Source organism: Myotis daubentonii, chromosome 3 (genome assembly GCF_963259705.1).
Source record: "Myotis daubentonii chromosome 3, mMyoDau2.1, whole genome shotgun sequence".
Lineage (NCBI taxonomy): Eukaryota > Metazoa > Chordata > Mammalia > Chiroptera > Vespertilionidae > Myotis > Myotis daubentonii.
Genome location: NC_081842.1, coordinates 193,117,871 through 193,381,208, shown reverse-complemented (window position 1 = coordinate 193,381,208; position 263,338 = coordinate 193,117,871). Strand labels below are relative to the sequence as shown.

The 263,338-nt window shown below is 42.7% G+C and overlaps 6 protein-coding genes, 1 long non-coding RNA gene, 2 other non-coding genes and 1 pseudogene across 22 annotated transcripts; 7 read left to right on the top strand and 3 right to left on the bottom strand.

Annotated features, from left to right (window-relative positions):
- Positions 1 to 37,010: 37,010 nt before the first annotated feature.
- Positions 37,011 to 37,576, top strand: LOC132231251 (ribosomal protein uL24-like; annotated as a pseudogene).
- A 10,441-nt stretch (positions 37,577 to 48,017) lies between these two features.
- Positions 48,018 to 77,140, top strand: CAP1 (cyclase associated actin cytoskeleton regulatory protein 1). 3 transcript variants are annotated; one of them, XM_059690037.1, is made up of 13 exons: positions 48,018 to 48,171; positions 64,723 to 64,844; positions 65,447 to 65,550; positions 67,137 to 67,214; positions 69,076 to 69,219; positions 69,320 to 69,405; positions 71,909 to 72,014; positions 73,264 to 73,441; positions 74,569 to 74,753; positions 74,930 to 75,053; positions 75,189 to 75,271; positions 75,597 to 75,740; positions 76,343 to 77,140. In XM_059690037.1, exons 2-13 carry the CDS (start codon positions 64,733 to 64,735, stop codon positions 76,424 to 76,426), a joined length of 1,428 nt encoding a protein of 475 aa, XP_059546020.1. In that variant the 5' UTR covers positions 48,018 to 48,171; positions 64,723 to 64,732; the 3' UTR covers positions 76,427 to 77,140. The 3 variants fall into 3 exon arrangements, with proteins under 3 accessions (XP_059546020.1, XP_059546021.1, XP_059546019.1); XM_059690038.1 differs by having other exon boundaries at positions 48,028 to 48,171; positions 64,720 to 64,844; XM_059690036.1 differs by lacking the exon at positions 48,018 to 48,171 and having other exon boundaries at positions 64,720 to 64,844; positions 65,450 to 65,550.
- A 375-nt stretch (positions 77,141 to 77,515) lies between these two features.
- On the bottom strand, positions 77,516 to 99,857 carry PPT1 (palmitoyl-protein thioesterase 1). Of its 3 annotated transcripts, XM_059690041.1 has the most exons (11): positions 99,699 to 99,857; positions 94,256 to 94,365; positions 93,900 to 94,027; positions 93,291 to 93,361; positions 91,068 to 91,170; positions 83,088 to 83,178; positions 81,999 to 82,097; positions 80,710 to 80,781; positions 79,165 to 79,298; positions 77,849 to 79,133; positions 77,516 to 77,603 (listed from the first exon to the last, which is right to left on the bottom strand). In XM_059690041.1, exons 1-9 carry the CDS (start codon positions 99,820 to 99,822, stop codon positions 79,176 to 79,178), a joined length of 921 nt encoding a protein of 306 aa, XP_059546024.1. In that variant the 5' UTR covers positions 99,823 to 99,857; the 3' UTR covers positions 77,516 to 77,603; positions 77,849 to 79,133; positions 79,165 to 79,175. The 3 variants fall into 3 exon arrangements, with proteins under 3 accessions (XP_059546024.1, XP_059546022.1, XP_059546023.1); XM_059690039.1 differs by having other exon boundaries at positions 77,849 to 79,298; XM_059690040.1 differs by having other exon boundaries at positions 77,852 to 79,298.
- Positions 99,858 to 114,694: 14,837 nt separating this feature from the next.
- LOC132232220 (small nucleolar RNA SNORA33) lies at positions 114,695 to 114,820 on the top strand. Its single transcript, XR_009452356.1, has one exon. It is a non-coding gene; the product is annotated as a small nucleolar RNA SNORA33 (small nucleolar RNA).
- Positions 114,821 to 130,290: 15,470 nt separating this feature from the next.
- RLF (RLF zinc finger) lies at positions 130,291 to 194,190 on the top strand. 9 transcript variants are annotated; one of them, XM_059690043.1, is made up of 8 exons: positions 130,291 to 130,573; positions 161,103 to 161,257; positions 162,596 to 162,677; positions 164,996 to 165,128; positions 168,441 to 168,643; positions 179,189 to 179,325; positions 182,951 to 183,092; positions 189,330 to 194,190. In XM_059690043.1, the coding sequence occupies exons 1-8, from the start codon at positions 130,331 to 130,333 to the stop codon at positions 193,950 to 193,952; spliced, it is 5,718 nt and encodes a 1,905-aa protein (XP_059546026.1). In that variant the 5' UTR covers positions 130,291 to 130,330; the 3' UTR covers positions 193,953 to 194,190. The 9 variants fall into 9 exon arrangements, with proteins under 9 accessions (XP_059546026.1, XP_059546027.1, XP_059546029.1 ...); XM_059690045.1 differs by lacking the exon at positions 130,291 to 130,573 and adding an exon at positions 157,863 to 157,910; XM_059690044.1 differs by lacking the exons at positions 162,596 to 162,677; positions 164,996 to 165,128 and adding an exon at positions 167,818 to 167,906.
- Positions 194,191 to 195,572: 1,382 nt separating this feature from the next.
- TMCO2 (transmembrane and coiled-coil domains 2) lies at positions 195,573 to 205,534 on the top strand. The gene is made up of 2 exons (XM_059690054.1): positions 195,573 to 201,168; positions 203,661 to 205,534. Exons 1-2 carry the CDS (start codon positions 200,929 to 200,931, stop codon positions 203,973 to 203,975), a joined length of 555 nt encoding a protein of 184 aa, XP_059546037.1. The 5' UTR covers positions 195,573 to 200,928; the 3' UTR covers positions 203,976 to 205,534.
- LOC132231256 (uncharacterized) lies at positions 203,338 to 207,086 on the bottom strand. The gene is made up of 2 exons (XR_009452008.1): positions 206,721 to 207,086; positions 203,338 to 203,792 (listed from the first exon to the last, which is right to left on the bottom strand). It is a non-coding gene; the product is annotated as an uncharacterized LOC132231256 (long non-coding RNA).
- A 130-nt stretch (positions 207,087 to 207,216) lies between these two features.
- Positions 207,217 to 242,913, top strand: ZMPSTE24 (zinc metallopeptidase STE24). Of its 2 annotated transcripts, XM_059690052.1 has the most exons (10): positions 207,218 to 207,475; positions 209,278 to 209,424; positions 213,512 to 213,598; positions 217,862 to 217,978; positions 218,347 to 218,499; positions 219,812 to 219,953; positions 226,612 to 226,796; positions 236,668 to 236,772; positions 238,515 to 238,658; positions 241,126 to 242,913. In XM_059690052.1, the coding sequence occupies exons 1-10, from the start codon at positions 207,353 to 207,355 to the stop codon at positions 241,348 to 241,350; spliced, it is 1,428 nt and encodes a 475-aa protein (XP_059546035.1). In that variant the 5' UTR covers positions 207,218 to 207,352; the 3' UTR covers positions 241,351 to 242,913. The 2 variants fall into 2 exon arrangements, with proteins under 2 accessions (XP_059546036.1, XP_059546035.1); XM_059690053.1 differs by lacking the exon at positions 213,512 to 213,598 and having other exon boundaries at positions 207,217 to 207,475.
- LOC132232047 (U6 spliceosomal RNA) lies at positions 236,211 to 236,314 on the top strand. Its single transcript, XR_009452210.1, has one exon. It is a non-coding gene; the product is annotated as a U6 spliceosomal RNA (small nuclear RNA).
- Positions 242,914 to 246,791: 3,878 nt separating the features above from the next.
- On the bottom strand, positions 246,792 to 261,344 carry COL9A2 (collagen type IX alpha 2 chain). The gene is made up of 32 exons (XM_059690035.1): positions 261,158 to 261,344; positions 259,986 to 260,060; positions 258,740 to 258,775; positions 258,593 to 258,655; positions 257,358 to 257,411; positions 257,200 to 257,235; positions 257,073 to 257,096; positions 256,729 to 256,782; positions 256,380 to 256,433; positions 256,211 to 256,258; positions 255,915 to 255,971; positions 255,779 to 255,832; positions 255,445 to 255,498; positions 255,034 to 255,087; positions 254,886 to 254,939; positions 254,715 to 254,768; positions 253,537 to 253,590; positions 253,084 to 253,137; positions 252,800 to 252,853; positions 252,020 to 252,064; positions 251,592 to 251,645; positions 251,003 to 251,056; positions 250,659 to 250,712; positions 250,502 to 250,573; positions 250,224 to 250,259; positions 250,066 to 250,110; positions 249,948 to 249,980; positions 249,674 to 249,820; positions 249,378 to 249,432; positions 248,893 to 249,081; positions 247,723 to 247,800; positions 246,792 to 247,294 (listed from the first exon to the last, which is right to left on the bottom strand). The coding sequence occupies exons 1-32, from the start codon at positions 261,227 to 261,229 to the stop codon at positions 247,095 to 247,097; spliced, it is 2,067 nt and encodes a 688-aa protein (XP_059546018.1). The 5' UTR covers positions 261,230 to 261,344; the 3' UTR covers positions 246,792 to 247,094.
- Positions 261,345 to 263,338: the final 1,994 nt, after the last annotated feature.

The following is a 263,338-nucleotide window of genomic DNA, read 5'->3' as shown; positions in this document are numbered from 1 at the left end:
CAGTGGCAGGAGGTGGGGAGATTGAAAGCCTAGTTTGTAGCATGTGCCTATTTCCACAGTGTAAACACTCCCACTATAACCAGTTTCTAGTTCTACATTCTTGCAAAATTCCTGAAAATTTAACAGTTGGCTCTTGCAAATAGATAGGAGCCTGCCCTGGCACATCACTGGATTTTATCCACTTTAAAAAAATATATATTTTATGGAGCCCTAACCGGTTTGGCTCAGTGGATAGAGCGGCAGCCTGCGGACTCAAGGGTCCCAGGTTCAATTCCAGTCAAGGGCATGTACCTTGGTTGCGGGCACATCCCCAGTAGGGAGTGTGCAGGAGGCAGCTGATCGATGTTTCTCTCTCATCGATGTTTCTAACTCTCTATCCCTCTCCCTTCCTCTCTCTAAAAAAATCAATAAAATATATTAAAAAATATATATATATATATATATATATATATATTTGATTTTTTTAGAAACATCGATGAGAGAGAAACATCAATCAGCTGCCTCCTGCACACTCCCTACTGGGGATGTGCCTGCAACCAAGGTACATGCCCTTGACCGGAATCGAACCTGGGACCCTTCAGTCTGCAGGCTGGCGCTCTATCCACTGAGCCAAACTGGTTAGGGCAAGGATTTTATACACTTAAGCCAAGCTCCAAAAATCAGAAAAAGTAAAGCTGTTAGGATCAGGAGCTACCAGTCCAAACTCTTTATTTTATCGATTGATAACTGAGGCCCAGAGAAGAGAAGCCTTATGAGTACTTAAACTTGGGTGTGGGGCTCCATTTTTTGCTAATGAAGTTCCGCCATGCCACTTATCCTATGTAATAAAGAGGTAATATGCAAATTAACCCTCACACCCTCACAAGATGGCTGCCTATGACCAGGCCAGTAGGGGTGTTAGTGAGGGATGACCAAATGATTGAACAAGCAGGCTGCCTGGGGCGACCAGGCCAGCAGAGGGGGTAGTAGGGGGCAACCAGGCCCGGCAGGGTGGGGCAGTTAGGGGCAACCAGGCTGGCAGTGGGGGACAGTTAGGGGCGACCAGGACGGCACGCAGAGGCAGTGAGGGGCGATCAGGTTGGCGGGGGGGGGGGGGGCGGGGGGGACGCGGTGGGGCAGTTAGGGGCGACAAGGCAGGCAAGCAGGTGAGCGATTAGGAGCCAGTAGTCCAGGATTGTGAGAGGAATGTCTGCCGGTTTAGGCCTGATCCCCGGGATCGGGCCTAAACCGGCAGTCGGACATCCCCCAAGGGGTCCCGGATTGGAGAGGGTGCAGGCTGGGTTGAGGGAACCCTCCCACCCCATGAACGAATTTTGTGCACCAGGCCTCTAGTAAATTTATAAAGTGATACTAACAGGCACTTAATAAAGATCAGTTTATTAGTGAATGCTAACCACCAAGTCCTGTTGTTGTTTTTTAAAATTTCTGTGCTTTTATTTAAATTTTTATTGTTAATACTATTGTTCTCCATCCTCCACCCCCTTTGCCCACCTTCACCCAGCCCCTGCCCCCACCCACCCCTTGACCCTCACTGCACTATTGTCTGTGTCCATGGGCTATGCATATATGTTCTTTAATCCTTTCACAAGTCCTGTGTTTTTTTTAATTGTTTTTAATTTCCTAAAGCACTCACACTTGCTTCTTTCCCATGCCTACAATTATTAGATGTTATCTTCTCTTCTTTCCCATCCCTACAATTATTTATCAGAACACCAAAACCAGCATTCTCACTGATCTGTCTTTGATTTGATCTCATATTCCTCCTACAAACTACCCAAGATAACCAAGCAGCTCTCCTGTTTAGAAACTCTCCTGTGAGTCCCTGTTGCCTTTAGGAGGAAGTTTGAGAGCCCCTCTAGCCTCACCAGCCCCAGATCGAGATATAAGCCCTTTTTGTAGGCCACTGACCAGCCCTGAAATATACCTCTGGCCTCTGGTCCCCCTGGCAGACATTGGCCCAATGTGTCTTGGTGTCAGTATGCTTCTCCAAAGTCATTTTTGACCCCCTACCCTTAGGGGCAGCTTTGAAATTTCCATGCTCACTTCATTGTGGTCTCCCACATGAGTCCAGGGCCAGGCATAGTGGGCTGGGGCTTGTGGAGCTAAATAAACACGAGCTATGTCAAGAGGGCTTTGTGAGCCAGGCCCAATTCCTAGTGACCCACTACGATGCTTCTCTCTTGGCTTCCCCCAACTGTACACTTGGGATTTGGAAATGAAAACCCTTGCCTCTCTCCAGTTTCATGCTCACATAAAATTGTTCTTTTTTTTCAAATTTGTTTTCCTTTTCAAAGACCCCCAATGGAGGGTTTGGGGGTGGTATAGGTGGGCGAGTGGGAAAGCAGTCTGAGGTCCCAGAACCCCCTCGGGTCACTGGCTACTCCAGGTTCCTTTTGGACAGCTCATATCTCCCCATCCTTGGGGAGAAGTGCCATCCTGACTTTCTTTCCACTTGGATCCAGCATTACCAAAAACCCCCGCTTCTCCCCTTTTGACCCTGTCCTCAGCAAATCCACACAACCCCTTCCAAATCCCTGCCAAGGCCCAGCTGTAGCTTTGGCTCCACCAGCTGGAGGAAAGGAGCAACGTCTTTCACTATTGCAAAGAAGGAATTCCAGTCTGTCATTGACTGGCTTTGTGATCTTGATTATCCATTTATTGAACAAATATTTATAATGGGCCTACTATGTGTCATGCACCAGCTACACCCTGAAGATAGAGTGGTGAACAAATTAGGGCTTACATTCTCAGTGGAGACCAACGACAATGAAGGGACATATAAAGAAGTTCAGATTGTAATAAGCACCAGGAAAGAAAGAAGCAAGTTGATAAAGGGAACTTGTGTGGGGGTTATTTTAAATTGATGAAAGAATTTTCTGAAAAAGTGATGTTTGTCTTAAAGCATGAAGGAGAATTAACAGACATCGAAGAGCTTCTAGGAAAGCAATGCAGGTGGAGGAGACAGCTAGTGCAAAGACCCTGAAGTAGAAAAGAGCTTGGTGACTTCAAGTACTGGAAGAAAACAGTGTGGCCAGAGTGGAGGGAACAAGAGGGCAGATGGTATGAGGTGAGTCTAGAGCAGCGATGGTGAACCTTTTGAGCTCGACGCGTCAGCATTTTGAAAAACCCTAACTTAACTCTGGTGCCGTGTCACATATAGAAATGTTTTGATATTTGCAACCATAGTAAAACAAAGATTTATATTCTTGATATTTATTTTATATATTTAAATGCCATTTAACAAAGGAAAATCAACCAAAAAAAATGAGTTCGCGTGTCACCTCTGACACGCGTGTCATAGGTTCGCCATCACTGGTCTAGAGAGGAATACAAGAATAAGACCATCCAGGGCCTTGTAGCCCACAGTGAGAGTTTTGCCATTTTTTAAAATATATTTTTATTGAGAGGAAGGGAGAAGGAGAGAGAGATAGAAATATCAATGATAAGAGAGAATCATTGATTGGCTGCCTCCTGTATGCCCCCTACTGGGGATCAAGCCCACAACCCAGGCATATGCCCTTGACTGGAATCGAACCAACACCCTTCAGTCCCCAGGCCGACACCCTATCCACTGAGCCAAACCAGCTAGGGTGAGAGTTTTAATTTTATTTTGAGACCAAAGAGCCATTAAAGAGACTTAAACAAAAGTGATTTCTTTTTCTTTTTTTTAAATGAAGACAGTGGCAGATGGCACAGTGCTTTGTAGACCATGTTAAGCACTTTGATCTTTATCCTAAGAGCAGAAAGAAGCCACTGATGAATTTTAAGTAGGAGAGTCATATGCTAGATCAAGATGTGGACAGCCCTAACTGGTTTGGCTCAGTGGTTAGAGCATCGGCCTGCGGACTGAAAGGTCCCAGGTTCGATTCCAGTCAAGGGCATGTACCTTGGTTGCAGGCACATCCACAGTAGGAGGTGTGCAGGAGGCAGCTGATTGATGTTTCTCTTTCATCGATGTTTCTAACTCTCTATCCCTCTCCCTTCCTCTCTGTAAAAAATCTATAAAATATATTTTTAAAAAAAAGATGTGGACAAAAAAGGGGCTCAGATTTATATCTGATATAAAGTAGCCTCATAGGGTTGAATCATATAATTTCTAAACTGGGCAGGTCAAGGCAGGTAGTCACTGGCTCAGGGCTATAAAAATTTTAATCTTTGCCTTAAGCAAGCCCTATCCCTTGTCATATATATATATATATATATATATATATATATTAGAGGCCCAGTGCACAAAAATTTGTGCACTGGGGGGCGGGGTTCCTCAGCCCGGCCTGTACCCTCTTGCAGTCTGGGACCCCTCGGGGGATGACCACCTGCTGGTTTAGGCCTGCTCCCCAGGGGATTGGGCCTAAGCTGGCAATCAGACATCTCTCTGGCAGCCCGGCAGCCCTCAGGGGATGTCAACTTGCCAGCGGGGAGCAGACCTAAGTTGCAGTCAGACATCTTTAGCGCTGCTGAGGAGGCAAGAGAGGCTCCCACCACCACCGCTGTACTGGCAGCCATCAGCCTGGCTTGTGGCTGAGCAGAGCTCCCCCATGTGGGAGCACACTGATCACCAGAGGGCAGCTCCTGCATTGAGCATCTCCCCCCTGGTGGTCAGTGTGTGTCATAGTGACCAGTCATTCCCAGTCTTTCTGCTGTTAGGGTCAGTTTGCATATTACCCTTTTACTATATAGGATAGAGGCCTGGTGCATGGGTGGGGGCCGGCTGGTTTGCCCTGAAAGGTGTCCCGGATCAGGGTGGGGGTCCTGCTTGGGTGCCTGGCCAGCCTGGGTAAGGGGCTGATGGCTTTTTGCAGCTGGTCACACCCCCACTGGGGTGCCTGGCCAGCCTGGATGAGGGGCTGATAGCTGTTTTCAGGCTGGCCACACCCCCTTTAGGGTGGGGGTCCCCACTGGGGTGCCTGGCCAGTCTGAGTGAGGGGCTGAGGGCTGTTTTCAGGCTGACCGGCAACTGAAGCTCCCAGCCTCTCCTTTTTTTCTTTTTATTCTGGGATTTATTTACCCTCGATAATTGAAACTTTGTTGCTTTTGGAGCTTAGAGCAGGCTGCAGCAGGCGGAGAACCTTGGCTTCCTCCATCACTGGAGCAAGCAAGCCTCCTGCTCGCTTCAGCTGCGTGGCTGCTGGCCGCCATCTTTGTTGGCATTTAATTTGCATATCTTGCTGATTAGCCAATGGGAAGCGTAGTGAAGGTATGGTTAATTACCCTTTTTGTCTTTTATTAGATAGGATATATATATATATTGATTTTCAGAGAGGAAGAGAGAGATAGAGACATCAATGATGAGAGAGAATCATTGATCGACTGCCTTCTACATTTCCCACACTGGGATCGAGTCCGCAACCTGGGTATGTGCCCTAAGGGAATTGAACCGTGACCTCCTGGTTCATCCACTGAGCAATGCTGGCTAGGTTCCCTTGTTCTTATGCATCTAGGTTAACACACCTTTGAAATGTCAAACTAATTCTCCTTTTCAGACCCTTAGGAGGTGTAGCCATCCTCAAGGAGTACATAATCTTGTTAACTATCCTGTAATCCCCACCTTGCTTTCTCCCACCTTCATATAATCTTCCTTAGTTCCCTTAATTCCAAAGTATAAAAGGAAATGCAAAATTGTCATTCTCCAGAGTACTTGTGATCTTGGTTCCCAGTATGTCATCAATTTGGCTCAAATTCTTAAGAAATTTTCTACATGTTTGGACATTCTTACTTGGACAAAGAATTTAGAAAGACCATATCATCTGCTTTGTGGAGAAAATATTGAAGGAAGTGAAAGTGGAAGCAGGATGAGTTGTGTAGAGACTGCTCTTGCAATATTCTTAAGCAATGAAAAGGACCAGACTGGGTGGTGATAACATAGTAGGTAGTTAGACATAAGCAGAGTAGAAATGATAAACCAGCATTGGACAATTATAAGGTGGGACCTTGCCCCCAGGGTGACCTTTCCTCCCCTAGCATATCGAGCTTTAGAACCCCTGACCTTTCATACCTTTGGTCATACGGTTGGGCCCCTTCCCTTGCCTTTCCTCCCCAGGCATGTTGTTAATCATGCATTAGACCCACTTAGAGGAGGAACAAGGAGGACAGAGTATAACCTCATATAACGCCCATAAAAGCCCTTGCAGGACCACTCCCTTAAGCATTAAGCCCTCTGGCCCCATCAAACAATTTTAGGAACAAAGCCTCAGGTCTGTTCACCATAGAGACAGAGTTTTGGTCAAACCAGAGATAACATCTAGGCCTAAGTTGTGTTTCAGCTCCAGGCCCGGAAAAGCAGCAAGGCCAGCCCAGTGACAGCATGGCTGATGTCAGGACCAGCTACAATGACCAATGATCCCCTGCCCTGGAGCTGACCCATCAGTGGAGACCAAAACCCTCAGAAGACACACCTGGAAAAGCTATTCTATTGAGATCCTCCCCTGAGATCTCCCCTAAAAACTCCTCCTTTGGAAACCAGATGAAAGCCTTTAAGACAAAAGACCCAGTGGAGCTCTCTTTGGAGCATGCCCAAGCCTTTCCCCCTCTTCTTCCCTGAGGTGAGTTTTCTTTGCCTTTCTCCTAAGCTTTGTAACTTGTTTCCTGAGCCCTTGCAGCCCAGCTGGCCCACTTCTTCTATCTCTGTGACTTTCTAAATAAACTTTCACTGGTGATATGAGTTCCTTGGCTCTGAATTTTTTCAAGGACTGATAGCTAACATCTGGTGCTGTTTCGCTGTTAACAGTGGCAGTGAAAATGGAAAGAAGACAGATTTGACAGCTGGATGGCCTGGATAATAAAGAGAGATTGGGGTGGGGGGGGGCGGGGGAGAGGGAAAGAAAGACAGAAATAAGGGCGATGCCTAGATTTCTAACTTGGGAAACAATGCTGCCTCAGGGATAACTGGAAGAGGAACAAGCTTGGGGGACAGAAGAATTCATTTATCACCTCTTTGTGTCCTATATAATAAAAGACTAATATGCAAATAGACCGAATGGCAGAATGACTGGTCACTATGACTTGCACTGACCACCAGGGAGCAGACACTTAATGCAGGAACTGCCTCCTGGTGGTCAGTATGCTCCCACATGGAGAGCGCCACTCAGCCAGAAGCCGGGCTTATGGCTGGTGAGCACAGCAGTGGTGGTGGGAGCCTCTCCCACCTCCACAGCAGTCAGACATCCCCCGAGGGCTCCCATACTATGAGAGGGTGCAGGCCAGGCTAAGGGACCGCCCCCCTGGAGTGCACAAATTTTGTGCACCGGGCTGTTAGTTATTCTATGTAATAAAAGCTTAATATGCAAATTGTCCCTTTGACTGGGCGTTCAACCGCTCGCTATGATGTGTGCTGACCACCAGGGGGCAGCATGGAACATGGTGGGTGTCAGTGACGCAACACTGGCAGCAAGTGGCAGTGGAGGCACTGCCAGCCCTGATAGGCCCTGACAAGAACAGGATCACGGCGAAATGGTGGAGCAGGTGTGCAGGCAGCACCAGACCAAGATGGGTGCGAGCGGAGTCCCAATCGCCCCACTGATAACCCTGCAGATGGTGACCAGCAGCTGGCAGGCCCTGATCACCCAATCAGGACTGGGCCCCAGGCTGGGACAGGGAACTGGGTGTGAGTGGCAGTGACCAACTTCTCATGGCACCCAGGTAAGGAGCTGCAACCTCTTGCCAGCCACCTGGGGGTGGGGGTGGCAGGGATGGAGGTGTGGTGAGAATGCGGGGTGTCTGCTAAGCTTACTCTCACTCCTCCAGCTATCCTCCCCCAGGATGCCAGGGCTCGTGCACCAGGGAAGTCCCTCCTCCCCCCCCCCCACGCTCAGGTGCCAGGCACCCACGAGGAGCCTGCCCCGCACCCAGTCGGCCTCTTCTGGGTGAGCCAGGCCATAGCCGCTGAGACCACAGGGGCCAGTGGGGCTCCCCATGGAGCAGCTGGTCTGCAAGGCCAGCCAGGAGAGAGCACACTGCCCATTCGGCTTCCGTGCAGCGTTGCTGAGCGGCCCAGAGGCCCACATTGTGCCCGGCCTGCGGTGTCAGGCCGCACTCACCACATCTCCATGTGGGGACTCGGGACCACAACTCAGATGGAGGGGGGCGCATGGAGTCCAGGGGCCCAGGTGCTGCCTAGGGCCCAGAGGTCAGCTGGGACCTGCTCTTCCACACCAGATGCTCGCACTTCAATCACTGTCCAGGCCTAAGGACTGTATCTGTGCATGAATTTCATGCACCGGGCCTCTAGTTTTCATATAAAAAAAGGAATCAGCCCCGGTTGCAGTGGCTCAGCGGTTGAGCATAGACCTATGAACCAGGAGGTCATGATTCAATTCCCTGTCAGGGCACATGCCCAGTTGCAGGCCGAATCCCCAATCGTGCAGAAGGCAGCCGATCAATGATTATCTCTCATCATTGATGTTTCTATCTTTTTCTCCTTCTCCCTTCCTCTCTGAAATCAATAAAAAAGTTTTTTTGTTTTTTTTTAAAGAGTGGATTATTTCAGGTAAGGTTAACTTTCCTTAGGGGAAGACAGGGGTCTTATCAATCAGATTACCTTACTAGTGTTTTTAGGAAATTTCAGACTGACTGATTTAAAATTTCATTCCTTGGGGAGATTAAAACTGCAATTAGGTTAGGTATTAAGTTTTGGTGGGATTTACTACAAGGGACTCCATTTTGGGTCTGTTGTTTCTTTTGAACATAGTCAATGCAATTAGATAAGAAAAACAAAAATTGGAAAGGAGTAGGTAAATTTATCTTCATCTATCAATGACATATTTGTATTCTAAGAGAATCCAAGTTAATCAACCGAAAAACAACTATCAACAAGAAAATTCACTAAAGAAATGAGTATAAAATTTTAATTTTAATTTTTATCCTCACCCAAATATATGCTTATTGATTTTAGAGAGAGATGAAGGGAGAGATGGGGAGGGAAAAAGAAAGAGAAAAACATGGATGTGAAAGAGAACATCAATCAGTTGCCTCCCATACAGTTTTGGACTGGGGATCGAACCTGTAACCTAGATATGTGCCCTGACTGGGAAATGAACCTCAATCTTTTGGTGTACAGGACAATGCCCCAACCAATTGAGCCACTTGGCCAGGGTGGGTATAAAATTAATATTAAAAAATCAATACCCTTTACATAAAACAAACAGTTAAAACTGCATTGTCCAAAATGATAACCACTACTACATGTTGCTGTATAAATTTAAATTTAAAATAACTAAAATTAGCCGAAACCGGTTTGGCTCAGTGGATAGAGCTTCGGCCTGCGGACTGAGGGGTCCCAGGTTCGATTCCGGTCAAGGGCATGTGCCTGGGTTGTGGGCACATCCCCAGTAGGAGATGTGCAGGAGGCGGCTGGTCGATGTTTCTCTCTCATCAATGTTTCTAACTCTCTATCTCTCTCCCTTTCTCTCTGTAAAAAATCAATAAATTATATTAAAAAAAAAAAATCAATACCCTTTACATAAAACAAACAGTTAAAACTGCATTGTCCAAAATGATAACCACTACTACATGTTGCTGTATAAATTTAAATTTAAAATAACTAAAATTAGCCGAGACCGGTTTGTCTCAGTGGATAGAGTGTCGGCTTGCGGACTGAAAGGTCCCGGGTTCGATTCCGGTCAAGGGCATGTACCTGGGTTGCGGGCACCTCCCCAGTAGGAGATGTGCAGGAGGCAGCTGATCGATGTTTCTCTCTCATCGATGTTTCTAACTCTCTGTCTCTCTCCCTTCCTCTCTGTAAAAAATCAATAAAATATATTTAAAAAAAATAAATAAATAAAATAAAATAAAATAAAATAACTAAAATTAAATAAAACTTTAAATTCAATTTTTTTCACTCATACTAGTCTCATTTTAAGTTCTCGATAACCACAAGTTTGTTTGTTTGTTTTTTTAATATATTTTATTGATTTTTTTACAGAGAGGAAGGGAGAAGGAGAGGGATAGAGAGTCAGAAACATCGATGAGAGAGAAACATCGATCAGCTGCCTCCTGTACACCCCCTACTGGGGATGTGCCCGCAACCAAGGTACATGCCCTTGACCGGAATCGAACCTGGGACCCTTCAGTCCACAGGCCAATGCTCTATCCACTGAGCCAAACTGGTCAGGGTGATAACCACAAGTTTTATAGAACTTGTTCGTTGTTGCAGAAAGTTCTGTTATCCAGTGCTGAGTTAGAAGATATGGTGAGAGAAGACAACATTTATGAGCTCAACAAAATACCTGGGAATAGAAAAGAAATACTGTAGCTATTCGATTAGTTTTTGATTATAGGCCCCCTGTCTGGACCTCTCTGTATTCCAGGCGAAGTCAGAGGTTTCTCCAAGGGCCCCCAGCATAACACACAGCTGATCCTCATTTTTGCAGATTCTGTATTTGTGAATTTGCCTACTTGCTAAAATGTATTTGTAACCCCAAGAAGGGAGGCAGGAGAGATAAGGGAGAAGAAAGAAGCAACAATGACAGAGGAGGTAGTGGGCCAGAGGTGTTTTGGATTAGATCCAGAGCTTCCACCTTTTCCTACAGGGCAACTGGGCAGGTGGGGTGGGGCTCAAATCTCCTGGGCAATCAAGGAAATCCCTGATTTCTGTGGCTTGAGGCCCTGAAGAGGCCCAGCCCAGAGTCAGCTCTGATTGCTCACCTTCCAGGAAATTGCCTTCAGTTTGGCAGAGATCCCACTGAAATTGGCCTAGGTTGGATGGACTGCGTCCTTACCCCAAAGCTTTCAAAAATCACCCGGATAGTTTGGGAGGAGTCTTGGATGTCTTGGGGTGACCTACGGTCAGAAAAACGGAGCGGGAAGGACTATCTGCCCTTCTAGTGGTTCATAAGAGATGGGGAATGAGACCTAGAGCCTCTACTGTCTCCCATGACAGTCATGGCAGTCACTCATCCCAGTACCTTCCTCTTCAGGAGTCTCATGCAGCCTCAAAGGATGCCTGTATGTATTAGGGAAGGCAGAGGAACAGCCCAGCCTAGGGATTTGCACAAGGTACACAGTCAGAGTCAGAAGAGAATGGAATCGAGGGCTTATTCCCAAACTCAGAGTTATTTTTCTTTTCCCACCAAGTTGTTTTTCCCTCCCCCTTCACTTCCACCAGGACCCAGACTCCAAAGCTAGTTCCACATTTGTCTATGGCTACCAGATCATTAGCTTGGTCATAAATGATAACACTGAGGAACAATGCAGTGTGGGGGAGGACCTGTTCCACTCCCTGCTTACAGGGACCCAGTGGCAGAGGCTACAAGGGAAAAGACCTAGGTTTTCTAACCCTGAGGAGGAAACTGGTCTTGCAAGGCGTGTCAGGCCATAAAAACTGTGAACAATACACTGCCCTGGGGGGGGGGGGGAGGTAGTTATCGCTGGCCCCAGGACAGATCATCGGATATGGCCTGGGAATTTCCAACACCTGGGGGCCTTCCTGTAAGCCCACAAAAGGGGGCAGAATCATATCTGCAAGACAAAGACCCCAGAAGGTTATAAAAAGTGAAGCCCTCTGTGTGCTACTCACTCTGATTTGGAAATTATTCCTGAGTCCACTAGTGTTAATAAGCAGGGTCCCTCCCTTTCTCTAGGAAGCGTGCTTGGTATTTCTTTGGTCTTCTGCAACAGTACTTTTAAAAATATATATTTTTATTGATTTCAGAGAGGAAGGAAGAGGGAGATAGAAATATCAATGATGACAGAGAATCATTGATTGGCTACCTCCCACACACCTCCTACCGGGGATTGAGCTGTGACCTCCTGGTTCATTGGTAGACACTCAACCACTGAGCCATGCCAGCTTGGAGCCAGATGTTCTCATAAATTCTGGGAAAAGTCACAAAGTAAAAGGGGGACCTTGAAATCCAGTCTGTTGCCCAAGATATCTGGCAGAGGAACCTTGAAACCTATAGACAGAAAAGTATAAAACCCTTAAATCTCTACCAGGCAGGGTGCTCAGACTAGCTGGGTTGCCCACTGTGCTATATGCCAAGTGTATTTTTCATCTGTATATATAAAAGCCTAAGTGACCGGCCAACCACCAGGGGACAGATGCTCAATGTAGGAGCTGCTGAGCAACAGCAACTTTGCAGAGTGCCCTCTTGCACTCCAGGACCCCTCAGGGGATGTCGGCAGGCCAGGCAGAGGGATTCCATCAGTGCACAAATTTGTGCACCAGGCTTCTAGTTTTTAATAAATTTTCTTGCTTTGCTCCCATGCTGCTGTCTGTCACTTGTCTTAAATCTTTCTTATAAGACTGACAAGAGCTGAATAGTAGTATAGCCCCCTCCGACTCAAGGGACTTTCCAGTAACAGTTGTATTTGTACTAAACACAAACAGACTTTTTTCTTGTCATTATTCCCTAAATAATACAGTATAACAACTGTTTACATAGCATTTACATTGCATTAGGTATTGTAAGTAATCTAGAAATTATTTAAAGTATATTACAGGATTTTCATAGGTTACAAGCAAATACTACACCATTTTATTTAAGGGACTTGAGCATCCTTGGATCTTGGTATCCTCTGGGGTCCAGGAACCAATCCCCTGTGAATACTGAGAAATAATTGTACAGCCATATAAACTCTACCTAGTTCAAGATATAGAACATTTCCATCCTCTGAAAGGTTCCTCATGCACCATATAATCAATATCCATTCCACCAGAGGTAAAAACTACAATAGACCCCCTTATTTGCAGGGGATATTTTTCAAGCCCACATTAGATGCCTGAAACCATGGGTAGCACCAAACCTTATATATAATTTTTTTCTATACATACATATCTATGATAAAGTTCAATTTATAAATTAGGCACAGTAAGAGATTAACAATAATAATCAGTAATAAAATAGAATTATTATAAAATATACTGTAATACATGTTATATAAATGTGGTTTCTCTCAAAATATCTTATTGCACTGAACTCACCTTTTCACTTAAAGCACTTTACAGCTTCTCTTTGGCATATTCAAATTGCCAGCATCATTATTCTTGCACTTTGGGGCCATTATTAAGTAAAATAAGAGTTACCTGAACACAAGCACACAATACTATGACTGTTGGTCTGATAACCTAGGCAGCTACTAAGTGACTAACAGAAGAGGAGTTCGTACAATGTAGATATGCTGGATAAAGGGATGATTCATATTCTGGGCAAGATGGAATGGGATGACTTGAGATATTATCATGCTACTCAGAACAGCACACATGCAATTAATACTTATCAATTTTTTATTTCTAAAGTTTTCCACTTCATATTCTCAAATGATGATCTTGGTTCTTATTTAATCAGAAAAGCAATCAGAAGGTAACCTCTATGTTCTACTACCACCGCATCAACCTACCCACCAGCATCTCCACTGCCTTATTCAAACACATTCCTTCTACAGTTATTTTATTTTTCCCTCTTGCATCTTCCATTTTCCCCTTCTACTGATACATTTTCAGCAACTTACAAACATGCCATTGTTAAGCCCAGATTTCAGGATCCCCAAAAGACCACCAGGGAGCCAGCCGAGTCTGATGTAAAAAGCAAAAGAGTCTTTATTCGGGCTAGCTCGAGCTCCCCCCACACTCGCCGATGCAGCGGCAAGTGGCAGAGAGAGAGAGTGAGCTCTGTGGGGAGAGGGGTTTTATAGGAGGGTTGGAGTAAGGGGAGGAGAGAGGACTGTGAGCCCTGCCGATTGGCCAGGCGCAAGTCGGTGTCTTGTTACACAGGATGTGGTCGTATCTATGGCGCGCACTTCCCTTGATTATCATTGGTTAGTTTAAAGAAATCCTAGGTGTGGCTAGCAGAGGCTTGGGCTTCCGGGAAGAAGCTCCTTGCTGAGCACATGGCTAAGGCTGCTGCCCAAAAGTGGAGGATCCGGGGTAGGATGGAGGGCGTAGCCCTCTCCCTGGGGCAAGATGGAGGGCGTAGCCCTCGCCCTCTCAGCCATGTTATCTCCTATCTTAAAAATCATATAAAATCAAAATCCTTCTCTGACAGCACACTTATTTTCTAGCTACCACCTTACTACTCTAATCTACTTTATAACAAAACATTTTGGAAATTTGACTCTAACCTCTCTCTACTTCCTCTACTCCCATTCTCTCTTTTTTTAAAAAATATATTTTATTGATTTTTTACAGAGAGGAAGAGAGAGGGATAGAGAGATAGAAACACCGATGAAAGAGAAACACTGATCAGCTGCCTCCCGCACACTTCCCACTGGGGATGTGCCCGCAACCAAGGTACATGCCCTTGACCGGAATCGAATCCGGGACCCTTGAGTCCGCAGGCCAACGCTCTATCCACAGAGCCAAACCGGCTATGACTCCCATTCTCTTTTGAACCCACTCCAATCCACTTACCATAACCATAGGGAATGCATCAAGGGGAGCAGAGATAAGGGGCAGCATCTAGAGCAGGGGTCCTCAAACTGCAGCCCGCCGAAAACATTTATCCAGCCCGCTGGGTGTTTTTGCCGCCGCTGCCTGTTGCTTAGCAGCCGACTAGTTTTTTTTTTAAACTATAGTCCGGCCCTCCAATGGTCTGAGGGACAGTGAACTGGCCCCCTGTTTAAAAAGTTTGAGGACCCCTGATCTAGAGAGATGGATGATTGGACTCTAATCCAGTCAGGTTGTCCCCACCATTACATCAAAATTGCTCTTTTCAAGGTCATCAATGACTTCCATGTTGCTAAATCAGTTTTCAGTTGCACTCTTTCTCACTCACCCACAGCCCAAATGATCACTTCCTCCTTGAAACACTCACCTGACCTCACAGGGACACCCTTCTCTCTGTTTTCTTTTTCCTTCAATGGCTTTTCCTTCCATCTTCCCAACCTCTACCTGGAGTGCCCAGGAACCAGTCTTAGACCTCTTCTCTTGCCTATACTTCCTGCCGTGACTGATGCTCCTGTCAGACCCAATGTTCCATTTTAACTTAATCTAACTTATTTTCTAAATGTTTTATCATAAGGAATTTCAAACATACAAACAAAAGTAGGGAGAACAGCGCAGCCGACATGGCTCAGTGGTTGAGCATCAACCTATGAACCAAGAGGTCACAGTTCGATTCCCAGTCAGGGCACATGCTCAGGTGGCAGGCTCCATCCCCAGTGTGGGGTGTGCAGGAGGCAGCTGATCGATGATTCTCTCTCTTCATTGATGTTTCTATCTTTTTCTCCCTCTTCCTTCCTGTCTGAAATCAATAAAACTATTTTTTTTTAAAGTCAAGAGAACAGTACAATGTATTCTCATATACTTATTACCCGGAATCAATATTTAACAATATTTTCCCCACTTGCTTTATCTATCCCTTTTTCTCTTTTCTTTGCAGTGTATTTTAAAGCAAATCCCACATACCATGTGTTCATCTATACAGACCCAGGGAAAAGCCCTGAGACTGAAAATCTACCTCTGTAAGCAAAGGACAGGGAAAGACTGAAGAAAGAGGCTGGCCACTCCAGTCTGGTAATTAATATAAAGTTTATTAAGGGAAACTTGCATACAAGGTGTGTCTTGGGTGACTGCAAGATGAAATGGATCCTTGTGCTGCTTGGCAGGCACTAAAGACTTATATAGGATAAAAGAGGTGGAGGTGGGGGGTGGGCAGGAATAGTCAAGTCATAGGTACTAGTACATGAATGCTACCGAGTATGGAAATCACTTTACATGTTTGACCAGATCAGGACAATAGCCTGTTCCAGGAAACAGCACACGTGGGAGGCAGGCGCGGGGTGCTGATTTACCCGAGTATGTCGGAATGAACCTCAGTTACAATCATTCTCTAAGAGAGGTTTGCAGTAAGCAATCTCCCCTTTCTGGCCCAGTGTAGCTCACTGGTCATGCATGGTCAAGTCATGGAACAGTCTCTCCTACTCACCATGTCATTCCTTTCTTTTTTATTTTTTTAATATATTTCTTATTGATTTCAGAGGAAGGGAGAGGGGGAGAGAGAGAGAGAAACATTAGTGATGAGAATCATTGGTCGGCTGCCTCCTGCATGCCCTCACTGGAGTTCAAGCCCGAATCAACGGGGGGACTTGTCAGTCCTCAGGCTGATGCTCTATCCACTGAGCCAAACCAGCTAGGGCATCATTTATTTATTTTTTTATTAATCCTCACCGAGGATATTTTTTCATTTATTTTAAAGAGAATGGAAGAGAGAGGGAAACACAGAGAGAAATATCCATGTGAGAGAAGCACATTGATAGATTGCCTCTTGCGTGTGCCTTGACCAGGGCCTGGCCTGGGGAGGAGCCTGCAACGGAGGTACATGCCCTGACCAGAATCAAACCCAGGACCCTTCAGTCCACAGGCTGATGATGTCTCCACTGAGCCAAACCGGCCAGGGCTCCATGTCATTATTTTAAAAAATATTTTTATTTTTATTGATTTTAGAGAGGAAATGAGAAAGAGAGAGAGAGATAGAAACATCAGTGATGAGAGAGAATCATTGATTGGCTGCCTCCTGCACGCCCCCTACTGGGGATTGAGCCCTCAACCCAGGCATGTGCCCTCGACTGGAATCGAACCTGGGACCCTTCAGTTGGCAGGCCTACACTCCATCCACTGACCCAAACCAGCTAGGGCTCCATGTCATTTCTTTTTTAAAAAAAATATATATTTTATTGAATTTTTTATACAGAGAGGAAGGGAGAGGGATAGAGAGTTAGAAACATCGATGAGAGAGAAACATCAATCAGCCGCCTCTTGCACACCCCCTACCAGGGATGTGCCCGCAACCAAGGTACATGCCTTTGACAGGAATCGAACCTGGGACCCTTCAGTCTGCAGGCCAACGCTCTATCCTCTGAGCCAAACCGGCTAGGCTCCATGTCATTTCTTAAAGACATGGGCTATCTTCTCAGATAACCATGGTGCCATGACCATACCTAACAAAATTTAAAATAGTTATTTGATATCATATAATGTACTAGGGGCCCGGTGCACAAAATTCGTGCACTGGGTGTGGGGCGGGGGGGAGTGTCCCTCAGCCCAGCCTGCCCCCTCTCACATACTGGGAGCCCTCAGGCGTTGACCCCCATCACCCTCCAGGATTGGCCCCTTGCCCAGGCCTGATGCCTCTGGCCTAGGCGTTCGGCCCGGGCAGCGGGGACCCGCAGCTGCAGCGGCCCCGCGATCGTGGGCTTCGCTTTAGGCCCAGGCAAGGGGCCCCTAGCTCCTGGGACTGCCAGCTTCGACCGTGCCCAGCTCCCATTGCTGGCTCCACCCCTACTTCCTGCTATCACTGGCCAGGGTGGCAAAGGCACCTGATTCTCCGATCATGGGGCCGCCTTTGCCCTGCCCCCCAGCTCTTAGCTCCCCCCTAGGTTTCCGATCACTGTCAGTGGCAGGGGGCTTCTTCTTGCTTTCCCTTTCGCCTCCCTGCATTGTGCCTACATATGCAAATTAACCACCATCTTGTTGGCAGTTAACTGCCAATCTTAGTTGGTAGTTAATTTGCATATAGCCCTGATTAGCCAATGAAAAGGGTATCGTCGTACGCCAATTACCATTTTTCTCTTTTATTAGTGTAGATGATTCATAATTATACCTTTCCTAATGTCTCTGATATGTCTTATTACATTGGGTTTGTTCAAATTAGGATCCAAACAAGGTCTACACATTACATTTTGTTATGCCCTTTCAACCTTTTAAATCTGCAGTGGTCCTCCTCCTCTCTTTATTTTTTATACCATTGACTGATTGCAGAAACCAGCTCAATTGTTCTGTAGAGTAATCCACATTCTGGATTTATTCCTTTTTTATAACACATCTTTTCTAGTTGTCCCTTTACTGTCTTGAAGTGAAATTCAGGAATAATGTAACTACTGTATTAGTTAGAGCCTGGAAGGAAACAGATGGCACACTCAAGCCAAGTCCAGTTGAGGCCAGTTTAAGCAAGGGATTATTGACAAAGATGTAGGCAAAGTTAAGAGAACAAACAAGGAATAAGAAAGAATTAGAGGGTGAAAAAATGTCAAATAAACTCATCAAAATTTCTCAAAACACTAGAGGGAGTGTCTGCCATCCTTAGGCCTAAAGGGCCAAGATAAGGGAGTGGTATGTTCCTTTGGTTGAACCCAACCAGAAAGTACAGGGCAAGGGCGCTTGACTCATGCCTTTCATAAAGCTGGCCCCCCAGGGCAGGAAGCAAGGGTGCAAAAGAGCCGAGAGTGGATCGGGTTTGGAGGGGTAAATGCAGACTATCCCTCACCCCCTCCAAAGTATCTTCACATGTAATTTCAAAATAATGAATTTAAGTCCCTATAATAAAAGGAGAAATAAGGGGAAACTAATGCATACAACTATATATTTGAACATGTAAAATTATGCACAACTTCAGCAGAAGCTCTAATGTAATCATCAGGTGCTTGTAGCCATCCATCCCTAGAATCACTGTACCTGCCAAAGCTGCATATGCAGACTGATTTAGGATTGGCATCTAAAATACAGAGCGCAGTGGTGTTATTGATTTTCCAAACAAGACAAAGCACTCTCTCCCATCAATCACATTGTTGGGAATCTCAGTGTATATTAAAACCATATAAAAAAAATACTGTATATGTGCAGAACCGATGTAGGTTGAAATAAATATAAACATATTTTCACCAAATGAATGTCCAATAGGACATTTGAAAATGATGTAAAATGTAAGATAATTTCTATAATATAGGATTATCTTGTGCATTGCAGGATGCTTAGAAGGCCTGGCCCCATCTATAAAGCCTTATAGTGTTCCTCACCCTAATCATCATGATCTCCCACTCCCATATCCCCCTTCTCAATGTTTTGGTGATTTTCTAAAACTTTCTCTAGTGGGTAGATCATTCCGGTAGAGACTCATTGGCCTAGATCCGTGGTCGGCAAACTGCAGCTCGTGAGCCACATGCGGCTCTTTGGCCCCTTGAGTGTGGCTCTTCCTAAGCCTTAGGAGTACCCTAATTAAGTTAATAACAGTGTACCTACCTATATAGTTTAAGTTTAAAAAATTTGGCTCTCAAAAGAAATTTCAATCGTTGTATGTTGATATTTGGCTCTGTTGACTAATGAGTTTGCCGACCACTGATCTAGACGAGTCTCAACCAGGCTGACTGGGCACTTCAAGTCTTTGCCACGTATCTGTTCCATGCCAGTAGGCTACCTCAGGAATGTCCTCATGGAGATGACAGAAACACAAGAAAGAGCAAGGCCTCTCAAGTTGTAGACTTAGAAGCACCATACTTGCACTTCTGCTTCATTCTATTACCCAAAGTCAGGCACATGGTCAAGTCCAGAGACAGAGGCAGAGGACACTTCAAAGTTAAATGCCCAAGGGGGTGGATGCAGAGAGCGTAAAAGATCATTCAAGCCATCAGCAAGACCTATCAATTCTACCTTAGAAATACTTTCCACACCTGTCCAATACTCCTTCTATCTTATTGCAACCACCACTTCAGTTGAGCATGATCTCTCTTACCTATCACCACCTGACTGCTCTGTCCAAATCTTGTCTATTCCTTCTCAGACCATTCTCAATGCAGCAACGAGAATAAACTTAAAAAGAAAACCTGCTCTGACCACTAATTTAATTAAGTCTGCCAAATGGTTTCCTATTGTTCTCAGGATAAAGGTGAAAATCCTGACTAAGGCCTGAATTGTTTTCAATTTTCAATTGAGGGGTTATTTTAAAGCAAATAGGTGAACCTGGTGAAAGGGAGAAAGACAGTGAAGAGGGAGTGTGGGAAAGAGAGGCTTTGTTGCTGAAACCGGTTTGGCTCAGTGGATAGAGCGTCGGCTTGCGGACTGAAAGGTCCCAGGTTCGATTCCGGTCAAGGGCATGTACCTGGGTTGCGGGCATATCCCCAGTGGGGGGTGTGCAAGAGGCAGCTGATCGATGTTTCTCTCTCATCGATGTTTCTAACTCTCTATCTCTCTCTCCCTTCCTCTCTGTAAAAAATCAATAAAATATATTTTTTTTAAAAAAAAAAGAGAGAGGCTTTGTAATGACTTCCATGTGAGGACAGCCTGGGACTCCTTTCTCCAACCTCAGCTCCTTCCATCCTTTCTCTCACTTTATGGTTGGAACACATCATAATTCCCCAACTTGTACACTATTTCAAGCCTCTGGGGTCTTACTTGGACTGCTCTGTGTCCAAGTAGAGTTCTTTATCCCTCCTTTTGGTACGGATTCAAAACCTTCTGCCTTTCTCCTTTCCTTCTTCTAGGGAAAAAGAAGAGAGGATAAGAGCCCCCCAAAAAGAGAGAAGAGCCCTGATTGGTTTGGCTGAGTGAATAGAGTGTTGGCCTGCGGACTGAAGGGTGTCAGGTTCGATGAGAGAGAGAGAGAGAGAGAGAGAGAGAGAGAGAGAGAGAGAGAGAGAGAGAAGGGAAGAGGAGAGGAGAGGAGAGGAGGAGGGAGAGGAGGCCAGCTTAGGAGTACCCTAATTAAGTTAATAACAATATACCTACCTATATAGTTTAAGTTTAAAAGATTTGGCTCTCAAAAAGAAATTTCAATCGTTGTACTGTTGATATTTGGCTCTGTTGACTAGTGAGTTTGCCGACCACTGGCCTAGATCATCTCCTCTGGTCCTGTGAATTTAAATACACTGCACCTTCCAAATCACTCATTCAGCTTCATCCTCTCTCCTGAATACACATTTGTAGACTCAATTTCTACTTGATGTCTCTATTTACATCATTAACTGACATCTCAAAATCTTGAATCTACACCCCAACACAGGAACCCCACCCTTCTCTCCCAGACTTACTTTAGTTTTGGAAGTTGCAATTTCATTCTTGTAGTTGTTTTTATATTTTTGTTTGTTTTGTTTTGGTCTTGTAGTTGTTTAGGCCAAAAATATTAGCATTATTCCTGACACCTCTCATTTCCTCATACCCCACATTGGATCTATCAGCCAATCCAGTTGGCTCTACCTTAAAAATATATTCCAAGCCTGGCGAGCATGGTTCAGTGGTTGAACCAGGAGGTCACGGTTTGATTCTTGGTCAGGGCACATGCCTGGTTTGCAGGCTCAATCCCCAGTGTGAGGCGTGCAGGAGGCAGTCAATCAAGGATTCTCTCTCATCATTGAAATTGTATCTCTCTCTCTCTCCCTTTCCCTTCCTCTCTGAAATCAATAAAAAAAATATTTTTAAAAAATTTGACGAGTAAATTTAAAGATCAAATTGGCTTTATTAAATCATTCAATAATTGGGTAGCATCCTATCTAGCAGATATAAAGGCGTTCCAAAGAGCTGTACAAAATGGAAGGCTTTAGCCCTGGCTGGGGAGCTCAGTTCCTTAGAGCATCATCCCAATATGCCAAGGCTGCCAGTCTCTGGTTAGGGCACATACAAGAAGCAACCAATGACTGCATAAATAAGTGGAACAACAAGTTGATGTTTTTCTCCCCCCCCCCCCCTTTAAATCAATAAACAAAATGGAAGGCTTAAATACACAGAAAGGGGAGGAGACAAGTCTGGCAATAAGATCTTTTTTTGCAGAAGCAGAATGGACTTCATCCACATGTGTCACAGCCTTTATAGAGTCTGTTGCTGCTGCCTTTGCAAGAAAGTCAGCTAGGGCCTTTCCCTGATACTCAGGTCAGTCTTTTTAGTGTGCACCTCAATTTGATGACAGCAATTTCAGAGGGTAAGAGAATAGCAGTAAGAAGGTCGTTTACTTGTCCATTTTTTAAATATTTTTTATTGATTTTTTACAGAGAGGAAGGAAGAGGGATAGAGAGTTAGAAACATTGATCAGCTGCCTTCTGCACACCCCCTACTGGGGATGTGCCTGCAACCAAGGTACATGCCCTTGACCGGAATCGAACCCGGGACCCTCCAGTCCACAGGCCGGCGCTCTATCCACTGAGCCAAACCGGTCTCGGCAACTTGTCCATTTTTAACTGAGGTCCCAGTTGACATAAGAAAACCCTTTTAGCCGAAAACGGTTTGGCTCAGTGGATAGAGCGTCGGCCTGCGGACTGAAGAGTCCCAGGTTCGATTCCGGTCAAAGGCATGTGCCTGGGTTGCGGGCATATCCCCAGTAGGAGATGTGCAGGAGGCAGCTGATCGATGTTTCTCTCTCATCGATGTTTCTGACTCTCTATCTCTCTCCCTTCCTCTCTGTAAAAAATCAATAAAATATATTAAAAAAAAGAAAAAGAAAAAAAAAGAAAACCCTTTTAATCCAATCGCAGGTAGGTATGAAAAAAAAACAAAAAACAAACAAACAAAAAAAAAACCCTGCCATCCCCAAATCATGGACAACCCCTAAGGCATATCAGCTATCAGTATATTAACCATTTGTCCTTTTGATAACTGGCATGCTCTGATAAGGGTATGGAGTCTGCTTGTTGGCTGATTTAGATCATGGGAGACTTCCCCTCTCAAAGAGTTCAACAACATAACCAGTCTGGTAATTCCCTTTTTCATTTTTACAATATGACCCATCAACAAACAAGATTAAATCCAGATTAGTCAGAGGAGTGCCTTGTAAATCATGACACAGTGTTGCGAAATGGGATGTCATTATCTCACGGTCATAGGGCTCATCTTTGTCAGGCAGGGACAGTAGCTGAATTAAGAATGTGATGTTTAAGATGCAGATTAGGTGGTGAAAGCAGAAGGATCTCATGGGAGCTTAGTCTGCTTGGAGAGAAGTGTTGAGTCAATTCAGAGTTAAGAAGACTCTGAACAGTGTGGGGAGTTTGTAAGTAAAAGTCATGTTTTGGCGTGAGCATTCCTGGGGTTTGGTCATCTCTTTCATAAACAAATAAGGTGAAAAGTTTTGAACAGTTAGGTAGCTGTAGGGCAGGTGGTTCTTACAACCCTTGTTTTAGTCTTCTAAAGACCTGCTCATGTTTATTTTCCCAAGGAAGGGGTCCAAGGACTGAAATTTTAGTAAGTTAATACAGTGGAGAAGTCAATTAAGAAAAATTAGGAACCAATAGCCAGTCAGACCTAGAAATCCACAAAGCTGTCACTTGATTGTGGGCCTAGGAAATTCTTGGATTAGCTTAATTCTTTTTGGAGCTAGCTGGATTCCTTGAGTTCTTCTATGACCTAGATAATGAACAGTGTCTAGAGATAATTGTAATTTTTCCTTAGACCCTTTATGTCCCTTTTCTGCTGACTGTTGTAGCAAACAAAATCCTGCATGGCCACCTCTTTGGTAACTGAGCATAGCGAAAAATCACCTACATATTGTGAAAGGGTTGATTTCCTGGGGAACTAGAGGATGCTTACATCTTGGTGGAGTACTTCAGAGAAGTAAGAAGGGGCCTCAGCAGATCCTTGCAGAAGGACTGTCCAGGTATATTGTTGATTGTTCCAAGTAAAGGCAAGTAGATACTGGCTGTTGGGGTCTCTAGGGATGCTGAAAAAAGCTGAACAGAGGTCTACAACAGTGAACCATCTTGAATCTGGTGAAACTTGGGACAGAAAATTGTTCAGGTTTGAAATAACTGGGACATGGAAAATAACTATCATGTTAATAGCTTTCAAGTCTTGGACAAATTGCCTCTTCGCCCATTAGGTTTTTGGAATGGCAAGATTGTCCCGGTTTTTTGTTCCACATGGCAGGTAGCCAACCCATAGCTCCTAAGTATACATCTCCTCTGTGTGAACTTCCCAGATTGAATTGAATTGGACACTCCTTGTTCTAATTACAGATTAGAGAGAGGGAGAGAGAAAGAAATGTACCCTAGAGTTGTATACTTGGTACATAGAGCTGCCCACATGGGGGTAAGATACTTCAGGTGGTACTTTAGGTACTTTAGCTCTCAACTATAGAGATATTTAGGTCCTACACTGTATTTATCACCTGCTGAGAGACCAAGACGTCTCTCTCCTATGGGAAAATCTCTTTGTACTCTGCTGGCAGCCAACCTCAACCTTCCAGGGACAGCTAAGTTCAAGTGGAAAGAGCCTTATATGCAATCTGAAGTCCTGGGATGGGATCAACATCCAGTTTACCACTTACTAGCTGTGTGACCTCGGGCAAGTTATATAACTTCTATGAGCCTCTGTGTACTCATTTCAGAAAAATCAGAAAATGCTAACAATTGTAACTAGTAAAAGAAAACCACACTCTTTGTCCCTTCCTTTCTCCCTTTCACAGGCTCCTTTTTATATAATATGCACAAGCACAGCCTGGAGGAGTTTAAGGGTTTAATTTCAAAGCTTTGGCAGGGCCTTTGTGTCTTTGTGTAGAAAAGGGAGAAGCCATTAAGAGGTACCTGACTCTTCAATAGGCCAGCTCACTATTCCCAGCAGGCCTAAAAGAACACAGTTTGGAAGGCCAAGGAGCAAAGAAATAAATACAACTGTTCTGCATTGCAATAGAAGTCCTAACTCCACTGTGAGAGAGGCGGCTTTCCAAATTATGGTGGTAGAGGGAATGAGGTAGCTAAAGCAGGAACAATTAGTGAAACCCAAGAGTGGAGACTTGTATAAACCTCCAGGGGAAGGTAGGTGAGAAGGTGTTATTTAGGACATGTATGGGAGGGGTAGGTTTCCCCTTCTTGTTCAGACACAGCCAGTGGCATCTCTATCCCACAGAGGCCCTTAGAGGAAGTTAGTAAACGGTGCCCCCTCCCTGAGTAGAAGCAGCTCTGTGCCAGGATGCAGGACTTGGTGTGTGGAGTGTGGGCTAGGCACCATCTTCAAGGTTATGCTCAGTGGCCCTGCGTGTCAGCCCTTATTGTAGACTAGTGGGCTGCAAGGAAGATCTACCAACAGGAGTGGACCCAAATGGACACAGAACAAGGGTGATTCCTAGGATTCTGCGCCCCCCCTTCGCCCCCCCATCTCAAGCCACACCTGGTAGGATGAGAAAAGGAGAGGCCAAACACACAGGTTTTATATGTAAACCAGCTCCCTACCCTTCGAATTATGTAAGATTATCTCTAACCTCTAATCCCAAACTGAATGGAAAAAATCTGCACATTGCTTAAATCCTGTTAATTTGCAGGGGCTACATTTTCATATTATCCTTCTGGGTTCCAGATTCCTTCCAATTATATGCTGTCCCCTCTTCAAGTTTTATAAAAGCCACTCATACTCAGCATTAACTTGAGTATTAGGTATTATAGAAAATTAGGGGTGGGAAGGGAGAAGATGAAGGATGTACACTTAAATTTTGCATAAGGGAAAACTCCAACCGTAAACTTCTTTTCCGTTATCCTGCCATTCTACAGATTTCTGACATTTAACTTCATGTACACCCAATCTTCCAGAATTTTGCTGGCTCCCATCTCTTTCCCCTTTCTATGTCCTCCTTCTTCTAGAATTGCCTTATATACTCCAAATTCGTCTTCTCTATTATGCAGAGCAACTTAGCTCGCTTCAACTCTGAATCTGCAACATAAATCTAAACCCATCAAGTAGTCTTATACTGTGACATATGATATAGTTGTAAGAACCTAAGGGAAAAAATATTAGCTTTGTTCAACCAACCAATTTGCTGGTGAACCTCCATATATTAAATATGTGATACTTAATAAATAGGAGGCATAGAATATTAGGTAAAGTTGGAAGTAGAATGATTTTTTTAGCCACACTGAAAATTTGAATTTTCACCTTGCCCTTCACATTGCTGGGAGATGTGGAATATTCTGCATATATAGTTTAGTCAGGAAAATATTGATCTTTTATTAACTTGATCTATAAGTAAAAAATTAAGGTCTCTCAATAGTGAAATTTTTGATTTGCCACTCACTGAGGTATGAAAGAGAAGAAGTTGGGTTATATGGGGGTCTGAGGATTATATATTTTTATAATGGTGGTTTAACATTTAAAAATTATTATTAAAAATGTAACTCAGTGAGACTTCAATGTGTGATGAAGGGGAGGGGTACTACACCTAGGAAGTGCTAAGACTAGTCCAGTTATTTTGTGCAATTTTGTGTAAAGATGGAGCTACCTAAGTTAATGCAAGTCCAGAGTGTTTTGATTGTCCATAACTTGGGGGCAGAGATCAAAGCAAAAGGGGGGACACACCTGATGTCAAAAGTGTGAGTGTAAAAAGGAGAAACACTATTTTTTCTTCTAAACTCCACATATAGTAATATGAAGAAAGCCAGATATATTTAAAAGTAATTATCCTTTTCTTTCCTTTTCCTTTGCCCTAGAATAGCATATGGTGTGGGTTGGTGATGGTTAAGTTTGTCATTTTGTCCACAAGTTGCACAATATGCAGGGGATCATGATGGAACCAGAGAACGGATGCCATAACTGGATGTGGGCTGTCTCCTTTTAGAAATTGAGTGTATTTTTTTGTTTGCATGTGAGATAATTATATTGTTAGGCAGAGGCATTTAAAAAAATTATATATGATATAAAAAAAAAGTGGGAAGACGTTGCTTGGCAACCCATGGTTGGAATGCAGAAAACATCTGTTGTTTTTCTCTATCAGCATTCTATCTCCTTGTTTTGTACACTGCCTCTTCACCATTGCACACTGGTTTGATGGGGCTGTCAATCATCGTTCTCTGCCCTTCCCTAGTCAGAGGATGGTATCTAATCCCAACTAAGGCAAATGGAAGAGCTTCCTCTGTCTCTTTAGTGGAAGACAGGAGAACAGAAAACTCTTGAAGCTGACTCATTCTGAGGTAGCATTCTGAAGAGACTTTTTATTTATTTCTGCTACCTACAAATGCAGAACTGCCCTGATTCCTGAATATGTTGAAACTTGGCTGCTCAGATTGTCTTTTGACTTTATGAATTTTCATATTTTATTTCAATAAGTTCCTTCATGTTTCACCTTAAGTTATCCAAACTTAGCTTCTGGTGCTTGTAGCCAAAGTACTTTAACTAGTAGTTGGTCCCTTAGCATTAATCTCAATTAAAAGGACCCCATAGCCCAGCCAGCATGGTTCAGTGGTTGAGCATCAACCTATGAACTAGGTGGTCCCAGGTTTGATTCCTGGTCAGGGCACATGCCCAGGTTGTGAGCTGGATCCCCAGTGTGGGGCATGCAGGAAGCAGCCGATCAGTGATTCACTCTCATCATTGATGTTTCTATCTCTCTCTCCCTCTCCCTTCCTCTCTGAATTCAATAAAAATATATATCCTATATAATAAAAGCCTAATATGCTAAGTGTCTGACATGCACTGACCACCAGGGGGCAGATGCTCTGACCAGTAGGTTAGCTTGCTGCTGGGGTCCGACCAATGGGGACTGGGCATGATGGGCTGGACATGACCTGGAGCCCTTCCAAGGTCCCTCCCCAGCCCCGTGCACCCTCTCACAATCTGGGACCCCTTGGGGGATGTCGGAGAGCCGGTTTCGGTCCAATCCCTGCAGGATCCCATAGCAAAAGGACAACAAACTCAGAAGAATACCATAGATAGCAAAGAAGACCCCCAAATGAGATGATATTTAATGATTCAACTTTTTCAAATCATGTATATAGCACCTTTCTCCCCAGACATTCCAACACAGTGTCTGGATTGGAAAGGTTTCAGGAAGGGTACCAGTAATTGCTGATACATTGTATTCAGAACTACCATTTAGGTATGGCCTTACAGGTTTTGCACTACAAAAAACTCCAGGAACTTCCATTCACAAACATTACGATGTGTATGGTGTTTTTGGTATTGTGTAGTGCAGTGACCTGTTACTCCCCTCTCATAGTCCGTTACTGGATTTGTCTTCTTATCACAGCCTCATGCAGCCTCCTCCTTCTCTTTAATTTTCCCTCAAGTGCACATTTGAGCTTCCTGAAATCAGTCAGGGCCATACCAACCCATCAGATGAATTTGTATGTGTCTGAATCAAATAGTGGACAGAGATCAAGACTGTTTCTCAGGAGGTTCCTGAGAAATTAATGTATACACTGAATGTGTCCCCATCCAAATTCATATGTTGAAGACCCAACCCCCAGTGAGGCTGTTTTTGGAAATGGAGTCTCTAAGGAAGCAATTAAGGTTAAATGCGGTCATGATGGGGGGTGCCTGACCTGACAGTATTAGTGTCCTTATAAGAAGAGACACCAGCCCTGACAGGTGTGGCTCAGTTGGTTGGGCAATTTCCTATGTACCAAAATGTTGTGGATTCAATTCCTGGGCAGGGCACATTTTCAGGTTGTGGGCTCGATCCCTGGTAGGAGTTCGTGTAGGAGGCAGCCAATGCACATTTCACTTTCACGTCGATATTCAATGTTAAAAAAAAAAAAAAAAAAAAGCCCTGGCCAGTGTAGCTCAGTTGGTTGAGTGTTGTCCCATGCAATGAGAGGTAACTGGTTCAATTCCTGGTCATAACACATACCCAGGTTGTGGGTTTGATCCCCAGTTGGGATGCAACCAATCAATGTTTCTCTTCCACATGGATGTTTTTCTCTCTCTTTCTCCCTTTTTCCTGTCTCAGCAGGAGTTACTCAGAGGACTGCTCAGTTGTAAACTCAATTTTCTTATGGAAAAGGAAGAAATGATTCAAAGGGTTGAACCCAGCCCACAGTGAACAAGAACAACTCTCAGGCAATTGGATTAAGCTCTAATCAACATAAACTTGTTGGACTTCAGAATTGGCTCTGTTGTGTGTGCCTCCTACTTTCCCTCTCTTGGAAGGGGAATGACTATACAGATTATCCTGTGCCTTTTCCACCACTGTGTGTACAAAATATATAGGGGAGAGATAACTTGCCTCTTACAGTTCACAGATCTGCTATGTAGGGAAGGGTGTTAGGGAGAGACCAAATGAAGAGGTAAATTAAGAGGCTCTTAAAGATAGTTCAGGCAAGAGACAATAGTGATTTGGAGTAGGTAGCAGTGGGAAGAGGAATAGGTGGTGAGATTCAGAATATATTTTGAAACTGGAGCCCACAGGCTTTGTTGATGGAAGAGGGACATGAGAGAAAAAAGAGTTGAATATGACTCCCCAGTCTTTAGCTTGAAGAACAGAGTAAATGAGTGTTTCCCTCAAAACCTTTTGATTGTCTCATTTTCAGAGAAAATTTTTCAAGTGCCCTACAATGCTGTACCCATTTTCTCACCTTTCACTTATCCTACTCCTATCTAGTCTCTGCCTACTACCACTTTACAGAATTGCTATTGATAATATCACCAATGGCCACCATGTTTCTAAATCCAATGGACACTTTTCCATCTTCTTTTCATTTGATCACTATTGCATTTAGTACAGGTATCCACTGATGTTCTGAAATATTTTCTTCCCTTGGCTTCCTTTCTTTCTTAAAAAAATATATTTTATTGATTTTTTACAGAGATGAAGGGAGAGTGATAGAACGTTAGAAACATCGATCAGCTGCCTCCTGCACACCTCCTACTGGGGCTGTGCCCACAACCAAGGTACATGCCCTTGACCGGAATCAAACCTGGGACCTTTCAGTCCGCAGGCCAATGCTCTATCTACTGAGCCAAACCAGTTAGGGCTCCCTTGGCTTTCTTGATTTTCTGTTACCTCTCTGGTTGCTCCTTCTAACTATCCTTTTCTTTTTTTAAAAATATATTTTATTGATTTTTTACAAAGAGGAGGGAGAGGGATAGAGAGTTAGAAACATCGATGAGAGAGAAATATCGATCAGCTGCCTCCTGCACACTCCCTACTGGGTATGTGCCCGTAACCAAGGTACATGCCCTTGACCGGAATTGAACCTGGGACCCTTGAGTTTGCAGGCCGACACTCTATCCACTGAGCCAAACTGGTTAGGGCCTAACTATCCTTTTCTGGCTTCTCTTCCAACTACTATTAATATAGTTCCTCAATAGCTCTGGCTGACCTTTTTCTGGTCTCATTTCATATTCTTTCAATCTTAGGACTCCTAAATCCACACCTCCTGGCCAGACTTGTCTTCAAAGCTCCAGTCCTAGGTCTACCTGCACATTCAGGAAATCTCACAGACACCTCAAACTGAACATGTCTAAAACTGAACTCATCACTTTTTCCCCTCAATCTTAGTCTTCCTCCAGTGTTCCCAGTCTCTATAAAGAAATACCGTCTCCCCAGCTGCTCAATCCAGAAAACTAATAGTCTACTTTGACTACTCACACACTCTCATAAACAACCTAGCTCCTGTAATGTCCAACTCTTAGATCACTCACTCTCAAATCTGTCCATTTCTTTTTATCTACTGCTGTCCAAACCACTCTCATATCTTGCCAGGACATCTGCATCAGACCCTCACTCCTAACCCCACTGGCCTCCACCCCATGGCCAGAATGTTCTTGTTCAAACACAAATAGGACTGTGTACTTTCTCAGTTTAAAATCTTTCAGTGATTTCCTAAAAGCCTTGGAATCTATATATGTAAAAGGCTAATATGCTAAGTGTCTGACTGGTCGCTATGACGTGCACTGACCACCAGGGGTCAGACGCTCAATGCAGGAGTTGCCATGACGTGCACTGGCCATTTACAGAGAAATGGCACTGCGAACCTGGCACCCACAAAGCAACACTCGGCTTCCCCCAAGTGGGACACAGGCCCCGTCACCACTCCGGAGCCACAGCCCACCAAATCACAGCTGATGCTGCCAAGACCCCATGGTGCAAAATGCAGCCCACAGTCCAGCCCAGCCCGAATCGGTCACTGTGGGTGCTGGGTAATGATGTCATGTAGCAACATCCCGCTTCCTCTCCCTAGTGACGACTAGCCTCCTTGCAGTTTCTTCAGCCCAGGAACATGACTTGCTTTATAGCCAGATGCAAACATTTCACACTTTAACCAAATGTCTGTGAAGCGTTTTCCCGTGCCTCATCTCATTTGACCCTCACAGAAGTCCTGGAGTAGGTAGATAGGAGACTTGGTGGAATCCTATTTTCTGTTCATTAGCCAGAAAACAGAGATTTAGAAAGCTTAGAAACTTGAGCTGCCTGAAAAGAAGTAAGAAATGGTGGACCTTGCAAATGACTTCAGGTTTTCTCACTGAGCAGAATATAGTCAAACACTGCTGCAGTTAAATATTTTACCCTTTGTTCTCCCTGCATGATCTACAATAATAATCTGCTTCCTGTTGATATTTACTGCTGTGTTGCTGACAACTACCTGAAAGAGAATTTGGGGTGCTTCACTGACTGGGCTGGGAAAAGGTTTAGCTAAATCAGAAAGCAGATCTAATTAAGCAAGTTTATTCTATATATACTAGAGGCCCAATGCACGAAGATTTGCACAATAGGCCTTCCTTCCCCTGGCTGCTGGCACCAGTTTTCCTCCGGCACCGGTTTTCCTCCGGCACCCAGAACCCAGACCTTTGGTCCGGCTGCAGTGGAGAAGCCAAGCCCCTTCAGTCTTCAGTCTTCACTCTGGCCGGAGCCTTCTGTCTTCACTCTGTGCCTGCGTATACAAATTAACTGCCGTCTTTGTTGGGTTAATTTGCATAGTCACTCTGATTGGCTGGTGGGTGTAGCAGAGTGACACCAATTTGCATGTTTCTCTTTTATTAGTGTAGGTAAAAGGCTAAGTTGACTTGTGCATGCACGATACATATAAAGCTCTTGCTGGCGCCAATCGCACACATGTGTTTCCATCTGTCATTGTTGATCATGAATTTGACTGACACTTCTATTATAGAGAAAGGGCAAACAGCGATATTAAAATATTTCTTCTAATTAATTTCCTTTAAATGTGCATGAATCCATGCACCGGGCCACTATTATATTATAGAATCCTTCATATAGTTTAAAAGAGCTTTGCAAGATCTGGACCCTGATGTCTCTTTCACTTCAATCTCTTATCACTTCCCTTTATTTTCTGTGTCCAGCCACACTGAACTTTTCTCAATCCCTTGAAACTGCTGATCCTTCTCTCACCTTTGGACCTGCACACTTTTTCTCTCTGCTCAAACAGCTCTTCTCCAATCTCTTTGTTTGGCTAATCTTACTCATCCTTCGGGTCTCAGTTAAGAAAAATTTCCTCAGGGCAGCTTGCCCTAATCTCCCCAGATTGTCTGTTTACTGTTTCTTGAATCTTTAGAACAAGCATGTCAAACTCAAAGGCTAACAGGGACCAAATAAACAAGGTTTAAGTTTATGTGGGCTGCAAAAAAACACAAAAGCTTCAATTTTCATAGAAACATAGGTTTATTTCAATAGAGATATGCTGAATACAAAGGGCTGAAGTAAATAAGTAACCGTTAACATAAAATAATAGAGCATTTTAATAAAATTAATATTTTTTCTTGAACATTAACTTACCAGACACTGAATAACTGCACAAATTAATAAGCGTAACACAAATAAACCTATTTTTCTTATTCTCCAAAAGTGAAATATTTCCTCTTTCGCACACCAAACAAGTCAGTCCAAGACTAATGACATGGCAATCAGCTGCTAAAATATTCACTGCTCGTATTAGTGGAGAGAAATGGTGTGCCTGTGAGTAAGGCACATAAGGAAAATGAATGCAACATGATTATAGTAATGAGTCATTATGAGCATTGTAGTCGTTATTAATAATTATGTATAACAGGATATTTTGAAAATTAAGTTACGAAATTTTTATTAAAACGTTTCTTGCATACTGTTATTTTGGCTGAGCTGCAAAAATATTCATTGTGGGCCTCGAATTTGGCATGCTTGCTTTAGAACATCTCTTTGTCCATTTAGCCGTCACTTGTGGTCAGTGAGGAAAGGAGAGGGAGAGAGAGATAGAAACATCAATGTTGAGAGAGAATCATCAATTGGCTGTCTCCTGCATGCCCCATACTGAGGATCGAGTCCACAACCAGGGCATATGACCTGATCAGGTATTGAACCGTGACCACCTGGTTCATAGGCCGGTGCTCAACCACTGTGCCACGCTGGCCGGGGCTGCTTGTGATTCTTATAATTATTTAGTGGAATACTAGGGGCCCGGTGCACGAAATTCGTGCACTGGGTGTGTGTGGGGGGGGAGTGTCCCTCAGCCCAGCCTGCCCCCTTTCACATACTGGGAGCCCTCAGGCGTTGACCCCCATCACCCTCCAATCGCAGGATCGGCCCCTTGCCCAGGCCTGACGCCTCTGGCCTAGGCGTCCGGCCCGGGCAGCGGGGACCCACAGCTGCAGTGGCCCCGCGATCATGGGCTTCGCTTTAGGCCCAGGCAAGGGGCCCCTAGCTCCTGGGACTGCCAGCTTTGACCATGCCCAGCTCCCATCGCTGGCTCCACCCCTACTTCCTGCTATCACTGGCCAGGGCAGAAAAGGCACCTGATTCTCCAATCATGGCTGGGGGGCAGGGCAAAGGCGGCCCCAGGGCCGCCTTTGCCCTGCCCCCCAGCTCTTAGCTCCCCGCTGGGTTTCCGATCACTGTCAGTGGCAGGGGGCTTCTTCCTGCTTTCCCTTTCGCCTCCCTGCATTGTGCCTACATATGCAAATTAACCGCCATCTTGTTGACAGTTAACTGCCAATCTTAGTTGGCAGTTAATTTGCATATAGCCCTGATTAGCCAATGAAAAGGGTATCGTTGTACGCCAATTACCATTTTTCTCTTTTATTAGTGTTGATGTTTCATGTTGTCTTCCCCACTAGAGTAATTTCATGACATTCTGTACCTATTTTATTCACCTTTATATCCACAGTGCCCGGTAGTGCCTGGCATGTAGTTAGATGCTCACTAAGTATTTCTGGACTGGCTGACAATCAGGGAAGGTCCAAGTAGCACTGGCCTCAGGCAAAGGCTATAATTACCTAAGGCTACACCCCCATCCCTTTCCTCCCTTAAGGAAATTTGTAAGGGCCAGGGGAAATGCAAACACCGGATGACTTCATGCACTGTCTAGTACAAAATGAAAGAATATTCATCACAGTTTTACTTATTAGAGTGAAAAAATAGAAAACAAAATCCAACATCTCCCAAATGTGCAACAATGTGGAAATGGCTACATATATTACTTCAGTAGTTTAAAAGTATTGTCTAATATAGTTAATACTTATTTTTCAAATTGAACTTTTCATGGGGCTCAATATCTAAAATGCATTAAAATTGTGCTATTTTATTTCCTTTCTCCTTGCTCCTCCCTTTCTCCTCAAATCTTGAAGGCTTTCCAGTTTCTGGTTTTATTCTATTCTCTCTCTCTCTCTCTCTCTCTCTCTCTCTCTCTCTCTTTCTCTCTCTCTCTCTTTCTCTTTCTCTTTAAAAATATTATTTTAGAGAGGTGGGGGAGAGAAGGAGAGAGACAGAGAGAAACATTGATCAGGTGCCTTCTGCACACCCCCTACTGGGGACCAAGCCCACAATTGATCAGGAATGGAACAAAAAAACTCTTTCAGTGCATGAGACAATGCTCAACCAATTAAGCCCCACCAGCCAGGGTCATTCTCTCTTTTAAAGCCAGGGCATTGTTTCTGCTTAGGGTTCCACTAGGCACTCCCAAATGGTCTGTTGTGTTGTTGTTAAGCTGGTTCAAGTTGGTTTTCTGTTCATTGTAATTAAAAACAAAAAAACTTAAATAATACTGTTGCACTTTGAGATTTACTTATGTAATGGAAAGAGAATTGGCTTTGGAGTCAAAACTGATTTTAAATCTAGGTCCTGACTTTGAGCAAATTAACCATTTTTAACTCAATTTTCTCATCTGCAAAGGGAATTATACTTAACTTTTGCAAATATTAAAAAATACGAATAGCCAGAACCGGTTTGGCTCAGTGGATAGAGCGTCGGCCTGCGGACTCAAGGGTCCTGGGTTCCGTTCCGGTCAGGGGCATGTACCTTGGTTGTGGGCACTTCCCCAGTCGGGGGCGTGCAGGAAGCAGCTGATCGATGTTTCTCTCTCATTGATGTTTCTGGCTCTCTATCCCTCTCCCTTCCTCTCTGTAAAAAATCAATAAAACATATTTTTAAAAAATACAAATATATTCAAAGAATTGATATTGAGTAGGCTCTCAACAAGTATATCAATAACGTTAAAGTCTTACTAGAAGTCGCTCTTAACCCCTCCAACTTGAAGAAGTGAATAACTGGATTCAGGGTAGCCAAAACTAGCAAGGCTGCCATCTTGTGGTGATTTACTGACATACTGTCCAAAGTCATTTAATATATTTGAAGCAAGATACTCAAGAACATAAAGCTACATGAAAGGATGGCAGACATACCAGAGAGCCATTGGAATGAAGATAATAACTAAAGATACAGGACAAAGGTAATTCATCATTGGGAAGCACAAGAAATAAAGAACCTAAGACTGAACTTTTAGGAACTGTAATATGCAGTAGAGAAGTCAGAGGAAGAAACAAAAGAAGTGATTGATGAAGAAGGAGAAGTAAATAAGTACTTTAGTGTATCACTCAAGGCAGGGTTGACATATATATTTATGTTGATAGCTAACCTGATCCTGTTTTTTGTTTTTCAATACTTCAACAGCCATTACAAAAGCCAACCCAAGGGGGGAAAAAAAGCCAACCAACACCATCTATACTTCTACACTAATAAAAGAGAAACATGCAAATTGGTATCACTCTGCTACACCCACCAGCCAATCAGGATGAGTATGCAAATTAACCCAACAAAGATGGCAGCTAATTTGCATATGCAGGCACAGAGCGAAGAATGAAGAAGACTGAAGACTGAAAAGGCTTGGCTTCTCTGCTGCGGCCGGAGCAAAGGCCTGGGTCCTGGGTGCCGGAAGAAAACCAGTGCCGGCAACCAGGGGAAGGAAGGCCTATTGCACAAATCTCTTTGTGCAATGGGCCTCTAGTAATTATTATAATACCACTAGAGGCCTGGTGCACGGAATTCGTAGAAGGGGCTCAGCCTTTGCAGCTGCAGCAGCTTGCCTCGGTCCTCACAGCCCTGGCTTCATCCAGAAAGACGTCCAGAAGGTCATTTGGCTGTTTAGTCCAATTAGCATATTATGCTTTTATTATTATACTAGGTGCCCGGTGCACGAAATTCGTGCACTGGGTGTGTGTGTGGGGGGGGGGGGGGAGTGTCCCTCAGCCCAGCCTGCCCCCTCTCACATACTGGGAGTCCTCAGGCATTGACCCCCATCACCCTCCAATCGCAGGATCGGCCCCTTGCCCAGGCCTGACGCCTCTGGCCTAGGCGTCCGGCCCGGGCAGCGGGGACCCGCAGCTGCAGTGGCCCCGCGATCGTGGGCTTCGCTTTAGGCCCAGGCAAGGGACCCCTAGCTCCTGGGACTGCCAGCTTTGACCATGCCCAGCTCCCATAGCTGGCTCCACCCCTACTTCCTGCTATCACTGGCCAGGGCAGAAAAGGCACCTGATTCTCCAATCATGGCTGGGGGGCAGGGCAAAGGCGGCCCCAGGGCCGCCTTTGCCCTGCCCCCCAGCTCTTAGCTCCCCCCTGGGTTTCTTATCACTGTCAGTGGCAGGGGGCTTCTTCCTGCTTTCCCTTTCGCCTCCCTGCATTGTGCCTACATATGCAAATTAACCGCCATCTTGTTGGCAGTTAACTGCCAATCTTAGTTGGCAGTTAATTTGCATATAGCCCTGATTAGCCAATGAAAAGGGTAGCTCGTACGCCAATTACCATTTTTCTCTTTTATTAGTGTTGATTGCCCAGGCTATTCAAATACTATCGTTCCTCTTAAATCAATGTTTCACCTTCCTTCTATATCTTATTACAATATACCACTAGTAAGAATTTTACTAATTATGAGATTACTGTATGTCAAGGGTTATCATCACTCCATTTACCACCAACAATGGGATTCTCATTGCTGTCTGATCCAGTTCCAGAATCCCATCCTGAAACTTTTATTTCTAAGGTCACATCCACTATCAAATCTTTTAGACTTAATTTCCCCCAAAAGTATAGCCTGAGACAAGGGAATGAAATAGGTTTTTTTGTTTGTTTGTTTGTTTTCAGAAGTGATCCCATGGAACATGAGTCAAAGAAGGGAAGAGTAAAACAGGCAAGCCAGGAAAGTCAGCCCAAGGATGAGGGATAGGAGGTCACTGCTTTGGACACATGGGGTTCTATTCCCCTGGAAATATTCTGAGGCCATGTAGAATGTGCTTTTCAATTGTCCAACCAAGGTAAGGAAGAGAGAAGTATTCATTCACTGGCTCCTGCCTTCATTGGTGAAGGATTAACTCCCTTGCACTTTCAAGAGTTAGCACTTTCAGGAGCACTTCTGGAGCCAGACGGTCACCGTGAAGTTCAACCCCTTCATGACCTCGGACCGCAGCAAAAACCGCAAACGCCACCTCAACGCCCCCTCGCACATGCGCCGCAAGATCATGTCTTCCCTGCTCTCCAGGGAGCTTCTGCAGAAGTACAACGTCCGCTCCATGCCCATCCGCAAGGACGACGACAAGGTCCAGGTGGTTCGAGGACACTACAAAGGTCAGCAAATCGGCAAGGTGATCCAGGTGTACAGAAAGAAATACGTCATCTACATCGAGCGGGTGCAGCGCGAGAAGGCTAACTGTCCACGTGGGCATTCACCCCAGCAAGGTGGTTATCACCAGGCTAAAACTGGACAAAGATCGGAAAAAAATTCTTGAACACGAAGCCAAATCGGAAAAGAGAAAGGCAAATATAAGGAAGAACTTATTGAGAAAATGCAGGATTAAATGTAACCTGTTGTGTAACCACAGTTTAGCTGTAGGTTTTTAGCCTAGTGTGTATTCCTTTAAAATTGTTCAAGATGTCTCTGGAATATTTTGTTTCCTTCCTGGTTTGTTATTGATATGTGGCTCGGTATATCTATTGTTGCTGTTTGGATTAATTTTATGAATAAAAATTGGAAATGTTAAAAAAAAAAAAAGTTAGCACTTTCAAGATGACACAAGGGTCACATGGCAGTGTAAATTCCCATGGGCATCCTATGAGGCTAATTCCATGAGAGAAGCCCTGAGGCAGAAAACAAGAGATATTTGGAGAAAGCAGTTGAACTTTTGGACTGTCAGGTCATACCTGCATGCACCTGATAGCCACAGAAATGGCTGGAGTAGAAAGGTGGCCAGCAGAAGTAAGAGACAACAACATGCAGGATAGAAAAGTAGCTTATAGGATGCACTATAAGTTCTGAACCAGGAACCAATGTGTGGTGGTGTTTTACTCATAGCCAGAATAGATGGATCCCGGAAGAAAAAGGGTAAATGTGGAGTGGCAATTCTATTATACTTAATTGACTACTTTTATTTTTTTTTTTTGAGAACCAAATTTTTTTTTATTAAATCTTTATTGTTCAGATTATTACAGTTGTTCCTCTTTTTTCCCCCCATAGCTCCCCTCCACCCAGTTCCCACCCCACCTTCCACCCTCCCCCCCCTCCCCCACTGTCCTCATCGATAGGTGCACGATTTTTATCCAGTCTCTTCCCGCATCACCCACACCCATTTCCCCCCCAAGAATAGTCAGTCCACTCCCTTTCTATGCCCAGATTCTATTATAATCACCAGTTCATTCTGTTCATCAGATTATTTATTCACTTGATTTTTAGATTCACTTGTTGTTGTTCATAATTTGTATCTTTACCTTTTTCTTCTTCTTCCTCTTCTTAAAGGATACCTTTCAGCATTACATATAATACTGGTTTGGTGGTGATGAATTCCATTAGCTTTTCCTTATCTGTAAAGCTCTTTATCTGACCTTCAATCCTGAATGATAGCTTTGCTGGATAAAGTAATCTTGGTTGTAGATTCTTGGCATTCATCACTTTGAATATTTCTTGCCACTCCCTTCTGGCCTGCAAAGTTTCTGTTGAGAAATCAACTGACAGTCGTATGGGTACTCCCTTGTATGTAACTGACTGTCTTTCTCTTGCTGCTTTTAAGATTCTCTCTTTGTGTTTTGCTCTTGGCATTTTAATTATGACGTGTCTTGGTGTGGTCCTCTTTGGATTCCTTTTGTTTGGGGTTCTCTGCACTTCCTGGACTTGTAAGTCTATTTCTTTCACCAGGTAGGGAAAGTTTTCTGTCATTATTTCTTCAAATAGGTTTTCAATATCTTGCTCTCTCTCTTCTTCTGGCACCCCTATAATTTGGATGTTGGTACGCTTGAAGCTGTCCGAGGCTCCTTACACTATCTTCGTATTTTTGGATTCTTTTTTCATTTTGCTTTTCCAGTTGGGTGTTTTTTGCTTCTTTGTATTTCAAATCTTTGACTTGATTCTTGCAATCCTCTAGTCTGCTGTTAGAACTCTGCATAATATCCTTTATTTCAGTCAGTGTATGCTTAATTTCTAGTTGGTCCTTTATCATAACCTCGAGGGTCTCACTAGATTTCTTGAGGGTCTCACTACATTTATCGGTGGTTTCTAGAAAATCTCGAAAAATCTTAAAAGTGTGGTTTTGAACTCTATATCCAGTTGTTTGCTTTCCTCCATTTCTGTCATTTGTGACCTGTTTCTTTGTCTCCGCATTTTTTATGCTTCCCTGTGTTGGTAGAGTGGCTTTGTGTGCTAGGTGTCCTATAGGGCCCAGTGGCTCAGCCTCCCCAATTACCTGAGGTGGACACTGTTGGTGCACCCTTTTGTGGGCTTTGTGCACAGTCTTGTTGTAGTTAAGCCTTGATTGTTGTAGGTATCACTGGGAGGAATTGACCTCCAGGCCAATTGGCTGTGAGAATCAGCTGTGTCTACGGTGGGAGAACTTCTGTGCTGAAGACACCCTTATGAGGTAAGATTTGCTTCAATGGGGCTTTGGTGCTCACTGAGTCTGCCCCCTGAGTGTGTCCCTTATGGATCTGAGTAGTTGTAATTGGATGGTCCCACTTTGACCACTGGGTACACTGGCTCTTGGATCTAAGGAGGTGCTAATTTAGCCTCTGCCTGAGGCTACCCAGCGGGAGCTATGAAGAGATCTGCAGATTCCCCTTCCTTGTTTGGGGTTTGAAGGTGCCCAGATGAGGCCCAGCTGTGAAGCAATGCAAGCTGCTGTGGGGCCTTGGGCCTTCTCTTGGAAGTTCTGGATCTGTCTGGCCCAGCTGCAGTTTGTTAGGTAATTTTCAGATTGCAAAGAGCCAGGGCATTCATATGCAAAAGCCTCTGTCACAGCTTGGGTGGGGCAGGGTCTCAGGGAATCAACAGGGCGGAGCAAGCAGCTATGGCTGATCCTCAGCCCTGCCCTAAGGGGCCCCGAGTCTCAGTGTCCTGGTAATTGCTGCAAGCACCTTTGAGAGAAAGCCACCCTCGAGTTCCAAGTTCTGCCAGACAGTCCAGTTTCTCCCCATATGAGTCTAGGTCCCCAGAGACTCACCCAGAACTGGAGTTCAGAGCAGTTGGGGGCTTGTGACTCCCTCCTGATTCAAAAGACAGCCGTGTTCTCAGTTGCAGCCCTTGCTGCGTGTGCCTCCGTACCTCTGCGCTTTACTTCTGCACCTCCTCTGAGTCTCAGTGTGCTTTTCTCTTTCCTTCTAGTTGTAGAATTTCCACTCAGCCAGCCTTCCTGTGGTTCTGGATGATGTCTGTTTTGTCTTTTAGTTGTATTTTTGAATTTGTTGTCTTAATTGACTACTTTTAAATGTTTATCTTCGTGTCTTTGTGATTCTGAACATGGCTAATCATGTTTTATTATCTTCTACTAGAGGACATGAAAATAGTTTCATTGGATTGGAAACTAAGGATGGCAGTTGACAATTTGGGCTTGTCATTTACCAATTTGGGCTTTCATGCCAGTAGGTGAATAGATTTAAAAGACAAAGGTGAATTCAGTGGTGTGCTAGAGCCAGCTCACATAGGCTTACAAGAGTCAGTTATGTGCATGTATTAGTTTCCTATTGTTTCTGTAACAAATTACCCCAATTTAGTGCTTAAGACAACACAAATTTATTACCTTACAGTTGTGCAGATCATCAGAAATCCAAACTGAGCTAAAATCACGGTATCAACACAACTGTGTTCCTTTTGAAGGCTGTAGGTGAAAATCTGTTCCTTGCCTTTTGCAGTTAGGGGCTGCCCACATTCCTTGGTCATATCACAAAGACTTCTACTTTCACTGTTACATTTCTTTTTTAAAAATATGTTTTTATTGATTTCAGAGAGGAAGGGAGGAGACAGAGATAGAAACATCAATGATAAGAGAGAATCATTGATTGGCTGCCTCCTGCAGACCCTACATTGGGGATCAAGCCCACAGCCCAGGCATATGCCCTGACCAGGAACAGAATCGTGACCTCCTGGTTCACACAGGTCATCGTTCAACCACTGAGCCACGTCAGCTGGGCTTACATCTCTTTTTCTGCCTCTGCCTCTCCTGCTTCCTTCTTTCCCTTATAAGGATACATGTGACTGCACTGGGCCCACCTGGATAATGCAGGATAATCTGCCCATCTCAAAATCCTTAATTTAATTATATATGCAAAGTCCTTTTGCCATGTAAAATATCATATCCACAGGTTCCAGAGATTGGGATATGGACATCACTGGGGGACCATTATTTCACCCACTACAGTGCATTTTTCTCAACTCTATATTCAGTGACATAACATTGGTTGTTTAAAATTGGCCCTGGAGGTAATATTTACACTGCAGAAATTGGAAAATTCTTCAAATCAGGGATATTATCACTGGAGAGCCTATTGTTAAACTTTACCTATCTCTGATTGTGATGATTGACTGGGATGAATGAGCTTATTATCAAGGCAAAAGAATTTTCATAATAGAGGAAGAGAGGATTATGGATATAATCCAGAGGATACCTAGGGTACCTCCTATTCTTGCCATGTTTAGTGAAGACAATTATGGGAATATCATACAGGCAGCACCACCAAAGTCTCTAGTCCCCCAAGAAAAAAGGTTTGGGTCACCTCTAGAAAACTTACTTATATGATTAAGTTCTAGTTAATGCAATGTAAGTGGAAGTGATATATGCCACTTCTGGGTCAGGGCTTTTAAAACAGTAGCATGTCTCCTTCATGCCCTCTTCTCTTCCCATCACTATGACCCTGAGGAACTGAGGTGCTGGTTGAAGACCAAGAGAGTATGGAATGGGTAGTAGATATGTGAAGTCAAGACTATCAACCAAGGCCAGGCAATCAGGTACAGAAAGGTTTCTGGCCATGTCAGTTCAACATTTACATACTATATTTAATTTTCTCCTCCTTTCCTCCCCCCACCCCATATATGTAGAATGTGGTATATCGTGGTGGTTGACTTTATTTATATATATATATATTTTTTATTGATTTTTTACAGAGAGGAAGGGAGAGGGATAGAGAGAAACATCGATGAGAGAGAAACATCAATCAGCTGCCTCCTGTACACTCCCCACAGGGGATGTGCTCGCAACCAAGGTAAATGCCCTTGACCGGAATTGAACCTGGGACCCTTGAGTCCGCAGTCTGACGCTCTATCCACTGAGCCAAACCGGTTAGGGCTGTGGTGGTTGACTTTAAAGTTCAATCCATATACTGAAGAACATTGAAGCAGGATCATTATGGAACTGAAGGACGAATGAACATTATTCAGCACTCCTGGACCTGAAGCTACATGATGTAATTAATGAGACTTCGGTTGATTCCTGTTTGGGAGTGGGGAATAAATGTAATGATGATATTTCAGGCGATAAAAGGTAGGTTATTTTAGTTAAGAGTCTTGTTTTGTTCCATTTTTTGAAGTGGAAGTATAGAAAGAAGGGTATATGTTGATGTTGCGCTGTCCCAGGGGTTTATTAATGTGGACTTGTATCATTCTTATTGGACACTCCGCATCTGCAGCCCCTTCACATATTTGGGCAATATCCCAAACAGAGAGAGAGTGCACACCTTATACTATCAAAGCTGACCATGCTCACTGTCACTTTCCTAGCATCACAGACCCAGCCAATCCCATCCTCTCTTTAGTTTGGGTTCCCTGAGACAAGTGAAGTGGGGAAGAGAGAAAAGTCAATACAGGGTTCATTAATGAGCAGGTTACTTCTGCGGACAACTGGGGGCTCAGTTCCTATGGGGACTTTCAGAAACAGTATGAAATGAACACGTTGGAAATGTCCCTCTGAGGGAAAGGAAGCTGCAATATTTGTTGACTGTTGTTTCTGGCTATGAGACAGAAAGCAGGGTATGCTTTATGGAGTTCTTTAGAAAACTCAGACTTTCTAGTTTTAGATACTACACCTTCTCCTTCCTCTTTCCTTAACATGATGTGATGGCTTGGGCTACAACAGCCAACTTGTAACTATAAAAATAAGTAAAAAAAAAAAAAAAAAAGCCCTAGCCAGTTTGGCTCAGTGAATAGAGCATCAGCCTGCGGACTAAAGGCTCTTGGGTTTGATCCTGGTCAAGGGCACATTACTGGGTTGTGGGCTCGATCCCCAGTAGGGGCCGTGCAGGAGGCAGCAGCTGATCAATGATTCTCTCTCATAATTGATGTATTGATGTTTCTATCTCTTTCTACCTCTCCCTTCCTCTCTGAAATCAATAAAAAAATATTTTAAAAAAGAATAAGTCAAATGGAATCACAGAGATATCAACTCATATTACTGAGCCAGTAAAACTGCCCATTTCCATTCTTCCTGTATATGAAAAAAAAACCCACTTTGTTTTAAATGTCTCCACAGTCAAGTTTTCTGTTATTTGTTGCCAAAAGCATTCAAATTCCTAACTCATTTATCTAGTCTTACTTGCAGCCAAGGGCACAGGCCACAACTTGGAATCAAAAGGTAATGATATAAAGAATAGACACTGTGGGCAACCTTTCTTGTGATGGGATAGTAGTGGCAGTGGTTATGGGGGCACCATCCATTGTGTTGATACTTCAGACTTTATTTTGCTTCCTGGTGGTCTTCACCAGGGACATAGACAATAGACTCTCTGTATTGAATAATTGTTACTACTCACTGAGTCAATGATTTTTGTAAATTTTCTCTCTTAATCACCATATCAGCCATTCAAGATGGATATTAATATCCATTGACCTGGCCAAGATTTCACAATTAGCAAGTGGCAGAGTTGGGATGCAGGTTCAGGTCAGAGTGACACCAAATCCAGATCTTAACCACTACATTATAGAGCCAATATTTATTTTGCCAACTTGTAATTTTTGGACTTGAGACCCTAACTCAGGCTGGATCCTAGGGCCACCCTAAGAGGGGAAGAAAGATGGGCTTGAATAGATTATTGTCTGTCATCAGCCCCTTCTGGCAGGGGGAGAGAGGATCCGCCCAAATGCAGACAGGCTCTAAGCCAGGCAGCACAGATGCAGGCAATCCTCTGAGCCAGGCCAGGAAACATTCCAGATAAACCGCTAGACTTCTGTGTCTGAAACTCTGAGAGATAAGAATCTTGGAGACAAAGATAAGAATCTCAGAGACAAAGCTATTCTGCAGGCTTAGAAATGTGCTGAAATCTAGGCAAAATGAGAAAATGGCAAAGTACATGAAGACAGGGCATGTGTGAGAATCAATCAACTCTGTTGTTAATTCTTTTCTTTTTTTTTAATTGATTTCAGAGAGGAAGGGAAAGGGAAAGAGATATAGAAACACCAATGATGAGAGATAATCATCGATTGGCTGCCTCCTACACACCCCACACTGGGGATCAAGCCTGCAACCTGGGCATGTGCCCTGATTGGGAATTGAACCGTGACCTCCTAGTTCACAGGTCAACACTCAACCATTGAGCCACACTGGCCAAGCATCTGTTGTCATTTCTTGTTTGCAAAATGATTAACTGCACTCCTTTCTTTCTTTCTCTTCCCAGGGCTGGATTTGTAAGTCTAAGGCTCAAAACCCTAAAATACCAATCCAGTCTTCCTCTCACCTTCCATTCAGCCATGCTCCAAGTCTCAGAGCCACCTTGGCCCCTCCACCCTTTTCATTTAGTTAACATTTTCCATAAATATCTATTGAGTATCATTTTTGAGCCAGAGAGGCAAGGACTCTCACTTCAAGGTACTTACAGAGAAAGAAGACATTACAAGTTAATTGCACAAATAATTAATTAAGATTGTGAGACCTGCCAGGAAGGAAAAGTAGTATTCAATGGGAGTATATCCCTGGGGAACTAGATCTAGACTGAAGGCTCAGTCAAATCATTCTCTTTCCATTTGTGTTACTCCTTATCCTCCTCCTCCTCACTGCTCCCTTTATAAGAATGGTGTCTTTTGCATTGTCCCTTCCCCTGCATCCCCCTACCACAGCCTTGATTCAGGCCCTTGATACATTTTTGTATCTGTCTTCTAACAGGTTTCTCTACACCCCCCCCCTTTTTTAAATATGTTCTTATTGATTTCAGAGAGAGGGAGAGAGAGAGAGAAACATAGACTCATCATTTGGTTGCCTCCTGCATGTTCCCTACTGGGGATCAAGCCTGCAACCAGGGCATGTACCCTGACTGGTAATCAAACCATGACCTCCTGTTTCATGGGTCAACACTCAACCACTGACCCACACCAGCCGAGCTCCCTACCCCTTTTTTTGCCCACTCAAGCCCATGCTTTGCATCACAGCTAGAGTTATATTTCTAAGTGAAATATGACCAGCTCTTCCTTGCTTTCACATTAAGGTTTTACCTCTCTTGCCTGGCACATTGCTCAACCTCTTTTTTTTTTCTTTATCTCCAATTTCTACAGGAAGCTCTTGCCTCAGCCATCTCCACTATTATTTACTCATGTTTGCTCTGCAGTGTTCTTCCCATCTACCTCAGCTCAGTAAATGACTATTCTGAATTCAAGGGTCTCACTGAGTATATGCTTGATGAGAGCCCACCATGGATGAGGTACTGCGTAAGATCAGTGAAGAAAAAGCTGGAAGCCAGTAGTCAGCCCTTGTTCTGATGACTACTCCAGATGTAATACCTGTTTCCACAATAGACTGTAAGCTCCATTAGGGCAGTGAGAGGATCTGAATTATCCACTGCTCTGACTCTAGTTGTGCCTGGTACAAAGTAGCAGGGTGCCTAGCACAGAGGAAAAAGTCAATAATTTTTTTCCTGTGTATAAATAAATGAATGAATAAATAAAAGTGACAAACACTCTTAAATTGCCTCCCACTAGAATTGTAAATGCACATGTTTAGAGTCCTTAAAAGATTAGAAGTTTCCTAGGGGGAGGGGTTGTGCCTTACTCATGCATGCGCTCGTTACAAAAAAAAAATCACTTTTATAGAGTGGTTTCACATAGGTTATTTATTGCCTGTTTCACATTACAACCTGACGAAATTTTTTAAAAGATTTTTTTTAATTGATTTTAGAGAGAGAGGTGGGGAGAGAGAGAGAGAGAGAGAGAGAGAGAGAGAGAGAGAGAAATATCAATGTGAAAGCGATACAATGATCGGCTGCCTTCTGCACGTTCCCTACAAAGGATCAAGCCTGCAACCAGCATGTGCCCTGACCAGGAATTGAACCCGCAACCTTTTGGTGCACAGAATGAGCCCAACCAACTGAGCCACACCAGACAGGGCAACCTTATAAATTATTGTCTCAATTTTATAGATGGAGAAACTTCCTTCCTTTCTTCCTTCTCCTTCATGATTCCTCATCTCTCCTTTTCCTCTAGGATGCGTATGTGGTCTTTAATTGAGAAAGAAATTTAGAAGGGCTAAATGTAAAGGTGATTACAATGAGAGCCAGGGAGGCTATTTGCCCTAGGTTGCACATATATGAAGCACTCAAATACAACCTTTTGATGTTACGTCTGAATAAAGTCAAAGTCTGTGTGTGTGCTTGTGTTTTCTTGTTAAATGTAAAAATGTACAATTTTTGTACAATATTTTGTCTTGCCATTTTTCTTGTAAACATACTAGGAGTCATAAAATTGGGAAGAGGCCCAAGTTCAAAGAAATTAGGTAACCTGATAAAAGTCTGACCCCTACCTACGGCCTAAGCCAGGACTAAAACCCAGGATGTCTCCTCATCCAGAGAAGCAACACTGCCTCAACACTGCCCCAAATGATTTCAGTATGGTCTCTATATGGAGGTTAAGGGATTTAGAGTCAGGTAGATGGGTTCCTTTCAAAGGTAAAACAGTTACTTTGCAACCTTGGCAAATAATTCAGCTTCCTCATTTTAAAACGGAAGGCTATAATGGTCCCTACCGCAGCGTGTTCCTATTAGGATTAAATGAAAATGCATGCACTTGAAGCATTCAGTGCAGGCCTGGCATGTAGTCAGCGCGTAATAAATGGTAGTTCTTATTATAAGAGCTGTATTTGTGGAATGAATGACTGGCACATAACGCCTGCATTCAACTTGAAGCTTGGAACTACCACAGTCGCTCAACTGAAGGGACAGGAACTATATAGCCAATTTCTGCTGGAAATAAATCTTTGTGGGAGGATAATCAATGGCTGGAAAATGTGAGCCTTGAGGCATCAAAGCTCTGATCCCCAGGTCCGAGCCAGGAAGACAAGCCTCCCCGGCGGGCTGCAGGCGCCGCGCAGAACCTCCCCTGAACTGAGTGGCAGCGGGCGGGGCACGCCCAGCCCGGGGGGAGGCTGCTTCAGAAGACAGGGTTTAGTGGAGTGGAGCAAGCAGTATCTCTTCTAATTCCGCTTATCTTAGCCTCGGAAACCACACCCTGGGGGCTTGGAGGAAGGACTCCAAAACCGCGGGGCGGAGGCTTCCGCGAGGCCCCAGACCTGACCATCTATGGTCACAGAGCGCACCGAACTAACAGGAAGTGGGGCGAGCTTCCACCTTCCCAGTCGGGGCAGAGCGAGCGAGGCCGCAGCGGGCACGCCCAGAAGCCCGGGGCTGAGCCCACGCGCCCTCGTCCACCCTCTCCCCACACCCGGCCTCTGCAGGTCCACCCAGAACACTGTCCAAGGCCAACGTCACAAACGGGGAAACCGAGGTAAGCACGCCCGAGAGAGGCGGAGCTTAGCCTTCATCGCCTCGCATAGTTGATGGCCGCCGAGAACTCCGCCCCTCAGAAAAACTACCCCTTGGTCCCTCCAAGACCCCTTCTGGACGGTTGTGAAAAGGGAGCGGTCGTTGCCATTGAGCCCATACTGGTACGAGCATTAGCCACTTACCTGTCCTCCTTCTCTGGAGGTGGAGCTTAGCCAGCAATTTCATCCCTTCATTGGTCCCGGCGCCTGCGGCCCCACAGTTAGATGGAGGCGTGGCCAGATAGGACACGCCCTTCGGGGGGTCGCTCCCGCCCTGGGGGCGGGGCTGTTTTGCCTGTGCGCTCCTGGCTGGCGGGTAGACGCCGGGGCGTGGTGAATAGGGGGTGGAGTCACGAGCAGGGCGGCCGGACTTCCTCCCCGCTCTCCTCCAGCCAGGCATTTCAGCTGGCCGTTCGTTTCCGGTGGGGGTGCCGCGCCCAGTGAGGGCCCGGAAGTGGGTCGCGCGAAGATTGCTGGGCGGTTCTTGCCGGAAGTGGAAAGCGGCTGTTCGCAGTCCGGAGGTGAAGCTGAGCTCTGAGGTGAGGGTTCGCGGTCCGGTAGGGACTGGGCTGCCTTCCGCGGCCCACTGGCCCCTGGCGTTGTTAATGGCCTATGTTCCTGGCCTATGTGCGCGTGGTGAACCCTGCTGAGGGGTCTGGGGCGGAGGCCCTGGGGCCGACCTGGTAACCTGGGCGCGGTCTCTTAAGGTGGGGCTGGGGTGACCAACTGAATTGGGCTCTCCCGGGGTGGCCCTTCCCCTGGATTTCGCAGTCCGGGTCATCAGCTTCAGCGGAGGCCTGATTCCTAAGATGCCCTAACTAAAAGGAACCTCCGAGACCTTAGTAGTCTTCCTTATCCCCATCTCGCCCCCATTGCACGGATGGGTAAATTGATCCCGGAAAGAACAGGCTGGTCTATGATCGTATAGCTGATGAGGGAAATAATTGGAATCATGACTTCAGTTCTTTGAATCCAAGCCCCAGATCCTTCCTACATTCTTTCCCCGAGAACCTGCCTCGGAACGGTTTTCCGGTTGGGTGTCCTCTCTTTGGCATCTGTAAGTTAAAGGGCACCAAGATAAAGGCTTCTTGGAACTTCTTCTTCTTCTTTTTTTTTTGTAATGCCGCATGTTTGGGATGCCTGGGGAGTTTTTAAATGGAGAGAGGGGCAGGTCCTTGTATTTGCATTCGGATAGTCCTCCCTTCCTCCTAGTCAGTTGCTCTTATTCTGAAGAGGCAAGTTAACTTTATTGAGGGTGTTGCATACTCCTGGCCCTGAAATCAGATGGCTGAGGTTTGGTCTTGCCCCACTGCTGAGTATCTGTGGCCATAGATGCCTTATTTAACTTCTTTGAGCCTCTTTCTCCCCCCCCCCCCCCACCCTCCCATCCTTTAGGTGGAGATCTCCACTCACCTCACAGAATTAAATTTAGAACAAATTGTGTTTATTCTGTCTCAGGCACCCTGCCACATCCAGGGAATGCAGTTTTGAAACAAAACCAGCTAGATCCTGCCATCAAGGAGCTAACTGTTTGCAGGGACGTTTGTTTAAGAAGTAATTATAAATGTGATGTGTTAGGAAAGAACACGGGATGCTATGGAAGTATGTAACAAGGGGCTCAGGAAAATTCCTTCTGCAGAAGCAGTGTTTAAGATGAATTTTGAAGGATGAGTAGGAATAAGCTCGATGAAGAGAGGATGGCAACCTTTTTAAGGCAGAAGTATCAGAACTGCCAGTTGAACTTCTTTGTAGGAATTCCTGTTCAAGTGAAAAACGGGACAGCCCATCACCAATGATTTCTCGAGCCTTTAACATGTGTGAGGCACAGATTAAAGGAGGCACTTGGCCCTGGTGGCTAAGAATACAGTTCTCATAGAGTGGAGGAAGGGGCAGACTAGTAAAGCAGGGATGGTTTACAATGTTCAAGTGCACTGTGTGAGCACAAGGCTGAAAGGCAGTAAGAGGAGAAATACCTGAGCCAGATTTTCAGGCTTTGAGGAGGAAATGGGAGGCTAAGTCTTGGAGATTTATTTAGCCATATGGTGAATCCGAAAACGGAATTGCCATGTAAAGCGTACAAAACCAAGGACATGGAGGTCTGGACATGTGAAAGACCATGACTAGTTCAGTGTGACTAGAATTCTAGTAATGCTTGGAGAAGTGAAGGAAATGGGAAGTGGTGGGGGTCAAATATGAAGGACCTCGTAAAACCATGTTAGGAAATATGGATCTGGCCCAACTGGAATGGCTTAATGATTAAGTGTCAACCTATGAACCAGGAGGTCATGGTTCGATTCCCAGTCAGGGCACATGCCTGGGTTGCAGGCTTGATCCCCATTGGGGAATGTACAGAGGCAGCTGATCAGTGATTCTCTCTCATCATTGATGTTGCTATCTTCTCTCCTTCTCCCTTCCTCTCTGAAATCAATAAACATATTTTTATTTTTTAAAAAAAAGCAATGTGGAATATGGATCTGACCCTGAAAGCTATGAGGAGGCTTTGAAGGCTTTTATGTAGGAAAATTATGTTGTCAGATTTATGTTTTGTATTTATTTTTAAATATGCTTTTTAAAAATATATATTTTATTGATTTTTTACAAAGAGGAAGGGAGAGGGATAGAGAGCTAGAAACATCGATGAGAGAGAAACATCAATCATCTGCCTTCTGCACACCCCCTACTGGGATGTGCCTGCAACCAGGGTACATGCCCTTGACTGGAATCGAACCTGGGACCCTTCAGCCCGCAGGCCGACGCTCTATCCACTAAGCCAAACCAGTCAGGGCTAAATACGCTTTTATTGATTTTAGAAATGAAGGGAGAGGGAGAGAAGCACTGATGTGAGAGAAATATTGATTGGTTGCGTCCTGCATGGCCCGCCACCCCCTACCCCGTGCCAGGGAGCTAGTCTGCAAGTCCAACATATGCCCTGACCGGGAATCGAGCCAGTGACCTTTTGGTGCATGGGATAGTGCTCAACAACTGAGCCACATAGGCCAGGGCAGATTTATGTTTTAGGAAGTTCAGTCTGTCAAATGGGAAGAGACATGAGAGGAAGTAGACCAGTGTTTGGAAGCTGTTTTCATAATCATGATTTTAAATAGGGCAATGACAGTGGAAAGAAGAGGAGGAATCAGGCTTGAATTGTTAAAAAGATGGAATCCATAGAACTGGCGGCTGGTTGCTTATGGGAGTGAGGAAATAGGAGCAGTCTAGGGCAGTGGTCGGTAAACTCATTAGTCAACAGAGCCAAATATCAACAGTACTTCTTCAAAATAGACTCTCCCAGGCCGAAAACCGACTTCTAAGCATGGGCCACGAAGTTCAATCGCACAGTACGTGCACGCCCACACATGGTATTTTGTGGAAGAGCCACACTCAAGGGGCCAAAGAGCCGCATGTGGCTTGCGAGCCGCAGTTTGCCGACCACTGGTCTAGGGTGACTGCCTGGTTTTCTGGCTTAGGGAACTGGGTAGTACCATTCACCAAGATAGGTATTATGATGAGAGGGAAGGCTAGGTTGGACAGGTGGCAGGGAAAGAAAACTAATTTTGGATATATTGAGTACAAGGTGTTTGCAGCACATCCAAGCAGAGATGTCTAAGAAGGTACTCAAATAGTGGAAACAGCAAGAGCAAGATGTGGAGGCAGGAGAGGGCATGAGGTACTGGAGCCTGGAGTTTGTGGCAGAAGATAAGATCAGCAAAAAGGTAGATGCCTGCCAGGTTTTGAATGGCTTTTGATACCTTATTTGACTGCACTTGTATTTTATTCTGTGGTTGACAGCTTGCTTATTGTATAAGTTGTTGCAGTCCAACATAAAGAAAATTCTATAAGAACTTCCTGCCCCCCCCCAATACTTTATCAATCAGGTGGACATAATTTATGCCTCAGAAGTTTAAATAAAATGTAGCAGTGAAAGTACTTTGTCATGTACAACCTGTCTTGCAAACTGAAAATGGTGGTAGTGTTAAGATTCGATTAATGTGTTTTTGCCTTGAGGAGGTTAGCTGTTTAGTTTGTAAAATGTTTTGTTTCCAATAAGTGGTGATCTTTATTGTCACCCCTTTTCTTGGTTATACATACATTTGTTTAATTGCTATTATTTTTTTTAATGAGGGACTAAGCCTTTAAAAATTTACTTCCTCCTTTCAGTTTTCTGAAGCATTGTGAGTCAATGATTCATTTTACTTAAACAAGCAAATGCAAAATATCATTTGAATTTGAACCCTCTGGTTTGGAATTTAATCCTGAGATTTGAAATCTCAGGATTCTCAAGCCATAATTTACCCAGTCCTAGTGATTATGCCTTGGAATTGTCATCATCAGTTTCTTTACTTTCTACTAACCTGGCTTTCATGCCTATACTTCAACTTCTGCACCACAACTAGACTAATCTTATGAAGAACCATTTTCATCTCATTACCCTTCACTTTGCCAAAGAATCATATTACCAAAGAACCAAATCTAGCCCTAGCTGGTTTGGTTCAGTGAATAGAGCATCAGCCTGCAGACTGAAGGATCCAGGATTCTATTCCAGTCAAGAGCACATGCCTGGGTTGCGGGCTGGATCCCCAGTAGGGGGCATGCAGTAGGCAGCCGATCCATGATTCTCTCTCATCATTGATGTTTCTGTCTCCTCTCTCCCTCTCCCTTCCTCTCTGAAATCAATAAAAATACATTTAAGAAAATCATAGGAGAAATGGAAATAAACATAAAATTTTATTTATTTAAAATATATTTTATTGATTTTTTACAGAGAGGAAGGGAGAGAGACAGAGAGCTAGAAACATCGATGAGAGAGAAACATCGATCAGCTGCCTCCTGCACATCTCCCACTGGGGATATGCCCGCAACCAAGGCACACCCCCCCGACCGGAATCGAACCCGGGACCCCTCAGTCCGCAGGCTGACGCTCTATCCACTGAGCCAAACCGGTTTCGGCTGGAAATAAACATAAAATTTTAAAAAAGAATCAAGTCTAAACTCCACTGTCCAATTTACAAAATTCTCCACAATCAGACTCTTATCTTAGTTTTTTTGGATGTTTCAGATTGACAATATAATTTAGAAAGTCCTAAACTGCCACATTAGCATTTTATTTGTATCTCTTGAGCTTCCCTTTGCTCCTCACTATGTTGGGACAGGGTTTCTCAATTTGGCACAGTTGACAATTTGGGCTGGATAATTTTTTGTTGTGGTGTTGTCCTGTGCATTGTAGGATTTTATTTATTTACTTATTTATTTTTAATAGATTTTTATTGATTTCAGAGGGAGAGAGAGATAGAAACATCAGTGATGAGAGAGAATCATTGATCGGCTGCCTCCTGCACACCCCCTACTGGAGATCAAGCCAACAACCCAAGCATGTCCCCTTGGCTCAGTGGATAGAGCGGCAGCCTGCGGACCAAAGGGTCCCAGGTTTGATTCTGGTCAAGGGCACATACCTGGGTTGCAGGCTCAGTCCAGCGTGCAGGAGGCAACCAATCAATGATTCCCTCTCATCATTGATGTTTCTATCTCTCTCTTCCTCTCCCTTCCTCTCTGAAATCAATAAAAATATGTTTAAAAAAAAAAAGAAAAAGTATCATATCATAGCTATGATTGTGCAATGCCTTATCTCTCCAACTAATTTTTCTAAAGTCAGGCTCCATGGCCATGCTTAGAACAGTGTATGGCACATGAGAAGTACTAGGTATCCTGCAATGAATGAATCATACGTTTCATTGAGACATCAATAATTATTATTTATTCAGAGAATTCCTGGGTGGTCCTTGAAGGACTTGCCTTTCTGGGGTTTTTTTGTTCTTTTCCTCAGAGGGTGTGATCTTAATAGAGAAATGCTACTGATTTAGGCACTCACTAGAAGAAAGCTTTGGGTTAGTTGACAGCGCAAGTCAGGAGATTTATAGAGGGTGGAGCAAAAGTAGATTTACAGTTGTGAGAATGAGAAATACAGAATTTATTCTTGTATTATTTATTAATTATTGTATTATTTTTCATATGAACAACTATAAGCTTACTTTTGCCCCACCTTGTATGTCCCCTATATTGGGGATATATAAATTCCTGTTTTGTTCATGTTGCCTGCATTTAGGCAGCTTGGTTTAGTGGACAGAAATTATTTATTTTAAACTGCATATAATTTATGATGTTGTATTCAATGTTTATTTGATTGATTAAATTGTTATAGTTTATCATCTTTAATGCAGTTACAGCATCCACCATGAAGCAGTTTCTTTGTGATATACTGTTCATGTAAACAGCATAAAAAGAATCATGGCTCTAAAAATATTCCTCATGCACAGTGCAGCTTTGTTTGCTTTGTATTACCAAACCTGTCATGTCAAACTTTTCCGTCTGACTGGAAAATAGTTATAGTTGAAATGTTTCATGGAAGGAATGAGCTTGCATTTTTTGTTTTGTTTTCTTTTCTTTTTCTCCTCCAGAGGTCATAAAAATTCCTGTATTTAAGTTAATTATAGACTTATAGTCACAGATCTTTTCATACATCTAATTGTAGCTAAATCATGGGTAGGGACAAATGGCATCCTTGAATCTATCTTTATGCATGAGAATGGGAAATGCTGTTCTGTTTAAAGCCACTGCCCAGCTGAAATCAGCCAAAGCAGTTTTTCCTTATACAGTGTCAAAGATGCCTGCTAAATGTTCCTATGCAGTTAGTCTTCATCATATTCCTTGCATGTAAGACAGAGAGGAACCCATTGCCACATAAAGTTATGTTTGGTCCAGACCTTTAAAACAGCTAGTTCCCAAGTCTTGACTCCAGCTTGTACATTATTACTAGCTTTACTCCTGGAGTTTCAGATAGAGGACCATGTTAAGGAGGGAACAGGAGACAAGTGCTGATATTGAATTGGATTCTTTCCCTCCCTAGAAGATAGGCCTTTCATTCTCTTAATCTAAGCCTCAGGTGGCAATGACTCAGGCACTAAATGTCATTGGTTTCATCAGTGAAACCAAATGCTTGGGGAAGAACAGTGGCTCCTGATTTGGGTTAGATTTAGATGGCATCTTTACTGGGGCAAAGTGGTGTCTGTTCTTTGGTTTCTGGGTTAAAACAGCCAACTTGTAAGTATCTGTCATTAGCATGTCTAGGTTTTGCTTTCTGACATGTTAGAGGCTAGTGATGAGAATTTCTATATTGTTAGTAGAACTAAGTGATGCCTTATAGCTCACTGGTAGCTAAAGAGATATTCCAAGTGGAGCTGTTTGGCTTTATTTTCATTATAAAGAAATTATATAACTTTGTTAAAGAAAGTTTGGAAAATGGAGGGGTAAATTGTCCAAAACCCCATCACTCTAATGTGACAAATATTTTAAAATTTGTTTTCTTAAAGTCTTTTTTCACAGTGCATTTAGCTACCATTGTAGTGAGCTAACATTGTAGTGAGCATCTTCCCACCTATCATTTTTCCCACATTAGGATGATTTTCTTAGGATAATGTCTCAGGAAAAGAATTACAAGTCAAGGCCAAGAGAAAGAAGCCTTTTGAAGTAGATCAGTTGTACTATCATAGTATACAGGCTGAAATGTATAGTTTCTCTTCAGTTTCATTATAACTTAAGGGAACAACTACCAGACAAAGTAGAAAACATTTAAGTGTAGCAACTTCCTACTCAAGTAGAAATTCAGACCACTGGTTTAATTGCCTGATGAGATGAGACAAAAATTGCAGGAGTAACCTGGTTCCATTTACTTTTGCACAACTTCCTTGAGTAGGCAGGAAGAATTGGGTTGCTTCAATTGTTAGAATGATGAGAGTATGAAGCAGCTTTGACAGGTATCACAAAAGCCATTTCTGATTTTACTTCATTTCAGATCACAAAAGAAATTGCTGGAGAACCAATGTTCTAGTTTCTTTTTGCTCTGCATGATATCCCTTCAAGAGCCTATCCATTCTCGTGACTTCATGACATTTCTTTGCTGATGACTGGCAGACATTGATCTCCAGTCTTGATCTTCCCAAGCTTAATTTCTAACTACTTAACTGGCCATTTCTATTTGATGCTTCATCTCTTCACATACTGCATATCCAAAAATGACCAGGTTTTTTTTCCCTAACTAGAACATTGTAGAACATGTTTCCGTCTATAGTGTCATCATTCTCTTAGGCCACTGGATTTGCAACTCTGGAGTCATCTTCGGCTCCCTTTTTCTGAATGCTCCTGTATTCATTAGTCAGCGCTGCACGGTTGTTACTTGTTCTGTGTTTAATGCACACTTGTTTTGTGTGACCTTCAATGGCAAACCAAGATCAGTGGGTGGAAGTTGCAGGGAAGCCAATTTTGCCTCCTTATAAGGAAGAACTTTTAAATACTTTGAGCTGTCTGAATGGAATGGGCTGCTTCCAAAAGTCTTGGGTTCTCCACACTGAAGGTAACTGAACAGAGGCTACCTGACTAATTGCTGGGAATGTTGAAAGGACTGTTTTGGCATCAGATGGTGTTTTTACAAGATAGTTCCTGCACTCCCTCCTAATCCTGAGAGCCAGTGATTCAGTGGAAGGTAGCTTTGTTTCTCCTGCAACTCCCTTAGGACAGAAAAACTGCTTTACCATTCTTTTATATTTCCACGGCACGTAATTCGTGTGCTGGTCACTTAGTTGCCTAAAACTGATTATTTGTGGGTTACTCTATTCTTTACCTGTGTTTTCTGTATCTGGTTAGACACTAGATGTTATGGATGTTTAACTTTGAAATATAAAATATATTTTTTGTAGTAGACTTCTTATTTTACAGATGAATAAGAGCTTTCAACCTAACTTAAACCCTAGTATCTTCCTTTTCCCCCCCAAATCCCATTCTGTTTCTCAGACAGTATTTGTTTTGTGTGTGTTTTTTCTCAGATAGTATTTGTAAAATTTAACTTTCATTATATTATTCACTCAAAATCCCTGGATGGCTTCACAATTATCACAACATCAAATTCAAATACTGCCTGGCTTTCCCATGATACTTCACGTTGCATGATATATGCGGTCTTGTACTTTTGATGCATTGCCTTGTTCTTTCTTTTTTGGTTCTGATTGCTCTGGAATGTCTTTCCTTTTTTTCTTTTACCTTTTCCATCAAGATGCCCCACTTCCCTCCAACCAGATTACTTTCAATCCTCATTGATTTCTTCTGAGCTCTCAGACCACATAGTAATTTATACTATACTAGAGGCCTGGTGCACGAAATTCGTGCATGGTGTGTGTGTGTGTGTGTGTGTGTCCCCATCCCTCAGCTCAGCCTGCACCCTCTAAAATCCAGGACTGCTGGCTTCCAACCGCTCACCTGCCTGCCTGCCTGATTGCCCCTAACTGTTTCTGCCTGCCAGCCTGATCACCCCTAACTACTCCCCTGCCAACCTTATCGATGCCTAACTGCTCCCCTGTCGGCTTGATTGCCCCTAACTGCCCTCCCCTGCCAGCCTTGTCACCCTAACTACCCTCCCTTTCAGGCATGATCACCCCCCAACTCCCTTTCAGGCCTGGTCCCCCTAACTGTCCTCCCCTGCAGGCCTGGTTCACCCCAACTGTCCTCCCCTATAGGCCTGATTGTGACAACTGCCCTCCCCTGCTGGCCATCTTTGACCACATTGGGGTGGCCATCTTGTGTGTTGGAGTGATGGTCAATTTGCATATTACCTCTTTATTAGATAGGATAATTCAGAACCATACAACATTCTGCAAAGAAAAAGCTTTAGTATAAAGGTTGACACTTTAACTTACCCTGATCCAAGTGAAGTTAGATATCTAACAACTTTTAAAAATATAGTCTTTATACAAGTGTGTATGTGTATATTGATTGCAGAGAGGAAGGGAGAGGGAGTGAGATAGAAACATCAATGACAAGTTTTCAGGATTTATTATGTTGCCATTTCATCTATGTTGTCCTTCTCAATAAGAATGAACACTTCTGGAGGGCAGAGACTGTGTCTTCTATTTCTGTAGTAGCTGCCACAGTGCTAAGCACTTTCATTTATGAGCATCTTCTGTGTGCCAGGTTGTTCTAGATGCTGCAAATTAATGGGGCTGGGGTTGGGGGAAGAGAATGGATAAATATCTGTCCTCCTGGGAGGCCTACATTCTAGCACACAATATGCAGTGATAACATTTTAACTACATTTTAAGGCTCTCAAAGTCACTAGTCATCTATAAAATGTACTCCTTCAATCTTAAATCTTAAATCTGTGTGCTAGGTGAGGATCCATTAAATGACTGTTCTAAAGTAATACAGTTAATACTGCAGAGTTGAGACTCAGACTTGGTTTCCTGAATCCTAGTTTTATTTAGATTTGTGTAATTAGGTTTGCCTCTTTTTCTAAAGCTTTTATGATAAATAGTTGGGAACCTATACATTCATTTATGAAGCTTACATATAGTTCTTGGTTATTGTCAATCAAAAAATGGCAAGGAATGCCTCGCCATCATGGCTCAGTGGTTGAGCATCAACCTGTGAACCAGGAGGTCACGGTTCAATTCCTGGTCAGGGCACATGCCCTGGTTGCGGGCAGTGCCTAGTAGGGTGCATCCAGGAGGCAGCCGATCAATGATTCCTCTCATTGATGTTTCTATCCCTCCCTCCCTCCCTCTCTCCCTCTCTGAAACCAATAAAAACATGTTAATAAACAAAAGAAGAAGAAAGAAAGAAATGGCAAGGAACAAGATGAGGCAGAGTTTTCTGCTCTGGCAATTCTGTATTTTGGGGGAAACTCTTATTTTAAGCATTTGCCTTCTAGACCTGTATCATCTAGCCTGAATGTGAAAAATATTGGCCTCCATGGAGAAAATTGAAAGCTGCTAATAATGTAACTAAGACACCATAGAGAGGCCTTGAATTCACAGTACTGTGCTTAGCAAACAATGGGGACTGGATGCTCTGATGAACCATAGAGTCACATACTTTCTTAAAAGCCAGGTGGGCCGGCCATTGTGGCTCAGTTGTTGAGTGTTGACCCATGAACCAGGAGCTCAGGGTTCTATTCCTGGTCAGGGCACATGTCCGGGTTGCAAACTCAATCCCCGTAGTGGGCGTGTAGGAGGCAGCTGATCAGTGATTCTCTCTCTCATTGATGTGTCTTTCTCTTTCTTCCCCTTTCTGAAATCAATTAAAAAAATATTTTAAAAAAAGCCATGTGGGGTTGTGGAGAGAGATTTAGAAAATTTGTGCCCAGTGCCTAGGTCAGTGATGGCGAACCTTTTGAGCTCGGCGTATCAGCATTTTGAAAAACCCTAACTTAACTCTGGTGCCGTGTCACATATAGAAATTTTTTGATATTTGCAACCATAGTAAAACAAAGACTTATATTTTTGATATTTATTTTATATATTTAAATGCCATTTAACAAAGAAAAATCAACCAAAAAAATGAGTTTGCATGTCACCTCTGACACGCATGTCATAGGTTCACTATCACTGGCCTAGGTTCTTTGCCTACTAGTTGTTTGATATCTGGCAAGCTTTTTAATTTTTGTTAGTTTCTTTTTTTTCTTCTTCTAATGAATTGTAGAGAGTGGAAGGGAGAGAGAAAGAAACATCAATGTGAGAGAGAAACACAGATCCATTGCCTCCTGCACACCCCCAACCAGGGATCAAATGAACAACCTACATATGTTCCCTGACTGGGAATTAAACCCGCCAACTTTTGGTGTATGGGGCCACACTCCAACCAACTGAGCCACAGCAGGGCAGTTTCTTTATTCTAAAGATAGGAATCAGTATTTTCATAATATATCTCATAGAATTAAGTCTTTTTTTAAAATCAAGTCTTAGAAGAAGCAGATTGGTGATATAAAGCACAGCTATAAGGGACTATTATATTTAATTAATATATAATTTAATAAACAAGAATTGGTTTGGAAATCTCTGTAGCAGTGTGATTTGTGCCCAAGAAGGCAGCATTTATTTGAAAGATCAGGGTTTTTGTAAAATCCTAAAATAGACAAGCAAAAAAGAAAGTAAGGGGAAAAAACCACTTCTCAGATTTGTCAGAGAGAGGAAACAGCCAAACTTGTGTTGAGGGGAGAGAGAGGGTAAAGGCTATTATTATTATTATTATACTAGAGGCTTGGTGCACAGGATTTGTGCACTGGTGGGGGGACGTGGCCTGTGGGGATCAGCCTACTGCAGGAGCAGCTGCTCATCCAGGTCATCCGAGCAGCTGTGGACCTGCCCTCTGAGCAACTGCTCCCAGAAGCAGCTGCTCATTCTGGTCAGCTGAGCGGCGCTGCCACTGTGGGAGTGCACTGACCACCAGGGGGCAGCTCCTATGTTGAGTGTCTTCCCCCTGGTGGTCAGTGTGTGTCATAGCAATTGGTTGACCAGTTGTTCTGGTTGTTCCGCTGTTCAGTCGCTGGGCTTTTATTATATAGGATAGGATTTTTATTACCTCAAGGACTCTTACCAACCTACAGTATTTACAGTGCATAGTACATTTATAGTACATGGTTTCCGCCCTCAAGTGGCCAGTTGCCTATTAAGTGATTAAATAAATGATTTAAAACGTATATGTTAAATGTGTGGTAGAGGTAAGTGCACAATGTGTGGGAACACATATTGGAAATGCTTCTTGGAGAGGTATTACTTTAGTTAAGACTTAAGGAACCATAAGAGTTCTGGAGAGGGGGCAGATTGAGAAGGAAAAGCATTTGAACTAGAAAAGCTTCCTGGAGAAGGCAGCACCTTAGCTAAGTATTATAAGGCAGTAGGAGGTCTGAGACAGGTCAGTTTAGGAAGGAAATCACCAAAGCAAAGAGGATAGCATTATAAAGGCGTAGAAGTGAGAGAAAGTATGACTCTTTCTGGAAAGTGCTAGTAGTCCTGGATTACTGTACTGTGCTGAGGAAAGGTGTGGCAAGAGATAAAACTGTAGTTGTAGGAGATAAAGCAGGACCAGGTTCCAGGTTATGAAACATTGTTTGGACTTTACCCTGAATGCCCTGGGGAGTATTGAATAATCTATACTAATAAAAGAGAAAAATGGTAATTGGCATACGACGATACCCTTTTCATTGGCTAATCAGGGCTATATGCAAATTAACTGCCAACTAAGATTGGCAGTTAACTGCCAACAAGATGGCGGTTAATTTGCATATGTAGGCACAATGCAGGGAGGCCAAAGGGAAAGCAGGAAGAAGCCCCCTGCCACTGACAGTGATCGGAAACCCAGCGGGGAGCTAAGAGCTGGGGGGCAGGGCAAAGGCGGCCCTGGGGCCGCCTTTGCCCTGCCACCCAGCCATGATCGAAGAACCAGGCACCTTTGCTGCCCTGGCCAGTGATAGCAGGAAGTAGGGGTGGAGCCAGCGATGGGAGCTGGGCACAGTCGAAGCTGGCAGTCCCAGGAGCTAGGGGTCCCTTGCCTGGGCCTAAAGCGGAGCCCAGGATTGCAGGGCCGCTGCAGCTGTGGGTCCCCGCTGCCCGGGCCGGACGCCTAGGCCAGAGGCGTCAGGCCTGGGCAAGGAGCCGATCCTGCGATTGGAGGGTGATGGGGGTCAACGCCTGAGGGCTTCCCAGTATGTGAGAGGGGGCAGGCTGGGCTGAGGGACACTCCCCCCCGCCCCCCCCCCCCCACTCAGTGCACGAATTTCGTGCACCGGGCCCCTAGTATTAAATAAAAGACTATCATAATTACATTTGCATTTAAGAAGGATCACTATGGTAATATGGAGACTGGATAAAGAGAGTGTATTACTGGAATTGGGAGACTGGCAAAGAAGTTATTGCAATCTGGCAAAAGTTATAAATTCTTAATTTTTGTCAATCAGGATGATGCAAGATGGAGCCTGTAGATTTTGATAACTGATTAGATTTGAGGAGTAAGGAAGAAGATAATTTAATTAACATCTATGGAATCCTTACTATTTTTTAGGACTGAGCCAAGTACCTCTACATGCATTTCCTCTTTTTTTTGTTGTTAATTCCTCACCCAAGGATAATTTCCCATTGATTTTTTAAAATATATTTTTATTGATTTCAGAGAGGAAGGAAGAGGGAGAGAGAGATAGAAACATCAATAATGAGAGAGAATCATTGATTGGCTATCTCCTGCACGCCCCGCACTGGGGATCGAGCCCACAACCCGGACATCTGCCTTTGACCGGAATCAAACCTGGGACCCTTCAGTTTGCAGGCCGACGCTCTATCCACTGAGCAAAACCAGCCAGGGCTTCCCATTAATTTTTAGAAAGAATGGAAGGGAGGGGGAGAGAGATGAAACATCTCATATCAATTGGTTGTCTCCCACATGGTCCAGACCAGGGCCAGGGATTGAGCCTGCAACTGAGGTACATGCCCTTGATCGGAATCTAACTCGGGACCCTTCAGTCCACAGGCCAATGCTCTATCCACTTAGCCAAACCAGATAGGGCCATGTCTTTCCTCTTGATTCTCACTGTGGCCCTTTGGATTTCAAATTGCAGTCTCCATTACACAGATAAGGAAGCTGAGGCTCAGAAAGTTTGATAACACTCATAGTTACAGAGCCAACGAGTGCTGTTATTCAAACCCCTATCTGTCTGACTTCTCTAAAGACAATGCTCTCAACCCTCTATACTTGACTACCTAACAGTTCCCAGGTTACTAGTTTGGTCAACCAGGTGACTGATGGTAGTGCTGGATTACTGAGACAGTGGGGGTGGGAGATGGGAAGTTGACTATTTCTGTTTTGGACATTTCATCTTGAGATGCCTTTGAGACATCTAGGTAGAGATGTCTCTAGGAGGAAGCTGGATTTAAAATTCTGAATCCCAGAAGAATGTCCTGCACTGGATATGCTGCTCTGGGAGTTGTTAATCCATAGGTGGTTGTGGCCATACCACTTAGCAAGCAGGCTGGATAATGATAGTGGAAGGTTTGGGAGTGGATCCAACCGCCTAAAGAATGTGAATGTGTGCATAGACAATGAGACAAGGTGTACCTTTTGGTCCCTTCAGTTCTGGACATTCTTTCCCATATCATCTCACGTTTCATCCTACCCTCACCAAAAACAAAAAACTAGGTGCTGTTCTATATTTGGTTAGTGGTAGGATGAGATTAGCTATAAATGATCGCTGTTTTGCCCTTCCTTTCATTCTGCTTAACTTAGCAGAACTAGCTTGTTTAGCAATTAAAGGTTACAAGTGGAGAGAAAGGAGCCAAAATCCCATGAAGCTGTATTAAGCTTTTAAGATTGGTGAGTCTTCACCAACCCTGGCAGTCTTTAGAGACACTTGTATTGTGTTTCTGTGTTAACACTGTAGCATCTATTGTGGGAACATGGAGAGAACATGTTTTAGAACAGGTGGTATCTATTAATGCTTGGGAGTTTATTGTATTTGCTACCTTTCCCCCTGGGATTTATTGTGTGTGGTAAATAATATGTTTATCCTGGAGAGTATGCAGAATTGACAGCAAGTGATGGTAGCATAACATAAGGGAGAATATATTGGCTGCTTCTAGTTTCTCCATTTGTGAGTAGAACAGAGTTGGAGACTTCTGCTGCATCTCCAGGCCAGGGAATGGAAAGGTTTATCTGGTTTGCATTCTTATTTTTTTTCTTTGATTTTCTTTTAAACAACATTCTCTGGAAGTCATCGGGCCCAGAGAGACTAGAGCCCATACACAGGGAAGAATGGACAGGGATACTTTATCTTGTGAGCTGCTTATCTCTTCCACAGAGAGGATAATGTGTTAACTTGAGAAATTCTGGCATGTCATCTTTGGGGAAATTGTAGTTGTTATGGTCATTTTAGGCAGCTTCAAGGGAGTTGAGTTCATTCAGCTTCAATTACCTGAACTAATTAATTCTTTGAAATGGAATCCCTCCAAGTCAAGGCTTTGATTGAAATTTCACAGATTTTGCCCAGCTGGCATGGTTCAGTGATTGAGCGTCGACCTATGAACCAGGAAGTCATGGTTCAATTCCCCGTTAGGGCACATGCCTGGGTTGCAGGCTCATCCCCAAATTCTCTCTCATCGTTGATGTTTCTGTCTCTCTCTCCCTTTCCCTTCCTCTCTGAAATCAATAAAAATATTTTTTTTTAAAAGAAATTTCACATTTTTATGAGATCACTTATGGTCTCCAGCCTTTTATGTTTATTGATAACATTTAACACTTATTTGTATGTATAGTATGGGCAGCTTTCAGAACACTTGTTCCTTTGGAGTTTTGGGATGCTATACTTCCAGTTCATTAACTTCATAAATATTTATTGAACACCTTCTATCTCTCAGGTAATGGTCTATTGTAGAACGTAATAAGGAACATTTTGGAGAAGATCCTTTCTCTGGTGAACATACTTTCTTTTAGAATATTAGACACTGAATGAAACTAGTTCGGATAAATTAATACCTGTGAAAATCCTAGTACTTGTGAAAGATCTGTAAGAAGCTCTTCTGGATGTGTCTATTCTTCCCTACTGTGTTTCCAGATCCCATCCATTCCCATTTGAAGCCTGGGTCAAATGGCAGCTTGCCCCCTCTGAAATCCTGTGTTATTCTATCAGCAACACTCTTAGGTCCCCTTAAACATTTTTTCTGTTTGTTTTATAGTTGTTAGTGTACATGTCAAGTCTCCTGTATTAGATTTTGTTATTGAGGGCATGATAACTATCCTCTTCATCTTGATTTTGGGCATTCATATGCATGCAGCAACATGTTGTAGGGAAAACCACTGAACTTAGAACCAGATTTCAATTTGCGTACTGGCTATAGGCAAGCCATTTAACTTCACTGAAATTAAGTTTCCTATCTTTAAGAGTGTAATAATTTTCCTTCCATGCCTGAAGTTGTTGGAAGGCACAAACCAAGATATGTGACTATACTTTTTAAGTTCTAAATTTAAAATTTTGTGATACCATATTCAGTAAGTATTTGAGTGAGTAAACATTTGCTTTCAGTGAACACCTTTTCCTGGGTAGTTCTCTTGCTTAACGAGGTCTTTATGATCTTGCAAATGTTCTAGACTTCTTTTCCATCTTATTTTATTATTAAATGACTCTGTTCCTCAGAATTGGCATCCTCTTCATCCCTCAGTATTCTTTCTTCTCCTTAGGTAGGTACTATATAATATTAAAACAATAAATGACTTTTTATCTGTTTCAGCAGGTGGTGCATTATGGCTGACATGCAAAATCTGGTAGAAAGATTGGAGAAGGCCGTGGGCCGCCTAGAGGCAGTATCCCATGCCTCTGACATGCACTGTGGGTATGGAGACAGTGCTCCAAAAGGTAAGCAATATACAGCCCGGCAGAATATTTTGAGTGAAAACTCAGTGTCTTGGTCTGAAATTTTTTTTCTCAGTGTATTCTCTCCTTTGGAACCAACTTCCCAAAATGCTTAATCTAGAAAGTTCATTGCCTGTAATTCGTATTGCTGTGAACAGATAAGGGAGGAAGTGACTTATGCAGGGAGGCCTGTGGTTAAGTTATTTTAACACAAGACTTCCTGCTTGTGTGTTGTTTCCTGTTCTTTTGCAAAATGACTCCAGTGTAAGACAAATGACAGGTGATATTAAAATTTCCTCTCCCAAAATGATTGGCAAATTGGCCATTTTGCATATGCGCCAATTGAGTCATAGAGTGTTAGAGCCAAAAGGAACCTTGGGGGATCATTTTTTAAATTTTCATTTTATACATAAAATTAAGCTGAGAGAGGAAAAAAGGACTTAGTCAAGGTAACACAACCAGTTTTTGTTGGTAGGTATTGGAACTGGAACCTAGGTTTCCTGTTTATGTTCATTGTATAGCCTTGCCTCTCCACTTTTATATGGAAGTGCCTTTTAACAAGTCATTTTTCTGATGCTTGACTGATTATTGGTGTCTGTCTTCAGCAGGAGCAGTTCCCTATGTGCAAGCATTTGACTCACTGCTTGCTGGTCCTGTGGCAGAATACTTGAAGATCAGTAAAGAGATTGGAGGAGATGTGCAGAAACATGTAAGAATGTTTTGCCCTTTGCCCCCCTTTTAAAGACTGATGGCTTTCTTTAGATTCTATTTCTCCTTGATTTAAGAGCCCTTTGTGAGGCTCACGGCTCCTTTCTAGCTAACTCATGCCTGAAGTTCAGTCCAGACACTGGAACCATCCTCAAATTTTTCTGCTTTTATCACATATTCTATGTGGGCTTCTTTTATATACAGATAACTTGCTTGGTTCATCAAATATGTCTCTGTTCATCTTTGTTGTGAAAACTGCTACCAGTCTCATCCCAACATGTTCTATAAACAAGCCTATGGTGGCTTATTAAAAAAAGGTCACTATCATGACTTAGCATTTATAAAACTATGCTTGATAGTTACTGGTTATGCTAATATGAGTTATTTTCACACGTATCCCACAGCAGGAATATGAAGTAGGCAATGACAGGTGCCTGTCCACCCACCTCCCTTCATTTGCTGTTACCTCTCCACCCACTTCCCTTCATGTGCTGCCACCTACTTGTCACCACCACCTGACATTCGTATACATATAGTTGGTCCCTCTCTTTGGGATCCAAAATCTTTCTAGTCTTTTGAGTGATTCATTGTAAGCAATAATCATGTTTAGGATCTTCCTGACCCTTCTGCAGGACTGATTGCTTGATCTTTGGAAGATTTATTTTGAGCCTGTTATAAACCATCTGTTGGCAGTGGTGTTAGCTCCAGAGAATGGGACTGGGCCTTAAATAGGGGTATTAGAAGCTTGCATTTTTACTTTAAATAGTCTGTAACATATGAAAACATTTTAAAACATGTATCACTTTTATATTTAAAATGCAAATCCCGAAGAAATATATTATCTTATTTTAATTTTATATTTTAACAGTGCTTATAGCCCATGTTTCTTAAAAACTTTTTTTGACCATGACCATCAATAAGAAAATACATATTTGTATCAGATATGTTCACAAAATAGCCCTTATAACTACTTGTCCTGCACTCTCATTTACTTGTTGTTGGGGGGAAATAATTTCAAGCTGACATACTGTGCTTACTGTTTTGTTTTATTTTGTTCTATTTCATTTAATAAAGTGCTGGTTATGGCTCACTAAATTGGTTTTGATTAATTACCTCTGAATGGATCATGATCTAACATTTGAGAAATAGCTTTGACCTAAAGGAGTAAATACCTTGAGAATTTTAGACATAAATTTAGACTTTTGCCTATATTTCTGCCTCTTTTTTTTTTTTTTTTTTTTAAAGAAAATATGGTCTGTGTGTTGTTGTTGTTTTTGTGAGAGGCCAGAAGGGCTTTTTCAGTGAACTTCATATCACACTGCATGTGCAGTTGCTAACTTAATTGATTTCATCCAAGGCTAGCCCTCATCTTCATTTCCTGGATATGTGTCCCTGATTAGTTCAAGAGGATCAGTGGTACATGTAATGCTGCCATCAGTCCCTGGAATCTGGAATACCCGAGGAAAGCAACACGAAGTGCCTAGGTTGCTACCAAAGTACATGGAAGTGGAGGTTTCAGGTTATTCTTATCAGGACCTTTCCAGTTGTAATGTGTCATTGATAGCTGTTTTTTCTCCTTTCCGGCAGGCGGAGATGGTCCATACAGGTCTGAAGTTGGAGCGGGCTCTCTTGGTTACAGCCTCTCAGTGCCAGCAGCCAGGAGGTGTAAGTTCACTACTAGTTGGTTTTGTTTTGGTTTGATGTTCAGAAGTTGAGAGGTTTCTGATGACCTATCACAACCTGATAAAATAAACCTACCAGGCTCATGTATGATCACAATATCCAGAAGTAGAGTCAGAATTAAAGTGCCAGTTCTGGGACTGTGCTATTGAGTATTTATTGAGTTGTATTAGCTTTTCTTCTGTCATTTTACTTAGGATTGTAGTTACCCCTGGGACTTTGCTGCTTCCCTTTTTTTTGTTTGAGAGGAAGTTTACTTTAAAAGTTACAGAGGGAGGAGAAGTGAGCTGTAGAAGAAATGGGCTCAGGGAACAAGTAACAGAGGCAAAAGAAGGGCCCTTGGCGCTTAGGAGAAAGATAAAGGCAAGGAAAATGTACCTGGGGAAAGGTGTGGGCGTGCTCCATAGACACAGTGGTGCTACTCTTTTCATAAACAGCCTTTTTGCCTTTTGGTTGAGGCTAAATTCATTGTCCCCCAAGCCCTTTGGGTCACAGGAAATGGTTTTCTTGCTTTACTGTGAAGTGGACTGTAGTAATGCTGTGTACATCCTAAAACTTCTAAAGTACTGCTTCTCCCCTTTAACGCTACTTCTACCTCAAAATTGTACGCTGCCAAGTATAAAAATGAGTTAGAGAAAGTTGAGATTTTTGTTGGAGCCAAAGATTTTAATTTTGTTTCTTCTTTTTGCATTTGGCTTTCCTGGGCAGAGGGGCAATAAAACTCCTGTTAATGTTATATTAAAATCTTTGGACCCTTGGCATGCCTAAATAATGTAAAAAATAGTGTAAGTTAATGTTAAATATATTAGACTTTAATTATTAATCTGTCTTGAATGGTTAAAGCATTTTGTTTAAACCTTTTCTCTAAAACAAATCAGATAGTTGAGACACTATTATAGTTCCCCTGCTGTAGACTAGGGACTGGCAAACAACAGCCCACAGGCCAAATCTGGCCTGCCACCTATTTTGTAAATGAATTTTTTTTTTTTTTGGAACACAGCCATGTTCATTCTATTACTGCTTTATGCACTACAATGGCAGAATTGAGAAACTGCAGAGTGTTTGCTATCTGGCTCTTTACAGAAAGTTTGTTGACTTCTGCTCTAGACTACTAAGAACTGAGAATTAAGATGTTCAGAAAAACTGAGCTTTAGAGAAAGGATAAAAACACAGAAACACAAGCCATCTTTTTTGCTAAGCTGCCTGCTCAAATGACAAACCCCCTAATTACATTTGACTCAACAGATCTCTACTTAGCAGCTGCTATATGGCTAGGAATGTGTTAAAGGCTATAAGGATTGTAAAAGAGGGTTAAGACAAAGCCTTTGTCTTTGAAGAATTAATGAGTTGGCAGGGGGCGGGGGGGGGGGGAGATATAGCATGGGGTCATTAATAGTTTGGGCTGGTGTGTGATACAGTGCCAAAATTGGTTATGCTGACAGTAAGTGCTGTAGGAGGCCATTGTGGCTGGAGTTGGAGGGCAGTTCCTCATGAAGCATGAGGAGCATTTGGATAGATGGAGAAAGAAGAGACCATTATGAGTAAAACCCCAGAAATGAACCAGTATCTCCTATTAGTGGAACAGAAAAGAGGCTGAAATGGTAGAATTTTGTGATATAGCCAGAGTGTGAGTCCTAATCATGAAAATTCAGCCTGAGAAGTTGGAACTCTATGAGGAGAGAGAGATGAGGAGCATTATTTTAGCCATATGTATCTGTGCAGAATGAATACAAAGTTTATTTGGATTCTCGTTGTAGTCCATAAAGAATTCTTGCCTTCAGGATAGAGCTGGCAAAGCTTTTATAGAAAGACGGTAACATGAATCTTTTTCTGCATCTTTTCCTAGAATAAGCTTTCTGACTTGTTGGCTCCGATCTCAGAGCAGATTCAAGAAGCAATAACCTTTCGGGAGAAGAACCGAGGCAGCAAATTGTTCAATCACCTGTCAGCTGTCAGCGAAAGTATCCAGGCCCTGGGTTGGGTAGCTGTGGTGAGCAGCTCAGCTTCCATGGGAGGGGAGGGATAGGGTGAAAAAGGTAAGGAGATAGGGCTGGAGAGGCTCCGAGTCACCGACAGCTTCTCTTTCTTAGGCACCCAAACCTGGTCCTTATGTGAAAGAAATGAATGATGCTGCCATGTTTTACACAAACCGAGTCCTCAAGGAGTACAAAGATGTGTAAGTCCAGCCATTCCTCAAGGGGTAAAGGACAAACCCAGTTGGATAGTTGTTGGAGTAGTGCTTCGGGGTTCAGGGTTGCCCTTGGCTGCTATGTTAGTTCTCCTGTCTCAGGGCTGCTTTCTAGAAAGTTTAGCAGATAATGGCACCTAGAAGGTGCATTTATAAGCAGGAAGTGTTTCTCCTTCCACTTTTGCTTCTTCAGGGTTTGTAGAGGCCCAAAGTTTTCTAATGCGTACCCTTCCAGGTTTAGGAGGTTTTGCTGAAGATAAATGGACTAATGCCTTTTTTTATTCTGACCTGATATGTTTATTTATTTTAAAGCTCTAAACTTGCCCTTTTTTTAAAATATATTTTTTATTGACTTCAGAGAGGGAGAGAGAGAAAGATCAGTAATGAGCGAATCATTGATCAGCTGTCTCCTGCATGCCCCCTACTGGGGATCGAGCCCATAACCCAAGCATGTGCCCTTGACTAGAATCGAACCTCAGTTGCGTCAGTCCACAGGCCGATGCTCTATCCATTGAGTCAAACTGGGTAGGGCTGAAGATATGTTTATTGATTTTTAGAGAGAGAAAAAAACATCGATCTATTACCCCTCATACGTGCCCTAATCGGGAATTGAACCCACAACCTTATGGTGTACAGGACAACGCTACAACTCACTTAACCACCCTGCCAAGGCTGGACTAATGCCTTTTAATTTGCCTATTTAGATAAGATTTTTTTTTCCTTTGTTTAGGATTTCCAAACAGCCCATTGGCAAAAGTTTTAGTAAGATTTTCTAGGAAATGATCCTGACTATTGATGTGGTCAGGTAAAGTGAGAGGACGGCTACCTGGCCAGTGCAGGAATTAAGTAAGGGGAGTCATTGTATGGAGTGACTGCAGGTAGCTATTACTTAGCTGCATAGCTACCTAAACCCTTCCTTTCTTCTGTTCATCATCAATCAACCAATATTTGTTGAGTAACTACTTTGTGAAGGAGTAAGCCTTCATGTGTGTGAAGTATGTCCCAGAACACCAGGCACCTCCTTGATCTTTCTAGCAACCTGGAATTAAGCATCACATGTTTTGAGTCAAACTGGGTAGGGCTGATTATACCCCCTCACTTTACAATTGAAAAAAATTAGGTCTTATGCTAAATAACTATAAAGTCTTCTAGCTCATATATAAGAAGAGATGAGATGTGAACCATACTTCAATACAATTTCCTCCTGAAGGGAAGTTTTTTGGTGTTTTTTTTTGGGGGGGGGGGGGAAGGGTGCATATCCTATATAATAAAAGCCTAACATGCTAAGTGTCCGGTTGTCTGGTCGGCCATTCAGCCAATCAAAGCGTAATATGCTAATGATATGCTAAGGCCACTCAACCGCTCGCTATGACATGCACTGACCACCAGGGGTCAGATGCTCTGACTGGTAGGTTAGCTTGCTGCTGGGGTCCAGCCAATCGGAACTGAGCAAGACAGGCTGGACACGTCCTGGAGCCCTCCTGCAGTCCCTCCCTGGCTAACCAACCTCCTGCGTCCTTCCCCGGATCGTGCACCGGTGGGGTCCCTCGGCCTGGCCCGCACCCTCTCGCAATCCCAGCTGTGGGACCCACCCCCAAGTGCATGAATTTCATGCACCGGCCTCTAGTTTTGACATAAGGAACTAGGTCATATAGTTCTCCAGTTTCTTGGAGTCCAAGAGTTTCACAGTGAAGGCTTTCACAGTGAAAGATCTCTACTATGGCTTCATGCACAGAATGACTACTTTCATCAGTTTTTATGTATTAGGTTCTGCCTAAGGTCTACTGTGAAAAAAAGTTTTGCTACTTTTAATTTATAAAAAATATTTTTATTTTTTAATTGATTTCAGAGTGAGAAAGATAGAAACATCAGTGATGAGAGAGAATCATTGACTGGCGGCCTCCCGCACACCTCCCACTGGGGATCGAGCCTGCAACCCCAGGCATGTGCCCTGGCCAGGAATCGAACTGTGATCTCCTGGTTTATAGATTGATGCTCAACCATTGAGCCATGCCAGCCAGCCAGGCTATATATATTTTAATTGATTTTAGAGAGAGGAAGGGAGAGAGAGATAGGAACATTGATGAGAAAGAAACCTCAACATCTTTCGGCTACCTCCTGCACACCCCAACTGGGGATGAAGTCTACAACCCCAGCATATGCCCTGACCTGGAATCGAACTGTTCATGGACCTACACTCAACCACTGAGCCACACTGGCCTGGCAACAGTTTTACTACTTTTTTAAAAAAAGTTTGAATAATACAGCTATAAGAGAAAGATATAATCTTAAGTGCCTATCCTAATGGACTTTGGTCTGATTAGAGAATAGTTTTTTTTAAAAAAAGAAAAGCTCAGTGATGATAGAAAAGCTACAATTGAGCATAGCCTAAGGAACACCAGGCAGGAGGATGTGAGCTCACAGAGAGGATTCTGGAATCACTATTATAATGTACCCTGACTGCCCGTGATGAGTGCTTTAATTTTTCCAGGGATAAGAAGCATGTGGATTGGGTTAAAACTTACTTGAGTATATGGACAGAGCTGCAGGCTTACATTAAAGAGTTCCATACCACCGGACTGGCCTGGAGCAAAACGGTCAGTGAATCCTCCTTCTTTTTACTCACCCAGGATGGGGTCCACAGGTTTCTTAGACTTTGGCACTACCAAGGTCCCAGAGCAATGTTAGTCTTTCAGTGTAGGGTAGAAAGAAAAAGGAGAAGGAAAGGGAAAAAAGAAAGACTAAAGAAAGCAAGAGTCAGAATATTCATTTCTGTTCAGTTTCAGTAAACATGAGTGGGGAACAGTGGAATGGAGGGGAGACAGATTAATGAGTTACATTATTTCAGCACTCTTAAGGCTTAAAAATATAGATACAAAACCCCAATATAAATCATCAAAATAAATGCTATAATAAAGATACACTACAGCAAGCATGTCAAAGTTGTGGCCGGCGGGTTTAAATAAACGAGGCATGTAGCTCATTGGCCACGAGTTTGACATGCTTGCACTACTGAGTATGAGAAAGAGGAATGATTCTCACTGGGAGAGATTGTACTGAAGGGATATATTCTGGTCTGAGACTTTTTGCAAGTCTAAGGCAGTGAAAAGTGGGGGAAATGGGGAAACTAGCACGTGGCAAAGCTTAAAGTAAATACAGAAAAATCGGTCATCTCGGACTTCAATAAGGAAAGATAGTCAGACTTTTAGGAGAAAGGGCAGGGAAGGAAAGTAGGTTGAGACTTTTAGACTTCATAATAGGTGATAATTATAATCGATATTTGAGCAAGAAAGTGATAATGATCAGATTTGCCCTTAAGAGGGCCTCAGTTTCCAGGTTAGGGATAAGGACATATGCACAGACTTTGAAAGTGTTCCTAGTGCTAGGGGCTGCTACAAAAGAATTTGTAGGAGATGTAATCAAAATACAAGGAAGATTTAATGAGATTGAGGGGTTGCAAGACTTAAGGAAGATTGAACAGCCACGCGTGGGAGCTGATGTCTTTCACTGAGATAGAGATGAGGTGGTGATTAGACAAGTAGGGGAGCAGGCAGGAGATGAAAACTCAGTCTTGGACTTGTTGAGTCTGAGATAGTGGTGACACACTTAAGTAAACTTTTAAAAGTATGGGTTTAGAGTTGGATTAGAGGCCAAAGAAAAAATGTGAAGGGTGAAAGAGCTGAGTTGGATCTTAGAAAGGGTGGGAAGGAATAATCAAGCTTTACTGGATAGCTTGACTAGTATTAATCACTGTATCAGGGGTGTATCCTGCACACATGTAGGACCCAGTTGGAAATGGTACAGAGGGGAAGAGAGTATGACTGTTGTTTGCGTTTATTGTTCCAGGGGCCTGTGGCAAAAGAACTGTGTGGATTGCCATCTGGACCCTCTGCTGTATCAGGTCCTCCTCCCCCACCACCAGGCCCACCTCCCCCACCAATGCCTACCAGTTCAGGGTCGGACGACTCTGCTTCACGTTCGGCACTGTTTGCGCAGATTAATCAGGGGGAGGCCATCACACATGGTGAGTACTTTGGCAAGAAGAGTTGGTACAGTAAGTTGCTTGGGCCAAACCTTACCAACTAGGGATTGGACAGTGTGAAAAGCAGAACTCTGGTTTGTGTATGGTAGAATTCATTTGGGATGTCATATTACATTTAGTTGCCCAAAGGGACAGCAGAGTTGGCCTAAATAGAAATTGAAATTAGGTGATTGTAGTTGGAGGAAGCCAACTTCAGAGGAAAGTGATTTATTATTAAGTGGCATGTACTGAGTCCCCTGTTGTGCCAAGGCATGGGGCCTGCAATTTTCCCCAGAGCTTTTTCCATGTCTACTTGGGACGACATTGTGTTGGGGGTTAACTTCCTCAGCGGATACATAATAGTCATGGAAAATTTGCATAAGAATTACCTAAAGTTGGTGTAAAGAAAGTATATACTCTTATATAGCAGGGCTAAATTATATAGCCCTATTTTGGGGATCTACTTATAAAGATACCTAAAATAAAGACCAGTTTTATAGTATTATTAATAGCTAAATAGTATAACAACCTAAATATTCAACAGTAAGGGAAATTGTTAATTGTAGTTTATCCTCTTGATGAAATACTATGCAGTCATTAAATCTCTTTCTGCAGTGAACCAAGCAGAGTTTACGAAAAATCTAGTATTTAAACGACTACCACCAGGAGTGGTGGAGCTAAAAAGGCCATTCAATATTGGTTATGTAGATTGGCCATGTTCAGGAGTAAGGAGTGTGTTAGCCTGTTGAGGGTAATTATGGAATCTTTTCCCTAAAATTAAAAAAAATTAAAATAGCCCAGCCAGCGTGGCTCAGTGGTTGAGCGTCAACCTATGAACCAGGAGGTCATGGTTCGATTCCTAGTCAGGGCACACACCCAGTTTGCGGGTTCAATCCCTCCATACATACACATATCCCATGTTTTATCTTTTTGAGTGGAACTATATAAGTTAACCTTAGGGTAGAAGAGAAATTATCAAGGTGCTTCTCTAAAATTGCTTTTGAGAGAACATCTCAAAGGCTTTAGTTTTGGCTTTAATTTTTTGTTAAGAATCAGTCTGAGTTAGTTATTGCCTCAGCCCAAAGCCCTGATATGAAGGACAGAAACAAGACCGCTTGTTGTTCTTTCAGCCCTAAAACATGTACCGGACGACATGAAGACTCACAAGAACCCTGCCCTGAAGGCCCAGAGTGGTCCAGTACGAAGTGGCCCCAAACCATTCTCTGCACCTAAACCAGGAGTTAACCCATCCCCTAAACCAGCCACAAAGAAGGAGCCGGCTCTACTTGAACTGGAAGGCAAGAAATGGAGAGTGGTGAGTTAATAATTCCGGGACTCGGGTAACAAGGAGTGGACGGGGTTTTAATGGAGCACAGCCAAATAAATGCAGGGTTCTGACTTAAATTGCAAGAAGGAAAGTTTGTGATAGTCTGTTTTTGGGATGGTGTGTGCTTAGCGATGAGATTGCTGAAAGGGGTATCTCTTTAACAGGAAAATCAGGAGAACGTTTCTAACCTGGTGATTGATGACACAGAGCTGAAACAGGTGGCTTACATATACAAGTGTGTCAACACGACATTGCACATCAAGGGCAAAATTAACTCCATTACAGTAGGTGAGTCCTTGTTGTCCTAAGCAAGCTCTGTTTTAGAGCCTGAGAGGGCGGAACCATACCTACCCTGTTCCTAAGATTCTTAAATATATTACTTTCCTTTAAAGTTATACCGTTGACCTGCTCCCTTTCTTCTAGATAACTGTAAGAAACTCGGTCTGGTGTTTGATGACGTAGTGGGCATTGTGGAGATAATCAATAGTAGAGATGTCAAAGTTCAGGTAACTTGATATTTTGGCTTTTTCCTTTGGTCCCTGAGGAATTAATTGAGAGAGACACAGAGCCGACCCACAGATGTTGCTGTGGTGGGAATCTGATTCTACAAAGTCTGTAAGCTGAGCTGCTTTGGACGTGGCAGAAGCGGAGTTGGCTCTTAGAGTGAGCTCTTTCCAGCACCCATCCCAGCCTGCCCCGGTATCCAGTATCTGTTGTGCACCTGCAGCTTTTCATGCAGTTGTTAAGTCACGTGAAACAGTGGAAGCTTTTCCTGTAAATCTGTTCTTCTCCCCAACTGCTGGGCCTCAGCGTTCGTGGTGTTCTCTGCAGGTAATGGGTAAAGTGCCAACCATTTCCATCAACAAAACCGATGGCTGCCACGTTTATCTGAGCAAGAACTCCTTGGATTGTGAGATCGTCAGTGCCAAATCTTCTGAGATGAATGTCCTCATTCCTACAGAAGGCGGAGACTTTGTAAGTTTCTTGATCTTTTTAGTATTAAGATCAGAAGGGACTGAAGACTTCTTACATTAGACAGAGTGAGTTGAGGGGCATTCTGCCCTGAGTGGGTCAAACTCGGCGACGCACACTTGAAGCACAGAGAAGTGTGACGTGGTCACACGAGGTAGCGCTCCAGAGGGTAGTAACGGCCTTCCTTAGGTTGGGCAGCCGCTCAGGTAGTAAAAAGGAAAGAGAATGTGGCACAGCACTCTGTTGAGTTGGTGCCATGAAGCCATACATCATCTCATCTATGCTTCATAGGCTTAACAGTCGGTTCAGCATCACTGTCAGTGAACTGTACAGAACAGATTCAAACCTATACCTGCTGGCTTTGGAGCCTTTGTTCTCATTCCTACACTGCAGTGCTCCTCCACTGTGTCAGTGGTAGGGGAGGCATTAGTAAAAGATGTGGGTGGCAGTGCCAGTGACATAGCCTTTTAAGGGAGGGTTTGGTTTCTCTCACTACATTTTGCCTGCTCTCAGAGCTTAGTGGAAATAAGCAAAGGAAGAAAAGTATAAGACTGAATCCCAACTTATTTTTTTGCTCATATTTAAACCTGTTTCTTTATTTGCAGAATGAGTTCCCCATCCCCGAGCAGTTCAAGACCCTATGGAATGGGAAGAAGTTGGTCACCACAGTGACAGAAATTGCCGGATAAGCGAAGTGCCACTGGGTTCTTTGCCCTCTCCCTCACACCATGGGATAAATCTGTATCAAGACGGTTCTTTTGTAGATTCCCTCTACCTTTCTGCTCTTAAACTGCTTCTCTGCTTTGAGAAGCACAGCTACCTGCCTTCACTGAAATATACCTCAGGCTGAGATTTGGGGTGGGATAGCAGGTCAGTTATCTTCTGCAGGAAGGGGCAGCCTTTTCCTGTCAGCTCAACTGCACCACCAGTCTGCTCTTACGGAACTGCAGACCAGGACTGGTGTGTTTCAGCTTTCAGCCTTTGGGGATTATTCCACCAATAGTCTTTTGGGAAGAACAAAGCAGTCCCCAGGAATTAACAACTCAGAAAGTTCACACAAATTAATCTTTTCCTAACAATGAGCATGAGGTAGCAGAAGCTGGTGTGATTCCAGCTGGGTCTTCTAACAGACTAATTTTTCACTGTTGACAAGTGAGGCAAGTGTTGCATTGGACCAAAGGCTGAAGCTTGGCCATCTAGCATTCCAAGCAAAATTGTTTCCTCTAAGTATTCCTTTTATTCTGCATTCCATCCTGGCTCCACCTGAACCTGAGACAATAGGTTCTCCTGTACCAGCTGCTGTGGCAGTGCCTGCACCCAGGCCAATTTAGAGTCTTGGACCCTTTCTTTCTCTGGGATCCCTGCCCAGCACCTTCTTAGAGATGACATAAAAGGGGGGGGGGGGGGGGAACAACGCACCATTCTAAGGAATCTGGCATTCCTTCCTCCCATGCTAGGTGCCTGTCATCCATCTTCACTGTCTCCATTGCCCTGTCATGCTCAACAGCTTTTGGCTTCTGTCCAGGCACCTGAACAAAGGACTACAATCTCCACTGTAGGCTGGTTTTCGGTTTTATGTAAGAATCTTGCACAGCATTGCTAATATAAATTTCAGTTTTTCCCTCTAGGACAAACACATACCAAAATATGCAACTTTTTTTTTTGGTGGGAAGAGATATTGTCCTGTGACTTCTACCCATTTCCTGAGGCCTGTAGAAATAAACCTTTATCTACTTAAAGTTATACAGAAAATAGAATAAAATTAATACCAAACTTGCTTAGTATTTACCTGTGATATTTATTGTACAGAGTTGTAAGAATATTGAAAACATGACACGAAGTTTAAGAAGCTACTCTTTAGATAACCTCATACAATTCTTCTTTTGTTTTTTTAAATATATTTTATTGATTTTTTACAGAGAGGAAGGGAGAGAGAGAGAGAGTTAGAAACATCGACGAGAGAGAAACATCGATCAGCTGCCTCCTGCACATCTCCTACTGGGGATGTGCCCGCAACCAAGGTACATGCCCTTGACCGGAATCGAACCTGGGACCTTTCAGTCCACAGGCTGACGCTCTATCCACTGAGCCAAACTGGTTTCGGCATAGACAACTTCATACAATTCTTTTCACATCCCCCCGCTTCTTACCTGTAAGCCTCATCTTTTAGTTGGAAAATAAGGCTTAAGAGTAGGAAAAATCACAAAGAGTAAACTTTACAGCACTAACAAGATACTTTTTTCGTGTAGCTAATCATTTCCCCAAACTGACATTCTGCACAAGTCTTCCAGAACAGTTTTGATAGGTTTTCACGGGCAGGGAAGTTGGGGCTAACATGTTCAAACTGCTCAAATAGTGTGAGGAATGGTAGAATAAGGTTAGTTTTCTGTAACATAACAGGAATTCTCAGAGTCCTTAATTTGGGTTGATCTCCAAGGAGAAAAGGGATGTGCAATATTCCCCAAGCGTTTTGAGGAAACAATCTTTTTTTTTTTTTTTTTTCACAGAACACATCTTAAACAAGTTTGGAGTGTACCAGTAAATATGATTTTTTATAATGGAAATTAGCCTGATCTCCATGTTTTCCTCCCATTCTCTGTTAATACCAGTAACAGAGTGACTTAATCCAGACCACTAGTCATATTAAGAGATGACATATTAAGGATGGAATGGAAAGAACCAGCCACCTCCTCAGTTTTCATTTCCATTTCTACATTTTTCTTCACCTCCCTTTCTAAGTTAAGCAATACCCATACTTCCTCCCTTAAACAATCCAATCGGGTGTTACTTCCCTCCTTTTATTGCAGCAACTAATGTATCACAATCGGAGGAGACCAAGAGTGCTACTGAAGCTAGATGGTGGGCTAGTAGAATTTTTCTAATTGCTAAAGACACTACAGAAGAAAACATACTCAAGGAGAGGAGGGTAGCCTTAGATTATATAGCAACATTCAAGCAATACTCTTGTAAGCACTGGTTAAATCCCCACCAGCAAAACTGAGAAAGCATGTCTGTGACCACCTCAGGGAGTATTGGCCTTCTGGCTTGAAATGTGGCTAGATTTATGCGAGAAGATGTTTGCCCTCAGAATCTATGTCACTTTTAGTTTGTTCAGTCTCTTCTGGGCCTGGGCACAGTCTGGCACTGACTTGCAGCAGACTATTTCTTGAGACAGCTTGACTACATCAAATGGTTGTAAAATAATCTCTGTGGTTATTAACTAATTAAACTTGCATTCAACACCATATGCTGATAGGATGAGGCAAAGGATAAGATTTGGATCTTAGATCTTTCTAAGTAGGTCATGTTAGATGACGACTAGAGAAAAGGGTTAGTTGCAAGCTGGACCTGTGCTCCGGCTTGGGCATGAAGGGAACAGTCTTCACTCGTTTGGAAGTGCTGGGGGCTCCCTGAGCTCTGGCGCAAGTTGCAAAGGTTTCACTCAAGGAAGGGTATGATGTGGGCATAAAACCATTCTTCAGACAGTTGGAGATGGTCCCCTTCTACAGCCAGGAATACTAGTTGTCCTGCATTGTCCATTTCTCTCAGCCCCAAGCGGTCCTGCAGAGAGAAATGCCATAATTAATCAAAGGGCTTACTGAAAAGTTTTGGAATAAAAGAAAAGGTGAGCTGAGCCCTGGCCGGTTTGGCTCAGTGGACATCGAGTGTTGGCCTGGGGACTAAAGGGTCCCGGGTTCGATTCCAGTCAAGGGCACATGCCTGGGTTGCAGGCTCGATCCCCAGTAGGGGGTGTGCAGGAGGCAGCTGAGCAGTTATTCTCTCTCATCATTGATGTTTTTATCTACCCCGCTCCCTTCTTTGAAATAAGTAAAAAATAAAATGTTAGCTGAGATATATTCTCAAAATGCAATCTTTTGCCTAAGTATTACAATTTAGGTGTATTGTCAAAAATGCCAAAAAGGATACCTCCTATTTTTTCCCCTAAGCATTAAAATTATATGCAGTTGAGATTATTCTATAGTTTTATATTTTGCTTTCTAAAGTTTCCAAACCTTTTGGAGGACAAAACTGCCTCAAAATGTCAGTTAAGTGGAACTGAACCAAAGACAGGAGAACATTAGCTCAATAACTTAAAACATCCAACCCCTAGGTAACAAATCTGGGACACTTTCATATCTTGCAGTTGAAAACATTGCCCATGTGCCACAGAACAAATATGATGCGAAAATGAGCAGTTATGACAGTGTCAGAATGTTGCTTCTGTGGTTACCATCAGTTTGAGTTTCACAATAAGGAGGCCCTTAAGTTGTAATTTCCAAAACTTAACAGACCCTAGCTTCCCTCTTACCCATGAGGGGCATCAAATGTAAGAGAAAAGCCAAGAGAGGAGACGAGGCTTCTGAAATGTAAAGAAACTAGAGTAGAAGACAATTGGTTCAGACATAACTCCTGTGCATTTTGGGGAGTGTATCTCTGATACAGTCTTTAGTGTGGAGCTGGAAGTGGTGAAATGCTGCAACCTCTGCTTGAGAAACCATCTACTGCAAAAAGGAATTCACAACTCTAGTCCCATAACCTGCAGGAGGAGCTCCCCTTGTCAGTGCCTAATTTAAAAACACTTCCACAACTATTAATGTTTTAAAGTAATGCCTGTCTCCTGTTTTCATTATGCCTAGGGGGCTTGTTGGATTTGATCCAGTCTACATCTCAGCAAAAGAAGCCAGTTCTAACCTTTTTACCAGAAAGGAAGAGCTAGAAAGGATGTGTCCCTTGGACATGCTTGAAAACCATGAGGTACAGGTCCTTAAACGTTCAGGATGTAGATTCTATAGACCAGCACCTAATAGACTAGCGCAACAGTCAGCAGCCTACTCGGCCTCACCGAGACGGGTCAGACGCCTCACGACCACTTACCGCTTTGGGGTGTACAAGACAGGGTCTATCACCCAAGAACCCGGCAGCTTCAGGAGCCGGGAGCTGAAAAGGACAGCACCTCTCCCCACCCAGTTACCTGTGTGTACAGAGTGGTCTTCTGTAAAGGAATGGTTTCCTTGTCTTGTCCACTTCTGTAAAATCCAAACCACTGCAGGAAAGGAGGAAGAAATACGCAGATCACATACATGGCATATATACTGCCAAACTAACTTAAAACTGGCTGGTAGCTAAGCCGAACCAACAAACGACATCATGAAGGTGTAGTAAGATGGAAAAATAGAATATGTCTTGAGTCATCTCTTTTTTAAGGGTAGATCTTGAGAGATGAGTTATCTTTTCCAAAGAGCTTTCCAATTTCCCAAAATTTCTGCTTCCGATAATTATTGAGCAACTACCCTCTGAAAATCCTTGTGCTGAACCAGACACTCAAAGATGAATACATACAGTCACTGTTTTTTAAAAATCTCTAGTATAATGAGGCACAGAAACAACTAATTGTTTAGCATACTTTTCTATAAAGGTCACATACAAAATATTTTTGGCTTTAAGAGCCACATGGTTGCAACGATTCAATGCTGCCATTGTAATGCAAAAGCAGCCACAGACAATATTTTTAAAAACTCGAGTATGGCTGTGTTCCAATGGAATTTTAATTATGGACACTGAAATCTGAATTTCATATAATTTTCACTTCATCAAATATTTTTTACTTTTTCAACCACTTAAAAATGTAGAAACTATTCTTAGTTCATGGGCCATACGAAAGCAAGTGGCAGGCTGGATGTGGCCTGCAGGCCATGGTTTGCTAGTTCCTGGTAGTCTGATGTGATGAGTGCTGTATCTACTTGAAATAGGAGAGCATCCTCAATGGATAAAGTGATCTGAGATTGGCCTTGAAAGGGAAATAGGAGCTTGTCAGGTGGAGAAGCCCAGGGAAGGGCATCCTAAGAGACTGAAAAGCTTGGATAAAGGCATGCAAGAGAAAAAGCATAGGCCAAGTTTGGGGCATTTCAAGTAGTACAATGTGATCAGAGAATCTAAAGTGGATAGTGTAGAGAGATTAGGTTGGAGAAACAGGCTGAAGCCAGGTCAAGGCAGACCTTCAATGTCAACCTTAGGGACTTACAGACTTCGAGTTGGTGATTCTCAACTAGGGGTCACAGGTCTCTTAGAAAATCTAATCAAAATTATAGTCCCTCAGAGAATTCAACGTTACCAGTTTGCATACTCTGGGTGGTGTCGCATTTATAGACCTCAGGTGAAGGACCCCTGCCCTACACAAAGGTTGGTGGACGGACTAAGGTTTTTCCCCAAAAGTCATTTACTCAAGGTCTCCTGTCTTGTGGCCTGCCCAAGCAGTCTCACCTCAGAATCCACAGGGTCCACAATGGAATCATTGAGGAATTTCACCATCACAAACTTCTTCAGGGCCATAAGGTTTTTCTTGTAGGACTCATTGACACCCTGGGGGGAAAGGCCAGCGGTATCTCAGAGTCATCATCAGGTTCCAGCCGGGGGATTAAAGCCTTTCAGGCTGCTTTTCAGTTTCCTGCCCAGAATATACCTTGTACAGCCTTTTTCTTAACATCCTATCTGACTGGCATGCCCCCAGCAACCAGGGTGCCATCATTAATCTGTCACAGCACTCCACAGGTATTCAGCATATAGGTTAAAGACATCTAGCCAGAGAAAGCCAAGGCAAAATAAGAAGCTGCAAGTTCTGAGTGGTTCTGCTATACGACTGTTTTTCCCTCTTTCAAAAAAAATTGTTTTAAAAAAAACTCCAGCCTTGGCTGGTCTGGCTCAGTTGGTTGAGCATCATCCTATGCACTGAAACGTCACTGGTTTGATTCCCAGTCAGGGCACAAGCCTAAGCTGCGGGGACTTGGTCCCCAGGGTCGGGGTGGGTACAGGAGGCAACCAACCAATGTTTTTTTTCCTCTCTCTTTTCCTTCCTCTCTGTCTAAAATCAATAAAGACATTTAAAATAATATGAAATTTTTTAAAAACCTCTAGATAAACTATAAATTAAGCCATCTAATTTACCAGAATCTCCCAAACCATGCTTATATTTGGGACACACAGTCCCCTTTGCAGTTTCTCTTCTAAGTAAATCTATTTTCTGTGAAAATTTGACCCAAAAGGGACCCACCAGGAAGACTTCCCTCAGTAAACCAGCAGCTGTGAAGTTCCATGTAAGCCAGCCAGCAACCCACTGAGCTGACCATGCTTCAACACTAGGAAAGGGAAAGGACATAAGGGAAGAGAGCCAAATGGATTTCAGCCTCCCTAAAAGGAACTGAATCTCAGAATCACTGGCTCCCTTCCTAAAAACAGAACTTCTGTTTCCGGGGTTGTCTGGGATACTTCGGGTAAACAGTCACTGCTGATCTTTTTATAAATGTCCCAGATAGAAAAATGAATACATAACAGCAGCCTGGCGTGGGTGCTTACTCTCTCCTGATTAATGTCCGCCAAGAAGATGCTGTGGTTGCGGTACATGTCCTCCTTTATGGGGTCGTGCCAGTATTCTGCTTGCACCAGCCTGCAGGGGGAAAAAGAAATCAAGGTGACCAAGCTGCGTGTCAGCATGCCCCTCTGCATAGGTCACCAGGAGACTTCAAAGGGTCAGAGACCGGAGTCCTCAAGTCCCAGGCCTTGCCCTCTAATAGGGAAGACAAGACTTCCACCTACCAAAGTTCATCACCTAGACACCTGAGGCAAGGATGTGCTATTTAATACAGTAAAGAACATCTTAGCCTGGCCTGTTTGGCTCAGTCGATAGAGCATCGGCCCTCGGACTGAAGGGTTCCAGGTTCAATTCCAGTCAAGGACACGAACCTCAATTATAGGTTAATCCCCGGCCCTGGTCGGGGCATGTGCAGGAGGCAACCAATCGATGTGTTTCACTTCAGTGTTTCTCTGTCTCTCCCCCTCCTTTCCTCTCTCTAAAAATCAGTAGAAAAACATCATCAAGATGATTAAGAAAAAAAAAAAAATCCCAAAACTTAGGAAAAGGACCTATCAATAAGGTTCCCCTGTACCACTGAGCTTTATCACACTTAATTATGCTTCCAAGTCATGAAGACACATGCTGTCCCCTCCCACAACCCCAAATCTTTCACTCTCCTTTGCTTTCTACTCATCCTGTAAGACTCAGCTCAAATACCACAACTTCTGCCTCCTCTTCACCCATTTATCTCTTCTCTATCTCATCGTGCTGATACTGGGATGGAGGTCTGATCTTTCAATCACAAAGCATTTATCATACTACTAGAGGCCCAGTACATAAAATTCGTGCACTGGGTGTGTGGAGGGGGGGGTGTCCCTCAGCTCGGCCTGTGCCCTCTTGCTGTCTGGGAGCCCTCGGGGGATATTCAACTGATGGCAGTTGGACATCCTTAGCCCTGCCACAGAGGCAAGAGAGGCTCCCGCCACTGCTGCTGCACTTGCCAGCCATCAGCCTGGCTTCTGGCTAAGCGGTGCTCCCCCTGTAGGAGCACACTGACCACCAGGGGGCAGCTTCTGCATTGAGTATCTGCCCCCCCCCCCCCGCCCCCGTGGTCAGTGTGTGTCATAATAACTGGTGGTTCCATCATCTAGCTGAAACTGGCTCTGTGACATCCCCCAAGGGGTCTGGGATTGCAAGAGGGCACAGGCCAGGCCAAGGGACCCCACTGGTACACGATGCGGGAGGTTGGCCAGCCAGGGAGGGATTGCAGGAGGGCTCCAGAGCATGTCCGGCCCGTATTGCTCAGTCCCGATCAGCCAGACCCCAACAGCAAGCTAACCTATTGGTCGGAGCGTCTGTCCCCTGGTGGTCAGTGCACGTCATAGCGAGCAGTTGCAAGGCCTTAGCATATCATTAGCATATTATGCTTTGATTGGTTGAACAGCCAACTGGACGACCGGACACTTAGCATATTAGGCTTTTCTATCTATATAAAAGCCTAAGTGATCATCACAACTGAACGGACGACCAAACAGACTGCGTGGGGCGACCAGGCCGGCAGGGGGGTTAGTGAGGGGCAACCAAATGACTGAGCAGCAGGCTATGTGGGGCGACCAGGCTGGCGGGGGGCGGGGGGGGTGGCAGTTGGGGGCAATCAGGCTGGCAGGCAGAGGCAGTTAGGGGTGATCAGGCTGGCAGGGGGGCAGTTAGGGGTGACCAGGCAGGCAGGTGAGCAGTTAGGAGCCAGCGGTCCAGGATTGTGAGAGGGATGTCCGACGGCAGGTTTAGGCCTAACCTGGGGATTGGACCTAAACGGCAGTCGGACATCCCCCGAGGGGTCCTGGATTGGAGAGGGTGCAAGCTGGGCTGAGGTTCCCACCCGCCCCCCCCCCCGCCCCGGCATGAATTTCATGCACCAGGCCTCTAGTATTATATAAGATTGAGTGATACTAGTTTTCAGGACTCTGATATGTCATGCAATTTTTAAGGACAAAAGGCAGGTATTTGGTGGTTATAATATTATTTCAGACACAGATCAGTTCTCTTCACACTTTTTTACTTTCTCTCAGTCTCTCTCCACTTCCCCTTCCATTCCCTCCCAGCCCTCCCCTACCAAAACTAACATCTCTACCATAAGATCTCCCAGAAGTTAGTTTCCACTTAGCACCTGCATCTACACAGCAATATTCCAGCTGGAGAAAAAGGCTGAGCATGGACCTAATGAGAGATGTCCTCTGGGGAAAGGGAGGAATTAGAACATGAGTAGGACTTTCTATCCCAGTTTAGCAGGAAAAGAAATCAAAATTTCTACAAAAGGCCAAAACCGGTTTGGCTCGGTGGATAGAGCGTCGGCCTGCGGACTGAGGGGTCCCCGGTTCGATTCCGGTCAAGGGCATGTACCTGGGTTGCAGGCACATCCCCAGTAGGAGATGTGCAGGAGGCAGCTGATCGATGTTTCTAACTCTCTTTCTCTCTCCTTTCTTCTCTGTGAAAAATCAATAAAATATATTTTAAAAAAAAAATTCTACAAAAGGAGCCAGCCAGAGTGAAAGAGCTGCCCAGAGGTAGTGATCCTGGAAGCACCACTCCGCAGAGCAGCGTGGCACTAAAGCCCACTGGACCATCTACATCAGAGATGATGGCAGCTTCTGACGTCCAGGAGACGGGGCTGAGGTTCAAGGAGGCAGCAGTCAGACTGTCAGCAGTCAGCGTGACACATATAATCTGCTTAAAATGTATTTGAAAGCTTTTAAATGTTTACTTTATCCAATTTTCAAAAGGTGACGAATTCTGAACATTTATAAAATACTGGTATTAGTGGTGGTCTTGTTTTGTTTTGGCATTGTTATCACTTACTGTGTGAGAGTATTGGTCCCGCCTCTCCCCTACAAGACTGTAAGCTCCTCAGCAGTGACCATCTGGCAGATGCTCAGTGGGAAGGGTTTGCCGAATGAAACAGAAGGATGTGGGGATGCTAGACAAGTTATGAGCAAAGTAGGCCTGGCAGTAAAGGAGGGTTAGGGTTTAGAGATGTGACAGGAGGATAGTTAGAACAAGGGAAGACAAAGCTTCAAGAATAGGTGGTCAAGTGTCAAATGCTGAGAAATGTTGAGCACTGAGCCCACACACTTTTCACACAAGTGGACACTCAAGTTCCTTCAGAAAATGTAGGTAAAGAATACAAAGGCCCTAGATCTTGCCAGGCCCAGTTCTGGTGACTCAGAATGGCAGGGGGGAGGCCCAATGGCTAAGGATAAAAGAAAGAATAAAGGCAGTAATCACAGATTGGTCACCTTTTTGTGTGAAAGGAAATAGCTAAGGGGCAACAGGAAGAAAAGGACATTTTGTTTTGTAAGAAGCCTGTGCACACTATTCAATCCTTACAAGAATTCTATAGAGTAAGTACTATTATTATACTCATGTTTACAAGTGAGCCCAGGGGAAGGATGTGAGGATGAGCTAAGCTGGAAGTGCTGCAGAAGATGGAGAGGTGAAGGAGAGGGCAGCTCTTCAGGAGGTGGACAGAGAAGAAAAATGGGTTTGTACTATTTACCTCCTTTTTACCACTGAAGGGCCAGATTCGGAGAGCTTAAGTAGCTCTCCCAAAGCCACCCAGCCAGCACTAGAAAGGGTAAGACATGAGCCTAAATCTTCTGCATCTACACCAGGGGTGGGCAAACTTTTGACTCGAGGGCCACAATGGGTTCTTAAACTGGACCGGAGGGCCGGAACAAAAGCATGGACGGAGTGTTTGTGTGAACTAATATAAATTCAAAGTAAACATCACTACATAAAAGGGTACGGTCCTTTTTTTTTTTTTTTTTTTTTAGTTTTATTCATTTCAAACGGGCCGAAGTTTGCCCACGGCTGGTCTACACTCTCCAGTGCAGCACACAAAGAGGCAGGGAAGAACAGCTCCCAAGCCAGAACTTCCCAACCACAGGCCACCCTTGGTGAGATAAGCCTCTACCCTCGGAGGCTAGCCACTGTGGCTTAGAGAGTATAATAGTAGCACATAGCACTTACTATATACCAGGCCTATTGTAAGCACTTTATATATATTAAACTATTCAATCCTTACAAGAATTCCATAGAGCAAGTACTATTATTATACTCATGTTTACAAATGAGGCAACCATACTCGGAGTGATTAAGCAGCTCGCTCAAGGTCGAAGTGTTAGTATGTAATAGAACAGAACACAGGAGGGGAAGACTGGGCTTTTCAATACAATGATGTTCTCTGAAAGTTGTTTGTTATAATGAGAACTAGAAATGAGTACAATATGGAATCAATAAACTGTGAAGTCATACAATGTCATGCAGCAAATAAGACAAATCAGCTTTATGTATATGTAATAACATGTTTAGATCTCAAAAATGTAATACTGAGTACAAAAATCATTTGTAGAATAAAATGCACAATAAGGTATCATTACATAAAGTTTTAAATATACAATATAACACTATTTGTTGACTGTTTATGGATATGTATGTATATGATACAAACTTTTAATAGGCTATATTCTGATTGGACAGTGGTTATCACTATGGAGGGAGGGCAAAGAATGGGATCTGGGAGAGATATGTAAAAAATTCAATTGTATCTGAAATATTTGTTCTTAAAAATATCTGAGGCAAATATGACAAAATACTAATTTTAGGTACACAGAAGCTTTAGGTACACTCTGTACTTTTTTTTAGCATGTTTCGTGGATTTTTTTTTTTTTTTTTTTTTTTTGGAGAGAGAAGAAGGGCTCCGAGGGGGAGAGAGAAGCATCAATATGAGAAAGAAAGATCGATCGGTTGCCTCTCGTAGGCACCCTTACCTAGGATAGGACCAAAACCTGGGTACGTGCCCTGACCGAAAATTGAACCAGCGACCTTTTGGATGACATTCAACCAACTAAGCCACACCAGCCAGGGCTCTCTGTACTTTTATTTATTTATTTATTATTTATTTATTTAGCTAATCCTCACCCAAGGATATTTTTTCTATTGATTTTATTAGAGAGAGTGGAAGGGAGGAGGAGAGACTCACAGAGAGAAACATCAATGTGAGAGAGACACATCAATTGGTTGCCTCCCACATGTGCCCCAACTGGCACAGGGGATTGATCCTGCAACTAAGGTAAATGCCCTTGACCAAAATCAAACCCACAACCCTTCATGCTTCAGGCTGATGCTATACCCACTAAGCCAAACGGGCCAGGGCACGCTCTACTTTTATGAACAACTGAAAAGTATCTGAGGCAGCTTGAGTGGTTGCCTCAGTATTTCCAGGAAAGGGTGTGGCAAGTTGAGGGCAAAGATGTGGGCAAAGTGGGACAACTGAAAACAAGCACTCTTTGAGCCATGGGGGTGGGAGCGCAGGCGCTGCAAAGCAAGGGGCATGCAGGCTGGGAGCCAGGGACCAAGGAGAGGGCCAGCTGGGAGAGCAGAGCTGGCACAGAAGACAAGAGGCCAAGGGTGGGGGATGGCAGGGGAAAAAGGAGGAAGGAGAAGTCAGGAAGGGCTGCTAGTATCTCAGAGGGGGAACCACAGGGCAGATTTCAGTCAGAAGGTGAGGGAGAGCTGTTACACTCACCATTACTCATTGTCCCCACCATGCACTTCCTCACCGCCTTGGCCAGTGGCTGGGTTGGAGCAGTTGTCCATACACCAAAAGGTTGTGGATTTGATTCCGTCGGGGAGTGTACTGGAGGCAACCAATCAATGTGTCTCTTTCACATAGCTGTTTCTCTTTCTCTCTCCCCCTTTCTCATTCTCTAAAATCAATAAACATCTCCCCGGGTGAGGGTCAAAAAACAAAAACAAAAGCCACGTCCTCACTGCGTATGCAGGGTATTAGGATATCAAATTTGCTTTGCTATGGTTAAATGATCTGAACAGTGTAGAAGACATGTTCCGAGGTCGCTGCCTAAATCAAAACCATCCTCTCTCGTGTGGGAACTGCGCCCTTCCTGCCCCCACCTACCAGTTACAGGAGCGGGTATAGTTGGTACCATGTGGTCCCACACTTCTCTGGTCACAGCTAATGAGAACAAGTGGGAACCTGACCTGAGCTGGGGCATGGTCCCTTCCCTAATCATTTGAATTGGAGCAGAGAGATTCCAGCCTCAGGCTGAGATAATCTCCTAAAGGAGCTGTGCCAGGTTTACCATGGCACAGGGGCTGGTCTGCATGGAGAGAAAAAAGAAGCACTGAAACAGAGGGAGCAGCACTGACAACAGCTGGAGAGAGACTGCCTTAGCTCTGGGTGGCTCCATTTCTTCCTTTCTTTCTTTTTTTTTAAAGAATGGTTTATTGGTTTTTAGAGAGAGAAGGGGAGAGGAAGAGAGAGAGAAGCATCAATATGAGAGTGCATCAATCGGCTGCCTCCTGCTCACTCTGCCCCCTTCTGGGGATCGAGTGCAAACCGAGCATGTGCCTTGACCAGGAATTGAATCTAATAATTCTGATTGCCAATGGTTGTGTTTGGTTCACAAAAGAAATATAAAGAAAAGGACGTGCTTTTCTTAACCATCTGAGTTAGAATGAGAAGAATAAAGAGTAAATTAAGAACAAAGTGTAAACAGGCTATGTATATATCCATGAGAACAAAGAATATGTAGGACATTAATAACCAAGCTATGGCTAGTCCAGCCGTGGGCAAACTACGGCCCGCGGGCCAGATCCGGCCCGTTTGAAATGAATAAAACTAAAAAAAAAAAAAAAAGACCGTACCCTTTTATGTAATGATGTTTACTTTGAATTTATATTAGTTCACACAAACACTCCATCCATGCTTTTGTTCCGGCCCTCCGGTCCAGTTTAAGAACCCATTGTGGCCCTCGAGTCAAAAAGTTTGCCCACCCCTGGGCTAGTCAAACCATGTACGAGGGTAAAGCTTAGCAGTGGTTAGAACTGCTTGAGGGAAGATGGAAATATCACGTATCTTAGTTTCCTTCACTGACCATCAGGTGGCACTGTTGACCCAAGATAGCTTTGTAGCTATGCATATAGCCACTGAAAGAAAAGGAAAAGAGCTAGCTTCCGGTTGCTTCTCTGTGAGTCACTCACAAGGCTATACTTTGGAAAATGGCTTCAAGGAAGTGTTGTATTGAAGAGTTATTAGACAAGAATGATCCACTTGGAAAACCCATAGGATAGATACCATCGCCAAACTAATTAATCCCAGTTATCACCTACAATACTCTAGGTCAGTGGTCGGCAAACTGGCTCGCAAGCCGCACACGGCTATTTGGCCCCTTGAGTGTGGCTCTTCTACAAAATACCGACTTCTGTGCATGGGCCATGAAGTTTCAATCGCACTGTACGTGCACACCCACACGTGGTATTTTGTGGAAGAGCCAGACTCAAGGCGCCAAAGAGCTGCATGTGGCTCGCAAGCCGCAGTTTGCCAACCACTGCGGTGTATTGAATCTGAATTTCTAACAATGGAACCGTAGAACCCATTTTTAATGAATTTCCCAGGGGTTCTAATGTATATTTTAATTTAGAAACAACTGAACAAGAACATTTCCCAAAAGTGATTCTGTATGCTTTTAAATACTCAGATACTCAAACACACACACACACACACAAAGAGAAAAACAATACCCAAACACATTGAGTATTGGGGACGCTGATGTAGGAGACTAACCACGCGCTGCTGACAATATAAAGAATCTGCCCTCCAATATTAATAGTAATTGCTTGGGCCTGGTACTTTCTAAAGGCTTTTTGTTTGTTTAAGATGAACATTTATTCTGTTGTAATTACATTCTTCTTATATAGAAAAATGTCCTCTGTTTCTTTTTAAAATTATTATTAAAGCAGTTTTAGGTTTACAAAAAAATAGATAGTAGAGAGGTATTTATGAAAAAAAAAATCACACTTGAATATCACTAGCAACTATTCCTGGAATCACTGTTAGCATGAAAGTCAGCATGATATTTTCATGAAGTGCTGGTTCTATGTCCTTTTCAGCTAACCATACATACCGTTCTTGAACAGCTTTATTATAAGCCCCAGCATTCAGTGTTTTTCTGATCAAGTCACAGATGTGAGAGCTCTCTCCTGGGCACCGAGGGAGTCCAAAAACACCTACAGTAGTAGAAGACAAATGCCCATTCCTTTAATAATTACGTATTGAATACCTACTATGTCCAAGGCACTGTGAGAAACAAACAAAAAAAGCAGAGCTTGACCCTGATTTCACTCAAATATTCTTCAATAATGTCTTGAGGATTAACACTATCACTAGCTTCCTCTTGGTCCCCCCACACTCTTTCCTGCCTAAAAACCTTTACACCTGGTCCTCCCTGGAGGATATACAGGCATACATCAGAGATACTGCAGGTTCAATTCCAGATCGCTACAATAAAGCGAATATTGCAATGAGTCATTCAAAGTCTTTGGTTTCCCAGTGCATGTAAAAGTTATGTTTACACTATATTGTAGTCTATTAAGTGTGCAACAGCCTTTAGGTCTAAAAATATAATGTACATACCTTAATTTAAAAAATACTTTATTGCCAAAACCGGTTTGGCTCAGTGGATAGAGCGTCGGCCTGTGGACTGAGAGGTCCCAGGTTCGATTCCGGTCAAGGGCATGTACCTGGGTTGCGGGCACATCCCCAGTGGGAGATGTGCAGGAGGCAGCTGATCGATGTTTCTCTCTCATTGATGTTTCTAACTCTCTATCTCTCTCCCTTCCTCTCTGTGAAAAATCAATAAAATATATATTAAAAAAAATACTTTATTGCTAAAAAATGCTAATAACCACCTGAAACTTCAGCGACTTATAATCTTTTTGCTGGTGGAGGGTCTTCCCCAGATAGTGATGAAAATATAGTATTTGCAAAGTTCAATAAAGCGAAGTGCAATAATACAAGGCATACCTGTACTTCTCTTGCTGCTTCAATGGCTGGACTCATTTGCATCTCGCAGGTCTTAGCTTAGAGAAGTCATATCTACCTACCCTAACTCAAGTAGTTTCCAACTCCATTACTTCCCCTCTCCCAGTTATACTTTCATCTCCATTATCCTCAATAACGTTTTTCGGGGGTACCGGACATAGTTCTGAGCACATATTGACAATAATTCATTTAATCCTCACAACCACCCTGTGGAATAGAAATCATTTCCAGCCCCATATTACGAATTTGAAACTTTAAAACAGAGAGGTTCAAGGTTAGATAATAAGTGCTACAGCCAGATGAACACAGCACTTTTGGCTCCAGAGCCTACACCTTTAACCAATACAACCACAAGTATTAATCTCTCAAGTATTAACCCTTTTATTTTTCTCTTTATCGTAGTTACCGCTATCTGTATTTATTTTATTTGTTTCATGTCTATCTCCCCCACTACCCCCAGAAATAGAAGTTTCATAAAGGAAGGGACCTTGCCTTACTTCTAGGTTTTCAATAAATATTTGAATGAATAAAATGATAAAGCTGTTTTTACCAATTTGCACTTGAATAATATTCGCACTTTTAGAAAGTATTTCCTACCTATTATTTCACTTCATCCTCTGAAAAATTCCCACAAGAAGAGCAGAGCCTTACTTTGGTTTCCCTCACCTGGGAAAGAGACCTAAGAGACCAAATTACTTGCCCATCAGTAATAGTTAATTGGGTGAATCCAGTGTCCTGATTATAAGGAGACTCCTTCCACCCCTTCGCTATACCACCTAACAGCTATACCCATCAGAACAGAGATAAAGTTCTATTCCAAAGACACATCCTTCCCCAAGAGTCTGTAATTCTGTCTACATAGAAAACCTGTTGTTTTCCAAGGATTTAATAGCTACTGTTACTTTTACAGACAAAAAAAGCTTACACATCATTCTTTACCTAAGCCTAGAACATCACCAATGCCAGAAAACAGGAAAGGTTGTTAGACTTTCCTAATTCCTCAACCAGCACCAGCTACGTGGCTGCAACCATCTCACCTCCAGGAAATCATGTCAATTAAATTGGAGAGAAGTAGATGACACATATGATTCATTTGTGTTCCAGGCCTATGGAACCCTAAGTATCTTCCTATTTCTTCAAGAATGCTGGTTAGTTTGTTAGAAGCTGGGGGCCGGAACAAACAGAATTTTGCAAGGATGGTTGGCTGACTTCTTGTATAAATAGAGCTGCTAGAATTTTTTTTTTTTTTTAATCAAATGGTCATGTGGGTTAAAACAGAAAAAAAGAGGCACAGAGCCAAAGTTACCTTGATGTTGTCCCCCAATTGAGATCAGATTGATCATGGGAGGTGAGGGACATCTCTGAGCCACTGCCCTCCTGAGGGGGAAAAAAAGGATTATCACCTCTGACTGTCAGATGGAAATGTATCACCAACAATCAATTCCTCAGATTCAGACACTTAATTCTCTGTGGTTCTCCAAGGCCACAGAGTTTCAGGATTTTCCTCTGATATGACCAAATACAAGTGTTTATTCTTTCATAGAAAATAAATTAAATTGCACATAGAGCTTCTGACATGGGGACATTTTAGAATAGTTCCCGGGGCTGGCTCTGTCCATGGGGCACGCCCAAGCCTCTCCCCGCCTCCCTCCCCAGGGCATTTTCCTTGCCTCTCTTTCCCCTAAGCTCCAAGGGGCCTTCTTTTGCCTGTCAGTTGTTTCCTGAGTCCATTTCTTCTACAGCTCACTTCTACTTCTGTGACTTTATCAATAAGCTTTCTCTATAGTTTGGGGGAGGAGGTAGCATAGCTTCCCTTTCATAGGTGAAGATCCAAAAATAATTAGAGGAGTCAATCTATCTGAATCAGAAAAAAGAAATCGATTCCATGTAATTGGTATAACAGAAGGGAACTTACAGAAATTGGCCTCCCTGAGAGAATCCCATAGCATTGTAGCCTTGCTGCAATTTAGGATCCTTCGCAAGAATCTCACACACTGATGTTACTTGGGAATTGACATTCAAGAAGAAGCTATTCTCCACATCCTAAAAGAGGAACCACAGAGAAGTGAAAAGATGAGGCTGAAAATCAACAATGGCGTCTTCTAAGAGGTGAACTTGTTTAGTTTAGGTTGGTATCCTCACATACGCCACTCAAGAGTTAACTTGCCATTGCTTGATATGCTGCAAAAACATAAGGCAAAGCATTTGGGCAGTACGTTCTATGAAACTAGTCAGCAAACTTCCAAGGAACAGAGCTGTGAAGAGCCTTACCTCTATCAGTGTCTTCCCAATCTCTAGAGATAAGACGTAAATTCCAGGTATTTTCTTCTCAACCATTTTTTTGATAAAACCCATGCTTAGGGGATTACAACAGCTGTCTCCTAAACAAAGACAATGATGGGAACTTATGAATCATACGATTTTTTAAAAAACTTTTGTGCTTCAAAGGGCATTATCAAGAATGTGAAAATACAACAAACAGCATGTGAGAAAATATCTGCAAAACATATATCTGATAAGGGCTTAATATCCAGGATATACAAAGAACTCTTATAACTCAAAAGAAGATAACATAATTAAAAATGAGAAAAAAAAAGGATTTCAACACACATATCTCCAAAGATGATATACAAATGGCCAACAAGCACATGAAAAGATGGTCAGCATCATTGCTCATTATGGAAATGCAAATCAAAACTACAAGGGGATACTACTTCGTACCTTTATGGAAGGATGGCTTTCATAAAATAATTTTAAAAAATGAAAAATACCAAGTATTGGCAGGATATGGAGAAATAGGAACCTTTGTACATTGCTGGTGGAAATGTAACATGATACAGCCACTGTGAAAACAGGCTGGTAGTTCCTCAAAAAGTTAAGCATACAGTTACAGTTATCGTATGACCTAGATATATAACTTCTAGATACAGACCCAAGAGAAATGAAAACATGTGTCCATACAAGAACGTGTACATGAATGTTTACAGCAGCATTATTTATAACTGTCAAAAGGTGAAAATGACCCAAATGCCCACCAATGGATGAATAGATAAAGTAATTGTCACACACACACACACACACACACACACACACACACACACTGACAATGTGGATGAACCTGAAAACATTATTATAAGTGAAATAAGCCAGATACAAAAGGTCACATATTGTACTGTTCCTTTTAACGGATATATTCAAAATAGGTAAATCCATACAGACAGAAAACAGATCAGAAATTTCAGTGAGTTTGGGAGAAGGGGAATGAAGAATGATTATTTAATGGGTACAGGCATTTTTGGGGATAATAAAAATGTTTTAACTAGAGAGAAGTAGTGGTTGCACGACACTTTAATACACTAAATACCACTGAATTGTCTACTTTATTATGGTTAATTGTATGCTACATGAGCTTCTCCTCAATTTAAGAACGAGCATTTTTGCTTAGCTCATGTTTATCAAGTAATAAACTTCAAAAGCCCACACAATGTAACTGGGACACCAAATTTACAACTGAAAAATAAGCAGAGGTGCGTATTCCCCTCCCTTATCACACAAAATTTAAGGAGGCGCTCACTCTCAGATTCACGTAAGTGCTGACCCTCAACTTGTAACAAACTAGAGCAGCGGTTCTCAACCTGTGGGTCGCGACCCCTTTGGGGGTCAAACGACCCTTTCACAGGGGTTGCCTAAGACCATCAGAAAACACATATATAATTACATGCTGTTTTTGTGATTAATCGCTATGCTTTAATTAATGTTCAATTTGTAACAATGAAATTGGGGGTCACCACAACATGAGGAACTGTATTAAAGGGTCGCGACATTAGGAAGGTTGAGAACCACTGAACTAGAGAGTGAGTACTTCCTTAAATCTAACCCTCTAGGGCAGTGAGATGGTCCGAGGCAGGCACACTGGTGTGCTGCAAGTATTTTGAAAACATGCAATACCTCTTTAGTCATAGGCACTGACCTCTCTTCCCTTAGACCGTCAAATGAAACAATGACAACAGCCAACACAACAATAGCCGTCTGGTGTGAATGAATCAAAATTACACTTTTCTTTTTGTCAGATCTGCAACAAACATATTTTTTGCTGTGCCGCAGAATTTTAGTAATTACTTGGTGTGGGCCATGAGATGAAAAGGGTTGAAAATCATTACTGAGGGCTTCCTTGTTTCACCCAAGGCCCAGTCCTGTTTCTCTTCCCGTTTTAAGGAACCAGAACTAAGAATGGGAAGCAAAGTGACGGACGGACCACTGAGTGGGAGAAGTGGGATGAGATTATTTTCCATTTTAACTTAGTTATCCTGTTTTCGACCTGAGAGGAAGCTTAAGAATTACTTTTTAAAGAGGAAAAGGCTAGGGATTACAGCCTCTTAGCTTTTGCTCATAGTAAAATGCACCGCACTGAACTGCAATTGTTGGTTCTTACCTGCCTCCCTACGGACTGACTGTGCTCTGGAGGACTGACTGTGCTCAGGGAGGACTGACTGTGCTCTGGAGGACTGACTGTGCTCTGGAGGACCGACTGTGCTTAGGAAGACCGACTGTGCTCTGGAGGACCGACTGTGCTCAGGAGGACCGACTGTGCTCAGGAAGGACCGACTGTGCTCTGGAGGACCGACTGTGCTCTGGAGGACCGACTGTGCTCTGGAGGACCGACTGTGCTCAGGAAGGACCGACTGTGCTCTGGAAGACCGACTGTGCTCTGGAGGACTGACTGTGCTCTGGAGGACTGACTGTGCTCTGGAAGACTGACTGTGCTCTGGAGGACTGACTGTGCTCTGGAGGACTGACTGTGCTCTGGAGGACTGACTGTGCTCTGGAAGGACACAAAGCATCTTGTGTTCTCATTTAACTCCCCTGTAGCGACCCTGGCCCTGGCACAAAGCCCTGACAGAACTGGCTTATTTGCTGACTCTAATTCCTCTCTGAACACTTCCCTTCAACCCATTCCAACAAGACTCTCATTCTTTCCAGAACTGCTTTTGTCAAGGTCTTTGGTGATATTTATGTTGCTAAATCCAGTTACCAATTCTCAGCCCTTACCTTGCTTGATCTGTAAACATTCCATAGTTTGATTATCTCTTCCTCTTGAAACATTTTCAGCTGTCCCCAGGAATTGCACTCTCCTGACTTGCTTCCACCTTCCTGGTTGTCCCATCACTGCCTTCTTTGCGAGTTCCTTCTCATCTCCTCAACCTCCATATGTTAGGAGCGCCTCAGGGCTCAATCCTCAGACCTCTCCTTTCTTCTGTGTACACTCACTCCCTAGGCCAGTGGTTCTCAACCTTCTGGCCCTTTAAATACAGTTCCTCATGTTGTGACCCAACCATAAAATTATTTTCATTGCTACTTCATAACTGTAATGTTGCTACTGTTATGAATCGTAATGTAAATATCTGATATGCAGGATGGTCTTAGGCGACCCCTGTGAAAGGATCCTTCAACCACCAAAGGGGTCGAGACCCACAGGTTGAGAACCACTGCCCTAGGCTGTATAATCTCACCCAGTCTCACAGCTTTAAATACCAAATATATGCTGAAGGCTTCCCCAAGTTAAATCTCCAGCCTGCACCTCTCTCCTAGACTGCACACTCCAAATACCTCTACATCTCCTGGATGTCTAACAAGCATCTCAAACTTAGTAAGTTCAAAAGCAGACCTCTGATCCTCTCCCCACCCCAAGTGTGCTCCCTACAGGCATCCCCACTTCGGGGAAATGCCAACTTCATCCTTCTGGTTGTTCAGGCCAAAACCGATGGAGTCATCCTTGATTCCTTTCTATCTCTTTCATTCCACATCTCATCTGTTAGCAAATCCCTTTGGTTCCATCTTCAAAATATTCCAAACTTTGACCACTTCTCCACTTCACTATACTGTTTCAAGCCACTGTCATCTCTCTCTTTTTAAGCTTTGTTTTGTGGAATTTGTTTGGTTGGTTTTTCTGTTAATCCTCACCCAAGGATATTTTCCCCTTGATTTGTAGAGAGTAGGAGGGAGGGAGAGAGACAGAGAGATAGAAACATCGATGTGAGCCCTGACTAGTTTGGCTCAGTGGATAGAGCGTCAGCCTGAGGACTAAAGGGTCCCAGGTTCGATTCCAGTCAAGGGCATGTGCCTTGGTTGCGGGCATATCCCCAGTGGGGGGTGTGCAGGAGGCAGCTGATCGATGTTTCTCTCATCGATGTTTCTGGCTCTCTATCCCTCTCCCTTCCTCTCTGTAAAAAATCAATAAAATATATTTAAAAAAAAAAAAGAAACATTGATGTGAGAGAGACACGTCGATTTTTTGCCTCCCATACGAGCCCAACCAGGGCTGGGGATGGAGCCTGCAACCGAGGTACCTGCCCTTGACCGGAATCGAACCCAGGACTCTTCAGTCTGCAGGTCAATGCTCTATCCACTGAGCAAAACTGGCTAGGGCCACTGTCATCTTTTTTTAAAATTACTACAAGAGATTCCTAACTTGTATTCCTGCAAATGTCCATGACCTCCTATAACAGCGGTTCTCAACCTGTGGGTCGAGATCCCTTTGGGGGTTGAACGACCCTTTCACAGGGGTCGCCTAAGACCATCAGAAAACACATATATAATTACATATTGTTTTTGTGATTAATCACTATGCTTTATGTTCTATGTGTAACAATGAAAATACATCCTGCATATCAGATATTTACATTACGATTCATAACAGTAGCAAAATTACAATTATGAAGTAGCAACAAAAATTTTATGGTTGGGGTCACCACAACATGAGGAACTGTATCAAAGGGTTGTGGCATTAGGAAGGTTGAGAACCACTGTCCTACAGTCTATTCTCAACTAGAGTGGTCCTTTTAAAACATAAGTTCAAATCATGTCACTCCTTTCAACTCCCCTCTCCAAGGGCTTCCCATCTCATTCCAGCCACAGTCCCTACAGTGGCCTTAGTGGGCCTAACAACATCTGCAGCCCCCCTCTCCCAGCCCCCACCTAAACCCCTATTTTCTTCTCCTTGTTCACTCAGTTCCCACCACACTGACCTGAATGTAGTTTCTGGGACATACCAGACATACCTCTGCCTCAGGGCCTTTGCATTTGCTACTCCTTGGACCAGATGGCCACAGGGTACCTCCCTTGTCCACTTCAGTCTTTGCTCAGATATCACTCTCTCAGTGAATCCTTTCCTGATCTTGCTCTGTAAAATTGCAAGCCACCATCTTCAGTTTCCATGCCCCTCTCTGCTTTATTGTTTTATTTTTCCATCGCACTCGGCACTTACCTGTATAGCCTGTCTCTCCCACTGGAACGTAAGCTCCAGAAGAGCAAAGAACTGAGTCTGTTGTACTCTCTACTGTATCCTCCGCATCGATAGGTGCTCAATAACTATGTGACTCGCTGCCTAACAACTCTCTGTTCAACGTGTGCATGAATCAGAGGACGGATGCCTGGGTCGCTGCAGCCACAGCCCAGCTCTGCTGTGCGGGTGCCAGGTGCTCCATCCTCGCTGCTGTGAGGATGACACACTCCGCACAGCAGTGCACAGCCCCTGCGAGCGCGCACCCAAGGACAGACCCTCCCCCCGCCGCTTCCCAAGCAGGGCAGCCCCCAAATCCTCACGGCCGGCGGCTGCTGTGGGACCGCGGTCCGCCCCTTGCACTTGGCAGACGCGAACCCGGGCTGAAAGGGGAAGAGTCGCCAGACCCGTTGGGTCCTCCCCTCGCTCACTCACCCATCCCATGCCAGATCACCAGCGGCAACGGCCCGGCCGGGTCCCGGTGCCCCAGCCGCAGGGCAGCGCAGGGTGCCGGCAGGAGAGCGACAGCCAGGAGCCACAACGTGCTGGGCAACGCCATCTTCACTCAATCACATGACCGCGCCCGCTCCCGGCTGGTCCCGGCGCGAGTTGGGCGGAGCGCTTCCTCCCGGCCACGCCCCCGCCCCCGGCCCCGCCCCCGCCTCCGCCTGGCTTCCCCTGGGCGGTTGCTTTAGTGGTGGGAAAACTCATTAGTCAACAGAGCCAAATATCAATAGTACAACGATTGAAATTTCTTTTGAGAGCCAAATTTTTTAAACTTAAACTATATAGGTAGGTACATTGTTATTAACTTAATTAGGGTACTCCTAAGGCTTAGGAAGAGCCTTAGGAGCCACACTCAAAGGGGCCGAAGAGCCGCATGTGGCTCGAGAGCCGCAGTTTGATAGACCAGACGCCTGGGTGAGTCAGTAACGTTTACTCTCCACTTCACAGCAAACACTGTCCCAAGTGCTCTAAGTCTGTTAACTGGTTTGTTCTCACAACAACCGTGTACACTTCTCCCCATTTTACAGTCAGGACACTGAGGCGCTGAGAATTTGGGTCAGGTGCCAAGGTCACAGAGATAGCAAACTGGGGGTTCTGTTACAGGCAGACCAGAGACAGCCCTTCCCCACCCTACCCCCCAAAAAAGATGTTCTTGGACAGCCCCCTGAGCCAGAGGGAGAGGGCCGCCCACAACCTCGATTCTTTTTTTTTTTTTTAATATATTTTATTGATTTTTTACAGACAGGAAGGGAGAGGGATAGAGAGTTAGAAACATCAATGAGAGAGAAACATTGATCAGCTGCCTCCTGCACACCCCCCACCGGGGATGTGCCCGCAACCAAGGTACATGCCCTTGACCGGAATCGAACCCAGGACCCTTGAGTCTGCAGGCTGACACTCTATCCACTGAGCCAAACCGGTCAGGGCGCAACCTCGATTCTTGTCTTCTCGTATAAATTACTTTTTAAATGTATATTTATTGATTTCAGAGAGGAAGGGAGAGGGAGAGAGAGTTAGAAACATCCATGAGGAGAGAGAATCATGGATAGGCTGCCTCCTGCACTTCCCACAGGGAAGCCCTGCAACCGGGCCTGTGCCCTTGACTGGAATTGAACCGGGGACCCTTCAGTCGCTCTATCCACTGAGCACACCGGCTAGGGCCCTATAAATTACTTTAAATGAGAGACTCTGTGTGTTGTGATAAAGCCAATTTATTAAAGAAGCAAGGCAAGCACATCTATACATCTGATTTGTGAAGCACAGACTGGCTCTCAGCTAATCTGAAGCGGGAGTTGGGGTCCAGGTGTTATATCTCGGCCCCCAGTGTTGCTTGGCGTGATTTGTGGCCTTTCCAGAATTCGTGAGAAGCACCTGGCAATTTTATCTTTCCAAGCCAAGACTGCTAGTTTTTCTGTTAAGGGAGTAAAACTGCCCTTTTTTCATTTCTCCTTCCCTGCACTCTCTTATTAGGGGAGGATTTTAACCATTTGCTCTCAAGTGTCCTTGGCTGGGAAAGATAATGGCTTGTTATTTACGAGCTGGCTGCAAATTGCCTACACTGTTTGGTCTTGTTTTGACTTTCTTCTCTGGGCTTTAATTCCTCATGCCCTGAAATTTTCCTAGCTTTTCACAGCCCTGTTAACAGTTCCAAAGTCGTCCTTTTAACCACTGCATTGTACTGCCTTTGGAAGAAAACTACTTTGGGAAGGAAGGAAGGAAGGAAGGAAGGAAGGAAGGAAGGAAGGAAGGAAGGAAGGAAGGAAGGAAGGGAGGGAGGGAGAACTCAGCTCTCTATTAGAATTGGAAGGGATGGGGGCGGGATTTTTCCAGCCAGGGCCATCAAGGCAGGGTGTGTGGTACTTAGTAAAGATCTAGAAGGGAAAGGTGGGATCTCAGCAGGCAAAGATGAAATGTGGGAGAAGGACTCAAAGGAGCTAAAGTAGAGAGGAGAAAAAGTAGTGTTTTCTGGAAATATCAGGGTTTTTCAGACTGACAAGAACAACTGTGGGATGTTAAAGAGTGATGAAAACCCTACCTGGTTTGGCTCAGTGGATAGAGCATCTGCCTGCGGACTGAAGGGTCTCAGGTTCGATTCTGTCCTTGGCCGGGTTGTGGGCTCCATCCCCAGTAGGGGCTGTGCAGGAGGCTCCATTCCCAGTAAGGGGTGTGCAGCAGGTAGCTGATCAATGATTCTCTCTCATCATTGATGTTTCTATCTCTCTCTCCCTCCCTTCCTCTCTGAAATCAATAAAGTAGTATATTTTAAAAAATGAAATATATAGATAAAGGTTGACTCAAAGCTCTCGCTGGCGCCAATCTAGACAGAGTAGGAATATTCCTACCTGAACCCGTTTTCGGACAGGGTTAGTTATATGTTGCTTTCTCTACAGTTTGAAGAGCACGTGACTTTAAAGTTAAAGTTGTAAATACTTCATCACAAGGGAAATTAGTCAAGCACGCTGCAAGTGTTTTGACTCTTAGTGTGATATACATTAAGGGAGATATTAGAATAAGTTTAATCAATTTATCAGTCATTGTTTTTATCAATGTTGTTTTTAATATCATGTTTTGGTTGTTTTTATAGCATGTCTTTGTTGTTGATATAGCATGTGTTTCTTCTAATTAATTTCCTTTCAATGTGCATGAATCTGTGCACCAAGCCACTAGTATTATATAAATTAACAATGTAAAATAATATGACAAGGAAATATTGGGCCCTGTGAGAAGAGTTTATGGAAGAGTGTGTGAGTATGCTGATGTCCTGATCTTCTATAGCAGGATCAATTGATTCTAATTTAAAACATGTTTTTTGAAAGAAAAAAATATATCAAAATTGCTTTTTCTAACCTTAAATTGATATTTTAAGAAATAATATATTTTGTAGTGGTTAAACATTTACTTGATTCTTCAGCTTTTATTTTAGTGTTTTTTAATTCCGTTCAATTCAAGTGAGCTTGAATTTAATACTTTATTTATTTGGGGGTGGAGGGTGAGGAGTTCTTAGGTAGTTTTATTTTCTTGCGCAGGTAAAGAAGACAGGGGATTCAAATCCAAAGCCCTGTCTTCCCAAAGGGAGGCTTAGCCATTGTTTATACACACTATTTGGTCAATTACATGTTGATTTATTTGCAACTGACCACACTTCTTTGATTGGGTTCCCCTGTCAAACATCCTGTTCATAGCCACTTCTGCGAGTATACTTTGTTATTTTTATTTATTTTTAAATATATTTTTATTGATTTCAGAGAGGAAGGGAGAGGGAGGGAGAGATAGAAATATCAATGATGAGAGAATCATTGATCGGCTGCCTCCTGCATGCCCCATACTGGGGACCGAGCTTGCAACCTGAGCATGTGCCCTGACCAGGAATCGAACTGTGAACTCCTGGTTCATAGGTCGATGCTCAACCACTGAGCCACGCCAGCTGGGCTACTTTATTTTTAAATAACTTATATAGTATGATACCATTTAAAAAGGAGATTATATCTATGTACCTGTTAGTCTATCATACTATCTATGTAAAGGAATGGAAGAATATTTAGAATGATGTTAATAAAACATTAATAATGGTTATATTTAGATGGTGGGGTTTAAAAGTTTTAAAATGTTTTTTCTTTGTGCTTTTTTTTGCATTGTTTACATTATTTATAATGTATAATTGTTATAAGAACAGTAAGCTGATTTTTCTTAAAAACAAACCTTCAACACTTCTCCTTAATCTTCGGGACATGGCTGAAACTTTTGTATTCAAAGTAAACACCCATGCCCTAGCCGTTTTGGCTCAGTGGATAGAACATTGGCCTGTGAACTAAAGAGTCCTGGGTTTGATTCTGGTCAAGGGCACGTGCTCAGGCTGCGGGTTCGATCCCCAGTGGGGGGCGTGCAGGAGGCAGCCGATCAATGATTCTCTCTCATCATTGATATTTCTATCTCTCTCTTCCTCTCCCTTCCTCTCTGAAATCAATAAAAAATATTTTTTAAAAATTAATAAATAAAAATAAAAACATATTTTAAAAAAAGTAAACACCCCAAAAGGAGGACCAATGTATATTTTAAACAATAAAGAGTAAAAGCAACATTAATAAAAAAAGTAAACACCAAGACTATTTTCCAAACCTGATTTCCTTTATCCCCACATTAACAGAGCTTATCTGTAACATATGTTCCCTGAAAATCCCTGCTTCAGCTCCTTTTCCCACGTGATTTTTACCATTTCGAATGGGCTCACCATCTTTGTTTTACCTCAACAAATACAGTCCATCTCATAAAGCTCGACCTCTGGTCCATCTCTCCATGGCCCTCTTCAGGGCTCATCCTCCTCCCCAGCATTTTTTAATCAAATAGTTAAAAGTATCCATGTAGAGAAGTATGGAGTTCTTACTTCCTCTGGATTTAGTTTTAAGAGGAACTATTTAATGAGAGGCAAGTCAAGTTCTCTAAACGTAAGTCAATTCCAGGTTATTATTTTAATAAGTAGCCTTTGAAGCTTATTAATATAATAGGAAGTGAGACCTTGCAAAGCCTGAATTTCAGTGTAACTTCAAGGAGTACTGAAAGTTAATAAGATACATATCCATGCCCTAAAAAGACAAGGAACAATAGTAACATAGAGAAGTATCTGAATACTCATACGTTTCGGTTTTCTTTTTTGCACACAGTAACGCCTTTTTATTATTTTTTTTAATTTAAATTCTTGATTGTTTAAAGTATTCCATGAGTCTCTTTTTCCCCCTACCTCTCCCTGGCCGCTCCCACCCCCCAGCACATGTCCTCACCCCCTTAATGTCTGTGTCCATTGGTTATGCTCATAAACAAGTAACACTTTTTATATATTACGTTTTTAAATAAAGTTGCTTGCTATTAAAAAACATATTCATTAATCATCAAGATCTAGATACCTACTGGCTCTTTAAATAAAATAAACAGAAATTTCACCAAATGACCCCGTACAATAAATACTCTTAGACTGAGAAACAATTTATTTCTGTCATCTGGGCCATGAAAAATGACCACGATACTTTTACAGGATTCCAGAGCAGGAGGAATGGGGAAACTGAGACAGGAAAGTTAGAACAAGGCCAAACAGTGTGGGAAATGTGCAGCCAGCTTGTAACTAACAAGCCATTATCTTCCCCAGCCAAGGTCAAGAGAGCAAATGGTTAAAAATAAAAACACCACCTCCCTCAGGAGAGAATGCAGAAAGGGAGGGGAAAAGGGGAAAGGAAAAAAGAAGGCAAGTTTACTCCCTAAGCAGAAAAACCAGTAGTCTCAAGGCTTGGCAAGATAAAGTTGCCAGGTGCTTCTCATGAATTCTGAGACGGCCTCAACAAAGTAAAAAGGGACCTTGAGAATTAATCTGTACCAAAATAGTCAGCAGAAGAATGTTGAGACCTGTAGACAGGAGAGAATATAACGCCTCAGACCCCCACCCAACCTGCTCTTCAGGTTAGCTGAGAGCCTGTCTGCGCTTCAGCTGCAGTGGTTCTCAACCTTCTGGCCCTTTGAATACAGCTCCTCATGTTGTGACCCAACCATAAAATTATTTTCGTTGCTACTTCATAACTGTAATGTTGCTACTGTTATGAATCGTAATGTAAATATCTGATATGCAGGATGGTCTTAGGCGACCCCTGTGAAAGGGTGGTTCGACCACCAAAGGGGTCTTGACTCACAAGTTGAGAACCACCGAGCTAATGTATAAGCCAGATGTATATAGGGTTGCTTGCTTTGCTTTTTCAGTAAAGGTGCATGCTTTAATGACTTTTAGTAAATTGGCTTTTCACAGTCAAGGTCTCTGGTATAAATTCATTTATATGAGAAGACAAGGACCGAGACTGGGAACAGACCTCTCCGCTGACTCAGGGGGCTGTCCTGTCCAGTAACACCTCTCTGGTGTCAGTGAGAGGTGCCTATATCAATACCATTACCTGATGTCAGCAATGAATAAAAGTAGTACCAAGGTTTCTTGGTTTGTTAACTATTGGGAGCTATAAAAATGATATTGAAAGTGAAAACGTTGTATTAGATATGCCATCTACATTAAACTTTTGAGAAAAAGTTTCATCTTCTTGCCCAGTGGAAAAGAATATAATCTTTTATAACACTGTGACAACTTTTGAACATTTTTACCATATATCCTATATAATAAAAGGCTAATATGCAAATCGACCGGTCACTATGACGGCTGGCGAGCGCAGCAGCGGTGGTAGGAGCAAGCAAACCTATATTCATCTGGCTTATACATTAGCTGAAGCGCAGACAGGCTCTCAGCTAATCTGAACACATAAATGTTTAAATTTTAAGAAGGGCATAAAAGAGAAGGTAAAGTCTCTCTTCCTCCCCATTTCTTACCAAGTCTCACTTCCTAGAGGCAATTCTGTTAACAATTTATGCTGTTTAGTTTTCCTGGTGTTTATCATAATTTCTTTTTTTATTTTGAGAGTACGTTTATTAAAGCTAGGGAAAATGAAACAAGAAAGGGCCTAGGATAGAAGCACAGGAGAGACCTAGCTAGGCAGGCAGCTTTGACTCTCTAGAAATGTTAGAGTAAAAGACGTGACCAAGGTGGGGCTGCTGTCAGCTCCCTGGAGGGTCAGAGAAAAGAGGGCCTTGGGCACAGGTGTAGGTTTGGGGGGTTAGCATGGGACAGCTGTCTAATACTCCCCTGGTTGCAAGTTTTGTGGGATCCCTTAGAATTTAGGAGAAGCATGCCTGTAGGGCAAGAGCTGAAGGGAAAGGCACAGAAAAAAAGCACACCTAACTGGTTTGGCTCAGTGGATAGAGCGTTGGCCTGTGGACTGAAGGGTCCTGGGCTGGATTCTGGTCAGGGGCACATGCGTGGGTTGTGGGATCGGTCCCCAGTGCGGGGGGAGGTGTGCAGGAGGCAGCTGATTGATGATTCTCTCTCATCATTGACGTTTCTATCTCCCTTCCTCTCTGAAGTAAATAAGCATATATTTAAAAAAGAAGGAAAAAAAAGAAAGCTCCTGTCATAATATCTTTAATCAGTATAATTATTTATTGGTTTACTAATTTTAACCTGTATCTTTCCACAGTAAAAGACAAATTAAAGTTTATCTTCTTTTCACTTCTCTGCACCTCTAAATTTTTTTTCTTTTTTTTATATATATATATTTTATTGATTTTTTACAGAGAGGAAGGGAGAGAGATAGAGAGTTAGAAACATCCATCAGCCGCCTCCTGCACATCTCCTACTGGGGATGTGCCCGCAACCCAGGTACGTGCCCTTGACCGGAATCAAACCCGGGACCCTTCAGTCCGCAGGCCGACGCTCTACCCACCGGGCCAAACCGGTTTCGGCCACCTCTAAATTTTTAATTGTTGTAAATATTTGTGACATTTATATTATTTTGTGACCAAATTAAATACAAAATTAATTTGTATATAGATTGACTAAAAATTAAAAACCAAAAACTAACATTCACCATATTATAATTTTATAAATATTAACTGTAGAACCATGCAGTATGATTATACCCTTAGAGATAGAAACATATTTCTATGTCATTAAAATTTTGTAACTCAAAAGGAAATCTCTGTACACCAAAAGGCTGCAGGTTCATCTCCCAGTCAGGGTAAAAACATATCCTCAGGTGAGGATTTTTAAAAAAAGCTTATCTTATAGATCTTTAATGTTTTTCCAAACTTTTTTCACTTTGGTCTTATTCCTCTATTGTTTATATCCCATATGGTCCTCTTTATTTAATTACATTTTCATTTGCTAAAGTATATCTATGAGTAATTTTTTCACATAGAGTATACGGTGTAAACATTTTGAGTTCTTGCATGTTTCCTATTTTGCCCTCAGACTTAGTTAGCAGTTTGACTAGGTATATTATTCTGACAAAGACTCTCTCCTTGACCAAACTTTAGACTGCTTCCCTGAGCCTTCCTTTAAAAAAAAAAAAAAAATATATATATATATATATATATATTTTTTTTTTTTTTAAATTGATTTTTCACAGAGAGAAAGGGACAGGTATAGAGAGTTAGAAACATCAATGAGAGAGAAACATCTACCAGCTGCCTCCTGCACACTCCCTACTGGGGATGTGCCCACAACCAAGGTACATGCCCTTGACCGGAATCGAACCCAGGATCCTTCAGTCAGCAGGCCGACGCTCTATCCACTGAGCCAAACCGGTTAGGGCGAGCCTTCCTTTTGACTATTCATCATCCTTACGCTCTGTCCTCAGCTGCCTGGCCCAGTTTTAGCAAGAATCCTGCTAAATGAGTTTAGCAAGAATTACCCCCATTCTTGATATCTGATCAAGTTTCTCATTACCCACCCTTGATGTCTAAGTATTTGGCCTGCTTTTAACAAGAAACCTATTAGACAAGTTTATCAAGAATCCCCTACCCTTGCCCTAGCTGGTTTGGCTCAGTGGATAGAGCTTCAGCCTGTGGACTGAAGGGTCCCAGGTTTGATTCTGATCAAGGGCACATGCCCAGGGTTGCCAGCTCCATCCCTAGTAGGGGTTGTGCAGGAGGCAGCCAATCAATGATTCTCTTTCATCATTGATATTTCTCTCTCTCTCTCCCCTCTCCCTTCCTCTCTGAAATCAATAAAAAAATATATATATATTTTAAAAGAATCCCCTACCCTTAATGTCTCCTCTTAGTAATTGTCCATCCATTGACCCCTTCACACTGTTTTTTGCCTATAAATACCCAGCTGTCTTTGGAATTGAGCTCAGTTTTGCTGAATTTTCTCTCCCAGACTGAACAATAAAATGTCTTTACTGCCTTTAGCTAGTATCTGGCTGTATTTCTCTTTAACAATTCTAGGTTCAAATACTTCCTTCACAACTTTGAAGACATTTATTGCTAAAGATGGTAAGTCTCATTCCTTTATAGAAAACTGTTTTGTTTGCTTGCTTGTTTTGATAATTTTTTCTCCCTTTGAATGCCTGGTTGCCCACACATATTACTGTATAGAAAGTTAGCCTGAGTTTCCTCTGATGTGTTTTTCCAATAGGTCTATCCCTTAAACTGGGGCTCTGTGTGAGCGGGAGGTGCATATATCACATCACCAGGCAGGGTTCTCTGTAGGATGCATGGGAAGTAGGCAGGCAATCTGGTGACTTCTATACTGACCTCTTCATGAGGGCGGAGTGTACTTTGCCTGAGTGAAGCTGCTGTTCCCACCTTCCTTCCTTCTCTGTAAGTCTGACCTGCGTTTTATGAAGCTAAATACTCTCTCTAAGCTACCTCTAGGAGACAGCTCCAGGCAAATCCCCACTATCTTCAGAGAGCAGTCTATGCTGTGATTAGCAGACAAACCCTTGTAAAAAGCGGTTGGGTTTTTTTTTCCTTTGGTGGATGACTGTGCCAGATTGTCTGTTGAAAATTCACTCCATTTACCCGCTTCTGCGCTCTTCGATATCACTGGAACTGGAAATTTGGGATCTACATTTTCCAAAACACTTTACAAGTGGAGTTCAGGATAGGGCCAGCCAATGAAAGCCATTCAAATGAAAACAAAAGAGAAACAGAAGCCATATATTCTTTTGCTTTTTTTTTTTTAAATATATTTTATTGATTTTTTTACAGAGAGGAAGGGAGAGGAAGAGAGATAGAGAGTTAGAAACATCGATGAGAGAGAAACATCTATCAGCTGCCTCCTGATCAAGGTACATACCCTTGACCGGAATCGAACCTGGGACCCTTCAGTCCACAGGCCGACGCTCTATCCACTGAGCCAAACCGGTCAGGGCTGCTTTTTTTAAAATTTATTTTATATTTATTTTTTAATCCCACCCAAGGATATTTTTCCATTGGTTTTTAGTGAGAGTGGAAGAGAGAGGGAAAGACAGAGAGAAATATCGATGTGAGAGAAACACATCGATTGATTGCCTCCTGCACATGCCCTGACCAGGGCCCGGGCAGGGAGGAGCCTGCGACCAAAGACATGCCCTTGACCGGCATCAAACCCGCGACCCTTTGGTCCGCAGGCTGACACTCTATTCGTTAAGCAAAACTGGCTAGGGCAGAAGCCATGTATTCTTGCTCCTTGGGTAGCAGCAGAAAGACAAGGGTTTTTGCAGTGGCCATCAAGTGTTTCCCCACAAATTCTCCACCTTAGTGCTGCATGTGGCAGCAATCATTGCAATTCCTAACACTTCTAGCTCTGAAAACTAGTGACAAGTCTGAGAGCAAAGGGTGACTTTCCCTGACCCTCAATCCTCCTGCTCTTCTAATGGGTTGGTAAAACTAAAACAAATTCCTTCCTGCTTGAAATATCTAGAGTAGTTTCTTTTTCCCTAATTGATTACCAACTGACACAATGACAAAGACAAGGAGAGCCGGGAAGATAAACGTGCTTTGACATGAAATTGTTTAAAGAAGATCCCACATGGTTAAGGCAGGAGGTGGCAGCTCTGAGAAGAGAGAGGAAAGGTTGAATCACTGAGGCTTACAGCAGAGAATAAAGGATCCAAGAGCCCTTTAAGGAGAAGGTGCCTGGGGAGAACATAATCTTCTTTGTTTGCCACTGTATTCCTAGTGCACAGCACAAGCTTGACATAGAATTTATACATGATAAACATCTATCCTATCTGATAATAGACAAACATGGTAATTAACCATACCTCTGCTACGCTTCCCATTGGCTAATCAGCAGGATATGCAAATTAACTGCCAACCAAGATGGCGGCTGGCAACCATGCAGCTGAAGAGAACAGGAGGCCTGCTTGCTCCAGTGATGGAGGAAGCCAAGGTTCCCCGCCTGCCACAGCCCAGCTCTGAGCTGCACTCTAAGCAACAATGTTGCAATTATAGAAGCTAAACAAACTCCAGATACCTGCTTTCAGCCGGCAGGCCTCAGAGTTGGAGCAGCAACAAAGTTTCAATTACAGAAGGTAAATAAATCCCAGAATTAAAAAAAAGAAGAAGGAGAGACTGGGAGCTTCAGTTGCAGGCTTGGCCTGCCTGAAAACAGCCCTCAGCCCCTCATCCAGACTGGCCAGGCACCCCAGTGGGGACCCACACCCTAAAGGGGGTGCGGGCAGCCTGAAAACAGCCATCAGCCCCTCATCCAGGCTGGCCAGGCATCCCAGTGGGGACCCCCACCCTGAGGGGGTGCGGGCAGCCTGAAAACAGCCATCAGTCCCTCATCCAGGCTGGCCAGGCACCCCAGTGGGGACCCCTACCCTGAAAGGGGTGTGGCCAGCCTGAAAACAGCCATCAGCCCCTCACCCGGGCTGGCCAGGCACCCAAGCGGGACCCCCACCCTGATCCGGATCACCCTTCAGGACAAACCAGCTGGCTCCCACCTGTGCACCAGGCCTCTATCCTATATAGTAAAAGGGTAATATGCAAACTGACCCTAACAGCAGAAAGACTGGGAATGACTGGTCACTATGACACACACTGACCACCAGGGGGCAGATGCTCAATGTAGGAGCTGCCCTCTGGTGGTCAGGGCGCTCTCACATGGGAGGAGCTCTGCTCAGCCACAAGTCAGGCTGATGGCTGCCAGCACAGTGGTGGTGGTGGGAGCCTCTCCTGCCTCCTCAGCAGTGCTAAGGATGTCCGACTGCAGCTTAGGTCTGCTCCCTGCTGGCAAGTGGACATCCCCCGAGGGCTGCCGGGCTGCCAGAGGGATGTCTGATTGCCAGCTAGTCCCGATCCCCTGGGGAGCAGGCCTCAGCCAGCAGATGGTCATCCCCCGAGGGGTCCCAGACTGTGAGAGGGCACAGGCCGGGCTGAGGGACCTTCCCCCTCCCCCCGCCCCCCGAGTGCACAAATATTTGTGCTTTTGTGCACTGGGCCTCTAGTCCTATCTAATAATAGAGAAACATGGTAATTAACCATAACTTCACTACCCTTCCCATTGGCTAATCAGGGTGATATGCAAATTAACTGCCAACCAAGATGGCAGCCGGCAGCCAGGCAGCTTAAGCGAACATGAGGTTTGCTTGCTTCAGTGATGGAGGAAGCCAAGGTTCCCGCCTGCTGCAGCCTAGTAGTCACTCATATTATCCAGTAAGAAGCAGGTGTTCGGTCATTTTGGTGGTTTACACAACATCCTTGTTTTTGTCTACTCAGACATGATATGGAGTGATCTTGTTCTGTCTGTCTCTATCATAGTTTGTCTCTATCTGATGCTTGCATTCTGTAAAATTGTTTGTGTTCAATTGGAGAACACCATGGCTGAGCTCTGAGTAACTGGCCAACTCCTAGCTATTCTAAGGCCTAGATGTGAGTGCCAGGATAGCTCTGGATGTCAGGAGCTGATTTTCTCTTTCTCATAATATTAAACAATGTGTATGGTATGACTATATCATACATTAAAAATTAAGAAGCTGCCCTGGCTTGCATGGTTCAGTGGTTAGAGCATTGGCCTGCTCACTGGAGGGTCTCCAGTTCAGTTCCAGATCAAGTGCACATACCTGGGTTGTAGGTTTGATCCCTGCCCCCTGTTGGGGCATGTGTGGGAGGCAACCTATCGACGTGTCTCTCTCACATCGATGTTTCTCTCTCCTCTCTCTCTCTCTCTCTCTCTCTCCCTCCCTCCCCCTCCCCCCCCCATCCCTTTCCGTCTCTCTAAAAATCAATGGGAAAAAATTCCTCATTCCTTGGGTGAGAATTAAAAAGAATTTTAAAACCTGACAATTCAGATAAGGAAATAAATGAAAATTGAGAGTTGGTATGTTGGAAAATATAAGTAATATGAAAGAACAGAGCAGAATAAGGGAGATCAGGAATGTTGAAGAGAGGAGAATTGCACTGTTAAATAATTAGAATTTCTATGTAGAATTTTATTTTTTATTTAGAAATATATATATGGCTAATATGCTAAGTGTCCTTCCCACTGTCCCACTGGTCGCTATGACGCACACTGACCACCTGGGGGCAGATGCTCAATGCTTGGCAGCCTCGGTTCTCAGGTGACGCACCCTGAAACCAGAGAGGAGGAGCCAGATTCCTCGCAGGGCCAGGCGATTCCACCTTCGGCTGTGGGTTCCGTTGTTGCTGGAGCACTGTCGGCCCGAATCTGGTTTACTGCACGCTTGTGTTTGCGTTCCACACCCTGTACCACAGCAACTTTGCAGAGTGTGACCAGGACCCTTCGGGGAATGTCAGAGTGCTGGTTTTGGTCCGATCCCCCAGGCCAGTGGTCGGCAAACTCATTAGTCAACAGAGCCAAATATCAACAGTACAACGATTGAAATTTCTTTTGAGAGCCAAATTTTTTAAACTTAAACTATATAGGTAGGTACATTGTTATTAACTTAATTAGGGTACTCCTAAGCTGGCCTTTGATAAAAACATCCTCAATCTGATTGAGATACCTTCGCTGAGGTCGACCCCTTCCAACTCTCCCATCCTCAACTTGCGCGTGCCTCCCCTGCGCCGTGTTTCCCGTGGCCCGACTGACTGACACACCCCACTTCTTCTAACACCACTTCTTTTTTTTTTTTTTTTAAATATATTTCTTTATTGATTTCAGAGAGGAAGGAAGAAGGAGAGAGAGATGGAAACATCAATGATGAGAGAGAATCATTGACCGGCTGCCTCCTGCACGCCCCCCGACTGGGGATCATGCCTGCAACCCAGGCATGTGCCCTTGGCTGGAATCGAACCCGGGACCCCTCAGTCCGCAGGCTGACGCTCTATCCACTGAGCCAAGTCGGCTAGGCTAATGCCACTTCTTCAAAATAGACTCGCCCAGGCCGAAAACTGACTTCTGCGCATGGGCCACGAAGTTTCAATCGTGCGCCCACACGTGGTATTTTGTGGAAGAGCCACACTCAAGGGGCCAAAGAGCCGCATGTGGCTCATGAGCCGCAGTTTGTCGACCACACCCCACCTGCTGGAGGGACCCCCGCTCACTCCACAGACAACAGGGAGGGACCGTGGAGGTTGGCTCCAGGGCATGTTCAGCCCGTCTTGCCCAATCCTGCCCCGCCAGCCACCTTCTAATTAATTTCCTTTCAATGTGCACAAATCTGTGCACAGGGTCACTAGTTATTTATATTAGACTAAGATAAAAATAATGAGGTTAGTGTTAAATTGAACTCATGGCTCTGTAAGGCTTTCACTCAGCCAGTGAAATGGTTAAGGTTTGCTTTGTTTTTGACCAACTGATACCCAGAAGTCACTGAGAAAGATACAGATGTAGCCCTAGTGCCTAAATCCTTCATATTATCCTTCACTAAAAGGAACCAGGACTTCTAAGGAGGGCAGCCAATGACAAATCTCCAGGCAGAGAAACTGCTGGTACATCTTGCTGCTGACAGGAAACAGCAATTCTTTGGGGATTCGTGTATCATGTTGGAGGAGGTAAGCAGGGCAGTTTGAGAATAAAGTTTTTAGGAATAGTCAAGCCATGACAAGCTGAATACTGAAATCAATGACTGTGATCAACCAGAACAAGTTGAGTCGATAAAAATGCCTTGAATCCAGGACAATATGAAAAAAAGGGATATTAACATGAAGTATAATGAAAATATAATTGCAATGTAGAGATAAATGATCAGTATATGTTTATAAACACTTAGAAAATTTACTTATGGATTAAGCCAAATGATGAGAAGTCTACCAAAAGCTGTGGAATAAACAATCACAAATTAATCCTGTAACGCAGGACTGTCCAATAAAAATAAAAGATAAGCCACACATTTTACTTTAAATTTTCCAAAAGCCACATTAAAAAAAATACAACGAGCCCTACCTGGTTTGGCTCAGTGGATAGTGTCAGCCTGCGGACCAAAGGGTCCCGGGTTCGATTCTGGTCAATGGCACTTGCCCAGGGTTGCGGGCTCGGTCCCCAGTGGAGGGCGTGCAGGAGGCAGCCAATCAATGATTCTCTCTCATCATTGATGTTTCTATCTCTCTCTCCCTCTCCCTTCCTCTCTGAAATCAATAAAAATATATATTTTTTAAAAGTACACTGAAAGTAGTCAATGAGTCTGCTTATCTGAATGTATTTCTGCAAAAATTTAGAGAAAATTGGCAATAGTAAAGCCATATAATAAGCCTTGAAGACATTGAGGTCACTAAGGTCCCTGAAAATGGCTATAAGGGAAAAAAATACAAAGAAACAAGTAAAATAAAATTTAAAAATATGTTTATTTAATCTAACATATTCTTTTTAAAAATTATATTTCTGCCGGAACCGGTTTGGCTCAGTGGATGGAGCGTCGGCCTGCGGACTGAGGGGTCCCGGGTTCGATTCCGGTCAGGGGCATGTACCTGGGTTGCGGGCACATCCCCAGTGGAGGATGTGCAGGAGGCAGCTGATGGATGTCTCTCTCTCATTGATGTTTCTAGCTCTCTATCTCTCTCCCTTCCTCTCTGTAAAAAATCAATAAAATATATTTAAAAAAAATTATATTTCTATTGATTTTAGAGAAGAAGGGAAAGGGAGATCGAAACATCAATGATGAGAGAGAATCATTGATGGGCTGCCTCCTGCACTCCCCCCGCTGGGGATCAAGCCCAAAACTTAGGCATGTGCCCTGACTGGGAATCTAATCGTGACCTCCTGGTTCAGAACTCGATGCTCAACCACTGAGCCATACCGGCTGGGCAAACCAATGCTTATTATGGTAATAAATTCCTCATTGTCCAAGTTGTGAAGAAAGGTAAAATGTACCTAATAAAGGGGTGAGTTTCATAGGAAGTTATAGAAATATGTTTCTATGATAATCAACATTTATTTAGCACTTTCTATGTGATGGAACCTGTTCCAAGAGCTTCACAAAGGTTAGCTCATTTACTTTAATCCTCACAACACCTGATAGGGAAATAATAATAGCTGACATTTATTTTATTTTATTTTTTAGCTGACATTTATATAACATTGTAATAAACACTTTACATATACTAATGCATTTAATCCTCAGGTAATCCCATGATATAGTTTCTGTTTTTATCCCATTTTAAAGACTTGAGACACAAAGTACAGAGCCAGAATCTGTGTACACATATTTTAAACATATATATTATTTATTGTTTTTCTTGTCTTAGGGAAGGGTCATGTTGAATGATATGGTTTCAAATGCATTATTTGCACAAATGAATTGAAGATCATTTCATACTGTTGAGTGGTAGTGGGCCATAAAAGATATTGTGACTGCAGGTCTTTCCTTGACCCCCCTCCCCCACATGGGAGGGAGTATGTGCTTGTTTCCCAATAAATTTCCATCTTTTCCTATATAAAAAAAGATACTGTGACTGTATAATATTGTTATATTTTTTCTTCATGAATAAGATGAAACCATCTTATGGAGAGCCACTAAACTCTCCGTGGCTCTGAAAAGGCATGTGAAACAAACAAACCAATGAGAGATAAGCTGTTTTCTGACATAATAGCCTTGGGGAAAGTAGACCAGGAGGGTTACTGAGCCTGCTCTATTATGGGTAAATAGTTTATTACATCATCATTCTGTGAACACTTCCTTTCTTTAGTAAGGAGCCAGTAAGATTTTTACTGTCGCAGTCATGGAATCAGCCATTTCTCCAATAAGGTTTGTTCCTTTTGATTTTTTAAAAATATATTTTATTGATTTTTTACAGAGAAGAAGGGAGAGGGATAGAGAGTTAGAAACATCCATGAGAAAGAAATATCCATCAGCTGCCTCCTGAACACCCCCTACTGAGGATGTGCCCGCAACCAAGGTACATGCCCTTGACTGGAATCGAACCTGGGACTCTTCAGTCCACAGGTCGACGCTCTGGCCACTGAGCCAAACTGGTCAGGGCAGGTTTGTTCCTTTTTAATGAAGAATGATATTTGAAAGTCAAGATATAGATGCTAGTTGTGCTCATTGCTATTAGGATATCATTCTTGTACGTGATTTCAGTAGGGCAAGGAAATAGGACATTAACTAGCAAATATATATATATATACGGATATACATACACACAAATACAAATATTACATGCATTCTGAAACAGGGCTGGAGTCAGTTCATATGGGCTTACAGAAGCAATTGTTAAATATTCAGGAATTCTTTGAGCAGCATAATAACTTTTTTTGAGTAGCACAATAACTTGGTGAATAATAAAAAAATCTCAAGTTCAATTACTACTCAAATTGATTTAAATAAAATAATTATTAAAATAATAAAACATGAAAATATTGGATTTTTAAAACAATGAGTTCTATTGAAGTATAATGTATAGACAACAAAACATCTACTTAAGTGCACAGTTCAATGAATTTTGACAAAAGTATATATACATGTAACCATGACCACAATTAAGATTTCTTTTTTTTTTTTTAAACAATTTTTTTAATATATTTTATTGAGTTTTTACAGAGAGGAAAGGAGAGAGATAGAGAGTTAGAAACATCGATGAGAGAGAAACATCGACCAGCTGCCTCCTGCACACTCCCTACTGGGGACGCGCCTGCAACCAAGGTACATGCCCTAGACCAGAATCGAACCTGGGACCTTTCAGTCCGCAGGCCGATGCTCTATCCACTGAGCCAAACCAGTTTCGGCAAGATAAGATTTCTTTTTTTTTTTTTTTTTAAATATATTTTATTGATTTTTTACAGAGAGGAAGGGAGAGAGATAGAGAGTTAGAAACATCGATGAGAGAGAAACATCGATGAGAGAGAAACATCGATCAGCTGCCTCCTGCACATCTCCTACTGGGGATGTGCCCGCAACCCAGGTACATGCCCTTGACCGGAATCGAACCTGGGACCTTTCAGTCCGCAGGCCGACGCTCTATCCACTGAGCCAAACCGGTTTCAGCAAGATAAGATTTCTTGATTGAATAGAACATTTGATAGAATTATAATGGATAGAACATTTCCGTCATTCCAAGAGGTTCTGTGTGCCCCTTCTTTGTGTGTGTGTCCTTTCTTGATCAATTTCTATCCCTCACCCCTCGCCTGGTAACCACTTAATTACATTATCATCTATTAATGGATTTTTAATATATTTAACTACACACATTTAATTAATTAATTAACAGAATGTCTGTATTTTATTATTAAACCCAAAAGCAAAGGACTGTCTACAAAACAGTGCATAGTTTTGAAACAGGAATTTTTAGGGGTGAAAAAGACAGGTTTAGGAAATTTTAGAAATTAAGGGGACCATGGAAGAAGCACAGGGCTGCAGAGCAGAAGAAGGTATATGTCCATAGAATAGGGGAGTTGAAAAGCTGCAACTGGTACATTTCCATAGAATAAGGAAGCTAGAAACAGCAGAAGGTCTGTATTTACAAAATAAAGGAAGGAAGCCCCTCATCCAGAAGAAGAGGAGAGCCCAAAGGGAACAGGAAAACAAGGAAGGAGGGGAGAACCTCACATGTCCCTTTATAAACCGTGGAAAAGGGAACTTAGTGGGACTCTTTCCCCTCCCCCACATGGGAGCCTGTGCTTGTTCTTTAATAAATGTCCACTTTTGCTATACTACCTTCCGTCTGTGGATTCATTCTTCGACCCAACGGACAAAGAGCCCGGGAACCATCCTGCCCAGGGGAACACCGCGTGTTCCAGTCCACAAATCCCGCTTCAATTTCACCACGTCCTTATTTCAATCCATTTTTTCTGATTCTCTTTATTATTAAAGAATAAGTTTGTCATGTGGCATAAAAAGGTGGAAAGTTTGCCTTATTTGCAAGAAAAATAATAGCAGTTGCCATTTATTGAGCATCTATTATGTACCAGGCACCATATTTGCACTTTATATAATCTATTTTCTTAACGGATCCTCACAACAACTCTGACAGGTGGTTATTTATTATCTTCATTTTATTTATTTTTAAATTTTTTCGCCGAAACCGGTTTGGCTCGGTGGATGGAGCATCGGCTTGCGGACTGAAAGGTCCCGGGTTCGATTCCGGTCAAGGGCATGTACCTGGGTTGCGGGCACATCCCTAGTAGGAGATGTGCAGGAGGCAGCTGATCCATGTTCCTCTCTCATCGATGTTTCTAACTCTCTGTCTCTCTCCCTTCCTCTCTGTAAAAAAATCAATAAAATATATTTAAAAAAATTTTTTTTCCCTGTTTTTTTCATTTTTTATATATCTTCATTTTATATGTGGCTCAGAAATACCTCTGATCTCACCTAAGTATAACGAACACACATATATCCAACATTTAGCAATATCCCAAATCTCCAAGCTCTAATCAATGAGGTCTCCTCCCCAGTTCTCTGAAATAACTGGAACTACCACTGTCACTCTTCTACTCATGAGTTGCTGACCTTTGTCGAAGTCTGTGCTGCCCTCCCCTAGGTCACTGAACTTTCCAACTGTTCATGCGCGAGTTGGCCCCACTGCCTAAGCTGGGGTCACCTCTGGCTGGAGTTCTCTCTCTCCAGGGTGTCGGAGTAATTCACTAAGATCTTTTAAACATTCCTAGGATTCAATCCACCATCCCAGAAACAAAAGTCCTCTAGGGGGCAGTGTAGACTAACTCCTTAGCCAGTGATGGCGAACCTATGACATGCGTGTCAGAGGTGACACGCCAACTCACTTTTTTGGTTGATTTTTCTCTGTTAAATGGAATTTAAATATATAAAATAAATATAAAAAATATGTCTTTGTTTTACTATGGTTGCAAATATCAAAAAATTTCTATATGTGACACGGCACCAGAGTTAAGTTAGGGTTTTTCAAAATGCTGACACGCCGAGCTCAAAAGGTTCACCATCACTGCCTTAGGCCAACCTAACCTGGTACCTCTGACCACTTCTGTTAAGAAGATTAATGTTGCCGAAACCGGTTTGGCTCAGTGGATAGAGCATCGGCCTGCGGACTGAAAGGTCCCGGGTTCGATTCCGGTCAAGGGCATGTACCTGGGTTGCGGGCACATCCCCAGTAGGAGGTGTGCAGGAGGCGGCTGATCGATGATGTTTCTCTCCCATCGATGTTTCTAACTCTCTATCTCTCTCTCCCTTCCTCTCTGTAAAAAATCAATAAAATATATTAAAAAAAAAGAAGCTTAATGTTGAGAGAAGTTAAAGAAAAACACTTGATCAAGACCACCAGCTAGTCAGTAGAAGATTCACTCTCAGTCTATCTGAAGGACGAGTACTTTTTACACTGTTGGGCTATCTTTCTAACCAGTTATTAGATTAAAAGGAAAAGGACAAAAGCAAGTAAATTTTGTAGTAATTAAATATATGGAGCAACTACTCTGTGCCACCAGATACCAACCTATGAAGTGAACAAACGAGAGAAGAAAGTCTTTGGGAGAAGTGGTCTTTGAGGGAGAGTTAGGTTTAAGTTAAAGCAGAGAAGAGATTGAGAATATAGGGGATTTTAAGTCGTGCATTCAGCAAATATTTGTGCTGGCACTGGGTTAGGCACTGAGATGGAGTGGGAAACAAGCAGACATGAACACAATCTGCAAGTTTACAATCTAGTGTGTGTGTGTGGGGGGGGGGGTTAAACAAATAAATGAATACTTAAACGAATGATTAAAGATTGTGGTGTAGACTACGAAGGAAGACAGAACAGGATGTCAGAAGAGAGAAAAGCAAGGGACCTACTTTAAGAGAAGAACCATGAAAATTGAGAGGGAGCTGGATAGGTGAATTATGTTCCAGGTAGAGAGGACGACAAGAACATTAGCATTTGAAGGGCTGCAGGAAGGCCAATGTAGCTGGGGACCACTCCACTTAGACTGGATAAGTAATATCTCTTCATGCCATTCAGTAAAAATGGCAGGGAGTTCCAGTAAAAGGGGACAAATTGATCAGAAACACAGAGGCAGGAAAACTACAGAATGGGGATGGTGGGAGTGGTGACATGTTTGGGGAGCTAGCAAGGACCTTTGTGCTCTTAGGACTAACGGGTGATAAATGGTTGGGCTTAGAAGCCAGGCTAAAGATTTTTATTGTATTTGAAGTAAAAAAAGGTATGAAAAGTTTTAAGCGATGGAGATAAATTTAGGAAGCTGAATCTCAGGGAGCTAGTGGGGTGACCTAGAAGCAGGGATACCTGCTGGGACGCTCTTACAATAGCCCAAGCAAGAGAAGAGTGGGGCTTGTGTAAGGGTGTAGTACAATAAAGGAATCGCCCCTTCCCTAAGTCCAACAGTATAAAATCCCCAAAAGGAAGAACAAAGAATAATTCTCCAGGGGAAATCTCTGGCAGGAGGAAAACAACTGAAACAGCCTCTGTGAGATTTTTGAGTTGTTATCTCTTGTTTTTTTTTGCTATTGGGTCCCCTGATCCTTCATCAGAACACAGCAACAAAGCTTCCCTCCCAGAATGGAACACGAAGCTCCTGGGGAAGAAATACAATTCTCTTGGGGTCCCAGGGAGAAGACCTGGGGGGGAGTGGCGACAGTTATGGGGAGTCAGTCATGGGGAGGTTCTGGAGTACAAACACTGCTTTCTCCCCTGGCCTCTACGCTCACCCTCCACGCTCTCCTGGGACCTTCAGAGGACACTATGCTATGTTACTTATATGTTCTTATGCCCAGGAATGAATAAGTGGAAATGGGTCAGAGAAAAGATGGATGGAAGATAATTGCCCAAAGACAAATTAATAGGATTTGAAATCTCACCTGATTAGATTTCTAGGAGGAGAAAGAGAAAGAATAGAAAATAATTATGAGAGGAAGCCTGAGTGTTAAAATGGAGATGATTTAAGACCTTCTAATTCCCTTTATACCAATTCTGCCCTCCCTAAGCATCCTTCTGATGCTAATTTTGTTTCCCAAACTGACTTTTCTATAGGGAAGCCATTATATTTCTTAGAGTAAATTAGTAAATTGGGCTCTTGTGACTTAATCACTACCGAAATGAAATAAGAGAATCAAGTTCTTGAACTTGCAAATGAGAAATTCTGGGCCGAAACAGCTCCTTTAATGATGCACACTGTGGGTCTGACTTCTGATCATTTTGTCACTCACAGGACAGTCATGAGAATAAATTGTTTCCAGCCTTGGCCAGTTAGCTCAATTGGACAGAGCATTGACCTGAATCACCAATGTTTTGGGTTCCATTCCCGGTCAGGGCACATACAGGAATCAATCAATGAATACATAGATGGGTGGAATAATGAATCAATGTTTCTCTCTCCCTTCTTCTCTCTCTAAAATCAATTAAGCCTAGCTAGTGTGTCTCTGTGGTTGAGGGTTGACCTATGAACCTAGAGGTCATGGTTCCATTCCCAGTCAGGGCACATGTCCAGGTTGCTGGCTTAAGCCCCAGTAAGGGGGTGTGCAGGAGGCAGCTGATGGATGATCTTCTCTCATCACTGGTGTTTCTCTCCCTCTCAATTCCTCTCTCTGACATAAATGAAAACATTTAAAAATATTTTAAATCAATTTTTTAAAAAGTTAATTGTGCCCTAGCTGGTTTGGTTCAGTGGATAGAGCGCCGGACTGCGGACTGAAGGGACTCGGGTTCGATTCTGGTCAAGGGCACATGTCTGGGTTGCAGGCTCGATTCCCAGTAGGGGATGTGCAGGAGGTAGCCAATCAATGATTCTCTCTCATCGATGTTTCTCTCTTTCCCTTTCCCTTTCTCTCTAAATTAATAAAAATATTTTTTTAAAGTAAGTTGTTTCCAAAGTCAGTATGTATGGGGGTCTACAATAAGAGAAGCTAAAATTATTCTGAGCCTGAACTTCATAGAAGCAATAGTAATAATGTTTATTGAGTGCTTACTATGTGTCCAGCCCTGTTCTGGACACTTTAAATGTATTTCATTAGACCCACAACATTACTATAAGATACATGCTATTATTATGCCCATTTTACAGTAAGATGAGGAAAGTGAGGTTCAAGGTAATTAAATAACATAGAAGAAGCACATATCTAATAAGCAGTGGAACTGGGATTTGACCCCAGAACTTTGTTTTTGCCTATATTGAGAGGAAATGCCACAACCATAGTACGGATCCACAATGCTTTTTGAATCTGAATAGGTGAATCTAAAAAATGAAAATACCCTAAATCATCACTTACAATTGTGTTACCAATGGCATATTGAGAAATACCCAGCTTCAATCAAGGGGAAATGGGAGTAACCTTAGAACTGGAGTATGACTAAAGAAAGTTTCAAGTAAATTAACTATATTGTAACTTTTGGGAAAAAAGAATACAAAACCCAGGGACTTCTTGTATTCATGATGCATTTCCAACTCTAGCTAGGACAGTACCTGACACATAGTGAGACTCATGGGTTTCTAGCACCAAAATAGATAGATAGATAGATAGATAGATAGATAGATAGATAGATAGATAGACAGGCAGATATGTAGCAACATAGTAGACTGGCAATGAATATTTGTTAAACAAATGAGTGCCGCTCACCACTGCCCCACAATCTTCCTGCACACATCTAATAAGTTTACTCTCCTATCTCACTTTGAAACAACTCTAACAAAGGTTTTCTCTCTCCTCAAATGTCCAATAGTGCCTCTCCTCCCCCATCTCACTGTTGGCTGTGGACTTTATCTCATATTTCATGGAGGAAAAAAATGTTCAAAAACTCAGGCAGCGATTTCCAAATCTTTCACTACCAAATCTATGCACCTTCCTGTATCTGTACCCATACTCTCTAGCTTCCCTCAAGTTAAAATAAAGTCTCTAATTTCTATCCCAGACTCATAGATAGAGAACAGGTTGACAGCTGCCGGGGAGGAAGGGGGGTGGTGGGGGGGATTGGGGGGTGGGGCAGGTGGAGAGACAGAGCAAAAAAGAGAAAAAACTCATGGATGTGGACAACAGTGTGGTGATTGCTGGAGGGGTGGGGAGGAAGATGGAAGGAATTGGTAAAGGGTATACAGGGGGAAAAATGGTGATGGACTTGAGACTTGACTTGGGGTGGTGAACACACAATACTGTGTACAGATGATATGCTGCAGAATTGTGCACCTGAAACCAGTATAATTTTGTTAACCAGTGTCACTCCAATAAATTCAACTTAGAGGAAAAAAGGTGACCTCCCTGCACCTGGAGGAAAAGAACATTCTTATCACCAGACATAAGGAGTCAAGGCCAAAGAGAATCTGCACACACTGTGTTAAAAAATCATCTTTCTGCCCTAGCTAGTTTGGCTCAGTGGATAGAGCGTCAGCCTTCGGACTGAAGGGTCCCAGGTTTGATTCCGGTCAAGGGCACATGTCTGGGTTGCAGGCTCGATCCCCAGTAGGGGATGTGCAGGAAGCAGCCAATCAATGATTATCTCTCATCATTGATGTTTCTATCTCCCTCTCCCTCTCCCTTCTTTCTAAAAATCAATTATATATCCTCGTATCTAATAATAGACAAACATGGTAATTGACCATACCTCTGCTACGCTTCCCATTGGCTAATCAGGATATGCAAATTAACTGCCAACAAAGATGGCGGCCGACAGCCACGCAGCTGAAATGAGCAGGAGGTTTGCTTGCTCCAGTGATGGAGGAAGCCAAGTTTCCCCGCCTGCCATGGCCCAGCTCTGAGCTCCGAAAGCAACAGCTCCAAAAGCTACAAAGTTTCAATTATAGAAGCTAAACAAACCCCAGATACCTGCTTTAAGCCAGCTGTGGCCTCAGAGCTGGAGCCGGGCCTCAGAGCTGGAGCCGGCTCTCAGCTCCAGTGACAGCTATAGAAGGTAAATAAATCCCAGAATAAAAAATTAAAAAAAGAAGAAAAAAAAGAGGCTGGGAGCTTCAGTCGCCCGCCAGCCTGAAAACGGCTCTCAGCCCCTCACCCAGACTGGCCAGGCACCCCAGTGGGGACCCCCACCCTGAAGGGGGTGTGGCCAGCTGCTAACAGCCATCAGCCCATCATCCAGGCTGGCCAGGCACCCAAGTGGGACCCCCACCCTGATCCAGATCACCCTTCAGGGCAAACCAGCCGGCCCCCACCTGTGCACCAGGCCTCTATCCTACATAGTAAAAGGGTAATATACAAACTGACCTTAACAGCAGAAAGACTGGGAATGACTGGTCACTATGACACACACTGACCACCAGGGGGCAGACGCTCAATGCAGGAGCTGCCCTCTGGTGGTCAGTGCGCTCTCACAGGGGGGAGCTCTGCTCAGCCACAAGCCAGGCTGATGGCTGCCAGTACAGCGGTGGTGGTGGGAGCCTCTCCTGCCTCCTCAGCAGCGCTAAGGATGTCCGACTGCAGCTTAGGTCTGCTCCCCGCTGGCAAGTGGACATCCCCCAAGGGCTGCCGGGCTGTCAGAGGGATGTCTGACTGCCATCTTAGGCCCAATCCCCCGGGGAGCAGGCCTAAGCCAGCAAGTGGTCAACCCCGAGGGGTCCCAAACTGTGAGAGGGCACAGGCCGGGCTGAGGGACCCCCCTACCCCCTAGTGCACAAATTTTTGTGCACCGGGCCTCTAGTATGTGTGTGTGTGTGTGTGTGTGTGTGTGTGTGTATATATATGTGTGTGTGTGTGTGTGTGTGTGTGTGTGTGTGTGTATATATATATATATATATATATATGTATATATATATATATAAAATCATCTTTCTTAACCACAGTCTAATGTCATCCATATAGGATGAAGGACAACTGCTAACCTATACAGACAGAAGCTGGTCCCTTGTGTCTATTTTTATACTTCACGATAGTATATATAAAATTCAATGTTATTTTAACAATATATGCAAAAATATGTCTCTAATATCTATCCTAGAACACATCTGCTTTGTATTCTGGATGCCATCTCCTCTCACCTTCTCAAAGGACTTTTATCCTGCAGTTCCCCCTAACTTTTCTGTATCATAATTTTCCCGTTTTCCTGTGTCATTTCCATATGCATAAACCATACTCCAGAATTTCTTTATCTTTAAGAATTCCTTCCAAAAACACATGCCCCTTATAGCACAGCCCCATTTTTATGCTCTTCTTTTATAGAAGAACCTCTCAAAGGGGTTAATTTCCTCTCCTCCTGTTTTTTTTCTAAACTACCTCATCTCCAGTTAATTCTTCAACCTTCTTCAATCAGACTTCCCTACCAGAGATCAATAGAAACTTCCCTAGTCAAGATTACCAACAAACCCATGATGTACCAAATGATCCCTTTTCTGTCCTTATCTTACCCAAACTCTTACTAGCAGTCTACACCAGTGATGGAGAACCTATGACAAGCGTGTCAGAGGTGACACACGAACTCATTTTTTTGGTTGATTTTTCTTTGTTAAATGGCATTTAAATATATAACATAAATATCAAAAATATGTTTTTGTTTTACTATGGTTGCAAATATCAAAAAATTTCTATATGTGACACGGCAGCAGAGTTAAGTTAGGGTTTTTCAAAATACTGCCACGCCGAGCTCAAAAGGTTCGCCATCACTGGTCTACACAGTTGACTATTCTTTCCCTGACACTGTTTTCTTTTGTCTCCACATTCTTCTGGTTTTCCTCCACCTCTTTGATGGCTCCTTCTCAACATTCTTTGCTTACTGAATCCTTCCTCTGACATGTCAATTTTGGAGTGATCCTGAACACTCCTCCTTTTTTTTTCTGTTTGAGGTCACAAACTGTTGGCTCATCAACCAAACTGAACTGACAATTGGGCATTATATAGCCTGCGGTTAAAAAAAAAAAGAGGGGGGAGGGGGAAATTGTATTAAAAAAACCTGGATTTCTAATTTCTCTTGGAGAAGATCTAGAAAAATGGGATGTGCTTTCTCACATAGCAATAATTTGTTGGGGCTGAGTACCTGCTGCCTGGGTCATTTTTCTTTTTTCTTTTTTAATATATTATTATTGATTTCAGAGAGGAAAGGAGAGGGAGAGAGAGAAACACCAATGATGAGAGAGAGAATCATTGATTGGCTGCCTCCTGCAAGCTACTGGGGATTGAGCCCACAACCGGGGCATGTGTTCTTGACCAGAATCGAACCCAGGACCCTTCCCGGGACCCTTCAGTCTGCAGGCCCATGCTCTATCTACTGAGCCAATCTGGCTAGTGCTGGGTCATTTCTTAATCAGCCTACTATTTCCAAAATAGTGATATTTAGCCTCCTTCATTCATGTAGGTTACCTGCCTAAGGCATGTAGGAATATGAGTTGGTGACTCCTGATTTACACTTTCCCTAAGTGATCTCAGCAAGTCTCATTTAAATACCATAAGATTTTAGTTTCTTCTTTAAAAGAACAAAACAAAAAAACTCCACAACAACAAATGTTGAGTACCCACAATATGCTAGGAACTACTGTACCAGGTTCTAGGGGTACAGCATTGAATAAAACAAATCACCTTACCTTTTGTTCTATGTCAATGATATCTCAATCTCAAAAAAAAAAAAAAGAATTTACCTTCTAGCAAGGAAAGACACATAAAGGAGTAATAATGTAAAGCCAAGTAAAGTGAGAAAAAAATGAAAGGAGAGCAAGGGTATCTTAAATAGGGTCATCAGGCCCTGACCAGTTTGACTCAGTGGCTAGAGCGTCGGCCTGCAGACTGAAGAGTCCCAGGTTTGATTCCGGTCAAGGGCATGTACCTGGGTTGCGGGAAGCAGCTGATCAATGTTTCTCTTTCATGGATGTTTCCAACTCTCTATCCCTCTCCCTTCCTCTCTGTAAAAAAATCAATAAAATATATTTAAAATAAATAAATAAATAAGGTCATCAGGGAATACCTCTCTGAGGTGAGACCTGAACCTGAATGAAATGATAATAAAGAAGGGTTCCCCAGAGAGGGAAGAGTAGGTAAGAAAGTCATGGGACTTATCTTGTTTAAGAATGGTAAGGCCAATATGGCTGGAGCCCAGTGAGAGATGAAGTAGTGGGAAGTGAGTTTGGAAAGGTGGTCGGTAGGACTTTATGGGCTTGGTAAGGCTGATGGAAAGCCACTGGAATGTTTTGAGCAGGGGGAGTGATAAGACCTGAATTGTTTTAAAATTATAATATGGCTATTGTATGAGAATTGATTACAGAGGGGCAAGAACAGAAATAGCTAGTCCACTAGAAAGGTTATTGTGTAAGTTTAGAAGGGAGGTGTTAAGAGGTAGGGCTAGAGGAGGAGAAAAAAAGGTTATATTTGAGAATATATTTTCAATCTAGAGATTGGATTAGATGTGGAGAGTGAGAGAAAGGATGGAATTGAGCATGACTTCAGAGTCGTTGGCTTAAGCAACTGGATGAATAGAGTGTCATTTACTTGGAAAGGAGCTGTTTTGGACATGTTTTGTGTAAGATGCCTACTAGATATCTAAAGGATAAATTAGGAGGCAGAGTCTGGATTTCAGAGCAGTGGTGAAAGTTAGCAGCTTTGTTCTTATTATTCATAGGGTTGGGAGCAAGAGCACAAATGGAGGCCCACATACCATATGTCTATTTAGAAGTTATAACCAAGCTCACAATACCCTGTTAGATAAAACATGTCCTATCCTTCCACTTTGATAAACATACCTTTATAGTAAAATTAAAAAAGGTACATTATAGGGCTATGATTTTTATGACTAAATATTGGGAAAATATCAAAGGTGACTGAATTTAATTATTATTGTACATACCTGGGTATTTGATGAGCCAGGGATGTTTAAATTATAAAATACATATGTAATTGATAAATGCTACATTCTTGCCTCCCACCACCTATTTTGCATACAACAGCAAGTGTGTAAATCAGATGATATCACACCACCACAACATGATATGGCCCTTTTCTTCTTCTCCAACCTCATCTCTACCTTTTTCTCTCTCTTGCATCATACTCCAGACACACTGATCTTTCCTTTTTTAAAAAAGAACTTAACACATTGCGGACCAGTAGTTTTATTGCTAGCTTTACCCAGTGGCCAGACAAGTTTCTATTGAATGAGTACAAAAAACATTTTACATAAATGTTAAAGGTACGATTTAAAATTAAATACCCATTGCATTTTGAAGTTATTTATTACCTGTTCTTACAAGGTAATATCTTTTTAAGTATGATACTTTGTAAAACACTGTGTAATATGAAGCAAGAATTCTCATGATCCGTCTGCAAATCCTTTGGAGGATTTGTATTGCAAAAATTATTTGTATTTTTAAAAAAATATATATTTTATTGATTTTTTATAGAAAGGGAGAGGGATAGAGAGTTAGAAACATCGATGAGAGAGAAACATTGATCAGCTGCCTCCCGCACACCACCTACTGGGGATGTGCCAACAACCAAGGTACATGCCCTTGACCGGAATTGAACCTGGGACCCTTCAATCCACAGGCCAACGCTCTATCCACTGAGCCAAACAGGTTAGGGGCTATTTGTATTTTTAAAAAAATATTTTTATTGATTTCAGAGAGGAAGGGTGAGAGAGAGAAACATCAATGATGAGAATCACTGATCGGCTGCCTCCTGCACGCCCCCTACTGGGGATTGAGCCTGTAACCAGGGCATGTGCCCTTGACCAGAATCGAACCCAGGACCTTTCCGTCCCCAGGCCAACACCCTATCTACTGAGCCAAGCCCGCTAGGACAATTATTTGTATTTTTCAAAAGTACAGAGAATGATATTACAGACAACACGTATCCACTACCCACATCTAACACATTACTATTTAGCCACATTGGTCCATTAAAATCCATGCTCCTCTGAATCTCTATTACCTGGGAAAGTGCACAGAACATACATAATAGGTGCTTAATGCGTCTGGTGTGATTGGTTGAATATTGGCTTCTGATTAAAAAAAGAAGTAATACAGGTGCTTCTTACACCTCCTTCCCTCCTTCCCCAGGGCACTTCCATTTTAAAAGCAATATATGCCATTTCTATGCATCCTCTTATTTTAATATATTTTACTCCTTGAGCATTTGTTTTTTGTTTTTAAAAATTATAGCATGGAGCCCGGCTGGTGTGGCTCAGTGGTTGAGAGTCGACCCCATGAATCAGGAGGTCACCGGTTGGATTCCTGGTCAAGGCACATGCCTGGGTTGCTGGCTGGATCCTGGTGTGGGGCGTGCAGGGGGCTGCTGATAGATTTTTCTCTTTTATCGATGTTTCTGTGTTTCTGCCCCTCTCCCTTCCTCACTCTAAAATCAATAAAGACATATATAAAAAATTATAGTATGGAATAATAAATAGTATGTTATATGTCCTTTGTAATGTTCTTTTTAAAAAATATATATATATTTATTGATTTCAGAGAGGAAGAGGGATAGAGAGATAGAAACATCAATGATGAGAATCATTGATTTTATTTTTTTCCCTTTTGGAAAATAATGTCTCAGCGCCATATATGTAAGAGTTCTTCCTTTCCCTGCTGACTTGTAATGACCTCTCTGTTCTAAATCATGTTCCCACAGAACTAGCCTTCATTTAGGTCTCACAATCTTTTCTTATTTTCCTTCCAAGGCTCTTCTTCCGATCGCAGCTCCAAGGTCATCCTCCTCATATTTTAGATGATGTCTACAGGCATGTCGGCTTGTTGACCCGTGGCTGTAAAGGCTTTGGAGGAGCTGACCCGAGCAGGAGCCTCTCCGGCCAGTTGTCAGGCTGTGGGCAGGCCCGCCGTCGGGGAGGCTGCAGACGGAAGGAACGTCCCGCCCCCCAGTGACGGCATCCGGCTGGCGCCGGCGTCGCCAGGTTGTGCGTCACCGCGCGCGGCCTACCGGGGGCGTGGCCAGGCCGAGTCACGTGGCTTGGTTGCCTACGCGCTGCTGGGCCGTGGGAAGATGGCGGATGGAAAGGGAGACGCCGCCGCCGCTGCCGCCGCCGGGGCTGGTGGTGAAGCTCCGGCGGGGGCCGGAGCGGGAGACCGGAGCGAGACTGAGTCCTTGGCTCGGAGTCAGCGCTCCACATCTCCGGCGCCGGGAGCCCCTGGGCTGCGACCGTGTCTATGGCAGCTGGAGACAGAGCTGAGGGAGCAAGAGGTGTCGGAGGTCTCATCTTTGAACTACTGTCGGAGCTTCTGCCAGGTGAAGGGCTGACGGGTTGGCTGGGGCGGCGGGGTGGGGAGGCCAGGGAAGAGGCCCCGGATCCCTGGCCGTAGCCCGGCCGGACTGGAAGGCGTTCCCTCCGTTTCGCCGCGCCCCCGGGCCGGGAAGGCCCAGCTCGGAAGCTCGACCACGGCCCCCCCCTCCGCCAGACTTGAGCTACCGCCGGGGCGGGTGGCGCCGGGTCAGGCTCATAGCTCGGAGGGCGCCGGCGTTTCCCTGGAAGGGCCGTGCCCTGTCGCCGTTGCCTGTGCCCCGGCTGGGTGGTTGGAGCTCTGTTGCCCTCGGAGGGATTGATTGCCCGTTTCTGCCAGGAGGTCCTTTTTTTGAGTGGAGTGCGGATCGCCAAACTGGAAAGTCTGTTTTTTTTGTTTGGTTTTGTTTTGTTTTGCTTTTGTTTTCGCAATAACCCGGAGATGTGTGTTGGGGCCAGAGACTTACCTTTGGAGTCAGCGTCTCCTGGGTCCCTAAAAGGTGTGACAGTTCTTTGAAAGGCGTCTAGGGCTTTCTGGTTAGGTGGAGGGTTTCTTGCGCTTTTGAAACACACACACACGAACAAAAACATTTAAGGCGTTCTTTCGACTCTTCTGTATTCCTTTGAGGATTTTGCTCCCGCAAATGCGGCTGGTGAGCCTGGTAGTGGTTATTGGGATCTCCGAGTAGAAGAAAGTCAGGAAGGATGCGGAGTGTGCGCTCCTTTGGCAGTTGTATGACCGTTTCTGTGCCATACTGGTTTTAACCTATGATTAGTATTTGTGCTTATGTTTAGTTTAGTTTCCATGATCACCGAGATTTTTCTCAATGTTTTTGAGCCCCTTATAAATTTAAAGACATGCCATTATCCTTTCTTCTACTGTTCAGGTTTCAGAGCTAACCCTTTGCTCCTTATCCTGTATACCTTCTTAGAGCATGTAAAATAATCATACTATGTTGGCATTTGGACTCTTAATGAATAGTTGACTTTGTTGAATAAATTGCGGTGCTCCAAATTTATAATTTTGGGGAACACTTTGTTCTACTGGTCCGGAGGAGAATAAAAAGTTGACTTGCTTGGTTACTTTTTCCCCTCTTGTCTGCTGAGCCAGAAGCGCCTCATCTCTGAATGGAATTTTGTCCTTGCTAATCTTTTCCATACATTGTATCACTCCAATTTTTATTCTATAACCTGTAGCATTTCCTTGCACTGTGAAGTGTTAAACTGCAGTTGTTCTTTGCTTCTTCACTAGTAATGATCATTTGTACTTACTACATACATCTGTTCTACTAACTTTTACTGACTCCATAGGATAGTGCCAGGTACTTTATGATGTGCTGAGGAAACATTACTAAGACAGCACTTACACTTGATGCGCTTATAGTTGGGAGGAAGTGGTGGAAATAACAGAATTTCCAATGCAGTTTTGGTAATGATGGGAAAGGAGGTGTAGAGACAGTGCTGAGGGTAGAGTCCTCATGGGACATCCTAATGGGACCGACAATTAACTAGTAAAAATAAATGAAAAGATTAACTCTAGAGTACAGTATGTGCTTAGAAGGAAGTAACTGGGAAAGGCCACTTTAGATAGGCTGATCAGAAAAGGCCCTATGATGGAAAAATGTGAGTGTTGTGTGTGTGTTTAGCATTCAGGGAACACAGTGTTTTGAGAGAAAGAGCTAAATGGAAAAGGAGTAGTGAAGAGGAGGATGGGAGAATTGTGGGTTTGGGATAAGACTTCTAAGCTTGACTTGTCTTTCTGGAAAGATAATAAGAATGGATGTAACGAGTCAAATTGAAGCTTATCAGAGGATATTATGCATATATTTTTTATGCTAGTGTTTGTAGCTTAGATTTTATTTTAAATGAATCTTTTAATGTCTTGAATCTTGGTCATAAACTAAAGATGTGAAGGTACAGAAGAATTTAAAAAAGAAAGTATTTGTATTATACGATTTTTAAAATATTGATTTTAAAGAGAGAGGAAAGGGGGGAGGGGAAGAGAGAGAGAGATAAACAGAGAAACATTGATGTGTTGTTTCACTTATTTATGCATTCATTGGTTGATTCTTGTATGTGTCCTGACCTGGGATTGAACCCACAACATTGTCATGTGGGGATGGTGCTCTAACCAATGGAGCTACCCAACCAGGGCTTTTCTGTGATTTTTTTTTTTTGGCCTAAAGTTTTTCCCAAAACATTTTTTGGACAAATAAATGAAGTAAGAAAAGGTCTTCCTGTGATGGTATGTTATAGTAGAAAGCAGGTGGAATTGGTTGTTAGTTGGATCTTAATTGTGACTCTACCATTTTTTAGCTGATACCCTTGGGTAAAACTATGACTGTGAAATTGTATTTTGCTTTCTGACCTTTATCTTCTGGTAATGCTTTATACACACAGTAGAAATAGAAAGTTTATATACAACTCTTTATAATATTCATCACAACATTTTTGTCACATTTTTTCCAGTAGTCCAGGTAAAGTCAACTTAGTGTGTTCTTGCTCACCAGATACAGGAAAAAAAATTTTTTTTCAGCTTTTAAAAATTAATTTGAGAGAGAGAGAGATAGAGACATGGAGACATCTATGTGAGAGAGAAACATCGATCGTTTGCTTCCCACACTCCTCCTGACCAGGAATTGAAACAGCAACCTGGGTATGTGCCCTGACTGGGAATCAAATCTGCCACCTTTTGGTGCATGGGTTGATGCTCCAACAAACTGAGCCACACCAACCAGGGCCAGAAAAAAAATTTTTAATTTTATGATGAAGCAGGAAAAATTTTACCAACCATGTTTTGTTTAAGGGGTCTTGGTTTCACACTTGAAAGGTAAAATAAGATTTATCCATCCTCTTAAGGATCCCTGGTTGTGGGTATCCCTGACATTGCACTAAGTACTCGAGTTGGGAGCCTGCCCACTAGGAGCACATAACATGTAAAGATAGGTAGTAGCATTACATTATCATAAAGGCCTGACCTGTGTTGTCTGGGATGCTTAATTGCCATAAATATATTTTCATCAGGTGTTTAGTTTAGAAATGTCCTAGAGACTTAGGTTGTGCCAAGTAGATTCCTCCTGCAACAGATTGGGACCATATTCTCTCCATCTTTTGCAGCACTTAAAAGAAATGGTTTTATTTTTGGAATTGCACCAAGTCAAGAAATAAACTAACATATGAAGGGATAGAGAAGCTTGTCTCTTCTGGGCATGTTTTCAATTGTCAGGAGTTTGTGAAGATGATAAAAACAAAATTGCAGAAGTAATAATTACTAAGAAAATAATACCTAGATTAACTTGTAGTGAACATTTGTATTCAGTGACTATGGGATGTGTTTTTTTCTTTTTTCTTTTCCTCAGTTCCTTTTCTGAAAATATTGTCTTCCAGACATTGTGGGTTAAGATAAACTCCAGAAAACAGTCTTCCCTTTGTTTTTATGAAAATAATTGATGATATTCTCTCAAGTTTTTGCTATATTTTGGGAACCAAGATTCCTGAAGTTTTACAACTGGTGGTTCTATTTGTAAAACAAATTTTGAGGACTTTTAAAGTAGTCTTCATTAACAAGCTCAAAGTTATTAGGTGAATGATTATACTTTGAGAATATCAGGCAAAGTAGTTTAATGAGTAAACCTTGCTTACATGAGACACTTTTAGGTTCTACACAAACAGTGACTTTGAAACATTTTCTTTTTTAAATCCTCATCTGAGATTATGTCTTTCATTGATTTTAGAGTGAGGGGAAGAGAGGGGGGAGAGAGAGAGAGAGAGAGAGAGAGAGAGAGAGAGAGAGAGAGAGAGAGAGAGAGAAACAGAAACATCAGCGTGAGAGAGAACCATTGCCTTATGCACCCCAACTATGAATTGGACCCCCAACCTTCTGGTATACAGGATGACGCTCTAATGAACTGAGCCACCCGGCCAGGGCAACTTTGTAAATTTTTAAATAGTTAAAATAAATGAATACTGCATATATGTATTTCAGTTTTCTTAGAATAGGGATTTAATACAAAGGGTCTAAGTTAGGCATAGTTCACCATTTAAGTAAACTAGTTTTGTGACCTTGGGTATGTATTTTTTTAAAACCTTAGTTTTCTAATTTGCAAATGGAGTAATAATAGTACTTATTGTCCTTTATGTAAATTCATTGTGTGGACTAAATAAGACAGTCTCTATTTAAAAAACCAATGCCCTCAGAATTGTCTTCAGTTTTTAAGATTTCCTAGCCTTGGAATATAAAAAGCCTTCACAACCTTGCCTACAGTTTACTTTTCAGCTCTTACCTAGCCAGTCCCCTCACTCTAATCCTATTCTTAACTTAGTCAAGGGTATTTGGAGTTCATGGACGACCAAAGTGTGGTCTCAGTTGCTTCTTGTGATTAAAATTTTGCCTGTGAATTTCCAAGTGCATTATTTTGGGAAAGATGATCTTAATTTTTATTTGATTCTTTAAGATCCAAGACACATATTAAGCTTTCATTTAAGTATTTACCAACCGATTGAGCCCCAAAAGGATAGAATTATTTTAACAAAATCTCAGGTCATTAAGCATTCTTATGTCTTTCCCTCTTTTTTAAATATATTTTTATTGATTTCAGAGAGGAAGGGTGAAGGATAGAGAGATAGAAACATCAATGATACAAGAGAATCATTGGTTGGCTGCCTCCTGCACACCCCTACTGGGAGTCGAGCCTGCAACCCCGGCATATGCCCTGACTGGGAATTCAAATCATGACCTCCTGGTTCATAGGTTTGACCCTCAATGATCGCTGGGCTGTCTTTCCCTCTTATTGTGCTGTTCTATCTTTTTCTCTCATTTTCTGCATGGCAAATATTCTTTCTTTAGGGCCCAGTGCAAATGTCACTTCCTCTGTGAAGTTTTCTGATTTCACTATATTTCCTCTTAGTTATTTGTTTCTTTTCGATTTTGTACATACTTATTTTTTAAAATTTATTTTTATGGTTGAGAGTATTACAGATATCCCGTTTCCCTCCGCCATCTGGCCTCCACCCCCACCTCAGGCCTTCACCATACTCTTGTCTGTGTCAGTGGGCTTTGCATATATGCACTTTGATTAATTTCTCTCCCCCCTCTCCACTTTTCCTCTGAGATCTATCAGTCTGTTCCATGTCTCTGGACTAATTTTAATTGTCACTTTATTTTATTCATTAGATTCCACATATAAGTGAGGCCATGTGATATTTGTGTTTCTCTGACTAGCTTATTTCCGTTTAGTAAAATAACCTTTAGGTCCATCCATGCTGTCTCCAAGGGTAAGAGATCCTTTTTTTTTACAGCTGCATAATATTATTGTGTAAATGTATATCTATGGTTTTAAAAATATATGTATTTTAATTGATTTCAGAGTGGAAGGGAGAGGGAGAGATAGAAACATCAATGATGAGAGAGAATCATCGATTGGCTGCCTCTTGCACACCCCCTACTGGGGATCACGCCTGAAACTCAGGCATGTGTCCTGACTGGGAATCGAACTGTGACCTCCTGGTTCATAGGTCCACCCTCAGCCGCTGAGCCACACCTGCCAGGCTCTACACCTATAGTTTTAACTCATTTTTCTTGTCACTGTTTTAGCTCAGGCTTTATAATATCCTTGTCACTAACCTCCATTGCCTTTTTTAAAAAAATCGTCATCGGAGAATATGTTTTTACTGATTTTTTAGAGAGAAAGAGAGGAAGGGAGGGAAAGATAGTGAGAGAGAGAGAAACACCTATTGGTGTATAGGACAATACTCGAATGCTCCAACTGAGCCACTTGGCCAAAGTTCCTTGCCTTCTGACTGGCCTTATCTACAACCATTTTTGGTGCTCTTTCTAAATTTTAAGTATAATCTTGTTAGTCACTTTATTCCATAACATTCTTCAGTGGTTTCTTGCCCCAAAGACAAGATAAAATTCAGACTCATCAGCCTGGTATACAAAGGCATTTAGAATTCTGGGCCCTTCCCCTCTCCAGCTCTTACTCCAGCTTTTTTAGTCCACTTTCACCTGATCTCTCAGTCAGCCTGTTAACTCCAGGGTTTTCCCTTCCCCATTTGCCTGTTTATTCTTTAAGACCTGGCTGAAATATTTATGCTCTTTCAGAACTGTGTTTTGATTTCAGCTAACTGAAAGGTGGTTCTCTCACTTAGTATACTCCAATACTATCTCATACATAAGTTTGGTGCCAGAATATTTGTTTCCAGTTTGTCTCTTGTATTTAATAGTAAGCCAACAGAAGTGTGGTTCTTGTTTAGTCTTTTTTGTATACTTTGTAACTAGCAATTACTACAGTGCTGGGATATAAAACTAATTTGTTAAATGAATTATATTGTAGGGGATTTCTATATCTATAAAAGGCTAATATGCAAAGTGTTCCCTCAGGAGTTCGATTGCTCGCTTTGATGTGTGCTGACCACCAGGGGGTGGCGGGGAATGAAGAAAGGCCTTGGCCAGCAGCCCGGGAAGGGAGGCCCTGACCCGCAGCCAGAAGGCCCCAATCGGCCCTGATCGCCAGCCAGGCCTAGGGACCCTACCCATGCATGAATTTTGTGCACCGGGTCTCTAGTGTAATAATAAGAGGTAAATACTTCAAAAGGAACACCTGATGTAAAATCTAGTATGTTAAAAAGCACCTTTACCATTAAGAAAGTACTGTGTATAAGGAACAAGATAGGAGATTTAGGTTATTTCTTGGAGACATTACTCATCAACTTAGCCTACATTTCTATAATAAAGTATATATTTACACGTGTGGAAAGAAGGGTAGGGTTGATGGAGGGACACATCGGGATCCATTATAGTATTGAGGAAGAATTAGCAACTAACAATTGGAATAGCTTGGAAATATTGAGATGGGGGAAGATTAGTTTTTCTAATTCCTTCAGGTTGATGGCCCTGAAGACCCTTAATGGGTTATTCATTTATTTTAAGTGATTTTTTCATTTGTTTTAAATTATTTGGGGTGGGGGGGAGGTTAATTCTCGCATGAGGATATTTTTCCATTGATTTTTAGGGAGAGGGAAAGAGAGAAACATCGATGTGAGAGAAACACATCGATTGGTTGCCTCCTGCATACAACCGACCCAGTGCCCTGGTCTGGTAGGAGCCTTCAACCAAGGTACGTACCCTTGACCAGAATTGAACCCAGGACCCTTTGGTTTGCAGGCTGACGCTCTATCCACTGAGCCAAACTGGCTAGGGCTTAAATGATTTTTAATGCATTAGCTTCTCTTCTTGTGCTGCCTTCCCTTGGGAGATGTCTAAATAGAAATTAGATGACAGGTAGTTAATAATAGCAAAAATTAGCTTTGTAGTGCATATGACCAAAACATTTTAAATCTGATTTGCGAAGCAGTGGGAACTTCGGTGATGTTATTTACTGTGGTACCATCCAGTCTCTTGCTATATACTGTGACCCTCTAGTGATTTCTGTGTCTACCAGTTGATCATCCTTTTCTGAACAATGTTAACAAAAAAATCTAAATAGAAAGTGCCACTTCAAGATTGTAAAGGCATTGGTAAACTGAAATGTGCTTTGTTTTCATTCAGTTCTAGACACCTGTTACCTCTCTCAGAGGCCTTCCTTGACTATCTTATCTAAAATACCACTTCCCCATTTTCTTCTAGCTTCTTACACGGTTTTATACTTTTTTTTTTTTTTTTTACTACTTCTATAAGTCACTGATTACTATCTGGTATGTCTATTTGTCTTCCCCTCTGGAATGTAAGCATGTGAGGCTGTTGACTGTTTTGTTTACCCAGTGCCTAGAATAATCCCTGGCACTTAATAGGTACTCAATGTTTATTGATCTTTTATCTCCTCCCTTCCTTAAACTTCTGACTAGACTTCTTGAGGGCAACAAACAAGTCTTTCTTACCAGTCTTTATCAAGAAACAGAGACCTTTTTTTTTTTTTTTTTTTTGTCAACCAGTTTATGCTGCTTCCTAGCAGGGATAAAGTCTTATTGTTCTTTATATCTTGACTATCTGAATAGAATCTTGTTTTTATGTTTTCTAAGAATTTTTCATGGTTACTTATATTCTACAAATATTTAAAGTAATGATTTTTTCCTACTAGGATTGCTTAGCAAGATTTAAGCATTTATTTTGTATATAATTGACACCATACTGGAAACCTTGAACAAGATGGCATAAAAAAATAGATTCCTAAAACTTGAATTGCTGATATAAAGTCAATATACAAACCATTATGTGAAAAATTAGAGGGACTATTTAAGTTACCAAACATCTTTTATGTGCTAAGCACTGAGGCAGGTGGTGTTATTTTCATTTTACAGGTAAAAAACTGAGGCCCACAGAAATTAAGTAACTTTGCCAGGGTCACACAGCTGGTAAGCTGTGGCACAGTCTTCGGACTCCAGAGCCCTTGCTATTTTTCCTATATCAGCATTTCCTAAACTCTCTTTTGTTCATATACACATACAAGTATGTATTTCTCGAAATAAGGATTGTGTAAATAGAAATTGACATAACATGAGATAAATTTTTTTACTGTGTCTTTTATATGTTAAAATGCATTATGAGTCTCCTAGAGCAGCGGTTGTCAACCTTTCGGTCCTCACGGACCACCAGTGGTCCTCGGATCACCAGTTGGCGACTGCTGTCGTAGAGAGACATTAAGTGTTGTACAGCATTTGGCAAATTTAGCAGGTTCAAAACATTTAACATTTGCCATGTTCTAAACAGTATTCCAGCCTAAAAGTCATATGCTTTTCTTTTATTATAATATAAAGCAAAACACTATGGTGAAGAAAACTGTGCACACCACTGAGTTTTTGTTTTTAAATATATTTTTATTGATTTCAGAGAGGAAAGGAAAGAGAGAGAGAGACAGACAGACAGACAGACACATCAATGAGAATAAGGGGGATGGAGCCTGCAACCTGTGCATGTGCCCTTGACCGGAATTGAACCCAGGACCCTTCAGTCTGCAGGCGGATGCTCTATCCAGTGAACCAAATCAGCTAGGGCACCACTGAGTTTTGATTCCCTAGTTTCAGCCTAAAATATGACTGTGAGGTTTCTGTGAAAAAAAAATTTCCTCCAAAGTTTTTGCAGGTCTTGTTATTGTCCTATATATAAAAAAAATTTCAATATATTATTTTTGGAAGTTGAGGATGAATTATATTTGTCATATCTTGATTTCAGGTTTATTCAGGTTTACCAATATTTCTGCAACCTAGCTAGATTGGGAACTACTGATGTATTTGTCATCACTTTTGTGTTATGTCTGATTTATCTAATGTGTTTTTTTTGAGTACCTTTTTGGGGGGGAGTTTAGTAACTTACTTCATAGTATTTTGCTCCCAAGGAAATAACCTCAGTGTGTGATATTAACCAGCACAATAATGTATGGTGTTTTAAAAAAATTTTTTTAATTGACTTTAGAGAGGAAAGAGGAGGGAGAGAGAGAAAGAAACATCAATGATGAGAGAGAATCATTGATCGGCTGATCAAGCCCACAACCCGGGCATGTGCCCTGACCAGGAATCGAATTGTGACCTCTTGGTTCATAGGTCAATGCTCAGCCACTATTACCAGAATGAATGGTTTAACTTGGGAATTTCATTTTTATGGTATATGATTGTATAAAATGTGAGTATTTGTATTTGTGATTTCATTATCTTTAATTTGCTTTTTTTATATGTGTATTTTAAAGTATATAAAGTACCTTAAAATAACAAAACTATTTTTTGTTCTTTATGACTCCAATTAATACATGCTCATTAAGGAAGCTTAAGATAAGATGTTTAAATGCATAAAGCAGAAAATGAATAGACCATGTAATCTCATTGTTTTTGTTTTTGTTTTAAATATATTTTATTGATTTTTTACAGAGAGGAAGGGAGAGAGATAGAGAGTCAGAAACATCAATGAGAGAGAAACATCGATCAGCTGCCTCCTGCACATCCCCCACTGGGGATGTGCCCGCAACCCAGGCACATGCCCCTGACCGGAATCGAACCCAGGACCTTTCAGTTCGCAGGCCGACGCTCTATCCACCGAGCCAAACCGGTTTCGGCAAATCTCATTGTTAATTGCTTGCTGTAGTTATCTGATTTTTGGAAAAATACATATATATATATATAGAGAGAGAGAGAGAGAGAGGGAGGGGGGAGGGAGGGAAGGAGGGAGGGTGTATAAAATTTTAATTGCCCATGAAATTCAGGAATACCTTCTAATTGCAAAAAATTAGAACAATGTAAAATAAGAGAAAATAAAAGATGAAAACTTGTCACACATATCCTTATACTTGATTACTATGTTTTTCTAGGTTAACATTTGGGATATATACTTAAAGAATTTTTCTGTATGATATGTACATATAAGTACAGTTTTAGAAAAAGTGTCAAGCTTATATGCTAAAACTTATATGCTAATTGTGTAATACCTATCTTTCCATGTAAAATACATATTTACTACATTAAAAAAAACAACTCCATAGTATTCCATTGACAACTGCATTGATTTAAAATTCTGTAGGTAGCCCAGCCAGTGAGGCTCAGTGGTTGAGTGTTGACCCAAGAACCAGGAGGTCATGATTCAATTCCAGGTCAGGGCACATGCCTGGGTTGTGGGTTTGATCCCCAGTGTGGGGCATGCAGGAGACAGCATATCAATTACTCTCTCTCATCATTGATGTTTCTATCTCTCCCTCTACCTTCCTATCTGAAATCAATAAAAATATATTTTAAAACAATTCTGTAGGTAGCAAAACTTTCAACACTCTAAATTTAAAAAATCATTTTTAACTATAAAAGCAATGTTCAAGGCAAAATACTTAATGCTGCGTAAAGATTTAAGGGAAAAGTAAAAGCCCCCGGCTGCCCTCAATTCCTTTGTCACTCCCCAGAAGAGTTAACAGTCTCTTGTGTATTCTTTTTAAAAACAAAACAAAACATTTTATTGATTTTGTACAGAGAGGAAGGGAGAGAGATAGAGAGTTAGAAACATCAATGAGAGAGAAACATTGATCAGCTGCCTCCTGCACACTCCCTACTGGGGATGTGCCGAAACCAAGGTACATGCCCTTGACTGGAATCGAACTTGGGACCTTTTAGTCCGCAGGCCAACACTCTATCCACTGAGCCAAACGGGGTAGGGCCTTTTGTGTATTCTTAAAGTTCGAATATATGCTCTTTTGTAATTTACTTTTAAATTTAATATATTTAGGACAATTTTCTATACCAGTACATGTTTAATATGTACCATACTTAACACATTTCGTACCGCTCAGGAATGTTCTCGTGTTTCGCGCGCCATCTGTTAAGGACCGCTCACGAGTGTTCTCGTTTTTCACGCCCATGGAAAAAGGAGCAAATCTAGATACTTATGTAAATTATGTTTGGTCCCTCTTCATAGAGGAAAATGTTTTATGCAGTACTATACATTAAAAAAGTACTAGGAACTTTAATTGTTTAATTGTTTTTGTAAATAAGAATGTTACAATTATTGAAAAACAACACCTAAAGTGCATTATGATGATTTAAATAACGTGCAGTTTGTCCAAAAACGTGAGGTCCCTGGCGTATGTCTTAGAGATTTCTATGCGGTACGCAATGTGTTAAGCAATTGTTTTCTTTTTGGTTATCACATAATGTTTCAGTGAACATTCTTAAACATTAAGCATTGGTTATTTATATTGATAATATAAATTTCTGAAATGAAATTTACTGGGTTAGCCCTAACCTGTTTGGCTCACTGGTTAGAGTGTTGGTCCATGGACTGAAGGGTCTTGGGTTCAGTTCCATTCAAGGGCACATACCTTGCTTGCAAGCTTCATTTCCAGCGGGGCAACCAATTGATATGTCTCTTGCACATCATGTTCTTTGTCTCTCCCCCTCCCTTCCACTCTCTCTAAAAAAAAAAAATAAATGAAAAAATTATCCTTGGGTGAGGATTAACAACAACAAAAATTTACTGGATTAAAAGATTATTTATTTTAAATTTTGATGGATACTGGCCTATAAAAGTTGAAAATGTACTTCTACCAATAATGTTTGAGAGTCCTTGTTTCACTCTATCTTTGCCAATTAAACTCATCTCCAGCCAGACTATATCTCTGGTCTTACTAAACTTTTAATATTTGCCAATCTGCTAGTTTTAAAAAGTCATCATATAACTATATTAACTTGTATTTTAATAGGATTTGTGTATTTTTTCATGTGTATTAGATATTTAAATTTTTTCCTGAGGTTTTTTTTTTTTTTTACTTTTTTTAAATGTGTTTTTACTTTTAAAAATGTTAATAAAGGTCATTAAAATTTGATTGTGTCTAATCATCAAATATGACCATGCAATCTTGAGATTCTATACTGCTTTGAGGTTGTCAAGAAGCAGAACATAACAGAGATTTAGTTGCAGCCTAAGCTGAAACCTTTGGAATGTATGATATAATTTAGTGATTGATTGTTGTGAGAGATTTTTCAGTGTACTGATTTCCAACAAACTTTTATTGATATATATATATATATATATATATATATATATATATATATATGTATATATATATATATCTTATCAATGCTATTAGAGAAATCATAGCTGAATAACTGGAAATAGTGCTTTCTATTAGCTAACTTTTTCTTATATTGTTATCTTTATGTTTTCAAATAAAGTGCCACTGATTGGATGTATGACCTCTGGCCAAATCAGTTTGTTATTTGGGGCCTCAAATTGCCACTCTCCTCCAGTCTATATATATATATAAAAGGCTGAGTGTCTGTCTGACCATCTGACTGGTAGCTATGACGCACACTGACCACCAAGGGGCAGATGCTCAATGTAGGAGCTGCCATGATGTGCACTGCACCAACTATCTATGTATATAAAAGCCCATCGATGGTTAAGGCAGAACAACCTGGACGACCAGTGGCTATGACATGCACTGCAGCAGCCAACCAGCCTGATCTGGGCTCCGATCGCCCCCCCATACACACCCCCTCACCCCTGCTGGCCCCATCGACCCCAACAAGAGGAGGAGCTGAAGCAGGGAGCAGGGCGGGCAGCAGCTCCGCCGGAGTTGCAGTGGCAGTGTACACTGCAGCCTCCTGAGTGGGAGGTGGGGCGGCCCCAGGGGGTGAAGCAACAGGGACTGCCAGCCGGACCAGCCACCTACATCCCCCCAGCCGCCATCGCTGCTCCCAGGAACCTCCAGTCATGGCTGCGCTGTCCGCCCGATCCCCAAGAAGAGCTGCTGCCGCTGGCCAGCCCCAGGTCCCAGTGGTTTGGGGACCGGTAGGAAGGGGAGGACGAATCGGTGATGCGGAAAGGGAAGCCAGGGGCTGGACGTGGGGGGCTGGGGAAGCGGCACCCTGGTAACTGGGCTTGAACCCCGCCCATTGTCATGGAAACTGCATCCACAGGTAAGGCGCAGCCCTGCAAATGGCGTCAGGGATCTATCTAGGTCCCCAAACTGTCCCCTCCCCGTAGTGCGCCTCTGCACCTTCCTCAAGCTCCCCACCTTGAGCACCAATCTACTCCCCGGCCCCAACACACACCCTGCTTTGCCACAGGTGACTATAAATGTTAGCAGATCAGTTGAAAACCTGAATTTAATTTTCCCAAAGACTTGGAAGAAAACAAAATACTGTTAATTCTTTTATTTAATGATCATTATTCTGGCTTTTAAAATGCTACAGGCAAACTGCAGCCCCTGGTGCTGGAGTGCCTGTGTACAAGTTTCTTCCTTCTGCCAAGGGGTTGGGGCTGTTATGGGCCTCTTGACTGTTGCCCCTAAACCTGGCTCTGTTCCGGGCAGAGAGGTGACTTTAGCCTGTCCTTACCCGTTCCCTCCATGAATCGCCACACCTTACTCCCTCACGGCCCCCCCCCCCCCATCCTCCATTTCTCCCTCTCTCCGCGCAGGAAACAAATCCCAGGGTGTGTATGTCTAATTCAGGAGGGACAGCGTTGACAGAGGGCTGGGGGTTGCCTTTTGTTCCCAGCTGCCTGGATGCAGAGAACACCAACTCTTGCAGGGAGCATTGAAACTTGGAACCCCTTCAAGTGGTCGGCCTGGCTGTGGTGTTACAGGACTTGGGTTGAGTGGGCAAGATTCAGCTTACCAGCAGTCTGGACTCTCCTGGGCTTTTGAAAATTGCTCTGGGTTCAGCCTCCCTTCGCCTGACTCCCCGCTTCCAAACCAGAGCGCTCAGGTGCCTAGAGGGGACCAGGGGGTCTGAGGCATCCTGGCCCAGGGTTGTGGGAGGCGTGTTTGGTGAGGAGCCGCCAGCCTGGTAGTGCTGTTTTTCTAGGGACTGGGGAAGAAGGTTCTGCGTTGTGTGATCTCAGAAAGCTTTGTTGTAGTGGAATGGGAGTGTGTAGTTTTGGAAATGTAGCTTTCCAAGGCCTGGGGTGGTGGGCGCTCCCAGCAGAAGGGAAAGGCAGCGGGACTGGCCTTTGCTCTCTTGGTAGCTGATTTAGGGAAACCCCTTTCTTAAGCCACTGCTCTTACTGGTCATGTGGTGTGGCCTTAGGCAGCTTTAACTCTGCTCCAGTACGAGATTTGAGCAAAGAGAAGGAGGCTCGGGGATTGCATTGAATTGAATAAAATGGGAACATTCTGAAGGGAAGAGAAAAAGGGACCATCTTACAAGCAAAAAAAGAAAAGACTTAAATCTGAAAAACCCATTTGTCCTATGTTAATTATTATATGAAAGGTTGGGGTTGAGGGTGGAGGGTGAGGAGAGAGGATAAGACTAAGATGGCTACCTAGCCTGTCTTTCAACTTCTTCATCTAAGTAAAGTGAAAACAAGACTCTATCATTGCACATTAAGATGGCAAAAGATGCCAAAACCGGTTTGGCTCAGCGGATAGAGCGTCGGCCTTCGGACTGAAGGGTCCCGGGTTCGATTCTGGTCAGGGGCATGTACCTGGGTTGCGGGCACATCCCCAGTGGGGGATGTGCAGGAGGCGGCTGATCGATGTTTCTCTCTCATCGATGTTTCTGACTCTCTATCTCTCTCCCTTCCTCTCTGTAAAAAATCAATAAAATATATTTAAAAAAAAAAAAAAAGATGGCAAAAGATAATAGGTAAATAAAGATACCTTTTTTGGTTGGCTTACCATTACCATTCTTTGATGAGGGTAGCTCATGGTTCAGAACCTTATCCAACATCAAAGTAAATTATTTCTTTATAGACATGGTCTACCTCCCATTAGTGTCACCAGGGTCCTGTGGATTAGGGTAAGGAAGCCAAGTGCCCATTGTTCAGTAATACTGTCCACTGAAATGAGTCGCTATTTATACAATGTTTACAACAACTCTGGCTGTCACAAAGCAGGCATTTGCAATTTTCAACATCATCATCATAATTATTATTGTAGAAATACTGTATTTTGTTAGCTGTCATAGAAGTTTCCTATCCTAGGCAACAAATCTATATAAAAGCCTAATGTGCAAAGTGTCCCCTTGGGAATTCGACTGACTGGGAGTTTGATCGCTCACTATGACGTGCGTTGACCACCAGGGGGCGGTGTGGAATGAAGGAAGGCCCTGGTCGACAGCAGCCAGGGAAGGGATGCCCCAGCAGGTCCTGATCTCCAGCCAAGCCTAGGACCCTACCATGCACGAATTTTGTGCACTGGGCCTCTAAAAAATATATATATATATATATAAAATACACACACACACACACACACACCTAAGCGACCAGCCGACAGTTTGACTGGTGGCTATGACATGCACTGACCACCAGGGGCAGATGCTCAATGCAGGAGCTGCCGGGCGACAGCAGCTTTGCAGAGTGCCCTCTTGTACTCTGGGACGCCTCAGGGGATGTCAGACTGCCGATTTTGGCCCAATCCCCGCAGGCCAGGCTGAGGGACCCCACCTGTTGGAGGGATCCCGCTCATTCCGCAGATGCCCTTCGAGCCCCTCTGCCACCCCAGGTGCAGCTAGCTGGGAGGGACCTTGGGAAGTTGGCTCCAGGAGGTGTCTGGCCCGTCTCACCCAGTCCCACCCTGCCAGCCACCTTCTAATTAATTTCCTTTCAATATTCATGAATCTGTGCACCGGGCCTCTAGTTTAAAAATAAACAACACCGCAGACCTGGTGCTGACAAACCAATACTTGGCTTCCGCAAGTGGGACACAGGCCCTGCCACCACCCCAAAGTGACACCCCACCAAATCGCAGCCGAAGCTGCCAAGACCCCATGGCGCAAAATGCAGCCCACATCCTAGCCCAGTCCAGAAATGGTGGCTGTGGGTGCTGGGTAATGATGTTATGTAGCAACACCCGGCTTCCTCTCCCTAGCAACTAGCCTCCTTGGAGTTTCTTCAGCCCAGGCACACGACTTGCTTTATAGCCAGGTGCAAACATTTCACACTTTAACCAAATGTCTGTGAAGTGTTTTCCCATGCCTCATTTCATTTGATCCTCACAGAAGTCCTGGAGTAGGTAGATAGACTCAATGGAATCCTATTTTCTTTTCATTAGCTGGAAAAAAGAGATTTAGAAAGCTTAGAAACTTGACCCAACTGAAAAGAAGTAAGAAATGGTGGACCTTGAAAATGACTTCAGGTTTTCTCACTGAGCAGAATATAGTCAAACACTGCTGCAGTTAAATATTTTACCCTTTGTTCTCCCTGTGTGATCTACAATAATAATCTGCTTTGTGTTGATATTTACTACTGTGTTGCCGACAATTACCTGAAAGAGAAGTTGGGGTACTTCACTGGGCTGGAAAAAGTTTAGCTGAGTCAGAAAGCAGGTCTAATGAAGCAAGTTTATTCTGTATCTATAAGAAGCTAAGTTGACTCGCGCATGTGCGATACATATAAAGCTCTCGCTTGTGCCAATCGCACGCGTATGTTTTGATCTGTTATAGTTGATCGTGAATTTGGTTGACATTTCTATTATAAAGAAAGGGCGAATAGCAATATTAAAATATTTCTTCTAGTTAATTTCCTTTCAGTGTGCACGAATTTGTGCATTGGGTCACTAGTATTATGTAATTTTATTGACAAACTCTCACTAAGGATTATTTTCTTTTTAAAAAATGTATTTCTTTATTGATTTCAGAGAGGAAGGGAAAAGGAGAGAGAAATAGAAACATCAATGATGAGAGAGAATCATTGACCGGCTGCCTCTTGCGCACCCCCTACTGGGGATCAAGCCTGCAACCTCAGCATGTACCCTTGGCCAGAATCGAACCTGGGATCCTTCAGTCGGCAGGCTGACACTCTATCTACTGAGCCAAGCCAGCTAGGGCAAGGATTATTTTCTAAGTCACCTTGTGCATTCTAAATGAACTTACTATGTTTTATTTATATAGTACCAATATATAAATTACAGTGGGGCCTTGACTTACGAGTGTCCCGACTAACGAGTTTTTCGAGGTAACGAGCCGTCTCTCGGCCGATTTTTTGCTTTGAGTTGCGAGCTAAAATTCGGGTTACGAGCCAGCTTCAGATACCCCACCGCTAGTTGGCACAGCGAACCTCACAGTGAACGCCACAACATCAGCCCAGCATCACGTGTCTCACTCGTTCACTTTAAGCGGTTAGTTAGCTCTTAGTTGAAGCATCAGTGTTGTGCTCGCATTTGTGCTTGCAGTTATCTTGCAAAACTTCGTTTTTTCAACCATGGATCTGAAGAAAGTAAGTGCGAAGGACAGTGCTGAGAAGAAGAAGAGGATGATGTGCATTGAATTAAAGAAAGAAATTATCGAAAAACATGACCAAGGTGTGCGTTCAATCGACTTGGCGAAGCGGTACGAGCGCAGCACTTCTACGATCTGCACCATACTGAAGCAGGAGTCCATACAGGCTACAACTCCAGCCAAGGGCGTTACAATAACTTCTAAACAGCGGACATCTATCCATGAAAATATGGAGAAGCTGCTAATGGTGTGGTTAACGGAGAAGCAGCTCGCAGGAGAGACCGGGACGAAGGCTATAATCTGCGAGAAGGCACGAGCTATTCACGCTGATTTGCTGCAGCAGACTCCAGGCACTTCAGTGGACGAGGCATCGGGCGAGCCGTTTAAAGCCAGTTGGGGCTGGTTCGAAAATTTTAAAAAGAGGACCCACATTCACTCCATTGTCAGACATGGTGAGGCAGCAAGCGCGGATATAAAGGAAGGTGACATCAACGAGCTCATCGAGGAGCACTCCGAGGAACTGACAACGCAGGAGCTAAAGGAGCTACAGATGCAGCAGCACACGGAGGTTTTGTAGAAATAGATGACACGGAGGAGGAGGTTATCTCTATAAGTGAGATAAAGGAAATATTGGGAATGTGGGAGAAACTTTCAGACTTTATTCAAAAGAAACACCCAGAAAAAATTGCAACTGGGCATGCGATGGAGCTATTTAATGACACTTGCCTAACTCATTTCAGAAATATTCTGAAAGGGAGGATGAAACAGATCTCATTGTACAGGTTTTTATTGAAAACTCCTGTAGATGAAAGTGATTAAAGAGTGGCGAAAAGGGCAAAAATCAGCAAATAAGATTCAGTTATTCAGTTATTCAGTTCAGCCTTTCTCCTCCAACTCCATCAGCACCTTTAAGTCGTTTGATCTCCAAGGTAAATGCTGTACATTAAACATAATAAAAGAAGTTTATTGCACTACATTCTATTGTTCAGTATTGAGTTTTTATTCAATATTTGTTATTTTTAACTACATTTTTCTTATTTAAAAACATTTAACAAAACAACTGCAGTGTTTTTTGAGTGTCCGGAACGGATTAATGGCATTTCAATTCATTGTAATGGTGAAAATTGATTTGACATACGAGTAATTTGAGTTACGAGCTCCGTCACGGAACGAATTAAACTCGTAAGTCAAGGCCCCACTGTATAAGCAAACAAAAATATTAAAGGGATGAGATTTTTGAAAACTCATTTAAATAAAAATATTAATGTTATATCCTGTCCCCTGGTGGGTTGTTATTTACTCCTCTAGGGTAAATGCTCATCCCAATGGAAACCATTCTACTAATTTGAACTGAGATTGTTTGTTTACATTAGTTGTTATGCTCACTATCCTTACTTGGCTTTTACCTTCATAGTGAAATTGCACTTTCACTGTTTAAAGAACTTGGTAAAAGAAAATCTAGAGCAAATTGTCTCAAATTTTAACAGTAAATGTGGATAAAACATTACAAATGGTCAATCTCATGTTTTATTATCTTAAGAAATGGAGAACATATGCAGTAGAAAGTAGATTTGAAATTAGGAGATTTTACTTTAAATGCTCATTCCAACACTCTTCTGACCTTAAACCTTGCCTCAGATCAATATTCATGTCTATAAAATTTAGAGTAGTAGAAAGCTACCTCAAGGATCAAATGGAACGGTGTAACACTGCCCTTAGAATAGCTTTTGGTAGCAGATAGATATACAATCTGTATGTCTATGTTTTATTTATTTCCTTTCTATACTGAATATTGTTTTAAGAAGTGTTTCATGTAGAGCAGCTTTTTTCCATTTTTCCTGTCAATGTACAGCCCATTGAAGGAAAAAGTTTCCTAGATGTTTACAGAGCATTTGCTACATAGTGTTAGGTTCAGAGAGCCTATGATGAGCTTTGTAGATTGGAAGTGTAATTTACAGTGAATTTCTGTTACACTGAAGCAATATGTATGCCCTTTGGGGTTTATAGTGTGTATATGGATTTGATCTGTTGCAACCAACAGATCATTCTATATACAATATTTTTTATTCATTTGGCTACTGATTTTAACTTGGTTTATTGTTGGGGATTTAAGTGATATATGATTGAAATATGCATATATCAAAAATTATTTGAATTTGTAACACAGTGTTTTTGAGTCCCTGGGGGAAAGATGGCTGGCCATCCTATATAATAAAAGGCTAATATGCAAATTGTCCCCTTGACTATGAGTTTGGCCAGGGGGCGGGGCTGGCCCGCCAACTGCCTGTGGCCCCTTCCCCTGGTCGGCCCCGCCCCAGTACAGCCCCACCCCCCTGCCCAATAGGGACAGGCCGGCCAGACCCCATCCGTGCATGGGCCTCTGTTGTTTTCATAAAATCATAGAATCTTTTGTTTGGGGGGAGGATTATAAAGCTTATCTAGCCCATTATCTTTCCAGCTTAAAACTTTACAGGGGAAAATTCCCTCTTATTTTAGGATGTTAGCTGACTATCAGAATAGGTTATAATTTCAATGAAGTTCTGAACTTCGACATATCTATTTGCCACCAAACAAAATTCAAGACTAATATATCATTATGACTTGATGTGAGCACCCTTCTAAAATGTTCAGTGATCTAAGCATTTTCCTTTTTAAAATTTCTACAGTTTGGTCAACATGCTGCTTTCCTCCTTTTACAGAGTTTGAATGAAGCAGTGAGATTTGAAATCAAATCTACTTAGGCTTATTTCTCTCTAATAAGATGTGTATCTGAAAAACTGTCTTAATCAAACTTAAAAGTTGGCAGATCCTTTAATAATAGTGCTAAGCATCAAAAGCAAGTAATTACAGGATACTTGCTATGTGCTACTCAGTATGCCGAGTTCTGGTCTACAGTGATGAAAAAACAGATGTGGTTCTTGCCCTTTGTGATTTTATTGTCTAGTGAAGATAAACATTAAAGTTTTTCATATTCCATTTACTTATGATACAACTAGAGGCCCGGTGCACAAAAATTTGTGCACTCGGGGGAAGGGGGTCCCTCAGCCTAGCCTGTGCCCTCTCTCAGTCTGGGACCCCTCGGGGGTGACCACTTGCTGGCTTAGGCCTGCTCCCCGGGGGGTTGGGCCTAAGATGGCAGTCAGACATCCCTCTGGCAGCCTGGCAGCCCTCGGGGGATGTCCATTTGCCAGCGGAGAGCAGACCTAAGCTGCAGTCAGACATCCTTAGCGCTGCTGAGGAGGCAGGAGAGGCTCCCACCACCACCGCTGTACTGGCAGCGATCAGCCTGGCTTGTGGCTGAGCAGAGCTCCCCCCTGTGAGAGCGCACTGACCACCAGAGGGCAGCTCCTTCATTGAGCATCTGCCCCCGGTGGTCAGTGTGTGTCATAGTGACCAGTCATTCCCAGTCTTTCTGCTGTTAGGGTCAGTTTGCATATTACCCTTTTACTATATAGGATAGAGGCCTGGTGCATGGGTGGGGGCTGGCTGGTTTGCCCTGAAGGGTGATCTGGATCAGGGTGGGGGTCCCGCTTGGGTGCCTGGCCAACCTGGGTGAGGGGCTGATGGGTGTTTGCAGCTGGCCACACCCCCTTCAGGGTGGGGGTCCCCACTGGGGTGCCTGGCCAGTCTGGGTGAGGGGCTGAGAGCCGTTTTCAGGCTGGCGGGCGACTGAAGCTCCCAGCCCCCTTTTTTTCTTCTTCTTTTTTTTATTTTTTATTCTGGGATTTATTTACCTTCTATAGCTGTCACTGGAGCTGAGAGGCCCGGCTTAAGCTCTGAGGCCGTTGCCGGCTGAAAGCAGGTATCTGGGTTTGTTTAGCTTCTATAATTGAAACTCTGTTGCCATCACTGGCGCTCTAAGCTCTGAGGCCCTGGCCAGCTGAAAGCAGGTATCTGGAGTTTGTTTAGCTTCCATAATTGAAACATTGTTGCTTCCGGAGCTCAGAGCCAGGCAGCGGCAGGCGGGGAATCTTGGCTTCCTCCATCACTGGAGCAAGCAAGCCTCCTGCTCGCTTCAGCTGCGTGGCTGCCGGCCGCCATCTTTGTTGACAGTTAATTTGCATATCCTGCTGATTAGCCAATGGGAAGCGTAGTGAAGGTATGGTTAATTACCATGTTTGTCTATTATTAGATAGGATAGAGCAGTAGTCAGAGTTTGATGATCATGTATATTTATCCACCTTCCAACTAGTTTTTGTAGGTAACAGGGGCATAAGTAAAACAATTCCCAATGCCTAATTATTGCCTACTTTTGAAGTCTAATAAATTGATTTGAATAGGCAACATTATTGCTCTTTGCCACTTGGTATAGATTATAAAGACATTATTTTATTTTTTTAAAATATATTTTTATTGATTTCAGAGAGGAAGGGAGAGGGAGAGAGAGAGAGAGAGAAAGAAACATGAATGATGAGAGAGAATGATTGATTGGCTGCCTCCTACAAGCCCCAAACTAGGAATCCAGCCCACAACCCTGGCATGTGCCCTGACCAGGAATTGAACCATGACCTCCTGGTTCATAGGTCAATGCTTAACCATTGAGCCATGCTGGCCAAGCTATAAAGACATCATTTTCCCTGCCACTTTCCTGTAACCACTTTATTGGTATTGGTTGCCAAACTAAAAGTTTGAAGCAAGTGTGTGATAAAGAACGGAAGACCCTACTAACTTAAGGGAGAGCAGGAATGTTAGGCATCCATTTTTGGCTGAATGAGGGCTTTTGTAAGATATTTTAGGTTTGGAAATGCCAAAAAATAAGTACCCTTTGAACATCCCATAGCCATAAAACATTTGAGCTCAGGAGATTTTTGCCAAGAATTAGAAAGCCTTTGTTTATGTATATAGGGCATATGTTCTAAATTGCTTATAGGGGTTATTTGGGAGTGGGGAGTGGGAGAGGAATTTGATGGAACTACAGGTATGAACCTTCACTTCTTATTGTATACAAAACTTTAAAGTGATGGAATTATGTGTGGGTTTTACTTTTGTAATTTCAGTATTTTTTTTTAAAGAAGATGTTTAGGAAACTATATTATCTCATTTTATGAAACAGTGATGCATAAGAAAAGTTTTTCTTTTGTTAATACTCACCTGAGGGTATTTTTTTCCATTGCTTTTAAGAGAGAGAGGAAGGAGGGTAGGGAGAGAAACATTAGGGTCGGGGAGTGAAACACAACCTAGGTACATGCTCTTGACTGGGAATTGAACCCGAGACCCTTTGCTGCATGGGCTGCCTCTAACCATTGAGCACACTGGCCAGGGCATATAAAAATTTTTGAAAGACAATTCCAAAGTAGTATTTGCATTTCAGTGAAGAATTAGTGGGACATTCACTTTATGTTTATGTTTTTATATAGTTTACTACAGGCCCGGTGCATGAAGTCGTGCACAGATGGAGTCCGGCTGGACCGTCTCAATTGGGACTGATAGGGCTTGGCTGGCTGGGGGAGGGATAGCGGGCGGTTGGCCAGCTGGCCCCACCTCTGATTTGGGGGAGGGTTCAATTGGGGGCAGGACCGGCCACAGGGAGGGGCTGCGGCTGGGGGAGTGGCCATTGGCAGTTGGCTGGCCGACTCCGCCCCCTGGTCAAACTCCCAGTTGAACTCCCGTCAAACTTGCAGTCGAGGGGACAGTTTGCACATTAGCCTTTTATTATATAGGATACTTCTTTGTTACCCTTTTAAATTAATTTTCATTTTATCAGCCATTGTTTCAGTTCTAGTTTTTGCTTTTCTTGTTAGATCCTCTGTTTCTTGGTCCTCATGTCTTTTTTGTGTCTTGAATGTAGCTTCCTGAGGCTGTCTCTCCTCTCTCTTATAGTGTTGGTCTGTCGGGGTATAGGAATCTGGATTGAAAGTCAGTTTTACTCAGAACTTTGAAAGATATGTTACTTTTTAAAAAATAAAATATCTCCATAATGCAAAGTAGTAAAGAGTGTACTAAAATGAATACAACCTAAGAAATAAAATGATTGAAGCTACTATCTATGTATCTGGTCACAGATTATCATTTACCTCCCACCACTATCCTGATTAGGGTATTTAGTCATTTCCCTTTATCTGTTTAGTTTTTAAATTTTATTTGTACATCTTAATACAGTGTATAGTATTATTTTGTTTTTCAGCATTAAGTGATGGTACTGTATGTATTCTTCTGAAGCTTTTTAAAATTTAACATGTTTCTAAAGCTTTATATTGGTATATTTAACTTTGGTGCATTCGCTGGTGTGTAGTATTTTATTATGCAAACTAGAGGCCCCGTGCACAAAAATTTGTGCACCGGGGGGGGGGGTGTCCCTCAGCCTGGCCTATGCCCTCTCACAGTCTGGGACCCCTCGGGGGATGACCATCTGTTGGCTGAGGCCTGCTCCCCGGGGGGATTGGGCCTAAGCTGGCAATCAGACATCCCTCTTGCAGCCCGGCAGCCCTTGGGGGATGTCCACTTGCCAGCGGGGAGCAGACCTAAGCTGCAGTCAGACATCCTTAGCACTGCTGAGGAGGCAGGAAAGGCTCCCACCACCACCGCTGTACTGGCAGCCATCAGCCTGACTTGTGGCTGAACAGAGCTCCCCCATGTGGGAGCTCACTGACCACCAGAGGGCAATTCCTTCATTGAGTGTCTGCCCCCTGGTGGTCAGTGTGTGTCATAGTGACCAGTCATTCCCAGTCTTTCTGCTAGGGTCAGTTTGCATATTACCTTTTTACTATATAGGATAGAGGCCTGGTGCACAGGTGGGGGCCGGCTGGTTTGCCTTGAATGGTGTCCCGGATCAGGGTGGGGGTCCCGCTTGGGTACCTGGCCAGCCTGGGTGAGGGGCTGATGGCTGTTTTCAGGCTGTCCGCACCCCCTTCAGGGTGGGGGTCCCCACTGGGTGCCTGGCCATCCTGGATGAGGGGCTGAGGGCTGTCTTCAGGCGGGCCAAGCCTGCAACTGAAGCTCCCAGTCTCTCCTTTTTTTCTTTTTTTAAATTTTATTCTGGGATTTATTTACCTTCTGTAATTGAAACTTTGTTGCGGCTCCAGCTCCGAGGTCGGCTGGCTGAAAGCAGGTTTCTGGGTTTGTTTAGCTTCTATAATTACAACATTGTTGCTTAGACTGGAGCTCAGAGCCCGGCGGGGGCAGGCGGGGAACATTGGCTTCCTCCATCACTTGAGCAAGCAAGCCTCATGTTCACTTCAGCTGCCTGGCTGCCAGCCGCCATCTTGGTTGTCAGTTAATTTGCATATCCTGCTGATTAGCCAATGGGAAGCGTAGCGGAGGTATGGTTAATTACCATGTTTGTCTATTATTAGATAGGATATGTCACAGTTCATTTTTGCACTCTTTTATTGACAGATTTAGAAGCATTTATAAATGGGGTGGACATCTTAAAAAATATGTTGATACATGGGTGTAAGAATTTCTTTAGATTATATGCTTACAGTGGAATTGCTGGGTTCATATTATCGGCCTATTATCAACTTTAATAAGTAATGCTAAGCTATCCTCCAAAGTATTTGTAACAACTTATGCCAGTTATCAGTGTATGAACATTACTATTGCTCCAAAATAGTTGCTAATGCTAGATGTAGTCAGTTTAATTTTAGCCATTCTGGCGGGTGGGCTGTGGTATCTCATTGTAGTTTTGTCTTTGTTTTTGTTTACTTGGGAGAAGCTGTTTATCTTTTTAGTGACTATTTATTGCTATTAAGATATCCTCTCCTGCCGAAACCGGTTTGGCTCGGTGGATAGAGCGTCGGCTTGCAGACTGAAAGGTCCCAGGTTCGATTCCGGTCAAGGGCATGTACCTGGGTTGCGGGCACATCCCCAGTAGGAGATGTGCAGGAGGCAGCTGATCGATGTTCCTCTCTCATCGATGTTTCTAACTCTCTATCTCTCTCCCTTCCTCTCTGTAAAAAATCGATAAAAATATATTTTTTTAAAAAAAAGATATCCTCTCCTGTAAATTGCCATTTGTTATTTCTTCCTTATTTTTCAATTACAGTTCTTTTTTTAAACAGCTTTAGTAAAATTTTGTATTTTAGACATGAATCCCTTGTTGGAATTATTTTTTCCAGTTTATCTATTCACATTTTATATTATCTTCATGCATAGAAGTTTTACAATTTATTGCAGTAGATATTTTTTTTAAATATATTTTTATTGATTTCACAGAGGAAGGGAGAGGGAGAGAGAGATGGAAACATCAGTGATGAGAGAGTATCATTGATCGGCTGCCTCCTGCCCGCCCCCAACTGGGGATCGAGCCTGCAACCCGGGCATGTGCCCTTGACTGGAATCAAACCCGGGACCCTTCCGTCCACAGCTGACACTTTATCCACTGAGCCAAACCAGCCAGGGCTGCAGTAGATATTATTAATCTGACAACTGAAAAGTCAAATTTGTTTAAATTCCTTTTATGATTTTGTGCAGTTTGTGGCCTATTTTTTTAAACAAAAAACGTTTTTGAGGTGTAATTGACATATGATCAACTGCTCGTATTTACAACATACAGTTTGATAAGCTTGGGCATATACACCCATGAAATATTGCCATAATCAAGATAAAGTATATTCATCACCCTAGAAGGTTATTTTCCTACCCCTTTGTATTTCTATTTTCTTACCTTTCTCCTCTGTACATTCTTTCATCCTCGCTCAACTATTGATCTTTCTGTTTCTATAGCTTAGATCGTTTTTTTTTGTTTGTTTTTTAGAGAAAGTGAGGGAGGGGGAGAAAGAGAGAAACATTGATGTGAGAGATACATCAATTGGTTGCCTCTCGTATGTACCCCAATTGGGGACTTACCCCACTACCTAGGTATGTGCTCTGATGGAAATGAAACCCTCAACCTTCTGGAGCACAGCACAACACAACCAACTGAACCACACTGGCCAGGGTAGATTAGATTGCATTTTTATTTTTATTTATTTATTTATTATTATTTTTTAAGTAGACATTTCTGTTTTTCTTTTAAATATATTTTATTGACTTTTTACAGAGAGGAAGGGAGAGGGATAGAGAGTTAGAAACATCGATGAGAGAGAAACATTGATCAACTGCCTCCTTCACACTCCCGACTGGGGATGTGCCCGCAATCAGGGTACATGCCCTTGACTGGAATCGGACCTGGGACCCTTGATTCCACAGGCCGATGCTCTATCCACTGAGCCAAACCGGTTAGGGCAATTATTATTATTTTTTAATCCTCACCTGAGGACACCTTTTCCATTGACTTTTAGAGAGAGTGGAAGAGAGGGGAAAGACAGAGAAAAACATTGATTCGAGAGAAACACATCAGCTGGTTGCCTCCTGCATGAGCCCCGACCAAAGACCCGGGCTGGGGAGGAGCCTGCAACCAAGGTATGTGCCCTTGACTGGAATCTAACCTGGACCCTTCAGTTTGCAGGCCAACGCTCTGTCCACTGAGCAAAACAGGCCAGGGTGATTGCATTTTTAAAAGAATTTCATAGTCTCTTTATTTCATAAATAAAATTACATAGTCTCTTTTGGAGAGCTTTTTTCACTCAGTATAATTATTTTGAAACTTATTCATGTTGTCTATATTAATTCCTTTAATTGCTGACTATTCATTGTATGATTATATCATGATTTGTTTATTTATTCACCTGTTGATATACATTTGTCTCATTTCCAGTTTTTGGCTATTTAAGATAAAAGCTATTGTAAATGTTGGTGTATAAGTTATTGTGAGGACACATGCTTTCTCTCCCTCTGGTAAATACCTAGGTGGAATGACTGGGTCACATGACAGGTTTTTCAGAATTAGTTGTATCATTTTACATTCCCACCAACAGTGTAGGAGAGCTCTAGTTTTCCACCTCTCAGACAACACTTGCTTTGGCCAGCCTTCTTATTTTTAATTTTTATATTTTTATTGATTTCAGAGAGGAAGAAAGAGATAGAAACATCAATAAGAGAAATATCAATTGGCTGCCTCCTGCATGCCCCCTACTGGGATCAAGCCCGAAACCTGGGCAAGTGCTCTGACCCGGAATCAAACAGGTGACCTCTTGGTTCATGAGTCGACACTCAACCACTGAGCCACACCGGCCAGGCACCATTTGAGTTTTAAATTGGTTTGCATCCCTGTAAAAAATATGACCACCCTCAAAGAAATTTTCCTCCTTGATATTCAGAGAATAATCAAGATACTGCCAGCCTCTTTGAAACCATGCAGTAAGCAATGTAGATAAAATTGGAATGAGGGGAGATATTTTTTTCTTTCATTGTAAACATAATATTGCTGGTTAAAGAAAATCTGGGAAGTTCAGAAAAAATGTAAAGATAACAAAGAATTGTTCACAATCCTATCCCAGTGCTAATAACCATCTAAGTATTTTATTTTATTTATTTATTTTTTAAAATATATTTTATTGATTTTTTACAGAGAGGAAGGGAGAGAGATAGTTAGAAACATCGATGAGAGAGAAACATCAATCAGCTCCCTCCTGCACATCCCCCACTGGGGATGTGCCCACAACCCAGGTACATGCCCTTGACCGGAATCGAACCTGGGACCCTTCAGTCCGCAGGCTGACGCTCTATCCACCGAGCCAAACCGGTTTCGGCCATCTAAGCATTTTAATTGAGTTCCTTCTAGTCTCCCCACTCCCACATTAATTTTTTAATGTACAGATATGTTGTCACTTAACACACATACAGAAATGGAGGGTATTTAGTTAGCCTAGAGAAGTAAACTATTTGGCAGTCCAATTGAGGGATGTTGGGGACTCTGGTCTAGGTCATTGGCTATAGAAATAAAGCTTAGGGACAGGAGACAAAGGTATTCCTGAGGTTGAAGCTACAAACTTTGATGTGGTGGTTTCAGTGGTTAGAATGTCGACCGGTGGACCAAAGGGACGCAGCTTTGATTCCTGGTCAAGGGCACATAACCTCAATTGCAGATTGAATCCTCGGCCCTGGGAGGGGCGCAAGCAGGAGACAACCAATCAATGTGTCTCTCTCATGTTGATGTCTGTCTCTCTCTCTCTCTCTCTCTCTCTCTCTCTCTCTCTCTCTCTCTCTCTCTCTCTCACACACACACACACACACACACACGCACATTAAATAAATAAATAAATAAATAAATAAATAAATAAGCAAGATCTCATGAAAAAGATTTAGAAATATTAATATGTAAATCAGTATAGAGCAAACTATAAACATAAATACTATGCGGTATTGAATCTGAAATTGTGTAACTTGCAGTAGTATTAATGGAGTTTCTGGGTCAGAAGATAATTAGATTGGTGACAACAGTGTTCTAAATGCAGAGGTGGACTGTGGAAAGACCCACCTCACTTGTATGCACTATGCCTTTCTCTTTGCGTACTTTGGCTAGCAGTTGGTTAATTTGCATGTGTGGTTCCAGCTGTCATGTTGTGTTGACTCATTCTGAAAGCTCTATGAGGATAGGTCTCCATGTCTTTCCCCAGCACCTAGCACTGTATGTAGAGTAGGCTATCAATAATTTTTGTCACCCTAGCCAGTTTGGCTCAGTGGATAGAGCGTTGGCCTGTGGACCGAAGGGTCTCAGGTTCGATTCTGGCCAAGGATATGTACCTCGGTTGCCGGCCCGGGCCCTGGTCGGGGCACGTGCCGGAGGCAACCAATAGATGTGTTTCTCTCACATCGATATTTCTCTCTGTCTTTCCCTATCTCTTCCACTCTCTCTAAAAATCAATGGAAAAATATCTTCGGATGAGGATTTAAAAAATAAAAATAAAGCATTTCTATGGCTATTTTAAAAAACAAATCTTTGTCAAATGAATAAAATTGTGAATGTATTCAGCAAGCATTTAGTGAGATTTGAGAATGTCCTGTAGGGATGGAGGAGTGTTAGGCCTACAAAGATTGATAAGATATAATATCTGATTAGCCTCAAGGAGCATAAAATCTGGTACTGGTTATGAATTGTAAAGCTGTCTGGTTTTTAGATTAACCAATGCAGACATTAAGTAATTTGCTGACCTAAAACAGAATTTCTTTTTAACATACATTTTAATAAATTTCTGAAGAGTGATTTTTGTGACATCTTACCTATGTAACAGATAAGCACATATTCTGTGTTCCTTCTCTCTACTGATTTAGCTGAAGAGGATTGTTATGGAGTAAGTTTTATGATCTTGTTATTTAGATTTTTTTCTTATTTTATTAAAATTTAGAATTTGGCCCTGGCTAGTGTGGCTCAGTTGGTTGGGTGTCATTCCAAGCACTGAAAGATTGCTGGTTCGATTCCTAGTCAGGGCACATGCCTGGGTTGCGTACTCGATCCCCATTAGGGGGAGCGCAGGCGGCAGCTGATCAGTGTTTCGTTTTCTCATGGATGTTTCTCTCTTTCCTCCTTTCCCTCTTTCTTTAAAAGTCCATTAATATATATATTTTTTAATCCTCACTTGATATTTTTCCATTGATTTTTAGAGAAGAGAGAGGGAAAGACAGAGAAATAGCGATGTGAGAGAAACACATCAATTGGTTGCCTCCTGCATGAGCCCTGACCAGGGCCTGGGCCAAGCTGCTGGGGAGGAATCTGCAACCAAGGTACATGCCCTTGCCCGGCATCAAACCCGGGACCCTTTGGTATGCAGGCCAACGCTTTATCCACTGAGCCAAACCGGCTAGGGCTAGAGATGATAACTTTAGACCTCTAGAAAGCACCACTATAGGCATTTTATGGCTCTACTCAGTGATTTATTTTCCTGTCAGAAGAGCAATTCTGCCTTTTCTTTAACTCAGCATAAACAATTCATTAAGTGGTAAAAATAGAATCCTCTAAACAAGCCAGAGTCTGTAAAGGCAAATACAAGGTGTGTGGATATTAGAAAAAAGGGAACAAAGAGAATCAAAGACAGTTTGTTTCATTGTTTTAATTTTTTAAATAATTATAATTTTTATTTTATTTTTTAGACCCTATTGCAATATGCAAGCAACAAGAATGCATCAGAACATATGGTGTATCTTCTGGAGGTATATCGACTTGCTATCCAAAGCTTTGCCAGTGCACGCCCGTATTTAACTACTGAATGTGAAGATGTCCTATTAGTGCTTGGCAGATTAGTACTGTAAGTTTAAGAACTTAAATCACTCTTAAAACTAAGTACTCTTGGTTGTAATGTTTGCCTGACTTCTGGCTCCTATGGCATCATGTTATTCAAAGCACCATTAAAGTCATATCTTTGCATGAAATTTCCTTTGCTCTGAGACCTCACACTCTGGTTCCCAGGAGATAAGTACAAGCCAAGCAACATAACCAATTGCCTCCAGTCTCTTTTCCTGTTCAGGCTTAAAATCCAAGAACGATAGATTTTCTCTGTTCTCAGGTGTAGATCAGTTTAAGTGACAGTATCTGTGGAAACTGTTTTGGTCTTAGAGGGACACTTTGGAGAAAGAGGAAAACATTATGAAATTCTGCAATTCAGTTGTACTGTTTGAACTAAGATAGCAGAAAATATCAGGGTGCACAATATAAGATTACCACTCTAAGAGTCCATGATAATTTAGCTGCTGTTTTAATACCTGGCTGCCTAGTCGCAGACAAAATTACACCTCTAATGTAATTTTCAACTGCAAGCTGAAAAAATACAGCAGCTCTTTCGTTTTTATGTGGGGAATCACTTTGGTTCAGCTTACAGATTGTTGGGATAACTTTTTGTCTGGGTGATCCATTTTATTTTTATCTGGCCTCACCCTATTTTCTTTCCTTTTCTCCAAAACCTTTAATACTGTACCTTTCACGGAACACAAACATTCCTGGTTTTATAATCTCATTATTACTTACTAATCCCTAAAGGGCAAAGTAACATTCTGCAAGATTTTAGAGAGGATTTGGTTTATTGGTATTTTGATTTGATCTTTATTCAGAGTGTTATGTATTCCCTTTTTAAAATTCTCCGTTATTTTTTCTGGGTATTGGTTAGTGTAAAAAGAAGAAAACTCTTTTTTTTCTTGCTTGACTGGTTAGAGGTAAAGAAATGACCTTGCCAATCTTTCTGCTTCTTATGCAAATGACAAGAACCTAAATAGATGATAGTTACATATATTTATCACTTTATCAACTGAATTGACAGGAGCATGAGCTCCTGTTTTTATTTTCTGTAATCAGAATGTTTTCTGTATGGGCACCTCCCCTCCCTGACACACCTCAATTAACTAAAACTGCTTGGTATATGATTCATAAAAAGTTTATATTCTTACTAAATATGTTAAAGTAACAATGTAACTATTAAGCCTCCTGGTTTCTTTTTTTAAAGTTGAAAAGCTAATGTAACAATATTGAAGAAAGTTTTAAAGAGTAAAAAATAAATTTAAAAGTCTAAACAAAAATATATTCTGTACCAGTGTCATACTGTGTTTGATTATGACTATAGCCACTTTTATATACTGACTTATGTATATTGTAGGAGTTGTTTTGAATTGCTGCTTTCAGTGTCTGAAAGTGAACTGCCTCATGAAGTCTGGGTACTCTTTCTTCAGTCTCTACAGGTGAGTTGATTTGGGCTCAAAAAAGGTCTCTGTTTAGGTATACAAGACACCTAATTAATTTCTCTCAGCAAACTAAATTTAGAAACTTAGAACAAAACAAGTTAATTATATATTGGTATTAGGTTTGTAAAATGAGAGACCTTTCAGATAAAGGGGGTGTGATAAAAAATGATTTTTTTGTTTTGTTTTTGTTAGCCTTTACATAGCTTAGAAATCAACAAAGAAGTTTTCATTATTCAAAAACAGTTTTAGGCAGGATAAAGATATTAAAAATGTAAAATTGTGTATGGTTATAAGGTAGCAATATTTGGGTCATTCATAGTACACTTATATAGCAATTTCCTCCTAACACTTTAGGGATTATGTCAAGCATTACAAGTCAAAATAATCATAAATTCTATTCATGCTTTTTACTTACAGGAGAGCTACATTGGCTCTCATATTGGCTTGATTATCAGCTTTCTAAGGATGAGCAGATCAGAAGGTAGCAAGTTGGGGAGGAGGAGCGGAGGGTAAGAAGAAAAGCAACTGCACTGCTAGCAACAGGAGGCAAATTTGCTTATTACTGTTAGAGAAAGAAAAACTATTTTTAAAAAATAGACATAGTAATAATAGTTATCATTTCTTTCTAATCACTAATTATATGCCAAACACTGTTCTCTGCATGTTTTGTATCTTTTTCTTTTTTTAAAATATATTTTTATTTATTTCAGAGAGGAGGGGAGAAGGAGAGAGAGATAGAAACATCAACGATGAGAGAGAATCATCGATCGGCTGCCTCCTGCATGCCCCCTACTGGGGATTGAGCCCACAGCCCAGGCATATGCCCTTGACTGGAATTGAATCTGGGACCCTTCTTTCCACTGAGCCAAACTGGCTAGGGGTTGTATCTTTTTCTTAATCCTCACCCAAAGATATTTTTCCCATTGATTTTTTTTAAGAAAGAGTGGAGGGGAGGAAGGAGGAGGAGGGAGAGAGAGAAAAACATTGATGAGAGAGAGGCACATTGATTGATGCTCTGACTGTGGCTGGGGATTGAGCCTGCAACCGAGGTACCTGCCCTTGACCAGGAATTGAACTTGAAACTCTTCAGTCCAAGGGCTGACACTCTACCCACTGAGCAACCGGCCAGGGCTGTTTTGTATCTTTTACTCAAATTATAAACCTCATAGTCATTTGACTCTCCATTTACAGATGGGGAGACCGGCATAGGGAGTTTAATTAATTAGCTTGCCCCAAGTTACACTCAGGTTTATATCCAGAGCTTTGTATCCTTGAAGACCCAAGCTCCTTAGTAGCTTGGACCTGTTTCATGAAGGCACAAGAAATGATTTGCATATTAACAGACACACCTCATTATCTGAACATTTTTTTTCTGTGATATATAAACCAAAATGTTAATATTTTTATCTTTGGGGAAAAGAGGTTTCTTTGTCATGTTCTTGGCAATTATATTTTGTTGTCTTTTTTAAAAAATATATTTTTATTGATTTCAGAGAGGAAGGGAAAGGGAGAGATAGAAACATTGGATGAGAGAGAATCATCCATCGGCCGCCTCCTGCACACCCCTTACTGAAGATTGAGCCCACAGCCTGGGCATGTGCCTTCACTGGGAATGGAACACTTGCCTCCTGGTTTATGGGTCAATACTCAACCATTGAGCCACACTGGCTGGGCTATATTTTGTTAGGAGATAGACTGATAGTTAATAACCTAGACTTTTCACGACATTTTATATACAGCCATCTCATTTAAAAAGCCATTTGATAGAATAATTTAAACAATTGAAAAAGTATATGACAATTGGTGTCATTAAGTAATATTTCTATCCAATGGAATAAGCTGCCTGTGAATACTATAGAATTCTTTAAAGGAAAGCTGTACCACTGGCCTTAAACAATTTAGTAATGCAAGGATGTAATTGAATTGTGATGTTAATTTTACCTAAGGGGAATTCAGGACATTTTAAAAATATATATATTTTTTATTGATTTCAGAGAGGAAGGGAGAGGGAGAGAGAAACATCGATGATAAGAGAGAATCACCGATCTGCTGCCTTCTTCACGCCCTCCGTTTGGGATTAAAACCACAACCCAGGCATGTGCCCTTGACAGGAATTGAACTTAGGACCCTTTGGTCCATAGGCTGATGCTCTATCCACTGATCCAAACCAGCTAGGGCTCACAAAGCTTTGAGTATAGTTTCCCACCCCCAAAATATATAGGCCCTTTTATAGACATTCGTTTATATTTAAAAGGCAAAACTACTGTCTATATTGCTTATTTGCCTACTTTCTGGATGTGCTGTGTTTGTTTTAGGAGTCACATGATGCATTATTGGAATTTGGGAATAATAACCTACAAATATTGGTTCATGTTACCAAGGAAGGGGTGTGGAAAAATCCGGTTCTTCTTAAAATTCTGTCTCAGCAGCCAGTAGAAACAGAAGAAGGTAAGTCTTAAAACATACTGACTGTATTAAAGGAGGAGTTAGTTCTAAGAGAATTCAAATTGATATGTGGGTTAAAATTTTGTGAATTTTACCTGATTTTTATATCCAGTCATTCTGTTCTCCTTGGAATAGTAAAAACTAACCATTAGCATTTATTTATTTATTTTTTTAAATCCTCATCCGAGGACATGCTTAGCGAGAAAGAGGGCAGAGGGAGAGAGAGACTTCGATCAGTTGCCTTCCATACATGTCCCAACTGGGGATCGAACCTACAACTTTTTGGTACATAGTATGATGTTCCACCAACTGAGCTGCTCAGGCCAGAGAACATTTAATGTTTTGCCTAAGGATTATTTAATTTTTAAGTAGTGTTTTAAATTCTTGGCACTTATTTTTTTTTTTTTTAAGATTTTTTAATTGACTTCTAAAGAGGAAGGGAGAGAGAGAAAGAGAGAGAAAACACACATCTATATGAGAGCAATCCATCAGCTGCCTACTGTGTGTCCCCTACTGGGGATTGAATCTGCAACCTGGGCATGTGCTCTGATGGAATTGAACTGGCAACTCCTCGGTGCTTGGGATGACTCCCAACCAACTGAGCCACACCAGCCAGGGCTCTTTTGCACTTCCTTTAAAATGTTTCATTGAGTAACAATGTTCAGACAAAGTTCCTGAGGTAGAAATGAATAATCTGCTTCTAGACTTTGGTGTATAGTAGAGCTTAATATTTGTACACTATAAGCCTTTATTATTATGCTTAGAGAGAAATGTAAGTGTGGTGAAAGAAGTAAATGTGGGGATTTAGAAGAGGGTGGGTTGTGTAGATTACATGCCTGTTTTCAGGTGTGGGATTTGTAAAAATGCTTACACCCTGGTAGGGCAGGTAAATAGAGCAGAAAAGGATATAGGGCTGACAGCTCTGGCAGGAAATAATACGGGTGAATTAGATTGGAGAGAGTCTTTAAAAGAATGGCTAGGACACAACACCTAACTTGATTTCCTTGAGTAAAGGAGTTGGCAAGGAAGAATAATGCCAGAATTTCATTTCTGTATGATTGAGAAAGTACCATTACTAAAAATAGGAGTAACAAACGAACTATTTGGGAGATATGATTGAGTTCTTTCGTGCTATTTAATGCCTGTGGAACTAAGCTGGAAAAGTCCAAGTGAAAGTGATCTGTTTTCTGTCCATGCTTTTTGACCTTTACTACACATTTAGCTATCTGTGGAATTTAAAACCAAAACACACACCCACGCCTGAAGGCCAGGCTCCATCTACTAAATCAAAATCTCCAAAATTGAAGCTCTGGCACCCAGATCTTTTTGAAATGCTACAGGAAATGGGCACCTCCCACCTATGAGTGGTGGGAGTATAAACTTTGGAAATCAATTTGTCAGCAAGGTCCAGTTCGAGGCATTTTTTTCCATACATATATTCATCCATGGTTGGAATAGCCCATGTACAGGACTGTAAATTATAGCATTATTGATGTTTGCCGAAGATTGGAAACAACTTGCAAGTGTATCAGTGGGGGATTGGTTAAATTAAGTATAGTTTACCCACACAGTGGAATACTATTCAGTTGTTAAAAGTATTGAAGTAGCTCAGTGTGCAGTGATGATATAATGATGTGTATGATATATTAAATGAGAACCTTCAGTACTTGGAATATTTTTGGAAGTATAAACAAGACATTGGAAATGGTTATTGTTTCTTGGGAAGGAAAACTATGGGACTGGTTTCAGAGTAGAAAGAAGATAGTTTTTAACTACACCTTTTTGTATGCCTTTTGAGTTTTGTGTCGTGCTTATATGGAATTTTAAAAAAAGGGGGGGAATTTTGAAAACCTTTGATCCTGATACATAGTTAAGATTGGGTCAGTGGTTTATCTCCCTCCCTCCTCAGTGGTTTATTGTTAATATTAATGATTTCTACCCTGTATGTGGCCTATAGACATAGCACCATGGGCATCACCTGAGAGGCTTGTTAGAAAAGCAGAATCTCAAGTCCCATTCCAGACCTACTGAATTTGAATCTGTATTTTAATAAGATTCCCCAGGTGATTCAGAAGGCACTTTGAAGTTTGAGGAACACTATTTTAGATGAGCCACTTAAAACAGTTTGCTCATTCACCACTTGTCTTACTTTTTAAAAAATATGTTTTTATTCATTTCAGACAGAGGAAGGGAGGGGAGAGATAGAAACATCAATGATGAGAGAGAATCATTGATTGGCTGTCTCCTGCACGCCCCCTACTGGGAATTGAGCTTGCAGCCCAGGCATGTGCACTGAGAATCGAACTATTGACCTCCTGGTTCATCGTTTGACACTCAACCACTGAATCACACGGGTGGGGCACCACTTGTCTTGATATGCACTATTCCCCCCTCTATTCTTTAAATGTAAAATGATGCTACACACTTGTTGAGAATCTGCTGTTCATAAATTGAGAGCTTGTCCAGACTACTGTGCAAATCAGTGCTTAGGTGCTTAATATTCAGTACTGCTCAGCAGCATTTTCCAAAGTGTGTACTGAACCAGGAACATATTTACATTGTACTAATAATATATGTAAAAGGGTTCTCTGGTCAAATCAGTTTGGGAAACATTGGATTAAATCAAAGTGGACAGTTTTCTTTATTGTAGGACTGTTCAGAGATTTGACCAAGGAATCCTTTTTTTTTCTAGGACTATCTCTCAGGTCTTTTGGTCGGTGGAACACACTTTGAGAAATGCCTGGTTTAGAGGAAAGAGCACCACTGGCTTTGGAATTTTTGGCAAGTTACCTAATTTCTCTGAATATTAATTTTCCTAACCTTAAACTGGGCATGATAATACTTGCCTTGGTGGTGGTGTGAGGAATAAATGAGAGGTATATAAAAACATTCAGCTAAAAACTTGGTTACCTCATAATTATAAATTGTAGTTGTTAATATTACATAGGTTACTTGTTTCTTTTTCTTGCACTAATGCTTATAGTTCATTTCACTATTTCTGTTTTCTTTATCAGAAAGTGAGGAAGGAGGGCAAATAATTAATTTTGATAGTGTTATTAGTAGCTTTATTAAAAGGCTTGATGTTCTAAATAAAACTGCTAAGTAATGTGGGAAGCATTAACAAAATGCTTTTTATTTTACACTCTGCTCTATTAAATGAGTATTGAGACTAGATTCAACTTCCCAATTATATCAACTGAATTTTTTATTCATTAAAAACAAATGAACAACATCGAAAGCTATCAAACTTTCATCATAACAACCTTGACATTTTATGTGGTATAATAAAAGTGTTTTATTTTTCCTTTTTTCTAGTCAATAAGTTGATTGCTGAAGAAGGACCTTTCTTTCTGCAAATGCGAATAAAACATTTGTTGAAATCTAACTGCATCCCTCAGGCTACTGCCTTATCAAAGCTGTGTGTAGACTCTAAAGAAATTTCGAATGTGTCATCTTTTCAGCAAGCCTATATCACATGCTTGTGTTCCATTCTCCCTAATGAAGATGCTATTAAGGAGGTGAGTAAAGCAAATAACTGCTGTTGTCATTCAGATTTACTATAAAAATTTTTAATATATTTTTATTGAGAAAGGGAGGGGGCGAGAGAGTTAGAAATATCAATGATGAGAGAGAATCATTGATTGGCTGCCTCCTGCACATCCCCCATTGGGGATCAAGCCCGCAACCCGGGCTTGTGCCCTTGACCGGAATCAAACCTGGGACCCTTCAGTCCACTGGCCGATACTCTATCCACTGAGCCAAACCAGCCAGGGCTTACTATAAATTTTAATAGAATTTGATAAATGTTTCATGGCAGGATGAAAACCAAGATTCCCCCCCCCTCCCCCCAACTACTGAAAAGTACTGTTTTTTTTTTCTTTGAAAAGTACTATTTTAATTGTATATTTAAGTGTTCAACAGATTGAATATGAAGTTTTGTCATAGGTAGATTTCAAAAGTAGGTCATTAAAGAATATGTAGATGTTTGTGTTTAAGTAATGGTTTGCTTTGAAATCTTTAATTGTGAAAGTTGTTTTTTCTTAAAGTAATCTTTTTTTCTATGTTTGGGAAATGCAGGCATTATTAATACTGGCATCAAGGAAGAAACTAAAGAGAATGACACTTATCTTTAGCTTAAATTACTTTATACATTAACTATAAGCAGAGAAATGTAGGACTTTAGAACCCATGAATACATTTTGAATAGTGATTAAGTGGACAAATGGGATACCATTGAAAATAATAAAGTGATTGAGTCTTTTTTAAAGCTATTTTATAAGCCACATTGCATTCTTTTTTTAAAACCTGAATCATTGTTTTCCTTAGAAAAGTTAAAATTAGTTTTTTCCTAATAGTTGTTGATAATTATACAGAGAAAAATCAGGAATTCCTAGGCTGTAATTCATCATCTGCCTTTACTTCTCTTACCTGCCATTCAAATCTGACATATGGATTTTCATCTTACATCTACACTGAATTTTTTTATTTAATGAAGGAACCCTATGGATCTGGATCTATGGTGTAGTAATTCTTAAACTTTTCTGACAATTTCAACTATAAGTATTCTACCTTCCAAATGCAACTCTCCTCTGTCTTTTCACCTCACTCCCTTTAATATAAAGCAAGCATGTCAAACCCAAAGGCTAACACGGGCCAAATAAACAAGGTTTAAGTTTATGTGGGCCACAAAAGAAACAAAAGCTTCAATTTTCATGGAAACGTAGGTTTATTTCGATAGAGACATGCTAAATACAAAGGGCTGAAATAAATGAGTAATCGTTAACAAAAAATAATAAAAAACATTTTAATAAAAATATTTTTCTTGAACATTAACTTACCAGACATGAATAACTGCACAAATTAATAAGCGTAACGCAAATAAATCTATTTTTCTTGTTCTCCGAAAGCAAAATATTTCCTGTTGCGCACACCAGTCAGTCCAAGACTAATGACGTGGCAATCAGCTGCTAAAATATTCGCTGCTAGTATTAGTGGAGAGATATGGTGCCCCTGTGCCTGAGGTGCGTAGGGAAATGAACGCAACACGATTATAGTAATCAGTCATTAGCAAACGTTTTAGTTTGTTATTAGTAATTATGTATAACAGGATATTGTAAAAATTAAGTTACGAAATTTTTATTAAAATGTTTCTTACATATCATTATATTGTCTGGGCCACAAAAATACTCGTTGTGGGCCACATGCAGGACATGAGTTTGACATGCTTGATATAAAGATTCCACCAGGACCAATAATCTATTAATCCTGTCACCTTGTCACTCTCCCTCATCCTCAACATGCTCTCACTTCCCTCCTTCACTTTCCATAGTCATTGTTACCATTCTCTTGCATACACCTTCAATTCCTCTGCTGATTTCTCCCTTACCTGTACTTATTTGATTACTAACCAGTATCCTAAGTCCCTGAATTTCTATCAACTCTTTTTTTTAATGGTTTTTTTAAATTGATTTCATAGAGGAAGGAAGAGGGAGAGAGAAATAGAAACATCAATGATGAAAGAGAATCATTGATTGACTCCATCCTGCACAACCCCCACTGGGGATCAAGCCCGCAACCCAGGCATATGCCCTTATCCGGAATTAAACCCAGAACCCCTCAGTCTGCAGGCCAACACTCTTTTTTCTTTTTCTTTTTTAATATATCTTATTGATTTTTACGGAGAGGAAGGGAGAGGGATAGAGAGTTAGAAACATCCATCAGCTGCCTCCTGCACGCCCCCTATTGGGGATCGAGCCTGCAACCCAGGTACATGCCCTTGACCGGAATCAAACCTGGGACTCTTCTTCAGTCCACCGGCCGACACTCTTATCCACTGAGCCAAGTTGGCTAGGGCTCCACCAACTCTTTATCTTAACTTGCATCGGTGATGCCAGACTTGTGTGGAGAAACATCTGCCAACTAAGTTTTACTTTAAATCACTGTATTTCTTTACTTATTCTTCCACTGTCTTAGATTACTATTTCATAGTTTTTTTCCTCTTCAAACCTATACTATAATTTGTGTCCCATGTCACTCTGTTTATGAACTTTCTTTTTCTCTGAGGAGGCAGTTATAAGAGAATTTCCAAAAGCTCCTTCCATGAAATCTATTCACCTGCTTGCATCTGTGCATATACAGCTTCTCTTTTGTTACTAAGGACATTTCTGTTCTTCCAGCTTAGGTCAGTCCCCTTGACTTCTGTATCAGATCCCATCTGCTCTTGCCCCCCTCAGCAGTTCCAGGAGCAGTTCTTTTCTCTATTGAATCAATAATTTCAACCTCTGCTATATCTATCTCGCCAGGATTTATGTTGTTAATTTTTCTATCTTTAAAAAAGAAATTTTAAGATTACACTTCTTCTTCCAGCTACCACCCCATTTCTCTCCTGGCCTTTTGGGGTAATTTCTTGAATGAATTTTCTAAATTTACTGTTTAACATTTTTATCCTTGAACACTTTCTAATATGGTGTTCACCCCTGCCAGTTTACCACATCACTAAGTCCAATGAAGCATTCTCAGTTTTCATCTTATTCAATCTAACTTCTTAACTTTGTCTTTTAAACTTTTATCAGTTTTTCCACTTGGTTCTAGTTTACCACACTCTCTTGGTTTTATGTCTACCTGATTGGTTGCTCTTTCTCAGTTCTACTCTAGGACTCTTTCTCTCTTTTTCTATCTACACTTATCCCCTCGATTATCTCATCTAGACGCATGATGGTAAGGACCAATTATGGTTTAAATCCCAAATGTTTTATTTCTAGACCATTTCTCTCCTCTGAACTCCCGACTTAAAAATCCAACTGCCTAATTGTATCTGCTTGTATGGCTGAAAGCATCTCAAACTTAGCATGTCCATAACTAAGCTCCCAGTATTCCTAATATTAGGAGCTTTATGTTTTTATGATTCCCTTTGAATGAAGTCAGTTGTTTTCCAACTATATTCTCAATGTTAAAGGTGGGGAGATGGGTAGTGAATAACCAGCCACCATTTTTTTGAGTCCTTACTATGTGTTAGGCATTAGGCTAAATGCTTTATATACATTGTCACATTTAATCCTCATAGTAACTGTTAGCTCCATTTTATTAGTGAGGAAGCTGAGGCTCAGATTAAGTAATATGTACATGGTTACAGAGCTTAAAATGATTATGTTGAGATTTATACCTGAGTACAGACAGTCCTCGGGTTACATTGGACTCAAGGTACGTGGTTTCGTCACCATCTCCCATTTATTTATTTAAAAAAAAAAAAGTTCCGTCATTTTGACGTATGTACATATGTGCTTTATGTTTTTTATTATTTATTTACCACAGGTAAAGGTCAGGAATTGTTCTCTTTCTTTTAAGTTTTTTTTACCGTTTCACTTCATTACTGCTGTGTATGTGCTCCATGTGAGTGACATAGGTGCTTATGTAGGTGGGTTCTGACTTATGGCAAAAATCGAATTGCATTGCGCTGTAGGAACGGATCTCCAATGTAACCCGAGGACCTAATGTATATTAAAGATATAAGTGATAATAAATCTTGGCCAAGGTGTTAAATATCTAAGGGTTTATATACCCAGTGCTATCTTAGGCATTGGGGATAAAAAGATGAAATCAGAAACCTCCAAATTGATGTACTTGCTTGCATTCTTGCTCCCTACATTTTATTCTCCCCAAAAGTAGCCAGAACAGCCCTGACCGGTTTGGCTCAGTGGATAGAGCGTCGGCTTGCGGACTCAAGGGTCCCGGGTTCGATTCCAGTCAAGGGCATGTACCTTGGTTTTGGGAACATCCCCAGTAGGGGGTGTGCAGGAGGCAACTGATGGATGTTTCTCTCTCATCAATGTTTCTAACTCTCTATCCCTCTCCCTTCCTCTCTGTAAAAAACCAATTAAAAAAAAAAATGTAGCCAGAACAGCTCTGGCTGGTACATGCCCAGGTTGCGGGCTTCATACCCACTAGGGTCATGCAGGAGGTAGCTGATTGGTGTTACACTCTCACATAGATGTTTCTCCCTCCCTCCCTCCCTCCATCTAGGCCCGCCTGGTGTTTTTGCCACCGCTGCCTGTTGCTTAGCAGCTGACTAGTTTTTTTTTAAACTATAGTCCTGCCCTCCAACGGTCTGAGGGACAGTGAACTGGCCCACTGTTTAAGAAGTTTGAGGACCCCTGATCTAGGGCATTAGAACCACCTGCGGCCGAAACCGGTTTGGCTCAGTGGATAGAGCGTCGGCCTGCGGACTGAAAGGTCCCAGGTTCGATTCCGGTCAAGGGCATGTACCTGGGTTGTGGGCACATCCCCAGTAGGAGATGTGCAGGAGGCGGCTGATCGATGTTTCTCTCTCATCGATGTTTCTGACTCTCTTTCTCTCTCCCTTCCTCTCTGTAAAAAATCAATAAAATATATTTAAAAAAAAAAAAAAAAAAAAGAACCACCTGCGAATCTTTTTAAAATCCTGATTCCTGGGCCCCATCCTCCAGAAATTCTGTTTCTTTGTTATGGGGTGGGGCCACAACATTAGTAACAAAGAAACAGAATTTCCGGAGGATGAGGCCCAGAAATCAGGATTTAAAAAAGATCCCCAGGTGATTCTAATGTGCAGCCAAGGTTGAAAACCACTGATCTAGGGCAAAGACAATCTTTAAAAGTTGCTTTGCAAAAATACCAATGAATCACTAGTGTCGTTACTTTAAAATCAGCATATGTTCTAAGGTAGAAGAGTTATACACATTTTGCCATCTACTTCAGCTGAGTTCAGAAGAGTCAAATTAACTTGAGCAACAGGTGGGAATACGAGTACTTATATTTGGCACCTGTGGGTATCGCAGTAATAGATGTGTGTAATGGGAAACCTCTGCTGGGGAAAACACATACAATTAAGAATTGATAGGGTTAGCTTGAAAGCCAAAATTCAGAACCCCAAATTCAGAACTCCATGGAATCCTCAATTCTAGTTTGCAAATACTTCATTTAGAATTGAATGTGATGACATTGCTATTAATTTTACATATGAAAAGATTTTAATGAAGGTCACAGACTTGGCCATGGCCCAGTGTCCCAAGTGGATGTTTCCTTTTTTTTTTTTCACTACTGAAAAAAATCTTTGTAAAGATCAAGTTTTCCACATACAGTGTGAAGGAAAATGATGTTTTAAACATGAAGCACTTATATTATTATGAAGAACCAAGAAATCTATCAGCAAAGTTCTTGACACAGAGCAAGTGACCATTTCAATCCTGGTCCCTAAATGAACTGTATCTTCAGTGTTTAATGTGGTTTATAGCCACAGTGACAAAGGCTTGTTTCTTCTCTTGATGGGAAAAGGAATAGACAAATGGCCTAATTTACTCACCAGTCTAATACTGTTGGGAATTGACACAGTCACTAGGTATAAATGATAGAGCAAATACATTTAAACAGGACCCATTGGGAATTCAGTTTGGGAGTAGAAGTAGAAGTAAACACGAACATAGAAATTCCAGGTGTATTTTAAATAAGAGAGAAGACTAAGATGGATCTGGAACAAGGAATAATAACAGTGTATAATTAAATTTAAAATTAAAATCGGAATAATTTTACTTTATCATTATGATCATATAGGGAATGAGATGTACTCAAAAATACACTAAAGGTAAAAAGGCATTCTGAAGAAATTGAGAATTTGTCTATTTAAATATTTTATCTTTTAAAGCAAAGATGTTTTAAAATATCCCTAAGATATTTTTATTGGTTTCAGAGAGGAAGGAAGAGGAAGAGAGAAATGATGACAGAGAAACATTGAGTGGCTGCCTCCTGCATAACGCCCTACTGGGGATTGAGCGCCAGGCACGTGCCCTAATGGGGAATTGAACCGTGACCTCCTGGTTTATAGGTGACTCTCAATCACTGAGCCACACCAGCTAGACCAGAGGTTGTTTTTTTGTTGTTGTTGTTTTTTTTTAATGCTTAGAAGGGGCATCTTCCCATGACTCAGTAGGTCTCTGGATTTCACATCTAAGTTTCACTTTCATGGGTTACGTGTGGGTATTTTGGTTGATGTATGATTATACTGGTGCAGTCATTTTGGAGAGTTAGACATTTTCAAAAATTCAGTAGGATGTTATAAGTTTCTCTTAGATACACACAGTCATTGGATTTAACTAGAAAAATCAATGGCCATTTATTGCTTCAAAAAACTTATATGTGCCCTTGTGGAAGGCCTCCACCCCACCCCCATCAACTGCATTCCCTGTGACTACCCGACTACCAGGGAGGTCTCTGTGCTGCCTCTGATGTGGATCACCCACTGATTTCTTGGCCGCCTTATCTCCTCTAGCCAGCCTGGGCCCTGCCCAACTTTCCTCACTCTGGAGCCTTCCATATTCCAGAGCGCCTGAAAGCCAGGCACAGGGATCTGAGCTGAGCTTAGTCAATTCCCCAAGCCCTTTCCTGTCCTTATGTACCCCGGCTTCCTTCCTGCATTTGTGAGGCCCCCTTTGAGGGACCTTGCTCTCTGCTCTCCATCACCCTCCCTGCCCTCTTGGCACATTTCCCCTGGATCTGTCTTCCTCCCAGCAGTAATCTTTGTCCTAATCTCTCCATCTTCCAGTCATCCAAGCAAATACCACCCCCCCCCCCCCCCCCCCGTCTCTTCCTTCAGGTCAGCCAGCCACTATCCTGTCTCCTAGCCTCTGTCTCTGGAAGTGTCCCCAGTGAGTCTCTATGAATTATGAGTCCCAGCATTTGACCCTTAACCTTGCTGTCCTCTTTCTCCTTACCTGCTCCTCCCCAAAGCCAAGCAGGGCTCCAGCTGGGAGGGCAGCTGACAGCCCAAAAAGAGGGAATGGGGAGTAGAAACCTACGCTCAATGTAGTGATGGTGTGTGGTATTGCTATAGTTTAAAAGAAGCCAGTTGTTTAGAATCCTTTTTTCAAGTGATGTCTATGAACTTAACAGGGATGATTCTCCCAAAGATAGGCCCAGGTTTACATGAAATATAGGCTTGTTGACTATAACTCCTACCTTTCTCCTACTTTAAGGGTGTATGTGACAGGAATCTTTTATATGGATAATTAAATCCACTTCAATTCCATTTTGAAAATACATTTACCAGTTTCAGTTTTTAAAATATATTATTATAACAAATTATTTGTATTACACAGTGGAGCCTTGACTTACGAGTTTAATTCATTCTGAGACCGAGCTCCTTAAGGAGCTCGTTAACTCAAATTACTATATCAACTCAATGCAAAAAATTGGCCGAGAGACAGCTGGTATCTCAAAAACTCGTTAGTCGGGACACTTATAAGTCAAGGCCCCACTGTATCTCAGAATGGATCAGGAAAATTCTAGATTGAAAACCACTGTTTTAGATTGAAAATACTATATTGAAATTATTTCAGTAATGTCACTGGCCAGAATACTGGTTTGCTTTGGTAGCCCAAGCAAGGAAGTAATGGCAGAAGACAAATATACTTTATCCACCTTCTCTTATCCCACTATTGATATTTAGTTGGCTGATTATCATGAAAGTCTAATAATTGCATCTTGTCCCCACAGTTCATTTTTTACAATAGCTAAGGTGATCTTTTTTTAAATAATAAAATTAGACATTTTATTTTGACATAATTTTAGACTCACTTGTTATTGTAAGAAATAATAGACATGCCTTTCAACCATTTCACATACATTCATTGGACAATTTTACTTGGCACTGGGGATACAAAGGTAAATAACACAAAGAAGAGCAGCAGAGAGCAGTCACACAATGTGAGATTTAGGGGAGAGGTCTGAGCTGGAAATTAAGAGTTCCAAGTCATCAGCGTTTGAAATCAGAGAGTGGATGAGATTTACTTTTTCAGAACTCTGGAAATTACGTAATAGCTTACCACAACCTTAGGAGGTTTTTGGTCAAGAAAAACAGATGAATTTCAGTAAGAACAGCAAGCTTGGTGGCATTTTAACTTTCCCTGCTTCCCATCTGCCCCCTACCAGCTTCACAGTAACCTTGAAAGCAGCTTTGAAACTCCGGTAGCTGTAAAAACCTGCAGCCTAGAAGCCACTCAAGAAAACAGCAGAATGGTTTTGGAACTCTGCAAAAGCCCATCCCCAATGACTTGTCGCTCTTTGACCTATCTGGCAATTTTCTAAAAAGCTCCATTCTCAGGACTTGTCTTTATTTGACTCAAGCGTTTACTCTGCTAAAAGCTCTGTCTCTAGAATATGTGTCAAAAAAAATTTGTGATAATTTATTAACATGACAGTTGTCTGAGGAGGCATTACTAACTAGTCAGGCTAACAAGAGATTGGTCAAAAAATTAAGAAGAAAAACTGTGATAGGGGACTTTGAAAACCTCGAATATATTCCTAGGATTCTGGAAAGTAACATGGATGTACAGGACTATGTGTCTACTAAGGAATGACCCGAGAAGGCCCTAATCCCTCACCTCTTGTTTAACTTGGGGCTCTATACAACTAGGAAATGAAGGGCAAAGCAGAGTTGTAAACTACCTACTGATATGTTGAAAGCATGCCCTAACGCACAAACAGAGCTGCTTGTCAAAAGCAGAGAGACCTACTTGTTCAAGGCATTTAAACAAACCTCCTGAATATGTTGAATATGTAGCTGACCATTAAGCAAAATGAGCAAAGACTTAATAGTGGCCACACATGACAAAGTATATAGACTTTAACAGAATTATTCCAGGAAAGTCACTAAATAAACAAATAGTAACAATAACAAACCCTAAAGAGATGGGGGAATCAGACTTCCAAAGTTGTCACAATATATTATTTAAAATATCCATAAACCCTAGGGATAGGAACCATATTTAAGAACAACAACAACAAAAATTGCTCAGCTGATGTTGTTCAGTGGTTGGGCATCAACCTATGAAACAGGAGGTCCTGGTTTGATTCCAGGTCAGGGCACATGCCCGGGTTGCAGGATCAATTCCCAGTAGGCGGCGTTTGCAGGAAGCAGCCAATGGATGATTCTCTCTCATTATTGATCTTTCTTTCTTTTTTTTTTTTTTGTTAATCCTCACCTGAAGATATTTTTCCATTGATCTTTTAGAGAGTAGAAGAGAGAGGGAAAGACAGAGAGAAACACCGATGTGAGAGAAACACATCAATTGGTTGCCTCCTGCACCCATTTATAATACTGAAACAGTCATGAAATAGATTGTTCTTGATAGAGAGAAGGGACCGTTAGAGGGTTTATTCTCCTATTTTATCAATATATAAAATAAGCCCTAGAAAATTTTACTGATTTGCCCAGAGGTTGTTCTTGTTTGTTTATTTGTTTTTTAAATAGTATAAATGAAAAAGATATGTGTTTCAGTTTGAAAAACTCACCCACAATATTTTTTCCTTATTTATATGAAAAATGATATATTAATACAGCATTTATATTTAAAACAGTTTCTTAGTTGTCTCCCGCTAGCCCTACTGGCAGCAAGGGTAAGCCCTTTATTTTTCTATCTGTAATTGGAGTGACTTGAATAAGATTGAAAACAAAATAAAAAATGGGGAATATGATGGTACTTCAGCTGAAAATAACCTGAAGTTAGTCTACATAGTTTGACTCATTTAGATAGTAGCAATGTTCATGAGTAATTTTTTTTAACTGTACTAAAATGTTTTTATTATGTAAGGACTGCAGTGGAACTTTTTATAGTATCCTCTTCTCTGTTTAATATTTTCTTTTTTTAAAAAAATATTTTATTGATTTTTTACAGAGAGGAAGGGAGAGAGATAGAGAGTTAGAAACATCGATGAGAGAGAAACATCGATCAGCTGCCTCCTGCACATCTCCTACTGGGGATGTGCCCGCAACCCAGGTACATGCCCTTGACCGGAATCGAACCTGGGACCTTTCAGTCCGCAAGCCGACGCTCTATCCACTGAGCCAAACTGGCTTCGGCTTTAATATTTTCTTATATAAAATATTTCATTCTATAAAACTCAGCCATTAGGTCATAGAAGAAAATTCTATCTAATTCTTGCCTCACCAATTATCAAAATGGAAGCTTTACATTATACAACAAAGTGTACAGGAAAGTTACTATTTTCTTTTTATTTACTCATCTCATTGTTGATAGATTGCAAAGGTCGACTGCAAGGAAATACTAGACATCATATGTAATCTGGAATCCGAGGGTCAGGATAACACAGCATTTGTTCTTTGTACGACTTACCTTACCCAGCAGCTCCAAACTGCAAATGTATATAGTTCTTGGTAAGTATATTTACTTTTTATTTCCTTTATTTGTCAGTGCATAGTATAGCAGTTAGGGTTTATGTAAAACATTGGTTTGTTTCAAATTTAAAATCTAAGCAAATTAAATGATGACTTGTGAATAAAATTTTGTTTATAAGCTAACCCATTTAATTAATGATATCATTGGTTTAATCTTTCCTGGAAGAGTCCAGAAATAAAGGGTAAAAAGTTTGCGCTTATCTTTGTCATCCCATAGAGCAGTGGTTCTCAACCTTCCTAATGCCACGACCCTTTAATATAGTTCCTCATGTTGTGGTGACCCTCAATTTCATTGTTACAAATTGAACATAATTAAAGCATAGTGATTAATCACAAAAACAATATGTAATTGTATGTGTTTTCTGATGGTCTTAGGCGACCCCCAAAGGGTTCTCAACTGAGAACCGCTGCCATTGAGGGTTGTTTGTTAACTCTAATATGCGCCTTTTTCTTTGAAGATAAAATTATGGCACTATGAAACATTGGTGTTAGGTTGTTTTCCTTTACATTTATTATATCTTTTGGTAGTCACTTTCCCCCTCTTATGTGGAAACCTACTCATTATCTAGGTTTTTAGGTCAGACTTGAAGCGAAAGTAATCCATTTGAATAGTAATTTCTTTCACAACTTTGGTACTATATTGCAGAATTGCATTATTTTGGTTTTCATTCCATTTTATATCTTGTTTGCCTACTGCAATGATGGCGAACCTTTTGAGCTTGGCATGTCAGCATTTTGAAAAACCCTAACTTAACTCTGGTGCCGTGTCACATAGAGAAATTTATTGATATTTGCAACCATAGTAAAACAAAGACATATTTTTGATATGTATTTTATATATTTAAATACCATTTAACAAAGAAAAATCAACCAAAAAAAATGAGTTTGCGTGTCACCTATGACACACGTGTCATAGGTTCGCCATCACTGGCCTACTGACTACTTAGTTGTTAAAAAGGAAACAGTAGGTGTCACCCATGTTCTTTCATTCTAACTGTATTGAGTCTATTTAGGCCAGAAGACCTGATACACAGGAAACCTCTAAAATGCAAGAGTCTGTCAATAAGAAATCAGATTAGTGGTATGGATGATGTTATAGGAAGTTAGAAAAAGATTTTCACTGTACACCAGTGTTTAAGAAAAGTATTTGAGTTTTAATTCAAAAAATAGGTTGGATTTGTGCATTACCTTAATTAGAGGAGCCTTGAGTATTTTAGAAATTAAAGATGCCCTGAAGTTGAAATGAGCATTTTGTTTATAGGAAAACCTAATAACTCTTTTGTACACTTTAGCCTTCATCTCACTCTGGAGTGTCTATGTATATTTGCATAGTTTTATGTTATTAGCATTTTGTATATCACTATATTTCTTTTTGTTTACTATTTTATATAGAAATATTACTTGTGTACTGTAAATTATTTCACCCAATCCTCATAATAATCATTTCATAGATGAGATAGCCAGTGGAAGATCAGAGAGATTAGAGAGAGAAGTCTTGTGATTGCCCAAGGTCTCAAGGCTAACATGGTAGATCTGAGATTCAAGCCAAGGATTTTTGACTAATTCAAATGGCAGTCTTTACCACCAAGTTCTTATGCCAGAGTTATGTGGGATAGGGGCTTAAAATATATTTTGTAATAATCATTGTGGATTATATCTAAAAAATGAGGTTTTTTGTTGTTGTTAATCCTCACCCCAAAATTTTTTCCCATTGATTTTTAGAATGGAAGTGGGGGGTGGGGGAGGAGACACAGACATTGATGTGAGAGAGACACATCGATTGGTTGCCTCCTGCAACCCAGGTAGGTGCCCTTGACTGGGAATCAAACCTTTGTCCATCCCTGACCACTGAGTCACACCGGCTAGGGCGAAGCAGTGAGGTTTTTGATTACTAAATCAAGTAGAGGTGGTTGTTTTTTATGCATTAGAGATTAGAGATTTTACCTTCAGTAAAACAGATATATTCACTTGAAGAAAAAACTCTTATTTTTCTTGTCACAGTTAACCTCTGCCTCTAATGAAAAACTATCTGGTAGTTATAGTTAGGTTTCCAGTGCAAAGAATACATTAAATCACATATGGGATGTGTTATAAACGATTTTTAAAACTATAGTCAACACAGTTCTTTTAATAACCCTGATACAGCTTCCCTTTTATAGTGACCCATACTTTTTTTTCTTCTCTTCACTCTGCTACCATTAGCCCTTCTAAGGATGTTAGTGGCTCTAGGATTAGTGCTGTTCCCCTGTAGCAGGAAAGGATTGCTAGGGATTTCCTTCTTATTGGCCTCCCAGGGAGCTATAATGAGAAAAGAAAATCTTAAAATCACTTCACACTTTGTTAAAAGGAAGCTCCTTCAAAGCAATTCAAAGAAAAATATAATCTAAAATTCAAGATTTTGGAAACTTTTTTTACCCTTCTATTGTTTTACAAAGACTTTTTTTAATGTGGTATTTTTAACAAGAGATATTTGTGAAAATATGACAGTAAAGTTGGGTATGGTAATAAAAGCAGACACTTAATTTTAAACACATATTTATTTGTTTACTAGAGAAATTTGTTGTTTCACTTATTTATGCATTCATTGGCTGATTATTTTAAAAAAAATTTTTTTATTGATTTCAGAGAGGAAGGGTGAGGGAGTGAGAGATAAACATCACTGATGAGAGAGAATCATTGATTAACTCCTCATGAACACCCTGGGGATCGAGCCTGCAGCCTGGGCATGTACCCTGATGGGGAAGTGAACCTTGAACTCCTGGTTCATAGGTCTATGGTCAACCACTGAGCCATAGCCGGCTGGGCTGATTTCTCTCTCTTAAAATCTTTACTGTTGAAAGTATTACAAATTTCCTCTCTTTTCCCCCCGTTTTCCCCCACCACCCATTCATTGGTTGATTATTTTATGTGTCCTGACTAGGGATCGAACCCACAGCCTTGGTTTATTGGGATGACTCTCTGACTGACTGAGCTGGAAATGTCATCCTTTAATGGGGTCACCATGGAAGATAATTTTTGAAATGTATACTATGTAACTATCATCCCGAACAGTTTTTTATTCTTATAGAAATTTCCTTCAGAGACATTTACCACATTAAAATATTTTATTGTTTTATAGCAGTGATCATAGTATTGATCTCAAAAGATATGTGGCTTTTTTTTTTTAATTAACCTTGCTCTGCTCTCCCTTGCCCCCCAATTTTTGGCTAGCTGTAAAAATTAAGTGCTGGAGGAATGAGTTTCATATAGATGTCTAGCAGTGGTAATGTAACTAGAGTAGTCATGCAAGTGAGAAAGGTAACCATTTTTTAAAAATATTTTTTTTTATTGATTTCAGAGAGGAAGGGAGAGGGAGAAACATCAATGATGAGAGAGAAACATTGATCAACTGCCTCCTGCACACCCCACACTGGGAATCTAGCTTGCAACCTGGGTTTGATGCCCTGACCAGGAATCGAACCATGATTTCCTGGTTCATAGTTCGATGCTCAACCACTGAGCTAGGCCGGCTGGGTACATCATGACATTCCAAAAAATGGGGTGGAGAAGTTTATAGCAAACACCAGTTGCTTTAAGTGTTTTACCTTAATTTTTTGTTTTATAGGGAATTGACACTCTTTTGGAGTAAACTGCAAAGAAGAATTGACCCTTCTATAGACACTTTCTTGGAGCGCTGTCGTCAGTTTGGTGTCATAGCTAAAACACAGCAGCATTTATTTTGCCTCATTAGAGTTGTACAGACTGAAGTGAGTAATTTATGCTTTTTATGCTGATTGTCCTGGAGGGAAGAAATGAGGGAAGAGATACCTCTCAGGCAACTCATTTTAAATAAGGAAAAATGAGGAATATTGGGGTTTAATAAAGTTATGGAGTTGGACCTATCTTAACTGTTTCTGCAGATTGACTTCCTTTCTTAATGGGAAATAGTAATTTAATGTGATAGACCATTGGAGGAAAGAAAGATTATGTTTCTTTGCTGTCACCTCAATCACCCTACATCTACTTTTCCTAAAACAGTGTCCTATATTTTTTGCAAATTAACATAATAGTTATAAGGCATGTTTGTTTGCAGATTAACATAATAATAAATGAAGAAAATATAATTGCATTTCCAGCTTCTTGAAGATGTAATGATACATTTTTCTGGGGTTTGGAGTAATAGAACAATAGTTCCAGAATAAAATCTACACAAATTATAAACTTCTGTGCAAATAGGAAATAAGTTAGATATTTTTAGGAAGTAAATATTTCCAAAAATGAATTGAATTGCTATATATAAAAATCATGTTTTTTGAGTTAAGCCTTATAGATATTCAGGGTGGGGCAAAAGTTGTGAGTATGCAACATACAGTTCATCTTGTATTAATTATTACGCCATTTTCCGTATGAACAACTGTAAACCTACTTTTGCCTCATCCTATATGCTATGACTACTAGCCTAGAGGTTTGAGGTGAGTCTTATGCTATTCTCTATTTTTGTTTTGTTTTTATTATCTTCTCATTATTTAGTTCTTCATATAGCCAATCTATAATGGGTATGTTTTACTCGTTACTTCTTTGACAATTTCCAAGAATTGTTTTTATTTTTAATTTATTGTTTTCTGCCAAGGATTGTTATACTAAAGTCAAAGCGCAGTTGTACTTTTGATATTCCCTATCTCCTTTAATGCATCATTCCATATCCTATACTTTATTTTAAATATGTTGATCTAGTTTCCTCCGATGAAGATAGAAAAAGGTTAAAACAATTGTCAAAAGCAAATTCATGATCAAATAAGTTAGGTGATAATTATTTCTAATCACTATGAATGAAGTTGTGTCTTCTGTCACAGAAAGAACATGTTCAAGTAGTTATAGAACTTGCCTTATTTTAAAAACTTAGTGTTACAACTGGCCTTTTAAAATTGTTTTTTAATCTTTAAGGAAAATGTTAGTTTTCTATTGCCACATAAAAAATTACCATGAAGTTAGCACTTAAAACAGCACCATTTATTAGCTCACAATTTTGTAGTACAGAAGTCCAGCACAATGTGGCAAGGTTTGCTACGTAGAGTATCACAAGGCTGAGATTGAGGTGTCTGGTCAGGCTGTTTTTATCTGGATGCTCTGTAGAAAATCTTATTTTAAGCTCATTCTTATTGTTGACTATATTCAGGTGCTAATTTTCTTGAAGGATATTAGCCACAGTCTGTTTTCAGCTCCTAGAAACCTCCCTCATTCCATGCCTTTATTTTTGAGCCAGGAAAGGCGCACTAAGAATCCTCTTTCTTCAAATCTGACCTCTTCCATCTGACTTCCAGACTTACATTTAAAGAGATCAGGTGATTAGGTCAAGCTCACTTAGGTATTCCATCTAAAGATCAACTGAATTGGGATCTTAATTACATCTGCAAAAGCCTTTTGCCATATAACATAATACAATCATAGGAATAAAATCTCATCATATTTAAAGGTTCCACTTACACTCAAGGGAATGAGAATATACAAAGGTGAGGATCACTGAGGGCCTTCTTAGAATTCTACTTACCACAAGGAACCACAGAACATGGAAAAGTTGCTAGAGGATTAGGAATAGTGGGTTTCTAACTCAGACCCAGGAATTTGATGTACATCTGTATAACCTGAACCCATATCTCTTAATCACAGACTAGGATACTTTTTACCCTACTTACGATAGTTGGTCTAAAGCAGTGGTTCTCAACCTTCTGGCCCTTTAAATACAGTTCCTCATGTTGTGACCCAACCATAAAATTATTTTCGTTGCTACTTCATAACTGTAATGTTGCTACTGTTATGAATCGTAATGTAAATATCTGATATGCAGGATGGTCTTAGGCGACCCCTGTGAAAGGGTCGTTCAACCACCAAAGGCGTCGTGACCCACAGGTTGAGAACCGCTGGTCTAAAGTATAGAAAAGATGGACTGATACATGGAAGGGGGGTGAGCGTAGAATTTCTTTCAAATGGAGAGACCTGTTTCTAGCTTTTTAAAAGAGAAAGGCTAACCTAACCTAAATCAGTTTTGATCTAGTTCTGCTATGAATGGTAGAAATCCCGTAATATTAGTGGTCTAAAGAAGATAGAAGTTCCTCCCTCTCTCATGTAGGTAGATAATCCAGGTAGACAGGCCAGGGTTGCTTCAGTGGCTCCACATATCAGAAACCCAGATTCCTTTTGTCTTCATCAACAAATAACTTCCATCTCATATTCTAAAAATTATTCCAAAGTGCTCTCTCCAGCTTGGGAGCACACTCAAAACTTTCCCTTCCCTCTCTTTCCCCGCACCCCCTCACCCCTACCCCCCAGGCACATTACCTTTGCCTTTCTCTCTCCTAACCTCCAAAGGCCCTTCTTTTGCTTCTGTAACTTGTTTACTGAGCCTATGAAGCCCAGCTGGCTCACTTCGATCACCTCTGTAACTTTCTAAAAAAACTTTCTCTTATGATTTGAATAAATAAAAAGTGTTCCAATCCTAGCTGTAATGTCTCCATTCCAGATAGCAAGAAGGGAGATGGGGGACAAAACATACTCTGACACACCGTTCCTCATTCCAAAACACACACACACACACACACACACACACACACACACACACACACACACACACAGAGTCAGAGCTACATCTAGCTGCAAGGGAGACTAGGAGATATATTTATCATTCTGGGTGACTTTAAACCCAGATAAAAATCAAGTAGTCTGTGTTTTATTTTTAAATATGTTTTTATTGATTTTCAGAAAGAGGAAGGGGGAGGGAGAGAGAAATAGAAACATCAGTGATGAGAGAGAATCATCCACTGGCTGCCTCCTGCACACACACTACTGGGGATTGAGCCTACAACCTGGGCATGTGGCCTGACTAGGAATCGAATCATGACCTCCTGGTTCATAGATGGACGCTCAACCACTGAGCCCACTGGCCGGGCAGGTGATCTGTTTTTGTAGAAGAGGAGGGGAAAGGATATAGGGAGACAGCTAGCAACCAGTCACATAGCCCTTGGAATAGAAAGGGATAATGATGCTGAAAGTTGGTGTGGGCATTAGGTCTGTTGCAGATAGCAACCGTATATAATGGAGAAGGCCTTGTCACAGTACCTCTTTATTTTCTGGGCTTCAATTTTCTAGAAATAAAGAGCTTAAGACAGATTATTATTTAAAGGTGTTCAGAGTAGTTAAACTTTAATTCTATGACTTGAGGAAGTCATTAATGGAAGGGATTACTTTAGAGAATGCATGGTCTCAAGACTTTCAAAATAGTATGACAGAATTAATGTAGATGTTGTTATATTTGGAAGTGGAAGGTATAAATAGAGGGATCATTTTGAATCCAGTTCATTTGATCATGGGACCCTTTTGGTGAAACATATGGTACTACTGTTTTGCAAAACGTGTGATTTGTAATGACATACACCTAGTTTGCAGCAGTCGGGACTAGACAAATCTTTTTTATTTTTATTTATTATTTTTTGTTGTTGTTAATCCTCACCTGAGGATATTTTTCCACTGATTTTTTTTTTTTTTTTTTTTTTAGGGAGAGTGAAAGAGAGAGGAAAGACAGAAATATCAATGTGAGAGAAACACATTGATTGGTTGCCTCCGACCAGGGCCAGAGCCCAAGGAGCCTGCAACCACGATACGTTCCCTTGACCAGGATTGAACCCAGGACCCTTTGGTCTGCAGGCTGACACTCTATCCACTGAGCCAAACCAGCTAGGGCAGGACCAGACCAATATATATATATTTTTTTTTAATATATTTTATTGATTTTTTACAGAGAGTCAGAAAAATCGATGAGAGAGAAACATCGATCAGCTGCCTCCTGCACACTCCCCACTGGGGATGTGCCTGCAACCCAGGTACATGCCCTTGACCGGAATCGAACCCGGGACCCTCCAGTCCACAGGCCAACGCTCTATCCACTGAGCCAAACCGGTTTCGGCAACCAGACAAATCTTGATAAATTGCATAATGTGATATTAGAATATCACTTGTAAATTAGAGCACAGATGACTTGGAGAAAGCCAAGTGAATTTTTATTTTTATTTATTTATTTTTAAATATATTTTATTGATTTTTTACAGAGAGGAAGGGAGAGAGATAGAGAGTTAGAAACATCGATGAGAGAGAAACATTGATCAGTTGCCTCCTGCACATCTCCCACTGAGGATGTGCCCACAACCCAGGTATATGCCCCCGACCGGAATCGAACCTGGGACCTTTCAGTCTGCAGGCCGACGCTCTATTCACTGAGCCAAACCGGTTTCGGCCCAAGTGAATTTTTAAATCATGGTTTCTCAACAAATTATTAGTACTTAATGTCTTTTGGAACACCCCCTTTTTTTAAACAGCCTAATCTGGTTTAAATGGTAAAATTTGTAAAGTCAATGTGAATACTTAAAGAAAATACAAACCAACACCTAGAAATACTATTATACATTCTGGACAGATATGCCAAGCAGTTACTTGGTTAAAGGATTGGCGAATAAATTAGAATTAGGATGTGGAACGTGGATCTGAATTTTGAAGAAATTGATGGATATGCATAAGTTAAACCAAGAAGCTGAAGGAACAAAAAGTGGCTTGGCATATGATATTGGATTAAGGGCACATGGGATATAGCGAAGTCAGTTAAGTTTTGGAGTCAGTATATGCTATGAAGTGGTTAAGAACTCAGGCTCTGAAAAAAGATTTCTTTAAGTTTAAATCTTTGCTCCTTTGCTCACCAGCTAGTGCCATTGGGAAACTACCTTCTGAGCTTTGGTTTCTTCATTTATAAACTGAGGATAATGTATGCAAAGAGCTTATTTAGAATAGTGCTTAGGATGTAGTAAGGGTTTTGTAAATTTATGGCAATTATTTCTTTGTGTTTCCAGCATTTTGAATGGTGCCCAATATGGAAAAAATTGTTTAGCAGATTAATTACTGATTTGAACAGTGGAATTTATCCTCAGTTATTTCACATGGTATTCTGTTGAATATTTATTATGTGCCAACATTGTAGTAATTACTTTATATTATCTTAATTCAGTTTTATTACAATGTTAGGAAAATCTAATGTTACCACTACTATTATCATTTTACAGATGAGGAAACAGGCATAGAGGAGTTAAGAACTTGCCACTATAGTGAAGTTGGGGTTCAAAGACAGTCAAAGTCCAACTTGAAATTCTATGCTCTTAAGTAATGCATTTTAAGCTACTCTGCCAATATGATCCCACTTTTCTTTGCTCAGATTATTTTCCCATTCCATTTCAGCCCCTCCTATAAAAAAGTCATCTTTGCCCTACCTGGTTTGGCTCAGTGGATAGTGTGTCAGCATGTGGACTGAAGGGTCCCGGGTTCAATTCTGGTCAAGGGCACATGCCCTGGTTGTGCAGGAGGCCACCAATCAATGATACTCTCTCATTGTTGATGTTTCTATCTCTCCCTCGCCATTCCTTTCTGAAATCAATAAAGATATTTTAAAAAGTCATCTTACATGCATTAGCCTTTTATCACAAATAATCAGATACTTTTCCTGATTTTTTTTATTAGTTTCTGAGAACCTAATGCTATAGGGAGTTTTTCTGATTTCTGTTGTTTTTTCCCATGGAAAGCTTGAGATTCAGTACATCTATAACTTTAAAGTACTAATTCTTTTAGGAGGAGATGAGGAGAATGTTTATTTTAGCCTTGAGGTTTTGAAAATACCCAAGTATTCGTAAGACATGCGTTTTTTACATTGAATTAAGTCTATTATTAGACTTACTCATACATGTGTTTCATCTTGTACCCATTTACTTAAGCCCTATTCTTTATACCCAATGTAAATTCTTTTTTGAATCCTTTGGTGACCTTATTTATCCTGAATTCCTTTGAATTCATGTGCCTTTATTGTTTATGTTTGGCACATAGGTTAATTCCTTGAGAGTTAGGGATGCTTTAATATGGAGTTTATATAACTTTCTATAATAAATAATAACTTTCCTTCCCTGCTTTCCTTGTAGGCACAAGACGCTGGTCTTGGAGTATCAATTTTACTATGTGTCAGAGCTCTTCAACTCAGATCAGCTGAGGAGGAAGAAATGAAGGCATCAGTTTGTAAAACAATTGCTTGTCTTTTACCAGAAGATTTAGAAGTTAGACGAGCCTGTCAGCTTACAGAATTCTTAATTGAACCCAGTGTGGATGGGTTTAATATGCTGGAGGAACTGTATATGCAACCAGATCAAAAATTTGATGAAGAAAATGCACCAGTTCCAAATTCTCTCCGATGTGAGCTCTTATTAGCTTTAAAAGCCCACTGGCCTTTTGATCCCGAATTTTGGGACTGGAAAACTTTAAAACGACACTGCCACCAACTTCTAGGACAGGAGGCCTCAGATTCTGATGATGATCTAAGTGGCTATGAAATGTCTATAAATGACACAGATGTTTTAGAGTCATTTCTTAGTGACTATGAGGAAGGTAAAGAAGATAAACAATATAGAAGAAGAGATTTGACAGATCAGCCCAAGGAGAAAAGAGATAAAAAACCCACTGGTTCTTCTGAAAGATACCAGAGGTGGCTTCAATATAAATTTTTCTGTTTGTTATGTAAGCGGGAATGTATAGAGGCCAGAATTCTTCATCATTCTAAGATGCACATGGAAGATGGAATTTACACTTGTCCAGTTTGTATTAAAAAGTTCAAGAGAAAAGAAATATTTGTTCCACATGTGATGGAACATGTTAAAATGCCACCAAGCAGAAGAGACCGCTCTAGAAAGAAATTACTGCTGAAAGGCTCTCAAAAGGGAATTTGTCCCAAGAGTCCCTCTGCAGCCCTGGAGCAAAATCAATCATCGAATGAACAAGCCAAAGGAGAGTCTCATGAATATGTCACATTCAGCAAATTAGAAGATTGCCACCTGCAAGACAGAGATTTGTATCCATGTCCTGGCACAGACTGTTCCCGTGTGTTTAAGCAATTTAAGTACTTAAGTGTACATCTTAAAGCTGAACACCAAAATAATGATGAAAATGCCAAGCACTACTTGGATATGAAAAATAGGAGAGAGAAATGTACTTATTGTCGACGACATTTCATGTCTGCATTTCACCTGCGGGAGCATGAACAAGTGCATTGTGGTCCTCAGCCTTATATGTGTGTATCTATAGATTGCTATGCTCGGTTTGGATCAGTGAATGAACTACTTAACCATAAACAAAAACATGATGATCTGCGTTACAAATGTGAATTAAACGGCTGTAATATTGTTTTCAGTGACTTGGGACAGCTTTACCACCATGAAGCACAACACTTTAGGGATGCATCCTACACGTGCAACTTCGTTGGCTGTAAAAAGTTCTATTATTCCAAAATTGAATTTCAGAATCACCTCTTAATGCATAATGTTGAAAGTTCAAATGAAGATGTGAAGAAATCAGTGAAACTTGAGGAGCCTGCAACAGGTGAAAAACCCCATCTACCTGACCAGACTGATAAATCACATTTACCTGAGGATCTTTTCTGTACAGGATCAGCTAGTTCCCAAATAGAAACTGCAGAAAATCTGAAAGAAAACAGTGACAGTAATTCTAGTGATCAGTTAAGTCATAGCTCTTTAGCTTCTATGAATGAAGAGTTAATTGACACATTGGATCACTCTGAAACCATGCAGGATATATTATTATCTCATGAGAAAGTCTGTGGGTCCTCCAATTTAAAAGAAAAATGTCCCAGTGTAAGAGTTTGTTTTGATGGGACTAAGTTTACCTGCGGTTTTGATGGCTGTGGTTCCACTTACAAAAATGCAAGAGGGATGCAGAAGCATCTACGAAAGGTACATCCATATCATTTTAAACCCAAAAAGACGAAAGATCCCTTTCCCTGTTTGGATAATGAACACAGTCAAACAACTGTAAAGTTTGATGCAGAGCCTAAACCCAGCTCAGATACAAACAGTGACTCCCCAGATGAAGGTCTAGATCACAATATTCATGCTAAATGTAAACGAGAACATCAAGGTTACTCTTCGGAAGCCTCCATTTGTGCTTCCAAAAGGCCATGTACAGAGGATACCATGTTGGAACTTCTGTTGCGCTTGAAACATTTAAGCTTGAAAAACTCAATAACACATGGATCCTTCTCAGGGTCATTGCAGGGGTACCCATCCAGTGGTGCTAAGTCTCTTCAATCGGTTTCATCTATCGCAGACCTTAATTTTCAGAATCAAGATGAAAATATGCCAAGTCAATACCTTGCACAGTTGGCAGCTAAGCCTTTTTTCTGTGAGCTTCAAGGATGCAAATATGAATTTGTGACCAGAGAGGCTTTGTTGATGCATTATCTTAAAAAGCACAATTATTCAAAAGAAAAAGTCCTCCAGCTAACCATGTTTCAACATCGATATTCTCCATTCCAGTGTCATATTTGCCAGAGGTCATTTACAAGAAAAACACACCTTAGGATTCATTATAAAAATAAACATCAAATTGGCAGTGACAGAGTAACTCACAAACTATTAGATAATGAAAAATGTGATCATGAAGGCCCATGTTCAGTTGACAGGTTGAAAGATGATTGTTCTGTCGAACTTGGAGGTGATCCCAACAGAAACCCTGAGAAGCCACACTGTCATTCCAAAAAGGATGAATGCTGTTCAGAAACAGATTTGGAGTCGTCTTGTGAAGAAACAGAAAGCAAAACATCTGATATTTCATCACCAATAGGTTGCCATAGAGAAGAACAAGAAGGAAGAGAGGGGAGAGGTAGCAGGAGAACTGTTGCTAAAGGAAATCTCTGCTATATTTTGAATAAATACCACAAACCATTCCATTGTATTCATAAAACTTGTAATTCCTCATTCACCAATCTAAAAGGCTTGATTCGCCATTACAGAACTGTACATCAGTACAACAAAGAACAGTTATGTTTAGAGAAAGATAAAGCAAGAACCAAAAGGGAACTTGTCAAATGTAAAAAGATATTTGCTTGCAAATATAAAGAATGTAACAAACGCTTCCTGTGTTCCAAAGCTCTTGCTAAGCACTGTACTGACTCTCATAATCTAAACCATATTACAGAGCCTAAAGTGCTTTCTGTTGCTGAATCTGCAGCAAGGTTTTCCTGTAACCAGCCTCAGTGCCCTGCTGTTTTTTATACATTCAGCAAGTTGAAGCACCACTTGATGGAACAGCATAATATTGAAGGAGAAATACATTCAGATTATGAAATTCATTGTGATCTTAATGGCTGTGGCCAGATTTTCACCCATCGCAGTAATTATTCTCAACATGTCTATTACCGACATAGGGACTATTATGACGAGCTGTTTAGAAGTCAGAAAGTGGCAAATGAAAGGCTACTAAAGAGTGAAAAGGTATGTCAAACAACTCTCACTCAGGGGCATGAACATCAGACTACCAGGAGGTCATTTAATGCTAAGGCTAAAAAATGTAGCTTAATCAAAGATAAGAAAACTCCAATTACTTTCAAAACAAGAGCTGAAGCCCTCCATATGTGTGTGGAGCATTCTGAGCACACACAGTACCCCTGCATGGTTCAAGGATGCTTCTCTGTGGTGAAGTTGGAGAGTAGCATAGTGAGGCATTACAAACGTACCCATCAGATGAGTAGTGCCTATTTAGAGCAACAGATGGGAAATCTTGTCATTTGTGTTAAGTACGGTACCAAAATTAAAGAGGAACCCCCTTCTGAAATAGAGCCCTATATTAAAAAAGAAGAAGATGGGAGCTGTGAATCAGAGCACATAAAGCACAGCCACTACCCAGGTGACTATAGCATACCTGTCCAGAGCACTGATGCCCTTAATCCAGGTGAAAGGGATGAAGGTCAGAAAGGATGTACAGAAAACAACCAAGTATTTGAGGCAGATACCCTGCTTTACAGAGGAACTTTGAAATGCAGCCATAGTTCAGAAACCACTTCTTTGGAACAATGTAATATAGTTCAGCCTCTCCCATGTAAAATAGAAAATTCCATACCTGATCCTGATGGAACTGAAAATGGGACTTACTTCACGAGTTTCCAGCTGCCTTTACCAAGGATCAAAGACTCAGAAAGTGGGCAGCAAACTTTAGGGCAAGAAGACACTGTAAAAATTTCAACCCAGGTCCCAAAAGAGAATTTTAGGAAGCACCCACATCCCAGATCATTTGATTTGAAGACTTATAAACCTATGGGATTTGAATCTTCATTTCTGAAGTTTATTCAGGAAAGTGAAGAGAAAGATGATGATTTTGATGATTGGGAGCCTTCAGAGCACTTAACATTAAGTAGTTCTTCACAATCCAGTAATGACTTAGCAGGGACTGTTACAGTAAATAATATGGTGAATGACAACAACCCTGAAGCTGACATACCTCATTCTTCCAGTGACTCTGCAATTCATGAGAACCTGACTGCAATCCCACCTTTAATAGTAGCTGAGACAACAACAGTTCCTTCCTTGGAAAACCTGAGGGTTGTATTGGACAAAGCATTAACAGACTGTGGAGAGCTTGCCTTAAAACAGCTTCATTATCTTCGGCCAGTGGTTGTCCTTGAAAGATCTAAGTTTTCCACACCAATTTTAGACTTGTTTCCAACAAAAAAGACAGATGAGCTTTGTGTAGGAAGTTCCTAAATAGCAATTTTGTTTTCAAAACAGACTGGCTCCAACACTGCAACATGGGACAATTGCCAACTCGAACAAAGGCTGAGAACCAGCCATACCATTGTTTAAGGTAGATTAGGCTGTGTATTTACATGAATGTATAATATCTATGTCAGCACTATCAGCTGAGTCCATTAGCGCTCCAGTTGGTTTATTGATTGGGTTTTTTTTGTTTGTTTGTTTATTAAAAGTAAGAAATGGAACTGTACTCTTGTTTGGTGCTAATTAATACATCAAAAATATATTTGGGGCTTCCTTTTTCAAATTAAGTGTGCATGATTGTAAATGGAAAAAATACTAAGATCCCAGGGTGGGAGGGCTAGGGATATGGAGTTCTTACTTGACTTGAATGTGCACCTAAGGGTGCTTTGTGTAACATATTGTACACTACAGCATCTTATATTTTTTGAGTTGAGTTTCAATAAATTACAATTTTTCACCCATTTCTTGTTTACTCCTAAAGAGTTTTCATCCCACACATAAGCTGGAAGTGCACTTGTATTTTCTGGAGTGTGCATTTCTATTTTTAACGAGTCTATTCAGATCAAGCTTTTTTTAAAGTGACTATTGTCTTAAAAATTTTTTGTGGAAAGAACATTTTACATTAATTAGCTTTGGGAGTTAAAATAGCTCCCACAAGAGGATGCCTGGGTAGAAAGGAGAGGGTATGCCAAGGAGAACCTGAAGGGCACAGCAAATTCAGAGGTACGAAGTCCTGTGTCCAGGGGACTACAAATAATCTGACATGCTGGCAGTAAAAGGAGAGCAGGGAGCACCCAGGTGAATGAGATTACTGTAGAAATAGGTGGGCAGGAACCAAACCATGAACACTGATGATTTTGCCTTTGAAGGACTTTATTCAAAATAACAATTTATAGATCACTTTAAATGAGTGTGATTTAAGGGGCTGAAATGGAATAGATAATAAGGCTGCTGAAGTAATTAAGGCAAACTTGGTGAGTGTATTTTTGACATTTGCAGAAGGAAAAATAAATGAAATTGAGAAATTTTAAGAGTATTGTTGGGCCTAGGCTGATGTTGCTCAGTGGTTAGAGTGTCAGCCCACGCACCATAGGGTCTCGGGTTCAATTCCCAGTCAAGGGCATGTACTTGGGTTGCAGGTCCCAGTTGGGGTGCATGTGGGAGGCAACCAATCAATGTGTCTCTCACATTGATGTTTCTTTTCCCCTCCTTCCCTCCCTCTCTTCCTTCTACACTCTCTAAAAATCAATGGAAAAAATATCTTTGTGTGAGGATTAACAAAACAAGTGTTGGTTCTTTGAGGATGAGGAAAACATTTTGAGGAATATGTAAAGTGATGCAACCAATTGAGGTGGGAATAAAAAAGGAAGGAATGGGCCCTGACTGGTTTGGCCCAGTGGATAGAGTGTTGGCCTGCAGACTCAAGGGTCCCAAGTTCAATTCTGGTCAAGGGCATGTTCCTTGGTTGCAGGCACATACCCAGTGGGGAGTGTGCAGGAGGCAGCTGATCGATGTTTCTGGCTCTCTATCTCTCTCCCTTCCTCTCTGTAAAAAAATCAATTTTATATATTGATAGATAGATAGATATAGATATATAGATAGATATATATATAAAAGGAATGGGTTTCTGGGAAGAAGGTGGAAAACCAAGATGAGTTTGGTCTTTGGATGTGTTGAGTTTCAGTGTACTGTGGGACATCTGTAATGACAAGGAAAGCGATGTGTTCTTATAAATGGAATAGCTTTATTCTCTGTTCCTCATGAAATTTTCAACCACTTTTATTAGCTAGCAATGAAATGACTCAAACATTCCTAACATCCCTTTATTATGCTGTGGTTAGTATTTCTCTGACCCTTAAACCTTGTTGCCTTGTTTTGTCAGCTCTTAGGGCATTTCATTTTGCCACCTTCTCACCCTATGTCTAAAGCACCCCCTGTACCCAAGTTGTTGCTTGGCTCAGATCACAGCAACAGGATTATCAAAAATTTGTTGAAAGAAAAAGTGGCAGGAACTGGCACATCTTAGAGGCTGAGGCCACTGCTGACTCCTTGAGATCTTGAGCTAAGCTCTTCTGTGGGCTTCAGTTTCCTCACTTACAAAGTAAGGAGATACAGATGATTGTGGAGAGTGGCTACCGTGTTTGGACAGGTTCAAGCCTCGGACTAATGAGAGGGCACAGTCCTCTCGTGGCCACGTGCAAGTCCCAGCTTGGAGGGCAGAGCCCTCCCAGCACAATTATAACCAACAACTATAGTGGTAAGCTTGAACCTATGGTCCGAACATGTGGCCCACGTGTCTGAGTAATATGGGCTTGATAGCGTTCAGGTGCATGTAGTTGAGTAGGATCGAAACCTTCTTGACCACACCCTTACTTTGCCTCATGGAATCTGGCTATAAATAAAGACACCCATGGCGCTGTCACTAGCTCTCCATCAGAGAGGACAGTGTCCCACCCAAACCCAGCTTTTATTCTCTTGTCTGTCTTTTCTCAATCCTTCACTGCCCCCTCTCAGGGTCACCGAACCTGGCTGAGCTGGCACGGCACATAAGGTGCCCAATGGGCTGGCTGAGTGTGCCATGGGAAACAACTGGTGGCCATATTTTAAAAATTCCTCATGCTAGAGATTTTTAACCAGGAACAAGAGAAAACTGCTAATTTGCTTAAGACTAAACTATATTTATTCAGCCACACCTAAATCCCACCCACTGGAAGGACCAAGTGAGTCCCCTTGCAATGGAACCAAACCCTAATTTTGAGAATCCAATTAAAAATTTGCTTCAAGTACTTAGGATCAAATGGTTGATCCTAACATTTCCTATTCTAGTTGGAGCAGCTTGCTTCCCTTGATTTTTATTGAAAACAGTGTTTTGTATTAGAAGCAGCATGTGTGACTATATGAGAATACAGAAAGCCAAAGGGTTATATGTGTAGCTTTTAGGTACCATTATTTTTCTTGATGTCTCTGGGACTTATTCCAGAGTTGGAAATATTGACTTTGTTTTCAAAGCCGTTTTCAATATAAAAATGATGGGTAGAAATAGAGGGTGCCAAGTACTTTCATTCTTCTTATCCAGACTTCTCTTGCTTCAGTGTCTTCCCATGTTCATGACACCTGTATGGTGTTAAAGAGAGGGTGGAAAACAATGGGAAGAAAGTTTCTGATTAGCTTTCCTAGGGATTCCATCCCCAATGTATCCTTTCTCAGTCCCAGATTGCCTACTTCAGAGTTGCACTGCCAAAGACATAGTCTTAGAGGACAGATTTAGTCATTAACCAAATATTTAAGTACACACTTATTTAAAGATAGTTTCAGATGCTTTGGATGTAAAAATACCAAAGTAAGTTCATCAAGGCATCTGCTGTTGTGGAAGTTCAATGTGAAGGCTGGGGTAGCTTAAACACTTAAAGTGGCAGTAGGCCAGCAGCATGGGCATCACCGAGGAGCTTGTTAGAAATGTAGGATGTCCAAAATGTCTGGATCAAATCTGCATTTTAACAAGGTCTTCAGATTATTCATAGGCACAGAAAAGTCCTAGGAGCAATGGGCTAGAGTACAAAGTGGGATGTTCTATGAGAATTCAGGATAATTAACACTTTTTTTTTTAGCACTTGACATAAAATTACCTTGTTGAATGTTTGTAACTCCATGAAGTTGGTACTGTTATTCTTATTTGATAGGCAAAAGCTTTTAGAGTTGAAGGGTCTTGCCTAGCCAATAAAAACTAGAAAGTGGAACCTAGTTTCCAATCTCTTCTGATTGGATGAATATCAGAGAGGGGTACTTGCATGCAGGAAGTAAAATGTAAAGTTGCAGGTGGTAAAGTACCCAAAATACCAAAGTTCTCAGTGTATTGTTTGGGAAAGTGAATAGTGGGAAATAAAGTTTGAAGTGTAAGTAAAAGCCAGGTTCTGCAACTCCCAACTCCAGCCATATGTCCAGTATTGACATTTCCTCATGTGAGGGAAGAGATGGAAAACTCGTGCGTATTATTTCTGTAACATGTAACCTGTGAAAAGGACAACTTAAAGAATCTAAAAGTCAGAAAACTTGCTCCGTCCCCTGTCCTTCCCACCTCCTACCCCACAGTAGACTGATGCCTTCTGGCTTTGTACTACAGATTCAGGGCAACACTCCTCTTACATAAAGCTGAGTCTAGAAAGAGTATCTGCAAGAACAGATTGTGACAGACTGCATTTAGAGGTCTGAACCACTTTGAGGAAGGTAACCAGGATAGTCACATTTAATCTGTCAACCTGTACTTGGTATGTTTAGCTTGGAAAAGAAAAGACAGGAGGCACAGGAAAGCTATAGCCAAATATTTACAAAGCACATACCATCACTAGGTCCTGGGGATAAGAGTATTGAACATGACATGGTGAGTTTCCTGCATCACGGAGATTATAGTCTAGTAAGGAAGATAGACATTAAATGAAATACTGAAAGTGGTTAAGTAAAGGTGCTGCAATAGAAGCTTTGCCTGTGATGGGAACCAAAAAGAGGACAGGAAAAGCTTCTTTGAGGAAGTGGTGTTTAAACAGAAATTCAAAGAATTAATAGGAGTTAGCCAGAGAGGATAATCCAATTATGTGCAAAGGTTTTGTGGTGCAACAGCTTGGAATGGTAGTGACATTTGCAAGTCTAGTTGAAAGAAAAAGTGGGAAAGGGAAAGGAGAGGGTTGGATAGGTAAGCAGGAACCAGGTATTTTAGTGCCTTAGAACCCATGTTCTAGATTTCAGATTTTGTTTGAAAGTCAACCTATTGAAGGCTCAAAAGTAAATCTTGCATATGTCATAAGTTGCCATGTGTAAGTAAAAAAGGGCATAGGCATGATGTTGAAGACTACTAAATAGACCCAACCGTGTGATGGCTGGTTGGCTAGGTGAATGGATGACACTAAAGGTGGGCTGAGATAAATTCTTGGTCATTGGAGTTGTTCAGGTATCCAAGTGGGAAATCAAACAAATGGGTTTTTTGGCCTAGATTCTCTTTGAGACATCATATATTATTGAGATTTACAATACCTTGTATTTGATCATAAATATCACTACAAATAATAGTTTCCCTTATCTAAAAATTATCAAATTCTCATTACAGCTCCTCAAGGTAGGAATAACTCCCACTTTACAAATGAAGAATTGAGTCCCAGATTAATAACTTTCCCAAGGTAACAAGGTTAGTAATAGTTGAACCCAGATCTATTATACTCTCAAAGATCTCATAACAGCTACTAGTATAAACAAAGTTTCTATACAAACTAGCACACAAATATGGTAATTAATAGGCATTTGATGAGTGAACAATTTAGTCTGGAATAGATATCTGGAATTCTTCTAGGGGGACTTTACATTCACTTAAAAATATTTTAATATGTGCTATGTACCAAGCACTAGGGATAAAGTCAATAAAATGGACATGGTCCCTGTCTTTCTTGAATTTACAATAGATGAGAAAAACCTGTATTACACCAAAAATGACACAAATCACTATGGTCGTGTTAAGTGCTTTGAAAGTAAAGTATTAGGTGCATTGTAACGGGGATCTAATTGAGTGTGGGGAGTCTTACATTTTTCAGCTGTCACATCCCTATCTTTCTCCAAAAAGTTTCTTGTTATCATTCTCTGGTTTCTTACCTATGTTTTTAACCTGTTATAGTCAAATCCCAAGCCTTTTCTGAGTAACTTTAGCCCTTAGTAAAAAGGATTCTGGCTATAGTCAATTGCTAGCAGACTATGGGCTTAACATCCATAGCAGTCACTCCTAAATTACTTCTCCCCGACACAAGTACTATATTTCCAACAGCATTGTAGACTCCATTTTCTGGAAGTGTCTCTGACACCTCAAGCAACTTATCATACCGCCTCTTCCTGGAAGAACAAAACAGTTATTCCTTCCCCACCCAGCTTCCCTATTCCTGTTGTTTCAGTCAACCACAATGAACAACTTGGAGTAGCACCAGACAATATTTTCTAAAAATCATTCGTCATAACTGATCCTTTCTTTCCTTATTGTGCCCCTCCCCACTTGGTGCAAACTCTCTTGTATTCTTGCTGTGTGTGAACTATCTTTTTCCATGTAAGCTTTTGGAGGACAGATCATACATTCTATGTTTTCATATCGCCTTGCTGAGAAAATAGGTACTAATCAGTAAATAACTGATTTGATAACACACCAAATAGATTTTAGTGCAACATGCTGTTTACAAGTGTTTAGAAAATGATGCCATTTTTTCCCCTGATATAAATTGTTGAGGTGGAATGCCCTTCTGTAAAAAGATAAGCAAAATGAGGATCAAATGTGAAAAGTCTTCCTAAAGATCACAATTTCTTAAACAATTATAACACATGAAAAAAGGGGATGCTACAAAATGATCCAGTTATGATCTCTCTCCACATTTACCAGGTAAACTATTCACTCTTTAGTAAAGCCCTCTCTAAATCCTGTCTTCTCAGATGTCCACATAGTCTCAATTGTCTCATTTTTCATGTGAAAATATTGTGCATTCAATGGATTGTTGGAAATTATCTATACACTGTCCAAGAAGGTAACCACTAGCCACACATGGTTTCTTAAATTTAATTAAAATTAAATAAAATGTAAAATTCAGTTCCTCTGCCACAGTATACACATTTCAAGTGACTAGTAGCTACCATATTGGACAGGATGTATTTCCATCTTTGTAGAAAGTTCTATTGGACAGTGCTGTGCTAGAGCTCGGACTTGTCAAGATCAATGAAAACAATATGACCAAACTGAAAACGCAGGCAGTCAGTTCCTGGTTGGTTTTGAGTGAGAAGGTTCACTGGGTGAGTGGGAAGCAAGCGGATTTTGGGGACGGTGACATCACAAAGCACAGCTCACAGGGGCTCTAGAACACCTGGGTTCCCAGGCCACTTTCCTTAACTCATATTTAGGGTCCTGAAGACTCTGAACATGTAGCTCTGGAGCTGCTGTCTTATTAAAATGCCAACATCTTCACCTTCATCTTCTATCTGGGACATCATAGATTATGCCTCTCTGAGCTCAATATGGAATTGGCTCCAAGCAACTTTTCTGGGACAGACTAGTGTGGCTCAGCAAACAAATCTGGGGCTAATAGATAATCTTGCTCCGGCTCTGCAAGTTGCCCTCGGGATTTTCTTTCTTATTTTCTTGGCAGTAGGACTATATGCCTTATGGAAACGAAGTGTTCGGTCAATCCAGGTTATACTCTTTTGTTAGAGAAATTTAAATAGTTAGACATTGAAAGCTGATTAATTCTTTCCCCATATTGCTACCATTCTGTCTGAAGACCATGCAGATGGGCAAGGGTGAACTCGTCTCTGAAGGTTTTTCAGTTGGTTGAAACTAAATTATCCTTAAAAACTTCCCCCAATTAGGTTTTGAGCATAAAAATGCTTTCTCACAATTGTCTTTGGCTTGTCTTATAGCAGTGGTTCTCAACCTTCCTAATGCCACGACCCTTTAATACAGTTCCTCATGTTGCGGTGACCCCCAACCATAAAATTATTTTCGTTGCTACTTCATAACTGTAATTTTGCTGTTATGAATCATAATGTAAATATCTGATATGCAGGATGTATTTTCATTGTTACAAATTGAACATAAAGCATAATGATTAATCACAAAAACAATATGTAATTATATATGTGTTTTCCGATGGTCTTAGGCGACCCCTGTGAAAGGGTCATTAGACTGTTGCCTTGTAGTAAAGTAGATCAAACAAGTTCACAACCTGAAAAGGCAGCCTTACCCCCAAATTTATTTATTTATTTATAAATGTTTTTATTGGTTTCAGAGAGTAAGGGCGAAGGAGAGATAGAAACATCAATGATGATCGAGAATCATAGATTGGCTGCCCTTTGCACGACCCCCACTGGGGACTGAGCCCACAGCCCAGTCATGCGCACTGACCTAGAATGGAACTGTTATCACCTGGTTCATGAGTAGACGCTCAAACACTGAGCAACACCAGCCAGGCACCCCCAAATTTATTTGATCACTGATTCATCTTTGAGTATCTACTATGTGCCAGGCGCCATTCGGGGTAGCTTTTCTAGAATAGGCACTGCGAGTATGACTAGGATCTTGGGTTCTTACTGTGCCATTGCTTTGTAACTGATGAGGCATGAATAGTCAGTCATTTAGTCATCATGGTGTTTTCATTATTTCCTTGTTTTAACAAGATAGGGTTCCATAAGTATACAGTGGCTCTTTTTGGTAAGAGGAGTATAATTGGCTGGGATTATGAGAAACATTTAGGATTTTACATATTTCTGTGTAATCATCTAAAATATCTATATTTCCAATATAGTCAAAATGCTTTGAGAGTCCCAACAATTTCATGATATGAAGTTATTTTCAAATGGAAAACAAAAATGAGGTGAACTGAGGTTCAGTGGAAATGAAAGGAGATAGGGTTTTTAAAAAGACTGTCTTAAAGAGTGACTGGTTTACTTGGCAAATGCTAAAAGAAATTATTACCAAATCATTTTACAGCATGTCACTACTGTTGAGGAACCATGGTCATATGCATTCTCTTAATCTTTCAAACCCTGCATGGTAGGCAGGGCAGGAGTTATCATCTCAATTTTATAGGTGAGGAAATTTGGTTATCACCTACCCACGTTGACAGAGACCAGAAAAGCTGAGATTTGAACCCAACTTTTAGGATTCAAATTCAATTCTTTTCCAAAATCTCATTTAATATAAGCTGACTTAAATCCCAATATGGATATGTATGTATATACATATTCACATACACACATTATCACCAGATAATACAAGGCAAAAAACCAAACTCTATCTGTAGTTCTGAGTTCTGCTCTTGTATGGTTAATGCTTAGCTCAATCAGAAAGACGAATTTACAGCCCTCCACAAACCTCAGCCAAGAAAAAGCGGTAGTGTAACAGAATGGTAAATAGCACGGGCGCTGAAGTCGACTGCTGGGGCTTAAATTTTGGTTCCACCACTTGCTGTGTGACCAAGAGCAATCACTTAGCCTCAGCCCATTTCCTTAACTGTAAGACGGGTTTGCCAACAGTGCCTTCCTCAGGGTTGTTGTGAGGATTGAAGGAGTTACTACTGTATATATAAAGCTTAGCACATAAATATCCAATAAGCAAGTAGTGCTGGTATTATAAGGAAAAAAGATTGTTTTTTATTCTGGCAGGAATCTGTCTTGGTACATTAAAAGTTTTTGCCATGACCAGGAAATCCAGATTTTTAGACCACTGTGTCCTGAATATACATGTAAGTCTGAATTCCTGGATTCCAGTACTGGCTCTACCATTTCCAAGTATATGACCTTGGACAATGACAGGGTCCAAAATGGGAGGTAACAAAATGGCTATTCAGTTGTGTGTTTTTGGTTTTTGTTTTTTACATAATTAGGTCACGCACAGGCAAGGAAACTCCTAGCAAAGAGCCCTGCATGTGGCAAACTTTCGGCAAAGGGTATCTATTATTATAATCTTTATTAAGTAAATGCAAATAATAATCCCTGACCTGCCTACTACTCTATTTTGTAGTGAAAATCAAAAGATGAAATAGGGGCAAAGATGTTTTGATAAACAAGGCTTGGAAATGAGGGATTATTGTTACCACTCAGTTTTTGTCTTATTCTGCATCTATAGTAAACTGGCATTTCACGTGAATAAATAAGTAACGTTCAACTTCTGTTGTTTTATTTTAGAGTCTGTTGTTGTTTGTAATCACACTCTACAAACTTTACAAGAAGGGCTCAGAGTTTTTGGAGGCTTTGCTGGTCAACCCAGAAGGGATTCATCTCCCAGTTCAAGACAAAAGTATCCTCCTGTCCTTGGGTCTGCAAGAGAAAATTCTGAAACAACTTCAGATGGTGGAAAGCAAAGTGAAGAACCTGGAGGGGATGATAATTTCTCAAAAACCTGCCACGAAGAGGGATTGCTCCTCTGAGCCCTACTGCAGCTGCTCCGACTGCCAGAGTCCCTTGCCCACATCAGGGTTTACTTCCGCATCTGAAATCTGATGGACTCGTCTTTCCCAGACAAGCGCCGTTTCCCTTATGTGTGCGGTGGTGTGCCAATAAAGGTAGAGAACTGTATTGAAATTACCCTACAAGGCCTGGCTCTCTATTCAGTAAGGGCCCAACTTTTTCTTGTGTGTTGGGGTAATATTGGGAAGGGTGTTGGTTTAAAATGTCTCTGGGATTGTGGTGCCCGCTCAGCAGGCTGGAGACCCGAATCTAGGGATTGGGAAAAGAAGGGAGAGTGGTCATGGATATGGCCTTCAGCTCCATACCAAAGAGGTTGGGTTGAATGTAATGAACAGCAAGAATGTGCCGTTGAAGGGCGATGCTGTGGACTGTCCTGTAGAGGTAGGCTGGCCCTTGTGCTGGTCTTGGGTATAAATGAACTATTTGGCCCAGGAGTTTCCCTGCATTAATTACTCAGAAGTGGGCAAGGGTTGGGGTGGACATAAAGGAGACTGTTTAACTTTATCCATCTTTTGCTGATACTTCCTCTGTGCTGAGCAGTGTGATAATTCTTGGGAATCTGTCCCGAGTGTTTCAGGAGCTCTCAGTTTGGCTGGCTGGACAGGTAATTTCAGAACTTGACTTTAGGGGAACTCTCATGTGAATCCAGTTTGGCAGCGCCTTGGCACACTCAGTTGTTTAGGGCATCATCCCAATGTGCCAAGGTTGCAGGTTTGGTCCCGGTCAGGGCACATACAAGGATCAACACTATGACACAATTTTCACAAGTATGGGGAGATGGTAGCTAATCTTTATTGGGCAAGCCGGGCACATTGCTAAGATATTTACATGATTTTTCTTATTTGGTCCTCACAATATGAGGAAGCAAATACTATTATTCTCATTTTACTGATCGGAAACTGATGGACAGAGAGGTTAAGCAACTTGCTAACATATGGTACAGCTATGACCGGGACTCGAGCAGCCTGACTAAATGTGCACTCTTAGCCACAAAGTTTGGAGCTTCTGTGAGATTTTGGACCAACTGCAGCAGGCTGGCTGGACCTAGACAGATGAAGACAAGAAGACTGAAGAGGGCATAGCAATGACAGACCAAGGGAGAGAGAATTTTGAAAAAGTGTTTATCCTCTCATATTTTAAGTTAATATCTAAAAGTTTTCATCATTCATTTAAATAGTTGCAATGGAGCCCTAGCTGGTTTGGCTCAGTGGATAGGGCGTGGGCCTGTGGATTGAAGGGTCCCGGGTTCGATTCTGGTCAAGGGCACGTATCACAGTCGCAGGCTCCTACCAGGCCTAGGCCCTGGTCGGGCCTCATGCAGGAGGCAACCAATCAATGTGTTTCTCTCACAGTGATATTTCTGTCTTTCTCTTCTCTCTCTAAAAATCAATGGAAATATCCTCGATTAAAAAAATAGTTGTAATGCATGTAAATTCTGGCAAATTATAAATAATGACAATTTAAGATAAAATTGTAAAATTACTTTTTATAATGTATCCAACAGAATCCACATAACAACTGAATAACCACTATCATCCATTTAAAATTACACAAATAAGCTCTTTAATATTTGTCATTTCTACATTTTCTTTTATCATTTCTAATTTACATTTATATTCCACTTCCCCATTAAATGTTATCAGAATGTAACTTTTTGTTAGTAAAACCTTTAATTGATCCTTGTTTGAGATAAAAATATGTACCTATTAGTAGAATTCTTTTAATGTTCCTGTAATTGTATGGGTCTATGTATTAGAATTCTTTGAATTGACTAATCATTATAATCATCATTACAATTAATGATTAAAAATCTGTGCAAAATGATACGATTACATTTAATAATACATAAACATAAAATGTAAAACATTACTGGAAAAGTATTTCTCAGTGAGATGGATGGGGCTTCCTCACCAATTAACTCATGTGTCTGAATGACTACTTATTACTAATAGATTCATTTTTTGTTTTTGTAGATATAGTGCTGAGAAATATTACTCCACAAATAGGAATGCTAGTTTTCTAATAGGCATGTCAATCAATTCTTTAACTTCCTTCTCAGTTATATACCACAAATCAAATACTTCATTAGCTGACAGTTCAATTAGGTCCACCACTAATTTTGCTGAAAGCAAAGAACTGAAAATATTTTGACTTGCAAAACAATTTGTTATCCTGTCATTAGAGACCATCACTTTCTCGATTGGCATTTAATTATGTAATTACTCTCATTTAGAAGCATTTCGGAAAAGTTGGGAAATTCGAGGTAGTGTTAATTTCCACACATCATTAGCACTACAATTTCACTGTAATTTAGATATATTTTAGTTGCAGATTTAGCTCAATTCATTGTAAATAATAATTATGCACAGTAGCAACGCCACTCGGTCAATCCAAGTAACCAAGTCAGGTTTATCTTCGGTCAGGAAATATTTCACTTGTCAAGTCAAACCAATGTGTTAACAGGCGTCCCCGTGACCACATTTCACTCCTGAATTCCAAGACGGACATGGCGCTGTGCTTTGATCGGACTTTGTCCCTACATCAAGGCAGGCCCTTCCACTTTGCTCCAGAGCACTCTCTCTCTCAGGCAAAATGCCGCCTTGGACTCGCCTGAAGTGGAAGAGGCGAGATTTGGAATGAAAATCTCATCACTACCGCCCATTCTCTACCACGCCTGAATTCAGAATACCCCGACACAGGCCGAAACACGGCACTTACGACGCCTAGCCTCTCTGTTGACTATCCCTTTAGTCTGAAGGGATCCCGGGATGAACATACCACAATCCGAATGGCATTAGTTAGAGGAATGGCCTCTAGAGCCTGAGACGTCCGCTCCTCCCTGGTTCTTCCCAGCTACTTCTGGGCGGGAGCGGCGGTCCCCTCTGCCTTAGTGCCCGCTCGGCCCCCTACCAGTGGGCTGGTCCTGGCGGGGAAAGACGGCTCAGGTCGCGGCCCAGCAGGGCAAGCCCCGAAGCGAAGAGATGCAATTGCGGATCTGGAAGCTAGAAAGCAGCGCCAGAGGGAAGCCGGAAGCCTCGGCCGGCCCTCGGCAAGGAGCTGAAGGGGAAACATGTTGGTGTGCAGCTCAGCGTGACCAGGTCGCGGGCCGGAGCTGGGGTTGGCGGAGGCCGGAACGCGGCGTCAGGGTTTCAGTTCTCCTCGAGTCGGAAGGTAGGGAAGCGGAACGGTCCTTTTCCGGCAGAAACGAGGCGGTCCAAAGAGGCGTGGGCACGGGGAAGAGTATCTGTGTAACACTGCCGGCTGCGCGCTGGGCGTGGGATGGGGGTGGCTGTCAGAGCCGGGGCGCTCGGAAGGGACGGAAATAGCTGTAACACCGACGGGACGCTCCGAGGGGACGGTGTTGGTGTGGCACTGTTGCACGCTTCAGGAGCCGGCCGAACCCGGTGGCCATGGGGATGTGGGCGTCGCTGGACCCCATGTGGGAGATGCCGGCCGAGAAGCGTATCTTTGGGGCCGTGCTGCTCTTCTCCTGGACCGTGTATCTCTGGGAGACCTTCCTAGCACAGCGGCAGGTGAGCCTACAGAGCGCAGCTAATGCCGACGCCCGGCCAGCTCTAGGCCAGCCATGGTCTCACCCCAAGTCCCTAAATGAGGCTGCAGCCCCAGCACCCAGCCTCGACCCTCTGGAGTCCCTGCTGAGCCTTCTCATTTGGCTCGATGGTGGGATTGGCCTTGAGAGGACCCGGGGCCTTGGGCGCGTTTTCCGCAACGTGATGGAGGGACTCGGGCGGGTTAGGGCCTGGAAGGGGAAGCAACCTTACACCTGCCCCTCGGCTTCCTTCAGCTCCCCGGGGGGCTGATCTTTGTGATCTATGGCAGCGACTCATAAGCCTTCAAAGGGAAGATCCTAACATTTCAGATTCACGACTTCCTCGTGACCTTTTTACAGTCATGCTCAACCATCGAATCAGGAAACCGTTTTCTGAAAATAAATCCTTCCGAGGGCCCGAACTCTTTTTTTCCTTAAAAAATAAACTTGGTGTTTTTTTTGCCCGAAGAATAATCTTTCTTGTTTTTATCAAAAGCTTCTTTATTATTTTTGTTTAAGCAATTAAAACAGTAAAGCAGACATGAAAGTTACTTAGCAGTTCCCGGGCGATGATCTTAACAGCTTGATGGACTCGAGATCTGAGCTTTGAAATGGGTCGGTTTGAAGTTTCGTTGACTGCTGTATTGCCATCTCTCACCGCTGGTTCGCTTTACCTACATTCTTCTGTGTTGTTGCCGAATTGTGTCTGCCAGGATGGCTATGAAAACCTTTCTTTTCTTGAGCGTTACAGTCTTTTTCCTCTGCAAATTTCTCCTCTCATTTGACATTCTGCATGAATCTTTAAATTGGAAAATTTAATTTTTCTATATCTGTCAGTGTTTGGGTTATATCTTGATCTCTTCTTTCAATCCAGAATGTTCAAAGAGGCATTAATATGAATAGCATTAGTTTCTCTGACCTAATAGCTCTTTGGACAGCTTCATTAGTTCAGAGTCTTGTTCGCCTAGAGAAGGTACTTTGCTGAAAGGAAGCTCACAATATGTAGTATCCAAATTGGGGATGGGTTTGGAACATCGCTCCGTCTTATTTAATAATAAGCCTATTTCAGTTACTGCTTTTCTATAGTGTCTTCTTTACTCAGTTATGCTTTCATGTAGTGCCTTTTACTGAAGGTTTGGTAAAATGCATAACAATAAATAGAGAAGCCATTTGTCATAAAACCACTGTAGAAGATTCTGTCCATTATATCGTTTGGTATCTGTTCCTTGTATTATGTCCCATGGGCTTAAAGTATCTTTTAGCATTTGGTTTAACGAGAAAATTGGTCTTTCTTGAAGACCTGATAATGTTTGTATCTGTTATTCCTCAAATTTCCCTTAATTTGGCTGCTTGGACCAAATTTAGTTACTAGCCACAATATCTGTTAATACTCATGGTTAGCATATTTGGTTCCTTGTCCTTCCCATGAATTTGTTTTTTGTATTATAGGATATATGTTATTCCTGAAATGAATGGTATCATTTGTGAAGTTACAGTTTTGGTTTACATATGCAAGCTGAAGTATGATAACAACCCTGATTTTAATCTTACATAGTCAGCTAGCCTCAGATTCTCTTGTTCTTTTACTTTTCTGCACAGTTGTTTTAGTAGACAATGTGCTTGATCAAATATATTCTTTGTGTATGTATAAAGCAATTCAGCAGGCTTGCGTGACAAATTAACATTATAAACCATTCAATGTTTGATCATAAATGACTAGTGTAATAAAAATGAGTTGGTTTGACTGTTTCATTAAAGTGTTTTGTTTTTTTCAAAATATTTCAGAGACGGATATATAAAACAACAACTCATGTACCAATGGAATTAGGACAGATCATAGATTCAGAAACGTTTGAGAAATCTCGACTGTATCAGCTGGATAAAAGTACCTTCAGCTTCTGGTCAGGACTCTATTCAGAGATTGAAGGCACTGTGAGTAATTTACTTCTTGAAGAGACTATCAAATTGTTTAATACTTTTTAAAATATATTTTTTTATTGATTTAAGAAAAGAAGGGAAGGAGAGAGAGACAGAGGGAGAAATCAATGAGAGTGAATCATTGATCGACTGCCTCCTGGGATCGAGCCCACAACCTGGGCATGTGCCCTGACCGGGAATCGAACCCAGTGACCCCCTGGTTCATAGGTCGACGCTCAACCACTGAGCCATGCTGGCTGGGCCGTTTAATACTTTGTAATGTTTGTTTTCCTTTTTATATTTTTGTAACATAAATACATCTACAGATCCGAGAATTTTTTTTCTGATCTTTGTTATTGATAGAATAGGTGTGAAGCAAAAGAGGCAGAAATGTAACTGTTATGATTTCAATTATATGTGGAACCTAATGAACAAAATAAACTAACAAACAAAATAGAAACAGACTCATAGATACTCATAAAGAAGAGACTGACAGCTGTCAGAGGGGAAGGGGTTTGTGGTGCTGGGTAGTAGCTTGATGGTTACCGTTGGTGACATGGGAGTGGTTCAGTTTGCTAGGAGATGATAGAGGTAGGGAGAGTACAACCAGAATGAGAGCTCTGTAATCTGCTGTGGCTCAAGCTAGAAGCAGTACTGATGGGCGAAAGGTGGGAACAGTAATAGTCATTATAATAGTTGTATGGGTAGCCCTGACTGGTTTGGCTCAGTGGATATGGTGTCGGCCTGCGGACTGAAGGGTCCCGAGTTCGATTCCGGTCAGGGGCATGTACCTTGGTTGCAGGCTGGATCCCCAGTGTGGGGCGTGCAGGAGGCAGCTGCTGATTGATGTTTCTCTCTCATCAATGTTTCTAACTCTCTATCCCTCTCCCTTCCTCTCTGTAAAAAAATCAATAAAATATATTAAAAAAAATAGTTGTATGGGTAGTGATTTTTCATTTCGTATATTGTTTTCATATTTATTGTTTTGTTTGATGTTTACAACAGTCTCTGGTAGAAAGTATAGGCATTATTCACTTTTTATGGCTGAGAAAGTGAAGGCTCAGAGAAATTAAATGGCTTGCCCATTTAATGGCTAAGTAACACGAGTAAATGGGAGAATGGGTTTCAAACGCTGCTCTTCTGAGTCTTTAAAATTACATTGAAGAAACCATTCTTGAAGCTCTAGGGACTGCAACATGAATGTGCTATTTCTCCTGGGGGAATTAGCAGCTACATTTGCCATGAGATAGGGAGCATTTTGTGTTACTTTGAAATCCTGTTCTGTTTGAAAACAAGTTCATTAATTCCTGTTTTGTGTTGATTAAAATCAATAGGCTTATATGCTTTAGTACAAAGATTAGCTTAGACTCTTTTTTTTGCCTTGGTATTTTTTACCTGAGGGAACATAAGCAGAGGCCTTGTGTACCCACAGGTGCCACTGTTCACCCATAGGTGACAGCCCCCAGAGAGGAAATGTCCAGCCTCTCTGAGACACTCCTCACATCTCATAGATGTCAGGAAGGAGCCCTCTCAAGAATGGAATGGCTGAGGAGTAGCGTAGGGCAGAGTAGAAAAGTTCAAATTGTTGCTTCTTTAATTTCTGCGTGTTTTGGGGTGAGTAGTTTATCCTCTTTGAGCCTTTTTCCTCCTCTTTAAGATGAGAAGTAGATAGATATTAAACCGTGTTGCACGTGGTTTATGGCAAGGACTAGTAAGATAATGTAAATGAAATACCTAGTACAGTGCTTCACACAGCAATTACTTAGCATTGGGTTTCTTTAGGCAAATTACTTCAACCTCTCTGAATTTCAGTTGCCTGGTTTATAAAACAGAGATGACTGTGCTCTTGCCCTGCCTGCTTTTCAAAACTTCAGTGAAATAATTATAAAAGCACTGGACTTATTATTGCTGAGATCATTAGTTCTTTTTATAGGATATCCCAGGAGCATGCTCAGGGAGAGTATCAGTATAGAGAAGGTTTACTGTTCACTGTACTTTGTTTTTCATTCCACAGAGTATACTAAACAAGGTTGCAACAGCAGTACCCAAATGCATTCATAGATGCACTCAAAGTTCATATTAAAGCTACCCTTGGTACTTACTGAAAAGCTGGACTTTTAATTATAAGTGTTTCAGCTCTTCACCAAAGGCATTATAAATCCTTAATTCTGTATTATTTATTAGTATGGAAAATAGGATGAAAGAAATGCCATCCCAAGTCGATTAATTCAGCAAGTGGAACATATGCCATGCATTGATGCCAAAGCATGTCTTTTGGGAAAATAGGGTTTACACCTATGATTGAGTTAGTTATTGTAAAGTGGAAATAGCTGGACATAGAGCTAATGGAGCCTTTAAAAGCAATTGATTAAAATGGTGTTTTTCAAATTTGGGTGTATATCAGATTTATCTGGAGACTGCTGGGCCCCATTTCCAGTTTCTGATTCAGTAGTTCTGGGGTAGAGCCTGAGAATTTGCATTTCTAACATATTCCCAGGTGATGCTACTGTCCAGAGGTCATATTTGAAATCCCTGGTATTAAACCAACCCAGTATACTTGTAAAAACCTAAAAGATGGATGGGATCAACTGTGAGTGAGATTGTGGGGAAACAGGAACACTCAGGTAATGCTGATGGGAGCATAATTTGGTATAAATACTTTAGAGAATAGCTGATAATGCTGAATAAAGTTAACACTAACCAAGGATGGATCTAAAAAAATGTAGAGTGTAAAAGGCAGGTTGTATTGTATGATGTCATTTATATACATTCTTAAAAAGCATGTGTAAACCATGATATTATTTATAGATTCATAGATAAAAAAGCAAAGTAGATTGGGAGGATACCCATAAACTATATATTATAGTGCCTCAAACCCTCAAAGCACAAGGAACTGGTGAGATATTGTGCTTCTAACCAAAAAGTGATCATTGTACTCCTGAGACTCCACAAAAGAAAACAATAAATTGATGCCTCTTGATCAAATGAGTTTCACAAACTTGTATCTGTTGTGGGAAATCGTGTTTCTTCAGCATGTATTCTCAGATTTTAAGAGCTTCCTCACTCAAATGTCCAAGTGATTTAGTGAATATCTGTGTTCACTTTATCTGCCCAAGACAAAGGGTGTGCTGAGAAAGGGGCCTCCTATGAAACCCTGACTCCTACCTCAGGATTCACCTTCTTACCTGGAGAAGGTACAGAGATTCCATTCTGTCCCAATTTGATAAGTGGACAGGACTCTCCACTTATACCAATACTAATACTTTGTCCTGGCTGAAGAGGTGGGGTTTTTTTGTGTGTGTGTGGTGTTTGTTTTTGTTGTTTTTTTAGGAAAAGCCAGTTATGGAGTCATAAAGCCTGGTTCAGTCCATTTCTGTCACTCAGTAGCAGTGGGATTTTGGACAATTGCTTAGCCATTCTAAGTTTGTTTCCTGATTCAGAAAGCCTTTGTTACGGTCTTGGCAAAAGTTTTCTTTGTTTTTTAATATATTTTTATTGATTTCAGAGAGGAAAGGAGAGGAAGAGAGAGATAGAAACATCAGCGATGAGAGAGAGAATCATTGATCAGCTGCCTCCTGCATGCCCCATACTGGGGATCGAGCCCGCAACCTACGCATGTGCCCTTGACCAGAATCGAACCTGGGACCTTTCAGTCCGCAGGCCAACACTCTATCCACTGAGCCAAACCAGCTAGGGCTTCTTTTTCTTTAAACAGCTTTATTGAGATACTAGAGACCTGATGCACGAAATTCGTGCAAGAGTAGACCTTTGCAGCCATGGCGGCTGCCTAGATCCCTCCCTCGCAGCCCAAGTGGCTGCCTGGATCCCTCCTTCACAGCCACGTCTGGAAAAACATCCGGAAGGACATCCAGTCTAATTAGCATATTACACTTTTATTATTATAGATAATTCACATATTACACAATTCACCCATATAAAATGTACAGGCAAATACCTTTTAACAGTCTAAATTTAGTATCTCAATTGGTTTATATTCATCTAAATGTGTATTTTATCCTAAATAAGACAGGTCATTTTTTCTCTATACCATGATGGTTTCTAGTACAGCTCAAATGTGAGCAAGGTATGCTTTGTTTTATAGCTTATTCTTCTCTTTGGAGGAATCCCTTATCTCTGGAGACTTTCTGGACGATTTTGTGGCTATGCTGGCTTTGGACCAGAATATGAGGTACGTACATCCTTTTCTTAGCTTCCGTGGCTCTGAAATGATACCTGTCCTTTGCACATTTTGTAGGTGAACCACTCATTTAATCTCAGACACAAGGGAGCTGAGTAATGTAGTCTCTGGTTAGGCAGCTGCTTCTCAGGAACAACTCAGCAATGAATGGGAAAGCATGTGTTTTGTTGAACCTACACTAAGCAGGTACTCTGTGCCACATAACTTAGCAGATACTTCAGACAAAGACAGAGTGTGTATCTTACAGTCTCCATTGAGCTGCTTGGTTTGTCTGCCCACTCTTGCAGGAACTCCAGTTGAAGGCAGAGCCTTAAACCTGAGATTGCCCGCCTGTAAGGATGTTGAGACACTGCTTCCTGACTTTTCCTTAGAAATTTCCAAGTCTATTCCCTCTTTCCTGGTTCCTTTTTGAAATGATGGGTCTCTTCTACATATATAGGTACCTTGGACTTTAATTCAGCTCATCTTATGTCCCTTTTCTAAAGCAGCCAAATTCTTTTAAGGTCTCTTCTTTTTAAATGTATTTTTATTGGTTTCAGGAAGAAAGGGAGAGGGAGATAGAAACATCAGTGATGAGAGAGAATCACTGATTGGCTGCCTCTTGCAGGCCCCCCACTGGGGATTGAGCCCACAACCCTGGCATGTGCCCTGACCAGAATCCAGCCACAATCTCCCAGTTCATAGGTCAGTGCTCAACCACTGAACCACACTGGCTGGGCTATTTTATTTTCTATATAAAGCCACTTACCACTATTGCAGTAATCTTGTTTGTTTTCTTTTTATCGCCCTGACAAGAATTTAAAGTTCTAAGGAGACAGAGACCTTATATATACAGGTGTGGGCAAAAGTAGGTTTATAATTGTGAGTACATGAAAGTTTATTTTTATATTATTATTTATTAATTATTGTATTTGTTTTACAATTGTAAACGTACTTTTGCCACCCCCTGTATTCTTCATTGCTATGTCACTAGTGCCTAGAAAATGCCAGTCACAGAGTAGGTATTCCATAAATATTTGTTGAATGAATGAACACACTCTATATACATATTCTAATATATTATTTTTGGATTTAACATCTTTTGGTTATCTCTTCTTGTTCTTATATACAGATCTTTGTTCTGGGTGTGTGGGTGTGGGTATTTTTTTAAATTTTAATCTTCACCGGAGGATATACTTTTACTGATTTAAAAGAGAGAGAGAGAAAGAGAGAGAAACATTGATCGGTCGCTTCCCACCCTTGCCTCAAATGGGGATCAAACCTCTGAGCCACTGATCCAGGGTGATCTTTGTTCTCTTTGATGGCTGTGTGGTATTGGTTGTCCATCCTTTGCACAGTTCTGATATATACAAATTTCAGTTACACAGTTTAGTTAAATAACACCAGTACCTTAAAAACATGGTTCAAATTTCAGTTACCATAGTATATTATATAAGTAATCACATAAAGTACAAACTTCCTTGCTAGCTCTTTAGTCCACAGGTCACTTGCAAATAACAGATTCTCATTGTCATCAGTGACCAATCACCTCCCTTTTTCCAAAGTATGTCAGTGATTGGTCATTGCACAGCTGTTATCAATTATTCTAAGTATGCATTGTGTTGCCTCCTGACATTTTTTTAAAATGGATATATATCCACCTAACATTTTTTTTAAATGGGTAATTGAAAAGGAATTGGTCAACAAAGATAAAAGTGTAGCAAAGAAATGAAAAATGATAACACGGAAGTGAAGTTCAAATCTGACATATGGGGAGTTACAGAAGAAATAGCTGGCCCTGGGAATGCTGCCCCTGCTACCATTAGACAGATTTAGGTCTGCGGCCAGAGGAACTTAGTGAAGGTGGCCTTACTGGTATAAATGAGGAAAGTGGCTTTGACAGAAAGGATTATGTCCCAGACTTAGTGTGACTGGCAAAAAACTGCCACATTAAAAGGCCTCAGTGATATTTTATGACATTGAAAGCTCAAATAGTAAAATGTTAAAATGTTCGAAGCTGATGTAAACTTTGAGAGGAGTATAACAATTTATCAAGACAGAGAAAAGGTGCCATTTCCATACGTAAGTTACACAACAAGAAGGCGAGCATTGTTCAAACTACTCTTAAGTTTTTTACAAAGAAATAAAACACTAATTCTTTTTTTTAATATGTTTTTATTGATTTTTTTTTAAGTGAGAGAGGGATAAAGAGATAGAAACATTGATCAGCTGCCTCCTACACACCCCCTGCAGTGGATTGAGCCCGAAACCCGGGCATGTGCCCTGACCGGGAATCAAACCGGTGACCTCTTGGTTCATGGGTCGCTGCTCAACCACTGAGTCACTCTGGCCGGGCAAACACTAATTCTTAATGTTTCTAATGGTTTCAGTTATAGTATACTAGCCCGGCCATTGTGCCTCAGTGGTTAAGCATTGACCTATGAATCAGGAGATCATGGTTCAATTCCGGAACTGGCCACATGCCTGAGTTTCCGGCTTTATCCCCAGTAGGGGGCATGAAGGAAGCCCCCAATCAATGATTCTCTCTCATCATTGATGCTTCTCTCTCTCTCTCCCTCTCCCTCTCCCTTCCTCTCTGAAATCAATAAAAATACAATTTAAATAAATAATAGTATACTAAATAAATATTAGTTTATTTTTTCATATCCTTACATATTTAGAACTGACAGTATGAGATAGCCAAAAATTATAAAGCTCAAAACAATCATCATTTTTTATATTGATTATTAAGATTTGTTGATAAACTAGAGAGAATGGGGGATGTTTCAGAAGATTATAGACAAGCAAATGTCTTGTTTTACAAATCTTTTTTTTTAAAATTCTTTATTGTTGAAAGTTTTACATAAGTCTCCTTTTTCCCCCATTGACCTCTTCCCGCCTGCTCCCACCCCCAGCACATGCCCCCACCCCCCTATTGTCTGTGTCCATTGGTCATGCTCATATGCATGGATACAAGTCCTTTGGTTGATCTCATACCTCACACCCCCACCCTCCCCTGCCTTCCCTCTAAGGTTTGACGGTCTGTTCGATGCTTCTGTGTCTATCTATTTTTGTTCATCAGTTTATGTTGTTCCTTATATTCTACAAATGAGTGAGATCATGTGATATTTATCTTTCTCCGACTGGCTTATTTTGCTTAGCATAATGCTCTCCAGGTTCATCCATGCTGTTGCAAATGGTAAGAGTTTTTTTCTTTTTTACAGCAGCATAGTATTCCATTGTGTAGATGTACCACAGTTTTCTAATCCACTCATCTGCTGATGGGCACTTAGGCTGTTTCCAAATCTTAGCTATTGTAAATTATGCTGCTATGAACAAAGGGGTGCATATATTCTTTCTGATTGGTGTTTCTGAGTTCTTGGGCTATATTTCTAGAAGTGGGATTACTGGGTCAAATGGGAGTTACATTTTTAATTTTTTGAGGAAACTCCATACTGTTTTTCACAGTGGCTGCACCAGCCTGCATTCCCACCAGCAGTGTACAAAGATTCCTTTTTCTCCACATCCTCGCCAGCACTTGTCGTTTGTTGATTTGTTGATGATAGCCATTCTGACAAGTGTGAAATGGTACCTCATTGTCATTTTAATTTGCATCTCAAGGATGATTAGTGACTTTGAGCATGTTTTCATATGTCTCTTGGCCTTCTGTGCGTCCACTTTCGAAAAGTGTCTATTTAGGTCCTTTGCCCATTTTTTGATTGGATTGTTTATCTTCCTTTTGTTAAGTTGTGTGAGTTCCCTATAAACTTTGGAGATTAAACCCTTATCAAATGTAACATTGGCAAATACGTTCTCCCATGCTTTGGGCTCTCTTGTTTTGTTGATGGTTTCTTTGCAGTGCAGAAGCTCTTTATTTTGATGTAGTCCCATTTGTTGATTTTTCTCCTTAGTTTCCATTGTCCTAGGAGATGTATTGGTAAAGATAGTGCTATGACATATGTCTGATATTTTGCTGCCTATGGCATTTCCAAATCTTTCAACTGTTTATATGCCTTTAGGTAACTTCATACAGTGCCTGTGTAAGAAAAGAGGAATTGGGTTTTTTTGCCTCCTTCTCTAAGAAGTAAACGTTGAGGGTTATAGATGATGTTTCAGACCTTGTATTAGCCATAGAATCAGACACATTGCTTGAGATCTAGTAGGTACTCAGCAATTGCTTATCAATTTGTTCACTAAAAATTCATTTTAAGAATGAATTAATATTACACTATAAAAACTGCCATGTTTTGTTTTGTTTTTCCTTCTTGTCTTTAGATCACTCAGTCTTTGGTGTTTCTGCTGATGGCTACACTTTTCAGTGCATTGACTGGTTTGCCATGGAGTCTTTATAATACTTTTGTGATAGAAGAAAAACATGGTTTCAATCAACAGGTATAATAGAAAATGCAAGTGCTCTCTCTTAAATGTGAAGACCTTTTGTGCTCATAATTTGCTGTTGTAGAGCATGAATTAGTTGAGAAAAAAGGGAACTGCATGTGGCAAAGATTGTACTTTAAAGTCTTGCCATAAGCTCTTCTAGCACTCTAATGTCTAATGCTTTTCAGCTGACATTTAAATGAGTTTATTTTAAACTGTAGAATGTAAGACATTTAGTTATTGTCTTGGGTTATCTAGTGTCATATAATATAGTGTTACTGCCTTTTAATTTTTGAATTTACTTTAATAATGTATCCTTTATATTCATTAATTAGTTATTTAATAGCAGTTTCTCAGTTTCTTGTGATGTTTTCTTTTTTCAGACTTTGGGGTTCTTCATGAAAGATGCAATCAAAAAATTTATTGTGACTCAGTGCATTTTATTGCCTGTGTCTTCACTTCTACTTTACATTATTAAAATTGGGGGTGACTATTTTTTTATTTACGCCTGGCTATTCACATTAGCTGTTTCTCTGGTGAGTAAAACTTTTGTTTCATGTTTTTTACAAATTTCCTTAGTGGGGTAATTATGGTATAGTCTTCATTAGCATGTAAACAGTTATTAAGAAGCAGATAAAATACACATAAGTGCTCATAAATTCCCTTGTTGGTTTCTGCTTTTGGTTATAAAAATAGGAGAATTGACTCTGACAGATTTTCTTCTCCTTATGTTGACTTTTACAGATCCTAGAAGCTAGTTGTTACTTTTAATGATCCAGTTGTCAGGCAATTTTGGGCTATGCATTTATGAGTTGCCACCAGAATGGATGACACACTTTGGTAATTTAATGACTCTTGACTGAGCTCCGTTGCCTAAAAATCATGGCTGTTTTGAAGAGAATAGATTGAAGAGGGACAAGAAGAAAGCATAAATGTACCTGGTTTTTCTTTGCTTTCTTCCTCTGCTTTTTCCTTCCTCCTTTCTCCCTTTTCTCTCTCTTCCTTCTCCCTTCTCTGTTCCTTCCTCCCTCCTTTCCCCCTCTTCTTCCTACCTTCCCCTTCTGCTTTTCTCCCCATTACTTCTCTCCTCTCTTCCTTCTTCCTCCCTTTTTCTCTCATCCCCCTTCATTTTCCCTCATTCACATCTTCTTTTCCTCTTCTCCTTCCCACATTCTAAACTGTTTCACAACACAAACACTACAACACAATGAAAATTGTCTGTTGACAGCCCCTAGAAAATATCATCTGTCATCTCTTAACTCCACCAATGAGCAGGTTTATTTTAATCTGAATTAGCGTGATGCTCATTACTTCACTTCCCACTGGTGGGATCAAGATTAGAAAATGGGCACTAGTTGGATTTACAAATATCTGTTGAATGGCAAACGAAGTGAGAGGAAATGCTTCCAAAATACTTAAAGAAGTGCTGTTTCAACCAAGTGTACAGTTGTGAACTGTAGGTAATTAATTTTAGCTGACCAACCAAATAAGACAGCACACAGTCAGGTGCTAGTAATTTTTTAGCAAAGACTTCAGATCTGTCATGGTTACTTTAAAAGGCAGCATTCCAACTTCTTATGGGCTTATGAAATTCCCAAGATAGTTTTGAATGGACCATTTGACTTTTCAGTTATTACCACTTTGAGACTATTCATACTGATTTAATTCGTCAAACAGATTGATGAAGTTGGTATGGTTTGGGACTGGGAAAACCAGAACAAATACTAGTAGATAAGGTACCTGCTCTCAAGGTTAGGATCACATAATTGTTTCAATGTAATTGAATCTGTATATTGAGTAGTTTTTTTAAGAACATGTTCATAGGTTGTTCTGACATTTACTTTTCAGGTGCTTGTCACAATCTATGCTGATTATATTGCCCCTTTATTTGACAAATTCACACCTCTACCTGAGGGAAAGCTTAAACAAGAAATTGAAATAATGGCAAAGAGTATTGACTTTCCTTTGACTAAGGTGTATGTTGTTGAAGGTAAGGCTACTGGGGGTAAGAAGATTTCGTTTGAGTGGTTTATTTGAGAACTTTATTCTTAAAACTTTAAGAAATGAGCAAATCAGTTTGTTTAAAATTTTGTTATCTAAAGGTTAAGATTTTACATTTTGACGTTTTAAGATTTATAGGAATTGATGGTATAGTCCAGGGATAGAAGCTGGTGGCTTGGTGTCAAATCCTATTCTTGCCTGAAGCTGTGTTTGGTTGGCTTTACAATAATGTTTTTAATTTTGGGCCAAGGCCTTTATCACTCCCTTTAATAGCATGCATATTAGACTGACTTATGGACTTTGTTACCTGCCTGGCACCTAGTAATTAAGTAGGGCTGTTGTATAGTCATTCCATTTAGCACTAGTTTTAGGCTCATAAAGCCATTGTTATTGGCTTTGTCTCTTTCAACAAAACTTCCAGTGTTCTGGAAGACTCTGATTGTGAAAACCTGCAAATTACCAAAAACTGTCCTACCATTGGGTAGAGGTACGCTATCTAGGAGCTTACATAAGACTACTAAAGTCTCAAGGAAGCTTACAGAGATGTCAATTAAAACTGTTGTGTGGTACCATGACTTTCAGAATCTTTACATTAAAATCCATGTAAATGAACAGGCTGGTTTTGCCTCTGTTACTTACCAGCTGTGGAATCTTGGACAGATCACTTTACCACTCTGGCTTTCAGTTTTGCTTCCTCTAAACCACGGTTTGGCAAACATTTTCTGTAATGCCATAGATAATAAATATTTTAGGCTTTGCAGGCGTATGTTCTTTGTTGAAGCTATTCAACTATGCCATTATAGTGCCAAACAGCATAGATTATACATAAATATGAGCATGGCTGTGTTCTATAAAACTTTGTGTGTAAAAATAAGTAGCAGATTAGAGTGAGCCTGCAAGCCATAGTTTGTCCATCCATCATTTAAACTAAAAAATCACCAATGAGCCAAAACCGGTTTGGCTCAGTGGATAGAGCGTCAGCCTGCAGACTGAGGAGTCCCAGGTTCGATTCCGGTCAAGGGCATGTACCTGGGTTGCGGGCACATCCCCAGTGGGAGATGTGCAGGAGGCAGCTGATCGATGTTTCTCTCTCATCCATGTTTCTAACTCTCTATCTCTCTCCCTTCCTCTCTGTAAAAAAATCAATAAAATATATTTTTTTAAAAAATCACCAATGAGAAGCAGTTATATTAGGTGAATGAATAGAAACAGAATTACGTAATTTCAGGGCCAGGTAAGAACAGAGATGGTCACAACTGGAAAGAATGAATTAACAGCAATTAGGAGAGTATAGAAATCTCAGATATTTGGTAGCTTCTGAGGTTATATAGGTCAACTAAAGGTACAATTGGAACATTTCCATGGGGAAATGGTAGGAGAATAAGCCGATTCATATTACTTCTTTAGCCTCTGAGAATCACTACTCTTAATTAATATTAAACAGTAGCACACTAATTAGTACAGTAGAACGGTTTCTCAGGGTCTTTACTAAAGAAGCAACCTAAGTTGCTAATCACTTAAGTTATAATCAGATAACATGAAATCACAGCTGATGATATGACAATAGAGATATTTACATATGTGATATATGATTTTAGATAAAATAGGCAAGGCTTTATGTAGGGTTATAATATAAGCTGAGAGTTCATAGAAAATCTAGATTTGAGTAGGTGGAGGGGTAGAATTTCAGAGGGTTGGCTGAGGAGTTAATAGTCTTCGTTGAATCCTAGCTCTATCACAGTTACCTGTATGACTATGGGCAACTTAACTTTGCTAAACAGACGTTTTCTCATTGGTAATGTATGCTTTTATTGTTGTTAATAATGGTAACAGTCCTCAAAAATATTTTGAATGAGTGAATGTTGTTACTAACAATAACACATTACAGATTTGTAAATTAATAGGAATGTAGTAGTGAGAAGCCAAGATTCCTGCTCTCAGAAAATATCAGAGAGCAAGTGCTATGCAGAGAATTAACCAGTGTGATGTGATGAAGAATGACTGAGTAGATACTTTAGAGCAGTGGTTCTCAACCTTCTGGCCCTTTAAATACAGTTCCTCATGTTGTGACCCAACCATAAAATTATTTTCGTTGCTACTTCATAACAGTAATATTGCTACTGTTATGAATCGTAATGTAAATATCTGATATGTAGGATGGTCTTAGGCGACCCCCGTGAAAGGGTCGTTTGACCGCCAAAGGCGTCGCGACCCACAGGTTGAGAACCACTGCTTTAGAGGGTCATCAGGCAAGACCTCACTGAGCAAATGAATGTAAGCTGAGACCTGAAGAAAGGAGCCATGCATGCTGAAATCAATAGAAAGACCTTCTAGAGCTTTGAATCATCAAGACACAGAAAATAGTCCAACGTGGCTGCCACTTAGCAGGAGTGTTAGGACATGAAATCTGAGACAGGCAAGAGGCAGACCACGAGGGCCTTTGTAAATCAGGGGAAGGAGCTTGAGTTTTATTTTAACTTCAAGGGGAAAAGCCATTGAAGGTTTTAGGCAGGAAAGTGACATGGTCTGGTTTGTATTTTTAAAATATCTTGGTTTGCTGTGGAGAATAGATTGTAGGGGCGGCAAGGGTAGAAGCAGGGAGAGCCGTTAGGAGGTTGTTCTAGTAATCCAGGTAGGGGAGAGTAGTAGCTTAGACTAGGGCAGTAGTGATTGAAGGAGAGAAGTGGATGCACTGGGGATGTGTTTTAGAGGTAGAGTTGATGGGACTATACTAATAGATTATATGGAAAAGGTTAAGGGAGAAGGGGAGACATCAAGGATGATAACCTAGATTTTTAGCCTGAGCAATTGGATAAATGACAGTTTACTGATATTGGAAAAACGGGAACAGCAGGTTTATGCGAACTTAAGTTGGATGTCCTGTATATTGAGATATCTATTGAACATTGAATTAGAATTCTGCAGGCAATAGTTAGTGGCAAACAGGTAGTAGAAACCAACTGGCTATGTAAGCAGAAAACAATTGCTTATTGAAACACTATTTGATAGCTTACAGAACCACCAGGAAATTAAGTTTACCAAGCTTGGAAGATGGGCTGTTCCATAGGGAGATGGGGAACTCGGAATTTCACTGCAGACCAGTCTGGGGGGACACTGCTGTTGCCTCCTTCTGTTGGATTCAGCAGTTTGCACCCCTAATATCCCTGCCACTAGCACCTACAGAATTAGTTCCTCACTGCCCTGCTTCTAGTGCTAACTATCCAGAGTCCTCAATGATTTGATTGACTGAGCCAGGGCACAGGGCTAGCTGTCAGGAATGCTGGGGAAGCAAATATGTGTCTTTTTGTATTTCTTAAAAGAGAAGCAGTCTCTCACAAGATTTACATGGTTTGAATTCCCTTAACTCTGAACAGAGATTCCAGTCCTGGGCAGGGAAGAAGCCATACATAAGAATATAAGCAACAAATATACACTATATGCCGGGGTCCAACCCCAGCAGGTCCAGGGGTCCCCAAAGGCGTGGACGGAGTCAGTGAAGAAGGAATGACACGGAGACAGCGTTCAGTTGATCAGCAGCCTAGCCAGGATCTCCAGCCAAGTTCTGGTCTCGATCTCCAGAGAGGTTCTGCTTAGGATCTCCAGCCAGGTTCTGTCCAGGTTCTCCAGGCAGGTCCAGTCACCAGGTTCTAGTCAGACTCTCCTGCCAATCTCCGCAGTCAGGTTCAGTCCAGGATCCCCTGCCATGCTCTCTCGCCAGGCTTTGCCTCCAGGCTCCGTGTAGGTTCTGTCTTCTGAATTCTGTCTCCTGAGTTCTGTGTTCTAAGTTCTGTGTTCTGAATTCTGTCTCATGAGTTCTGTGTTCTAAGTTCTGAGTGTTTCTGTCTTGTTACAACTGTATTTATACCAGTTGATTCAATCCTATCAATCTCTATTACAAAGGTTAGGGCGTTTCTTATCTCCATTTCAGGGAGAAAAGATTATGTAGTTTAAGCATGATTGTTCGTAGTTAAAGGGATTAATTACCCGCCTGGCACTTAGTTGAGGGGTTTTATTCCCTCCCTAACTTCAGGGGAAAATCCCTACCTGGGGATTCAACCTTTCTCGGAGAGGTGACCTTGGTTAAAACACAGCGCCAAGAAGGTGAGCAAACATATTAAGAACCGTATGCCATATATGCCAGGTCCCTTGAAACAGCAAGGATGGACCGGCTCCCGGCAACTATAGACATTCATGGGAAGATGTAGAGATAGCAAATAGTCAGCTGGGTGTATGAGTTTGGTGTTCTAGGGAGAGGTCAGGGCCAGCAATATCGATAGGGAAGTATCTGGCACGTAGGTGAGTTTAATGCCACGGATAAGGACATTTAGAGAAGAGAGTGGGGCTCAGGTCAGAGTCAGCAGGAAAGGAAGAGCCAGCATCGGACACAGAGGAGAGACCATTGAGATAGGAAGGAAAAGAGGAGAAAATGCTGTTTCTTTTTAAATAGGAAAAGAAAGTGTTTCAAGGAGGGAGTGGTCAACTGCAAATGCTGCTGAGAGGTTGATTAAGATCATGAACAAAAATGATACAGATGGCAGTGCCTTACATTTGCATAGAACATTTTGATTTTTTGAGTTCTCAAATACATTGCCTCACACCTCGAGTAGCATCATTAATCCATTTAGTAAACAAGCACTACTGAATATATACTACGTGCCAGGCACAGCAATACAAAAAGCTTATGGTCTAGTGCAGGGACTCTTAAACCTTAGTGAGAACTGTATAAGAATTCCCTGGAGAGTTTGTTAAAAGATAAATTGCTGGCCTCCATTCCCAGAGGTCTGACCTCATAGGTGTTTATAGTTTTTACTTTCTAACAAGTGCCTGGGGTGATTTTGGTGGAGGTGTTCCTTGGGCCATACTTTGAGACACTTGGACCAGTGGGAGATATTAAGATGTTAATTTTATTTTATTTATATGCCTACAAGCTGCCTGCTTCCGTAAATAACTTCAGGCACCATCTAAGAAATATTTTTAAATTAATTTTTTAAAAAAACAAGACAGAAATAAAAAGTATAAGACCTCAGATTGATACACGGCTTTCCAGACCCTATATGACTAGCAAAATTGGACCACATATTTGGCAATTAAACAAAAACTGAAAAATAAATAAGTAAATGCCACTATTTATCAAAGCCTTACTGTATTCTAAACATACTGTCAAACGTACTGCTATATAAATAGAATATACTATATTCTAAATATACTACTAGACATGCTTTACATTAGAAATATGAGTAGATAAAAACACATTTCTGTCCGGCCAGCTTGGCCTAGTGGTTGAGCATTGTCCCATGAACCAGGAGGTTACCGGTTCGATTCCCGGTCATGGCACATGCCCCGGTGGCAGGCTCAGTCCTAGTAGGAGGTGTGCAAGAGGCAGCCAATCAGTGATTCTCTCTCATCATTAATGTCCCCATCTGTCCCTCTCTCTTCCTCTTTGAAATCAATAAAAAAATATTTTTAATTCATATTTCTGTGAGAGATCTAAAATTCTCAAGAGAAACAAATATTTTATTACTTTTTAAAAGTATGTAAATAATAATAGTTTATATGGATCAGGCAGTATACTAATTGATTTACTTAGAATTTCTCAGGTAACCCTTAACCTAATTCAATGACATAGATATTGGCTTGCATCATAAACAGGAAAATAAAGCTTAAAGAAATTTAAGAAAGTTTCTTACTGCACAGCTAATACATGGCAGATCCAAGATTTGAACCCAAAGTCTGCTTGTAGTTATTAAATTCACTGCACATTATAGAACATTTAGAAAATAAAAATATATAAATAAAGAAGAAAATAAAAATTAATCATAGTTTGTTCAGCTACTGTTAGCCACTGTTAAAAATTTAGGTATTTTTTTCCTCAGTATTTTAAAAAATAGCTTTAATTATTTTCTGAATATAGAAGTGTGTATACTTACAAGCCTTGGAAAATAGACAAGGGAACAAAAATCCATAGTTCTAGAAGCCCGTGATAAACACTGCAGTGGGTTTTTTTTAACACTTCAGTATTTTGATATATTTCTTAATAGGCTTTTGTTTATACTTTTCTATTTACATGTATATTGTTTTCATGACAGTAGTGGAACCTTAGGTACATAAAGTTTTAATCCTCATTATATTGGTGAAACTTTTTCCTATCTTGTTAACATTCTTCAAAAGTATAATTTTGGCCCTAACTGGTTTGGCTCAGTGGATAGAGCGTCGGCCTGCGGACTGAAGGGTCCCAGGTTTGATTCTAGTCAAGGGCATGTACCTGGGTTGCAGGCATATCCCCAGTAGGCGGTGTGCAGGTGGCAGCTGATCGATGTTTCTCTCTCATCAATGTTTCTAACTCTAGTATAATTTTGCCACCTCATAGCTTTACAATAATTTAATCATTTTGCTGCTGCTGGATATTTAAGTTTTCCTTACTTACTTATTGCTCTACAGCCCTGATGAGCACACATCTCTGTTGACAAGACTACAGGTAAACAGACACTCTCCACTGCTGGTGGTGATTTATGTTGATACAGTTTCTTCAGGTATTAAACCATTTGAAAATGTTAATGTCCTTTCCAGTAATTCAATTTCTAGGAGTCTCTCCAAAGGACCCCAGACTTTTTAATTATTTTCCGTGCTTTGAACTGTCTTTTCCTTAGGATCTAAACGCTCTTCCCACAGCAATGCTTATTTTTATGGCTTCTTCAAGAACAAGCGAATAGTTTTGTTTGACACTCTACTAGAAGAATATTCTGTACTAAACAAAGACATCCGGGAGGAGTCTGGCATGGAACCCCGCAATGATGGAGAAGGGGACAGTGAAGAAATAAAAGCTAAAGTTAAAGTGAGTTCTTCTTTTCCTAAGAGACTCTGGTTTAGTTTTTATAAACAGTTTCTGTGATGACTCTAGGTAACATCCGCTTCTATGTAAGTGTTGAATTCAGGGAGACTATCAGATACAAACACCATGGCCCCTTCATAATTCTGGTATTTGGGAGAGATCCTCACTATTATACATGCTGACTACCTTGCAAGCTTTTGCAGAATGTACACATTAAAATTAGAAGCATAAGATAGGAAAATTCTTATGATTATAAGCTATCTTTAAAACAGGGGCTTTATCTATATTCCTGATATGTTTATGATCAAAGAAATCCCACAGGCAGGATAAAGAGGAGATAGACATCTCATTTTTAGTTTCATTGAGACAATAATTATAGGCTCTGGCAACGGAGAGACTTGGATTAGAATCCTGGTTCTGTCATTTAGTAGCTGTGTGTCCTTGGGTACATTATGTAATTTGGTCAGTTTTCTTTTGTTTATTTAACAAATATTTATGAAATGTATACTCTGTGCTGAGATATTTTGCTTGGCACTTGGAATACAAACTTAAAGAGGCAAACCCTTGCTCTCAAGGAACTTATACAATCACAGTACAGCATAGTAATTGCCACAGTGAAGCTATGTATACTGGATGCAGTGAGAACACAAGAAAAGGCATTTCTTAAGTCTGACCTGAGAGTCTGAGAAAGCTTTTTCTGAGTCCTTTCCTGGATGAGGTCAGCTGATGCTGGCTAGCAAAGTTTAAAGTGCTAAGGCTAATGGGGGAAGGGGAGAGACAATGATAAGAAACGACACAAATGTAATCAGAAGTAGTCACCAGTATTTGTAGGTATGATGTTCTGTTGGCTTTGGTGTCATTCAGAGATGATTTTGAATCTGTGTAATGCTGGGCAAGTATGTTAAGCTTTCTAAATTGTTGGGGTGTTTTTTTTTTTTAATATATATGTTTTTATTTATTTCAGAGAGGAAGGGAAAGTGAGAGAGAGATAGAAACATCAATGATGAGAGAGAATCACTGATCAGCTACCTCCTGCATGCCCCACACTGGGGATCAAACCCACAACCCAGGCGTGTGCCCTGACCAGGAATTGAACTGTGACCTCCTGGTTCATAGGTTGACGCTCAACTGCCAGCCAGGCAAATCATTGGCTTCTTAACTAAAAGATAATGCTACTGGGGTTTCTCACTTCAGCATTGTTGACATTTAGGCCAGATAATATTTAGTTGTGGGAGGATGTCTTGTGCATCAGAGGATGTTTAACAGAATCCCTGGCCTCTCTCCACTAGATGCCAGCATCAGCACCACTACCACCGTCTTGCCACCCCAACAGATGTGACTACCAAAAATGTCTCTAGACATTGCCTGATATCCGTGGGCGTGGGGGCTTGCAGGGCAAGATCACTCTGAGTTGAGAGATACTGGGCTAAAGAGGTCTACCTTTTAGGGTCATGAAGATTAAATGAAATAATACACAGGGTGGGTCAAAGGTAGGTTTACAGTTGTGAGTATGCAAAACTCAGAATTTATTCTTGTATTATTGTTTATTAATTATTGTATTACTTTCTATACAAACAACTATAAACCCACTTTTGCCCCACCCTATATTAGAAATACCTTTAGTTCATTTTATATCGTCTACATACCAGAAAATAATTACTATCATTCAAGCATCTGCTTTGACTTAAAAAGATGGTCTAGTAAAATGCCTAGCCTGTTATAAATATGTAGATGGAACAAAATTCTGTGAAGGGATTAAATAGCATTGGGAGAAGCTTAACTCATTTGATTGTATTTATTTTTTAAGTGTGCTTATCCCACTTGTTAGGATTTTGGAATAAAGATCACTTTGGTCTGACCAAGGGTCATAGGATTTTAAGCCAGGGAGAGATCTTAAGGTCATCTTGTAGTTAGGAAAACTGAGTCCAGAAAGGCTAACCCAGTGACAACACTGAGGAGTCATACAAATTCAGCAAAGCAACGTACTAAGAGGTATCCACATACAGGGTGGATTGCATTATAGCCCAACCTAGACATAGGTAGTGATTCACTAACTTTAAGCAATGTAATGAAATTAGATCTTTAGTATCTATGAGAACAGTACTCTTTGGCTTAAAGTTTTTAAAAGATTGGTTAGTCCTTTGAAGCATATTGAATGGAATTTGAATTATTTTCTGGCTTCTTAAAGAGCCTGCTTTATTTCATTGATAACTACAGATATTTTAGCATCTATGTATAAGTTACAAGATGAAGATATATTAGGCATAGCCCTATCCTAAAGAACCTATAGTGAAGAAGACTAGATATGTACACAAATAGCCCATACTTTAAGGCAAAGTGTGGTAAATATCCTAAGTAGCCGAAGTAGTGTGGCTTTTAGAAATTAAGAAGTTAATGCAGATTCTAATGATCAGACAGATTTCTTAAAAGAGAATATTTGAACTAGACAGGATTTGACTTGAGGATGGGCCTCTTCACATTGAAGACATGGAATTAATAAAGCTAAAGAAGCCAAAAACAACAACAACTCACTATACAGTGGCTATTCTGATGACTGAATGGATTCTCTGAGAATGAGATGAAAATGTAGGCCAGGACCAGTTTGTAAAATACTCCTTCTTGAAGACATCAAGTGGTTGTGTCCAATGGCCTGAAAAGTTTAAATTGACTTGAGTATAGAGGCCAAATCTTGTTTTAGGAAGATAAAAATTTCGTGGCAGCATATAGGAGAGAGCAAAGACAAGCATGAGACAATGAGGGCCTGCACTAGAGTGAGAGGTCAGAATAACTGGGAGAGTAACAATAAAAGATGGATTTAAAGTACTTGCTGATTGCTGTTATGTGGAGTGAAGGAGAAGGTCAAAGATGGACTCAACATTCATTAACTGTATTTCTTTCCAGTGTATGTCCCACTGGTGAGGTAATTTTAAGTAGTATATCATTATGAGTTTGAGTAGCTATATTTACTACTGTATATTAGGAAAAAGAAAACTAGCATATTAGATTTCATGAATATTGTCATTTAGGATGAGGCTCAGTTTTAAAAAGTGAGTTGGGTTAATGGCTCAGTGTTGGGTGTCGACCTATGAACCAGGAGATCACAGTTCGATTTCTAGGCAAGGCACTGTCCAGGTTGTGGGATCCCCAGTGTGGGGCATGCAGGAGGCAGCTAATCAATGATTCTCTCTCATCATTGATGTTTCTATCTCTCCCTCTCCCTTCCTCTCTGAAATCAATAAAAAAATATTTTTTAAAAAGTGAATTGGTTTAAAGAAAGACATTAAGTAAATAACACAGAGAGTACACAGATGTGACCGAAGTTTAGAAAACAGTGATTTATTCAGCACCTGCTACTGAGCACCTAGTATGTACAGTAAGTGGGGGATGCAAAGGTGGTTTTAAGTCTGGATAATGTAGAGAAGATGAATCATTTGATTTTTAACAAGTTTAAGGAGAAACACTCAAGTTATTTGAAATCCCTCCTCTTAGAGATTACTGCTATGAACATTTTGAATGTCTATATTGGCTATTAACATTTTTAAAGCTGTCTAGGAAACTTACTTTCTGGAATTTTACCCTTCAGGAGACAAATAGAACACATAATTGGAACAACCTGTGTCAAAAGCAATTTAAATAAAAGGAAAATTAAAACTACATAAAACTGAACAGAAAAGCTGCCCTTTTATAGAATAAAACAAGTATTTCCGCTGCACATGGTAGGGTTATGTGAAAGTCTCCCTACCTGTTAAGTATAATAGAAATGGCACAGGCTTCTCAGATGTGGGTTTGGATTTTACCCACTGTTTATTAGCAAGATATCTTAAGCAAGACATTTATTATTTATTTATTTATATTTTTAATATATTTTTATTGATTTCAGAGAGGAAGGGAGAGAGAGAAAGAGATAGAAACGTCAATGATGAGAGAATCATTGATCGGCTGCCTCCTGCACACCCCACACTGGGGATCGAGCCCACAAACCGGGTATGTGTCCTGTCCTAGAACCAAACCATGACCTCCTGGTTCATAGGTCGATACTCAGCCACTGAGCCATGTTGGCCAGGCGTAAGCAAGACATTTAATTTCTTAGCTTCCTTTTCCTCATCTCTAAACTAAAGATAATACTTTCCATCCTGCCCAGCTTGGTGCTGTGAAGATCAAATGAATCAGTGTATGAATTTTATAAAAAGGAAAGTATCATAGATAAGGAAGATGTGTGGTATTTTTGTTGTTCTTTTATATGAAATTAGTGTGGAAAAGTAAGAAAATCCAGTTCGGCCTAAAAGTCCACTACAAGCAAGTAATTCTTTTTCTGGAAAATGATCCTTGTTTAATCTCTTTCATTCCATATCTTTGAGTGTGACTCCGGTGCAGTTCTGAATAGCTTCGAAATCCGGATATCAAACCAAAGACATGAGCCTATGCTATCTAATTGAGAACTGGTGAAAACACAAGCCTGAAGACTGTTAATTTATATAAAATGAGGCCAATGATACCTGCCTTATAGAAGTAGAAATGAATGAATTGTACGTAAAATACCTAATATTCACTGTCTGGTATATAACCCAATAATGAGTGGGAACTAGTATCATCATTATTAAAAACAGCCATATTTTTGCTTATTATTAAAGTAACAGAAAAGTTAGAAACCATCATCTAAACTGTATAAAGCAAAATCAAGTCCACGCTCATCTGTGTGTTTTTTGTTTGTTTGTTTGTTTTTTGGGGGTACTTCACCCTTTAAGTAGCTGGAATTTATTTCAAAACCTTTAACCTTCACTTTCTAGGATATATGTTTTCTAATTGTTTATTGCAGGATACTATATGTCTCTGATAGATCAAGCTTGTTTATTAATTTGTTCAGATCGTTATTGACATTTTATTTGCTTGATGTTTCAAAGATTGAGAGAGGTATGTTAATATCCTCTGTTATGATAGGTTTGTCAGATTTTATTTACAAATCTGACAATTTTGAAAAATATATTCTGAGGAAATTGTATCTTCTTCTATATATACTAGAGGCCTGGTGCACGAAATACATGAATTGGGGCAGGAGTCCCTCAGCCTGGACTGCACTGACTTGGGAGCGGGCCTAAGCCAGCAGTCGGCCATCCTTGGTGCTGCAGCAGAGGCGGGAGAGGCTCCTGCCACGGCCAGCCGCTGCACTTGCCAGCCATGAGCCCAGCTTCTGGCTGAGCAGCACTCCCCCTGTGGAAGCGCACTGACCACCAGGGGGCAGTTCCTGCATTGAGTGTCTGCCCCCTGGTGGTCAGTGCACATCATAGCAACCAATCATTCTGCAGTTTGGTTGATTTGCATATTAGCCTTTTATTATATAGGATAAAAGATTAATATGCAAAGTGTCCCCTTGGGAGTTGGACTAGAAGACCGGGAATTCGATTGCTTGCTATGATGTGCGCTGACAACCAGGAGGCAGCGCGGAACAAAGGAAGGCCCCAGCCAGCAGCCAGGAAAGGAAGGCCCTGGCCTGCAGCCAGAAGGCCCCGATCGGCCCTGATCGCCAGCCAGGCTTAGGGACCTTACCCATGCATGAATTTCATGCACCAAACCTTTAGTTAGGTAGATAAAAATTTAGAATTAATATATCCTCCTCTTAAATTGAACCTTTATCATTCTTTTGTGACTTTCTTTAATAATGCTTTAAGTTGATTTTGTCTGATATTAATATAGCTCCCAGCTTTCTTTTGGTTAATGCTTGCTAGCATTGTCATGTAATTTCACTTTTCAAAAAAATTGAGATAAAATTTATTATTTTAACTATTTTAAAATGGACATTCAGTATTTTTTAGTATATTCATGTTGTATAACCATTACCACTATCTCATTTATCCTTTTACTTTTAACCTTACCATCTCTATGTTTTAGATGTCTTGTGCATAGTCTGTAGATAGATTTTGTTGTTATGGCTGACAGCCACTACCTTTTTTATTGGCAAGCTGAGTGAACCCCCAGTTGAAAAATCCTCTTCTTTTGCTCTATCCAGAGAACAAACTATCAGGCATCTGCCATGATGAGGGAAGAGCAATTGCCTTTTGGTGTGGAGCTAGAGAAGGAATTTTTTGTTGATAGTGGAGCTCAGCTTTAACTCTTTCTCAAACAGCTCTCATTCAATTCTTATTTTAGTTGCCTCCCCCTCCCCCCTAGTTCCAGAAGTACCTGGTGCTGTTAATTCCCAAACCATTTGAAGACTGGTGTAAATAAGGCTGGTTCTCTTTTCTCCATCTGCGTTCCTGCTTCCAAAATGTTGCTGTTGTCACCTCTACTGTTTTCCGCATCCTTGTAGCTTTTTATCTTTATTTATATGTATAATAGAGGCCCGATTCACAAAATTTGTGCAAGAGTAGGCCTTCCTTCCCCTGACTGCTGGCACCTGCTTCCCTCTTGCACCCAGGATCCTGGCTTCCTTCCGGCCACCAGCAAGCACTCAGGACCCAGGCTTCCCTTGCAACCCCGGCTTCATCCTGAAGGTCGTCCAGAAGGACGTCCGGTCTAATTAGCATATTATGCTTTTATTATTATAGATGTGTGTGTGTGTGTGTGTGTGTGTGTCTTTTTATATATATACTAGAGGCCTGGTGCACGAATTCATACACAGGTGGGGTCCCTCAGCCTGGCCAGCGATCGAGGCTGATCGGGGTGGGACGGGGAGCTGGCCGGCTGCGGGGAAGGACTGTGGGAGGTTGGCTGTGGGAGTACACTGACCACCAGGGGGCAACTCCTGCACTGAGTGTCTGCCCCATGGTGGTCAGTACGCATTATAGCAACTGATCGTCTGGTCACTTAGGCTTTTATATATAGACTACAGGCCCGGTGAACAAAAATTTGTGCACTCGGGGGGGTCCCTCAGCCCGGCTTGTGCCCTCTGGCAGTCTGGGACCCCTCGGGGGATGACCACCTGCTGGTTTAGGCCTGCTCCCCGGGGGGGGATTGGGCCTAAGCTGGCAGTCAGACATCCCTCTGGCAGACCGGGAGCCCTCTGGGTATGTCCACTTGCCAGTGGGAAGCAGGCCTAAGCTGCAGTCAGACATCCTTAGCGCTGCTGAGGAGGCAGGAGAGGCTCCCATCACCACCGCTGTACTGGCGGCAGCTGTCAGCCTGGCTTGTGGCTGAGCAAAGCTCCCCCTGTGGGAGTGCACTGACCACCAGGGGGCAGCTCCTGCATTGAGCGTCTGCCCCGTGGTGGTCAGTGTGTGTCATAGTGACCAGTCATTCCCAGTCGTTCTGCTGTTAGGGTCAATTTGCATATTACCCTTTTATTATATAGGACTGGAGGCCTGGTACACAAAAATTTGTACACTCAGGGGGGTCCCTCAGCCCGGCCTGTGCCCTCTTGCAGTCTGAGACCCCCTCAAGGGATGTCCACCTGCTGGCTTAGGCCCGCTCCCCGGCGAATCGGGCCTAAGCTGGAAGTCAGACATCCCTCTGTCAGCCCAGGAGCCCTTGGGGGATGTCCACTTGCAAGCGGGAAGCAGGCCTAAGCTGCAGTCAGACATCCGTAGTGCTGCTGAGGAGGCAGGAGAGTCGCTCACCACCACCGCTGTGCTGGCAGCCATCAGCCTGGCTTGTGGCTGAGCAGAGCTCCCCCTGTGGGAGCACACTGACCACCAGGGGGCAGCTCCTGCATTGAGCGTCTGCCCCGTGGTGGTCAGTGTGTGTCATAGTGACCAGTCTTTCCCAGTCATTCTGCTGTTAGGGTCAGTTTGCATATTATCCTTTTATTATATAGGATCGAGGCCTGGTGCATGGTGGTGGCCCGCTGGTTTGCCCTGAAGGATGTCCCAGATCAGGGTGGGGGTCCCGCTGGGGTGCCTGGCCAGCCTGGGTGAGGGGCTGATGGCTGTTTGCAAGCTGGTCACACCCCCTTCAGGGTGGGGGTCCCCACTGGGGTGCCTGGCCAGTCTGGGTGAGGGGCTGAGGGCCCTTTTCAGGCTGACCAAGCCCCGCGACAGAAGCTCCCAGCCTCTCCTTTTTTCCTTTCTTTTTTTTTAATTCTGGGATTTATTTACCTTCTATAATTGAAACTTTGTAGCTTTGAGAGGAGCTCAGAGCTGGCCAGGGTGGGAGGGAGGGAAGCCTCTTGCTCGCTCCAGCTCCGTGGCCACAGCCGGCTGAAAGCAGGTATCTGGGGTTTATTTACCTTCTATAATTGAAACTTCGTTGCTTTGAGTGGAGCTCAGAGCCGGCTGTGGCAGGAGGGAAGCTTGGCTTCCTCCATCATTGGGGCAACCAAGCCTCCTGCTTGCTCCAGCTCCGTGGCTGCCGGCCGCCATCTTGGTTGGGCTAATTTGCATATAGTCGCTCTGATTGGCTGGTGGGCATGGCTTAAGGTGTAGCAAAGGTACAGTCAATTTGCATGTTTGTCTTTTATTGGTGTAGATAATTTAGAATATAGGAAAGATATAAAATAGTTAAACATCACTATAATTCTACCATATAGAAGAAACTATTGTTAACATTTTGATATACCTCCAGTCTATTTTCTAGGTTTATGTATTTTTACATAGACATTTACTATATATATATAATCTATACTAATAAAAGCCTAGGTGGTCCTCGTGCCCTCGTGTGCTATGTCATCACAAGATGGCTGCCACAAAGATGGCTGTGCACATAGGTGAGGCGGGGCCCGGCGGCCACTCCACACAGTGAGCCCTGGGAGTCCTGCGGCTCCACGCGGTATAGTGGAGGCAGGTCCCAGTGGAGGAGGCAGGTGGCGGCAGGGGAGGGCAGTTGTGGGCGATCAGACCAGCAGGGGAGGGCAGTTGGGGGAGATGAGGCCAGCAGGGGAGCAGTTAGGTATCAATCAGGCTGGCAGGGGAGCGGTTAAGGGGCAATCAGGCAGGCAGGCAGGCGAGCTGTTAGGAGCCAGCGGTCCTGGATTGTGAGAGGGATGTCTGAGATTGGAGAGGGTGCAGGCCAGGCTGAGGGACACCCCCCTCACCCCTGTGCATGAATTTCGTGCACTGGGCCTCTAGATAGATAGATAGATAAAATTGATTTCAGAGAGGAAGGGATAGCAAGAGAGAGAGAGAGAGGGAGATCAATGATGAGCAAAAATCATTGATCGGCTGCCTCCTGCACGCCCCCCACTGGCGATCAAACTTGCAACCTGGGCATGTGCTCTGACCGGGAATTGGACTGTGACCTCCTGGTTCATGGGTCAATGCTCAACCACTGAGCCATGCCAGCCAGGCTCACATTTTTTCATAATTAGAATTATATAGTGTTTTTAGTTTTGTTTCCTACTTTCTTTACCTAATTAAATCATTTTTCCATGTCAGAACATAATCTTTGAAAATATTACTAATGGATCTGTAATATAATTATTACTTGACACATTCATCATTAGCAATTTCCCATATCACAGCCTAATTTTTAAAAACAAAATTTCTGTGCATGCTTTGGCAGCACATATACTAACATTGGAACAATACAGAGAAGATTAGCATGGCCCCTGCGCAAAGATGGCACACAAAATTTGTGAAGCATTCCATATATAAAAAAAAAATTAATGGATTTATAATATGGCTGTCATATGACATTGTCATGATTTATTTATGTAGTCTATTGATAAAAATTATATTTTTTCCTAATCTAAATTAGGATGTAAGCTTTAGAAAGTCAGCATATAAACTTCAACAAATATGTTTTGTTCTTGATTCTCTCCTTGGTGCTTAACCCAGTGTCTAATATAAGTGGTTTAGAGAATGTTCTGTTAAGTAAATGAACAGTTTCGCACAAAAGTCAGACTGCTTCCTTAAGTTAGAATCAAATACGGGCTCTTACTGGGGTAAAAGGTATAAACTTTTTGAAGTTTCTTGATCATTTATTTTCAATTTGTTCTTTGATTCAGAATAAGAAACAAGGATGCAATAATGAGGAGGTCCTTGCTGTACTAGGCCATGAACTGGGACATTGGAAGTTGGGACACACAGTCAAAAATATCATTATTAGCCAGGTAAGTTTGGAATGACAGTTCTCTTTTTATGGCATGGTAGTCAAATTTGAAGTATGGCAGGTATGAGATCATAGAGTAGAGAGGTTAAGACAGATTGTACAGCCTGGCCACCTGGCTTCACATCACGGCTCCCTGACTCACTACCTATGTGACCACAGGTACTTTCCTGAACCTGTCTGCCTCCATTCCCATTTTTGAATGGTAACACCTCAAAGGACTAATATAAGTATTAGATGAGTTAATATATGTTAAGAGTTTATAGTAGTACCTGAAAATTGGTAAGTACTATAAAGTATTTATGGTTATCACCATCGTCATCACTACCTCCTGAGTTACTAAACTGTGGGAACTGTAAGATCAAAAGAAATGAGCTCAAGTAAGTTGGACATTAAAATGCTTTTATAAAAATACTTGTTTTTTCTCATTTAAAAGTCATTATACATCCATTGATAAGAAATTGGAAAATGTAGTGAATATAACGAAGAAAATAACAGTTCCTGTAACCTTCCTCCTTTGGGTATTAGTACCTCTAAACCCACAGAGTGACCACACATTTGCAGGCCCTGGGTGAAATAGCACTGCATCTTGGTGACTAGAGCCGAGCAATTATGGGCTTAACTGAATCTTAAGTGGGACTTTGTACCTTTCTAAAAGCCACGTGGTACTGGGTGATGAATTATATGGGAAAATTTATGAATCCTGTAGGTACTTTCCTGTTGCCTTAACATCTTTAGGTATAAAAATGAGTTCCTTGGCTTGAAGTTATGTTGTATGGATACACTTCAGTGAGTAAGACTTTAAATAAATCCAAGTTCGGTCTAATAAGGAAAATCACTGCCCTTTTCATGAAAGTAGGGGTCCAGTGGAATCAGTTTACCTCATATGAGGCTGTGGGCTGGTCCCTAAGGTGTGGTACTGGGGCTGGGGTTGATTGCCTCCCCTGAGATTGGGCACCTAGCAGGAGCCAGTGGGGGGATGTCTTATGTTGTTGACTAGCGCACTGACTCCATCCCTATCGCCTTGGCTGTTTTGTTCATGAGTCCCTCAACCAAGTTCTTGAGAGACAAAACAGGCATCGTCTCCACCTGATCATTGAGAGCCTCCTCTTGTGGGACTCTCACCTTAGACCACAGATTTAACGCACTCAGGACTGATTTTGGAAGTTTTCCCACATCCCTTTTTTCCCAATCTTGTTAGCCATCCTCTAGTTTGTTCCAAAGCCCTGATCCAGCCAAACTATTAGTTGTCCACTGCTAGTGAATTAGTATATATAGCCTCAGCCTAGACCCTCTCTCCCTCTCTGCTTCCAGACTGAGTGAACGATGATATAGACTGCTTAAAGTTCCTCATGGAGAGTGTTTCCTTTTATTTTATTTTATTTTTATTTTTTGGTTAATCCTCACCCAAGGATATTTTTCCGTTGATTTTTAGGGAGAGTGGAAGAGAGAGGGAAAGACAGAGAGGAAACATCAATGTGAAAGAAATACATTGATTGGTTGCCTCCTGCACGAGCCCCGACCAGGGCCAGGGCTGGGGAAGAGCATGCAGCCAAGGTACGTACCCTTGACCAGAATTGAACCCAGGACCCTCTGGTCTGCAGGCCGACACTCTATCCACTGAGCCAAACTGCCTAGGGCACACTAACACCATCCTTAAATTCACACCATGATGTCTTATTGCATTTTTTGGTACTGCAGTGAAATCAGCTTAGTAATAACTTAGAAATTTTATGTCCTTTCTAGATGAATTCTTTCCTGTGTTTCTTCTTGTTTGCTGCATTAAGTGGTCGAAAGGAGCTTTTTGCTGCATTTGGGTTTTTTGACAGCCAACCCACTCTAATTGGACTATTGATCATCTTCCAGTTTATTTTTTCACCGTACAATGAGGTAATGTATAATCTTTAAAATTATCTCACATGTGCCCTTGCCTGTTTCAAATCTAGAACCCCTAGAGTAGTAAAAAAAAAAAACACAACACAAAAACTAGTTTTTAACAAGGAAATGAAACAAAGTCTTTTAGTCCCTTGATTTCCTGGCCAGTATAAAAAAGTAGCAGAAAAACCCAAGCCCAAATAAACAAAGCTTGCATACAGTTAAGGGGAAAAAGTAGAGCATTAGACTTTAGTAGTATAAACCTTGATGTAACTTATATCTCAGAGTCTTGGTGGATGGAATGCTGTGCCTTAGACCACATATTTACCAATGCTTGGGTGAAAATCCATGTGTGAGGGGATAGAACAAATAATTGGGGGTATATGGCTAGATAAGGGAGGCTGTATGATTGTGTTCTCTAACCACCTGCTTCAAAATAGCCTTAGGGTCCTACTGCACAGCCTCAAAATCAGAATTAGATAATCCCATATAATAAAAGCTTACACAGTTGGTTACTGCTAGAGGCTGCAGGCTGCCTTGTGGTGCATTGTCATTGCTGTCTTCCATCCCGATTCTGTGGTGCCTTGAGGACACTGAGCTGTGTGTCCTGATGAGCCCAGGCCACGCTGCCTTTGCAGCAGTTGTGCCATTTATTTATTTATTTAACTACTTTTCTTGTCTTCCTTCATAGTCAGGCTAATAATCCTTGGTGCTATCAATGTGACTTTCCATTATGGTCACTATCCCTTCTAATGTTCTTTAACCTGCCATAGACTGGGAAATCAGATAATCATTCCCATTAGGTAAGAGTTACTATATATAAATTTCAGGCAGAATTCAGTTTTTAGGTTTGAATTTATCTTAGAAGGTATAAGGAACTAAGGAGAAAGGTCCTCTTGTAAGTAGTGTTAGTAGTTATCATTTATGGCATTTAATTGGGCTCCTCAAGCGGGTTTTGTTTTGTTAGTTTCCTTAAATTGAGTAGTTGAGTTCACTTCAAAAAATGTCTAAATAAATATGTGAGGTAGTAAAGTAATTTGAAGTGGTTAATCCACAAAGATACCAACTTTTTTTTTTTTTATTCTCACCAGAGGATATTTTTCCATTGATTTTTAGAGGGAGTGGAAGAGAGAGGGAAAGACAGAGAGAAATCTCGATGTGAGAGAAACGCATCGATTGGTTGCCTCCTGCACACGCCCTGACCAGGTTCTGGGCCGGGGATTGAACTTGCAACCGAGGTACATGCCCTTGACTGGAATCGAACCCGGGACCCTTCAGTCCGCAGGCTAGGGCAAAGATTCCAACTTTTAAAATCTTGGAGGGCCCATAAGATTTGTTTCAAAAAGACTAGATACTTAAACAAAAAATCTTATTTGTAATGTCAGTGTTTAAGAGGTCATGATAGGAAAGAGATTTTCCTGGGGAAAATTGCCCAATTAAGAAGAGTTTGGAAACCTATCTAAGAGTAGATAGGTGCAGATTAGTAACTGCTTATGTCTTTATTTATGTGTTACAGTGAGATTCAAATAACACACACTCTATCCCGAAGAGTATATTAAAGATTTGGAAAAAATTTTCAGGCAGAATTAAGTTTTTAGGTTTTGAACATGTGTTAGAATGTATTAGGAACTCCCAGACTTTACTTTGAAACTTACATTTGCTAGTAGAAATAAGAGGATAAACGAGAGACATTTTAGACTTTCTGTTTGTTTTAATGCTGAAGTATTTAAAGATAAAAAATATCTTAAATATCATGTTATTCAACCTGCAATATTTCAGTATACAAAGAAGTTATTTTTCCCTCAGAAATTTATATTTTAAGATGAAATTTGTCCCCTTCGTAATTGTCATCTATGGAGAGTGGATATTCTAACAACACTTCCATAGCTCAGAACATTTTAGAAAATTCCTTTTTGAGATTGTTATTAGAAGCTGTAGCATGTTTTTTAGAATATTCTCAGTTAAGATTGTCATTATCCTTTAAAAGTAGATATATGATCAAGAGTATTTTTTTAGAAAGAGAAAAAAAAAGAGTCTGAATATAAGTGATCATGCCTTCACTCTGTCTCTGAGGAAGGTGGTGTGCATGGGCTTTGGAATCACTGAGAATTTCAGCTCTACCACCTTCTAGCTGTGTGACCTCAAGCAAGTTATCACCTCTCTGAGCTTCACCTTCCTGTAAAACAGGAGCAATTGGGGAATATGTAAAATGTCTGGCAAATAGCAGATTCTTAAAAATTAGTATTTTTTGGTAAGGGTCATTTGGATCTATATCTGTTTCTGGTATATTTGCTTGGGGTGGGGGGAAAGCTCAATATATAATAATTCCCTCATCCTAGGTTTCCTAAGTACTAGTGATCTTTCTTGAGCCTGCTGTTTCTCTTGTCCTGAGCAGAACTTCCTCTGCAGTCTTAGCTCTGGAAACCTTCAGTGACAACAATGAAGTGGGCAGTGGTTAAAACCCTTGTATTTATTTTTTCAGGTTCTTTCTTTTTGCCTAACAGTGCTGAGCCGCAGATTTGAGTTTCAAGCTGATGCATTTGCCAAGAAACTTGGAAAGGCTAAAGACTTATATTCTGCTTTAATCAAACTAAACAAAGATAACTTGGGATTCCCTGTTTCTGACTGGCTATTTTCCATGTGGCATTATTCCCACCCTCCACTAATAGAGAGACTTCAAGCTTTGAAAAATTCTAAACAAGACTGAGTTGCCCAGCTTCTGCAACTGACGGCATTTCTAATTATTTCTGTCCTGACAGCATGTTCCGGCTCTTGATGTTTTTAAACTTTTCTTTTTAAAGAAAACTATTAAGTACAGAAAAGTCCAGATTTAAATATATTTAATCCCATTTCAAAAATTATTTTAATAATCCATTTCTCAATGAAAACACTGGATGAAGTTTTAAGGCTTGTACTTTAACATTGAATTTACCATCAACTTGTAGAAAAAAAATCTTAAGTGGATTTTTAGAGAGAGAGCAAGAAACCCTGATTTGTTGTTATTTGCGCATTCCTTGGTTGATTCTTGTATGTGCCCTGACTGGGGACCAAACCTGCAACCTTGGTGTGTGGGGAGGATGCTCTAACCAACTGAGCTACCCGGCCAGGGCCATCAACTTGTAAGCTTTTGAGCCATGTAAGGTGTTTGGGGGCATATATTTAAAAGCGGACACACCAGCTCTGAGTCCTATCTGTAACACAGAAACTGCTTTTGAAGCACTGTGCTCATACCCAAGTTGAGACTCATTCTTACTTTCATGCTGTTATGATTTAATCTGGCCAATCAGTGTTTTAAATGAAGAAGAAAGATAATTGGTAAGGATGATGTTGTTTAAATGAAAGTGGTTAGAAATATGCCCTATTATTCTACCAAATTTCTCTGTTCCCTCTCTTGCTACACATTGATCAAGAATTTCCAATAGTGCTTTGAAATTATGTGTAGAATGTTTCGAATCATTGGGTTTTAGTTTTGTTTTTAAGAAAATCTTAGTATTTATCTTTCCTTCCACCTGGTTAGTATGATCAGATCCATTAGCGGTAAACTAGTATTTTTCAGAACATTCAGCTTTTTCCTCATTCATACTCTTTTATTCAATAGGTGGTATATCCTTTCACTTGACAGAAATTGCCATATTGAACAGATTTTGCTATTTTTAAAATGATAGAATGTGGAAAGAAGAGAAATAATATTTTAAGAGATGTAAGGATGAAAATGCTGATTCTCTTATAATATTATAGGAAAATATATAGTTTTCTATCTCTTTCAAGGACAGAAGAGTTTCGGTTTTTATTTTTATAATTTTTATTAGTAAGTTGTAAGTACTATTTAATCGAGCCTGGTTGCATTTTTTAAAATTACACTTCTTGATATGCTGATAATTTTTCCTTTTTAAAACAAATGTCACAAAAGATTCTCTTTTAAGTTTAAAAAGCTGCATGTTTGCTTCAAATCTCTGTACACTTCCTGTATGAGAACTTTGTGGCTGTACTGCCACCCGCGGGTAATGCTTACCTTCTGGGCATTTATTCCAAAGCGGGATCTACTGTGCACCCTTGGTATGTGGCCAGAAAGTCTTGCTCAGCTCAGAATTGAGTGCTGTCTAGCTTAGTACAGCATTATTTATTTCCCTAAGGCTAAAGAGGAGCCGTCCTGTGGTTTTATCCAGCTTTGTCGTGGATCCATGCTGTGTTAACTGCCTTTCCTCCCTTCTGTGCCTTTAAACACAAATTTTAGTTCGCACAAATGAAACATTAAAAATTGCCAATTACAGATTGATGTCCTTTGTCTTTGATTTGACAAAATTTGCGCGTCATTTGTCACCTAGCTTTGTTTATTACCTAGAGAACTGAGTTGCTAGGACACGAAGAACACGGGAAGAAACAGCCCTGATGCTGAGTGATGTTGCCGCCATCACCGTTCCTCACTCACACAGGCCTCTTCAGAGTCTGCCTCCTGCTGCACTTGTGTGTCAGAGCGTTACAAGTTTTTACCGGTGTTTTCTCAAGCGTCATTCGGAACCATTCCTTCTCCGCTTTCATGACTTCCAGTTGTCTTGGGCCTGTGTTGGTCTGCTCCAGCTGCCTCTTTGGTCTTCCTTAGATGTAGCAGTAATTAGCTTAATTGTATATAATTAATATGTAATGGTTTTCATCTGGTTACCTACCATGTATGGATGGCAGAGGCACAGGGGAGGCCAGAGCATCCTGGTAGCTTCCTGAGTTTTGCCCAATTAGGGGAAGGAGTAGGGAGGCCAACCAAAGAGGGAAAGAGGTGGCACTTTGCATCCCTGGTGGCTATGCCGGGGGCAGAGTGAAGTAGAGCAAGGCCTCAGGTAAAATAGCGTGGCCTCAGCGGGGCTCAGCTCTGAATTTAAGGCAGAGTCGGCTATGTGTGCATGCTGCCTTTGTCTTGGCCCTTACTGACATCTGAGAGCTGCTAGTAAATCCTGCCTCTATTAGAATAGGAGCAAAATCCCAGGGATTTAGTGGTTTTAGTACCAGTGTTGGTCCCGCCTTGCCCTTTGCCTTTATAGTCTCATTGTCAGCCCCAATCCTTTATGTAGTATTTCTCTCCCTGAGGAAGCATTCTTTCTTTGGCCTTTTTCATCAGTCCTTTGGACTCTTTTGTACATGTACACTTTATGTAGCTTTGACTGTTCTGAGTGTTCTGTCATCATTAGCAGAAAGCTCAGTACCACTTGAGGGCCTTAAGTTCTATTCTAGGTGCTATGCAAAGAAAATTACAGAGAACTCATATCCAAAACTTCTGATTCAAGACCACAATGGTGTGAATGAGTAACCTTGTGTGTCAAGCTAAGTACAGTTTGGTGGGAAGGCAGAAATGACCCATCGAGGCACGGTGTAGCCCTGTTCAGACAATACTCCCCAGGGTGGTTGCTAGGGAGGAGGATTTCCTAAACAGTTTGTCAGATAGGAAGATAGCCCCATGTGTTCTATATAGGTATTTCTTTTGTTAATCTCACCTGAGGATATTTTTCCATTGATTTTTAGAGAGTGGAAGGGAGAGAGAGAGAGAGACAGAAACATTGATGTGAGAGAGACACATTGATTGGTTGCCTACAACCCAGGTAACATGTTCTTGACCAGAATCAAACTCGGGACCCTTCAGTCCCCAGGCTGATGCTCTTTCCACTGAGCCAAACCAGCTAGGGTTACCCCCATGTGTTCTAAAAACCTGTGAAACCACGACTCCCCTCCCCCCCCACCCGCCGCACCAGTGAGCAGAATGAAGCCAGCATCTCAGATGACAGCCTCCGCCTTTGGATCAGGGCTCCCCTGTGGCTCTCTGGATGATGGTTGATGAACAGGGGGTGTATAACTTAAGGGTAAGATCCAGGGCTCTAGAATCCAACATACCATGTACTAGTGAGACTTTGGGCAAGAAACTTCCCTGAGCCTTCATTTCTCCATCTGTTATTAGTGAACAAATACCGAGCCCCCACTCTGTACCAAGCTCTGCTCTAGGTGCTGGGGAATACATTAATGAACAATAGAAAAATCCCACCTCATGGAGTTAACATTCTAGTGGGGACAATCAAAATATATAAAATAGATATTAAACGGTGATACATGTCTTGGAGAGAAACGAGGGCCTGAGGTGTTTGTGTGTGATGGTGGTGGTGGGATTGCAGTTTTAAATAGGGTGGTCATAAAAAGACATCGCCAAAGGTAATGAACAAAGAACTGAGAAGTGAGTGGGCGACCTAAGCAGATGTTTAGGGAAGAGCGTCCCAAGAAGGGAACAAGTGTAAAGGCCTTGATGTGTGCGCGAGCCTGATGTGTTTGAGAAATACCAGACGACCAGTGTGGCTGGGACGGAGTGTGCTGAGTAGAGATGAAGCAGATTTTACAGGAACTTACAGGCCATTGTAGGAACTCGGGGGGAGAGAGGAGAGGGTGGGCTAGTAAACGGAGTTCTCTGCCTCTGTTGGCCAGAGGAGGAAAAGAATGCTCCAGCATAGGTGAGGACTTCCAGCCAAGTTTAAGGTGACATAGAGGAGGGCCCAGACTTCAGAAAATGCGCAGACCTCAGTCTGGAGTCCTGTGTCTCCAGAAGGGTCTGGGGCTGCAGAAGTTTTATTTGGGGCAACAAAAAGCCCAAATCAATAATGGAGCAAAGGGATTGGTTATTCCCTGAATTTCAAAACCTTCCATCTTTGCATGGGTCAGAGACACCTGCCACCCCCATCCCTGCTCCTGCTACTTGGCGCAGCCTTGCTGGCTTACAAAGCTGAGGCTGGGAACCCCCAGGGGCACAGGTCAGATCTCCCCTCGTCATCTCCTTAGTGGAAATGGTGGGACTGTCACTTCTGCTCTCATCATCCAGGTCCAGGTCTTTTCTCAGGGGCCTGGGAGCCCCTGGGAAGTCAGAACCAAGTCGTCTAATATTTTGCTGCCAGATCCTGTCCCAGGGCCAGCACACAGCAGGTGTGGACACACAGGACCTCCTGTGTGCCAGGCCCTGGCAAGACACCACGTACGCTCTGCTGCAACGATTTTCAGCCTTTTTCACCCCATGGCACACACAAACTAATTAATAAAATTCTGTGACACATCAAAAATGTATTTTTGCCGATCTGACCAAAAATGGTATAATTTTGATTGATTTACAAAATAATAATAGTAATTACCTACTCTTTTTGCTCCAAAGTGACTTTTTAAAAAATCAAGGGACTTACTTGTATATGAGGATTTCTGGTACCAAGAATTAACCAATCACATACAACCTTATTATGCGACATGACCAATAAGATGCAACTCTATTATATGACGTATATTTATGGTGTAAGACAGGGTCACACCAGGCAGCTGTTGTGTTGGCTGTTGTCATTTTTTAATTTGACAATCTAAAGGAAAAGAGGTAGTGCCCCTGAACTAAGTAGCCAGGTATTGCATGTTTTAAAAATTCTTACAGCACACCAGTTGAAAATCGCTGCTCTACTGGGACCAATAACACCTGGCCGAGTCCTTGTCCCAGCTGTACAAAGTCTGGGAAGGGGTTTGCTCAAAATTACACAGCAGGTCACCGTCCTGACCATCCCCAGGTTCTTCCATCAGATGTCCCTCAAGCATGGGGTGCCATCCTCACACTCACAATTCGGGATGTGCCCAGGTGAAGGAACCCCACCCTCCGCCCTCCCTTTCTGGAGTGGAGCCCCTGCCCATCCTGCCCAGGCAGTGGAGGCCCAGCCCCAACCCAGGAGAAATTAAGCCCAACAACTCACATCCTGGTTTGTACCCAAGTTGTGGGCTTTTATTTACAGAAAGGCCGGTACGGACCTAGGGGAGGGAGGATGGGAGACGGTGATGCCAGAAAGAAGGGAGGGGGTGTTTAAATACTCGGGAGGGAGGCAGGGAGGAATGAGTAGGGATGGCTTAAGGATGGCCACCTATCGGCAGTCACCCAGGAAGCCCAGGGGGTAAAATGGGTCAGGAACCAGGGGAGACCTCAGTTCACCTGCCCCAGGGACAAGATGGTCAGTGGAGGATGGCCACTGAGTTCAGAATTGGAAAATGTTTTTTCTACTTTGGTTGCAATTTAACTTATATGTCGCACACAGCAATCATTCCTGTTTTGTCCTAGTTTACAATAGAGGATAGCCGGAAATGACTGCAGAGCTGGCAAATTAAGGAGATGCTTGTTTTGGTAACATCTGAATTATGCTCCAGGAAGGGAAGCCACCCCATCCTCTGTGGAGCTTGGACTCTCCAGGGACACTTGCCCTGTCCTTTGGCCTCACCTTTTCACTCCAATGCCCTCCCCTTCCCTCATGTTTTAGAATTTTCTTTTCCTCAAGACTCCTTCCTGGTCCCAGAGAGAGGTCCTAGGAAGGCTCGTTTCCGGGGCTGAGGGATGGGTTGCATGTCTATCCAGAGGGGACCTATTCCTTGTCCCCGGGATGCCTGCTGGGCTCTGTCCTGGCCTGCTGCTCACGGGCCCTTGATGGATCCAGGCTCTGTGAGGCGTGCAGAGGCGTAGGCTGAGGCTCCAAGGCAGGCTGCAGGCTCACAGAAACCTGGCAGCCCCACAGGGCCTGGCAGGCCAGGCCGGCCTGCCTCTCCCGGGGCTCCTGGGGACCCTCGGTCTCCATCTTTGCCATTGATTGCCTGGCCAGGCCGGCCAGGGAGTCCTGTGAATGGGAGAAGGTCAAGACATCAGGGCTTGCTCCTGTCTTGGCTCTAGAACTGGTCATTTTTCAGATGGGAATGAAGCCAAGGACACCACACGAAGAAGGGGCTCTGCCCCAGACACATAGGTTGAGAGAGTCACATGTGCCTGCCCATTAATCCCAGCCCCCAAACAGTGACTCTCAGGAGCACATGCCCTTCCTTTCCCTCCATGAAGCAGATTTTGGTACAACCCAGGAAGTCCTCAGCTGTCCAGTTCCCAGCCAGACCCCAGCTGGAGGCTCCTGGGTGCGCCAATGGGATGCAAGAGCTGGGGTTTGGCACTGAGTTGGCTGAGCATGAGTCCTCCCCGGAAGAGACCAGTTGTCTGTGGGTCACTAATCCCAGAGCTGAGGGATAGAACTGCTGCTGGGCAGGGCCAAGGTCTTACCTGGGATCCCTGGGGGCCCAGGCATCCCGGGGTGCCCACGTCCCATGTCCCCCCGGTCACCCTTCTCTCCTCGTTTTCCTGCAGAGAAAGATGGGGCCTGAGTTCAGAATTGGAAAATGTTTTTTCCACTTTGGTTGCAATTTAACTTATATGTCGCACACAGCAATCATTCCTGTTTTGTCCTAGTTTACAATAGAGGATAGCCGGAAATGACTGCAGAGCTGGTTAAATAGAGGAAGTCCGAAGGATGGAAGACTACAGGGCAGGGCAAAAGTGGGTCTACAGTTATTCATATGGAAAATAATACAATAGCCCTAACCGGTTTGGCTCAGTGGATAGAGCGTCAGCCTGCGGACTGAAGGGTCCCAGGTTCGATTCCGGTCAAGGGCATGTACCCTGGTTGCGGGCATATCCCCAGTAGGGGGTGTGCAGGAGGCAGCTGATTGATTGATGTTTCTCTCGCATCGATGTTTCTAACTCTCTATCCCTCTCCCTTCCTCTCTGTAAAAAATCAATAAAATATATTTTAAAAAATAATAAGAAGAAATAAAAGAGTTCAAATGGAAACCCAGCAGATGGGGGAAAAAATAATACAATAAATAATAATACAAGAATAAACTCTTGTTTCATGTACTCACAACTGTAAACCTACTTTTGCCCCACCCTATATACAGCTGGTAAAATTCATTAGAGGACAGATGACATTTACTGTGTGCCAAGCACTGAACTAAGAGTTCTGTGTATACCAACTCTGAATGCAATCCTCAGAGCAACACTAGGAGGTTCTTGCCGTTTTACAGATGCTAACTCTAAGGAATCTGTAAAATGGCAAGATTAACAGGTAACTTGTCCAAGAGCCACAGCGAGCAAGTGGCAGAGTCTGGACACACACCCACCTTGGGATTCTTGAGCTTGCCTGCTTCACTATTTGTTAATCTGCCTCCCTACTTTTAGATACATGGAAAGATGTTTATCGGGTACCACTAAGTAAATTTAAAACAGAAAACAATCCCCCAAAAAACCCAAATTATAAAGTCTTACATTTGTTTCTATCAATTTGCTACTGAGAAAGAAAAAAGAAAAGGCGGCTGAGCAATGAGCCTGCCAAACTGGGCCCACCTTGGCCAAATCCCATCCCCAGGCCCCCCCTCACCACAGAGCAGCACTCACCCTTGGGCCCTGTGTTGCCAATCTGACCCACGGCTCCCACGATGCCAGGAACGCCCCGAGGGCCAGGATGCCCATGAGGTCCCTGTTTGCCTGGGTAACCAGGAGGCCCAGGGGGTCCTGGGAGACCCATCATGCCGGTTGCACCCAGGGCTTCCCTCTTGGCACTCACAGCCACCTCTGCCAGTTGCTCTGGAGGGAGGGAGGGAGATGAGAGGTCTGACAGGGATGCTGCTCCGAAAAACAGGAAGGCAGAGCATCCCGACAGCCCCTGGCCGCTGGGTGTGCAGACAGGAAAGGCGGCGGTTAACTTCCCCCTCCCCCGGCCATTCTGCTGAGGTCCAGCCAGGGCAGGAAGGTCTCAAGCTCCCAGTCCTTGGAGCGGAGCTGTTAAGAGCGCCCAGGACTTCAACGCTGAGGCCAGGCCACCTGGAGGGGTGATGCCCTGACAGGGCCTGTGCGGAGGGGTTGCCGGCTCCTCCCATCACCTTGCAGCATCTTCAGCACCACGTCCACGATGTGCTGGTCGCTGGCATCTCGGCCCTGCACAGAGAAGGCCTTTCAGGAAGAAGCCCCGGCTGCTCCCTGCTCCCGGTTTCCCACCAGCAGCATTTTCAGCATCTGATTGAACCCCTCCTGCTCCACCCCCGCCATCCTCTGACTGGGGGCCTGGAACCAGCCTCAGGGACCTCAGCTTCCTTGAGCAGCCCCAGCCCTTGGGACTACGCGGCACTCCCGAGAGATTTCCCTCCGGGAAGACTCCTCGCTACCCGGGGCCACTCACCGCCACGCCCTGCCTCCCGGGCAGCCCGGGCACGCCGCGGTTTCCAGCCAGTCCTCGGGGGCCGGGGAGGCCGGGGTAGCCTTGCACCCCGGGGGCGCCCGCATCCCCGCTGGGGCCGCGGTAGCCGGGTTCTCCGCGGACGCCTTGCTGCGGGGCAGGGTGGGTGCAGAGGCGGGTGAGAGGGCGCACGCGGAGAGGGAGGGGCGGGCCTGGGCGCGGAGGTCCGGGCAGCGCCGCGGGGTGCGGAGGGCGGAGGAGGGAGAGGAGGACTCACCTGTCCCTTGGGCCCCGGCTCGCCAGACTCGCCCTGCAGGCACAAGGGAGCCCTGTCACCAGGTCGGGGGCCCGGGGCACCCGCCGCTCGCCCGGCCGCCCCCGCGCAGCCCGCTCACCTTCTCGCCTTTCTCGCCCGGGAGGCCGGCCACTCCCGGGTCGCCCTGCAGACGGAGAAGCAGGAGTCTGAGCTGCGGCTGTGACGCCACCACCCCGCCCCAACCCCCGGACGCGGGGGCGCCCCCCAAGCCCCAGAAGAGGGGGCGCTGGTACTCACCACTCCGCCGCGGGGCCCGGTCTTCCCTGGGGAGCCCTGGAGAAAGCGGGGCGTCGGGGGCTCGGTGAGCTCTCCTCTCCAGGGAGGGCGGGTCCCTTCTCCCTGGCTCCCGGCCACTCCCTGCCTCTGCCGCCCCCTCGCCCCCCAGGACCCCCTGGGGCCCACGGGGAGTCCTTTCCCCCCCGAAGGTTGGGAAGCTCGGGAGGAATGTGAGCTCTCGTCCTCCACCCCGTGTCTCCGGGCCTCTTTCCCAGGGTTTTTCCAGCGCCATTTGGTACCTTGTCTCCCTTGATGCCGGGCAGGCCTTGTGGTCCTGGAATTCCCGGAGGCCCCTGCTCCCCCTTGGGGCCCTGAGACGAGAAGAAACCAGAAGGTCAAGCAAATGAGGTGCCCAGGCATGCTCCCCACTGCCCATCCAAGCCGCCTCTCGCTTACCGGCCGTCCTTGAGGGCCTGGCTGCCCCACGGGCCCCCTCTCACCCTGGTCACCCTGGAAGAGAAACAAAGGGTCACACCCAGGCTATCCGCACTGGCAGCCTCGCCCTGCGGACCCCAGGCCAGACCCTGCCTGGCCAGGGTGCCCTCCATTTCTACTGTCACCAGCATGACACGTCCTTGGCCCCACTTCACCGACCAACACAATGAGGCCCAGCCGGGAAGCCTCACTCAGGGTGGACAGGACTGCGCATGTGCCGGGCCATTGCGAGGCCCCAGATCCTGCATCCAGCAGAGCCAGCAGCTGCAAAGGCCCTCGGGGAGGACACTGTGCCAGGCACTTACCTTCTGCCCCATGATGCCCTGGGGACCGATTTCTCCTCGAGGCCCGGGCTCTCCCTGGGGGACAGAGAAATTGGAGTTAAGCAGGCCTGGTGGTCCCTCCCCTTCACACCTGGCTAAAGCCCATTCCTGAGTCACAGCTTTTCCTACGCCCTGTTCTTCTCTTCCGGTCTCTGTACTTTTCCTTCATAGGACTCAACACAATTGTAGTTAGTTATCATGTGTTCATTTATTTAATGTCCGTCTCTTCTGATAACAAACCGTAAGCTCCGTGTGAATAGGAGACTGTGTAGCTCAGCATTTAGCACAGTTGCAGGTATTTGGTGAATGCTTATGGAATGAGTGAGTGAATGAATGAATAAATGAATGAATGATTCTGAGCCCTTTATCCCTACTGCCTGGTACAGAGAGGAGAGGGAGCTTCCCTAGGATAGTGGGGCAGTGGCAGGGCCCTGGCTGGCACCCAGGGCACCTCCATGTCAAGGGTTCACTCCATAGTCTCACCCAGACCCCATAAGCTGAGTGCAGGGTCCTCAGGCCTGGGGACGGGGGACAAAGCAAGAGCCCTTGTGTCAAAGGAGAGGACACTTACCTCCTTCCCAGGGGGACCAGAGACTCCAGGGAGGCCCTGCTGGCCTGGCTCACCCTGCAGGAAAACCCAGTTTAAGGTCGGTCTGGGAGAAGCCCAATGAACCCTAAACAGACTCTGGAACCCAATAAGTTGTGGAAGGGAGAGGGTGTTCTTGGTCAGATCCTCTGGACTCCACTGATTTCCCTGTTTGTCTCTCCTTTGGATTCAGAGCCATGCCATCTGTCTCCGCTGAGCTGAGCTGAGGCGTGGGGAGTGGCGGGAGGTGCCAGGAGGGAAGTGCTTAGGCCCAAGGGATTTGTGCACAGGCTGAGTCGCTGAGCCTGGGGTGAGGCCTGAGCCTTGCAGTCTTTAGGACATGCCCTGGTCCCTTGCCCCTAGGCTCCCTCCCTCAGATGAAGCCATTCTGCTGCCAGCTTGGGGCACTTCACCTTGTCTCCTGGGCCTCCTTTGGTCCCGGGCTGGCCTGGCACACCCTGTAGAAAAAAGTGACATCAGAGCCCAGCTGGTGTGGCTTAGTGGTTGAGCATCGACCCAGGAACCAAGAAGTTGCCAGTTGGATTTGGGCACATGCCCGAGTTTCAGGCTCAATCCCCAGTGTGGGGCGTGCAGGAGGCAGCCAATCAATGATTCTCTTTCATCATTGATGTTTCTATCTCTCCCTCTCCCTTCCTCTTTCTGAAATTTATACACACACACACACACACACACACACACACATATATTTTAAGAAAAGCCAAGGCAGTGTTGAGAAGTGGTTGAAGAGGCAGGAAGTGGTCCGATTATGTGGTCTTTGAAGGCTGAGATGAGCTGGGAGGACAAGGATGGTAGCTCTCTGTTCCTGTTTCCCTACCACTTAGTGTACCTTGGTACTCAACAAGTACTTCTTGACTGAGCATGGAATGACCTTCCGGAGGCACTGAGGGCCATGGAAGGTGCTGCATCAGGGAAGGGTCAGATTCCACTTAGCCATGATGGAGGATTGGAATAGCCACAGAGAAGGCTGGAGCCATCGCCCAAATGATGAGGCCTAAGCCAGGCCAGAGGTCACAGGGTGGTGATGAGGTCCAGGCTGGGTGTGGACAAGGACTAGAGCAAGAGCCCGGGCGTGTAGATTTGCCACCATGGGAGGTGGGCAACAGAGTGCTTGGTCTTTCTGAGGAGGAGAAACAGCTTGCAGTGGGCGGCCGCCATGGCTCCATCATACTCACCGCTGGGCCCTGGTGGCCTGGGTTTCCTGGCCGCCCCGCCAGTCCTGCACTGCCCTGGGAGAGAGACGGCCAGAGGCACAAATGAGAGCTACCCCCAGAGGGCCCATGCTTCCACCAGAATGCAGATAGGGAAACTGAGGCCCCGGGGCAACAAGGGATGTGTCGATGACACACCTGAGAGTCCCAGGCTCATAGGCCTCCAAGATCCCAGTGATGGGACTCAGGCCTGAGCTGGGAGGGGCCCTGACTCTTGCCCCAATCCCACCAGCAGTCCCCACTCCTACCTTCATGCCAGGTGTGCCTGGGGTCCCGTCCTTGCCGTCGATGCCTGGGGGACCCTGCTCAGGGGAGAGTTGAAGGTAGACTCACAATGGGGAGATGCCTGGGGTCAGGCCTCCCACCCATGTCGCTCTGTGACAGCTGCAGTGTGCAGGGAGGAAGTGGTCTGGTCATCGCTTGAAGCCCCATCAGTCAACTGGGGGAAGGGAATGGACGTGGGAATGGGACTTCGGGGATGGACCACACTCCCTCCCTGTATGGGTGACAAGTGTCCTAGATTGCTGCAAGCTTCCCATGATCTCTCCTACAGCATTTACAGCTGAAAACACTAAGGCACAGAAAAGGGGCGTTTCCCGAGGTGGCAGAGCCAGTGGGCCAGCAACAGAGTTCAGTCTAGAGTCCCTGGGGGCTTGGGCAGAGCTGACTGGAACCTGCCCTCTGTCTGGGTGACCACTTACAGCTGCTCCCTTTGGGCCTGTTATTCCCTGGGGTCCTCGAACACCTTGGCTTCCCTGCAAAGTAGACAGAGATGAGGTCACCTTTAAGATGCTGAAGTCCTACCTGGTGGTTCCCAGAGGGGAACAGCTGAGAACAGTGGCCTCTGCATCCCAGGGTCCCTGAGGCACAGGCCACGCTGGGCAGGGCCTGGAGGAGAAGGGCCTGGGAGTGCCCTTTCGGCTCTGGACCCAGCAGGAGGGAGTGGAGGGCAATCCAAGCAGAAGGGGCTGGGCTGGGGTTGGGAAGGAGCCAGCACTCGCTGAGGCCCAGCGGGACTCTGGGCTCCACTATGCAACACGGCAACCAAATGCGACGTGTGGGCTTTGTTTGGATCTTAATTTGAACAAGAATCCTGAAGAGACATTTTTGACGTAATTGGGAAAAATCGAACACAGGCTGGTTATTTGATGATGTTTAGGAATACTTGATATTTTTTTGGCATGGTAATGATACCGTGATTATGTGAGAAAAAGTGCTTATTTTTAAGAGATGTACACAGAAGTACTAGTATTTAGGGGTGAAATGACATGATGTTAAGGACTTGCTTGAAAATATCAGAGTGAAGCAATAACAAAGTGAAGGAAGGAAGGATGACGCGAATTTGGCAAAATGTTAATTTGGGGAGATAGGTTATATGGGGGTTCACTATATCACGCTCTACTTTTGTGTATCTTGCAAAACTTGCATAATAAAAACTAAAAAAGAACAGTTAGTTTTACTCTCTTCAATTTTTCTGTAAACTCAAAACTGCTAAAAGAAATAAAGTCTATTAATTAAAAATAAATAAAGAGTTAAGTGAACTGGCATCTGGACCAAATCCCATTAGCCCCATGGCTGATTTGCTGGAATTTAATTGTCTGGCCCCTGTGACCATAGGACTGACTCTCCTGGCTTCTCCCAAAATCTGAATTTGATCAGCAATGGGCTGGCTTCAGGGAGTGGGGGCTGGCAGAGCTGACTGGGCTCTGGGCACAAACGCTCCTTCCCATACCAGACACTCCCATGCAGACACCAAGACACACACACACACACACACACACACACACACACACACACACACATCCCAGGCTAAGGCGGAGCTGAGCCCTGCCCAGGGCTCCCAGGAGCCCTAGCTGGACCAGAGGAGTGGAGGGCTCACCACGTCGCCTTTCTCGCCAGCTCGGCCTGGTGGCCCTCGAGGACCTTCCTCACCCTGGCAAGAAGGACAAACGGGAATCCGAGTTAACGGGCTCAGCTGGAGCAGCACCCCCTGCGTCCCCAGGAACTCCAGCCTGGAGATGTGGGGGGAGGTGAGCAGGAGCAGACTTACCGGAGACCCAGCGGTGCCAACAGAGCCCACCATGCCTTTGTACCCACGAGGACCCTGCGCAGAGGAAGGAGGTGCGGGTCAGTCCTAGACCCCAGAGGCCAGAGGGCTGTCGGGGCAGCTCTTGCAGGACGCCCGCAGACTCACTCACCGTCTCTCCTTTGGGCCCCGCCATGCCTGGGTAGCCCCTGGCACCCTGGGGACCCTGTCAGGAGAGAAGAATGACAGCGATGGCAGTGGCAAGGCCCGCTTCGTGATTCCTTCTCTGACCCCCAGCCCAGGCTTCACAATGCTCCTCTGTGTCCCTGTCTCATAGGAGGGACTGAGGCTCAGAGCCAGGGACACAGGCACCAGAATCACTCAAAGGGACAGTGGCACAACCTGGGCCTCAGCCCAGCCCGCTGACCGCCTTGGTTCTGTCCCCCAATTTCCGACAGTCAGCTTCAGCCTCCCTCTCCCATGGGCACAGGCGTCTCTTCTACAGGTTAGAGGCTGGAGCAGGGGCATGACCCCACTAAGGTCTCCTGGGCGAGGGGAGGAGGCCCAGGGGACGTGTCCTTACCGGTGGTCCAGGGATGCCTTGCTCTCCGGAAGCACCTACATCTCCTTTGGGGCCCTAAGGGCAGGACCGAGTGATCAGACAGGTGGGCAGGTGGAGAGACACGTATTCAGGCAACCGAAGAGAGCACCCTTCCCAGTCCCACACGACAGGTGGGGAAATGGAGGCCCGGCAGGAAGGGACTTGTCCAGGGACACACTGACCTAGAACATGGGCCCCCTGCTTCCCAGCTCAAGACTCTGTCCCCAGAGACCACAGAGGAAGGAAAAGGGGCGGGAGGAGGAAGAAGTGGGGTCCTCTCCACAAGTCTCTCCCATGGCCCTCTGCCCCCACTTACCGGCTTCCCAAGGCGGCCGGGATCTCCCAGAACCCCGCGTTTCCCAGGATGCCCCTAAAGGAAAAGAGGCAGCTCAGTGTGAGGTCCTTGCCTGACCCCCGGCTCTGCCCTCCCCAGACCAGGGCCAGGAGCTCACCTTCACTCCCTGCAGCCCCTGGGGGCCTTTCACACCCGCTGGACAGTTGGTTGGACACTGGAAAGAAAATCCCGCAGGGCTCTGTGGTCACAGGCCTGCCTCAGGCCAGCTGGGCAGTGCTTCCCCATCTTGCCAACTCCCAAACCCTCCTCCCACCCCGTCTGGCTGAGCCACTCTGTGAAGCCCCTCCCCAAATCCCACTGTCCTGTCTCCAGACCCACCCTATCTCCACCACTGCCCATCTCCAGGTGACCAGCCCCAAAACGCATTAGCCTTGCCCCACAACCACCTCTCACCAGGAAATCCGCGCTGCCCTCCAGGCCCTGGATGGTTCCGGGGCGGCCCTGAGAGGAGATGTGTGACCATGAAATCTGACCCCGAACCTACCCCATCCCAGGCATGCTTCAAGTACCCTTCTCCTTCCTCGGCTACACACTGCCATGCGGGAGGTCTGAGGACACTTACCGGTTTCCCAGGGGGTCCCGGGGGCCCTGATGGTCCCTCTGGTCCAGAATCCCCCTGGAAGCAAGAGAGGCCCAAATCATACCCCTGTGCAGCCTCCCCTCCCGTCACCTCCTGCCATCTGGGCTCTTGGGGAGATCAAGGCCTGACTGGTAAGGGATGGCCCCAGCCCTTGGCCTCCCTGAAAGACCTACCACAGGGTGGGCTCAGCAGGAGGGGTTTCTGCCCCAGACCTGGAGGAGCTCCCTGGTGGCCAGAAGCAGGCCCGGGAACTTCTGGAGAAACACCTAGCTTGCAGGCTTGGAGGCAGAGCGCAGCGGGCAGAGTCAGTAGAGGGGTGGCTGGGGCTCACCTTGGGGCCGGTGATTCCAATCTCACCAGGGAGGCCGACAGGTCCAGGTGGCCCCTAGGGACAGAGACATCACTGGCCAGGATGCCTCAGAGGGTTAGCCCATCCCAGGGGCAAAGGTAAGGACAGGTGCCAGAGACTGACAAGGGAGGGCTTTAAGGACCAGAGAATCCCACAGCCAGTGGATAGGCCGGGAGTGGGCTGGCTCAGAGTTCTCTGGCAAGTCTGCCCATTCCTGACATGAGAGCCTGCTGGCCCCTGCCCATGATGGCCAGTCCCCTAGAGGCCCTCCTGTATCCTCATTCCCTCGGAGTCTCAGGGACCCTGCCCCACCCCTGAGGACTTACAGGAGGTCCAGCGAAGCCAGGGCCCTAGAACAGAAGGAAAGGAGATTGGGTTGATGGCCCTTCTTCAAATCTCTCCCCCGCCCCCAATCCGCACAGGGTCATCAAAGCCTCTGCAGGTTATACTCACCGGCAGGCCAGGCGGACCTGGGAGCCCGGGCTGGCCCTGCAAGAGCAATGGGAGAGGCTCAGAGGCTGGGGTCTCCTGGGTCCCTGCCCCTCTCTACTGCAGCCCTTCCCAAACTCTGGCTCTCCATTGCCCATGCTGAGTCCCCAGCAGGCCCTTACCTTGACTCCAGGGATGCCAACAGGGCCAGGTTCCCCCTTGGCTCCAGTGAGACCCTGGGGAAGAAAGAAGGTAGATCAGTGAGGGGCAGGGCGGGTACAGAGGTCTCTCTTGGGTGGGCCCAGACTGCATTTCACCCAACTCCTTAAAGGCCTAGGAGCCTCAACACCTCACTTTTCTTTCCTTGGTTCCCACAGTAACCCTAGGAGGTGGGCAGGCAGAAGGGTTATCTTTCTTTTGAAAGATGAGAAACCAAATCTCAAAGATCCGTTAGCCTGGGCCTCCTGCCTCCCAATTTAGGATCTAGAAGACTTAGATGAAGATCTGGAATGGTCATTGTCTTTTTTTAAAAAATATATTTTTATTGATTTCAGAGATGAAAGGAAGGGAGAGATGAGAGAGAATTATTGATCAGCTGCTTCCTGCACGCCTCACACTGGGGATCGAGTCTGCAACCCAGGCATGCGCCCTGACTGGGAATCGAACCATGATCTCCTGGTTCATAGGTTGACACTCAACCACTGAGCCATGCTGGCCGGGCTGGAATGGTCATGTTCTTGATGTCTGCCCTTGGCAATTTTTCCTGAGCCTTAATTTTCATCTGCAAAATGGATTAATAATCCTGCTTACCTCTGTAGGTGGGTGTGTGAGAATTGATGTGGAAGGCCACGTGCTTTGTAACCTTTGCAAGGTGTTGGTGAGCTGGAGGAGCCCCGGTGGCTGGGCACAGCTCTGATGGGGCCTCCTGAGCCAGCAAGGCCAACCAACTCACGGGGGGCCTCTTCCCCCTCCCGTCTTTTAGCGACTGACCCAAGTGTATTCCCCAACCAGGTGACTATCCCAGTGGCCCTGGCTGTGTCCTGGAGCCAGGGACCTTGAGGCCCCTGGGAACTCTGTGGGATCAGCCACATAATGCTCCTCTCCTGAGCTGCACTGGGGCTTCGAGGGGGTCGGGTGGGGAAGGGAAGAGAGGAGGAACGGACGGGTGTGCAGGACAGCTCTGCACAGAGTATCCAGCCTGACATGTGGAAGCCAGAAATAGGACACTAAATCCTGGCTGCTGCAGACAACTGAGCCCCTCTCCATCTGCCCATGAGTCAGTGCTCCTGGGCTGGGGGTGCGGTTCCAGTGAGGTCACACGTCACATGGAGGGGACGGGCTCATAGCTGTAGAGTCTCATCCTGCTGCTCCACTCTGAACACAACGTCAGGGAAGACGCCAGAACCAGGCTACTCACGTCAATCCCCGGCTTCCCATCCGGCCCGTCGGGCCCCGCTTTGCCAGGCTCTCCCTTAGGTCCCTTGAAAACAGAGGTGAAGCAAATACTAGCAAGAGGAGGGCAAGAACCACAAGAGTCAGAGATCAAAGGAGAAAAGGCACTCACCGGAGGGCCAGCTTTCCCAGGGGGCCCCTTGTCACCCTGCAAGAGACAAGTTGGTGAGACAGCAGGCTCTGGCTCATGCTGCCCAGTGGGCACACACAGACCCCATGCCTTCCTCCCCACCCTCTTCTCCTGTCCTGGATCCCCTCAGCCTTGCACTTTTTAGAAAAATAGCTCCATTTCTCTCTCTCTCTCTCTCTCTCTCTCTCTCTCTCTCTCTCAAAAAATAAATAAATAAAAAATCATAGGTTGATTGAGACCATCCCCAGACAGGCAGGAGAAGGTGATATCGACATGGCTGTAGACACGCCAATGCTGGCGAGGTGCTGGTTATGAGACTTGCAAATGGAGTCGTGGGCTCCAAATTACCTTGGAGAGCTGGTTGGTGCCTCTTGGATTTGGGCAAGTGTGGGAAGAAACTTTCAGAAAAACGCGAAGGGGAGGTGAGTGAAGTAAAGAGACTGGGGTGGGGTACGGGGGCCTCTGAAGGGGCAGATTCCAACTTCCCAAGGCAGGAAGGAACTCCTTTCCGTGGTGACAAAGGACCCTTGGTGGAGGACAGGCAGGGCCTGGAGTCAGACTCAGCCCCAGAGCGGCCTCCAGGCATCTCAGCCGGCAGCAGCCAGAGAACTGGCAGGGACCCAGCTCCCTGTGTTTGGGGGTGGGGGCACCAGGCTGAATAGACGTCTGTCCAGATGGGTAAACATGGAGCTAACCTCCTGCCGGAGCCTGCTGAATGAGGGCTTTAACCCTCACCATGCTGGGGAGATCAGGGAGCAAGCCCAGCTGGTTCTAAATCGGGGAAGAAATGCAAAAGGAAGAGACAGGAGTCTGGCCCCAGCTGGTCAGCGGTCTGGCCATAGCTTCTAAACTATCCCGAAGAAGCACGCAGACGTGCCAGTGGGCAGGGCCCAGGGGTTAAGGCGTCTCCCACCTTCAAAAGGAGGGAAAGGCGGGGAAGGGGATAAGGAATCGCTGTGAGCTGTGGTGGGTGGACAGCACTGCAGCTCCTTGTCTGTGGGCAGCTATAACGGGCTCTGCATCTCCCTGCTGGGTTGAGGTTTTTGCAGAACAAACAGGTTCCTTGTAGGGCGGGCGGTGCCGCCTACTGGAAACGGAGGGCACTGCATCTCCAGGAACCCCTCCACCCCCTCCCCGCTCCCCGCGCTCACAAAGTCTCCCTTTGTCCGCAGCCTCCCTCCCTCCGCAGCCTCCCTCCCTCGCTTCGGTCCCAGGTTTAGAGACTCACATCGATGCCGTCGGATCCTGGCATTCCCGGCGGCCCCGGGGGACCCGGGGGGCCTCGCTCTCCTGGCGGACCTCTCTGAAAACACACAGAGGGTGTGCGAGCTCAGACAGCGCAGGAAGCAGGGCATCCCAGGGCTGCACCTCCCCAGGAAAGAATTCCGCGGGAGCAGCCAGCTCCCGTGCGTTGAGAGCCTGGGGTGCGCCAGGCACCGTGTCCCGTTACGTGCGTATCTTAGAGGATGCTCGGGCTGTGGGGCGGATACTAGTGTGCAGTTGTGCAAACAGACTCGGAGGTTAAGAAGGACCACAGGGAGTAAGAGGTGGCGCCAGGATTCCGCTGTGGCACGTCGTCCTTGCGAGGTCTGGTGAGGACAGACGGCAATGCTGGTGGCTCAGATAAGGCACAGACAGTACAATGAAGGGTTGTGGTATTATTATTATTTTTATTATTTTTATTTGACCAACAGGTATGGATGCTGAGTAGGCGCCCTCTCCCCTTCCCCTGGCGAGGGTAAAACCCGAGTGGAAAGTAGGAGAGGCTGGGACGGGGCGGGGGGGGGGGGAGCTGTTCTCTCCTCCCACTCTAGCTCCCCTCCACCAACACCGCCCCTCCATCCTCCTGGGGTGGCCGTCTGGTGGGGCCAGCCCCGACCCAGGCCGGGCTCCGCGCTGCCAGGGGCCCGCCCGCGCCTCCCCGACGCTGGAGCCCCGCAGGGGAGCTTCGAGCCACACCGGGCACCAGTGGGCGTCCCTTTAGACCCCGGGCCCCCAGATGCCCTCGGAAGTCACCGGGCGGGCGAGAGCAGCGTCTGGCTGGAGCCGGCGCCCCCTGGGAGGCGGCAGGGGCTGCGGCTCCCGAGCCCCGTGAATGGGCACCATTGTCTCCCCGCCACCTGGGCTCGCCGGGCTGCCAGGACCCAGCGCCAGCTCCTGCTGCACGCTGCTGTCCCCGGCAGGGCCGAGCATCTCGGGACAGGGTCCCTCCGGCTCCCCGGCTCATGCACCCCCGTTCACCGCGCGGGATGCACCCTGTGCGCTCACCTACCGAGGGGACTGGCGTCTGGGGACGGCCTGGACGGGCTGGGGAGTGTCGGGAGAGGGGGGAGGGAGGCCCTGGACGTCGCACCCCAGACCCCGCACCCCGGACCGGCGCGGGGTGGCCGTGGGACTTACCATCTGCGCTAGGGCGAGCCCGAGCACCTGGAGCAGGACGAGGAGGCTGCGGGGGGCGGCCGCGGCGGCCATGGCGGCGGCGGGCGGAGGAGGAAAGGGCCGGGTCCACGCCGCACCGACGGCTGAGGCTCCGCGCGGCGCTGGCGGCTCTGGGACACAGCGGGCCCGGCCCCCTGAATATGCGGCGGGGCGGGGCGGGGGCCTGTGGTCTGTCACCTGAGAGGACCGGGGGAGGGACGCCCAGGCCCTCCGCCCCGCTCCGCCCCGCTCCGTCCAGCCGCCAGCGCCCACCCTCCGTCCCGCCCGGCCTTCCCTCCCGCAGCCCGGCTCTGTAATCCGAGGAGCGACGCAGTGCGTGGTCCTCTTTCTGGACGAGGAGGCAGAGGGCGGTCCAGGCGCCCCTCCAGCCTGACCTCCAGGGCCCTGCACCTTCCCGCTGACCCGCCGCGCCCACGCCCATCACTGGCCCACGTCCTCAGCCGCTGCTGCCGGAGAGCCCGGGCCAGTCCCTCTCCAGGCGGAGGGGCCTCAGGCCTCTTAGCCGGTCTGCCCAGCGCCCTTACACACACAAGCAGGCCTCTTCCCCATGAAAATATCCCGAAGCGAAGCCTTCCTGGGTCAGCCAGCCTGTGAGCACCCCATCTGCCTCCTCCCCCTTGCTCGCTGCTAACTCTTTATTGGAGCTGTCTGCCACCCACCCCCAACTTCCCCCTCTCCCTCTCCCCTCCCTGTTTCTGCTCCGCCGGGAGTCCAGCCTTGGGCCATTCGGTCCTGAAGTCTTCCCGGTCCAGGCTTCCACACCGGGCCCCTCTTCTATTGCCTTCTCTCCCTGCAGCTCCCTTCAGCACCCGCGTCTCTAGGATTGGGCCTTCTCCCTCACTAAGCTGATCTCCTCCTGTTCACGGAAACAGCCACCACCTCCTATGCCAGCTTCCAAAACCTACCTGTCCAGCGTGGCCTCTCTCCAGAGTCCGTTCCCTTCCCTTCCCTTCCCTTCCCTTCCCTTCCCTTCCCTTCCCTTCCCTTCCCTTCCCTTCCCTTCCCTTCCCTTCCCTTCCCTTCCCTTCCCTTCCCTTCCCTTCCCTCCCCTCCCCTCCCCTCCCTCCCCTCCCCTCCCCTCCCCTCCCCTCCCCTCCCCTTCCCTTCTTCCCTTCCCTTCCCTTCCCTTCCCTTCCCTTACGCAATGTTGGCGAAGTGCTCGGGAATCCTACTCTGTTACTAACTGTAAGTATAACCACAAGCACTTAAAACTATTGGAAGTCTCAGTTTCCTCATCTGTAAAAGGGAATAATGAGCGTCCCTACCTCACAGAGCTTTGGTAAAGACTGGATAAGATTCTGCATGTGGCTGAAACCGGTTTGGCTCAGTGGATAGAGCCTCGGCCTGCGGACTGAGAGGTCCCAGGTTCGATTCCCGTCAAGGGCATGTACCTGGGTTGTGGGCACATCCCCAGTAGGAGATGTGCAGGAGGCAGCTGATCGATGATTCTCTCTCGTCGATGTTTCTAACTCTCTATCTCTCTCCATTCCTCTCTGTAAAAAATCAATAAAATATATATTTAAAAAAAAAAAGATTCTGCATGTGGAATGCTTAACCTAGCACCAGCACCTAGTAGGTGCTTGCTATTTTAGCTGTCACTGTGATTTGCTGAGGACCCTCTGTTTACCAGGCTTGCATCCCGTGTGGGGAAGATGACCACAAGCAGATCGGCCAAAACAATCCAGGAGAATATCCTCTAGAGCCTAGGAAAGTCCAATGCCGGGGGCATGTTGGCAAAGGTCCCTGGGTTTTGAGGGTGTTGCTGGAGCTGAGCTCAGGAAAATGGGCTGGAGAGAATTTCATTGATCTGAGTTAGTAGGAAGTAAGATGATGGGAGGAGGTAGGAGAGGGATGATGGGCATTGCCTGGGATGGGTAGGGTAGTATGTGTAAAGGATTTCTAAGAACTAGGATGTCCAAAGTTGTTGGGTTTTTTTTTATTTTTATTTTTATTGATTTCAGAGAGGAAGGGAGGGGGAGAGAGAGAGAGAAACATCAATGATGAGAGGGAATCATTGTTTGGCTGTCTCCTGCACGCCCCCTAGTGGGGGTGAACCCACAACTTGACCAGGAATTGAATCTGGGACCCATCAGTCCACAGGCAGACGCTCTATGCAGTGAGCCAAACCAGCTAGGGCTGTTG

Coding starts and splice junctions, on each gene's coding strand:
- CAP1 (XM_059690037.1), top strand. CDS start 64,733: ATGGCTGACATGCAAAATCTGGTAGAAAGATTGGAGAAGGCCGTGGGC. Junction 67,215..69,075: donor AGTGCCAGCAGCCAGGAGGT/GTAAGTTCACTA, acceptor ATCTTTTCCTAG/AATAAGCTTTCTGACTTGTT. Junction 69,220..69,319: donor CCCTGGGTTGGGTAGCTGTG/GTGAGCAGCTCA, acceptor TCTCTTTCTTAG/GCACCCAAACCTGGTCCTTA.
- PPT1 (XM_059690039.1), bottom strand. CDS start 99,822: ATGGCGTTGCCCAGCACGTTGTGGCTCCTGGCTGTCGCTCTCCTGCCG. Junction 93,362..93,899: donor TCTCAGGGAGGCCAATTTCT/GTAAGTTCCCTT, acceptor TTTCCCCCTCAG/GAGGGCAGTGGCTCAGAGAT. Junction 83,179..91,067: donor AATAAAGCTGTTCAAGAACG/GTATGTATGGTT, acceptor TTCCCCCTGCAG/GCTGGTGCAAGCAGAATACT.
- RLF (XM_059690043.1), top strand. CDS start 130,331: ATGGCGGATGGAAAGGGAGACGCCGCCGCCGCTGCCGCCGCCGGGGCT. Junction 130,574..161,102: donor ACTGTCGGAGCTTCTGCCAG/GTGAAGGGCTGA, acceptor TTTATTTTTTAG/ACCCTATTGCAATATGCAAG. Junction 162,678..164,995: donor TCTTTCTTCAGTCTCTACAG/GTGAGTTGATTT, acceptor TGTTTGTTTTAG/GAGTCACATGATGCATTATT.
- TMCO2 (XM_059690054.1), top strand. CDS start 200,929: ATGCCAACATCTTCACCTTCATCTTCTATCTGGGACATCATAGATTAT. Junction 201,169..203,660: donor GAAGTGTTCGGTCAATCCAG/GTTATACTCTTT, acceptor GTTTTATTTTAG/AGTCTGTTGTTGTTTGTAAT.
- ZMPSTE24 (XM_059690052.1), top strand. CDS start 207,353: ATGGGGATGTGGGCGTCGCTGGACCCCATGTGGGAGATGCCGGCCGAG. Junction 213,599..217,861: donor GCTTTGGACCAGAATATGAG/GTACGTACATCC, acceptor TCTTGTCTTTAG/ATCACTCAGTCTTTGGTGTT. Junction 217,979..218,346: donor AACATGGTTTCAATCAACAG/GTATAATAGAAA, acceptor TTCTTTTTTCAG/ACTTTGGGGTTCTTCATGAA.
- COL9A2 (XM_059690035.1), bottom strand. CDS start 261,229: ATGGCCGCCGCGGCCGCCCCCCGCAGCCTCCTCGTCCTGCTCCAGGTG. Junction 256,783..257,072: donor CTGGCTTCGCTGGACCTCCT/GTAAGTCCTCAG, acceptor CTCTGTCCCTAG/GGGCCACCTGGACCTGTCGG. Junction 250,713..251,002: donor AGGGCATCATGGGGCAGAAG/GTAAGTGCCTGG, acceptor TTTCTCTTCCAG/GGTGACCAGGGTGAGAGGGG.